This window comes from Pinus tabuliformis, chromosome 2_2 (genome assembly GCF_031772625.1).
Source record: "Pinus tabuliformis cultivar Carrire ecotype Pingquan chromosome 2_2, CPIR1, whole genome shotgun sequence".
In the NCBI taxonomy this organism is placed as follows: Eukaryota; Viridiplantae; Streptophyta; class Pinopsida; order Pinales; family Pinaceae; genus Pinus; species Pinus tabuliformis.
In genome coordinates, this window is record NC_142300.1 from 58,597,714 (window position 1) to 58,886,071 (window position 288,358).

General features: G+C 40.7%; 1 protein-coding gene across 5 annotated transcripts; it reads left to right on the forward strand.

The window, feature by feature from the left end:
* Positions 1–39,897: 39,897 nt before the first annotated feature.
* On the forward strand, positions 39,898–221,896 carry LOC149191465 (TraB family protein). 5 transcript variants are annotated; one of them, XM_089404285.1, is made up of 8 exons: positions 39,905–40,446; positions 123,285–123,415; positions 160,775–160,813; positions 192,246–192,334; positions 192,469–192,543; positions 192,773–192,883; positions 221,322–221,417; positions 221,527–221,896. In XM_089404285.1, the coding sequence occupies exons 1-8, from the start codon at positions 40,025–40,027 to the stop codon at positions 221,800–221,802; spliced, it is 1,239 nt and encodes a 412-aa protein (XP_089260411.1). In that variant the 5' UTR covers positions 39,905–40,024; the 3' UTR covers positions 221,803–221,896. The 5 variants fall into 5 exon arrangements, with proteins under 5 accessions (XP_089260413.1, XP_089260415.1, XP_089260411.1 ...); XM_089404287.1 differs by lacking the exon at positions 192,773–192,883 and having other exon boundaries at positions 39,898–40,446; XM_089404286.1 differs by lacking the exon at positions 160,775–160,813 and having other exon boundaries at positions 39,915–40,446.
* Positions 221,897–288,358: the final 66,462 nt, after the last annotated feature.

Sequence of the window (288,358 nt, forward strand, 5' to 3'; positions counted from 1 at the left end):
GATGGAGTGGACAACTACATACAATCCACAACATAATGGAGTAGCGGAACAGAAGAATAAGAGTATTGTTGGGGCTGCAAAGGTTATGCTATATGATTAGGAAATGGTTAAGTTTCTATAAGCAGAGGCATGCAACACAATGATGTACATACAAAACATGGCTCCTCACAGGGCGTTGGAGAATATAACACCAAAGGAGGGTTTTCCAGGGAAGAAGCCAGAGGTCAGTCACTTAAAAATATTTGTTAGTATAACATATTTCCATGTGATATATGAAAAACACACTAAATTAGATCAGATTGCAAAGAAGGGGTGCTTCATTGGGTATAGTGAAACCTCATAGGCGTACAAGATCTATATTCCTAGCAGCAGGAGGATTATCATGAGGCAAGATGTGAAGTTCATGGAGGAAAGAGCCTTCAGGAGATATCATGAGTTGTCGGTAGGTGATTAGAGTGATCCAACATAAGCTCCATTTGTCCAATAATAGGGATAATTGTAGGGTCATCAAAGTACTAGTACAATTACCAATATGAGCACCATATCAAGTACAAGGGATCTAGAGGGTTTGCAACAAACAGAGCAGCAGAGGTAGGATGACGAGTTGGTTGAACCACCCAGCACTAGCTGTCGAACCAACAGAGAAGTTTGTCAGACGCTAATGGATGCTCAAGAGTTTATGGGGGCTCCTAGGATGGGAAAGAGGGAGTACATACAACAATATAGGTACCAAGTGTTGGTGGCACAGGTTTTTGAACCTTCCAATTGTCATGAGGCTGCACAACATTAGGTGTGGTTGGATGCCATGGTGAAGGAGTATAGCTCCATCATGACAAATGATGTATGGGAGGTAGTGCCTAGGCCTATGAATAGGTCAATAGTGGGCTCTAGGTGGATCTACAAGATCAAGTACATTGCAAATAGCAATGTAGATAAGTACAAGGCTAGGTTCGTGGCCAAGGGGTATGCACAAAAGGAAGTCATAGAATATGTGGAGACCTTCACCTGAGTGGCCAAATATACTTTCGTCTGGTCTATGATATCCCTCGCAGCTCAAATTAGTTGGAAGATTCACCAGATGGACGTTAAGATAACATTATTGAATGGGGTGATAGAGGAGGAGGTATACATCGAACAACCAGAGGGCTTTGAGACACATGAGAGGGACACACACGTGTGCAAGCTATAAAGAGTGTTATATGAGGTCAAACAAGCTCCCAAGGAGTGGTATGGTCATATTAACAATGACTTGAAATAGATGGATTCATAAAGAGATGTAGATTCCAACCTTTATTATCTTATGGTAGAGAGCGATCCACTCATCCTAGTGTTGTATGTGGGTGACCTCTTCTTAACAGGGTCATCAAGGTTCATAGAGGACTGTAAGGGAAACCTAGAAATAAAATTTAAGATGAAATATTCGGTACTAATGCATTACTTCCTAGGCCTGGAGGTATGGCAAACAAACATGGAGATATTCCTTGATCAAGGGAGATATACTATGGAGATCCTGAAGAGATTCAGGATGCAGGATTGTAGACCCATGTCCACGCCTATGATTACTAATTGGAGGAAGATAAATGCATGAGAGGACGAGGACGTGGACCCAACTTTTTATAGGTAGCTCATCAATTCACTTACATGTTCACTTATGTATCTGGCCAACACAAAGCTAGACATTTGTTTCTCAGTCAACACTCTTAGTCATTTTATGGTGGGACCTGTTGAAGCCTCAGAATTCTGTTGCTCCAACATGGGGGATAACCACCCGGTCCGGACCTTAAAGACAACTCCTTTTCAGTTTGATGTGGTGGCTCCGACTGGGGATGATGGGACCAGTTTCCCAGAGTGGGTTTGAAAATGAAAATGGGTGGTTTTCAAGCGATTGCAATAAGAATAATGATAACTAAATGACTTATTCTAGCATTCAAATCTATAGCTAACTTAATCTAATATAAACCCCGGGTATTCTGTGCGATATGCGATCTAAAAATATATTTGTTTGGTATGTGATAATAACGATCATTCACGTATTAAACAGAGATGATAACATGTAAAAAAAAAATTGACTAAATAGTTAGTCAAAGAAATGTATAAACTATATCGCATATATTAATGATCAAAATAAACACTTTCAGCTAGCCATCATACAATAGTGCAATTAACACATAACAAAAAGAACATACTCCATATATAATTTATGAAAACGAAATGTTATCACTAATTAAACAAAATAGAACTGATCATACAAGACAAAAGTACCATATGTGTGAGGTTCTACTCATTTGACTAATGACATATATCAGCTCCTTTCTTCAAATCAAATTATTCTCCAAGCATACAGTAGTGCATCAACAAAGGAAATTAGTTTGATATTCAAAAGTAGTGGCCATGTTCCATAATTTCATCAAGGCATTCACAAAATTACAGAAGTGCTTTCTTTGCAAATGTTTCTGATAAAATTCTTGACCCTTCTTTAAATGCATCAGAAGGGTATAAATACTATCTAACTAAGGTTCAAAAATAGATTATACAAAATATCTTGAGGAGGCTTCAAACAACCTTCCTCTTAACTAGCAACTAACTCTAAAAATAAAATTAATTTGATGACCAGAGGTTATAAAGATGGCTTGTTTTCTGCCAGCTTTTCCTTCAGGTCGCATATATTGGCCATCGGTTTCACTTGAGGAGGTGCCCCGAATTGCATCCTAACCTATCCTGCGAAGATGGCATCTGTGAGAGGTGGCAGCATCCTTTGTGTTGAATTGAGTGAACAATTCAACATCGTAATTTGGCTGTGAGGCTTGACAAGGAAGTGACAATATGCCTCCTAGTGAGTCTTTGATAATTTTGTGATTACCTTCCTTTGAATTTTCACATTTTCCTTCCAGCATTTATCCAAGTCATTCAAATTTTGTAGTGAATTTGGGTTACCTTATTTTATCAAGTTGGTGGTGTGCAAAGTGTGATTGACTTCTTTTATTATATTTTTATCCACTCCTGCTACTCTTGCTACTACCAATTCTGCCTTCTTGATCCGCTCATCCCAATCTGTGAACAATATATCTTTATGTGTTTCTTCTATTTTGGGTAGAATGGTGCTTCTTCCTTCTTCAAATTCTTACCATTCAATGTAGTAAGAGATTTTAGTATTTAAATCATTAAATTTGGTTCTCTGATTAATTGCCTTATCTATTAATTTATCATTGGTAATAAGATAAGGGGTGATATGGGACATTCTCTGGAAGAATAGATCTTGTTGTTTTGATAGAATGGAGTTTAGCTCCAATGCCTCTTTGATGAATTCAACGACAATAGGGACATCTTTATCCTTTATTATGGCCTCTTACAACTCTTGGATTTGCATTTTCTTTGAAGAGATGTTTTCTTCATGGCTTATTCTTAATACTTCCATACTCTGTTGCAAATGGACTATTTGTTCAGCAGCTTGTTTGTTCACATTTGCATTCTCGATTTCCAATTGTTGCTCAAGCTGCACTATCCTTTCTTCCCTTTCCCTTAACAAAATAGATACCTCTTTGGATTTATCTATGGTTGCAGTAGCATATGCCCCTGTAAATTGCAATATCCTGGTTAAATTTTCAACTGGGTTCGAAGGAATATCCCTCCAGACTATGTCCACTGGTTCATTCCCAGTTGGGATTTCGGGTGTTTTTACTCTCCCTCTTTTCCTCTGTCTTCTTCCTACAACCTTATGCAGTGGGTTGTAGAATACATCTAAAAGAGGTATCTCTGTAACCTTTAGAATAATTTCAGATGTCGGAAATGTAGCGATGATTTCTGTATTCTGCAAACTTGTCCCTTGCTCATTCATTGGCTCTGACTATGAAATTCTCTAAGTTTTCTTTGGAGTATGATATTTTGTGGTTTCTAGGACATCTGTTGTCTTAGGAGTATCTTGGAGAGTTTTATTAAATTGGTCCCATTCCTACTCCAAATCGTTGCTTTTGCCTTCGGGACCGGTATCTTTAGTTAGGTCACTTATGACCTGTTTTTCAACTGACCTTCTGCTGGATTCCATTGTAGTCTTTGTCTCTTGTGTCTTCCCTGTATCCTGGTTTGTGTTCACCTGAGATTCTATACGAGAATTTGGCCCTTCGCTGTTAATAGTTACACTAGGCGTAGGCTTGTCGTCATCTCTTAACAAATGCAATGGGATTGTCTCGAACCTATGATTTCTAAATTCCTGAAAACTTTCAGAGTCATTAGGGTTTAGATTCACCTTCACCCAGTCGAATGCTTGTTCGAATGTTTTAGCTGATTATAAAAGATCTTTGAATTCCTGAGCTTCATGGACATAGGATTTGAGCTTTAGTGCTGTAGTAACATTTTGTGCTACTTTTTCAGGGTCAAATTGCCTCTTTGGCAGAGTATGGAGCCAGAGGCTCTCTAAATATAGTAACTCTTTATTTGCATGGTTGAAGTTTTCCAATGAAAAAGAACCACACCGGATGGGAAAGGGCGGCCATAATGAATTTTTGTTATCTTTCAAGGTCTTGGTCAAGCCCTTTCCAACAGTTTGGTGAACTATTTCTCTGGCTAAGAGCTTGTCGGAGACATATAAAGGGAGTACATGCGGGTCTTTTGTGCTGCCATAAAATTTGATATATGTAAACCATTGTTCAACAAAATACTTGCCTACTACGAGAAGGTTTGTAGTGGCTTCTTTAGAAAATTTGGGGGCTTTTTTATCAAAAATCAATTGGTGTAATGGTAAGATAACACCATGGCATATTTTGTAAAAATGGGGAATAAAATGGGATTCCCACATTTATTTGTGACTGAGATGAATGGAGTAGGGGTCTTGGAAAGTCCATTTCCAACCCATCGTTGGAAACTTAGTATAGAAACAGATGGCATCCATGATATAGGCACTGAAATAAAATGGAGGAAGGTTCTCTGTGGAGGTGGATCTCTTTTGTCGATATTTGGAAATATCAGTAGCTAGGTTATCAGATAGGATAGTGGCCCAATTCATTATAAGGGAACTGACACAAGAATCAATTAAAGGGACCTATTCTATAGAGATCTTGGTATTATTAGGCAATTCATATAATCTACATATCATAGAAGTTGCATAGTTATGGGGATTTGTCAAATAAGATATGGGGTACATACCTATCTTATTATATTTGAACTTGTTCTCTAGGACTCTCCAGCCCTGAATCATCTTGAAGGGTTCTTCATTTTGCTTTGTGAATTTGGCTAGAAATGATTTGTCATATATATCTTGAGGGTCAGGAAGATGATACATTTGTTTCAAATCTTCATCTTTGAATGATCCCATTAGCTCCATCCTTGAATTCCTGAATTGTCTGTCTTCAATACTGAGATTTTCCACCACCCATCTAATCATATCAGTTTATGGGAGTATCTTGGCTCTTGCTCCTATTCTATGAAGAAAGGAGCAAGCAACATATTTGAATTGAAATCCGGAGGGTTTTATTGAGTCTGTTGTTACCTTGGTGACAGTAATTTTAGGCCGCTCATCTTCAAGTCTATTGTAGATGACTTCCCATGCCATTTCTCCTCCATCGGCACTACAAATTGTATCAGCAAATACGGGCGACATTTCTGAAACATCTGACTTTGAAATGATCTGTTGCTTCTGCTTTTGCATTACCTTTCGTAATGACATCTATTTCGAAGCTTGCTTTAAATGAAAGAGATATATCAGCGCACACAATAGAGGGAAATTAAGGCTGGGAGCTCTTTGAAATGAATTTGAATCGTGGGAAGATTTTGAATGCGATTTCTGTGTTAACTAGCCATAACTTGAAAACATCAATTTCTCTCCTTGAGCTGCTAAACATTAATTACTCTGTCAAACCACTTAATATTTCATTAAAACTCAGTAACTTCCCATGCTTCATGCCTTATTTGTCGCATTGCAGTATTCAAACGTTGCCATATAACATTACTCTGAGATAATGTGAATGCAATTGTGAAAATCGCAATATCGCATTTCGCAATTTTTTAAGTGGTGACACAATGGCATGCTTTATTAATTTGCGACTTGCGAAGTGCGATCACGTGTTCTTAAAGTGTTGTGATTGGAAAATCGCAGCGGGGGCTTTATCACATATCGCATTTCAAGATTTTCTTTAAGATGTTTATAATTGTCACATGAAAAACTGTGAAATGCGATTTGCGATAGAATTTCTAAGTATGGGTTGTATTCTAAAGGTTTTAAGGCAATTTATAGAGTTAGTATTTATTTTCAAAGGCTAAAAATTTAAAATGGTCCCCATTTATATGTCAAATATTAACTATAAGTCTGTATAAATGGGGGGGTTGTTACATAGTACAACAATTGACGATTCACTTGGGAGAACCAACCATCTCTGATTGGTGCTTTGAAATTTCTAAAACTTTCAAAATTAAAAGAGTTATAGGAATAATAATTACATGAGTTATAAACTAAACAACATTTCTCTGAAATCATAATCACTCACTCAATTTATTTATTCAATTACTTTACTCTTGTAGTGATAAAAATACAAATGTTTGTATCAGTCAATACTAAGATTTAAAGAGATATAGCAAGTGTCTTCTACATATTAGTTTTTTTGTTTACTCATTTATCACAGATAGAGCCTCTGTTGCCAGCAGGCGTTCATAGCTTCAACATGGTTATCTTTTAACCAACAATGATTCATTGTCCCATCCGAAACAATTTCTTGAATTCAAAATGATATTCATTTGCTTTTTTTCTCATTTAGACCTTTTTTTCTTTCATGTAATTTTTCTTTTCAAGTTTCTTAAAAGACATTGTCTAGGCCTGGTAACCCAATAATTACAATTCCATTCACTAATTGTAATTAAACTGAATAAGCTGGCTCTTGATGAGACCCCTTGTCCTTTGATTGATTAGATCATTGGCTATTACCCTGTTTTGATATGCAGTTTTGGTAGTATCAGTTTAATTATTCCCTTGTGATCATGGTAAACAAGCTCGTAATGAGACTTATTATCTTTTAAGTTTTGCATTATTTTAGAATTACGTTCTAAAAAAACAACAACAACAACAACAACAAAAAAAAACAACAAAAACAACAACAACAACAAAAACAAAAGCAACAAAACAAAAAAAAAACAAAAACAAAAAAAAAACAAAAAAAAACAAACAAACAAAAACAAACAAACAAAAACAAAAGCAAACAAAAACAAAAACAACAAACAAAAAAACAAAACAACAAAAAAACAAAAACAAAAAAAACCAAAACCAAAAAAAAAAAACAAAAAAAAAAAAAAAAAAAAACAAACAAACAAAAAAAAAAAAAGAGAAAAAAAAAAAAAAGGTTTTATTAGATGGGGTGAATCATTGGCCCTTTTTAAGAGTTTTGGATGATAATAATAGAGTTTTGAGATACTCATCTATAGAAAGTAAGGGTCCTTACTAGGTTAAAGATTCTTTTCTTGATTGATAACAAAACATCTATACCTTTTAAATATAAGAGCTTGTTCATAGAATAAGTGTTTTTAGCAAGGTCAAGTCTTTCCAAAGAAATAAGGTTCACTTTGATACTCAAATGCTCTAATTATTTTTTTAACTTTTCCTACTTATAGAAGCAAAAAAATCAAAATATTATCAGAGACTTTATTTTGAGAAGCCAAAAAGTAAATACTACTTAACCTTTATTTTCCTATGAATCTTGAAGACAATATGATACAAAATTAGAAGTGGTTGTCTTCTAGGAAAAGTATTTTTTCAAAATTTTCCCATTAACGGGCAAGGAATCAGTTCTACCTGACAGATCTTGTAAAAGAAATGTTGATGGACAAATTTTCTTAATGATTTGGAATGGTTTTGTTGAAAATAGCAACAAGAAATGCTAAAAAATAGCACTGTTATAAATAGTAGTTCAACCAGTGTTGAACATAGTATAAGGAATGAAAAAAGGAAGTGCTAAAAATAGCATTCTATAAATAGCATTTCGGGATACCTTCCTATTTTAGTCAGTCCCTAAACTAAAATAGTGAAGTAAAATTCGAATTTGATCTTAGCAGTTGTTTGTAAAATAATTAATTAATTCATCTTGAGTTAATTAGTTAAGGAAAATCAAACATGAAGTCTATGTGGGGACATGCAACAATTTCTCCATTAATTGAGGAATTTATCCATCAGTTAAAGAGATAAGGATGAGTTATAATATTGAGTTGTAATTAGTTGGCTCAGTTAACTGAGTCAAGTCCAGTTAGATTAATTCAAACAATTTGTTGAATTAATGTAAGTTCAATTAGTTAATGCTTGCATGCATGTAACTGCTGCACTTCAGATAACTGAATATTCTCTCATAAATAACTCATGCATGTCAGTTCAGACAGAGACCCAGTTGAGATCAGATGGAGGGGCAGTGTACTATCAGTTGCTAGAATATTCCATTGTGAATATTCCTTGCATGCAAAAGGAATTCTTTCCTTGAGGATTGTGCAGTTACTTCTTCAGGTTTTGTGAGTGTGATGAGGCCAATTCACACATGTGGCTTCACTGGACCCCAAGAAAAACTGCGCAAGGAAATAGGAGGCTTGGAGGGCTTGAGGAGGACATATACTATGTCTATTCAGTCTGTGAGTTGTATTGTTTGATTGCAGAGAGAGTAGGATAGCTTGAGAGCTGATTCTTTTTGTAACTTGAACAAGATTTCCACTTGTATGATAATACAGAGTTGGGGTTTTAGGCTGAGGCTTTCCCCGGGTTATTTCTTTTGTGTTATGTGTGATTGATTTCTCATTCTCAGTTATATGTGTTCTCTTGATCTTTCTCAATTCGATTAAGCTTCCGCAAAGTGTTGTAGAAGTAGATCTTGCATTTTGTTTTAGTATATTTCATAATCTGTTGATCTACAGTGGGAATTTCTACATGGTATCAGAACAAAGGTGATCAAGGTGAAGAGCTGTATATAAGAAAGAGAAGTTCGAATTTCGTGTTCCTGAATATATAAATCCAGTTCTTATCACATCTCAATTTCACCAACGACGTTCAGCGGTTTAAGACTCAAGTATGCCCTTGATGACAGCTCGAATTATATAGCCTGGAAGGATCGCATGGAGGTAGTATTAGAGGATAACTCTCTAAAGGACTTCATTGATCAAGAAGTCCCCAAGCCGACTGATGCCACTCAACGGGCGAAATTGAAGAAATGTGTGGCTAGAGCAAGGAGAATACTCTTGGAGGGAGTTCGAGACCACATTATCTCGAGCCTCCATGGGAAGGAGACATCGTTTTCGATGTGGAAAACATTGAAAGATCTATATCAGAACAACAGCAATCAGAGGAAGTTGGCGCTGAAAGACAAGCTTCGTAAGATCAAGTGTGAAAAGGGCGACACGATCTCTACATATCTGAACAAGCTCACCACCTGTAGGGATGAGATTGGAAGTGTAGGGATCACAACCGTTGATGATGACATGGTGATTCTTGCACTCCTCGGTCTTCCTAAGAGCTGGCATAGTTACCAAGACTCGGTTAATGGAAGAGAAAAACTGCTAGATTGGGAATGACTTTGGTCAGATCTGATGCAGGAGGAAATAAGAAGAAGCACCAGAGATGGATCCTCATCGAAGCAATATGGTGAGGAAAATCTAGCCTTAGCGAGTAAGGCGAGGAAAGGGAAAGGGAAGGCATCCCATCTCAAATCCAGTTCTTCCCATGGTGGGAAGAAGATTGACAAATCGAAAGTGCGATGCTTTCATTGTCATGAAGTGGGCCATTATGCTACGAATTGTCAACAGAAGAAATCCAAGAAGGGTTCCTCGAAGTGATCTAATGGTGAGGCACTAGCCTCACAGTTTGAGCTGGATTTCTCGTTTATCGCATGCATGGTTTCATCCATGGTAGGATGTGTGTGGTACATGGATAGTGGAGCTTCATTCCACATGTCAGGTGACAAGAATATTTTCAGTACCTTGGAGGAGAAGAATCCCCAGATGCAGATCGAGATGGGCGATGATGGAAAGTACCATGTTTCAAGTGAAGGTACGGTTGTCTTTCAAAGGGAGCATGGAGCTCCCCTCACCCTGACTAATGTAAAGTATGTACCAGGTCTAAAGAAGAATCTTGTGTCTGTTGTTATGCTAGAAGATAAAGGCTATGATGTAGTCTTTAGTAAAGGAAAGGTATTCCTGAGGCATATCAGTACTGGACAGACAAAGCGAATAGGGATTCAAGTTAAGAATCTCTACAAGCTAGAGGTAGACGATTGTGCTGCTTTGAGTTCCAAAGCTGAGATGGTGCAGAGCCAAGATGTTGGCAAGCTATGGCATAGAATACTGGGCCACTTGCACCATGGAGCCCTGAAGATCATGCAACAGATTTCTACCGGATTACCCAAGGGAAAACTTGAGCAGAAGACTACATGCAAAGGTTGTACCTTGGGTAAGTACGTGAAATATTCATTTCCAGATCGATACAGTAGAGCTGAAACAATCCTGGAGCGAGTTCACTCAGATGTTTGTGGACCCTTCTCTACAGCCTCCACCACTAAACAAAGGTACTATGTTATTTTTATTGATGATTTTTCTCGTAGATGCTATATCTACTTTATGCAAAAGAAGGATCAAACCTTCTTGAGGTTTTGTGAGATTAAAGCCTTGGCAGAGAAAGAATTTGGAAAGAAAATAAAAGCCTTGCTTAGCGACAACGGTGGAGAGTATGTCTCCCAACAGTTTAAAGACTTATGCGCGGCAGAAGGTATTAAACGGGAATTGACGACACCCCATAACCCACAGCAGAATGGGGTGGCTGAAAGGAATAACAGATCGATTGTGGGAGAAGCTCAAGCTATGTTGCATGACCAAAGCCTACCACTGCATTTGTGGGCTGAGGCATGAAATACAGCAGTATACTTGTAGAACAAAAGCCCGCACTGTATACTGGGAATGAAGACACCTACGGAGGCCTATTCCGGGAAGCCACCTGATGTAAGTCACTTCCGAATCTTTGGATCATCAGTTTACTGTCATGTGACCAAAGATGACAGGAAGAAGCTAGACCCAATAGCTGAGTTGGGAATACTTGTGGGGTACACGGATACACCCCACAACTATCGGGTGTACTTGCCTTCCACTCAGAGGATTGTGGTACGCAGGGATCTAAAGTTCGACGAGCAGAAAGCCATGCACGTGTCACTTGAGAGGGAGCTCAAGTTGCATGCAAAGGAGGAACTTTCAATTCCTAAGGAGGAGGAGCCTCGTATTGATGCGGAGCAGCCACATGCAGAGGATCCGAAAGTGGAGACATCCACTCATGCTGATACTTCCATAGATGGGTGAAAATGCTCAAGGGAAGCTAACAGGTTGATGCTGGATGTGCAGGAGAATGTGGGACAACCATCTTCTCAACACAGACAGAGGAGGTCGCCCGATCAGTACACTGGGTACATGGCCTTGGTTGGGGAGTGTGTAGATACCGAACCTTCTTCATTCGAGGAGGTAGTGCAGCAACCAGTCAGGGTTGATGCAATGGTAGAGGAGTACGACTCTATCATTCAGAACAATGTGTGAGATGTTGTCCCAAGGCCTCAAGGCAAGTCAGTGGTGAGTTCCAGGTGGCTTTAAAATGTAAAGCAGGCAGCTGATGGTAGTGTTGAGAAACATAAGGCAAGGTTTGTTGCTCGGGGTTTCTCACAGGTCGAGGGGATCGACTACGATGAGACTTTTGCTCCCGTAGCAAGGTACTCATCGATCAGATCGATGTTGGCTCTATCATCTTAGATGAGGTCGAAGATCCACCATATGGATGTGAAGACAACATTCCTCAATGGGAAGATTGAGGAGGAGGTGTACATTGAGCATCCAGAGGGTTTCGAGACCTTCAATCGTTAGTCGCATGTGTGCCGACTCAAGAGGGATTTGTATGGGCTAAAGCAAGCACCCCGTGCTTGGTACACCAGGATCGACAACTATTTCACCAGTTTGGGCTTCACCAAGAGTGAAGCAGATGCGAACCTTTACCACATCATGGTAGAAGGTAAACCATTGATCATTTTTCTTTATGTCAATGATCTGATTTTGACAGGTGATGATCAACTGATACAATCTTGCAAGGAGGACCTTGCAAGAGAGTTCGAGATGAAGGACATGGGCCTTATGCACTACTTTCTAGGCATGGAGGTGTGGCAAAAGGATGGTGAAGCATTTGTGTCTCAAGGCAAGTATGCCAATGAGATACTCAGGCGCTTTCACATGGAGAAGTGCAAGCCCATGCAGACTCCTCTAGCTGGGAACTAGAGGAAGGAGGATGCTAATTCAGGTGAGGTAGTAGCTACTATTGTTTATCAGCAGCTGGTGGGTTCACTTATGTATCTGGTGAACACACGACCCGACTTATGCTTTGCGGTGAACCAGCTGAGTCAAGTTATGGTTCAACCTACCAAGTTGTTTTGGAAGGCAATGAAGCATGTGTTTAGATACCTAAGAGGCACATCTCAGTTCGGATTATGGTACAAACAGACAGAGGGAGTGAAGCTTCAGGGCTTCATAGATGCATATTGGGCAGGGAGTCCATAAGACTGGAAGAGCACTTCTGGAGGAATCTTCAACCTTGGTTCAGCTGCAATTTCCTAGTACAACAGGAAACAGAGATCAATTGCAGTTAGCTCAGCAGAGGCTGAATATATGGCTGCTAGTCAGGCTACATGGGAGGCCATTTGGATGTGGAAGATTCTAGTGGGATTGTTTGGTGAGAGGATGGAACCTACAGTGATCTATTGCGATAACCAGAGTTGTATCAAACTCTCTAAGAATCTAGTTTTTCATGACAGGTCCAAGCACATAGATATCTGGTATCACCATCTTCGAGACTGTGTGGTCAAGAGGATCATGTTGTTGCTGTATGTTTCGACCGAGGAATAGGATGTTGACATTTTGACAAAGGAATTGTCAAAATGAAAGTTCGAGTTCCAGAAAGACAAGATTTGGGTTACTGATAATCCCTTTCTTGTTGAGAGGGAGTGTTGAAAATAGCAACAAGAAATGCTAAAAATAGCACTGCTATAAATAATAGTTCAACCAGTGTTGAACATAGCTATAAGGAATGAAAAATGGAAGTGCTAAAAATAGCATTCTATAAATAGCATTTCGGGATACCTTCCTATTTTAGTCAGTCCCTAAACTAAAATAATGAAGTAAAATTCGAATTTGATCTTAGCAGCTGTTTGTAAAATAATTAATTAATTCATCTTGAGTTAACTAATTAAGGAAAATCAAACATGAAGTCTATGTGGGGAAATGCAACAGTTTCTCCATTAATTCAGGAATTTATCCGTCAGTTAAAGAGATAAGGATGAGTTGTAATATTGAGTTGTAACTAGTTGGCTCATTTAACTAAGTCAAGTCGAGTTAGATTAATTCAAATAGTTTGTTGAATTAATGTAAGTTCAGTTAGTTAATGCTTTCATGCATGTAACTGCTGCACTTCATATAACTGAATATTCTCTCATAAATAACTCATGCATGTCAGTTCAAACAGAGATCAGATGGAGGGGAAGTGTACTATCAGTTGCTAGCATATTCCATTGTGAATATTCCTTGCATGCAGAAGGAATTATTTCCTTGAGGATTGTGCAGTTACTTCATCAGGTTTTGTGAGTGTGATGAGGCCAATTCACACATGTGGCTTCACTGGACCCCAAGAAAAACTGCGCAAGGAAATAGTTGGCTTGGAGGGCTTGAGGAGGACATATACTATGTCTATTCAGTCTGCGATCTGTATTGTTTGATTGCAGAGAGAGCAGGATAGCTTGAGAGCTCATTTTTTTGTAACTTCAACAAGATTTCCACTTCTATGATAATACAGAGTTGGGGTTTTAGGTTGAGCCTTTCCCCGGGTTATTTCTTCTATGTTATGTGTGATTGATTTCTCATTCTCAGTTATATGTGTTCTCTTGATCTTGCTCAATTCAATTAAGCTTCCGCAAAGTGTTGTAGAAGTAGATCTTGTATTGTGTTTTATTATATTGCATAATCTGTTGATCTACAATGGGAATTTCTACATGGTCCAAGCCACAGTCTTTGGAATTTGGTGTGTTTGCCCTTTTCCTCATGTGCTTTGTTCCATTTCAAAACTAGATCACCTACTTCAAAGGTTTTATGAATGGCAGAGTTTGTATCAAAAGGGGCTTTGACCAATTGTTGATGATGGGAATGGGTGGCTTTAGCTTTTTCTCTTTCTTCTTCAAGCTTAAGGATCTGAAATTGTCTTGCTTGAAGAGAAAAGGAAGGAATTTCGTTAATAAATTGCACTAGGGCGAGAGATGGGATTTCTATGTTTGTGGGGAGAACTGCATCTTTTCCATAAATTAAAGCAAAAGGAGAAGAACCGATTGAGGCCTTCTGTGTTATTCTATCTACCTAAAGAGAAAATTTCAATGCTTTGTGCCAATTCCTATGACTTTGGTCTATAGTCCGCTTGATGATTCTGATAAGGTTTTTATTTGTTGATTCAGCGAATCCATTACCTTGTCGATAATAGTTGGCTGAATACTTCAATTTAAAACCTCTTTTTAAGGCAAATATTACCATAGTATTTCCAAAAAAATAAGATGCATTATCAAACATTAAAGTTGTGGGTAAGACAAACCTGGTGATTATGTATTGATCAATAAAGTTTGTAATACTTTCTGTATTAGCTACCTTTAATGGGATAGCTTCTACCCATTTCGTGAAATAATCAGTAGTTGTAAGGATGTACTTATTCTGCTTGGAAGAGTTAGGAACAATCTCACCAATTATATATAATCCCCATTGTTCAAATGGTTGTTGGATATTCACCTGATGTAAAGGGAATGCTGGTTTCTTTTCTCTTCCAGCTGCAGTTTGACAAGTTTTTCATTTTCTTGCATAGTCATGTGAATCCTTAAATAGTGTCGGCCAATAATAACTTGCATGCAGGATTTTGTGTGTTGTGGTGTTTTCTTCGAAATGACGTCCAACTGGTCCATCATGTAACTCCTACATAACCTTTTCAGTTTTACGATTTTCTAGGCATCTTAATAATACTTAATCATAATTTTTTCTAAATAATACATCATCAATTAATTCATACTGATTTGATTTCAACATTAAAGCACTCTTTGTTTTGTAATTGAGATGCATAAGAGCATATCCATTCTTTAAATAAAACTTCAAATGAGCATACTGTGGTTACACATCATTGAGGTATACCTCTGATATTTGCACTTCATTACCTTGTTCTTCTTTTGTTGATAAGTGGGAAGCTCCAGTTAGCATCCTGCAAAAATCTTGGCCTCAATTTTAGCTGGCCAAATTTCTACATCGTACTCTTGAAGTGCAGTGACCCAATTGGCTCTTTTCTCCCCAACTTCTCTTTGAATCAACAATTGCCTTACTGTAAGGTAAGGTACTACTATTTTTGTATGAGTTTTGAGGAGAAAAGGCCTGAAGTGTTTCAAGGTTTTAAAGACAACAAAAGCTTGTTTCTCAACAGCTGAGTAGTTTAGCTCGACACCCTGTAAAATGGAACTGAAAAAAGAGATAGGTGCCTCGATATTTTGATCGTTCAGCTGTGTTAAAACTGTTGCATATGATGTATCAGATGAAAATGTGTACAATACAAAAGGTTTAAGAAAGTTTGGAGTTGTTAAAGAAGGAGCATTGATAATGTCTTTTTGATTAACTCAAATGATTCTCTTTCATATTTCCCCCATTTGAAGACTGCATTCTTTCTTATCATTGATTGAAGGGGTAGAACAATTTGTGAAAAATATGGAACAAATATTTTTACAAAATTAATCTGGCCTAGGAATGTTTGCTTGGTCTTTCTATTATGTGGGAGAGGAATCTTTTCAATTTCTTGGATTTGATCAGGATCAATATAAATTCCTTTCTTGGACACTATGAGTTCGAGAAGTTTACCTTCTGCTAAAGCAAACTATGACTTTTGGGGATTTAAAGAAATTCCATATTTCTTGCATCTTTAAAAAATATGATTTAGGTCGTTCAAATGATTATTTTTGTTCCTAGAATAGACTGTGATGCCATCTAGGTAAATAACAACTGATTTATTAATCAAACCTTTAAAAGCAATATCCATGGCGCGTTGAAATATAGCACCTGCATTGATGATTCCAAAAGGAATCTTCTGATAAGCATATGTCCCCCACTTGGTCCTGAATGTTGTCTTCAATCTGTCATCTGGATGTACAAGAATCTGATTGTATCCTGAAAATCCATCTAGAAAAGACATTAACTCAGAACCTGCAACTGATTGCAATATTTTCTCCATGGTAGGCAAAGGAAAGTTATCCTTTTGACAAGCTCTATTTAAGTTCCTAAAATCAATACAAATCCTAATATCTCCATTCTTTTTCCTGACAGGAACCATATTTGATACCCATTTTGAGTGTCTAATGGGAAAGATTATCTTTTCTTTCAAAAGTTTGTTCAATTCAGATTTGATTTGGCTTTCAAGGTTTGGATGAATATTTCTAAGCTTCTGTTGAACTGGTTTCTCATTAGAGGTCATCGGTATAGTATGTTGAATTACAGAGGTATCATAGGTCCTGAGATTTGAATAATCCCAAGCAAAGAAACCTTTATATGTTTTTAGAAACTAGATGAATGATATCCTTTCTTCGGATGATAAACCAAGACCTAGGTTTAAGTTTTGAGGTTTTTCAGTTGTGCCTAGGTTTACCACTTCAAATCTCAAAGTAGAATTCTGAGTCTTGGAGTTGGTAATCTTTTAAAATATGTCTTTCAAATCATAGATATCTTCCATTTTGACTACAGACTTTGGAATTGGGTTTTGATCTTGTTTATCATTGATTTGCAAGTCATGTTCATGTTCATCTATGATTTGTTCCTCATAAGATCATTCTGATGTAAAGAAATCGATTATATCAACATCATAATTAAACACTCTCCAATTTGTTACATTATCAGAGATGGATTGTCTAAAAATTAACTCTATAGAAAACCTATCAGGACTAAATTCCTCTAAAGGTATAAGCTTAGATGCTACATTAGCAAGTAAATCAACACTTGCATTTTGTAATCTGGGAACTAAAGAAATGTTAAAAGCAGTAAAATGCGAAGTAAGATTCTGGGCTAGGGATTGATAATGTTTGAGATGCCCAGACACACAATGGATTGTGTTTATTACCTGTTTAATGACTATTTCAGAGTCTCCATATACTTGCAAATACTTGACATCAATGCCAATGGATTTGTACAGCCCTTGAATCAATGCTTCATATTCTGCATTATTGTCAGTGCTTTTAAATTCAAACCTATAGGCTAACATGGTTTTCTCTCCTTGCAAGCTGATTAAGATACATCCAGCACCTGCACCATCTTCAGACTTGGAACCATCAAAGTAAAGAGTCCAGAATAATGAATTATCTACAAGTTTATCAACTACATCTATACACTTGGAAGCATCTATTTGCAAAAAAAATTCTATCTAAGATACTACAACATTATCCAGAAAGGGAGATCTTTGTGCATTAAAGGATCCCAAGAATGACTCAGCTAAGTAATTTCCAATGATATTATTGGTGAAAGCTACAGGTTCATTGCTTCTCTCGAGATCAGTGACTGTGTACTTCATGAATTTCTCACAGTCTACTCTGATTTGGTTAGGCTTACCATTGTATGGTAACCACATATGAGACCAATCAGTTGCAAAGTATCCATGTAATTTTTCGGACCAATCCCTACTCAGAATTAAACCATAAAATTCAGGGATATCAGCCACTAGAATATCAATTATCTGTGAAACCTTTGGATTAGAGGAAAGCCTAATTGAAACTGATATCATTTCTCCAGGTACTTCTACTTTGGTCCTGTCCAGTTGAACTATGTGTACAACAGATTTTTGAGGTGTAATATTTAATTTGGTGCACACAATTCTTGGCATGATGTTTGAGGAGGCTCCTGAATAAACAAGGAAATTATGGATGTTTCTGTTGAAAATCTCATAAGTAAGAAGAAATGGAGGAGTATGAGAAATAGATCTATCCCCTATCAGAACTAGGTTTGTGGGGTTTACTTTGTTTGAATATGAAGGAGGTTCCCATATCTTTAGCAGCTTGAGTAACTACAGCGGATGGTAAAGGAGCTACAGGAACTGCTTTTAATTCTCTAAGTAAGATTTTCTGTTGTTGTTTGAGTTTAGTCAATTCATGCAATGAAATATTTGCTCTCGTCTTTTTCATATCTTTGACTATATTATATTCCACTGTATCTGAGATTACTAAATTTTTGGAAGCAGTTGGAGGATCTAATGGAATAGAATCAGTTTGAGTAGTCTTAGATTTCTTACTTACTGTCTTCTCCTTTATAGGAGTAGCAACTTTTTGTTTCTGATTTGTTGTAGACGTATCAGTAGAGTTTTTACTTCTTGTAGTTACTGGCATAGCTTGTGCTTCCTCTTCAGTTGGAAGAATGAAGTCCCACATTCCATTTAACTCAACTTCTTCTTCAGTTTCTGCTTCTTCTTCAATTGTTGAGTCCTCTTCTGGTTCTTGATCGGATTCAGTGTTTGAAATAGTATTTGGTGGTTGGGATGTAGAAGAAGGATTACTCTTGAATGAGCGAAAATATTTCTTAGGAGTAGATGATTCTGCAACTTGTTTCTTGATTTCGACCATTTCATTTGACATGGTCTTTAACACCTTTTGAAGGCCTTCAAGGTCGAAAGGGTCCTTTGGAGCTTTCTTTTTTGAATCTTCTTTGAATGTCACTTTCTTTGATTTCCTTTATTCTATTTGTGACCTCTTTTCTAAGGAAATAATTCTTCTTTCCACAGACAATGCTTCTTTCATGTTTTCTATGAGAGTAACCTTATTGGCTCTATCTACAAAATTTGCGATATTAGAGGGAACGAAGGATATGTACCATTCAATTTGCACATCTACTGCAAGACTAGAGGCAGCTGGGATTTTTTTTAGCAACTTGTTAAACCTAGAGTTGAAGTCTTTGATCATTTCGTCTGAACTTGCTTTTAGGTTGGAAAGATCATTGATTAAATATGCCACGGTTCTATCATCACCAAATTTTGCGAGAAATATTTCTTCAAAAGTTTCCTAGTTTCTTATTGAGCCTGCTGGAAGGGAAAAATACCAAGATCCCGCAGATCCCTGGAAAGTATGAGGAAACAATCTGATTACAACATCTTCATGTGAAACTCCATTAAGATTCATGGCTAACATAAAGTTATTCAGAGGTTCTTCAGCAGGAAGACCGTCATCAGGATTATACTTAGGTAACCTTTTTTCTGGGTTTGCTGGGAGAGAATTTGGATTAGCAACCAATACAGCACCAGGGTTTGCCCAAGGTTGAGCAGGTTGGTTGGCCATAACTTGTGTTGAAGGTTGTGAACATGAGGAAGCAGATCTAGAAGTAGATGGTGATGGTGAAGAACTTACTACTGGACTAGAACTATTGGTAGCATCACTAATTGTCTGAGTCGAAAAAATGGGTTGTTGAGGTGAGGCGGATTGAGTAGAAGTGAATAGGGAAGTAAATGGAGGGAAAGGTGGTGCGATCTCGCTGGTATTTGATTCAAATTTTGATGTGCCAGATTTCTTATGTCGTGAATGAATGGGAAACTCAAAGGGGTTACTCCAAGTTTTTCACTTTGTAGTTGAGTTAATACAACAGTATCTCGTAATAGGGAAGTGACACTTTCTTCATAATCCTATGCCTTTTCAGATTTCTCCGCATAAATGGATATCTGTTCCAATTTTTATATTAAGGAGTGAACTTCGGGAGACTCAGGAGTGTAATCTGAAGAAGGTGGTTGTCTTAATATTTCAGGAGATGAGGGAGATGTTTCTACAACTTCAGATTTATGATCTGAAGATTTTGAACGAGATCTAGAAGAGGTAGAACTTGTGGAGGGGTTTTGACTCTTATGAACGTTTTTCAATTGATATTTATATTTATATGCCATTCATATTCGGATGGCCCTCCTTCTAGCGCCAAAATGTTGAAGCCTTAGAATTCTGCTGCTCCAACATGGGGGATAACCACCCGGTCCGGACCTTAAAGACAACTCCTTTTCCGTTTGATCTGGTGGCTCCAAGTGGGGATGATGGGACCAGTTTCCCAGAGTGGGTTTGAAAATCAGAATGGGTGGTTTTCAATCAATTGCAATAAGAATAATGATAACTAAATGACCTATTCTAGCATGCAAATCTCTAGCTAACTTAATCTTATATAAACTGGAGTATTATGTGCGATATGCGTTCTAAAAAGATATATAATTGGTATGTGATAATAAAGATCATTCACATATTAAACAGAGATGATAACATGTAAAAAAAAAATTGACTAAATAGTTAGTCAAGGAAATGTATAAACTATATCGCATATATTAATGATCATATATGAAAATAAACACTTTCAACTAGGCATCATATAATAGTGCAATTAACACATAACAGAAATAACATACTCCATATATAATTCATGAAAACAAAATGTTATCACTAATTAAACAAAACAGAACTAATCATACAAGATAAAAGTACCATATGTGTGAGGTTCTGCTCATTTGGCTAATGACATAGATCAACTCCTTTCTTCAAATCAAATTATTCTCCAAGCATACAATAGTGCATCAACAAAGGAAAATAGTTTGATATTCAAAAGTAATGACCATGTTCCATAATTTCATCAAGGCATTCACAAATGCACACAAGTGCATTCTTTGCAAATGTTTTTGATCAAATTCTGGACCCTTCTCTAAATGCATGAGAAGGGTATAAATACTATCTAACTAAAGTTTAAAAATAGATTATACAAAATATCTTGAGGAGGTTTCAAACGACCTTCCTCTTAAATAGAAACTAACTCTAAAAATAAAAGTAATTTGATGACTAGAGGTTATAAAGATGTCTTTCTGTCTGTCAGCTTTTCCTTTAGGTCGCATATATCGGCCATTGGTTTCACTTGAGGAGGTGCCCCAAATTGCGTCCTAACCTATCCTGCGAAGATGGCATCTGTGAGAGGTGGCAACATCCTTTGTGTTGAATTGAGTGAATAATTCAATGTCATAATTTGGCTGTGAGGTTTGACAAGGAATTGCCAATATGCCTCCCAGCCAGTCTTTGATAATTTTGTGATCGCCTCCCTTTGGATTTTCACCTTTGCCTTCCAGCTTTTATCCAAGTCATTCAAATTTGGCAGTGACTTTGGGTTACCTTATTTTATCAATTTGGTGGTGTGCAAAGTGTGATTGTCTGCTTTTATTATATTTTTAGCCACTCTTGCTGCTCTTGTGTTGGAATTTCTAAGTCTAACTGTTAGAAACCCTTCATGTACTTTTCTGATTTATTTCTACCTACTTGTTCTGGTTAATTAACAAGTTATTTATCATGTAAATACTGAAAATAAATACAATTACATGCTCAACACATTAGAGATCATCAACTGAAGGAAACAAAACAAGCACACAAGTGACACCGTTGTTTTTGGACCAATTTCCCCGGAAAAACCCAATGCGGGAAAACCGGTGCAACTATTTGAGGGTTTTAATTATTAAGCAGTTTTAGAATACAATATGGGTGCCAAAGCCAGCTCACCCAACAGAGAATAATCTTGACATTAGTACCTATCAGTCGGAGACAGATGTTCCAGCTGAAACCCCAGATAAACACTCCGACAACTCCCAGCTCCAATCTACCCACGAAAACCCCAGCGTGATCCTTTAGGGACTGCGTCAGCCCTTTCTAACCTAGCGTCACCCTAACTCACCCTGCATCAGCCTCTGGAGGCACTGCATCAACACTTATAGCCTCTGCGTCACCCACGCTAGCTCTCTAAGGCACTATGCAACTCATGGATGGATCTGCATGAGCCCTGGTTGGCTCTGTGCCCCTCTCTCTCGGATTATGTGCTGATCCTCTTGGTACTATCTCTACCTCTCTGCTTCTACATTCACTGCCCCTTAGCTGCAACTCTGATCACTCTTTCGACTTCCTCAGCAAACCCTGCCCCAGAAAATCTAAATCTTGATCAACTCGGTGTGTTCTCCAAGTGACTCTCAAGACTCCTTTTATACTTTTCTCATTGACAATTCAATGGTCAAGATTAAGTCCCTAATAAACGACTAAGATTAACTCTGGCTTGATCCATGACTTTTGGACCCTTCTAACACAATTTTATATTAATTCACATTAATATTTTATTTTCCCCAAGTTTAGACTTAGGGACTCCATTAAAAATATTAATTATTTTAATATCTCCCAAACTTTTTTGAATCTGCCCAAACCATTTATGGGTATTGGAGATCTCACGTGCTTTATCCTCTCCACCAATTTTTGTGGCTAGAGAACATCCGATGCTACCCCAAATCAACACTCCCTCTTAGCGAGGACTATGCTCTAGTAATACTCCTCACTAAGTATCACCCTGATCATCCGGCATCGGTCCCTATGCTGATGCTAAGCCTGTTGCCCAACATCCTCTACACTGTTGCATCATGTACTGCTACCCATGGCCCTTCCACTGCCACTGTTGCATCTGTACAACAACTCCCTCTGCATCCGTGTTGCTACCCATGGCCCTGCCGTTGCTACTATTGCATCTGCACTGCAACCCCTCTCATCATGCTGCATTGTGCGGCCCATAGCACTGCCACTGCTAACTGCTGCACTATAACTCAGTTACTAAGAAGTAAGTAACTGATCTCCCAACTTTGACATCTTTGTCAGGTTAGAGACACCCTCGATGCTAAAACTCCCTTTGTCGCTGACAAGTGCTCCCTCTCTGACCTCTATGCTGCTGCAACAACTCTATGCATCTTGCACTGCTGCGTCACGCTGTCCTAGGAATCCTGCACTGTAGCTCCCTCTGATGCTGCATCTGCATTCATCTCTACTGACATCCGCCAGTACTGCTACTCCTCTTCAAGGCTCCCATAGCCAGGTATAATCCAAGAGGTTGGGTACCTCAAGGATCCTGCCCCTCATTGCCTGTAGTCTGTCTAACTACAGCTCGATGTCTCCCCACTTCCTCTCAAGTGGTGCATGAGCACTCATGACACAGTCGTCATTTGTCTCCACTTCTTTTTGTGCCATCGTTGGCGCTGCCTTGGTCTCAGAAGCCTCTCCCTTGCTCTTCTTCCTTGGACACTGGGTTGCGTAATGGCCCAGTTCCCCACAGTGGAAGCATTTGACCTTGGAGAGGTCCTTCTTCTTCTATTTCTCCTGCTTTCCCTCAAATGTTAGGGCAGCATCCACCTCCTCCTTCTTGATTCTGACCCCCTTGCTGCTTCTTCCTGCCTTGGTTAGCCTTCTGATCTCTTCTTGGTGAAGAACCACCCACATTTCCTCCCAATTTGGAAGGGTCGCCCTGCCCAGTATGCTCTGGACAAACACCTCCGCGTCTTCAGAGATTGTGTTCAGGGCTGTTCTAACCATCAATTCTTGATCCAGCGTGGCCCCTATGGAAGTCAGTTGATCTCGGATTTCCTTCAATTGACCGAGGCAGGTGTCGATCTATTCTCCCTTCTATGTCTGGTATGACCACAACTGATTTTCTAATAGCATCTTCGTCTGCACGAAAGTATGCTGATACAATTTCTTTAGGGCCTCCCACATCTCATTTCTCGTGTCCTTTTCAACAATATGTGGTACTACATGGTCCTTGACCCCGTCAAGGATGATGCTCTTGGCCCTTGCCATTTCCTCCTCGTACTTGTCGTTCTCAGCTGGGTCAACTGGGATCGCTATCATCTTCAAGGCGAAGTGCTTGACACGATTCCTGTCTAGAACAGACAAAATTTTGGCCTTCCAGACTATGAATTTTGAGGCTCTATCCAGTTTTTTATGGTCTCTTACCCCGTTCACTGCCATCTCGCTACTCCTCTACTTCCCTCCTGGAAGTTCTCGGTGTGACTCCCTCTGAGCCTCGAATTACCTCCTAGAAACCCCTCTGCTAATGTCGAGATGCCCCCACTCCGATCCTTAGTGCAGCTGCACCATTGATCCGAATTTCTTGACTAAAAATCCTCAGTAGCAACTTCCTCCTCCTTGGACTTTCCCTTTTAGGTACTGTTCTGACCACAGTACCCCACCAGCGTCACTCTACAACTTACCCACAACGTCCTAAGCCCCAGCAACCTGAAGGTTAGAGCTTCTAGGCTCTGTGCAATCCCGACACCAGCAAAATCGACGCCTCTTGCCCACAAGTGTTAATCCTTCCTAACTGAGAAGGATGACCAGGCACTACGTAGGTCGAGTATACTTCTCTCTGCCACTACGTTAATCCTCTTCCCGACTCAAATTTGTTGATGTAGGCACTGCGTCACCCCTTCCTTGTTGCTTCTCTGCTAGGAACAACTTCTGTCACTCGGGACAACTGTTTTCTGTTGCTACTGCTCTGCTCGGCTGATGTCCTCCGTTCTTCTTTGATTTGCAACCATGCTCTGATACCATGTTGGAATTTCTAAGTCTAACTGTTATAAACCCTTGATGTACTTTTCTGATTTATTTATGCCTACTTGTTCTGGTTAATTAACAAGTTATTTACCGTGTAAATAATGAAAATAAATACTAGTACAAGCTCAACACATTATAGATCATCAACTAAAGGAAACAAAATAAACACACAAGTGACAATGTTGTTTTTGGACCAATGTCCCCGGAAAATCCCAATGCGGGAAAACCAGTGCAGCTATCTGAGGGTTTTAATTATTAAGTTGTTTCATAATACAATCTGGGTGCCAAAACTGGCTCACCCAACAGAGAATAATCTCAGCAGTAGTACCTCTCAGTCGGAGATAGATGTTTCGACTGAAACCCCGGATAAACACTCCAACAGCTCCCAGCTCCAATCTGCCACACGAAAACCCCAACGTCAGCCTCTAGGGACTGCATCAGCCCTTTCTGGCCCAACGTCTAGCCAGCGTCACCCTATATCGCCTTGCATCAACCTCTGGAGGCAGTGCATCAGCCCTTAGAGCCTCTGTGTCACCCACGCTGGCTCTCTGAGGCACTGCACATCTCCTAGCTGCCTCTACGTGAGCCCTGGCTGGCTCTGCATGAACCTCTAGCTAGCTCTGTGTCCCTCTCTCCCAAATTCTGCGCTGATCCTCCTGGTACTATCCCTGCCTCTCTGCTTCTGCATTCACTACCTGTTAGCTGCAAATATGATCACTCTTTCGACTTCCTCAACAAACCCTGCCCTAGAAAATCAAAATCTTGATCAATTCGGTGTGTTCTCCAAGTGACCCTCAAGCCTCATTTTATACTTTTCTCATTGACAATTCAACAGCCGAGATTAAGTACCTAATCAATGGCTAAGATTAACTCTAGCTTGATCCATGAATTTTGGACCCTTCTAACACAATTTTATATTAATTCACATTAATATTTTATTTTCCCTAAGTTTAGACTTAGGGACTCCATTAAAAATAGTAATTATTTTAATATCTCCCAAACTTTATAGAATATGCCCAAACCATTTCTGTCTATTGGAGATCTCATGTGCTTTAGACTCTCCACCAATTCTCGTGGCTATAGCACATTCAATGCTACCCTAAATCAACATCTTTCTACTGCTAATTCTGCTTGCTTGATCCGCACATCCCAATCTGTGAACAATATATCTTTATGTGTTTCTTCTATTTCAGGAAGATTGGCGCTTATTCCTTCTTCAAATTCTTGCCATTCAATGTAGTCAGAGATTTTAGTATTTAAATCATTAAATTCAGTTCTTTGATCAATTGCCTTATCTGTTAATTGACCACTCGTAATCAGATAAGGGGTGATATGGGACATTCTCTGGCAAAATATATCTTGCTGTTTTGACAGAATGGAGTTTAACTCCAATGCCTCTTTGATGAATTCATCGACAGTAGGAACATATTTATACTTTTCTATGGCCTCTTGCAACTCTTGGATTTGCATGTTCTTTGAAGAGATGTCTGCTTCATGGCTTATTCTTAATACTTCCATACTCTGCTACAAATGGACTATTTGTTCGGCGACTTGTTTTTTCACATTTGCTTTCTCAATTTCCAGTTGTTGCTCGAGCTGCGCTATCATTTCTTCCCTTTCCCTTAAAAAAATAGATACCTCTTTGGCTTTATCCATGGTTGCAGTAGCATATGCCCCTGTAAATTGTGATAGCCTAGTTAAATTTTTAGTTGGGTTCGAAGGAATATCCCTCCAAACTTTGTCCATTGGTTCATTCTTAGGTGGGATTTCGGGTGTTTCTACTCTCCTTCTTTTCCTCTGACTTCTTACTACAACCTTATGCAATAGGTTGTAGAATACATCTAAAGGAGGTATCTCTTTAACCTTTAGAATAATTTCAGATGTCGGAAATGTAGGGATGATTTTTGAATTCTGCGAACTTGTCCCTTGCTCATTCATTGGCTCTAAATCTGAAATTCTCTGAGTTTTCTTTGGAGTATGATATTTTGTGGTTTCCGGGACATCTGTTGTCTTGGGAGTATCTTGGAGCTTTTTATTAAATTGGTCCCATTCCTGCTCCAAATTGTTGCTTTTGCCTTCGGGACCGGTATCTTTAGTTAGGTCACTTATGACCTATTTTTCGGCTGACCTTCTGCTGGATTCCACTGTAGTCTCTATCTCTTGTGTCTTCCCTGTATCCTGGGTTATGTTCACCTGAGATTCTATACGAGAATTTGGCCCTTCACTATTAATAGTTACACTGGGCGTAGGCTTGTCATCAACTCTTAACAAATGCAACGGGATTGTCTCAAGCCTCTGATTTCTAAATTCCTGAAACCTTTCAAAGTCATCAGGGTTTAGATTCGCCTTCGCCCAATCGAATTCTTGTTCGAATGTTTTAGCTAATTGTAAAAGATCTTCGAATTCCTGAGCTTCATGGACATAGGGTTTGAACTTTAGTGTTGTAGTAACATTTTGTGCTACTTTTTTTGGTCGAATTGCCTCTTTGGCAGAGTATGGAGCTTGAGGCTCTCTAAATGTAGTAAATCGTTATTTGCATGGTTGAAGTTTGCCAACGAAAAAGAACCACACCGGATGGGAAAGGGTGGCCATAGTGATTTTTTGTTATCTTTCAAGGTCTTGGTCAAGTCCTTCCCGACAGTTTGGTGAGCTACTTCTCTGGCTAAGAGCTTGTCGGAGACATACAAAGGGAGTACATGTGGGTCTGTTGCACTGCCATAAACTCTGATATATGTAAACCATTGTTCAAAAAAATACTTGCCTACTACCAGAAGGGTCTGTAGTGACTTCTTTAGAAAATCTGGGGGCTTTTTTTTTATCAAAAATAAATTGGCATAATGGTAAGATAACACCATGGCATATTTTGTAAAAATGGTGAATAAAATGGGATTACCATATCTGTTTGTGACTGAGATGAATGGGGTAGGGGTTTTTCAAAGTCCATTTCCAACCCATGGTTGGAAACTTAGTATAGAAACAAATGGCATCCATGATATAGGCACTGAAATAAAATGGAGGAAGGTTCTTTGTGGAGGTGGATCTCTTTTGGCGATATTCGGAAATAGTAGTAGCTAGGTTATCAGATAGGATAGTGGCCCAATTCATTATATGGGAATTGACACAAGCATCGATTAAAGGGACCCATTCTATAGAGAACTTGGTATTATTAGGCAATCCATATAATCTACATAACATAGAAGCTGCATAGTTATGGGGATTTGCTAAAGACACTATGGGGTACATACCCATCTTATCATATTTGAACTTGTTCTCTAGGACTCTCCAGCCCTGAATCATCTTGAAGGGTTCTTCATTCTGCTTTGCGAATTTGGCCAAAAATGATTTGTCATATATATCCTGAGGGTCAGGAAGATGATACATTTGTTTCAAATCTTCATCTTTGAATGATCCCATTAGCTCCATCTTTGAGTTCCTGAATTGTCTATCTTCAATACTGAGATTTTCCACCACCCATCTAATCATATCAGTGTATGGGAGTATCTTGGCTCTTGCTCCTATTCTGTGAAGAAAGGAGCAAGCAACATCTTTGAATTGAACTCCGGAGGGTTTTATTGAGTCCGTTGTTGCCTTGGTGACAATAATTTTAGGCCGCTCATCTTCAAGTCTATTGTAGATGACTTCCCATGCCATTGCTCCTCCATCGGCACTGCAATTTGTATCACCAAATACAGGTGACATTTCTGAAACCTCAGACTCTGAAATGATATGTTGCTTCTGCTTTTGCATTACCTTTCGTAATGACATCTCTTTTGAAGCTTGCCTGAAACGAAAGAGATATATCAGTGCACACAATAGAGGGAAATTAAGGCTGAGAGCTCTTTGAAATGACTTTGAATCGTGGAAATATTTTGAATGCGTTTTCTATGTTAACTAGCCATAACTTGAAAACATCAATTTCTCTCCTCGAGCTGCTAAACATTAATTACTATGTCAAACTACTTAATATTTCATTAAAACTCAGTAACTTCACACGCTTCATGCCTTATTTTCTGCATCGTAGTTTTCAAACGTTGCCATATAACATTTCTTGGAGATAATGCGAAATGCGAAAATCGCAATATCGCATCTCGCAATTTTTTAAGTGGTGACACAGTGGCATGCTTTATTAATTTGTGACTTGCGAAGTGCGATTGTGTGTTCTTAAAATGTTTTGATCGGAAAATTGTAGCGGGGACTTTATTGCATATCATGTTTCGGGATTTTCTTTAAGATGTTTATAATTCTCACATGAAAAACTGCGAAATGTGATTTGCGATAAAATTTCTAAGTATGGGTTGTATTCTAAAGGTTTTAAGGCAATTTGTAGAGTTAGCATTTATTTTCAAAGGCTAAAAATTTAAAAGGGTCCCCATTTATATGTCAAATATTAACTATTAGTCCGTATAAATGGTGGGGTTGTTACATAGTACAACAGGACCTAAGAGGGTGCAATGCACAGTGGCGGGACATATATTGCGGTAATTGCATGATAAAGTGGAATATGGGTTGAGGTACACTCAAGGTGATGGAATCAGGGTATGTGGTTATACATATGCAGATTGGGTAAGCCGTTCAGTGGACAAGAAAAACATCTAACGATGTTGCTTCAGCGTTGGATTGAGGGTTGTATCTTGGTGCAGCAAGAAGCAGAGGTTTGTGGCACTAAGTTATGTCGAGGAAGAATACATGACAGCTAGCATGGCTACATGTAAGGCTATTTGGCTTCAGAAGCTGCTAGTGAGTTTCTTCAGTCAAAGGATGGAGGCGACCAATATCTAAGCTTGTGATAATCAAAGTTGCATCAGGCTCTATGAGAATCCCGTTTTGATGATAAGTCCAAGCAAATTGACATACGATACCACTTCATCGGAGATTGTGTGTAGTGTGGATAAGTTCAGCTACAACATGTTCCCACTGACCAACAGGTGGCTAATATACTCACGAAGGCCTTGGGGGTAGCAAAGTTTATCTACTCCAGGGAGAAAATGGGTATTGTAGAGAACACCTTCTAGGATAAGAGGGAGTGTTGGTTTTTAAGTAGCAACAAACATGTGTTCTAGTCTCTATGATGTCTTAGAGGCTAAGGAACACGAGATCTCCAAAACCCATAAAATGTTTCACTAGATAAGACTTGGAGACACCTCGATTAAATTAATTAGGCATAATTATAATATTTCATAATTCTAACTTAGGAAAAGTTGTTAATTAAAGTGAATTAATTGATGAAGTTCGATTTTGCTCTAGAAAATTTTATTGACGAAGTCAATATGACCTTAATCATCGATTGAGATGTGATCGTGGCCGTTGAGACTCCAATGAGAGATTATAAGAGTAGGTCGAAGGGTTTGGAGAAGGAATTAAGTATTTTGTGAGCAGTTCAACTACCTAGTTGAAGGTATCTAAAAGGGTGTAGTTGAAGCTAAGGAAGCATTAGAGGCAAGGGTTTCGGTAGAGATTTGCGAGCAGGGGTCCAAAGGAATTATCCTCAGTATTTTTGAGTGTCCAGGAGACATGAAGAGGAGGTTGAATTCATATGGAGAGGAGGCCACATCAACTAGTATGAGTAGTCAGATTTTCGAGTGCAAGTTGCAGAAGGAGACCACATTTAGTTCCTAAATGCCAAATCTATTTTTTAGAGGCAAATCGAGTGGGTTTCAAAGGCCGAAGGAGGCAGGAGGACTTGCAGGAGGGTGATTCTGGCGCTGAATAAATTTCTAGAGGCAACTGTACACATTTCCATCTAGACAGTGTGAATAGCTAGGAAGTGTGTGTTGCCGGGAGAAAGGGCCAGATCGAGTTGCAGAGGGAGACAAGGTGTCTCCAATATATTTTTCCAGTAAAGATTGTCAGAACTTTGCCAAAAACGCAAGAAGATCATTATACTCTCAAATTTGTTGAATATAATAATAAAACCCTTATCTATTGCACTAATTTTCCCTTTAGGGTTTTTCTAGGGACATTTGTCGAAAAATAACAGTGTAAAATTTTATGTGTATATATTTTCTTAGTTCCAGTTTTATATTTCGCTACGTATTTTTTATTGGTGAAGATAGCAATCGTGAATTTATCATTATTTGTTGTAATAATAATTTACAGTTGACAAATAAGCGACAATCATTTAAGAGATAAATATCCAGTAATTACATTTGTGGATATTTCACAACTGCTACGCTCATTACACACTGCCACCACGTTTACATTTTAGATGTCATAGTTATTTATATATTTTTAATTAACGCGAAAATTTGTACGGTTACATCATCGCTGTAAATGACTAGAAAAATTAACGTGTTACATTTAACATACTCTATTAATTTAAATAATAATAATAATAATAATTAAAACGAATGTTAGTGACTGGGTAATAAACTCTTCCAAATAATACAAAATGGCCTAAGATGGCACCCTATTGTTTTAATAGTTCTCCTTGAAGTGAACTATAATAATTTGCTTCATAAATATGGGAAGGGGGGACAAAAGCTAAATTTAAAGGATTTAACTACCATCATCTTTTGAACATTAAAAACGTGTAAGTGAATCACCTATTTCCAACAATTGCATAAGATTAGTGACAATATCACAGTGACTTTAATGTGGTAGATTGACACTGCGTTAATTACTTAAAGCATAAGTAGCAAAGTACACTTACTTGTTAATGACAATTGCAGCGATAAAATATTTTTTAGACTAGATTTTTGAATTAATTTTATTTATCTTACAAATGTATTTTCAATTAGTTAAAATTAGTTGGATCAATATCCTTATCCAATAAAAAATTTGCAATATAAAACTTTTGAAATTTGAAATTACTAAATAAATTAAATATTTAAATATTTTAGATTTTTTATAAAATTATAGGAAATTTTTTTATTTAAAATAATTAATTGAAAGTAAAAAAATTGACTAAGGTGTAATTACAATATACTGTGCCATGACAGGTATAAAAAGAAAACTCTCTCTCTCTCTCACTCTTACACACACACACACATATGTATACTTACTTATTTACTTGTATTAAAAGTTCGTACTTTGGGGCATGACTATATGGAAAAATTTACAAAAATGTTGTCTTAGGCTAGAAATATCATTTTTCTTGTGTTGCCTAAAATCAAACAGAGCCCATAACTAGCCTACTACAAAGCTTACATGCTTGGATAGATAAATCCTCCAAAATGTTTCTAAAACACCACAACATTTATAATGCATATTTTATACTAGAACTATGGACTTGAGATATCAACATGACTAGTTTTTTCATCCTCTTGAGGAGGAATAAGTACATTTAGATCCAATAGGTCATTCACAGTGTGACTAACTGAATTACTAGAAGGAGTCCTTAATTTTTGTTAGCTCAGACCAAATTGAAGATCTTCTAAATGCTAACAAAGGTTAGTTATCTCATCTTCATTTCTCCATAATTGAACTCCATGATCCACGAGAAATTCCAACGTAGTTGTCAAAGAGGACACTATTTAATTGTGTTTGACATGCAGGTCATATACTTCCAGTTGCAGTTGATTTTTGACCTCTTCCTAGTCCTACGTTTTTTCCTTCTTGACTTGTTCAAATTGTCCATTAGATTCCAAAGTTCCTATGATCTCCTTTGAGTTCGCTTAGGACCTTCAACATAAATCCCCCCAGTTTTCACCTTTCCTTGTTATAATCGCATCAGGTGGACTAATAAAATTCTTACAATAGGTACTTTAAGATACTTCCAACAATGCAAATCTAGGGAAAGAAATTTCATTCCCTAGATCTCACTTGTCCTTACCAGTGTTGCCTCGGAGAAAATTCCTTTGTTGTTGTCAACTAATACCCATAATTTCCCAAATAAACCCCTCATATCTATTTTACGCTTCATAGTACCCATCATCCTATAATCCTCCTCTAATTATATGATTGAAATCATAGCTTAAGACAATGGATAATGAACTACCATTACACCTCTAAGCTCCACCATCTATTCCGGTCCGAACTGTATTGGCCATAACCTTTTATGATGTTGAAGTAAGCAAATCAATCCCTGAAACCACCACCAACTATGATAGCATGACACCACCCTAATATGCCAATTCTTTTCATCCTATAGATCCAACATGGGAGACTCTGGCCAACACCCTTCATATTGCAACAATATTCACACAAACATCATCAAGACAAATTTCATTGACTTCTCATTGTACCTCACAACCATAAAGTGGACAAAATGTGATGAATATTTTAACATGCTCGTCAATGTTGTCAATGTTTTTAGGAGTTTTATAGGGTTTGACGACGCTCGCTTGGCATATTCCATCATCAAGGTTAGTTCCACACAACTTGCTTTTGGTTCTATTGCATTCCAGTAATTCCTATAAAACAAGTTTATTATTAAGCCTAACTTATTTAATTACAATTAGGTGGCATTCTGAGAGGAATATTTGATGGAACACCTTAATTTAATACGTAGTTGGAACTGGAACGTAAGATCTACAAGATGGGATGATGAGAAGTGACTTCCAATAGCTAGAGAAAGTATGGCGGGCGATTTACCATTTTCCCTGATTAAAAGTGACTTTAATTAGTCACTTAATTAAATAAAAGAAGGGGAAAAATGATTAGTTAAAGGAAAAAAGGCCAAAAGTGGTTTAAGTAAAATAAATTAAAATTAAAAGTCATGTAGATGAAGTCAAGAAGGAGCTTCTAGAATAATACTAAAATAATCAAAATAAAATACTTCTAGAATATTTGAGATCTATTTATCCAGCCTTTAAAAGGAGGAGGATGAGATCATTTGGGACATCTTAGATTTGTGTGTTGTCTTTGTGAGAGGTTTTGAGAATTTGGTTCTTAGGATTCAAGTAGCCCCAGGACAGAAACCCTTGGGTGATTCGTTGAGGGTGGACGAAAACCCCTCTCATCCCTTGGTGAATTCATTCAGAATTCACAGGTGCACTTATTGATTTTCAATCAGTTTGGAGGTCGAGTTAACATTGGAGCATATTATTTTGGAGGCTAGTTTATTCATCTCAATTATGACAATGTAATATTATTAAATAAAGTTGAGTTTTGTAGTATTTCCTATGAGTTTGTCGTATTTCTGGTTTTCACATTGCAAATCTATTTTATTTTTTCCATAATTTCATGGTGCATGTTCTGCAATTGTTTGAAGTAATTTATGATAATTTTTTTAAGAAATCCTCTAAGATATTTAGGAAAAAATATAATCCGGGATATTACAGGTAGAATGTTGCAAAAGGACTACATGCATGGGAGTTAAGCTAACAAATAGAATAATAGTCGACAGTTACAGGTCAGTCAGAGCAACAAGGATGGTTGTAAGGGATTGTTTCATGGGCAGGATGCCACATTAGGCACGATCAAAGAAACTACGAGATGAAATGGCCAACAAGAGTCATTGGGTAGGGTATCTGCTGTGACAAGCATGGGCCAACAATTATTGGCATAGTTGGTAATGGCCAACAACATGTATGAAGGAAAACACCAACAACCAACATGGTTGGCAAAGGTTAGACCTCATAGGGAGAGAGGGAGATTATACTAATCAGGGGATTGTCAGTAGAATTATTGGGTGTCCCAAAGGACCGAGACAAACCCACAATTGTGCTAGAAGGACTTAGCACAAGATCGAGGCTAGTGGATACTAGACCGTTTAGTCACATGACAGGGATGCAATTAGTGTTCCACAATATTATAGAGATAGACTTAGAATTCCATATGAGTTGTGGCTACCTCCACACATGCAGTGAAGGGGGTTGGATGTTTTAGTTTCTAGCTAGAGTCAAGAGGATTTATGGAGGAGACAAGAATGTTGTTTCTTCCAGGGTTGATGGTACATGTGCTCTTAGTATAAGCCTTGGAGGATGTTAGATACAGAGTTTTGTTTTAAGATGGAAAAGTAATTATATATTCAGAGGGAGCGACCTTAGCTACAATTGTAGTGCTTGGAATCAGACATGGGAAGTCATACAGGTTGTTGGGACAACCTGTGGGTACATCTGAGGGGATCTTGGATACATGATGAGTGTTAGTTGCTGAGAGGGAGAAGATGGTGAGGAAGAGTGATTCTTCATGTACTACCAGGAGCCTCAACTAGTATGGTATGACATTGATGGATGCTTAGGAGCATGGTTGGATGTGACAAGTTCTAAACTTAGGTTTCAGGTCAGGTAGTAGGACAAGCTTCAGTGTCAGAGGGAGAAACTATAGATACTGAGATAGACTTGAAGACAAATTTAGGAGGAGGAGATTCTTCCTAAAGTACCTTCCTCGCTAAGAGGGAGTGTTGAGCTTTGTAGCTCGGAAGGTACTTCTAGTCTTGTGTCTTGAATAGAATGACCTTGACTTGCCTTGTTAGGAGCTTGCATTCGACCTATAGATTGTGCAAGTGAGTTATACACATGTTGATGTGTTGTGTTTGACATGCATGAGATGTGCATGTAAGGCAAGCTAAATTAATGACTTGTACTTGAGTTAAAGTCCAGGAACATAAAGATAGGATAGTTAACTAAAGTGAACTAACTTATTTTTCAATTAACTTGACGAGCTAATTATGACCGTCAATCTTAGCTTAGGAAAGTTATAAATTGAGCCTAATGTGAGGTGCTAAGACTCAACAATGACATAAGATTGAGAGAGGCTTCTCAGTGAGCATGTGTTGGGTTGGAGAGAGTGCAACGAGGCTAGTGATCAATTTGTATTTTCTTAGTTGGGCCATTATCCTAGGATGAGAGCCCAAGTAAGTTATGTGATTAATTAATTAATGAAGAACCAATGATTGGGAAAAAATCTGTTTATGTGTGTGATTCAGATTGAGTAATATTTTTTTGCTTCTGCTATATTTGTTATGTGTTAGGAATATGGTCATGTATTCATTCCATTTATAATTGCTTGGAATCGAATACCTAGTGTTGGGTTCTTAAATTCTAACACAGAGAGATCCAAGAGAGATAAAGCGAGAGTTAAGAGACCCAAAATCATAGTACCTGAGTGAGATCTCTGGTTGAGTGCAGACATTGACATCCTTTCACTTAGATGACCAATTCCAAAAACCCTGCCACTCAAATTAAGGCGACTACTATTTGATCCACCAGAGAGACCACACACTCTAGGGCATAAGAGGGAGGAAAAGAAGTTGCCTCGAGATGCGAGGAGATAGGGCCTTAAAACACCAGTAATTGGTCATCATTGAATGGAGAGTCTAAATTCATTATAGAGGAATGATGTGAATCCCCTTTGAAAGTATAGAGTCACCCCAAAATATATCATTTTCTAGAACAACTCGACAATGTGAGGGGTCCTTGATTTGCATTACACACTAATGAGAGTCGACATGTGATAACCACATCTCAAAGCATGACACATTTTATCATAATTGCTAAGGGGGTAAGCCACCTTCCCCATTAAAATAATTTGAGTTTAGATTATACATTGTGCTTAACATTAATGAGAATTAATTAGGAAATGGGAGCTTCGGTGAGGGACCCATTTGCCACTAAATTTCCTGGAGGTAATCGTGCTTCTTGATTTGCTATTGAGTCAACAAGGAAGTTGAGTTATGTTTATATATGGAATGCTCATAACTTGGTGAAGGAGGATAACTGATGTTTAATCCTAGAGAGAATTGAGCTCGAAGTCATGTTCGTGGGAGTGGTGTTGAACACAGGAAGTCCAATCGTGTTTTGAGAGTCCCAAATTACTGTTATGAAGTTGAATCCCTTATCAAAGGCTAGAGTTAGCCCCTTATAAAGCCCATAACATTTCGTTTGTGGCTAACCCAATCCCCAAGAGTATTCTAAGTCTATTCGTCCTCGCAACAAAATATTTTAATAAATATTAACCACGATTGTATACATCTTATTATGTCACTGCATGACGCAGAGTATCAGTTGAATTGTATTAGTTTATGTTGTACATGAAATATTTTTTGCTGCACAATAAAACAAAGGCTTGAACATTAGGTTTGGGTTTCCCTATGTGATTGATGTAGGTCACATTGCCGCATTAGGGCTCCAAAACCCAATGTGTGCGATCAACGCATCAAGGATTGTGTCAGAGTGTGTAGATAGATTTAATTGAGGGGCTAGTAAAATGATGAGAATTATTATGGATAATGTGTCAGATACAACTTACCAGTCATTAAATAAAAACTCTGTCTACAAAGTATGATCAACTAGTTAGCAAGATTTACAATGAATGATGATTGTTATTCAATGTTATAATATATATTTGCTACATATTAAGGAAGCATAGAAATGAACAAATTATAAAGTGTTTTGGAGAAATTTATTGAAAAAAGGACGCAATTATTTCTTACCAAGGACTCTGTTCTTTTTATGGACCACAAAGCAAGGTTTACCATTAATGGTGGGTGTTATACTATATGAAAAATAAGTGAGCTTTTTCTTCCCATTATAAGAATTACATGAGCATAATTCACTGGCATTGAGACATGATGAGCTTTTTCTTCCCATTATAAGGATTATAGGACTAAAATTCAATCACATTGAAAGCGTTTTGCGAAAATTCATTTTTGTTGTTTAAATTTCAAAAATAAAAGCGATCCCTCACTGTGCATCACACAGTTAAAAAATGAAAGGACTGTAGCTACATAAATTTCAAAAATAACATGACCATAGATATACACTACATATAACATTGCTTTTTATCGATATGCTTGTTTTGGTTTAGCTGTACAAAAAGAGGATGTTTATGTATTGGGCACGATGTGATACAAGTTGCATTAAATTAGTTGTTTTATATATAAATAAACACTCAATATTTAATTTTCATGCATATAAAGATATTAGCCTAATTTTTGCAAATTAACTTGATTTTTGGGTTACTCAAAAGGTTTATATCTATTATGACTTTCTACTAAAAAATACTTTAAACTACTGTTTTTTTAAGGGTGGTTCACAGATACTGGGTAGCCGCTACATCCACAGGAAAAATTCAGGCAGATCAACCCAAAGGGATCTATCCATCAACCAAATGAGCAGGGCCTAACCCCAAGGGCGTTGAGGAGATTTGACCCCATGACCTCCCAACTAGTGAGGTACTTAGCAATGGAAACTTGACCAACCGAGCTAACCCTAAGGGCTGACTTTAAACTACTGTTACATTTATTTGATGAAGATTAAAATAATATCTAATTTTGATTTTTCAGTGAAATTGACTTAAAAATATTATTAATATTTTTTTTGTAAGCTCAACATTGGTGAGGCTACATCATGGTCATGTCCAACAATAACATCCAATTAGGACAAAGAATTGAACTGTGACTCAACATCTAAGAGTGTTTGAACAATGCACCTGATTATCGTCTATCCAAGACCCTGTAAACAAAATATTATTAATATTAAAAAATATTTAATGAACAATAAAATAACATCTAAATTAGATTTTCTAGTGAAAATAAATTTCAGTTAAAAAGATATTAGATGAAATATCAAATTTTAGAAGAGTGTAAAGTTATCCTTCCCTTTCCAAAGCAATTGAGAATATTATTTTTATGAGATAAATACCAAATAACATCACGATCATAATTTTCTTTTGAATTTTTTATACTTATATGTCCTTCTGTATCCAATGTAAAATTCCAACTAATTCTAAGAATGTGGAGGGGTTTTTAAAGAAGATAAACATGGTTATATTATTTCCTTGATTTACAAAGAAAAAATGTATGATTTTAATACGCGTGTGAATGTTTTTAATATGTAGCAAGCTAAGTGGGCTTGATTGTGGGGAAAAATCTACAGTTAAGCGCGCTTGAGCCAGAGGTGATTTGGGATGGGTGACCTCCTGGGAAGCCCTGGTTACCGGGTGCAAGCCCCGGAAGTGATGGTTGACGCTATGTGATTTATTTCACTAGTTTCAATCCCACTTCTTCACCCCTGTGAGCATCACCCGATGTAATGAGTGCTAAGTGGACTATTCAAAAATCATGAGAAATTAGTCAGTTACGACTACCTCTCATGGAAATGGTCATAGATGAATGACTTACTTAACGCAGTTGAATCCAAAAAAAAATGATATCTAATATAATGCACTGCGAAAACCCCCAATACTTAATTCAAAAGAGTGAAGGGAACTCTACTTGAATGGTTCATGAGGCACAATATTTGCTAAGGTTTTGCAAATGGGGTAGCAAGCTAAGTGGGCTTGATTGTGGGGAAAACTCCACAGTTAAGTGCACTTGAGCCAGAGGTGATCTGGGATGGGTGACCTCCTGGGAAGTCTTGGTTACCGGGTGCAAGCCCCAGAAGTGATGATTGACGCTATGTGATTTATTTCACTAGTTTGAGTGCTAAGTGGACTATTCAAAAATAATGAGAAATTAGTTAGTTACAACTACAACGCAGTTGAATCCCAAAAAATGATATAAACCCCCAATACTTAATAATTTTGTTATCTAAACTATTTTTATTTGAAATTAATAATATTTATTATTATGATTTTATTGTTTTGTTTTGGTTTTAAATAGTGGGAAAAATTAGTATAAATTAGTTGTCAAATGGATAATAAGACAATTATCACTAATGTAATGTAAGTTGATTTATTAATTTTATTAAAAAAAAATCAAGCCACCTAAAATTACTCGTTGGTGGTTCATAAGGGGGGTAAGCTTTCATTCTTGTCAGATGCTTCTTGGTCTTTGGGCCATTAACCTGTGTCTTTCGTGCTTCTGGGTCTTTGGGCCATTAACCCGTGTCTGTTGTCCGAGGAAGATGAGCTTTTAGCTAAGCAAAATTGTAGTATACACTTTTGCTTACCTAAGAGCTCATCTTCCTCAGATGTAAGAAAACAAGTTAACAGCTCAAGACTAAGAAACATCTCGTAGGAGTGAAAATTTGCCCCCTTAAAGACCACCATTGGGTAATTACAAGTGGCTTGGTTTTCCTTGAATAATAGCGATGGATCAATTTACATTAGTAGATTGCAACTAATGATGGTTGTTCCTACTATTGGTTTGACAATTAAACAATTAAATTATGATATGTTTTCCCACCATATAAAAAAAATCGCAAATAAATGAAAACTATATAAAATGATTGAAAAAAAATAAAACCATTATTGAATTAGAATTATACTTAATATTTTTTTTTTTTTTTTTTTAATTCTATTTAAAAATTCTAATTATATTAAGCATGCAATTTCTTCCCTCCTTATAAAATTTTAGAACAACTTTTTATGGGTCATAAACTACAACTACATTCTAATTTAAAGATTTTAATTATATTAATTATGCAATTTCTCCTTCTCATTTTAAAAATTTAGAATTTTTTTTTTTTTTAATTATGTCACAAACTAAAACTAAAACTACATGCAAGACACTGACATATCGAAAAAAGAGAGTAAATAATATACCACTTAACACATCGCTTGGCTGTAAACTTGATACTACTGCATTGCAAAAAATTATCCAAATATTAATTCCAGCGTTCCAAGACAGCCGGACACACAGCCACCATTCATTTGGGGTCGTATCTTAAAGTTATATACTGCAATTTTTAAATTCAATTTTCTTCTTGATGAGGCGTATACGTAAAAGAGGAAAACAATGCATTGCGTAATTTTTCGCGGGATTCACGATGCCTCTGGTTGGTCCCTCCCTCTCGACGGCCTCGTTCACCTCCTCGACACTTCCACCCTTCGTTGCATCACCATCGCCATTATTTATACGGAGAAGAAGAACAGGAGCACTTACTCGAATTAATGTATCAATTGAGCCCCCGCCTGCGGGCTACGATTTTCGAGCAGAAACTCGCCAGGAGACTGCGGCCATTATTCGAGAATTGTATCCCGACCTTTCAGATTTGGTACAGGAGGGCGATATGGTAGTAATTAAGAGGCCTCTTGATTATGTAGAGCGTCGGAGCGATGGGTATGTTGAACCTGAGCTCATATTTTTGTTTGGGACGTCCCACGTGTCCGATGACTCAGCTGCCAACGTGGACCGTGTTCTCAAAGTAGTGCGCCCTGAGAATGTGGTCGTGGAGCTCTGCAGAAGCAGGCCAGTTAACTCTCAGTTATCTTCATTGAATTGCAAATCCTCCATTTGAGAATGACAATCTTTTATTTAGTTCTTCTCCCATGTTTATTAATGCTTTTGCGGTGAATTTGAAGCTTTGTACTACTTATTCTTAAGTCAACTAATGGGATTACCAAAGATGAAATGAAAGTTTGATAATTAGGATTTCGAGCCGAGCTTGACCAATGGTGACCAATGAAAAATCAACAGCTTCATGTGGCCAATGGTGCTTGGGTTCAATATTGTGGTTTACCCAGGGGTTTCCTTCTAGCTGTGGTCAGCCCTAACCACCACCCAATATAGAATGGGTTCAAATGCCATGCAGCGAGTTAGTTCAGTGTTGTTGTCAACCCAGGAGTTTCAATCTTGCTGTGATCAGCCCCATCCCCCAACTAATATGGAATGCGTTCAAATAGAATGCAGCGAGGTGACAGTCCCGATGCAGGTTGGTATAAACCCCTGGGCAATTTTGGCAGATTAGATACTCTCTGCATAGCCGGAGAAAAACCATGTTTTGCCCTGCAGAGTTGCCCATCAAAGTGCTGAAAAAATGTTGCTAATTTAGTGTTAATGACCACTTCACCTACGATCAATAACCCCATTCAGAAGTATTTAGGTGCAATTGTTGTTTCTTAATATGCACTGCCTAGCCTAGGTGGGCAGCTCAATTTCTATGGGCAGTTTAATTGGTGATCGCGGTATTACGAAGTATTATGTATGTAAACTATGAGTTTCAAGGTTCAAATACCTGTAGTCAAGCCAACTAAAAAAAATGCAGTATTATGAAGTATTAGGTAAACCATAAATTTCAAAGTTCAAATCCCTGTAAATCAAACCAACCAAAAAAAATACCCTGACTCAAAACAATCTCCTATGAGAGTCCTGTGTTTCCCCTACAACTGCGTGCCCCTTCGTTTATTTGTCTACTTCTTAAGGAAGAATGCTTGATGGCTTGACCAGGTTGGTGCCTCTTCCTTGTGCAAGAAGGATATTTATTGAAATGTGCCTAATGAACCATTCTTTCTTGAAAATGTTTAACACTTACACTCTCTTAATTCCACCAAATGCAAAGGCAACGATCTACTTCACTTCCCCTTCTCGCAATGGATTTCTTTCCTCTAGCGTCACCTAACACTTCCGTTTGGGGTGTGTCAGTTCCGAATCATTCAGCAAATGTTCTGTTTAGAGTGTGTCAGTTCCGAATCATTTGAACAAAAGTGTGCATGGCATTCAAGTGAAATAGGTGGATGATCTCAATTAAATACTGAATGGGATGAACACTTTTTTTTGTGGAGTGTGTGAGTTCCGAATCATTTGAGCAAAAGTGCAACTGACATTCAGGTGAAATAGCCAGACGACCTCGATGAAAAATTCAATGGGACAAAAGCCTGTGTATGATATATAACCCGCACTAAAGAGACACCGACATTCCAAGTGATATACGTTAAAAAAATAGGCAAAAACCTTTTTGGGTCTCTTGATTTCTTGAGTAAAATAAATTATGGAGTATCTCTTAAAAAAATAAAAATAAATTATGGAGTAGGATTGCTCACATTCTCTTCTCTAGAGACTTTGTAAAACTTTTGGAGAGAGAGATTATCAAGTTAGTGAGAAGACAACATCCCACATACCCCGCTCAAGCCCCACTCGAAAAAAGGCCTTTCTTGCTCAATCTTTGTGCCTGATAGTGAGGCAACTCGGGAACACATGCAACATGATCCCTTCGACTCCAAATGAACGACAAGCTAGATTCCATCCCACTCTGCTATGTTCCCAATACCAATGGACCAAACCTGCAACAACTTTCCAAGTTTACCATATGCTCTTGAAGATGAACAAGCTCGAAACCTGTACTTTCGTTGTCTATGCCCAGTGGAGATATCTATCTTCCATGGTCCTCAATGTGAGGTGGGTCACCATTGATCTAAACGATACATGGGTATGTAGACTCCATTGTGTTTGATCAGTGCAACTTTCTTGTAAGATGAGGGTCTTTGTTTGGTTAGCGATCTACCTGGGGATCATATTTAAGGCTTGGTTGGCCAAGAGTGGAATTTTCGATGGCTATTGTCATGTTTGCCATTGTTCAAAGATTGTGAAGCATGTTTTTTGGGAGTGTTAGTTTGCTAAATATTGCTGGAGATATTTTGAGGATTCGTATTTAGTTCTGCTCTAGGGAAGTCTGCATTCGTGTGCTACATTATCTGGAGATTTGCCTTTTCTAGTTCATCCCGTCTTCTTTGGGATATTAGAGTGCTTGCAGATTTGGCATTATTCGTTCCATGGAAAATCAGGTGTAAGTCTGTTTTTGAACAGGAGGTTAGGTCATTGTCCACTTTTTGTTTTGTAGATGAATACACTTCAGATTCTTTCAAAAAAGTGTATATGTCCGATCAATAATCTTTGGCAGGACGAAGTGTATCATCAGCTCTTAGCCAAGTATGCTTTTTTGATTAAAGATGCCTAATTTCTGGATCGTTTCATCTCAACATTAGTCGCATTATGGAAGAGGTTATGATTTTTAATGTATATAACCTTCCACTTTTTTCTTTGCTATTTGTAAATATTTTATTGTAAATATAAGACATTTGAAAAAAAGTTATTGGGAAGACTGAGCAACTGTCATTTTGTTTATTGTCTTGATTGAAAAATATAAGATTTTGTGTTATAATGGGCCATTGCTCATAAGAACAACGTTGCTCGTTTTGATAATGGAGTGCCTCATAGCCTTACTACTTTTACCATATTGACAGTATCTGCTATTTTGAACACTGTCAGTTGTATGAGTGGGTTTCTACTGTATTTCTTTGCTATACTCGCAAAATTTACTCAATTTGTACAAAATTGATGGGCAGTTGTTCAAAACCAGAATGATAATATGTTTTCTCACTTATACCAATATACAACAAACATAAAACATAATTTGATCCCATGACTGAGATGCCTGTCGTAATTTGGCCGAGTTGGACAGAAAATGGGTTTATAACTTTATATTTTAGTTGAGTCACCACGTGAGATCTTCTTTGCCCACAACATCATTGTTTGTTGTCTTTATATATGCAATTAGTAAGATATGATTGCTATTCATTTCATATCATGATCCAATGCCAAAAAGTGGTCATGGTACATGGGGATCATAACCTGGGGATCCAACCTTTTGCAAATCTATGAGAACCTATTAAATAGATTTTTTCATTGAAATGAGTGTCGTTCATGTGCCAAGAATATATATTGTAGCCCCCAAGTGACATGCCCTCCTTCATGGTGCTAAGTGTTACAACAAATCTAGCACCCACAAAAGTGTAAAGCCCCAAGCACCAAGGGGGGTTAGCTTTGTGCAACTCAGGAAGGATATTCACTACCACCTGAGTAGCTCTTCCTCTCACTTTAGGCTCTTTTCTCCAATACAAGAGGGGTATCCCTAAGTAGGATTGCTAAGGCTATGGAGTGGAGGCTCTAGGTGGTGCTTCAAGAGTAAGCCTTAACAAACATATGGTTGTAGTATAGGTGGAGAATGAATGGTGTGAGAACCTAAAAAGATGATGGAAAACCCCAAGACCAGTACCAATTCAATCACGGGCTGGGTGGTGTCAAAGAGTTACAAATCGAAGAGGGAAAACGAATGAATATGTAAGGTTAAAAGGGCCTTTTCTATTTGGCACAAACAAACCTTAGCTTGCTGAAAATTATGACAGAAAATTAACCTTGGAGAACAGGGGTGCCACTCTAAAACATGGTTATGTAAGTGATGCCATGTTATCCTAGCAACAAGGTTTATGTTAGTGTCCTACCCCTGACCCCTTAAGTAGATAGATATGTGGCTATGTATTGAGGTGATCTCTATTAGATAAGGCCCATGTGGTATATATAGTGTGAAAACAATAATTGTAAGAATGCTTACTGGAAGGTTCTATCTACTACAAAGTTCATTCACTAGCAAGTTCTAGGAAGTTAGATAGAAACTATATAATAATGTAGAAGCAAGGTAATGAGATGTGTTGTGAAGCGCAATGTAATTGGATCTTTGCTCATATGGAATTTTCCCCTTTAAAGAGGTAAGTGGACATTGCTTTCATCAATAAAGTTATTGCTATTTGTGTTATTATGGTTCTTCTACAATTTCATATTGCTGTTATACTCTGTCGTTTCTACTCTAATTGTAGCTATTTTATGTTACTTTTCTCCAAATCTTCTATTTTTCTAATAAAGGACATCACAAGTGATATGAGGGGACTCTCCCAAGCTTAGAGTTTTAGATAATTTTTTAGGCTAGAGACATATTTCAATGTCTATAAATAGCATTGTGATTTGTCATTTAGTGGGTAAATATATAGTCGAGGAAGAATACATGTAGGAAATACAAGTGGTTTCACCTAGTTTGACACCCTTGTAACCCCTATTGATACTCCTTCAAGTAGTACCACATTAGGCAACACCTTTGTATGGGATTTCACTTCCACATACTCTCAAGTACATCAAAAGTCCCCTAGGTTACTTGAAACCAACTTTATATAAGTCGATTGACCATTTTGTTGCTATAATGCACTGAGAACAACACTCGAGAAGATTATTGTCTAGTACCTAGGTGATCAAGTAGTATGACTAAGGTTATGATATGTTGATTTCTAGTAGTGTCGGATGTGCTCTAAGTCTCAAATTTTGCAGGGAGGCTTGGGCAAATGTATTCCAAAGAACCCAAAACGCATTTTGGGAAATTCCACTAGGAAACAGTTTTATTAAAATAATCGATTATTTTTAATGGGTCCCTAAGTCTAAACTTAGGAAATTAAAATAATTAATGGATATTAATCTAACTGTGGGTGTAACTTCTAGAAGAAGACGAGGATCAAGTAGAAATGATCTTAGCCATTGATTAGCTTCTAATCTGGGTTTGAATGTCAACGAGAATATTATTTGAGGAGGCTTGAGGGTCATTTGGAAGATACACCGAGAATTGATCAGTCAGATTGAATCGTTGAGCCAGAGAGCAACGCAACTATTTCATGGTGATCACACAGAGAGGGGCAAAGATAGTTTTGGCTGGAGGATCTTCTCCAGAGCCAAGAATACACAACAGAGAGGCAGAGAAAGACGTAGAGGAGGCAGTGCACTGCCCAGAGAGGGTGTCGACGTAGAGCCAGGAAGGGCTCATGTAGAGCAGCGCAGAGCCTTCACGCAGAAGTCCGAGATTCGCTGGGGGTTTGACATTTTGAGCCAGGAGGGTTAGAGTTAGCTCTTGAGAGCAAATCGATCCAACAAAGAGGTGACACAGGGCCTTAGAGGCTGTGACGTAGGCCCACGTAGTGACTGTGTAGGGGTAGCGCAGAAGTAGCCAGGGACTCATTGGTTTAGCTGCCGGATCAGCCAGGACTTGCAGTGTAGAGTGACGTAATCTCACTAATTTCTTCTGTCGAGTGAAGAGTCGCCCACATTTCCTCCCAATGTGGAAGGGTCGCTCTGCCCAGTATACTTTGGACAAATACCTCCCAGTCTTCTGAGACTGTGTTCAGGGCTGTTCTTACCATCAATTCCTAATCCAGTGTGGCCCCTATGGAAGTCAGCTGATCCCGAATCTCATTCAGTTGACCGAGCAAGGTGTCGATCGCTTCTCCCTTCTTCAATTTGTATGACCGCAACTGATTTTCTAGTAACATCCTTCTCTGCACAGAAGTATGTTGGTACAATTTCTTTAGGGCCTCCCACATCTCATTTTTCGTTTCCTTCTCGACAATGTGTGGTACTACATGGTCCTTGACCCCGTCAAGGATGATGCTCTTGGCCCTCGCCATTGCCTCCTCGTACTTGTCGTTATTATTTGGGTCAACTGGGATCGCTATCGTCCTCAAGGCGAAGTGCTTGACACGATTTTTTTCAAGTACAGATAAGATTCTGGCCTTCCAGACTGCGAAGTTTGAGGCTCCGTCCAGTCTATCTTGGTCTCTTACTCCGTGTAGTGCCATGCTGCTCTTCTACTTCCCTCCTGGAAGCTCTTGATGTGACTCCCTCTGAGCCTTGATTTCCCTCCTGGAAATCCTTTTGCCGATGTCGAGATGCCCCCTACTCTGATCGTCTGTGCAACTGCACCACTGATCTGGATTTCTCGGTTAGAAACCCTCGGTAGCAATTCCCTCCTCCTTGGCCTTGCCCTGTTAGGTACTGTTCTGACTACAGTACCCCTCCAGCTCCACTTTGCAACTTATCCACAACCTCGTAAACCCCAGCAACCTGAAGGTGAGAGCTCCTAGCTTCTGCGCAGTCCCGACACCGGCAAACTAGCTCCCTCAACCAACTGTGTCAGCGCTTCTGGCCTCTCCGTGGCTCTGCGTGACCCTGTCTTTGCCTCCTTCAGCCTCTTCTTGGCTCGAACTTGATGACGCAGGCACTGCGTCACCCCTTCCTTGCTGCTAGGAACAACTTTTGTCACTCGGGACAACTGTTTTCTGCTGCTGCTGCTCTACTCTACTGATGTCCTTAGTTCTCCCGTGATCTGCAACCATGCTTTGATACCATGTTGGAATTTCTAAGTCTAACTCATTAGAAACCCTTCATGTACTTTCTGATTTATTCCTACCTACTTGTTCTGTTAATTAACAAGTTATTTACCATATAAATACTGGAAATAAATACAAGTACATGCTCAACACACTACAGATCATCAAATGAAGGAAACAAAACAAGCACACAAGTGACACCGTTGTTTTTGGACCAATGTCCCCGGAAAAAGCCAATGCGGGAAAACCAGTGCAGCTATTTGAGGGTTTTATTATTATGCAATTTCTGAATACAATCTGGGTGCCAAAACCGGCTCACCCAACAGAGAATAATCTTGGCAGTAGTACCTCTCCTTCGGAGATAGATGCTCTAGCTGAAACCTCGGATAAACACTCTGACAGCTCCTCAGCTCTAATTTGCCCCACAAAAAACCCAATGTCAGCCTCTAGGGACTGCGTCAGCCTCTTCTACCCTCTGTGTTAGCTTTCCTGGTAGTTCCGACAGTTCCCAGCAGTTCCAGTTGTTCCCGACAGTTCCGACTTTTGCCCTCTGCGTCAGCTTTCCCAGCTGTTCCGACTGTTCCTGACAGTTCCGGCTATTCCCGGCAGTGTCGGCTTCTGCCCTCTGCGTCAGTTTTCCCGACTGTTCCAGCAGTTCCTGGTGGTTCCGACTGTTCCTGGTAGTTCCGGCTGTTCCCGGCAGTTTCAGCTTCTGCCCTCTGCGTGGCTCCCTCTGGCTCTGCGTATGCCTCTCTCTGCTTCTGTGCTGGTCTCTCGGCACTGTCCCTGCCTCTCTTCCTCGTACTCACTGCCCCTCGCTGCAACAGATCACTGATTCTATCTCTCTTAGCAAACCCTGCTCTAGCGAATAGAATGACTGATCACTCTGGTGTGTTCTCCAAGTGACCCTCAAGCATCCTCTTATACTTTTCTCGTTGACAAATCAACAGCCGAGATTAAGTCCCTAATCGACGGCTAATATTAGATCTGGCTTGATCCATGTCTTTTGGACCATTCTAACACAGTTTTATATTAATTCACATTAATATTTTAATCCCCATTAAAAATATTAATTTTATTAATATTTCCCTAACTCTTTAGAATTTGCCCAAACCCTTTCTGGGTATTGGAAATCTCATGTGCCCTAACCTCTCCACCAAATTTCGTGGCTAGAACACATCTGATGCTACCCAAAATCAACAAGAGGGAGCAACGTAGAGCCTCAGCGCGAGGAAGAGCTGGTGGGACGCATTTTTTTCAGAGGTAGATTGCTAGGCTGAAAGACGCCAGGAGAGAGAGGAGAAGCACAGTGAGGGAATTTTTCCTCAGTATACTTCCTGCCAAGAAGTCCGTTTTCTTATTGCCTGAGTAACAACAGTAAGAGACAGAGAGGAGCAGTTCGACATGGCAGAGATGGTGACTAGTGGGTTAAGAGATCAGGACAGGCTGGATGGGGCATCCAACTATGTCATCTGGAAGGCAAGGATGTTGTTCCTTCTAGATGTGCATTCTCTTAAGACCTATGTCGACAGCGTGGTGGTTGAACCTGCAGATGCAAATCCGCTGAAGAAGTACAAGGCAGAAATGGCGAAGGCCAAGAGGATGATCCTTGATGGAGTAAAGGATGATGTTGTTTGTCACATCGTTAGCAGAGGGATTGCTAAGGAGGTGTGATATGCCTTGGCAACATTGTATCAAGGATCTTCTGAGCAGCGAAAGATGTACTTAGAGCAGAAATTGAGATCTGCGCAGATGTAGAAGGGGGAGCGCATAGATCTGTTCCTTACGAAGCTTTAGGAAACCTGGGATGAGTTAGTAGTTGAGGAGTCTACACCTCAAGGTTCCGAGATGGTGATACTGGCCCTAAACTTAGTCTCAGAAGAGTGGCAAGTCTCTGTCGAGAGCATCCTCGGCAGGGCAACTTTTCCAGACTGGGATAGTATGTGGGCAACCCTTAAGCAGGAAGAGCTGAGGAGAGATCTAGTCAAGTGCATGCTTGACGGAAGTAGCAGAAGTGGGTCGAAGCCCAAGGAGGAGGATGAGAATGCAATCCTTGCATCCAAGGGGCAACAGGAGCAGCGGAGGCGGAAGAAGGACGTCTCGAAGATCATATGCTTCAGGTGTGGTGAAATGGGTCACTATGCAACACAGTGTCCTCTCAGGAAGAAGGACAAAGATGAGAAGCACGGTCCGAAGGCTGTCCCTGCTAAGATCGAGGAGGAGGAGTTTGCCATGACAGCTGAGATACCTCCAGGAGGGAGGTGGGTTGATTTGGAGTTGTAGTTCGAAAGGGCTATAGATGCCTAGGATCCTTGAGGAGTCCACCTCTCGCATCAATACCTTGCTACGGGAGCCCATATCAGTAGTAGTAGGATGGACTAAGTGTCAGATGGTGCAGAGGAGTGTTGGAGTGACAGATGCAATGGCTAGAACACCAAGTCTGAGCAGCGCAATGTAGAGTTGCAGCAGTGCAGGGAGGCACAGTGTAGTAGCAACAACAACGCAGTGGCTTTAGAGGGATAGCGTGGGACTAGTAGCAGTCAGATCTTCACCATCGAGATGCATCAATGTTGAACACTTGTTCAGATTTTGGGATGTTTTTCAGTTTGCAGTGCAGGAGCAGTTGGCAGTGGTAGTGCCAACAACAACACGAATGCAAAAATTAAGAGGGAGCTGTAGTATAGATGCAGCGTTGACAGTGGCAGGGTTAGCAGCAATACAGTTGCAGCAGAAGCGCAGTAGTTGGTGGACAACATGTCAGACATCAGTAGCACAGAGGATGATGTTATGAAATCAAGGTGATGCTTCAGTGGGAGGCATTGCTAGAGCACATTCCTCGCTAAGAGTGAGTGTTGATTTCTGGTAGCATCGCATGTGCTCTAAGTCTCAAATTTTGCAGGGAGGCTTGGGCACATGTATTCCAAAGAACCCAAAAGAGTTTTGGGAAATTCCACCTGGAGACAGTTTTATTCAAATAATTAATTATTTTTAATGGGTCCCTAAGTCTAAACTTAGGAAATTAAAATAATTAATGGATATTAATCTAACTGTGGGTGTAACTTCTAGAAGAATACAAGGATCAAGTAGAAATGATCTTAGCCATTGATTAGCTTCTAATCTGGGTCGTTGAATGTCAATGGGAAGATTGTTTAAGGAGGCTTGAGGGTCATTTGGAAGATACACCGAGCATTGATTAGTTAGATCGAATCGCTGAGCCAGAGAGCAACGCAGTGATTTCGTGGTGATCACGCAGAGAGGGGAAAAGATAGTTTTGGCTGAAGGATCTTCTCCGGAGCCAAGAATACACAACAAAGAGGCAGAGAAAGACGCAGAGGAGGCATCGCAATGCCCATAGAGGGTGATGCAGAGCCAGGAAGGGCTCACATAGAGAAGCGCAGAGCCTTCACGCAGAAGTCCGAGATTTGCTGGGGGTTTGACATTTTGAGCCAGAAGGGTTGGAGTCAGCTCCTGAGAGCAAATCGATCTAGCACAGAGGTGACGCAGGGCCTTAGAGGTTGTGACGCATGGCCACACAGTGACTGTGTAGGGGTAGCGCAGAAGTAGCCGGGGAATCATTGGTTCAGCTGCCGGATCAGCCGGGACTTGTAGTGTAGAGTGAGGTAATATTGTTAGTGTTTGGTAGCATCAGAAGTGCTTTAGCCTTGAAAATTGGTGGAGAGGCTAAGGCACATGAGTTCTAAAGAACCCACAAACCGTTTGGTGAAATTCCACCCGATTGTATTTTATTAAAATAGTTAATATTTTTAATGGAGTTCCTAAGTCTAAACTTAGGGAAATTAAAATATTAATGGGTATTAACCAAAATATGGGTGAGAATGATTTAGAAGGCGGATCAAGTCATGTTTTAATCTTAGCCGTTGATTAGAGACTTAATCTCGACCCTTGAAGACTCAAGAGGAAAAGTATAAAATGGAGGCTTGGGGTTCATTTGGAAACACACACACACAGAATTGATCTAGAGTTCGATTTCTGGGGCTAGGAAGCTGAGAAATTCGAACTAAGTGTTCATTCAATAGCAGAGGAGCAGTGAGAATATGGGAGAAGGACTTTCTGGAGAATACTGATAGAGAGGCGGAGAGAGCTTGCAGAGAGGCAACACAATATCCGGGAGAGCTGACGTTGGGCCAGTCTGGGCCCACGTAGTGCTGACGCAGAGCCAGGAAGGCCAGCGTAGAGCAGAAAAGCTGTCTGTCACGCAGAATCTAGAATTGTCGGGAACAATCGGGATAGCTGACGTAAAGGCCAAAGAAGCTGACGCAGAGCCTACGCAGGGCCGGCGTAGAAATAGTCGGGGTTAGCTAGTCTTGTGCCGGATCAGCTGGAATTCTGCCGGGTGAAGTGAGGTAAAACTCACTCAGATTTTCCGCCAGTATTTTTCTCTGTAAAGGATTGCTAGTTGAGCATCCTAGATTTGTATTCAGATATTTCTCTTGCATAATAATAAACCCTCAGAACTGCTACATCGGTTTTCTCGCATTGGGTTTTTCTGGGACTATTGTGTCCAAAAATAAGTGTGTCCTATGTATCTTGTTCTTTGCTCTGTTTTATGTTTCATGAGATCAAATATTTAATTAGTGTAGGCTGCAGAAGTAATTTGCTTCAATATTTAGAAGAATAACTTGATGAATGTAATTTAAAAATCAAGTAGGTGAAGTAGATTCAGATTTGCTGCAGTAGGGGTTCCTTCGAGTCTAGGAATTTTCACAAGTCTCACTAATTTCTTTTTCCGAGTGATATTCTTTGTACTGGATTGCCTGCAAGGCATCCAGAGGTTGTATTTAGAAATAATTTTTGCTTTATATTAAAAACCCTCAGATCTGCTACACCAGTTTTCCCGCATTGGGTTTTTTTGGGGACGTTTGTCCAAAAAAAACTGTGTCATTTGTGTTGTATCTCTCTGTTGTTCAGTTTCTCGTTTCGGCATATTGTTTCAAATAGTGTAGGCTGCAGTGTATGTATTTCAATGTTTGCCGTAGGAAACTGCAAATAACTTGTTCATGTAAATTAACAAGTAGGAGAAATATTATCAGTTGCTGCAGTAAGAATTTGGGTCACTGAATTTTCACACGATCAAGCCTCCTTAGTTGGTTCCCTGAGAGATTGGGCAGAGTAATATTGTTAGACCTTGCACATATACTAGAGATTTATAGTACTTGGCACTCCCTTGCCCTTATGACCTTGGAGACCCCATCTTTTGTTGCTAGTTTGTTGAATTTTTTACATAAATTAGAATATTGCGAATTTGGGAATTCTGTCAATATGGCAATATTTAGGTAGGAGTACAACGCTTCTAAGAGTAGCAAAAAATAAAGGAAGTCTAGGTTTTTCCTGCACCCTTATTTGAGACCTATATCAACAAAATCCTTGCGTTGGGTTTATTGTTGTGGTACCACTCTACAACAAGTCTTTTTGGTGGACCCATTGACACCACTACTAAGCATCTATCTCACAAGACCCAAGATGCAGTGTTGATTTCATTTGTACCACTCTCTAATAACCTTTTTCTTGTGGACTCACCTCTCTGTGGCAACCACTTAATGAGTAGAGCTCTCCACAAAAGTCTCCTTTTTGGAAACTGTGTGATGAGTTGCAACAGAAGATAGATAACAATCACTCCTATGCTCAACAAAATATTGATGCCATTCATCATAAGATAGCCAACCTAGAGTCACCACTTGACCAAATGTCCAAACTCATAGTAATGTAGAATCAGATCCTTGCTACAAAGTCCTTGGGTTATCAATGGTTGAATTGGTTTTCCCAAAAGGAAGGCGCTAGATCATCCACTCCTAGTGGGCATTGTTGAAGAATCTAGGGCAAATTAAGTTAACAAGATTCTTCTCGCCATGATAACTATTTGTGAGGTATTTTTAACTTTTTCTTAATAGCACAATCTACCATTGATATTATTAGAGTGTGTCTTCTTAGTTCATAAAATAGTTACCAAAACGAAAGAGACAAGAACACAAAAAGTTGGTTTTCTGCCAGGGCTAAAACCTCTCACTCTTTGAGAGGAAAACCCGCACAAAATTCTTCTTATAGAGATTCCAATTGGCGAATACTAGGACCATGACCCTTGAACTATTAGGCCACTCCAAGACCAAGACACCAATCCTCATCTTTGTCACTATTGAGATCATCATCATCACTGCTGCTACACCGAGATCATCACTATTGCACCACTGAGGTCATTACAGCTGCACCTTCACTGAGACCTTTATCATAACAACGAGATCTATATATATATATATATATATATATATATACATATGAGAGCTGCACCGAGATCTTCATCATGACCTTGTCTTCATTAAGACTATGACCGAGACCATGATTACCACAATGTCGAGATCATGACCGTGCCTAGTATGCCGAGAGTGTATTACTGTGGGATCACTGAGATCCTTCTCATCTCAACTATGCCGAGACTATGTCCTCTCCCTGCACCGAGATCTTCATCATCACAACTATGCCGAGACTGTGATCATCATGATTGTGAGGATGCTGAGACTTCATCCTTGTTCTGTACCTATCCGAAAAACACAGAGATGTTGTCCATCCGAAAATCTGAACCTCACTGTAATGTGAAGAATCTCAGACCTGTACCATCCGAAAAATACAGAGAATTTGAGTTATGTAACTTCTAATTTTGCGCAGACCCTAGTTGTGTATTTATAGTAGTTTATCCTCCATAAATTAGCCGATTTGACAGAGGGAACCGTTGTGTCTCTTTATATGAGCCTACATGACTTCTTTTTATCTTGTTTGGAGGCCGACTTCTTCAAGAGGGATTGTGCTTCTCTTTGGAGGGATTTTAGACATTTCTATAGACTTGTATACATTGAACATAGGCTCAAGAAGAGATCTTCATACATGACATTAATTCTAGACTCCAAATGACAAATCCTATTATTCTAAAATCACTTTCTTATGAAACTCATGAAGAAAGTTTACAATAATAATTATTTTCTCTTTATTACATCATTTACATCAGTCATAATTACATGTCATTATGAAGACCGAACCTAGTTACCCTTTCTTCAACAGGCATCACTCTACATCGCTTGTTTGTGATAAGATGCTTTGGCTCAGACTTCCTAAAGTTGATCTCAATAAATTTGATGGGTTCAACCCCACATGATGGGTCACTCAGATGAAACATTACTTTTCCCTACTTGGCATCACAAATGACTTGATGAAACTTTGCATGGGTGTCTTATATTTGGTTGAATGCTAGAAATGGCGACAATGGTATAAGAAATCCTATGGGGGTTGTATTGCTTGAACACCATTTATGTTAGACATCTATGCCAATGTTGCATGAAGTGGACATGTTTTTTGGAAGTGAAGCGTTGGAAGCATGATTTTCCAAAAATGTTTTGAAGCAAAGCATCTCGTAAGCGTTTATTATATATATATATATATATATATTTATATATATTTTTTGCATTTATATTAAAAAAACATCCAAATTACCAAATTAGTTGCAGGAGATATGAAAACATGCATATTTGTACATAAATTGAGATAGACATGGCATCCATTGTACATCAACGATTAATTATTCGAGCATCAACCATCAAATTTTTAAGCATACCACAAATAATAGAAGGTAGAAAGTATCAAAATTTTAAGCATATAATAGAAAGTAGACATCTAGAAGATCAAACATTCAAATAAATTATCTAGCAAGTGAGCAACTGTTAACATGAGTCATGACCAAATAATAATGTTTACAAAATAGGCCACTTGGCCACCACCAACTGCACATTGAACTAGGAAGACTAAAAAGTTCAAATTCACAACATTAACGTCTAACACTCGAATCTATCATCTATAAAGTCTAGAGTATGTCAAAAAATTAGTGAACTTTGCATCTATCTACTAATATCTCCTCCTTACACCACCGTGACCACTATGTGAGCCTCAACGTGGTTGCAGTGAAGAAGATGGTGGCCATGGAACTTGTGGAACTAAAGATGAAGCTCTTGCTGCTTCTGTTGAAGATAGGAACACGGGGACCATAGCACCAGACAGGGGTGTCGTCTCATAACAATCGTCATCATCTTGGATAAGAGCATCCTCCAATTGCTCTAAATGCAACACTCCATTCTCCAAATTGGCCTCCTCTGGATTTGTGTCCCAAAGCTTAAAGTCTTTATTTTTCTTTTCCTCCTCACAGTAATGAGACAACAATCACAAGTTGTAATGAACATAAACCAAATTGTTTGACTAATTTACATTTAACCTGTTTCTTTTAACACTGTGGATGAAACTATAGGTGCTCCAACATCTCTCTGCAGAACAAGTGTTTACCACCTACGATAACACTTGTATTGCCAAAGATTGTAGATGTGGAGTAGCACCTCCATGCATGTTCCACCACTCAAGAGAAGACAAATTCTCTCGATCTCTAATTGCATGATTGGTCCCAAATGCACTAGTGCCAAGGATATAGTTGCTCAATTGTTTCCGTATCATGTCACACTCCTCATTAGGGACTAATTTATCCAATGCTTTCATATAACCAGCCAGAACCTTTGGATCTTGGTGTGGTTTTCTCTTGGTCCCCCCACTAAGTGCTGGTGTTGAAAACCATGATGGATGATAGTATTTAGGTGTAAGAACATATGGTAAGGCATGCAATGGAATGTTTAGCATTTCCCATCTTTTTTGACCTCTACACCAATATAATTGTACAAGGTGTTATCTCAAGGCTCAACAATGTTTTTAATTTGCCCCAACATGCTATACATCTGCTCATACACCTCCCCAATTATTGGCCAATCTGAATCTGCAAACTTGATCATGTAATAAATTGGCTTGGTGAATTGCAAAACATATTTAACCTATGACCAAAAGTAACTGTCAAGAACAATGTCCTTCACTACATTAGCACCATCTCTATCAATGCTCATCTCATCCCATGAATCACACATCACCATAGCAGTTAAAGCTTGTCTCACCTTCACTAGGCGCCTAAAGGTGAGGTAATAGCTTGCAAATCTAGTTTTTGAAAGCTTAAGCAATTGCAACTTGGAGTAAGTGCCATAAAAGTAGTTAACCCTTGTATGCCCTGTGACATATTTAATGAGTTGCTTCCCTCTCTTGTATAGCTGACTAATCCATCCACATTCTTTATGCTTCACAATATCATGAATCAAAAGGTTCAATGTGTGCACTAAGCACCTGGACCAAAAGATGTGTGGATAAGTCCACTCAATGATTCTTCTTGCTCCCTTACGATTTGTTGCATTATCAACGATCACTTGAACCACATTATTAGGACCAACATCATTAATTCTTTTCGATAAGAGATCTGCAATGTTTTGAGAAGATGCAGTGATGGAGGACGAGTCATGACTTGAAAGAAACACTGCACCATTTGCAGAAACACCATGAACATTTATCAAATGTTGGTTTCTAACATCTGTCCAACCATTTGATATAATGGATACCTCGCAATTCGCCCACTCATTTGTAAACTATGTCAAATCTCTTTGAACCGTTGCTTTTTCTTTGTCTAATAACAAAGCTCTAGCGTTCTCATAGTTGGGGCTCTTGTATGCTTTTGGGCTTCATTGATGGCCTTAACCAAATCATGCCAGTAGGGAGAGTGAAGCACATTGAATGGTATATTGCAAGCACAAAGAAACTAGACCACTTTTGCATCCACATCATCCTTTGACCAATATTTAGGAAATCTTCTATTGTTCTTCTAGATTCAGAGGTTCCAAAAGTACCATGAGGAGATGGGCCACCAAATCTAGAGGTTGCACTTGATTCGGACGAAAGGTTTTTTTTTTTTTCGTACTTTTCTTTGTGCAACCTCCTCTATTTGGATGTATTTTCTCCTTTGTTCTATCGATACATTAGGGCAAATTGAGATCCCTATGGGACCCTTTTTTTCATCATTACCCATTACCCCACAAAGATGTCTCCTCACACGGGTATATGAATCACTATAAGGTTTTCCTCCATGACAATCATGAGGCCATAAAAACTTGAAGGTTCCACCACCTCTACCCCTTCAATTTTGTCACATAATTCTACAAGGATGTCAATGCAACTTTTCCCCCTTGCATTTTAGTGCCCTCTTCGTCCCTTTACTCTTCAAACCCTTCCTCCTTATCATAAATTGAGTCACTATGAGTGTGACCACTGTACCACTATCCTCTTCTTCCATTTTTTCCCTTCTATGCCTACCCCCAACAACACCATGAAAACCAAAGGTGTAATGATAATCCAAAATAACACCATTTTAGATGGATAACCTGCAATAAAATGAGCAAGAAGAAAGAATGGGAAAGAGTAGGAGAGGAGGAGAAAAAATACAAACAAGAATGATAAAAAAATGAGGGAGTTAACTGCAGTTTTCACTTACCTCTTTAGCTCTTGAGAAGTTGAGAACTTGAGGTAGATGGCAGCTCTTTTTCACTCCAAGCTCCTCCTCCACTCCTCCAAGCTCTCCTCAAACATCTCACAAATCTGATCTTGAATGCTTGCTATCTCCTCCCTTCTCCAAGCTCTCCAAAGATGCAAGAATGAGGAAAAGGAGGAGGAAGAGGCCTTTTAACCTCATACTCTCTTTTCCCTAACTCACCCTTAACTCACCCTAGGCCCCACTTTAACCACGGTCGATGAAAAAAAAGTTGAGCTGCAGAATTGTGTGGGTTGGTCTCGGAACTACTTGCGAACTGCAACGAAATCGCGGTTCAAGCTTGCAGAACCGCGCACGGAACTGATGCAGTTTTGAATTTCTAGGAAGCATCATTTTCGAGTAGTTTGCGCATGGTTCGCCCACGGTTCACCCATGATTTTTCAAAGGATGTAGTTTTGGGTTCTAAATCTGGGGGGGGGATGGTTCTTGCAACATTGCTCTATGCAAACTTCGAAACTTATACTGATTACTTGAGATCACTACTCATTCTTAAATAATCTTCCATTGTCAAAGATTTCATATCTCCTATTGAGCAATTGACCATTTGCATCGATGGCATGTCCAATACCTTTTTCAAGGAATGCTCAGTGATATTAAAGGAAATATATGTGCACAAGTCTTAATGGCTCATCCTATTACTTGGTTGGAAGCCTCTCAAAGAGCATGGGAAGCCCAATGGGTGTTGAATGCCCAGTTTAAAAAAAATTCCCATGTATTCCTCGCCCTCATCCCACTATCACGCCCCACCAATCCCACTCAGTCCTCTCCACCTCTCAAGATCCAAAATTTAACCCAAGCCAAAAATGTTAAATGCCAACTTAAAGGTCTTTGCTACAACTGGGATGAGAAATATATCCTCAAGCATAGATGTAAAGAAAAAAAACTCTTTATGGCCATTTTGAAGGACATTTCTAATGATGAAGCTAAAGCTATATCCCCCAATGCCCTTCATCCATCTACTGAAGACATTCCCTTGTCTGATTTGCAGGATGTTGAGCCACAGATCTCCCTACATGCCTTGATTGGTATTTCGCTCTGCAAACCCTTAAATCGATTGGCTACATCAAACATTGCAAAGTTATTGTCTTGATGGTGGTCACATCCATAACTTTATTAGTTGATGTATAGTCCAATAAACTGACCGCTACATCCGTGTTGTGAACAAATTCCAAATCATGATTGCTAATGGAGGTTCTATGAAATGTGGTGGTTGTGAAAATGTGAGGCTTCAATGGGTGATTATTCCTTTAAAATGCATATGTTTGTTATTGAAATGGGTAGTTGTGACATTGCTTGGGTGCTACATGTTCACAAAGATTAGGCCCCATCACCATGGATTTCTATGAGTTATACATGAGTTTCCAATAGGAGGGGAATATATAGACTTTTAAGAGAATTATAATCGGCTCTCTTGAGATCATCAACTCACACTGAAAGCTTCTTAGAAAGGGGCATTCAAGCATTGTGGCTCAAGAGTCAATTCCCTTCCATCCAATCATTGAGAAACCTTCTCAATCCATTCATCTTGACATGTAGTTAGTCTTGGCCAAACATCAATTCGTCTTTGAATCTCCCCAAGGAAAACCACCCTCTCGAGGTGAGCATGATCATTCTATTCCATTCATGTTGGGTAGCCTCCCATCCAATTGGTGACAGGTGGAAAAATTCTTCCTGCAACGAGTGAGTAGTGGCTCGATCAAGGTCCCAATTAGACCCCTATTCGTTTGGTGTGGCTATAGTCTCTGGAACAAAGGCCCAGTTGTCTATTCTACTCTAGCCTAAGCAAATGATAAAAAATAAATTAAATTAGGGAAAATATATGACATAATCAAATTTTTACAAATATACTATAACAATTTTACAAACTGTTGTGTGTGTTTAAGTGACGCTTTAACAATTTTAACAGTAGGGGGAGAGGAAATCACCCATATGCGGTACTTGAAAGGTACTACAAATATTTAAAATAATGATTGCGCTGACTGAAATGTGGGCTTTGTTAGCCACCAGATAGGTTTTTGGGGTTCTGTTTTAAAAAGCTTATCAATGACCGTGAATATATTTTTTTATATTTTCAAATTTTATTTGCATGCAATGGGCTAATCTATTTGACAGAAAAAACAAACCTATCTCGAAAATGAGAGCAAACTGCTTAAACTATCTTTTTTGAATATCAGAAAATGAATGCCGTTTCACTTAAAATGAACTAAGAACGAATTTGAGTAAATTTAGACTATTCGACAGTATAATATACTTAATCGTTTCTTAAGAAATGACAGAAGTGCATTCTGACATTCGAAAGGTATTGATATAAATGAAAATGATAGATATGAATACCAACAATGTCTTCAAAGAAATTAAAAGTCACGTAGTATCCAAACCATAACATTCAGAAATACAACGCCACCTATGTGGTCTTTAAAAATTGACTGAAATCTTCTGATTATAATACCAATGTCTGTAAGTGCAACAATTTTCAACCCTTACTCCAATGTAAATGGTTGTATAAATACAAAAAATAAAATAAAGTAAGATAAGGTTTGTTCTTCTAAAGATAGAAAATCCAAAGATTTTCTCACATGTAATTGGCAACAAAACAAAATCTTATGGATTCATTACAATCTTCCTATTTTCTGGGTAGGCTGTTTTAATCTTCCTCCTCCATTTGTGTTATTTGTGTTGAGTCATCTGACATCTTTCTGGGAGCATTCTCTTTAATGTATTGGGGCCATGTTGAAAACTTCTCAAATATTTGTGCAAGACAGATAGGCATGAAATTTTCGAGGCTAACTTGGCATCCTGAGTTTGTATGTTGTGTCCGAGATAAATGATGAAATGAGATTTTTCTCCTCAGGACCTGGAGCTTCTACCGCTTTCAACTTCATTTAATATTCTGAACCAAGGTTAGTTGGGAGCGGGAGTGGGAGCAGAAGCGGGAGCGGGGAGCAACATTTTCAAAAGCTCCCGGTTCAGGAGTGAGTCAGGAGCGAATTTTTATATAATAAATATTTTGATATATTTTGATGCATATATGTCAACAAAAGCATGTAGAATGATGAATTAGATATAAAAAACATAAAAACATGGATTAAACCATATAACATCAATCATCTAGAAGTTATAATCTTCATCAACCACGTCCACAAGTTAGTAACATACAACATATCGAGTCTCATGATTCATCAATCTTAAAGTTTCAAGCTTTCAAAATTCAATATATAACATTTATCATCATTGATCACTAAAGTCTTAACTTGTACTTGTAACCATCACCATTACCAAGTAACCAAACAATAACAAAGAATATCTAACATGAAATGAAATGTTTCAACTTTCAACTTTCACAAAGCATCATATTCATAATTCATTACCAATGAGTTATAAATGCCAACTTCAAACTTAAATTGTCATATATTGTTTACAAAAAATACCATAATAAATATCGAAGAGTCAATAGTTATAAAAAGTACTAGAAACTAGAAAAGACAGGTAAATCTATTATCCACTGCTTGACCCTCTTGTCACGATAAATTTCTAATTTCTTGTCTCGTGCTTTATTGGGAGTCTCCTCCTGCGTAGTCGAAAGACCTTGGTGCTCTTGATTAAATACAAGTTCCATACCCTAGTACATGACAAAATCAAATGGAAACATTGCAATCCCCCCAATCTTGAAATCCTGAAAAAATGACAAGTTTGCTGGATTTTGAGTGAGATCTAAAATTCTACTTTCTCGATATGAAATCCAATGAGGTTGAAACCACTCTTAAATATCCTGAGTCATTTCATGGTAATGCTAAAAATTTAAGTAAAATGATGAAAATTAAAGATAAAGGAGAATGCCACTAAGGCCATAGGCTTGAATATTAGGCTGCCCCACTCAACATTTTTTTGTTTCTAGTCTTCAATAGCCCCCTTTACCACTCCTGAATAGGCAGGGAGAATTTTTTTTTAGGGAGCGCGCTCCCGGGGTCACTCCCAATGCGCTCTCGCCTGGAGTACGCTTCGGGAGCAGGTTCGGGGGGTGTGAAAATTCCAAAACTGGAATCCTATTGCAACAACTGGTATTATTTCTTCTAATTGATAAATTAATTATTCAGTTCATTGATACGACAACATCGAAATACACACACTGCAACCTTCACAATAAAACTGCGGAAAATAAATAGTGTTGGAAATTGAGAAAATACTAGCACACACATACAATAGAAATGACATCACTATTTTTGGACAAATGTCCCCGGAAAAACCCAACTTGGGAAAACCGGTGCAACAGTGAGGGTTTTTATTATTATGTAGCAATGAAAACCTAAGTACAATCTATGGATGCCCAACTAGCAATCCAAACAACAAGAGAATCTGGGCAAAATTATTTAAGGGAATTATCCTTCTTCCACAAGCAATCCCGACACAACTTCCTTTAGAAAACTTGGCGTCCTAGACCCTCTGCGTCAGCCTCTACGGTGCTCTGCGCAGACCCTGTGACATCAAGCCTCCAACCTGCCTCTGATGAAGTCGTTTTGCCTGTCTCTACTGAGGAAATCACCTCTTTGACAGTCTGGACCCTCTGCTTGGCCTCTGGAATTGAGAACAAATTTCTCTCCAGCAAAACAAATTGCTTCTTTGAAGCAACTGCGCAGTCCTCTGTGCTGCCTCACTGGGAATAACTCGGCCCTCTTGCTGCTGCCTCTTCGGATCTGGAAAACTTTCTTTCGATCACTGTCCCTGCCCCTCACTATCTCTGTTGCCTCACTAAAGCTTGATCTTTCCAGCAATTGACTGCTGCTACTCTGGAAAATCGAATTGTCCAAGTGACTCCGGTGTATTCTCCATCACCACACAGATCCCTTCTTATTTCTTCCTGTTGGAACTCCAACGACCAAGATTAAATCTTAATCGATGGCTCAGAGCATTTCTGGATAAATCCGTGTGAGTTTCTAGATGATTCTCACCTTGACTTAATTAATATTGATTAATTAACCAATTTTCCTAAGTTTAGACTTAGGAAACATTAAAAAATTGGTTAATAATCTAATTAAGTCGCTTCTAGGTGGAATTTCCAGAAACGATTTCTAGGTCTTCGAGATCTCATGTATTCTAGCCTCTCCACCAAATTTCGTGGCTAGAAGGCATCCGATGCTACAATAACTAACAGGGGGGCGCTCCCCCTCAACCCTATTCTAAACTACAGGCCTTGAAGATTACATTTTTCCCTTCCTGCCCTTTGTTTCACATGTAAACAATGAAGAAGGAATGATAAGATATACCAATTTCAAGACATAAAAGGTTGAATTCAAAAGAAGACACTGGTTAATCCTAACCGGAAGAACTTAAACTCTTGAATAACCGATAGTTCTTTCACAAAAAATTGAGAAATTGAGCACAAAGCAGAGGATAACTTAGACGTAAAATATCAATTAACTATACTATAATGGTTTCGTGAAAGAGTAAAAGGGTAATTTTTTGAAAATCTCATGGAGTTAATAACCTGTAATGCGTGAAATGAAACATTAAATATCAATAAATTCAACAATAAATCATCATCCTTCTGTTATTTTAATGGAAAAGTATGTGGTTGGGTGCTCAGACGGTCGGGATATTTATTAAGTCAATGCTTAGATGAGTACCAAGTAAGATGAGCATCGAGTAACATGAATATTGATTGAAAGTATATAAAAATAAAAAAGGGTGTAAAAATTATAAATTCACTTAAATACTCGGGAGGTTAGGATGATTAGGATGATGACAAGTCTGGAAGATGGAAGGGGCAGATGACTAGATAAAAAAGTTTTAGCGTAGGTATGGTTGATTTGGGGTAGCATTGGATGTGCTCTAGCCATGAAAATTGGTGGAGAGGTTAAAGCACATGAGATCTCCAAGACCCAGAAATGGTTTGGACAGATTTTACCTGGTTTGAGAGATATTAAAATAATTAATATTCTCAATGGAGTTTCTAAGTCTAAACTTAGGAAAAATAAAATATTAATGGGTATTAATATAAAACTGGGTTAGAAGGTTCCAAAAGTCATGGATCAAGCCAAATCTAATCTTAGCCGTTGATTAGAGATTTAATCTCGGTCATTGAAGGACCAACGAGAAAAGTATAAGAAGAGGCTTGAGGGTCAGTTGGAGAATACACCAAAGTGATCAGTCATTCATTTTGCTAGAGCGGGGTTGCTAAGCAAAGCTGAATCAGTGATCAGCAGTGAGGGGCAGTGCGTATGAGGCAGAGAGGCAGGGACAATACCGGGAGACCAGCACAAAAGCGGAGAGAGCCAGAGCAACAATCAGTCCAAGCTACGTAGAGCCCAATAGAGGCAGCGCAGAGCTCAGAGAGATTGCGTCATCCATGCATAGGGCAGAGGGAGTGACGTAGAGGCTCCTAGAGGCTGTGTAGTGCCTTAGAGGGCTGACGCAGAGAGTCTTGGGGTTGACGCAGAGGCCAGAAGGGCCAACGCTGAGCTTCAGTTGTGGCGGAGAGGGTTTCATGGGACATGTTTTTTGAATACCTGTTTCCAGATATAGAGGTATTGTTGTTGTGTATTTTTCTCTGTTGGGTGAGCTGGATTAGGCACCCTGTTGTACTCAGATAGACTGCATAATAATATAACCCTCAGAATAGTTGCATCGGTTTTCCCGCATTGGGTTTTTCCAGGGACATTTGTCCAAAAATAACGGTGTCACTTGTGTGCTTGTTTTCTTTCAGTTGATGATCTGTAGATGTTGTGACTGTATTGTGTTTATTTCGGTATTTAATGTATTAAATAACTTGTTCGATTTTTAAACAAGTAGAAGAAATAAACCAGCAGAATACAGATTAATTTTCTAATGGATAGACTTAGAAAATTCAACATGGTATGAGGGCATGGTTGCAGATCATAGGAAAACTGAAGGCATCAGCCGAGTAGAGCATTTGCAGTAGATTCAGCTGTCCTGAGTGACAGAGTTGATCCTTGCAGAAGGCGACAGAGGAAGGAGTGACACAGAGGGACTGCGTTATCATTCTGGGCCAGAGAAAGGCAGGGCATAGGCTAAGGGAGGCAGAATCAGGCTCAAGCAGAGCTACACAGAGGCCAGGAGGGCTGACGCAGTTGGTTGGGGGAGCTGATTTGCCGTGCCGGGATTGCGCAGAGCTAAGTGGCTCAATCCTTCAGTTGCTGGGGCATAGGAGGCTGTGGGTAATTTGTGGAGCGAAGCTGGTGGGGTACTGTGGTCAGAACAATACCTAACAGGGCAAGACCAAGGTGGAGGGAGTTGCTGCCGAGACGGATTTCTAGCCAAGGAATCCGGATTAGTGGTGCAGTTGCACAGACGATCGGAGTGGGGCAACTCGACATTGGCAGAAGGATTTCTAGGAGGGAAATCGGGACTCAGAGGGAGTCCAAAGGAGAACTTCCAGATGAGAAGTAGAGAGACTCAGGAGGAGTCGAACTGAGAACTTCCAGACGGGAAGTTGAGAGACTCAGCAGGAGTCGAACAGAGGACTTCCAAGAGGGAACTAGAGATACTCGGAGGAGTCAACAAAAGAGCAGCGAGATGGCCGTGAATGGGCTGAGAGATCAGGACAGGCTAGACAGAGCGTCCAACTTTGTGGTCTAGAAGGCCAAGATCTTGTCCATTCTAGATAGACATTGCATCAAGGGCTTCGTCTCGAGAGTGATAGCTATCCCGGTTGATCCGGTAGCCAATGAAAGGTACGAGGAGGCAATGGCTAAGGCTAAGTGCATCATCCTTGATGGAGTCAAGGATCATGTTGTACCACATATCGAGAAGGAAACGGAAAAGGAGATGTGGGACGTCTTGAAGACATTGTACCAGCATACTTCCGTGCAGAGGAAGATGCTCCTAGAGAATCAACTAAGGGCATACCAGATGCAGAAGGGAGAGTAGATAGATGTCTTCCTCGGTCGGTTGAAGGAGATTCGTGACCAACTAACTTCCATGGGGGCCATGCTGGATGAGGAATTAATGGTGAGGACTGCACTGAACGTAGTTTCCGAGGATTGGGAGGTATTTGTCCAGAGCATACTAGGCAGGACGAGTCTTCGGGAGTGGGAAGAACTGTGGGCGGCTCTTCGTCAAGAAGAGATCAGATGGCTGACCAAGGCGGGGAGTAGTGGCAAAGGGGTCAGAATCAAGGAGGAAGAAGAGGATGCGACTCTAGCATCTGCGGGAAAGCAGGATAAGAGGAAGAAGGACCTCTCCAAGGTCAAGTGCTTCCATTGTGGGGAACTGGGTCATTTTGCGAACCAGTGTCCAAGGAAGAAGAGTAAGGGAGAGGCTTCTGACTCGAAGGCAGAGAAAGAAGTCGAGGAGGATGACGATTGTGCCATGAGTGCTCATGTGCCACTTGAGAAGAAGTGGGGAGACATCGAGCTGTAATTTGGAGGACTACAGGGGATGAGGGGCAGGATCCTTGAGGTACCCAATCTCTTGGATTATACCTTGCTACGGGAGCCCCGAAGAGGAGTAGCAAGATTGGCGGATGTCAGTAGAGACGGATGCAGATGGAGCGGTAGAGAGTGCTACAGTGCAGGAGTCCCGGGACAACGCAAGGCTAGCAGGCTGCAACAGTGCGAGAGGCACGGGAGTGTTGCACTAGTGCAGGATGGCACAAAGAGGTGTGCAACGATGCGAGATGCAGGGAGTTGTTGCAGCAACGCAGAGGTCAGTAGAGGGAGCACTTGTTAGCGATAGAGGGAGCTTCAGCATCGGGAGTGTTTCTAGCCTGACAGGGATGTCAGAAGTTGGGTGGATCAGTTACTTACTTCTCAGTAACTGAGTTGCAGTGCAGTAGCACGATGCAGCATGATGAGAGGGGATGCAGTGCAGATGCAGTGCTGGGAGGATGGACCAGTAGCAGCACGGATGCAGAGGGAGCTGCCGTACGGATGTAACAGTGGCAGTGGCAGGGCCATGGGCATCAATAGAGGATGCAACAGTGTAGAGGATGTTAGGCATGGAGGCCTAGCATCAGCACAGGGACCGATGTCGAATAATCATTGTGATACTCAGTGAGGAGTATTACTAGAGCACAATTCTCGCTAAGAGGGAGTGTTGATTTCGGGTAGCATCGGATGTGCTCTAGCCATGAAAATTGGTCGAGAGGTTAAAACACATGAGATCTCCAAGACCCAGAAATGGTTGGATAGATTGTACCCGGTTTGGGAGATATTAAAATAATTAATATTTTTAATGGAGTTCCTAAGTCTAAACTTAGGAAAAATAAAATATTAATGGGTATTAATATAAAATTGGGTTAGAAGGTTCCAAAAGTCATGGATCAAGCCAAATCTAATCTTAGCCGTTGATTAGAGATTTATTCTCGGCTGTTGAAGGACCAACGAGAAAAGTATAAGAAGAGGCCTGAGGGTCAGTTGGAGAATACACTAGAGTGATCAGTCATTCATTTTGCTAGAGCAAGGTTGTTAAGCAAAGTTTAATCAGTGATCAGCAGCGAGGGGCAGTGAGTACGAGGTAGAGAGGCAGGGACAATACTGGGAGACCAACACAAAAGCGAAGAGAGCCAGAGCAACAGTTAGTCCAGGCTACGCAGAGCCCAGCAGAGGCAACACAGAGCCCAAAGAGACTACGTAATCCACGCTGAGGGTAGAGGGAGTGACGTAGAGGCTCCCAGAGGCTGCGCAGTGCCTCAGAGGGCTGACGTAGAGAGTCTTGGGGCTGCACAGGTCAGCAGGAGGCTGACGCAGAGGCCAAAAGGGCCAACGCTGAGCTTCAGTTGTGTTAGAGAGGGTTTCATGGGACAGGTTTTCTGAATACCTGTTTCTGAATATAGAGGTATTGCTACCGTGTATTTTTCTCTGTCGGTGAGACGGATTAGGCACCCCGTTATACTCAGATAGACTGCATAATAATATAACCCTCAGAAATTAGAATAGTTGCACTGATTTTCCCGCATTGGGTTTTTTCGTGGACATTTGTCCAAAAATAACGGTGTCACTTGTGTGCTTGTTTTCTTCAGTTGATGATCTGTAGATGTTGTAACTGTATTGTGTTTGTTTCGGCATTGAATGTATTAAATAACTTGTTCGATTCTTAAAAAAGTTGAAGAAATAAACCAACAAAATATAGTTTAATTTTCTAATGGATAGACTTAGAAAATTCAACAGGTACTAACCTTCGACCCCTTCGACCTAAAAGCATATTTAAACAAAGAAAATAATGCTTTTATTACTTAGGTAGTTCAGGCAATTTATTGAGTGATATAGAAAATATTTTTTTTGAAGGGTCCCTATTTTTTTAATTTTTGAAGAAAAATGGGGGGTTGTTGTAGACCTAACAACACCAACGTACACCCGTATCACCATCCATTTTCCCATAAAATTGAAATAACAAAGATAGTTAAGGAGTTACTAGTTGTTGGTATCATCTATAGTAGTAACAACCCTTATTTGTCACTGGTTTTCATGGTCCTCAAGAAAGAAGGCACTTAGCGCATGTGTCCTGACTTTTGAGCTCTGATCAATATGACAATGAACAATAAGTTTTTCATTCCAATCATTGATGACCTTTTGGATGAATTTAAGGGTTCTCAATTCTCAAACTCGATCTCCACTTGTGTTTTCTCCAAATTTGCATGAAAGAAGTGTATATTCCTAAAACTTCTTTTCATACTCATGAAGGCCATTACAAGTTCTTGGTGATGCCTTTTGAATTTTGCAATGCACCTTCTACCTTTCAAAGTTTTATGAACAAAATTTTTAGATACTTTTTGCATATTTTTTTCCTTGTCTTCTTTGATGACTTTTTTATCTATAGTAAAAACTTGGCAAGCCCATGTCATCCACGTGGATCAGGTTGTACAACTACTTGTTGATTATCAACTCTTTCTTAAGTGGTCCAAATGTGTCTTTAGTGTCTTTGAAGTAGAATATTTGGGCCATATTATTATTCATGATATTGTGCGAGTAGATCAAATGAAAATTGAAATGATAAAGGATTGGCCTTGCCTCAAAACTCTTAAATTCTAGGTGGTTTTCTTTGTCTCATTGGTTATTGCTAAAAGTTCACAAGGAGCTATGGTAAGATTGTAGCTCCCCTCACAAACTTTCTAAAAATAATTCTTTCAGTTGGAATGATGCTGTAGAATGGGCCTTTTAGGACTTGAAGAATGCTATCTATACAACTCTAATATTGGCTCTGCGTGACTTCACTAAAACCTTTATCTTGGAATGTGACACCTTGGTCCTTGAGTAAAGGAATTAGGAGCAACACTTATGTAAGAGGGGTGATTATTGGCTTTTACCAACAAACAACTTTGTGAGAGGCACATGGGAAAGCCAAATTATGATAAAGAGATGATGGCTATATTCGATCTTTTGGATATTTGGCATCCATACCCACTCGGGCAACCTTTTAGAGTAAAACTAATTAGCACAATCTAGAATACTTCTTGGTGCAAAGGATTTCTTCCCTTGAGCAACGAAAATAGGTCATTGAAATGTTGGGATATGACTATAAGATAATCTATGTGAAGGGCAAGGAGAATGTGGTAGCAAAAACTCTCTCTCAGAAGTATGAAGAGGAAGGGTCCCTCTTTTCACTCTATTTCATAGTAGCAATTTGGTTGAATGATGTCTGCAAAGAATGGCTAATAAATCCCAAGCTCACTAGCCTGATCCAACAACTTCAAATGGAACACCATGCATATTAGGGATGCACTTGACAAAATGAAGAGCTTCGCTATAAAGGAGGTTCTTATTTGACCAAGTAGTCAACATTTAATTCATGGGTCTTACATTCCTCTCCCATAGTAAGTCATTTCGGGTTTCATAAAACATATGAAAGGATCAAACATTCATTTTTTTGGAAAGACACGAAGAAGGGCATCCACCCCTTTGTGGTTGAGTGTGACATTTACTAGTGAAACCTCTTGGAAAACTACAACCTTTACCTGTTCTATTGGTTGGATGGACTGACATTTCTATGGACTTCATTATGAAGTTGCTAAAATTTGGCAATAGATCTGTAATTATGGTTATGGTTGATAGCCTTTCCAAATATGCTTATTTTTGTGCACTACAACATCCCTTCAAGGCCTTTATGTTGCTCAAGTATTCGTGGATGATATCTGTAAACTGCATGGTATGTCATGCTTGATTGTGATAGATTGTGATCCTACCTTCTCTAGCAACTTTTGAAAAGAGTTGTTTTGGCTCCAAGGCACTCAATTGAATCTCAACAGTTCATATCACCTCCAAACTGATGGTTACATTGAAGCTGTCAACAAGTGCTTGGAAGTGTATTTGAGGTGCTTTAATTCAAGAGACAATTTGACTGGGTTCAGTGGCTATCTTTAGTTGAATGGTGGTATAATACAACTTATTATGGTGCCACTTATGCTCCCTTTGAATATGTCTATGGCCAAAATCCCCTATTATTTTTATCCTACTTATCAAGAGTATAGTACATTCATAGTATTGAATTGGTAGATAAAACTAGGTATTTAACCCTCTTTAATAGGGTTTCCATTTGGGAATTGTAGGGTGGGTCCTGTTATCCACTTTTGCCTCAAAATCTAGCAGGTCTTGTAAGGGGTAACCTACAAGGCAAAAGCTAGACTAAGGGACAACAATGAGTTGTGGCCCACTGTCACCACAACCACTACCTCCCACTCTTTATGGACTTCCACTAATGGGAGACCTCCCTTTAGATAAGTCACCTATGAGAGGTATGCTAGATTCAAGGATCAAGGTGATAATGGAGGCTTATAAAGGATGGCTCTTCTTAAGTACAAGGCTCAATCAATCAAATAAAGGCAACTCACATCCTCTAATAAGGCTTATTAGGGCACAATTGATCTAGGGCTTGAGAGATAGTAAGCCAAATGGACTAGCCTAGAATCAAGAGGCCAAGAAAAGATTTCCAACAATGTGTTAGTTTTTGTAGCATCAGATGTGTTCTAGCCACGAGATTTGGTGGAGAGGCTGGAATACATGTATTATCCAATACCCAAAAATTGTTTCTGGAAATTCCACCTAGAGACGACTTAATTAGATTTATTAGTCAGTTTTTAATATTTCCTAAGTCTAAACTTAGGAAATATGATTAATTAATTAGAATTAATTAAGTCATGGTGAGAATGTTCTAGAAAAGTCCATGGATTGATTTCTTGTTAATCCTAGTCATCGATTAAGATTTAATCATGGCCGTTGAAGTCTCAACGGAGGATTATAAGAAGAAGTCTATTGGGCTTGGAGAAGACACGCCAAATCAGTTGAGCATTCAATTTTGCTGGGAAATCAATCTCCAGAGTAGCAACATTCAATTGTCAGAGGTGATTCAGTGAGATCGAAGCAGTGAGAGAGGGGCAGAGATAGTGAGGCCGGAGGAAGCTTTTCCAGTTCCGGTGAGTACATTGCAGAGAGGCAGTGATTGCCATAGAGAGGTAGTGCAGAGCCCTCTTGGGGAGATTTCCGTTTTGCTAGGGAGAAGGAGAAATTCTGAGCCAGAAGCTGGGCAAAGGGTCTGGAGGCAAAGAGTATCAGTTTCCCAGACAACAGTTGACGAGACAGTGAGAGGAGATGCAATTCTGAGCTTGTGGGACACAATAACTGCGTAGGCTAACGCAGTGACTGCGCAAAGGGGGAAAGGAGCAACTCAATTCGAGTTGAGGTCAGTGTTGGATCGCCTGTGGAGTGAGAAATGTTTCTCACTAGTTATTATTGCCAGTTATTTCTCTGTTTGGATTGCTAGTTTAAGCATCCATAGATTGTACTCATATTTTCACTACTGCATAATATCAAAACCCTCAGTTGCTGCACCGGTTTTCCCGAGTTGGGTTTTTCCGGGGACTTAGTCCAAAAATAACGGTTTCATATTGTGTGTGTGCATCTATTTCTTCCAACACTTTTATTTCTTCCGCAATATTTGTTTTGTGAAGGTTGCAATGTATTTGTTTTGATATTTTCCGTAGCACACAACAAATAAGTTGTTTAATTAAATTAAAAAATAGAAGAAATAACATCAGTTGCTGCAATAGGATTTGGGGTTAGCCGAATTTTCACATGGTATCACAACACAGATGATCAGTTGGAGAGATCAGTAGCGAAGGAAGGAGTTTCTCTATACAGTGTGGGAAGTAGATCGAAACCCAGAGGGCAGCGCAGTCACTTTGCCAAGAGGCTGAATTTCTTGAGGAGATTCGATTTTTTTGAGAGCGACAGTAAAATTTGATATCTCTAGATCGAGGGATTCTAGAGGCAGAGGGAGCAACCTAGTATTTTCGCAGAGTAGATCTCTAGCTGGATGCAGTAGTTTTGCAGTAGTTTGCTAGAGCAAAGCTAGTGTCGGGTGGAAGAAGAGCACACACTGAGGGAAAATTTTCCTTAGGGAACTTCTAGTCTCAAGAAGTTTGATTTCCCTTGCAGATCAACAGTCATTGTGAGCAGAGTTTCTCACTCTAGAAGGGAGTGCGAATAGCCTAGCAGCAATTGAGCAGAAGGGAAGAGGAGATTTTCGACATTTGTTGAGATGACCACTGTCGGACTTCGAGATTAGGATAGGTTGGATGGAGCTTCCAACTATGTCACCTGGAAGGCTAGGATGTCCTTCCTTCTGGATGACTCTGGCTTGAAGACTTATATTGATGTTATGGTAGCAGTGCCCCAGGATCCAAATTAGCTAAAGGAGTACAAAAAGGAGATGGCGCGGGAAAAGAGGTTGATCCTAGATGGAGTCTGGGATCACATTGTTTCACACATATCTGGAAAAGATATTGTCAGAGAGATGTGGGAGACTCGCTCGATGCTGTACTAGGGCACTTCCGAGCAGCGAAAGATGTACTTAGAGGAGAAGCTGAGGCTCATCCTTCTAATGAGCTCCATCAGTGGCAACAATAGCTGATCGAAGTAGGTGAAGGAGGAGGAGAATGTAGCCCTTGCATCTAACGGTCCCAGTCAAGGACAAAGGGAGCAACGAAAGAAGAAGAAGGACCTGTCGAAGGTAAAGTGCTTTAGATGTGGTGAGCTGGGCCACTACAACACCCAATGTCCTCTCAAGAAGAAGGACAAGGAGGAGAAGCAGGACCAGCAAGCAACATCAACAGAGATCGATAGGCTATCCTCCAGGCTGGAGGAAGATTTCGTCAATGGGGTGATTTGGTTTTGTAGCCCCAGAGTGCTATAGATGGGTAGGATTATTGAGGAGGTCCACCTCTTGAATCAATACCTTGCTATGGGGCCCATAGTATTCAGTAGCAGGATGGATTAGTGGCAGTAGATGTAGTCAGATGCAGAGTCTAGTTGCATGTCAGAAGCTGGGGAGTGCAATGCAGAGTTGTTAGCAGTGCAAAGTCAGCAGCAACGCAAATGCCTCAGTGACAACGCAGATACTAGCAGCAATCAGATACTCGGGTGACAAATGTATCATACTGATCACAGTTGATTTAGTATTTTGGATGCTTTTCAGTTGCAGATGTTGCAGTTGCAGCAGTAGCAGATGGAGAGGGAGTTGCAGTGTAGATGCATTATTGGCAGCAGTTCAGTCAGCAGCAACACAGATGCAACACATATCAAAGTTGTGCAGTGGTTGGTGGGCAGCAACAGCCATACATCAGCAACGTGACAAGAGATGATGCAAAAACAGAGTGTTGTTTCAGTGGGTTGCAACATTAGAACACATTCCTCGCTAAGAGGGAGTGTTAGTTTTTGTAGCATCGGATGTGTTCTAGCCACGAGATTTGGTGGAGAGGCTAGAATACATGTATTCTCCAATACCCAGAAATCGTTTCTGGAAATTCCACCTAGAGACGACTTAATTAGATTTATTAGTCAATTTTTAATATTTCCTAAGTCTAAACTTAGGAAATATGATTAATTAATCATAATTAATTAAGTCATGGTGAGAATGTTCTAGAAAAGTACATGGATCGATTTCTAGTTAATCCTAGCCATTGATTAAGATTTAATCGTGGCTGTTGAAGTCTCAATGAAGGATTATAAGAAGAAGTCGATGGGGCTTGGAGAAGACACACCAAATCAGTTGAGCATTCGATTTTGCTGGGAAATCGATCTCCAGAGTAGCAACATTTAGTTGCCGGAGGTGATTCAGTGAGATCGAAGCAGTGAGAGAGGGGCAGAGATAGTGAGGCCGGAGGAAGCTTTTCTAGTTCCGGCGAGTACATTGCAGAGAGGCAGTGATTGCCATAGAGAGGCAGCGCAGAGCCCTCTTGGGGAGATTTCCGTTTTGCTGGGGAGAAGGAGAAATTCTGAGCCAGAAGTTGGGCAGAGGGTCCGGAGGCAAAGAGTATCAGTTTCCCAGACAGTAGTTGACGAGACAGTGAGAGGAGACGCAATTCTGAGCTTGTGGGACACAGTAATTGCGTAGGCTGACACAGTGACTGTGCAGAGGGAGCAAGGAGCAACTCAATTCGAGCTGAGGTCAATGTTGGATCGCCTATGGAGTGAGAAATTTTTCTCACTAGTTATTATTGCCAATTATTTCTTTGTTTGGATTTCTAGTTTAAGCATCCATAGATTGTACTCAGATTTTCAATACTGCATAATATAAAAACCCTCAGTTGTTGCACCGGTTTTCCCGAGTTGGGTTTTTCCGGGGACTTAGTCCAAAAATAACGGTGTCATATTGTGTGTGTGCATCTATTTCTTCCAGTGTTTTATTTCTTTCGCAGTATTTGTTTTATGAAGGTTGCAGTGTATTTGTTGCGATATTTGCCATAGCACACAACAAATAATTTGTTCAATTAAATTAGCAAATAGAATAAATGACATCAGTTGTTGTAATAGAATTCGGGGTTAGGCGAATTTTCACACAATGAATATCAACAATCAAATGGAACAAGAAACCTTCAATAAGCCCCCAAGTTGAAACCTAGGGCTAACTAGATTTCCTAGGGCAAAGTGTACCTAGGGAAAGAGAATTTAGCCTTAGAATGGATGGATTGGCCACCAAAGGGAATTGATTTTGAAGCAATAAAGTCTCCCCTCAATGTTGAATCCTTCCTTAAGCTAATACTCCACCACTAAGTCAACTCGTACCCTAGCCCTAGTTAGTGCTTGACCATAAGAGGGCTGAAATAAAAAATACGAGAGCGAAAAAGAGTTTGGCATAAATTTATGTGTGATCACCAACATGACAAAGCCAGTGCCTAGTCCTTGGGATGATGGAGTCTATGGAGGTGGAAAGTTTGTTAAATCTTCGTAAGGAGTAAGGGAATTTTGATGTCCTAGCTCAAAACCCTAGCTATTATCTTTGTGAGGGATCAAAGTCACTTGGGAGAGCTATTCCAAAGATTCACCAAGGGGGTTTCCATTCACATTTCATACATGAGTAATGCATACAATGGTGTTATCTAGATTCTATACAATTGATCTTCAATAATAAATGGCACAATAGAAAAACCTTAGATAATCAATTCACTCCATACGTTAGACATAAGATCAAATATTTATCAAATACAAGGCTTACTTAAAAGGAAAAATGCATGAACAATCCTTTATTGATCTAAGATAACATCTCCAATGCCAATAAATAGCTCCAATATGCCAAAATACACCATAGAGTCACATCTCCACAAGAATCCAAGATGTTGAAATCTCTAAGAGGGCTGAAATTATGTCACAAGTGATGATGATGAAATACAATGATCCTCTCTATTTATATGAGGAGGATAACTACAAATTAACCCAATAACACCCCTAAAACAAGTTTGATGCCACAATGTACTTGGGTTACAAGCCAACCAACTAACTTTATGCAAAAATGCCCTAATTAGCCCACACGCGTGAGCCATAAGCTCTCTAGGGCTGATGTCATCCGATGAAGGTGCTCCAAATGTCATGTCCAAGGTTGATGAGGTGTCCAAGGTGGTGTAGAAGCATGACAAGTCTGTGATTTGAGGGTTAGCCCTCAAATCCACCTCATTGCCTCCCATGGGGTCCCAAGATCTAGCTGAGGCACCACAAAGTGGTCTCCATGGGTTTCCATTCGGTCAAAGTAGCCTCCTCTGCTCTAGTGCTAAGGGATTTTTAGGTGCGACAAGCCCTCCCTGGTCTCTCATAGTGAGACCATCCTCGTCTAGGCTCTGAATCAACTGGCATCCATCAACCGGTGTCAAGGTCGGCCTGGGGACATGTTGGGTCCAATTGTGACATCTTGAAGAATCATCAAATCTAGTACAAAGTGATCCAACGTCCTAGGTGCAGAGGTGTCTTGGGACATATGTCATCTGATGTTGCTGCTAGGAGGTGTAAGAGTTTCAATGCTTCACCTTTTTGTGCCATTATGCTTCTGTGAAGGGCTTGGGCTACGTGTGGGGAAGGTGTCGAAGACCTGGGCTGCTGAACCATCCGAAAAGAACAACATGAATTCTAGTGAAAGCAACCAAACATTAAGGACAAAGATCATTAGTGCATCTAAGTGAACCAAACGTGAATGTCATGGGATATTTAATACTTCAAACAAGGACTCCCTTCCAAAATCAGGACCCTAATCTCGCAATGGTGTTTTCTCCCTAGGTAGGGGTGGCTAAAGGTCAACCCTATTAGGTGTTTCTAGCCTCTAAGGGGAAGTGACATTTCTGTGGTTCACCCTTCAATTGATAGGTGTTAGTGAATCATATTGATGGTAACTAAGGGGATAAGACTTCATGGCCAAGTGCCATGGTTAAAGGGACCAACTAATGGGTCTATTCACATCTTGAGTGTATAGATGTGAGGAGGGAGCATTTGTGGATGCATGAGATAACAACTCGGCCCTTGTTTTTCCACCCCTCTTGTGCGCCTTTTACTTCTTGTTTTTTTTTTATTTTTTATTATTGCTTATAGCTCAAGGGTTAGAGCTTGCTTTGAATGATGTAGCAGTTGTATTACCCCTTAATGATGAGTCAGTTTATCACTCATCGGAGTTGGGACATGCAAGGGTTCCTTCTTTTGATGTGATGGAGCAATGAATGCTAAGGAACTAGGTGATGGTCATATGAGTGAGGTAGAGCTCATGCTAGGCTTTCGTCCACGTGCTAATCTTTGTCCCTAGCCATCTTTTGCATTTTGATTTTTCTTTCGTTAATTTTGTTGTGGCCATGATATGCTATTTTTGTTTCTTTTAGCTGCATCAAATTCCTAGGGAAACGTTTCTAGGCCCTTCCCAGATATGTGGATAGATGGGTGCCAAGTCCCCAAGAACCAATGACAAGTTGAACACGAAGAATGAATGTGAGATACATGCTTGTAATGTAAGATAAAAGGTGTTAAGTATGATATATGGGGAAGATGGAAATATGCTATCTCAATCAAGGCTTCCCAAGTAGTGCCCCACTTATACCCATATGGCCTTAAGGGAAGTCCCACTGGACTAGGGTCAAAGATTAACCCCGCAAGTAAGGTGAGAGAACAAGATCATGGTCGGAGTTTGTCAATCTTCTAGATCACCCCATAACTCATACCAAATGCCTAAGAACAAACAAGTACAAGCACACAATTGCAAAATGACTAAAGTACCTTTTGAGTGGAAGCCCACCTTCGTCCATGTGCTGATGTCAGATGAGTGAGAAGCAAATGGCTAATGCAAGTGGTGGAGATGTATGGCATGTTGTTGTAAAATATAGTAGGCCATGGAGAGGGCCACCCTACAACACTAGACCAAGTGACAACAATAGGGTAGTGGCCCATTGTCACCATAGCCAAAACCCTATGCTCTTTACGAATTTTCACTGATTGGAGGAGTCCCAATATATGAGAAGGTCGCCTAATGGATATTCTAAGTTTAAGGTATAAGGTGACACAATGAGGCTATCTACAAGAATGTCACAATTTAGGTTCCATGCTCTAATAAGAGGAAATTCACTTTCTTGATAGAGGCCTATATTTTGAGGGAAAAGAACTAGGGTTTGGTTGATAAGTTGAGAGTTGGAGTAACCAAAGGTCAAGCCCAGGAGAAAAGGTTTCCAACAATGTATACTAACAAGTCCAAGGCTCATGAAACCTTCAAGGAAGCCCCTAAGTTGAAGAAAGACTCAGCTAGGGTTCCCCCTTAGGGCAAGGAAGTTTATGGACAAGATTGAAGTGGGTGCCCACCAAAAGGATGGATTTTGTGGCAAATGCAATCCTCTTGATGTTTAGGGTCTTCAATCTGTTGAAATGTGTAGCTTGGAAGGTACTCCCACACGATGTTATCAAAACCGGACCGGACCAGAACTGGTGGAACCAACTGGTCCGAATCGGAATAGGCCGATTTGATACTGAACCAACCTATTCCACCGAACTGACTGGTTCAAGAACGATTTTGTGTAGTTTGTACCTTCCCAAGTCAACGTAAAAAAATTGCCCTTTTTTATTTTTTATTTTTTCATTTGGTTGGCCTACTTATAATTCTCCCCTAGGCCAACCTAATATTCAAGCCTATGGTCGTATTATTGCTATGCATTTCATGGTAATGTTAAATTGTTAAGGTAAAAGTGACATTCTCCTTAATCTTTCATTTCCATCCTTTTACTTAATTTTTTAACATTACCATGAAATGACTTGGGATATTTGAGAGTGGTTGCAACCTCATTGGATTTCATACAGAGAAAGTTGAATTTTAGATTTCACTCAAAACCCCGCTGAGTTAACAATTTTTCATGGTATCCGGATTGCGGGGATCAATGTTTTAAAAAACGGCTGGCTTGGAACTGAATCGGCTGAGTTGGTCCGAGCCAAGCCTCAATTTTGTGACTCGGCCAAGTAACCAGTTTGGCCGGCTCGGTATTAACCCGGCCGGCTCGGCTGAGTCCGTATCAACCCGACTGGGTTACGTACAGTGGCCCAGGCACCAAAAAAACTGCGTTTTAAATTTTTTTTTTATTAAATGTTGATTGTGGGAGACTCCAAAGCACTTTAGTATTTGTTTTGTTGGTCTTTGGGGTCCATTCCCCTCTCCCAAACCCTATTTAACCCACTCAACCCCTCATTCTCTCACAGCCATCTCATGCATTTGAGTGAGAATTTCAGTGAGAATTTGTGAGGAGTTGTTGAGTTTGTTTTTGGAGCAGCAATGAGGAGTCTTGGGCAAACATTGTAGCTAGAGTGAGGAGCTTCTTAGGCAGCCATTTGGAGCAGCATTGAGGAGTTGGTTTCTTGGAGCAAGCTTGAGGAGGCAGTTTGTGCCTGGAGGTATTTTTTTTTACTTGTACAAATCTGTTTTTGCTTATTAAATTTTATGTGCAAATCTAGAAATCCTAAAGAGTGTTTTTTGTGAAAGAAATGAACATTGAATCATTTTTTTTTTGGTTCATTATCAAATTGTTTGCTTTCATTTCCAAGTCAAAAAATGGCACCTAGAGTGAAAGATATTGCTTGGGCATATGTTTAAATGGTTGAAGGTCAAATGCATTGCAAATTTTGCCATAGGAAAATTAAGGAAGGTCCTGGGGGCATTAATAGGCTGAAATAACACCTGGCGAGGATTAGAGGCCAAATTACTCCATGTACCTCACCTGAAATTGGGGAGATTAGAAAGGAATTGTTAGCCAGCTTTGAGAAGTTTAAAGAAGATAAGGCTAGGCAAAAAGAGTTAGAGGCTGAAATTGGGAGGAAGAGGAATATACAAAAAATGATGGCTACCAACCCCCATTTTGATTATGAGGGTTCTTCCTCTATCCCTTGTATTGATGCATCCAACCCCTTCCGATATGTTCCTCCCTCTTTTGAGTCTCTCCAAGAAAAGGGAAAGGGTAGAATGAAAAAGGGTGATATGAATATCAAAAGTTATTTCACTCCCTCCTCTCCATCAGATGCACATGGTCCTCAAGCTAGTAGAAGTCAAATGCAGCCCACTTTAGATGACCATTGGAAGAAAGAATTGAGGGAGACTGCTTGTGATTACATAGCTAGATGGTGGTATGATGCTGATATCCCCTTCAATGCTTCCCGTTCACCATATTATGAGCCTATGTTTGATGCCATACATGCTGTTGGAAAAGGCTTCAAAGGCCCTACTATGCATGAACTAAGGGGGTATTGTTTGCAGAAAGAAATTTTATCCATTAATGACTATTTGAAAGATTTCAAGGACTCATGGGCAAGAACAGGATGTACCATCATGTCAGATGGATGGACTGATCAAAGAAACCGTACCATCATAAACTTTCTTATCTTCTGCCCACAGGGAACCATGTTTCTAAAATCAGTTGATGCATCTGATAAGGTAAAAGATGGGCAATTGTTGTTTCAGCTATTGGATCAGGTTGTTGAGGAGGTGGGGGTGGCTAATGTTGTTCAAGTCATCACAGATAATGCCTCTAACTATGTTCTTGCTGGTAAACTGTTAGAGGAAAAACACAAGACCATCTTTTGGACCCCATGTGCTGCACATTGCATAGACCTCATGCTTGAGGATATTGGAAAATTAGATTGGGTCAAAAACACTGTAGATCATGCCAAAAGCATAACAAAATTTATCTACAATCATTCATGGATTTTGAGCCTCATGAGGAAACACACTGGGGGTAGGAATATTATTAGGCCTGCCATCACTAGATTTGCTACTCATTTTTTGACATTGCAACCTATGCTTTCACAACATAGAAACTTGCAAAAGATGAAGAAATATTTTGGAGAAAGGCAGCAGAGATTATGAAGCTTGCTGAGCCACTGGTTAAGGTTTTACAGTTGGTGGATGGGGAAAGATTGGCTATGGGCTTCATTTATGAGGCTATGGATCAAGCAAAGGAGCAAATAAAGAGGGAATACAAGGATAAAGTGGATAAGTATGGGTCCATTTGGGCAATCATTGATGAAAGATGGAACAATCAACTCCATAGCCCTATACATACAGCTGGGTATTTTTTGAACCCACGGTATCATTATAAAGCTAAGGAGACAGGAGCTTTGAGGGGGGAGGTTAGAGATGGACTGATTGACTGCGCATGATCCCATTGGAGTCTGATCAGCTGGAGATACACCGACAGGTCACGACCTTCACCAATGCCTCGGGTACCTTTGGGAAGAACCTAGCAAAGATTGCAAGAGAAGCAGATGAGGCAGGTAAACAAAAATTTCAATTTTCAAATTCTTAATAGTTTTTTTGTTAAATCGTTTATAATTTGAAAGTTGGATATAATTTGTAATTTTGTTGAGCTAACTTGTTACACTCCTATGTTTTTTGCAGCGCAATGGTGGGAGGCTTTTGGTAGCCATTGTCCTGAATTGCAGAAGTTTGCAATTCGTATTTTGAGTCAAACTTGCAGTGCTACTGGGTGTGAGCGCAATTGGTCCGTCTTTGAGAGGATTCACACAAAGAGAAACCATTTGGATAAAAAAAGATTAAATGATCTAGTCTATGTCCAATACAACCTCCGGATCAGACCCAACCAATTGTTGAACAAAAGACCTGATTCAGATCCCATTGTGTTGGAAGACATTGATCCAACATCAGATTGGGTAGTGGAGAGTCATCCAACAGAGTTTGCTTCTGATGAGGATATGGATTTTGAATTACAGACGATAGCATCACTCGAACATAATGTTCAGTTGAATGCAGATCCTAATCCACTTGTACTAGCCTCAGCCTCACAACCGGCAAGTCCTCCAGTTGCATGTGCTTCCTCTGCTCAGCCACGATAGAAGAGCATATCTCATCTATCTCAGCTTGCATCTGCTGCACAACCTGCTAGTGCTACCACTTCTACAATTGCAGTTGGAGATGATGATGAGGAGGAGCCATGGGGCCCCCTGTCTGACTCTGATGATGATCCAGAGATTGATCCACATGATCTTGGCTCCTCTGGCAGTAGCTACTAGCCAGTAGTACTGGTCACAGTTTACTTTTGTTGTAGAGGCCATTTCTAGCCTCCTTGGTTATGTGTTTTTGTTTTGATCTCTATATCATGATTCATGATCATGTATGTATTGGACAGTGCACTGGGTGCCATTTTGATATAATGGATATATTCATGAGCCTACTTTGATCATATGTTGTCTTCCATCTATATTCTAATGCTGTGTGTTTGGAAACATGAATGAAAATCTTTAAAATTATGTTTTTTTATAAAAAAAATAAATATTTAATGTATTTTTTACAACGACCGAGTCATTGAAATTGAGTCGATACCGAGTCGGAGTTGGAGTCGGAGTCGACCCTCGGCCGAGTCGGTGTTGGAGTCGGAGTTTTAAAACAGTGGCGGGGATTGCAACGTTTCCATTGGATTTTTTCATGTATGAGGGTAAGGAACTAGTATTTGATAAAGAGCACCAATCCCTATATGTACCTTTTTGATGTTAGTGGCATTGGTTATCGAACTCCTCTATCATGACTCTACTAAAAATGTACCAATCACTTAAACAAAATCTTGACTTGACATGCTACGCTTTTTCTATCTTATTTTAATGCTTAAAGGGTTATATTGATGACAAAGATCCCAATATAGGCAATGATTGCAGATTTGGATGCTACTCCTTTAAATGAGGAAGAGGAGGATGATCAAGATGATGACATTGACAATTAACACTTGTAGGCTGTAGTTGTAGTATTATAGACTGTAGTATCATATTATCATGTTATTTTGGACTATAAAGGCCTTTTACAACCTACTTCTTGATGTTTTTTGGTTCAACGATGTTGTAACAACCTATCTCAAATCACGAACAACATAACAATATTAGCATGCATGTGAGGCATGCATATGATAGTTACATATGCATGCATCATATACATTGCACTTGTATATATATATCAACTATTCATGTAGAATGTCTAAATATAAGATAAATGAATTAATTATCAAAAGTGTTAATTAAATACTTAATTCTCGTAAATAGAAGGAATATACATTTAGTAAGAAATATAGTGAAAATGATGAGTTTATTCATAAATTTACCAGCTCATATATAACCCAAAATGTATATTAAATAAACTAAACCCATAAACCTTATTATTAAACCTGATATGTTATAAACATAAAATAATATTTAAAATCATTATGGCCATATACTATTTAATAAATTAAGACACCAACCATCATAATTGAAAGTGATACCACTCGATGTTGTAAGGGGATCTGATTCAATTAAAGGCAAGAAGCATGACAAAGCAACCACCGCTTAACAAAAAATAATATCTTTTCATAAAGGCGGTGAACGGATACGTAGAGGTGAAGGGACCTCTACTATTTAAAGGGAGGAAGGAGGATTTCAAAAGGAGAGGAAGAAAAATCTTTTGGGTGTTAAGGGAAAAACACAGTTGCAAGAAGGAGAATTGGTAATAAGAGATTACAGACAGTAAGGGCTGAGCTTAATTGTTCTGAAGTTTTTGGGCACGGGGGAACAGTTTGCATCAATTGAGAAGCATCCTGGACTGAGTACCTAGGTTGTACTTAGTTTGGCTGGGAGGTTATGGTCTTTTGGTAACGGGAGCGAGAGCTGGACCAATTCTGAAGCCTCTTCATCCGCAGGAAACCAGGTAGGTACTTCTCATAAAATCAATCAATTTGATATATGAAATTGTTAAATTTTAAAGCAAGTTCATGAAGATTTCATATTCTGTTCATAGGGAATAGCTGTTTAAATTATTTACAGTCCTTACATTTATAGCTGTTTAAATTATTTACAGTCTTTACATTTGGTATCAGAGCTATGTTCAAAATCAGGGATCTGTTAAGTCTGTTGAGATAAGGTTGCATGATCTAAAAATCTCTAAAAACAAAGAACAAAGAACCAAAAGTCCGTGGCAATATATTAAGGAAAAGCAGTTCACTCAGAAACCACTACTATTACAACACTTTATGCCATAAAGATGTGGCTGTTTACTGATAGCAATTCTGGAAATAACGCTCTCAATGCTGAGTTCTGAAATAGACCGCTGTATATGAACATTACTCATGTCCAACTCGGTAGTATTATGCTGCTACAGTGCTGGATTTTTCTTGCTATTAATGACATCTGAACAACCTGTGATAGCCTTATTGAAATTGCCATTCGTTGCTAACAATTTGCATACAATAGCCTCTAATATTACTCAACTCTCATTCTCAGAAGTTGAACTGCCTTATTTCAGACCTTTGTTGACTTGTGAATGAACAAAATAGCATGCCACCACAATCTACATGAAAATCTTTCTTATCCCGTGGCAAAAGTACTCTCAAATTGCAGCTTAATATAACACAGGGCTATCTCATCCCAAGTCAATTCTCCAGCTGCTGAGCAATATGCAGCCATCAAGCAAGCCGTGAACACATAGCTGTGAGCTTGTTCCTGAAACCCACAGCCATCGAGTGAGTTGCAGCCATTGAGTGTCATCTAGTTGACTCCGTTGAGTCACTCTCCATGACCCTCTGCTTGTCGCGACCTTGGCTCATGCTCTTCTGCTAGCTGCGACCCTTGCCACCATATGCCAAAACTCCAGAAGGAAAAGAAGTTTTCTGGCTCAACCAAGGCCTGTCATCAACTAATGTCATACAAATAGGTCCGAATGATCTTCTGACCTTACAAGGCACCTTTTGAGAGTGCCAGAATGGTAGAGAAGAATCCGCGAAGATCTGAGGCCTATTAGTTGCAAGCTTGGCTGCCAGAGAGTTCCGCTGCACCGCGAGATTGCAGAATACAAAACCCGATTTGACGTCCCCCAGGCCATTATTTTCTCTGTATTGACAAAATGCGACCTGAGCTCTGAAAGCCGGGCATGATGTCCCTGCCATTCTAAATAATGGAAAGCAAATTTGAAAGGGAATTAACTCATTGAATATGCCCACGCAGCATCATGCAGCCGTGTTATTGAGGAGACGCGCGTACCAAACCTGATTATCATGGCCAAGAAAATAATTTTACTTTAAATTAAGGTTCAGGTGTCAAAGCAAAGAATTAAGGTTCAAACAATATGATATATCATATTGTAACCCATATCATAAATTATATTAGGTGTCAAATGTTTGTATGTAACCACAGGGAATAGGAACCATGTTAAATACGTGGTAATGTTATAAGTGATACACGATATATTATATTGTAAATATATCATACGATATATCCAACCATATCCAACATTAAACTTATGATATACACCATATCAAATATGCAATATATATATGTCATATGATATATATTGGTATTATCCATGGTAAAACGACGAAGATGTTGGGTGGGGGTTTCGACCGGCCGATCTCCCCACGGTATATACGCTTTCGACCCGTCTATGCGATGAGAATGAGTGGGTTAAAGCAGATGAATGGGTGGGTTTTAAAAGCAGATTTAACACTATACCAGTGAAAAGCTTTATTTTTCAATACCGCTGTATCACTAAATTATTGGGGAAACCACATTTACAAAGCTATATGTTATTTAATAGAGATATTTCCCTGCCAAACAAAACTATATGTTTATTAATAGAGATATTTACTTACAAAAACATGCCCATACATTACACCATCAATAAAGTAATGCTAGTCACCTTCAGCATTAACTTACTTTTGTTCTAGTCACCGATAAGTTTGACCACTCTCGAAGTTGTGTTCTATTCGAATTAATTCGAACTAGAGTTATTAGAAAATATAAGAGGTTGTTATGGATCTTTTAAATTTTTATAGGTGTGGCTTTTATTAATTTTATTTAAAATTTGTTTTGCAAATTTAATAGAATTATTAGAAAATTATATTCGAATACTCAGTATTCTCTTAGTTTAACTTTAAAGAATATTTTAAAATATTTTAGTTAGTAGAGAATGTTTACTAAGAGAATGAGTGTTATGAAAGAAACTTAGAAAAATTTGAGTTATATATATCAGATTATATTATGTCTTTTATTATATATATAGTTAGGCATAAATATTTTAGACTATTATTTATGCTATGTTATAATGATTATAATAATAATCTAAAATAAAATAAAATTATAAAGACTCATGCATTAGATTAACTATTATTACGCATTAGGATAGGATTCCCTGCATTAGGATAAGGAGGTCGCGAGACCACCCTCCTTGACCTCGGTACTAGTAAGACCTGCCTAGCAGGTAAAAATAGCAAAAAAACTATACCCGTTTGTAAATTTGAAATTGCAAAACTATATGTTAAATTTGATAGTATACCTCAAATTTTTACAATTTTATTATGTATACAGGAAACACTACGATGGTAAGAACATATCAGCGACAACAACGTGATCGGGCAGCATCACCGTCATTAATGCTGCCACCATCGTCATCACCATTTCCATCGCCACCACCATCTTCATCGCCTCCATCGAGACCATCATCAACACCAAACGCTCTAGCACCAGAGTTGACAGTGATAATGCACTTAGAAGCCTTATTAGAAACATTAAAAGGGTCAACAATGGCTAAGACCAAAGAAGAACCTCAACCCTTAGCAACCAATTCAGCGGAACCAAAGAATTTTGAGTATAAAAGATCAAAGGAAGATATTTCTAGGGAGCTTCAAAAAATTAAACTCCTAGAATTTTCAGGAGGACGAGCTAGAGAATGTGCTGAGGCATGGTTAGAAGGAATGAACAGATGTTTTAAATTAAGAGAGTACTCTTCTTCTTCAAAAACAAAAATTGTTGTATTTCAATTAAAGGAAAGTGCCTTGATTTGGTGGGGAAATTTGGAAAAACAACTACACCTCACAACGGATAATGTCTCTTGGGAATTGTTTGAGGAAAGATTCCGTGCTAAGTATTTACCTCCATATTTTCAAGAACAACAAGCCAGAGCCTTTCATACATTAATTCAAGGTAATAAATCAGTGGAAGAATATGAAATAAGGTTTATGGAGCTTGTGAAATACATTCACTACTTAGATTCTGATGAACGTCAAGCTGAACGCTTCATATTTGGGTTAAACCCTCGCATCAGGGCCTTGGTTAGGATGTGGAAACCATCATCAGTAGCCGAGGCGGTAGAATGTGGCCGTTATGCAGAAGATCATCTAGGAACTAAAAAGGATGTCGGACCAGCAGAACCTCTACAATTAGGGTTTTCAGGAAAGACTCCCCGAAATTTCTTCAGGGGAGGTAGCTCAAGACCACCTTATGGTAATAGATTTACCCCAAGAAATGTAGGAACAAGAGCTCCCATGGCAGTTAATACTATAGCCGCTAAATCATCAAACACTAGTCCATGGAAATCTTGTGGAACTGCTAATAGAGGAAGAAATTCGAAAGGAAGCAACATGAGAGGATGAAGCTCTTTATCTAGAAATTCACGCCCTGATTCAAGAGGACCAACACAGGTTAATTGTTGGGGATGTGGAGGACCGCTTTTTCAACGTGATTGTCTAGAAGCTTCATCAAGTATATTGCATAGGACATGAAAGAAACTATTACCAAATACCCAAGGCAATCATTGAATCCATGCAATAGTCAACAACAATCAAGCAGCACACCAATCCACTGTAGTGGAATCTTCAGGTATTATTAATGGTATAAAATTCAAAATCTTATTTGATACTGGTGCCACATATAGTTTCATTTCGTCATATGCATTAAATAAATGTGGGCTGGTAGCTCGCACGCAAAATGATTTCAGATAGGTAGAAATGGCCTCAGGAGAACTCCAATCTGTAGACTTAAGTGTGGATCAATGCAAAATTGATCTAGGGGTTTGTTCAACTAAATTGAAAGTTTATGTCACAACTCTAGGAACTTATGATCCTGTCATAGGTATGGATTGGTTAGAAGCCCATCAAGCTTGGGTAGACTGTTATGGAAAAAGAATTCTCGATATAAATGATGAAGGAGAGGCGATCCAAATTCAAGGTATCAAGAGAAAAGTATCTTTACGCTACATATCAGCAATGAAAATGAAGCGTTGCTTAAGGAAAGGTTGTCAGGCATATGTAATTCAAGAAGTAAGTAAAGAAAAAGGACCATCCTTAGAACAATATCCGGTGTTAGCCGAATTTCCAGATGTATTTCCAAAGGAACTACCAGGATTACCCCCCGAAAGAGAGCTAGACCTCACAATAGAATTGAAACCTGGTACTCAACCAATCTCTAAAACACTTTATAGAATGACAGCTCTGGAACTCCAAGAATTACAAATTCAATTGAAGGAACTATTGGATATAGGACATATTCGACCCAGTATATCACCTTGGGGTGCTCCTGTAATTTTTGTCAAGAAGAAAGATGGATCCTTAAGATTATGCATAGATTATCGAGACTTGAATCGAGCTACAGTAAAGAATCGATATCCTATGCCTCGAATTGATGACCTCTTCGATCAAATGAAAGGAGCTGCCGTCTTTTCAAAAATTGATCTTCGATCAAGGTATCATCAGCTAAGGATTTCTGAAAGCGATATTTCCAAGACTGCATTTTGAACACGCTTTGGGCATTATGAATTTACTGTGGTACCATTTGGATTAACTAATGCACCAGCAGTATTCATGAACCTTATGAACAGTGTTTTCTGCAAATATCTTGATCAATTTGTACAAGTCTTTTTAGATGATATTCTTATCTACTCCAAGAATGAGAAAGAGCATGAAGACCATTTACCGATAGTATTATCCTGCCTCAAAAAACACTAATTATATGGAAAATTATCTAAGTGTTCGTTCTTTCAGGAAAAGATTCATTACTTAGGTCATATCATATCAGGTGAAGGGATTTCAATAGACCCTGAGAAGGTAAAAGCAATCATGGAATGGCCAATACCGAAAAATGCACATGAAGTACAAAGCTTTATGAGTTTAGCCGGTTACTACCGAAGATTTGTGGAAGGATTCTCCAAAATTGCAAAGCCGATTACAACTCTTCAACGTAAAGGAGTTAAGTATGAATGGACTGAGGAATGTAATAAAGCATTCTCTAAACTCAAAAGACCACTAACCAGTGCATCAATCTTAAGAGTCTCTGATATGGACAAAGATTTTATGGTATGTACTGATGCATCCAAACAAGGGTTAGGAGCAATATTAATGCAGGATAGAGGAGTAATAGCGTATATCTCAAGAAAGTTAAAGCCTCATGAAGAACTCTACGCTACTCACAATTTAGAGTTAGCCGCTGTAGTACTAGCTTTAAAGATTTGGAGACACTATCTAGTGGGGCGAAGTTTTACGCTTAAAAGCGACCATCAAAGTCTACAATATTTGTTCACCCAAAGAGACTTGAATGCTAGACAAAGACGATGGAGTGAATTCCTAAGTGAATATGACTTTGGAATATCATATATTAAAGGAAAAGAAAATGTAGTGGCAGATGCTTTAAGCAGAAGACCACGGATATTCTCCCTCATACCTATCAAAGTAGACTTAAGGCAACGAGTACTAGAACATCTCATAAAAGATAGCTGGTATTTAAAGGTAAGATCTAGTCTTGATAGTAAAAAGCCAAAAGAATCTAAGTTTGAAGGATATGAACTAGAAGATGATGGAATCTTACGATTTCATGGAAGGATGTATATTCTTGATAATAGGGATCTTCGAGACACCATCCTTAAGGAAGCCCACAGAGCAGTATATTGTGCACATCCTGGAGTAAAGAAAATGTATACTGATACCAAGAAACTCTTCTTCTGGTCGGGCATGAAACGTGATATCATTCAATTTGTTGCAAGATGTTTGGAATGTCAACAAGTAAAAGCTGATCATTGTCATCCAGCAGGTCTCTTACAACCTTACGATATCCCTATGACCAAATGGACGATCATTTCTATGGATTTTATCACTGGGCTACCTCTTACTTCTCAAAGACACAATGCTATTTTGGTGGTAGTGGATAAATTAACGAAAAGTGCCCATTTCATTCCAGTAACAGATACTTCCGAAGTTGCTGACGTAGCTCGAGTATTCATAAATGAAAGTATTAGATTTCATAGAGTACCTAAAAAGATCATATCAGATAGAGATTCACGATTCACTTCAAGATTCTGGATTTGCATGCAGTCAGCCTTAGGAACTCAACTAAATTTGAGTACAGCTTATCATCCTGAAACTAATGGGCAAATAGAAAGGGTAAATCAAGTACTTGAAGATATGTTGAGGATGTATGTTATGGATCAGCAATCGCACTGGGAAAGGTACTTATCCTTAGTCGAATTTGCATACAATAACAATTACCACAGCTCAATCGGAATGCCTCCATTTGAAGCATTATACGGCAGACCTTGCAAAACACCGTTAAGTTAGGATAGGTTAGAAGATCGAGTGATAGTAGGGCCAGAATTAATCCAAGAAATGGAGGAGCAGGTAAAACAAATTAGACAATGGTTAAAAGAAGCATAGGATAGACAAAAAAGTTATGCTGATGCTCACAGAACTGATAGGAAGTATGAAGTAGGGGATCAGGTTTTCATCTGCATCAAACCGAATAAAAGCACTATTCGATTCGGAAAAAGGACAAAGTTGTCACCCCAATTTATTGGACCATTTAAAGTCATGGAAAGAGTTGGACCTGTCGCCTATCGTCTTGCACTGCCACCTCACTTGCATAAAGTTCATAATGTATTTCATGTATCTGTATTAAGGCATTACATAGCTGACCAATCTCATAACTTTCAATGGAAGGAATTGCAGGTATCAGATGAAGGAATCATAATGGTCGAACCATTACGTATATTGGAACGTAGGGTTCGACAACTCAGGAATCGTCTAGTAGACCAAGTTAGGGTTCAGTGGGACAAGTATAGTCCTGGATCGGTTACTTGGGAAGATATGGAAATCATATGTCAAAAATACCCCAACTTGTGTCAATTTTGAAGAATTTTAAACCATGTTTTGTATATATTTACTTTACTTTAAATCAGAAACTCAGAACCATTTTGGAATGATCACATATAAACGTGAATTTTTATGATATGTTATCTGTTTAATTCCACTGGTACGTGGATACCAAGAAGGAATATGTTATTGATCTTACTAAATTATAGTTATCAAAGTAAAGTTTAAATATTTGAGTAATTTTGCTTCTGATGAGAATTAAGATATTATAATTTTGTTTCATTTATACATATCGATATGATTGATGAGATAGAAATAAAAGAATGATTACATTTTAATATGAAAGCTAAATAACATGAGTAGGATATAGCCAAGTATGTTATATTGTAGTTAACATGTATGAATTATACATAAACTATTTATTTTGAATATATTGATGCATATTTTATAAATGTATGGACAAGTGTTTATGTTGCAGATAACATCGTTACCAAGATGACCACGTGATGACAAAAACTTCAGAACAATTAAGGCTCAAAGAGATTCCATGATAGGGTGTTGACCCTGGTCCCACTAGGAGGGGTGGAGGTATTACCCACCGTTTATCCTCCAAAACCTGGAGTCATGGGAGGACTGTGCGAATCACGCTCCCCTAGACGTGTGATGATGACTGCCAGATGCCTACTGGGCAATCAGGTTGATATAATCAACGCTGATACCCTTGAGAGCCTATGAATGGTTAGTCAGCATAGCTGATGCCATGGCACACTCCAGTAGAGGACAGATAGGATGGAAGCGGAAGAGATTAGGAAGGATAGGATGATTCTAGAATAGCTTGGGAGTCTGGTCGGGATCAGGCTTAACTATTAAAATTATAAACCTATCAACGTTCAAATCACAAATTTTAAAGTGTCCTCACAATTATAAATGAAAATTCAATCACATAACACAATCCTTACATACCCTAAAGGAATTATCGATATACTTTATAAACCGTTAACTTCGGGACAAAGTTTTCTAAAGGAGGGGTGTATGTAACAACCTATCTCAAATCACGAACATCATAGCAATAGTAGCATGCATGTGAGACATGAATATGATAGCTACATACGCATGCATCATATACACTGCACTAGTATATATATATATCAACTATTCATGGAATACCTAATTCTCATAAATAGGAGGAATATACATTTAGTAAGAAATATAGTGAAAATGTTGAGTTTATTCATAGGTTTACCAGCTCATATATAACCCAAAATGTATATTAAATAAACTAAACCCATAAACCTTATTATTAAACCTGAGATGTTATAAACATAAAATAATATTTAAAATCATTATGGCCATATACTATTTAATAAATTAAAACACCAACAGTCATAATTGAAAGTGATACCACTCGATGTTATAAGGGGATCTGATTCAATTAAAGGCAAGAAGCATGACAAAGCAACCACTGCTTAACAAAAAATAAGATCCTTTCATAAAGGCGGTGAACGGATACGTAGAGGTGAAGGGACCTCTACTATTTAAAGGGAGAAAGGAGGATTTCAAAATGAGAGGAAGAAAAATCTTTTGGGCGTTAAGGGAAAAACACAGTTGCAAGAAGGAGAATTGGTAATAAGAGATTACAGACAGTAAGGATTGAGCTTAATTGTTCTGAAGTTTTTGGGCACGGAAGAACAATTTGCATCAATTGAGAAGCATCCTGGACTGAGTACCTAGGTTGTACTTAGTTTGGCTGGGAGGTTATGGTCTTTTGGTAACGGGAGCGAGAGCTGGACCAATTCTGAAGCCTCTTCATCCGCAGGAAACCAAGTAGGTACTTCTCATAAAATCAATTAATTTGATATATGAAATTGTTAAATTCTAAAGCAAGTTCATGAAGATTTCATATTCTGTTCACAGAAAATAGCTGTTTAAATTATTTACAGTCCTTACATTTATAACTGTTTAAATTATTTACAGTGTTTACAGATGTTTTGCACTAGGTGCTATTTTGGTTATATGCACTATTACTTGCTATATAAATGAGAACTTTTGCATATTTGTTTATAAATGGTTTGGATTCATATGGATGCACATGAATATATATGTTTTTATTTAAAATATGAATATTTTATGTGTTTTTGGTAAACTGGTTTTTTATTGATTCTGGTCTAGTTCCGACCGGTTCCCGGTCCACAAGGTTTTTCGGTTCGATCACCTGTTCGGTTCTGATAACATTTCTCCCACAACCTTTGGAGCACTGGGTTTGTGAGGGGTTGACCGAAAAAATGTGGTTTGTGGGCTATGTACCCAAGTGGTGGGCTTTGTACCCAAAGTTGTGGGTGAGAAATCCTAGGAAAAATTAATTCTTTATTCATTGGATTCATGAGGGGCACTCTTGATGGACTAAGGGGCACCTAGGGCTTCAATGGTGTGGGCAAAAACAAATGAAAGAAATTTTATCTCATGATTTATTGGTGTTTAAGCATGATTTGCTTAGGTTGGCTTGGGCATAAGTGGTGACCCTTGGTGGCTAATGAACTCCACCAAGAACACTATAAAAGGAGATAAGGTTGATCTCATTTGAGGCATCCAAGCAAGTATCTCTCAAGTGTTTTCTACCCAAGAGAAGTGCGAACTACCTCAGGGAGTTGCAGGGCTTAAGGAGGGATGAGTTGGAGCATGTATGGTTTGTCTCATGTTTGAAATGGAGGCCGAGTATGCTCACGTATGAGGACAAGTTGGAGCATGTATGGTTTGTCTCATGTTTGAAATGGAGGTCAAGTACGCACAGGTATGCGGTCGAGTATGCCCAAGTATGAGGCCCAAGAGAAGTGCGAACTACCTTAGGGAGCCGCAAGGCTTAAGGAGGGATGAGTTGGAGCATGTATGGTTTGTCTCATGTTTGAAAAGGAGGCCGAGTAATGTTTGAATTATTTGTGCCCTTGTGAAGGCTTGTTTGTGTTGGTTTGAGGTTGAGATTCTGTGTGGTTTGTGCCCTAGTTAGGGCTACTTCTGTGCATGAACAACCAACTGAGTTCTGCCCTAAAGTCTTTGTTAATCCGCTCTAGTTTTTGTGCATGGGAAGGAGGTTTGAGGCCCTAAGTTGGTGAGACAATGGTTGGAATATATCTGTGATAAGGGGCTGTAGTCCAGAGTATTTCTGCTCTATATTTTTGTGTATTGTTTCATCTTGAAAGTGGGTCGTAATCACCTTCAAGAATGGACAGAAGAGTGGAAGTTGGGACAAAAGCAAGCGCTGGTACAATGAGAGGATAGAAGGGTCAACGTGGAGCAAAATCGGTCGAGAAGAAGTGCTGAAGATGATGAGGTGAAGGTATGTCCAACAAGGTGTGTTGAACATTTATGAGCAGCCCTAAGTACCTTTATTTGGTGTGACAAATCTCTGTTGTGAGGGCTATCCATGTGTGCCTTGAGTACATTGATTTATGTGGTAAATCAGTGTTGAGAGGGTTGTGTGTTGAAGACCCTAAGAGTAGTCATCTTTGGAGCAACAAGGAGACAGTTAAAGGGTAGACTTGTGAGGGCCTAAGTTCAGTGAAATTAGAGGAGCAGTGCTAATGATAGAAGGAAGAGTTTGATGAGCTGAAGTGTGCAAGAGAATCTAAAGTTGTAGAAGACCTTGTGAGCAACATAGGCAGAGGTGTTGGAGCAACACGATATCTATGTGTATACGTGGCAAAGGACCTGCCAGGTGTTCAAGACAAGTGGACTGAAAGGGTTGGTGTAAGCGCTACTTCAACAAGTAAGTAAATTGTGTCTTGTTCAAGGGTAGATTTATTGTCATACGTTGTTGACATCGAGCCCTAGTTACCTTGTATCAGGGCTAATTGTAAGGGCCATGATCCCCGGTACGGGAGCCCTACGTTTGTTGTATTAAAGTTGTAATATAACAATTTTTGGGTTGCAAAAATTCTTGTGTATTTCATTGATTCACTACTATGCATTTTCCACTGTGCAAAGTGCTTGGTGTTGTGGCATTTTAGTGTGTTTGTGATCGTGTTTTAGACATAAACCTAATTCTGAATTGCCAAGGAAAAATCAACATGGTATCATAGCTACTTTGAAGGGACAGTTGGATCAGAGTGTGCATAACGTACAACTCAAGAGGGAGTGGGTTGCCTTGTTGTTGAAGGACTAGCAACATGGCAAAGTTGGTCACTAGTATGAGGTACGAAGATAGATTGGATGGCTTGTCCAACTATAGTCCTTGGTAGGAAAGTATCAAGCTGGTCTAGTTGGTGAACAAGATCCGGGAGTTTGCCGACTAGGAGATTAAGAAACCTATAGACCCTAAGGAGTTGGAAGTATTTGAAGAGTTGGATGGGAAGGCTAAGCTGATCATCCTAGACGGTGTCAAAAATCACTTGATACCTCATCTAACCGAGAATAACACTACCCATGAGATGTGGAAAGCTCTTCAGGACTTGTTCTAGAATAAGAATGAGAACCGGTTGCTGGTATTGAGAGAAAAGTTAAAGAGCACCAAGATGTTGGATGGTGAAGGTGTGGGACTTTCTCAAGTTTGTGATGAGCTTGCTGCCATCAGAGATAACGTTCTAGAATCTGAGCTGGTGAGGACTGCTTTGAAGGGCTTTTTCGAGGAGTGGAAGCCATTCATTAAAGGGATCATCGCTTGAGATAAGCTGCTAGATTGGAATAGGTTATGGGATGTCTTCATCCAAGAAGCGTTGTGGGACAAGGATTTTCACAAGAAGAAGAAGTTTGCTGATGATAACGTGGCTTTTGCAAGGAAGATGAAGGGCAAGTCAAAGAAGGACTTGAACAAGCTGAAGTGTTATACATGTGGTGAATATGGTCATTATACAAGCAAGTGTCTGCGAAAGAAGAAGGGAGACAATGAGAAGAGAAAGGAGATAGCTAGTGCTACTACATCTTCTGAGCTAGATGACTTCTCAAGAAGATTGGAGGAGGACCTTGCTCTAGTTTCTCATTTCTCCAAGGGTACTATTAACAAACATGCATGGTACGTGGATATCGGAGCGTCGAAGCATATGATAGGTTCACATGAAGTTTTTGAGACTCTAACTGAATAGGACTCAAAGTTGCACATGGAGATTGGCTACAAGAGTTAGAAAGCTGTTAGAGGGTTAGGTGTTGTACCATTTAGGATGGAGTCAGGTGGGTTGTTATGAGTTCAAGATGTATTGTGGGTACCAGATCTTAGGTACAATGTGTTGTTTGTCTCAGTGATGAGGCGAAGGGGTTTGAGATGATATTTCGAGATGGGAAAGAGATGCGTAGGCCCAAAGGCTCTAACTATGCTGGAGCTATCACTGGAGTTATGGAGCATGATCTATACAGGTTGACAGGCATGCCTATAGATCAAGGGAAGAAGCAAGTTTCTAAGACTCAGAGGGAGTCAAGTTCAAGCGGGAGTATTCAAGTTCAGAGGGAGAATCCACAACTCAAGAAGACTGCAATGTTAGTGGGGAGTAAGGAGACTTCTACATTTGGTAAGAAGGAACCGTGGAATGGGCTAAAGGCCTATCATGAAAGGAAGAAGCGGGAAGCTTTTGGTGGTAGAGACATTACGAAGAATAATGTGGTTCATTCTACAGGGTATGCTGTAGTGGTGAATGCCAGAGATTGGGCTAGTGTCGTCGACGATGACAAGTTATTTCCGAGCAATGGAAGTACCTCCCTTGCTAACAAGGAGTGTTGAAATGTGTAGCTTGGGAGGTACTCCCACAACCCTTAGGGTGTTAATTTTTCATAGGGCTATATTGTTCTTTGCTTTGATAATTGCATTTCTTCATTAACACATTAAGTTCACCCCATAACATCATAACGTTATTCAAATTTACATCATCATTCATCAACATATGCAACTATGTAGAAATAAAAATATCATCATCATCGATGTAGCGGAACATAAAGGAACAATAGAAGAAAAACATTCACACAGAGACACCAGGATTGGTCGCAGACCAGGGCAAAACCCACTATGGGGAAAACCCTCTCAAATTCTTCTTTTTGTTAGATTATCATCAAATAATTCAGCAAAAGAGAGTACAATGATCCATATCTTCATCTATGCAACTAACCAAAAAAGCAACTATAACATCCATAAATGAACCCAACAAAGCTTATACTCAAAAATCTGATTCTGATGTCTGTAATGCACTGTAACTGTCTGCAGTCAACTGCCGAAGCCTGCGGTCACTGTGAAAAATCTTCGGAAGACTGAGATTTCATCTTTTAGGCCCTGGTCGCATGGAGGAGTTGTCATGTGAGCGACTATGGCTTCCCAGTCGCTCCCTTAAGCATGGCACGCGAGTGACTGGGGTTAGATATGGACTACGGAAACCCTAACGCCCCAGTCGTATGGATGGAGAGTTGTTCGTGCGACAGGAAGGCTCTAGTTGTACGGATGAGCTTCTGTGCGACCGATTGCGGTTGAATCCTTCCTATGTTGTGCCTGTGATTGAGGCCTGAAACCCTAAGTTAGAGATGTGAACTTTAGACCCAGCAATTTCACCTTAGAGCGAACGTGATCCTCCGCGGACGAGCCTTAGACTTGTGCTAGCCAAAACCAAGATAAATGAGGGTCTCATGATTGTGTCTAAATGAGGTAGAGGGCACTTGTATTTATAGTCTTTCAAGGTGGTCCACTTTGCTTTAGGGCCGACCTTATCAAATATGCACATGTGAGCTTTTCTTCATAAGTACACTTTCCCTTATTTGATTTGAGTGATCTTTTGGTCGATTTTGGTCTTTTCGAAAAGAGGAATTCAATGCAATCATTATCTCCATCAAGTGAGCTGTCCAAAGTGGAATTTGACTACAGTTGCATATTTTTAACATAGGGTATTAGGTTTGTGAGGAGTTGACCCACAAAATGTTGTTTGTGGGATGTGTACCCAAAGTTGTGGGTGAAAAACCCAAGGTAAAATTAATTCTTTATTCATTGGATGCATGAGGGGTACCCTTGATGGACTAAGGGGCACCTAGGGCTTCAATTGTCTGGGCAAAGACAAATGAAAGAAATTTTATCTCATGATTCATTGGTGTTTAAGCATGATTTGCTTGGGCATAAGTGGTGACCCTTGGTGGCCAATGAAATCCACCAAGAACAATATAAAAGGAGATAAGTTTGAGCTCATTTGAGGAATCCAAGCATCTCTCAAGTGTTTTTTGCGGAAGAGAAGTGCGAACTACCTCAGGGAGCTACAGGCCTTAAGGAGGGACGAGTTGGAGCATGTATGGTCTTTCTCATGTTTGAAATGGAGGCCGAATATTCTCAGGTATGAGGAAGAGTAATGTCTAAATTATTTGTGCCCTTGTGAAGGCTTTTTTGTGCAGGTTTGAGGTCTAGATTCTATGTGGTTCATGCCCTAGTTAGGGCTACTTCTGTGCATGAACAACAAATCAAGTTGTGCCCTAAAGTATGAACTAGAGTCTTTGTTAATCCACTCTATTTTTTGTGCATGGGAAGGAGGGCTAAGACCCTAAGTTGGTGAGACAATGGTTGGAATATCTCTATGATAATGGGCCACAATCTTGAGTACTTCTGCGCTCTATTTCTATGTATTGTTTCATCCTGAAAGTGGGCTGTAATCACCCTCAAGGGTGGAAGTTGGGACAAAAGCAAGTGTTGGTACAATGAGAGGGATAGAAGGGCTAGCGTGGAGTAAAATTGTCGGAGAAGAAGCGCTGAGGTGATGAGGTGAAGGTCTGTCCAACAAGGTGCTTTGAACAACAATTGTGAGCAACCATATGTACCTTGATTTGGTGTGAAAAATCTCTGTTGTGAGGGCTATCCATGTGTGCCCTAGGTACAATGATTTATGTTGCAAATCAATGTTGAGAGGGCTATGCGTTGAAGACCCTAAGAGTAGTCATATTTGGAGAAACAAGGAGACAGTTAGAGGGTAGACTTGTGAGGGCCTAAGTTCAGTGACATTGGAGGAGTAGTGACACTTATAGAAGGCAAAGTTTGATGAGCTGAAGTGTGCAAGAGAATCTGAAGTTGTAGAGGACCTTGTGAGAAATAGAGGCAGAGGTGTTGGAGTAGTAAGATCTCTGTGTTTATAGGTGGCAAAGACCCTGCCAGGTGTTCAAGACAAGTAGATTGAAAGGATTGGTGTAAGTGCTTCTTCAACAAGTAAGTCAAGTGTGTCTTGTTCAAGGGTAAAATGATTGTCATACATCATTGACAACAAGCCCTAGTTTCCTCGTATTAGGGCTAATTGTAAGGGCCATGATCCCTATGTTTATTGTATTAAAATTGTAATATAAGAAGTTTTCGGTTGCAAAAATTCTTGTGTACTTCATTGATTCATTGCTGTAAATTTTCCGTTGTGCAAAGTGCTTGGTGTTGTGGATTTTTAGTGTGTTTGTGATCGTGTTTTAGACATAAACCTAATTCTGAATTGCTAAGAAAAAATCAACACAATCCTAGAAACTCACCTTGCTTAAGAATTCGCACTAGGCCCTAGTTAGCAAGCTTGGCCTTGATGAGGCCGAATTGGAGAAAGGGAATTTATGGATAAACATGAAGTATGATCACCAACAAACTGGACTAGTCCCTTGTCCTTCGGGAGTATGGAGTCTATGATGTGATAAATCAATTAAAAAGATTCCAAGGAGGTCAAAAATTTGATGCCCTAGCAAAAACCTCAAGCATTTACCTATGCAATGGCAACAAATTTTTCATGGGAGAGCTATCAAGAGTTCACCAATAGGAAATACATTCACATGTTATGTATGAGTAATGCATGCAATAGATCATCTATATAACATTCAATATATCTTGAACAACTTAGGTCACAATTAGCATAACCTAGAATCAACATTATTCCATACATTAGACATGAAGATATAAATATTCAACAATGAGGTACACCTACAAGATAACATGCAAAGATTCCATCCATATATCCAAAGAATAGCTCAAAAGATAAGCAAATTAGCTCCAAATATCAAAATGCATTCATAGATCCCAAATCCTCCACAAGAAAGAAGGCCAAATTCAACTAGGGAGGCTGAAAATCCCAAGTGTGTGATGATGAATGATACAAATGACTCCTCTATTTATATGAGGAGGTCAAATCCTAATCTTAGTCTACCAGCCCCTAAAATAATAAAATAATGTGCTACATCATGTCTAGGCCATAAGATGACCTAATAGCTAATGAAGTAACCTCAATATAATGTGGAAATTCCTTGAAATGCAACAACTGGAATTTATTCTTCTAACTGATTAATTATGCAGTTTATTTGTTACGACAAATAATGAATAAATCACATTGCAATTTCTTCACAATAAAATTATGCTGTGGAAAATAAACTGGAACTGAGAAAATAGATGCACACACACAATAAAAATGACACCAATATTTTTGGACAAAAGTCCCCGGAAAAACCCAATTGGGAAAACCAGTGCAACAAATGAGGGTTTATTTTATTATATGCAACAACAAAATCTGAGTACAATATCTGGATGCCAATCTGGCAAACCTCCAACAAGATAATCTGGCAGAATATAATAGTGAGACAATTTGCCTCACTTGATTGTGATCCCCGCTCCAAATTTGGCTCTGTTTGGCTGCTTGTACTGCCTCTGCGGAAGCTCTACTCTCACTGCCTGAGGAACTGCTTGGAAACTGTTGTTCTACCTGTCTCTGCCTTTGGGGATGACTTGCTTGGCCTTCTAGAAATTTTCCTGGCCACCAACAACTGAATCAAACTCCTCTCCAGCTAAATTGAACTCCCTTTGAAGCTCCTTGTGCTGCCTCATTGAGGAAATATGTGCCCCTCTTGCTGTTGACACTCCGACATTGAAAATCCACTGGAAATCACTGTTGCTGCTCCCTATCACTTTTGCTTTCCTTTTGGCCCGAAATCTTCTTCCCTGCTCGACCTCTGTAGCTGGATAGCTGGATCTGCCAAGGAACTTGCTCTCCTTCGATGTTCAACGTGTCTTTATCCATCACATCGATTTGGTCTTATAATCTCTCGTTAGGTCATCAACAACCATGATTAGATCCCCATCAATGACTAATATCGTATCAAACTCAATCCGTGTGAGTTTCTAGAGCATTCTTACCTTTTCCTTAATTAGTTACTATTAATTAACTAGTTTTCCTAAGTTAGAAATAGGAAAAATTTAAATGATGGTTAATTAATTTAATTAAGGTGTTTCACAAGCTTGTCACACGAAACCTTTTCTGGGTTTTGAGGATCTCGTGTTTTTAGCCTTTTTGACACAAATCGAGACTAGAACACCTGTCTAATACTACAAAAACTAACATATAACCCACACTTGTGAGTTGAAATAGAGAATATGCTGACATCATCCATGCATAGGCTTTCTTAGGGCAAGCGTTGAGGGCCTAGGGTTCCATTATTTGAGTAGACGCTCTCTAAAATTATCTCCTAGGGGTTGCCCCCTAGATCTCTGTTAATCTTCCTTTGTGGACCCCAATTTTGGTTTTGGGGCACAAAAGTTGTCTCATGGTTTTCCAAGTGGTTAACATGCATGCCTCTGGTCCACTACTGAGGGCTCTCAAGGTGGTGCTAGCCCTCCCATGTCTCAAGGTGTGAGACCATCCTCCTTTGGGCCCTGGATTCTGTTGCAAACCCTCATGAAGTGCTAGGCCGGTTAGGGGCATGCTTGGTCTAGGTGCATCATCTCATAAAAGTCATCAATGTCGGGCAAAGTGCTCGAATGCTGTGGGTGTTGGAGGTGCCCATGGCAATGTATGATGATTTGTCATAGCTTGAAAACCCATGACTCTCAATGCCTCACCTGTGGGTGTCAATATGCTCCTTTGAAGTACTCGAGCCCCAATTAAGTTGTCGAAGCCAAGACCACTTGACAATGACACACAATATCCAGTGCTATCATTTATATCATCAGGAACCTTTAATCCTTTTGCATCTAAGTGAACCAAGCCTGCAAGTAATGGGAAATTTTGCACTTCAAACAAGGCTTCACTTCCCGAATCAAGGCTTTGAACTCGAAATAATGTTACCTCCCTAGGTAGGAGTGGCTAATGGAGCACCCTATTAGGTGTTCCAACCTATAAGGGGAAATGGCATGTCCTTGGTCCACCCGTCAATTGATAGGTGTCATGTGAACGATGATGGAATGGAGGGGACAAGACTTCATGGCCAAGTGCCATGGTGAAAGGGACCAACTGTGATGGGCTCCTCATCCTGAGTGTATAGATGCGGGGAGGGAGCAATTGTGGATGCATGAGCTACCAACTTGGCCTTTGTTTTTCCATCCCTCTTGTGCACCTTTTACTTTATCTTGTTTTTTCTTTGTATTACTGCTCGTAGCTCAAAGGGTTAGAGCTTGCTTTGTATTATGTACATTAGTGATTACCCCCTTAAGGGTGAGGCAACTCATTGTCCACTGGGGGTTGAGACATGCAAGGGTTCCTTCTCATGATATGATGAACAACATGTGCTCAGGAACTGGGTGATGGCCATAATGAGTGAGGTAGACCTCATGCTAGGGTTTTGTCCATGTGCTAAAGTGTATGTCCTGGCCATATGTTGCATTTTAATCTTCTTTTGTTTTCTTTACTTGTCACCATCATATGCTTTTTGTTGTTCCTTTAGTTGCATCAACCTCCCAGGGCCAAGTTCTGGGCCCTACCAAGTATGAGGATGTATGGTGCCAATTCGAGAGAACCAATGGTCAGTTGAACCAATGTTACATTTATTGTTATCGACAATTTATTGCTAGGGGTCAAAAAATTTAATTATTGGCAATATTGGGGAAATTATCGGGAAACTTTAAAAAATAAAAAAATACTCATTTTTTTCATTTTTTTAAACTTCTAAAGCAACATCAACATCAAATAAACACATTGTCACATAAATATGAAGATAAAACTACTATATAAAATGTATAAGATGTCAAGTGGTACAACAAACATCAATACTGAAATATGACATCTGCCTTGAATCTCTTGAGTCACAAGTCTTAATAGTATCAAAGAAAATTGCATCAAAACAAAAAGGTGTATCTCATGAGATGATCATCATAAGGCATCTAAATACTACAAGGACAATCATGATGCACTAAAATGTAAGTTTCAACGATTCTCTCTACCCCTTTTACAGGCGAAGGTGATTGATGTCATTCTTCCTCTAGAAGCAATAGGTGGACGTGTTGAGCCTAAGCCTGAAGTGGAAGGTGAAACTCTTGGGCAAAATGTGGAAGATGAAGTGGGATGTCTTTCGCCTCTCTTCCCCTAATTCGCAGTCTCTGTGCAGGTGGTTGTGGTTGTAGTGGTTGTATCTCTGGCACACTCTCAAATTCAATATAATCCCCCTACTCTATATCGGTCTCTTCTACAAGTGGAGCATCCTCCTCCTCCTCCTCCACTCCTCCCCCTCCTCTGGCTCCAACCACTAAGGTGCCTCCTCCATAATAGGCCTCTCCGTCTCCACCCTCCCCTGGATTGTGGTGTTAAGTGCATCCAATGAAATGGCATTTGTATCAGGTACTTTGTTTATCTGCTTGACCCATAACCTGAGATTGTAGTAGACATATACCATGTCATTGAGGCAGTGGACATCTAACCTGCATGAGGAACATTTTGTGATTAATCATTAGAGGAATCATTTAATCAGGATTCAAGACGATGTCCCACATATGCCATAAATTAAATTAATGAACTTATATAAATTAAATTTAAATTTGAAAATTTCTAAGTTTCTAACCTGTTGCGCTTCTTGGAGTGTATCTTTTCAAAGACACTCTAGTTGTGCTCACACCCTGAAGAGCTGCAAGTTTGACTTAGCACTCAAATGGAAAGTTTTTGCAACTTTGGGACTCTTCTACCATAGTTTTCCCACCAAACATCTACAACAAATAAATGGAAAGGATTCAAATTTCCAAGGAAAGACAATGACTTATATTTCAATTTTCCATTAAGTAACAAATGTCAAAATTCAAATAGAATCATAGATAGTCATAGAAACTTAGAAAGGAAACACATTGAAATTTGAAATTGAAATAAATTTTACTTGTAGCTTACTTGGCATCCTTGCGGTCCTGTCTTGGATAGCCATATCATACCCAAATGTCCTAGAACCCAACTTATATACCTCAAGCTGTTTGGAAATCTCATTGCGTTTAGTGGAAGTCAACACCATCCTCTAAATACATTGGTAAAATCCATCCATAACCTTTGCATCAAACATGAATCCACATGCATAAGAGAATGTAGGGTTGAGGTAGAGCCCTGTTGCATGAATCAGATGATGGAGAGTGTTGTTCCATCGCTCATCAATTACACCCCATATCTCATCTCATCTAGTGAATCCCTCTTCCCCCTTTCCTTCATAGTATCGATGGATAACTTCCTTGGACCTATCCATGGCCTCATACAAGTAGCCCATTGTAGGCTTCTCATCATCAACCAAGCTGTTAGAGTCGGTTTTAAGCCCTCCATCAGCGATCAAAACTCTTTGCATTTGCATATGTAGGTGTCTCATCAGTGTCAATTATGCATCCCGTTAGGCATGCCATAACCCTGATGGAGGAGCTGGTGTGTTGTACCCCTCTTGGCATTGCTGGTTCAGGTCATTTCAGTCATTAAGCTCTTTCAAGCTTGTCTTATCTTGTCTTGAGGTCAATTTCCTAGGTCTAAGGTTTTGGTCAAATATGTTTACAGGGTCATGTGTCTGAAAAGTCAATGAGTATTCAACAAGCCAGAGGGATGATTGTAAAAGTGTTTCTTCAAGATTTCTTATCTGGTACAGCTAATCATCACCTTGGATTTAAAAACTCTGTTTTTAAAGCCAAGGTCATTTTCCAAGTTTTTTGTAAATAAGTGATGAAATTTCAAAAGTCTTCAGCAAACAAAATGCAACCCTGGTCCCCTTGCCAAGATCCCTCAGATGATCTACCTGCAAAAAGAATCAAGTCAAAGCACTCAATGAGTCAAATTCAGGACAAAAGAAACCAAAAAGTCAGTGTTATAAAGTGTCAAAGAGAAAACATTAGAAAGTGGGTTTGTGAATGAAATTTTTTCAAATGAAACTTATAAAAACCCCAAATTCCCTCCTATCACTCTCATTGTGTATCCTAGACGCTTGCAAGAGAGGTTTGAGAGAGTGATTGAGAGAAAGGAGCGAATACAGAGCGATTTCGGGCATTGGACTGGTGCGCGACCCGTCAGGTGCGCGCGACCCGTCAGAGGGTCTTCCACAGTGTGAAAAAACAACGGGCACGACCCGTCAGAGGTGCGCGACCCGTTGGGCGTGGTGCGCGACCCTCGATCTGTCTCTCAGCAAAACGATTTTAAGTTTGCTCAAACGCTCTCCAAGCCACAAATTTGTTTGAGGTAGGTGTTCTAAATTTGAAATGGGTGTGGTTATGATTGGTGGATATTAGAAAACATGTTTTAATGATTGAAATGTACAAGTGAAACCTCTTCATATGACTGCAAGGTTAATGGGTAAAATGTGCTAGGGTTTGTGTTGTTTCAAGGTGTTTTTTCCCTTGTAATTGTTTCCCTCCTTCCCCATTCTATTCACACTTATATGTATGCCTATTTTTCTCCCATGCTATTTTATAAATCAAATGCAAACCCTCCCTTCTCCCTAATAACTAAAAGTGTAAACCCTACCCCTCTCCCAAAGCATTCAAAACCCTAATCTCCCTCTACCATATGCATGTGTAAACAATAGAAAATGTTGGTGAATATGTCAGCAGTTTTGTGCATATGTTTCCCTATTTTCCCCTATTAATGCTGCATGTTTTCATATCCCAATATGTTCACTTTCATACATGTTTTTCCCATGTGCAGTGATTTTTGTAAATGATTTCCCAATATCCCTGATTTTAAATATGTACTCCTATATGCATAATGGTTTGCAACATTTTCCTTAAAAATTCCCTGTTATATTTATATATTCCCAATTCCTTGTAAAAAGGTCCCTCCCCTAACATTTCCCTCATGTCTTTTTCCCCTTGGAACAGCATAGAATTCAACACTTTTTACAGTCAGAGACAGCAGTACAGTTTGTCCACTTTGCTCCTAAACTATGTCAGAAACCGAAACTTATGAGCAAAGTGATGACCACTCATCATCAGCAGAGGTTGAGATACAGAGGAGGCCTCGTAAGGGTGGTAAGGGTGGACATCATAAGCGAGAGGAGCCCACTTCTTTAGCAGAGTTACAGGCTTGTCCTATGGCAGTCACTTGCTTTCAGTACATGTCCTGTTATGAGTTTTGTGAGAGGATCTCACGGATTCAGCCCCATAGAGAGTTGGCCCGCCTTTTTGTTTTACACCTCCATGATGGACATGTCAATCTTGCAGGGGTGAACTTTACATTGACACCCGAGTTGATCTCGCATGCTACAGGGATACCTAATGTTGGTGAGGTGTGGTCTAAGCGCAAGATGCTAGATATTGTTCACTTTGAGTCTTATGTCCGGCCACCATTCATAAGACATTTGGCGGGTGTTTTTCCATTCAGGTTTCTCCGGAGCGAGTATGCTCCCATCATGAGGCTTATTATGCACTATTTTACTTGTGAGGGCAGATTTTCACAGGTGTACTCATATCACATTCGCCTTTTGATGCACTTCACCCGAGTGAGGATGATGAACATCCCTGTTTTCTTTTTTCAGAACATTCAGAGGATGGTGCCCATGTTGCAGAGGAAGACCCCGGCACAGCAGTACAGGAGCCTTCATCATTATGGTTTGATTCAGCTAGTAGTATTGCATCAGTTGACACAGCAGGGTATCTCATGGGAGGAGTTCATCTCTCGTGAGTTTTTCACAGCGCCACCACAGCCACATCCTGAGGTTGTTCATGAGGAGGGAGGACCATCACACCGGCATCACATCCCTGTCACTAGACATGTTAGTGCCTCATCTCAGCTCACTTATCAGAGAGGCCAGAGGGCCTTATTTGCAGCAGCTAGGCGAGTACTATCTCCACAGCAGGTGGAAGGGGTCTCGCCTTCATCTTCAGCTCAGCGAGTGTTATCTCCACATCAGGTGGAAGGGGCCTCGCTTTCTTCACCAGCACAGGTACCAGAGAGGGGCAAAGAGCCCATGATTGATGAGGGTCCATCAGGAGTTCCCGATGTTGAGTTTGTTGATCTTGAGACTAGTTCTCCTAGCCAGGAGGCAAAGGAGATCATTCAGCATCTCAGAGCTGAAAATGATGCTTTGCAGAGGAGATTTGAGGGTGCCCAATGGACCATTACCTACCTGGAGCAGCGCAACAAACAGTTGGAGGAGGAGAAAGCACTTGATGAGTTATGGAGGATTCGTAGTGACCGAACCTTGAACCGTAGAAGACCCGGTGACCCATTGCCTGCTGACCGAGAGTCTATGCTCATTCAGGAGAACGCACACTTGGAGAGGCTGTTGGCTAAGGCCAACCAAGATAAAAAGTTGCTGAGGAACATGAAAAACCATTACTGGGCAAGAATGCATGTGTGCAAGGCCAAAATGAAGATGTTTCAAAGGCGGTTGTCTGAGGCCCTAAAGGGGAAAAAGAAGACCAATCCACTCCGTATCTTGGCTGAGGCTTCACTCAAAGATCATGGCACTCAATAGCCTAGCCACAGCTCAAATCCCAATTTTTTTTGAGAATTTTGGGTAATTTTGGCATTTTTTGGTAATTTACAGGTTTTGGCTCTTTACCCTTTGTCATGGCAACTCCTTTTCACAAAAACACAGCATTTCCTGATTTGTTATGCAAAGTTACATATGCCCATGGATGGACTTGAGTTTTTATGGAGTTTTGGGCCTCCAGAAGGTCAAAATACATGAAAAATTTGACTTTCTGCCACTTTTTTGAACTGCAGAAAGCTGTCTTGGGAGAATTGGTTTTTGACAGGGCAAATGAACTCCAAATTCAACAATTCCAGTTGGGTTGGAAAGTAGACTCACAGATCTTTCCAACAAGCCCACTTTTGCTCAATTTGGCCACCTGCAAGTGCCTCAAACAGAGCTCCAAAGGGGCGCGACCCGTCAGGCAGGGGGGCGTGACCTGTCAGGCAGTTTTTTGCCAGATTGCACTGTACAGCCCAGAAAACGCAGATTTGACTCAGTTTGACTTTTTGGGGTTGAAGATGATTATCTTTGATGTAATTTTTGTAACTCTAAGACACTTTTACTCTTTTTTAACACTTCTAGAAGATTCATTCATGTAAAGGGTAAATATTTAATGAATGGATTGGTTTCCTAGCTTATAGAGGCAAGTTGTTTTGACTGCCTAGATTGTAGTGCTTAGTTTAGAAGTGGTTGAAACAGCTCCTAGGATAGTGAGCTCGACCCATGGAGGCAGGGAAAGAGGTTAGATCATCTATATTATGTACTTTTTTGCTCATTTTCATGGTTGGACTCTTGAGGGAGAAGCTATCATTGTATTATTTCACTTGTATCTCTACAATTTTTGGCTAAGGAAGACCAGGGTTTTGCAGTCCTTTTTGGGATTCTTGTGGTTTCATGTATTGATGGAGTGCTTCTTAATGTTCTTGTAAGTGTGTTATGTGATTCATCTCCTTTCTTTCCTTCTGCATATTAAACAAATGAAGTGTTAAAGTAAGAATTCATGCTTGCCATGCTCTGCTTTTAAATTTGTTTAATTTCTATGTTTTCTACTGTTTAAGGAGAATTCAAAGTATTATTTGCTCTCCTTAGCTCCTCACCGGTCTTTTCCATCCACTCACCTCAATCAAAGGCATCAATACAGTCTCCTACCTCGCCCCAAAGAACCCCCTGCAGAAACTGTGTCAAATCCCCGCACCCAAAATTGCAATTCCTCAATTTGCCACCAAAAACCCAAAAAACCCCAAATCAACCTTTTTAATCAGTTTACTAGCCTAATATCAATGTTACCTTGTTGGTCATCTCATTCTATTGAAGATTTTACGAGATAGACCGGAGAGAGCCTTCTCCTGCCCCGTAGGGCTAGCTACGAGGCTAAATGGTTTGATGTTGCCTTGAGGTTTACCTTTCTCAGCCTGAGGTGAAATTTCAAGCGCTAACACAAGCGAAGAACCTTTACTAAAGGTTCACTGATAACACACAACTCCTCCACTCTCGTCCAAAAACTCTAGTTGTGTCTCACAAGTTGGGCTATGGCTTGCCCATCCACTTTTGTGCTATAGATACAAGCATTCCACTCATCTAAGAGATGCAAAGAGATTGAATATAAATGAAACTAGTTACAAAATGTGTGATAGCAGGACAGACCAACTCCTTTTCCCCTGCGAACTGTCTCATGAGTGTTGGAACAAATGTATGATTGTAAATATATTTTGTAACACTCCTAGCCGACTCAACAATTTCCTTGATCCAAGGAATTTTTCCCATGTCCTCTAGCATCAAATCATTGCAATGGGTGGCACAAGGAGTCCAATATAAGGTCCGATACCTCTCCATGTGAAACTTGCCAACAACAACATACTTAGCAGCATTGACCGTAATGACTTGGACAACATATTGCGGACCTATCTCCTGAATGAAGTTATCCAATAACTCACATAACAATTGTGCATCTTTAACATATGAAGATGCATCAATAGTTTTGATAAACATTGTCCCCCTGGGACAATTAACCAAGAAATTCATAATGGACCCGCGCTTCCCATCTGTCCAACCATCTGACATAACAGTGCATCCTGTGATCTCCCTTGATTCTTTCAACTCAACCAATCTCCTTATGCAATCAACCTTTCCCCCTTAAAGGAGATGCCCTCTCAAGTCATTATAAGAAGGGCCCTTGTAGCCCAAACCAACAATGACAACAACTTCAAACATGTAATTGTAAAATGGGTTGTTCTTGGCAATGTTGAATGGTATGTCACTCCATAGAAAGCATTTGGCCACATTTTTTCAGCCTCTTCCTTCTCCTTCGATTTCAACATTGACCGAATAGAAGGTTGCCCTTTAGGCACAGATCTTGGCACAAAGAAAGGTGAGGACGCTGAAGGCCCAGGCATTGTAGAAGGTGTGCCCGAGGTTTGGATTTCCCCCACTGCTGAGAAGCTTGTGGATCTATTTTCCATCTCAAGCCTTGCTTCTTCCGTTTGATCTCTCTTATTATGAATTTGAAAAATGGATTGGTTTGCAATATGGATCATTTATAGGGGGGCTGTTGGGCAAATCTCCACTTCATTCCTTGGCATTCTGTCAAGGTGGTATTTCAAACAAATGATTCCACCAAACATTTCCATACCACATAGCTTGCAATTCAACCTCATTCTATTATGACCCTCATAGGATAGACCATACTCCCACATTGGATCTAATGGCTTTGGCATTTTGATTCTTGGCATGTGTAGAGTCTATTGACTCTAGAGTTTAGAGCATTGATTCAATTTGTAAATCTACGGGACAAAAAATGAGAGGAACTTAGAATTACAAATTCTGAAATAGAATACAAACCCACAAAATTGAAAAACAATGAAAAATGCTCCAATTAAAATACCCTAACTACATAAGTATTAAATCTTGTTGAATTTTCTAAGTCTATCCGTTAGAAAATTAATCTGTATTCTGCTGGTTTATTTCTTCTACTTGTTTAAAAATCGAACAAGCTATTTAATACATTAAATATCGAAATAAACACAATACAGTCACAACATCTACAAATCATCAACTGAAAGAAAACAAACACACAAGTGACACCGTTATTTTTGGACAAATATCCCCGGAAAAACCCAATGCAGGAAAACTGGTGCAACTATTCTGAGGGTTGTATTATTATGCAGTCTAGACTCTATATGAGTACAACAGGGTTCCTAATTCGGCTCACCCGACAGAGAAAAATACACGGCAACAATACCTCTATATCCGGAAACAGGTATTCAGAAAATCTGTCCCATGAAATCCTCTCCGACACAACTGAAGCTCATCGCTGGCCCTTCTGGCCTCTGCGTCAGCCCCAGGACTCTCTGCGTCAGCCCTCTGAGGCACTGCGCATCCTCTGGAGCCTTTGCGTCACTCCCTCTGCCCTTTGCGTGGATGATGCAGTCTCTCTGGGCTCTGGGTAGCCTAGACTGCCTGCTGCTCTGGCTCTCTCCGCTTCTGCGTTAGTCTCCCAGTATTGTCCCTGCCTCTCTGCCTCATACTCACTGCCCCTCGCTGCTAATCATTGATTCAACTTTGCTTAGCAACCCCACTCTAGCAAAATGAATCACTGATCACTCTGGGGTGTTCTCCATCCGACCTTGAAGCCTCCTCTTATACTTTTCTCGTTGGTCCTTCAACGCCCGAGATTAAATCTCTAATGATTAATCAATGGCTAAGATTAGATTTGGCTTGATCCATGACTTTTGGAACTTTCTAACCCAGTTTTATATTAATACCCATTAATATTTTATTTTTCTTAAGTTTAGACTTAGGAACTCCATTAAAAATATTAATTATTTTAATATCTCCCAAATTGGGTACAATCTGTCCAAACCATTTCTGGGTCTTGGAGATCTCATGTGCTTTAGCCTCTACACGAATTTTCATGGCTAGAGCACATCCGATGCTACCCCAAATCAACAAATCCTCCAGTTAAAGAGAGAAAACAAAGGTATATCTAATGAACATTGCATATCCTATACTAGATCTTGAAAAACAAAGAAAATGAAGGAGAATTTTTTTTACATACCTGGAAATGTGGAAATGGTATACTGGAGTAGAAATCCACTCCAAAAATACTCAGCTAATGGCAAAAAGATCTATACAAATCCCTTTGCTCACTATTTATAATCAGGTCATGAGGCCGTTATAACTCTCAAAGCTCAATCCCAACAAGCAAAAAACCAAAATAACCCAAAACAACGAGACCTGAACGCTTAAAAGCGAATTTTAGAACAACAGGGCGATAATTTCGTTCGACTCGCGATATTTTCAATTTTGCCAATTTATCGCAATAATTACCGGCGATAATATCGGCAAGGTGGTTTTCGGTGATAATATCGCGATAATTCTGATATTATCGCGATATGTGCAATATTGAGTTGAACCCATAATTTTAAAAACCGAAACTGGGTTTTGAACCAACCGCCTATCTAATCGTGATTCGAACCGAAACCGGATTGAACCAGATTCAATAAATCAGAATTGGAAAAAATACATAAAATAATTAATTATAATGAAAAGAACTTATTTTTAAGATTACAAACCATGATTCCAAACCATTAGAGACAAAATATGGAAAGTCTTCTGATCTATATACCATGTAAGGGTGCATATATCAAAATGGCACCGAGTACAATACATATCAATGATATCATCGACTAAATACATAACCAATGGAGCTCTAAATGGCCACTAGAGTCCAAAAACAATGCTACAATGAGGCTCTAAATGGCCTCTAGAGTCTAAAAACAATGCTACAACTCAAGCTACTAGGCCACTAGCCTACTACAAATCACTGATCAACATGATCACCTATCAAATTCATCACCACAACTACACATGGGATCATCACCAGGAGCTACATAAACATCATCTAGCATAGAGTTTGAGGACTCCTCAAACTCCTCTCCAGCTTCAATTGTAATACTAGTAGTAGCATGAGCAACAACACTAGGCTTAGCAAAACTAGAAGCACGAGTTCGCCGAGCTACACGACTACTGCTTCCCTCACGAGTCACCATGTGCCATGCTTGGTCTTGGTGGTTCACTTCTTTCAGCTCCTAGTTCAACTACTAGATTTGCATTGGGATCAACACACCCAACTCCACTAGACAACTCCAAGATGACAAAGAACCTCCAAACTTCTTGTTGTTGCTCCAAAACTCAATGTTGTTGCAGTATTGTCCAAACACTCATATGCTCACAAACACTAGAAATCAAATGTGTGAGGCAAATAGAAGCTTAGGCATCCTTTTATAATCTTAGGGGGCTAGATTTAGGAGGTAACCTACCATGGTTTGCTAAAATCCACTTGTGAGTCCCATCAACATCCCCAACCATGTGGCTTCCTAACTTATCTATTTTTTACAAAATTTGTTGATTAAGTACCAAATTTGTTGGTTTGATACCCAATCGGTCCTGACCAACCAACGAATTGGATTTGTTGGGCCGGTTTGATATCTCAGGGAGCTAACTGGCCGGTTTGACCAATTTTCGGTTCGACTGGACTGATTTTAAAAACTATGGTTGAACCTGAAGAAGGGAGGTGGAATAAGGGCTTGTAATGTAAGATGGAAAGTGGTAAGTATGGAAAAGGGAGAGATGGGACTACGCTATCTCAATCGGAGTTTCCAAATTAGTGCCCCTCCTATACCCATTGGGCCATTAGTGGAGGCCCCACTGAACTAGGATAAAAGGTTAACCCTCCATTTAAGGTGAGGGAACAAGGTGACGGTCAAGACCCCTCGTTCTTCGAGGTTACCCCATGATCCATGCCAAATGCCCAAAATATAAAGAAGCATAAGCACCCGATCGCAAAATGTATAAAGTACGTTTTGGTTGGAAACCCACCTTCCAACGTGCACTCTTGCCAAATGGGCAAGGAAACATATGATTGATGCCAGGTGGTAGAGATATGAATGACACATCATCATCGAATAGCAGTGGCTATAAAGGGATACTGGCAACCAGCTGGAAGAGATGATAGGAGAAAAATTTCTCCTATGGGGTCACACACTTTTGGTGGGTAACATCTGGCTCCAACTGAGACATGAGCTCACCATAGAGCGCATGATCCAACGAGGAGTTCATAAGAATTCCAACAATCTCTTGGGATTGTAGACTTGTATGTAATATCCCGTTTATCAAATTTGACCAATGTCTTGGGATATTGCTTCAAATAACTAAACCATAAAGTTCTTATGTAGAATTTACACAATTTGCATTAGGAAATTAATGACAAATCAAGTAAGCTTCAATATGAAAACTGCAACTCAAATTTGACAATAGATACATGTATTTAGCTCAGCCTTGTTTTATTATATGAAATACGTTGATACAATGGACTAGAAATCACTGAGATGATGACCTCAAAGAGATTTACAACAAGGCCGCATCGAGCCTCCAAAATAAACTGATCTGATGAATGCACCTGTGAATTTTGAATGAATTCACTAAGCGATGAGAGGGTTATTCGTCCACCCTCACAAAATCACCCAAGGGTTTCCTTCCCGAGGCCACTTGAATTTTGAGAACCAAGTTCTCAAAACCTCTCACAAAGACAATACACAAATCCAAGATTTCCCAAATGATCTCATCCTCCTCCTTTTAAAGGTCGATAAGTAGATCTCCAATCTTCTAGAAGTATTTTGTTTTTATTATTTTAATATTATTCTAGAAGCTTCCCCTTGACTTCATCTAAGTCACTTTTCGCCTTTTTTCCTTCAATTAATCATTCTCCCCTTCTTTTATGTAATTAAGTGACTAATTAATGTCACTTTTAATTCGGGACAGTGGTAAATCGCCCGCCATACTTTCTTTAGCCACTGGAAGTCTCGTCTCATCATCCCATCCTATAGATCTTCTCGTTCTGGTTCCAACAGGCTATTTTTTTATGGTGGTTCATGGACACTGAGTGGCCTCTACATCCACGAGAAAATCTGAGCAGATCAACCCCGAAGGGAATCAAATCTTGCCGACCAAACTAGTAGGGCCTAACCCCAAGGGCGTCGAGGAGAATTGACCCAATGACCTCTTAATTGGCAAGGTACTTAGCAATGAGAACTCGACCGGGTGAGCTAACCCTTGGGGCTAGTCCCAACAAGCTACTACACTAAGGTGTTCCACAAATATTCCTCACAGAATGCCACCTTATGCATAGTTAATTAAGTTAGGCTCAATAATAACCCTGTTTTACGAGAATTATTGGAATGCAATAGGACCAAAAGCAATTTGTGCAGAACTAACCTTGATATTGGAATATGCCAAGCGAATGCCATTGGACCCCATAAAACTCCTCAAAACCCTTCCGAGACCTCTGATGGCATAATCCTGCTCCTGTGACTTGGCCATTACATACCCTGAAAATCCATCTTGGTCGTACTAGAAAGGAAACTGAAAATGGGGACATTACAAGTCTTCCCACCCCAAGATTGCCTGCCCTCAAGCAATCTCTATCTATCCACAATAGAGGCATCTACACACTGATAGGAGGATCCCATACAAACCATTGTGCTACACCATGCCTTTGTGCCACCAAAGTATAAACAGAGCCCTCAATGCCTGGATCCCAAATAAACCTTCAACCAATCCTACCATCAATAGATCCGCTTGGATCCTAATGCCACATAGGTCTTGGGACTTGTGGGTTATAATACCACCTTGGCCCTCCATTACTGTTCGTGGCTAAGGGCTCATGTTGTGCTATGCCCCTAGCTAAGAATATTCTCCTAGGAATCATCCCATCAATAGAGTACCGACTCATAATCTCTCACTAATCCATCTCGTGGGAAGGATCAAATGCATGATCACTTGCCCTTCCTTGCCTCCTTGTCGCAGGCCTATAGGCCTCTTCCCTTACACTTTCTTCCTTCCTTAGCCCTCCACAGGCCCTCTTGCTCCTCCTCCTTATCACCACAACCTCTCTCTACCCCTTGCCTAGGTGTTGCAAGCCTGGACAGGCCTTATCCCTTCACGAAAACCCTCATTTTTTGCCTAACCCTCCTCCTTGCCTCTCCTTTATTCCTTGCGGCAGCCCTTACCGCCTTTCCCCAAGCCTACGGCAACCTCCCTCCTTTTTTCCCTCCTTCTAGCTCTTTCTCCATTTTCCGTGGCCTCATCTCCCTGCCATCCTCGTCACTTCTTGTCTGCGCCCTCCTCCCCTCTGCGGCAAACCCTTATCCCTCCACCACAACCTTATCTCCTCCCTTTTCTTCCCTTATCCCCTCTTGCTTGCCCTTCTTGCCTTCATCGTGGGTCTTCTGCCCTGTGCCGTCTAGCCCTTAGGCCTCCTCTATCGGTTTCTCCAGCTCTTTCTGGGTTGTTGCAACTCTCTTTCTCTCCCTTATTCCTCTGCCATCCCTCCTCATTCCCTGCCTGCCTCTCCTTCTCCTCTGCTACCTCACCGCAAGCCCTACAAGGGTTGTTCCTCCCTCACTGTGGCCTTAACAAATCCTCCAACCCTCTGCCATCAAGCCTTTGGTTTCTCCCTTGGTTGCCTCCAACTCTTTTGGCTTTGTAACCCCTCATCCTTGACCTCCCTTGCCCTCTTTTCCTACATCTCTGTCACTAAGGGTCAGTTTTCATTTTATGAAGTTAATATTTGAGTGTGTTGCATAAGTTTGGAGTTGAAGTTCCATGCTTGCAGGTGGTCCAAAACTCTGAGATAATTGTGAACAAGTGTGATCATAAAAATCAAGGCCTATGGCCTCAATGGTTTGCCTTCTAAACTTTTCCCTCCACTGTTTTCTATAGCTAGACAAACTACTTCATAACTATGCCAAATATTTAATTTAAACACCCTGTTACCGCTCAAACTAGCAGGGGACGTAAAGGGGATTCCTAAAGGGTAAATGCTAGGCCAAGGGCAACAAATGGAGACTTAACCCACTGTCATCTCAACTAAGGCTCCATACTATTTACGAACTTTCACCGATGGGAGGAGACTCGATATATTATGGAGTCACTAATGAAGGAGAAATCAATGAGTGGATGTGGAGTGACTCAAATGATTCCCTTTCCAGAAGAGGTTGAAGGATAGAGCTTGCTTGCTCTCTAAGCAAGGTACAATGTCTTCTAGGAGAAGAATGAGAGGATTTGAGGGTTAGGTTTAGGGGATATGAGTCGTGAAGGAATTTCCCAATCCCTAAAATCCTTATTGAAATTGGTACCTGGATGGTTCTTGAAGAATTGTCTTTTCAAAGGAACAGGACCACACGGGATCGAGTGGACCTAGTCTAGGTTAGGAGGAAATATTTTAGCAACCAATGATGTTCCTAGCCTGGACAAGGTTGGGGAAAAGGATCAAAGAAAGAATAATCACTTATAGGTGTTGAATTGATCCTATGGGGTACTAGCCTTGGGGATGCTAGGGCAAAGTTTGGTCTCCAAGCTAGGGCTTGGCTTTTCTCACAACTTCGCCATTGGAATGGCCTCAAATTTGGAGGAGGTCTTGAGGAAACACTAGCGCAGGAGAGGCTAGGAGATCGAACTTTTTGGAAGGATAGTTTGTTGGGAAAATGATGCCCTAGGTGCTCCAACTTGGCTAGACCTAGGAAAAGGTTAAAAGAGGTTTATTTTAGGTGACCACCTTTTGGCAGATCAGTGCCTTAGTCTTGGGAGAATGGAGTCTATGATAAATATGAGTGGGGACTTTTGGTTCCTAGTCAAGGAGACCTCAAGACTACTTCACTAGCCTTCTAGGTCAAAGAGAAGCAATCTTTGCAACTTTTATACTTTGATGTGCAAAAGGTGATGGGTTATCAAGATAAATTCATTGATAGAATTACCCCTAGGATATTTCGTTCACATTACATGGCCCATATGTTGAGAGATGCTATATAGAGACAAAATTCCACAATTTAAGCAGTAAATGCATGCAACAATCAGCCCTAAAAATAGCGAAAATCCCAGTACAATGTATATGAAAAAGTAAACAATAATAACATTAAAAGCATGTACTTACATGTAATAGAGTATATCCAACCATCCACAATTTGACAATAGAGAAGCTCCAAGACAAGATAGACCAAATCCACACATCAAAATTCATCCATAAAGCTCCAATTCACGCTCCAAGAAAAAGTGTGAAAATCTCAAGAGTGAGAAGAGATCAAATCCAAAGCAATGATGAGCAAATGAACTTATCTCACTTGTATTTATACACTAATGAGGAGTTCGAATTAGCCTCTTTGGCCTACGTAAGCCCCCAAAATAAATTAATGTTCTAATAATCCTACTTTTGATGACAAGCCCACCAAACTAGCTCATAAATGAAATAATAAGCCTCTCAAGAGGTCAAATGATAAACAATACATGTTGTAGGGCCCTCCAAGAGGTCTGGTGAGGTCCATAGGTGCCATAATGAAGAATAGGACCCTCAAAAGTGATGGACAAGGGGGTGGCCCCTTGTTCTCCAAACAATAACCCCGTGGTGCTCCAAGTGTGTCTGGGGGCACAATAATAATCTCATGGGTCTCCAAATGAGTCGAAGATGCCTGTAGACCATTTGTAAGGGCTCCGATGATGGTGTAGGTGATGCCATATCATCCTACAAGTCCCGAGTCAACTTCCAAGTGCATGGTACATCTGTGGGGTTGGTTGGGCAAATGTGAACCAGGTGCATATTTCTCGTCCAATAGATGGATCTCGAGCTCTGAACATCTCTGGGGATCCATGGAGTGCTGTCTATTGCTGTGGAGGCCCATGTCTCTCAACACACACCCTACATGTGCCAATGTATCCCTCTGGAGGGTCAAGACCCCATATAGGGAAACCAAACCCAAGATGGAGACCACTTGCAATCCTGCATAATATCCAATGCAACCCCTAGCCTTCCAGTACAACACGTCATCAAGGAAATCGAGTAAAAGAGCTTACAAACCATGGACCACAAATGGGGACTTCATAATGGCTTGCCCTTCCATAATAGGCTTTGGCATGTGCTAATGTCTTCAAACTTCAAATGGGGTTAACCAAGTATCCTATTAGGTGGTTTCTTCTTCTAAAGGGGATAATATGTCCAAGGTACATCCTTTAAAAGGTGGTGGTATGTGATAAAGAGGTAAATGGAGTAGGGGATGAGAAGGGGCAGCCTTGGGCCACATGCTGGGGTACAAGGTGTGAAAATTCCACAACTAGAATCCCTACTGCAACCACTGATGATATTATTCCTATTTGTTAAATTCCTTTAAACAAATTACTTGTAGTTTCCTACGAAAAATATCGTAATACATACACTACAACCTTCACTTAATTAAATATTATGCAGAAATAAGAGACTGAGCAAGAAAGAAAATACAACACAATGGACACCGTTATTTTTGGTTAAATGTCCCCAGAAAAACCCAATGTGGGAAAACCGGTGCAACAGATTTGAGGGTTTATTATTATTAAGCAGTAGAAAATTTTGAATACATCTCTAAATACCTCTCTTGTTATTTAGTTACTAAGAGAAATATTGGCAGAAATATTTGTGAGATTACCTCACACAATCATCGAGGAAATCCCGGTCGATCTGGACTTTGGATGAAGTGCCTTTGGCAGGCCCTACACTACCTCTATGTAGTCCTCATGCAGTCCCTGCGTCAACCTCTCTAGGCATTGCGTCACCCAATTTGCTGATTGATTTGTTGTCTAGAGTCTCTGCTCTCAGCCTCCCGATCTCACACCCCGACTTCTGGCTTCTGAAATTGACTCTCTCTAGCAAAATATTTGACTCTCTCTCACCCTCTGCATTACCTCTGCGTGGCCCTTCGTGGCCCTGCATCAACCTTTGTGTCTGGGCTACCGGATCACTCTTCGCCTCTCTCTGCTGATGATTCTCCGACTCAGAAAATATCTCTCTCTCCGAATGCTATCCCTGCCCCTCAACTGAAAGAAATCTCCTCGATTGGAACTTCCTCCTGAGAACTTCTCACTTCAGAAATTCGATCTCTTGATCTCTGAGTGTTTTTTCCAAATGACCCTCAAGCTTCCTTAAATAATCTTCTTGTTGACATTCAACGGCCCAGATTAAAAGATAATCAATGGCTAAGATCATTTTAGCTTGATCCTCATCTTCTTCTAGAAGTTACACCCACAATTAGATTAATACCCATTAATATTTTTAATTTCTTAAGTTTAGACTTAGGGTCCCATTAAAAAATATTAATTATTTTAATAAAATTGTCTCTGTGTGGAATTTCCCAAAACGCTTTCTGGGTTCTTTGGAATACATGTGCCCAAGCTTCCTTGCAAAATCTTAGGCCTAGAGTACATCTGATGCTACCCCAAATCAACACTCCCTCTTAGTAAGGAATGTGCTCTAGCAATATGCTGCTGCTGCATATTGCTCTGACTCTGAAGCATCGTCCTTTGCGCTGCTAATGTTTGACATGCTGTCCACCAACTACTGCATTGCTGCTGCAACTGTACTGTTGCCTTTGACACTGCCATTGTCAATGCTACATCTGTACTACAACTCCCTCTCAAATGCTACATCTGCTATGCTGCTAGCATTGCATTTGTACAACAACTCAGTCGCTGAGAGAATCAACTGAAAAACATTTAAAATTACTGAACTAACTGTGTTCAGTATGATACCATGTGAATGCTGGAATTGGCTGTTGCTAGTCTTTGTGCTGATCCTCTGAATCTATTGTGCCGTTGTTGTTCTCTGCTCTATGCCGTCTGCACTGCTGCGAACTCTGATCTGCGTTGTTCAGTCTCTGGCCACTGGAACTGTCTCCCCGACACTCTTCGGCACCATCCGGCAGTAGTCCATCTTGCTACCACAAAAATGCATTCCTGTAGCAAGGTATTGATCCAAGAGGTGGACTCCTCAAGGATCCTGCCCATTTGTAGCTCTTTCGAACTACAACTCCAAATTAGCCCACCTCCCTCCTGGAGTTATCTCCGCTGTCATGGCGAACTCCTGTTCGATCTTCGCGGCTACAACCTTAGGATTGTGCTTCTCATCCTTGTCCTTTTTCTTCAAAGGACACTGGGATGCATAGTGGCCCATCTTTCCATATCTGAAACACTTCACTTTGGAGACGTCCTTCTTTCGTCTCTGTTGCCCCTGTTGTCTCTTTAATGCAAGGGCTGCATTATCCTCCTCCTCCTTGAGCTTTGAACCACTGTTGTTGTTGCTTCCGTCAAGTTTGACCTTGACCAGGTCTCTCCTCAGCTCCTCTTGTTTTAGAGCTACCCACATTTCATCCCAATTAGGCAATGCTGCTATGCTGAGGATACTCTGGACAAAGACTTGCCACTCATCTGAGACAAAATTGAGGGCCATTCTAACCAACTCTGAATCCTGAGGTGTATGTCCTGTAGCAGACAACTCATCACGGGTTTCCTTCATCTTCGTGAGGAATGGATCCACATGCTCTCCCTTCTGCATTTGAGCAGATCTCAGCGTCTGCTCCAAGTACATCTTCCGCTGCTTGGAAGATCCCTGATATAATGTGGCCAAAGCATCCGACATGCTAGCAACGTGGCACACCACGTGATCCTTGACTCCATCCAGGATCATCCTCTTGTCCTTTGCCATCTTAGCCTTGTACTTCTTCAGTGGATCTGCATCCGCAGGTTCAGCCACCATGTTGTCGATGTATGTCTTGAGGGCATGCTCATCTAGAAGGAAAGACATTCTAGCTTTCCAGATGATGTAGTTGGATGCTCGGTCCAACCTGGCCGTCTTTTGCATTTTGTGGTACATTTTGCTGTTGAATGTGGCCAAATATTCTTTTGTCTTTCTTTTTAGCTACATCAACCTCCAGGCATCATTCTAGGCCTGGCCCAAGGTGTGGGCCAGGGGAAGGGGCAAGCTAACCCTATGTGGACCCAGTGGAGGAATGTGGACCTAAGTGGGAGAAATGATGAATGGGGTAATAATGCGTGGAAAGGGGGTAATATAAGCAGATAAGGGAGCGGGACCACACAACAAAAATTGAGGTTTCCCGTGAAATACCATCCCTAAAGTCAAATGGTCAGTAAAAGAGACCCCACGGGACTAGAATCCAAAGTTAATATCCAAAAGGGGTCTAGGGGACAAGAGCACAAACCTAACCCAATTCTTTCCGCCGAATCTCCCATTAATCCATGCTCAGAAGTGTCCAGGATAAGCAAACTGCAATACTCAATTACCAAATGACAAGGCATACCTTTAGGTTCGGGAGGCCACCTTCAAACATACGATCATGGCAGATGGGCGAGGGACCACATGGCTGGCTCAGGTGGCGAAGAAATGGCACAATGAGCTAGCTAGTGGCTGCGAGGGGCTGGTGGTTGACGGTTGAGGACCAGCTTGGAGATTTTTTTTTCTCCTAGGGATATTACCCACAAAATGGTGGGTAACACACCCTAAAATCACATATATGTTGCTTAGCATATTGAACAATTCATAGGATCAATTGGGTAACTCTCTCTTGGCTTACTTCATGATTTGTTGATGACTGTCTCACTGCATACATAAGATCTGAAATAAGCACATTTTTCAATGTTTTCCCTCTAATCTAAGCAGGGAAAAGGAGATAAGAAATCTGGAATGTTTTGACAGTTTGACATAAGGATTGCTCGCTGTAATTTACTGATGTCATAACTTCAAGTAGCTTGACTGCTGTCATAAGTTTATTTGACGCTTTCTGAAGATCCTTTTGGCATAAGTAACTTACTGCTAGCATAAGGATTGTCAATTATATATGCTGTCTTTGTTGAAAGAGTTTGTTGTTAAGCCAAAGTGTCACATTGTTTCTCAAGCACTAACGTTTGATGTCTTAATCCTAATTGTTTGACTCACACAACACTCTAGTCTCAAGCTACATTACATTGAATGATTTAATTTATTATTTGCGTTTAGCAGATCTAATCATATTGGGCATTTAAGTGACTTGCTCCAATTATGTTTTGAATATCTTTCATGTGCAAAGAAGCTTTGGTTGCGAACCTAATTATGGCAGTGGTATAATATTGCACTATTGGCATAGTTGAGGAAAGGCTCTAAGGGACTTGCTAAATCTGATTCCTAATTGTCTAAAAGATCATTGCTAATATTATATCATTAGGGAATCATCTTAAGTGAATTAACAATATTGCCCTCTTTTGGTTATCATTGGTTATATTGGCATATCTTGGAAAAGTGCTCTAAGTTTTCTTAATTGCAATTATTGTTATCATTTACTGGTTGAGCATCTTATAATTTAGTCTTGAGCACTTGAGCAACTTGTCCTGACGATGAACCACACTGGTTGGTTCGGAACGCGTCGACAAATGATATTCCTTGTGATTTTCGCCGAAGAATTCTTTCTAAATTCACTTGGGTAATTGTTTTGAAGGGATCTCTTGTCATTTTTTGACATTTGGTAACTTGGTGCCTCTCTTGTGGCAAAGATTGCAGTTTATTAAAGAAGTACTTGTTGATATAACTTGGGGCTAAACCATATTCCAAGTACTTAACACAAGCAATCTTAGCCTAAGAATCACTCACATCCTTTACATGAGCACCTAAGTAGCAATTGTTCATCCAATTACTTGTCATTTAATTTATAAACAAACGTGAATTTGACTCCATAAGGCACTGGTCTCAATAATAAATCCAATTTTGTATCTTGCTTAAATCAACCAAGTAGCTAGGCTACTCCACTGTGTCTCCCAGATAAGTTGCCCCCCAACTTGTCTCTCACTTCATTTCCATGGGGACTACCCCCCATAGCTTGTTGTTGGGAGATAACTAGAACGGAGTGGGTGGGGATCAGAGTGACAACCCCCCCGAGTGGTTATCATGGTGCCTGTACAATCCGGGCAACAAAAGAGCCTACTTCTTTGTGTTCTTTGTGTCTTGTGATCTTCATATTTTGTATATTTTGGTAATTGCTTGATGAAGAAAACATTATAAAAGAAATAAAAGCCAACAATCATTCACAAGTAATTATGAAGTTAAGAGAAATCATCCTTATCTACAGGTATCTTGATTTCTCAACGGTTTTGATGGATTTTGTTTATTGCATTTTCCTACTTGTGATCTTTATTTTTTAATTACTGACAACTGGTTAATGCACTCACAAACACTTATGAATTTGTCTTTAATATTCTGGTTCTATGTGAGTTGTTTCGATGGATTTGTTTTATTGGGTTTCCCTAATTGACATTTTCATGGTAGCTTAAGCCATGAAAATAGTGACTCAATAGAATCATATTGCAGGGAGTGCTTTGGACCTTGTTTCCTTTTCTCAAAATAGTATTTCTATAGTGTGATAATTTTTTTGGAGTAAAATATGCAATTTGTTTGTGGATAGTGTGTCATGTCTATAATACATCTCTATCAGTTCCTATGCAAGTGAGAAAATTTCTTGCTTACGTTTCCTTGAACTTGGTTTGACTTTTGGTGCCCTGTCTATTTGTGAAGACATTGAATGTTTATGAAATTAAAAATCTGCAGTTGGCCGATTTCTTCTTTTTGGGTTTTCTGTCTTGCATTTGTCTTCTTGCAGGAGTTCTGATCTTTAGCATGTCAAATTTAGTATTCTTTACACAGGAAATTTGCACATGGAAGGTATAGGCTTCAGCAATCAATTACTGATTTATGGAGCATCGTAAATAATGTTATTTGGCTTGTATTAGCAAGATGTTTTAGGAACTAATTTTTTGATTACCAAATTTCTATTTGCAGAGCTGGGATTATGTACTCTGGAGAACCAGCTAAATATGTAAAAGGCCAACCTGCAGAGAATCGGGAAACAAATCTTTTCTCTATAGGTGTGGTAAGCTTTTTAAGTGCCATGGGCCGCAGCTTGAATCTGGGTAAGTCTGGATTTTTTTTAATGATCTTGTGGGAGAGATGATATCTGTGAAGTTATTATTAACATAGAAACTTAATACGAGTTTTGGATCTGTATTCTCATGTTGGTGAGACTTAATTTAGTAAATATGTGTCAACTTGTATGATGATTTTTTGTACTTATATTTTTTCCTTGGATCATTTGGCTCAAATTGATCACTTACTTTATTTTATTTATTGAAGACTTGGTAAACTTGTATCTCACTCCCCCTAAATTTTGTACTTCATATCAGCGTAGATCCATTTTGACTTCACGTGTCCCAAGTGCCGAAAACAATCAAATCTCTCAAGATTCAAACCTCTTTTTGAGTACAAAACTTGAGAAAAGGTTTGCACCTTTAAAAATTTGATTCCTCAAAGCACTTGGTAAATTGTGAGTTTAAATTGTGAGTTAAGATGGATCTACGCTGGCTTTTAATAATATTATGTATATCACTTTTCACATATGTATGTATGGAAATACTCTTATTTTTAATTTGATTAAAACCCTGATAATACATATGTCATATAGTTACACGTTTTTATAAATTTTTAATGTGATATACATGGCATTGATGATCTATATAAATAGATAAATAGATACATAACTTAGAAAAAAACTTATTGTAAATATTAAATTATAATATGTTTATTAATTAAATTTCAATATGAAGTTATGAAATATAATGATTATGAATATGAACCATTATTTTAATTTATATGGTTAAATAGATCTTAATTCATATAACTAACACACATATTTAGAAATATTTTTATTTTTAATTATACATTAATTAATTAAATGTATTAAGTTTTTGTATGTTAATTAATTATATTTTCTGAAATATGAATAATTATGAATTATTATTATTGTGTGCCTCTATCTATATAAATATTTTTATTTAAATTTTATTAAAACCTTGATATTATATATAGTTACATGTTTTATAACTCTCAATTTTGTCATGCATAGAGATCCCATGGAAGATAATCCTTATAGCCAAAAGAAGTTAATCTTTGATAGAAATAAAAAAGATCTCTTTCTAAATGAATTAAAAACTAATTTGCTTCCTTAATCTAGTATAGACAACATAGAAGATCTCTATCATAATTTTACTACAACCCTCTCATATTCTATTAACAAGTTCTCAATTGAAGTTTCAAGTAATAAAAGAAATAGCAAAACCAACCCATGGTATGACAAAGATTGTAAAAGTGCGAGGAGAGAAATTAAGGAAGTTGTTGATGAATCTCTTAAAATTGGAAAGATAAAAATGTACAAAGCCCTAACTAAAAGGAAAAAAAGGCAGTATATTCGTAAAAGACAAGAGAATCTCTTACACCTCTCTAAGGTAGCTCCTAAGAAATTCTGGAGGCAGATTCTAACTAGGAAAACTAAAGATAATAATAAAATTGCTTTACACGATTGGAATTCCTATCTTAAAAAGCTTTATGAATCTCCAAATGTCATGGATAACTTTAAAACCCTGCTCACAACGAAAGAAATTTTCTCATTAGAAGACATTGATTTTGGGGTTAATCGCTTGGCTAATGGGAAAGCTAAGGACATTGAAGGTTACCAAGCGGAAATCTTAAAAATTGGAGGTTTTGTCCTCAACCCCCACATTCACAAGCTTTTCAATCAAGCGGTAAAGCAAGGGTTCCCTAAAACATGGAATAAAAGCCTCATTATCCCTATTTTTAAAAGTGGGGATACAAATAACCCCTCTACTTATCGGAAAATTATGATCAGCCCTCTCCTAACCAAGTTATATGGTATTATTTTGGAAAGGAAGTTGAGCATATGGCTTGAAAGTGAAGGTAAGCGGGCTAAAGGCCAAATGGGTTTTAGAAAGCAGCACTCAACAACGGACCACCTCGTTACGCTTAGGATCATTGTGGAGGAATGTCGCAATGATAAATCCAATCTCTTTTGTTGCTTTGTGGACTTTAGAAAGGCTTTCGATACGGTTCCTAGAAACAACCTTTGGAATAGATTAGAAGAGCTAAAGGTTCCTTTTGAGTTGAGAGCTGCCGCTATAAGGTTATACGAGAATGTAATTGCCAAGTTAAAGAGTGATGAGGGGTGGTCGAAAGATATTAAGTGTAATATCGGAGTTAAACAAGGTTGCTCCCTCTCCCCTACCCTATTTGGCATTTACATCGACAAGATAGAAGGTTGTTTAGAGGAAGAAGGATGTGCTGGCACGATCTTAGCTGGGATAGTCATCATCCTTATTCTCTACGCTGACGATATTGTTCTTCTCGCAAGGTGCCCATCTGATATTGATAAGCAACTTATACTTCTTAAGGATTTCTTCTCTACCATGGGTATGATTGTTAACACTGACAAAACAAAAGTTATGATTATCAAATCCAAGAAGGACACTTACGCTAATTTTATGTATGACAATAGTAACTTGGAGGAAGTGTCTTCCTACAAGTACCTAGGAATTGATATTCATCACAAGCTCAACTGGAACTATAGCATTGAGAAAAGGATTAATGGGGGATGGAAAGCTTATTTTGGTCTTGAAAATAATTGTAAAACGACAAACCTCGTAATGTGGGATAGAAAGAAGTTCCTCTTTGAAAATTTAGTCACTCCGGTTATCTTATATGGATGTGAGGTTTGGGGTTGTAGCATCTCTAGAGAATCCTGGAGAAAGATTGAGCAAATCCAAAAGCGTTTTATAACGTATAACCTCAAAATTAAAAGCAACACACCCTATCATATTCTCCTTATAGAAGTGGGTCTTTCCCCTATCGAGAGCCTAGCTATGACTAGGCTTCTGTTGTACAAGCACAAAATCAATAACATAGGAGACCATAGACTTCCTAAGCTAGCTTTAAATTCCAGCCAAAACCACCTAAAGCTCAAACGAGGTTGGTATAAAGACACCAGGGCCTGGTTAAACCATTGGGAGATCGACGAAAATGTTGCATTGCAAAACATTAATAACATTAAAAATATTGTTACTTTTAAGTTCAACGAAAAAATGTGGTGTGAGAAAGATTTAGTAGCTAAAAGAAAATTAAGATATTATAAGGAGGTCATCAACCCTACCCTAGAAGATCAAAAGTATCTCTCTGTTTTATCTAGTACAAAGAAGAAAATTAATATAGCCAAGATTAAAACGAACTCTCATGAGCTCCATAGTGAAATGGGTCGTTGGGTAGTTCCTAAAACACCATGGATGGAAAGGTTCTGCCATCTCTGTGAGAATACGAACATCGATGATGAAAATCACTTCCTCTTAGAGTGCCCTGCGTACAACCACATTAGATCTCAGTTTCAAAATCTTTGTTGCAATACTGACCTTCCTAGCCTTTTACGTTGTCAAAATTACAGTGAGCTCGGGAGGCTTCTCTCCAAGCTTTTTGAGCATAGGAATAAAATCTTAAATCAAACTAAATAATTCGTTTCTTTAGGTCCGATAGACCAAAGTTTGGTCTCAATGGATGTTAACCATCATCATCATCATCATATATATATTTGAACATATAAATTAAAATAATGACTCATTTATAACGATCATTTTTTAGAATTTCATATTTAAATTTAATTAATTAAGACTCATTTAACCATATAATTTAGGGAAAAAGTTTATTGTAACTATTAAGTTTTTCCTAAATTATATGGTTAAATGAGTATTAATTAATTAAATTTAAATATGAAATTCTAAAATATGATGGTTATAACTATGTGTCATTATTTAATTTATATGGTCAAATGTGTATATGTGTGTGCGTGTGTGTGTGTGTCTTTCTCTATATATATACATACAAGAAATTACCTTTTTCCGGTTAATTTTAGCCAAATCTTGTAGGAATTTTTAAAAACCTGGAGTTTAAGTTGTTTAATCTATAGAATTCGAGTGCCCTAAGGCGCTGAATCCATTTATGCATTCAAAAACATATTTTAAACAACAAAAAATCACAATCTTGCTTAAAATTGTATCCTCGGATTCTAGTGAAAAAATCCATTTTGTCTATTAGTTAGACTACCCTTATAAATATATATATATATATTTATTTATTTTCACAGTTCTATATTTAGAGTTTAAAATTTTTTTAATTATAAATTTATTAAATTTTTATATGTTTTTATTGATATGTTCTGGAATATGAATAATCATGGATCATTATTATTTAAATTTATTTTAATGTGATATATATATTATGATTTTTTTATTTTATTTATTTATTTATTTTTTTCCGAGAAAAAGTTGTTAATTTTATTAATAAAAACAAAATTACAATATAACAAATTGAATTGAATTGATTTATTATTGTTAATATTTTTTATTTTTTTAATTGAGTTGGAATTATGTTTTATTATTATTAATTTTTTCATTTAATGATTTAGTTTATGCACATTACAACATCTCTCCTATCTTGAGTCAACATTTAAATGTCGTTTACAACCACTACAACATCTCCCCCATATTGAGTCAACGTTTAACTACTAAAACTCATTTACGGACACTACAACATCTCTCCCATATTGAGTCAACATTGAAATGTTTACACTCATTTACGGACATTACATCTCCCTTACTCTTGATGCCTACACCTACCTACAGGTTAGTGAGAAAAGCCTTCAACCCCACAAGGTGTGGTTGGTGGCAGGGAACTAAGAGAAGAGGCAGTCACACTAAATCCCTTCTCTCTCCGTTTAAGCTATCTCCTAGGTTAGCTATGGGGGCTAGTTCCTAAATGGAAAACAAAGTTAAAGAAATGTGAGGTTCTAGGAGATGTGTTAAGTGAAAGTGGATTACTTTTAAGAATTATGAGCAAAATATGATATGAACAATAAAAATCATTAACATGATAAAACCATAAAACCAGTGCCTTAAGATAAATTGCTCAACATAAATGAAAGATACATTTGCTCAAAACAAAAGTAAAATGACGTGTTAAGTGAAAGTGGATTACTTTTAAGAATTACGAGCAAAATATGATATGAACAATAAAAATCATTAACATGATAAAACCATAAAACAAGTGCCTTAAGATAAATTGCTCAACATAAATGAAAGATACATTTGCTCAAAACAAAAGTAAAATGCTTCCAACAATGAAAGCAAAGCAATCCTGAAATGGAAACAAAGATGTTAGCACGATAATCGATACAAGATATAAAATGCTTTCAAAATATAATCAATGCCTAAATCAAAGCATATAGAGATATCTTGCAAAAGGAAAAGCAATTAGTGTTCTACTTGCAAAAGGAAAATGAAACAATGCTTGCCAACATAAAATATTCAACAATGACAAGTAGAATGGACAATTGCAAGTAAAACCATAAGATGTATTAGCATGAGATGTACTTATACTAGATTTGAATGCAATTAATCTTGGTTATTTTTAATCTAAAATGGCTAATATAAGTGAGAAGTCCTCCTCTTGAGCTCTTACTAAAGGGTAAATATTGGGGTGACTGTACGAAAGAGTGGGCGAGGGCACAAAGGTGTCATTAACTGTAATGTTCATAACTAGGATGAACAGTGATATACAAAGAAAATAAGCAACCAACACTCGGAAATGAGAAACAATCAGCAAACACCCATAAAAACACTGCAAATAAGAATCATCTGAGCCATATTATTAATTCTTTTCGGAGAAAGTATAATGGTGATGGAATGGTGTACCTGTGCTTGTCTTAATGGACACGTGTGACAAAACCCAGGTGAGTAAATGACAACCCAAGTGTTGCACAATTGTTGCTCCAAAGATAAACTGTGCTGCTTAGAAATTGTGTTGCCTACTGGAAACTCCACCTCCTGTGCTCAAAAAATGCTGCAACTTCAGCACCCGGGTCCTCAATCAAAACACACCAAAACTTAGAAAGGATTTTGCCTAGTTTAGACCCCTAGAATTCGACCCCCAAAGTACCACGTCCTCCTCCTCACGCTGGGAAGTACGACTTGTCTGTAGCTGGCTGGAAAGGCCCTCCAAATCACACCCAAATGTTGATATGCTTCCCTCTAAGGATTTCCCCACTTCTCTGTTCTATCTCTAGTTCTATAACTTTTTCCTTTAACTCCCATGTGTGCTTAGTGATGGCCTCTATGCAGTCCTCTGTGACTATAAATCGAGCTGCCCAAATGCAACAATCTCCCCATCCAAAACTCTCTCCAAAGGCTAATCCTCCTCTAAAACTCCGACTCCGAAACTTTCCCGGCCAATGCTGCCCGGATGAACCCCCAATCAACCTCTGCGTGTTTGATCCGGATTTAAACAGGAACGCAACAAATTACAGATATAACCATAAATACAAAGATGTAGTAGAAATAACATTTCATTTCGTTAATATCAAATACTGAAATATGCTTACAAACAGAATGGAAATAAGACTAGCTCGGGCGATGGTAGCTTATCTCTGAGAAGAGATGTGGTGGCTATATGCCTCTGAACTCCGTTACAATGAGGTTCAAGGGCCTTTTTATTATTGAACAATAAGAGCAAACCCTAAATAAGCAAAACCCTAACTCGAGGAGATGTAACATGAAGAGTTTATGGGCCACGTTGGGGTGAGTTGGACAACCAACTTCTCAGGGTCGCGACTTGGTCATATTATCTCCGTTTGATGCGCATGTTAACCCGTTGGAAAGATCTTTCCGAGGACTACGACAGAAAATATGATTTTAGTTAGAAAATCGCTGGGTAGATTGCCAAAAAAACGTCGTTTAGGGCCTCAAACGGCTCCTAAAGTTTAGGACTCGAAAAACTGCTAAAAATAGTAAACTGTGCTACAATTAAGGAAACTGAAAAACTGAAAGAAACAATGGTGGGGGTCCAAGTGAAATTGGTGGGTGGCCACCAATATCCACCTGGATAATTCCTTGCCCCTTAGGAAGCAATGGTCCCCATTGCGTTGAGTTCCGCCATGAGATGAGGAAACTTTTGTTGAACTTGGTCCCTGGTGAGCCACTTGCCCTGGTGAAGGAGTTGGCCTGCTTTGACAACTCGATACAGTTGGATCTTCTGCTGGTGAGTATTCTTGATCTGTGTGTCCATGATCCGATCAGTTGTGGCTTGCTCCATGCAATCTGGATTTAACTCTGTAGGTGTGAGTTGTTTTGCTATGTCTGTCCAACAATGGTGGGAAGTATGGTCGAAGGCAGTCCACATTGAACACTGGGTGCAGGCCAAGGAATGAGAGAATGGTGAGCTTAAATGCATTGTCGCCCACAACCTTGGTAATGGTGTAATGACCATATCGAAGTGGTCTGAGTTTATGATAGGCTCCGGTAAAGCGTTCCTTCTGCAAATGCAACCAGACTTTGTCACCCACTCGAAACTTGTGTGGCACTCGATGTTGATCATGTCGCTGCTTGTACTTGGCATTTGATTTCTCCAGAATGTCATGGACCTGCTGGCGGATATGTTGGATGTGCTCAATGAAGTTGTTTGCCTTATCAACTTCCGACTGGACATGAGCCAAATTTGCCTAAGTAGCTGCAAATGGTATGGCCACATCAATGGGACATAGTGGCTGGAATCCCAAGCCCGCCTGAAAAGGGCTGTGGCCAGTTGAGCTGTGGAGAGCCTGGTTATAGCTGTGCTGGACATGGGGAAGACTCCCATCCCATGTGCGTGGATGCTTTGAGTTGTACATGTGCAGAATGTGTACGATCATCCTGTTGACAACCTCTGTCTGGCCATCAGTTTGGGGATGGAAAGCTGTGGACTTAGTGAGCTTGGTGTCCAGCATCGACCAGAGACTGGACCAAAATGTACTGAGGAACCTGCTGTCCCGATTTGAGATGATAGACTATGGGATCAAAAAGTGTACCCACACTCGTTTAAAGAAGAGTTTAGCAGTGGCTTCTGCTGTGATATTCTTCTTGCAAGCCGCCAGAATGGCCATCTTCGAGAATCTGTCGACGACCACAAAAACACAGTCATTGCCATGCTTAGTATAAGGAAAGTCTGACATGTAATCCATGGAGATGGATTCCCAAGGTCAACTAGGGGTAGGCAGCGGAGTATAGAGACCTTGCTTCTTAATGGTCGGTTTGGTAATGGCGCAGGCAGTGCAAGATCTGATGTACTTCCCGACATCCTGTCAAAGATTCAGCTAGTAGAAATACTTCTGCAGTATTGCCACTGTTTTCTTGACCCCGAAATGCCTAGCGGCCCGACTATAGTGCGCTTCCCAAATCATTTTGGCTCGCTCGCTTGAAGGAACACAAAGGTGTCCCAGGTGGCATAACAGGGCATCCTGGAGGTGAAAATTTGGAACTTGCTGATCCTCCAAGAGCATCTGGTATGTGTGGCTGAATTTTGGGTCGCTTTTGTAGAGAAGTGGCCAATTAGAAGTCTCGTGCTCACAAGAGTTGAGCACGGTGGTTAATGCCATGATCGGTGGTTGGCTAAGGCAGTCTGCAAAATTATTGGTGCTACCCTTCTTATACTTGATATTCAAATGGAACTACTGCAGGTATGTGGACCACTTTTGATGGCGATTATTCTGCAACTTCCCTTGCGTCTGTATGAACTGCAGGGGTCGGTGGTTTGTGTGGATGACCGTTTCCTTCCCCAAAATGTAATGCTTCCATTGTCGGCAAGCCTGCACGATGTAATACATCTCTTTGTCATAAGTAGGATACTTCTAGATTGTGTCTAAAAGTGTTTCACTGTGATATGCCACTGGATGCCCCTGTTGAGTAAGGACTGCCCCAATAGCATAGTCAGAGGCATCTGTCTCGATCTCAAATGGCTGTTGCAAGTCTGGTAAAGTGAGCACTGGTGCAGAGCAGAGGCGATGTTTCAACTCTGTGAATGCCTTTTGTTGATATTCAGACCAAAAGGATTTTGCTTTCGCTCCTCCCTTGGTGACTTGACTCAAGGGCCAAGTGATATGAGAGAATCCCAACACGAACCTGCGGTAGAAATTGGCAAGACCCAGAAAGCTACGGAGCTCTGTCAGAGTGGTTGGGGCTGGCCAATCCCGAATGACTTGGATCTTGGCTGGATCTAAATGCACCCCTCGTTCATCAATAATGTATCCTAGATACTGAACCTGGGTCATGCCAAAAGTGCATTTCTCCAAATTGGCACACAGCTTATGTTGCCGCAGTGTTTGGAGAACCTATTGGATGTGGTGGAGGTGCTCTTCCCAACTTTGGCTGAAGATCAGGATGTCATCCAAGTATACCACTACAAATGAGTTGGTGAATGGCCTCAAGATGTCATCCATCAGTCTCATGAAGGTTGCAGGAGCATTCGTCAACCCAAAAGGCAAAACCAACCATTCGAAAAGGCCTTCCTTGGCTTTGAAGGTAGTCTTCCACACATCGGAGGGTTCGATTGGTACGTGGTGATAACCGACCTCAAGTCGATCTTGCAGAAATATTTTTCCCCCTTTAGTTGGTCCAGAAGGTCATCAATCCATGGGATCAAGTACCTATTCCAGACAGTGATCTTGTTCAGCGCTCGGTAGTCAATACAGAGTCTCCAAGTCCCATCCTTCTTCTGTACCAACATGATTGGGCTCCCACAGGGCGATGAACTCGGACGGATGCGACCTTTTTGCAACAGCTCTTGAATCTTCCTCTTGATTTCGTCGTTCTCTAGAACGGAGCACTGATAGATTGGTCCATTTGGCAGCGATGCACCTGGAGTCAGATTGAAGGAGTGCTTGACCTGACAGTGCAAAGGCACCCTTGTGGGGGAGGTGAAGATGTCCTCGTACTCCTCCACGACCTTGTCCATCTGTTGTTGCCGTGCGAAGGGGCCCTGTCTGGAGGTCGTGGCCACCGTCTTCTTCTTTCCCTAAGGGCGTATCATCAGGAAAACAAATTTCCCGGTTTTGGAAATGAGCTTATTGCATTGTTTTGCAGTAACCAAAGAGATGGCAGTAGGCGGTGCTACCTCCGGTATCCTGTACAACTTATTTCCCAAAGTAACAATAATAGCACGAGGCCTTGACTCATACATAACATGTCACTTCCATAAGTATGGTTGGCCTAATAATACATCACAAACATCAAGGGGAGCAACGTCACATAATACCTCATCCGTGAAGGGCTTGATGTTGTATGGAAGGCGACACTACTGGCTCACGCAAAGATCCCATCCTTGGTGAAGCCACCCGATGGTGTACGATTGTGGATGTGCTGTGGTCGGTAAGCCTAGTCGCTTCACGACCTCTGCCGAAATGAGGTTCTTTTGGCTCCCGCTGTCGACAATGAACTGTAGCGGGGAACCCTTTACCCACATCTGGGAGTGGAAGAGGCGCTCCTCCTCTGGATCTTCAGGTTCCTCCTTCTGGATCTTCGTGGTGGCAACGGTGGCGTTGGGGCTCCGCATTGATAATCTGCTTCCCTTTGTCTTCCCCTTTTCGGGTTCTGACTCAGAGTCATAACATGCATCTGATTTCGAAGCCTTTAGCTCGGCCACCAGTGACTACTTGGCCCAACACTCACTTGTGTTGTGAGTGGAGCTCTTATGGAATTCACACCACTTTCCCGTGTCCTTCTTTGGCTTTGCGACGTTGTTCTTTGCTTGCGGATTTGGTGGGTTGTCCTGGGCCGCCCCGCCTTGGCTTTGTCCTTTGTTCTGCAGTTTGGGGGCACCTTTCCCTTGCTTCGGATTCGCAGATCCAAAGTCTCGCTTCTTCTGTTTAAACTTTTGCTCGATCTTGACCGCATATCAGTATGCCGTGCCGAGCGAGGAGATGTCCAGGAATTCCATCTCATCTTGGATGTACCTGTGCAGGCAGTCGAGGTACTTGAGAACCAAATGCTTCTCAGAATTCTTGATACCCAACTTTGTGTGAAGGGTATGAAAAACATTGGTAAGCTCCGGCACATCTTGGTCCCTTCCTTGTCGCAACGTTGTCCACTTTATGTGTTTATCCTCATAGCTCCTGACAGGGTAGTACTGCTCCTTGATGGCATCTCGGAATGAGTTCCAAGTGGGTGCGGCTGAAAACAGTGAGTTTGTACTTTCATCCTTATGCTCACAGTGGGTTTCCCACCAGTTCTTGACGTGGGGGGTTGCTTTGAGAAGTGCAAAGGTGATCTTTTCTCGGCTGGAAAAATCATGAATGGAAAAATATCCTTCTAGCAGATTTAACTATTTATCTATAGCGTTTGCATCTATCTGACCTTGAAATATGGGAATGTCAAAGTTAACTTGTACCTTAAAGGGTGTGGCGCTTCTAGAGTAGCTACCGAAAGTAGATGCGTCGCCCCTAGGTAGTCACTAAAGGATTTGGGCAAAGTTGTCCATCATCGCATTCCTTTGTCGCTCGGGGGCTTCCTCGAGTAAGATTTTGATAGGATCTCCTGCCCCCTTGTCTTTCTTTTCATCTGCCATGGGAGACCGTCAGGATTTGCGAGGCTAGTATTGCAAAGGTTCGACCAGTTCAAGCCCTAACTCCTTATATCCTGACCTCGTTGGGGACATGCAAAGAAAAACAGAGAAAGAGCAGACCGCTCTGATACCACTGATCTGAATTTAAACAGGAACGCAACAAATTACAGATATAACCATAAATACAAAGATGTAGTAGAAATAACACTTCATTTCATTCATATCAAACACTGAAATATGCTTACAAATAGAATGGAAATAAGACTAGCTCGGGCGATGGTAGCTTATCTCTGGGAAGAGATGTGGCGGATACATGCCTCTGAACTCCATTACAATGAGGTTCAAGGGCTTTTTTATTATTGAGCAATAAGAGCAAACCCTAAACAACCAAAACCCTAACCCGAGGAGATGTAACACCAAGAGTTTATGGGCCCCATTGGGGTGAGTTGGACAACCAAATTCCCGGGGTCACGACTTGGTCATATTATCTCCGTTTGACACGCATGATAACCCGTTGGAAAGATCTCTCGAAAGACTACAACAAAAAAGACTATTTTGGTCAGAAAATCGCTGGGTAGATTGCCAAAAAAACGTCGTTTAGGGCCTCAAAACGGCTCTGGAAGTTTAGGACCCAAAAAACTGCTAAAAATAGTAAGTTGTGCTACAATTAAGGAAACTGAAAAACTGAAAGAAACAATGTTGGGGGTCCAAGTGGAATTGGTAGGTGGCCACCAATATCCACCTGGATCAGTGTTCCCCTCTTGCGTGCTCCTGAAGTATGCACTGGTTGGATCGAAGGCTGAGTGATATAGCTGTGAAACTCCTCAGACTCTCCTCCAAGGTAGTATGAATTGCCTTCCTAGGGTGGCACTCGAGGTCCCTTGAAGAAAGGTTGAGTTTCCCGCCTGGAAAACTCGATGCTAAACTGTTGGTAACAAGGCTAAGCAACTCAAGAAACACAAATGAGTTTGATAGACAAATGATGCCTTGAGTTAGGGAGTTCCTCCTCCTTATAACATCGTGAGCCTTCCTTCCCCATGTGGGCCCCTCTCCCTAGCCATTCAATTTCCCCTCCAAGGCAATTTGAATTGCCCAAGTGTCCAAGTGCGTTTTTCCCCACGTGGGTGGCCCCCACCTTCCACTAGTGATATAATTCGGCCTCTTTTCTCCTAAGTCCCTAAGTCAAAAATGCATGGGTTCCTCATTCACCAAAAATTATGCAAAATTGTGGGAGATTAAAACCTATTACAAATATATTTGGGAAGGAACATTACATTAACGATACCCGTCCCCTGAGTCTTACGAGCCAGTGTGTGTCTTCGTTACTACAAGGGGACAAGCCACCTTCATAACTGCAGTGTCACAACGCTTTTACGTTACTTCATACTAGATGGAAGAACTTTCCAAGAAAGCCTTTTTCCCTATACTTTCTATCAACCAAGCTTATGTTTGGATGTTAATTTTAGTGAAGCTTTGGAAGCCTTCCTATACCAAAATGCTTAGATCAGAGTGCAGATTGTGTTAATTCCCCAATTAAAATACACTTACATGCAAATGCTTCATAAATAGAAAAATGAGTTAGCTTGTAAAACTTTGAGAATTTAACATGTAAATCAACTCATATGTGTAGAAAAATGAGTTAGCTTGTAAAACTTTGAGAATTTAACATGTAAATGAACTCATATGTGCTTGCATGGAAAATAAACAAATGAATTAGATTGTTTTAAAGCTACGATTGCTCCAATAGAAATGTTTTAAAAGTTACCAATGTGTATAATCAAAAAGTGAAATATGTACTTGAAGGAATAATCAAAACTTGCCACAATGTTGCATGTTTGCAAATAAGATAAAATTTATTCAAAATTTACAAGTTAAAACTTATGCATGTAAGAAATTTAAAATTAGGAAAAAATTGCATGTGGATTGGAATGAGTTAATTCTTAAGCATGAAATTAAGTGTTTAGAAGTTAAGAAAACTAGAAGCAAGAAACTAGTCAAACCATAAGAATTCTCTTCACAAATGAGGAATGGGAATGCCATGGGAAAAATCCCAAGCTCTCTCAAAACATAAATTTTATTTTCTTAGTGTTTGAGATGGGTTAAAATGCCTATAAAGGGCTGCCCATAATATGAGAGAGATCTTTATAAAGTGCAGAAATTTAACAAGGCTAGACTCTCTCTTAAGAATATACAACAAGCAACTACAGGGCTCAATAAGGCCCACGAACTCCCTTGAAAAATCGATCTTTGAAATGGGTGAGGGGGTCTTGCATGCACAAAGGTAAGTAGTTTCTCAATGTCTATCCTCAAAGCGCTTTGTTGTCCAATGCTTCAAGCTCATGGGCTGCAAGATGAAAGCCAATAGTTAATCAAAACAAACTACAATACAAATTTGATGTACAAAAATACTAACTCAAGTATTGGGAGTAAACCCCCATACTTGCCTAGTTTTGATTATGACTCTTGAAAAACAAATATCACTTTGAAAAGCTAAAATAAAAGAAGTATTTAAATGGTGATCAAGTAACTATAGAGTGAAGAAACTTCCTTTTGCTTCATTGGATGAAAAACTTTGGAGTGGAAGATGGCTAAGTCTTGGATCGCTATGGCTCCAAGAGTTGGTTGACTTCGTGAAGATTTCCCCCACTTTTGGATGGATTTTTTGCACACAAAAATGAAAATTTTTCCTACACACTTGAAAGAAATATGAGTTCATACATGGATTAGAGCAATTTAATAAACATGATAACCAAACATTTCTCCTAAAATGAGTTGGAAATCCAATTCCTAGAATATAACTCTAAATCAATGGGTGTGCAAGATAGCTTGCACACACCAATCCAAATAAAATGGCAAATACAATCTAATATTCATTCAATATGCAAAAATAAATGAACATAAAAGCACTAGCATGAAAATAAGTCACCTCATTACGCCAAGAGAACATAAGCCATGTAGCCCCAAAGTCTTGATTATATTAAAAATATGCAAGTACAAACAACAGAGTCTCCTCAAACCCAATAGTTCATAACATGATACAATATGAGAGCCCATAGCCTCATTATATAGAGAGTTGGTAGCAAATCCTAATGAAGAATGACAGTGGCAAATGGCATTGGAGCCAATCCCAAAAATAAATTCAAATTTGTTGAATGGAGCTTCAATGCCAAGTGTAAAAATTGATTTCTGGCAAGTGGATATCATTCTTTTCTTCCCTTATATGCCAAATCCGAATTTTATGATGGAATGACAAGTGTAGATGGGTGGCAACCCATGTGGGGACAATTTCCCACAAAAATCTCCACCAAATATTCTCCCAAATCCTCCCAAATGTGCATTAACTTCACAAATCCGAATTTCCAAGTAAGCAACTTTCCCATTTAATGCCAAAAATTTGATTTTATTTGAGCACATGTCATTTCCTTGATTTTGGAGTCCACATCACCTTAGGACTTCACTTTAACTCCTCCATAATTTTCCACCTCATTTCCACAACATTTAGCATGTGTAGATATTTATTTTTCTCTATTTATTTAATTTATGACTTAATTAATTGCTAGATTTCGCACTAAACTTAGGAAAAATGGGAGGGTTCAAAACACATTTTTAACCCCTCAAAGTGTGTCATTGTAGAAAGTTGAGGGTGAGAGGTGCAAGTTTTATTACTCATACCCCGTACAACTTCTCTAGACATCACTTATTACATTAGAAATACAATTTTTATTGCAATTTCCGCAGTGCGGAAAACCTAAAAAATTATAAAATGACTACCTAGACCTAACCAAATTTTACGAAATTTTTTTGTGTGATCTAGTATGGTAATATACATCGACTTTAGACACTAAGATGTGTTATGAGATCAACCTTGAAACCGTCACCCCAGCTTTGGGGTAAAAAGAGAGTGCAAAAATCTAGAAAATTAACCACCTCTAAAAAAGAAGGGATAATTAACCAAATAAAAAAACACTTCAAGGTGTACTTGTTTGCTGATCGAGTCCCAACATCCTAGGCTTGTTATAGACTCAAAACTCATCATTACTAGTATCACTTATTACAATTCCCCGCAGGGTGTAGAATCTGGGTACAAGAAAGATGATGAGAAATAGAGGTAAAGTTTAAAAAATCTGTTGAATGATGATACATGATGGTACAAGTGTCTTTTGGATCATCCTTGGGCATGGAGTCTTCATATAATCATCAGGTGCCACTCCAGTGGTCAACAGGCTGTAGAGTGCCTGTTGGCGCAATAAGTTAATACAAATGAATATACATCATGTGTATAGTTTTGGCCATTCTTCTCTAGATGCATATTTCATAAATACTTAATACAAACATGTGTACATCATGCGTGTAGTCCCAGCTAGTGTTATCAGAACTAGACTGGATCGGATTGAACTGACTAGTTTGATTGGTTTTAGGAAAAAATTGTCCCAAGGCCACTGATTGGAAAAGGCAAGTGCAGTAACGAATTGGTTTTTTTGCATAGAACCAACCAGTTTCGTACAATGTCATACGAGACGACTCGTGACCCAAAAAAGTCAAACTTAAAAAAAAAAAAATTTCTTTTGGGGTGGTCCAGCTACAAAGAAACCCTAGCCCCCCTTAAAACCTATCTAAAGGTACCCTCCTCTCTATTTCAGTGACACACTTCATTTGAACTTCTTGAAATTATTGAGTTGAGTTACTTGAGAGGGTGCGGAGAGATTTTGCAGGGTTGTTTTGTAGAGGTTCCTATGCATATTTGAAGAGATCGTTGATGGGTTGAGTTGGAGAGATTTTGGGCCGAGTTTGTTAGGGAGATCTAGTAGGTCTTGGTGTGAATTTTTTATCTATTGTAGCGACTGAAAATTATTCTTCTAATTGAAAATTTAATTATGTTGTTTATTTGCTACGACAAACAATGAATAAAATGACAGTTGCGCTTTTCACCATAAAAGTACCGTGGAAAATAAAATACTGGAAACTAAGAAATTCTAGCACACATATGAATTTTAACACAATTATTTTTGGACCATTGTCCCTGGAAGAACACAACTTGGGAAAACTGGTGCAGTAGATGGGGGTTTTATTATTAATCTTCAGCAACAATTCTGGGTACAATAATTTAGATGTCTAATTGGCAATCTAATATGAGGAAAATACTAGCAAAAATATCGTGAGAATTTTCTCTCACCCCATGGCTATTTTCTGCTTCCGAAATTGCCTTCATAGCCTCTGTGCTGAGCTCCCTGCGTAACCCTCTGCGCAAAGATTACGCTGGTCCTCTGCAAATTTCGACCTTCCTTCTTTTTACTCTTCCGGGGACTGGAAATCTTCCTCCCGGAATGTTGCTGCCCTCCTCTTACACCTACTACTCACCCTCTGGCTCTATCTTCTCTGGTGAGCTGCTGCTACTGAGAAAATTGAATTGCCTGGGCAATTGAGAATCTGCACTGGTGTATTCTCCATCACCACAGCGACTTCCTCTTATAATCCACTGATTAAAACTTAACCAATGGCTAGGATCATCTCTGGATCGATCCAAGTGAGCTTCTAGATGATTCTCACCTTATCTCAATTAACACTGGTTAATTAGTCATATTCCCTAAGTTTAGACTTAGGAAATATTTAATAGTCGGTTAATAATCTAATTAAGACACTTCTAGGCAGAATTTCTGGAAATGAAGATTTCATTTATAGCCTCTCCACCAAATTTCATGGCTAGAACACATCTGATGCTACAATAACTAACACTCCCTCTTAGTGAGGAATGTGTTCTAGTGATACTGCACACCCTGTCTCTGCATCATCTCTTGTCACGTGGCTGATGTCTGGCCATAATTCCCACCAACCACTGCGCAACTATGATAGACGCTGCATCTGTGTTGTTGCTAATACTGCCACACTGTTGCCAACACTGCATCTGCACTGCAACTCCATTTCATCTGTTGTTGCTGCAATTGCAACATCTACAACTGGAAAACATACAAAATAGGTTGTCCCTTCTATTGAAACAGACTCTCCACCATACTCATCTGTTCTCTAAAATAGACGAACTTAGCTATCCCTAGAGATTTGGTGAGTATATCTACAACCTGCTCTTCTAAGAGAACATACTATAGTTGGAATGCTCCACATTGTACACAATTTTTGATGAAGTAACACCAAATATCGATGTGCTTCAACCTGTCATGAAACATTGGATTTTCAGAGAGATTTATGCAACTTTGACTATCACAATAGACATTGGTCGCCTCCATCCTCTGCCTGAACAAGCTTACTAATAGCTTCTGAGGCCATATAGCTTCACATGTAGCTGTGTTGGCTGCCACATACTGTGAGTCTACAGAGCTTAGTGCTACTGATTTCTACTTCCTGCTACACCAAGAAACCATCCCTGATCCAACACTGAAGCAGTACCTGGAGGTACTTTTCCTGTCCACTGAACTGCCTGCCCAATCTGCATCTGTGTACCCATAAATTCTGACACCATCCCCTTAAGTATATTTCAACCCATACTCGACTGTGCCATGAATATACCTCAGAATATGCTTCACTGCTGCCTAATGTACCCTCTTTGGTTCTACCATGGACTGACTAGGGTATTGACTGCGAAGAAGATATCTGGCCTTGTGTTGACCAAATACATGAGGGATCCAATGAGCTGTCTATACAAGGTGGGGTCGACATCCTTGTCATCTGATGCATCTATCATCTTTCAGTTGGTAATCATGGGCGTAGACATGGGTCTGCAATCCTGCATTTTGAACCTCTTCAGAATATCTATAGCATATCTTCCTTGCCCAAGGAAGATATCCCCAGCTTTCTGCCACACTTCCAATTGTAGGAAATAGTGCATCAACCCCAAATCCTTCATGTCAAATTCTGCTGCCAGGTTCCTCTTGTTAGTTTTTGTAGCATCGGATGTGTTTTAGCCTTGAAATTTTGTGGAGAGGCTAGAATGCATGAGATCTCCAAAACCCATAAGTTGTTTCTGGAAATGCCGCCTAGAAATGACTTAATTAGATTATTAGTCAGTTTTTAAATATTTCCTAAGTCTAAACTTAGGGAATATGGCTAATTAATTATAATTAATTAAGTTAAGGTGTGAATGTTCTAGAAACTCACACTGACTGCAAGTTAATCCTAGCCATCGACTAAGATCTAATCTTAGTCGTTGAAGTCTCAACAGAGGATTATAAGAAGTCGATGGGGCTTAGAGAAATCACTTCAACAGTTCGATTTCATGAGCAGATCAATTTCCAGAGTAGCAACAATCAGTTGCCGAAGAGAGAGCTAGTGAGATCGAAGTAGTGATTGAGGGGCAGGGAGAGTGCGTCGGAGGAAAGATTTTTCAGATCCTTGGAGGCAGCAGCGAGTCTAATTATCCCAGAGAGGCAGCGCTGAGGGACTGCACAGTGCTTCAGTCAGGCAGATCGATTTGGTGAGGAGAAGAAATTGTTCTCAGTTTTAGAGGTTACGAAGGAGTCCCAGAGGGGCAGAGAGGTGATTTTCTCAGCATGCAGAGGTAAAACGGCTTCATCTAAGCCTAGTCGAGCAAGCCGTCCAACCAACTACGTAGAGCAACACAAACGCTAACATAGTGCTCCGGGAGGCCGATATTTGATAGGGAAAGTCCAGCCAGAGATTTCTTGTGGGAGAAGGGTAATTCCCTTCAGTATTTTACTTAGATTTTATTGTTGTTTGGATTTCCAGTTGGGCATCCATAGATGTACTCAGATTTTACTACTGCATAATAAAATAAAACCCTCACTGCTGCATCGGTTTTCCCAAGTTGGGTTTTCCTGGGGACATTGATCCAAAAGTAACTGTGTTATTTTATGTGCGTGTGCTAGCATTTCTTCCAATGTTTATTCTTCCGCAGTTTTATTTGTGTAGATTGTAGTGTGAGTTATTCAATATTTGTTGTAGGAAACAATAAATAAATTGTTAAATTTAATTAGCAATTAGGAGAATAATTTCTAGTTGCTGCAATAGGATTTCGGTTTGGAATTTTCACATGGTATCAGAGCACAGATGATCAACCAGAGAGCTCAGTAGCGAAGGAAGAGGGAGTTTCGCTGTTCAGTGTGGGCAACAGATCGAAACCCCAGAGGCAGCGCAGTCACCTTGGCCAAGAGGCTAAATTTCTTGAGGAGATTCGATTTTTCTGAGTGTGAGGCAGAAAAATTCGATCTCTCCAGATCAAGGGATTCCAGAGGCAGAGGGAGCAGCCAATATTTTTTGTAGAGCAGATCTCTAGCTGGACACAGTAGTTTTAGAGCATTTACTAGAGCAAAACTAGTGTTGGGTGGAAGAAGAGCACACACTAAGGGAAAATTTTCCTCAAGGAACTTCTAGTCTCAAGAAGTTCGATTTTCCTTGCGGATCAACATTCATTGTGTGCAGAGTTTCTCACTCTAGAAGGAAGTGCAAATAACTGAGCAACAATTGAGCAGAAGGGAAGAGGAGATTTTCAACACTTGTTGAGATGGCCATTGGTGGACTTTGAGATCAGGACAGGTTAGATGGTGCTTCCAACTATGTCATCTAGAAGACAAGGATGTCCTTCTAGATGAATATGGCCTGAAGGCATTTATAGATGCAATGGTAGCTATCCCCACAGATGCAGATCAACTGAAGGAGTACAAAAAGGAGATGGTGCAGGCGAATAGGTTGATCCCTTATGGTGTTCAGGATCGCATTGTTTCACACATAGCTGGCAAAGGGACTGCGAGAGAAATGTGGGATGTTGATTTGTGGTAGCATCGGATGTGCTCTAGCCACGAAATTTGGTGGAGAGGTTGGGGCACATGAGATCTCCAATACCCAGAAAGGGTTTGGACATATTATAAACAGTTTAGGAGATATTAGAATAATTAATATTTTTAATGGAGTCCCTAAGTCTAAACATAGGGAAATTAAAATATTAATGTGGATTAATATAATAATATGTTAGAATGGTCCAAAAGACATGGATCAAGTCAGATCTAATCTTAGCCGTTGATTAAGGACTTAATCTCGGCCGTTGATATGTCAACGAGAAAAGTATAAGAGGGGGCTTGAGGGTCACTTGTAGAGTACACCAGATGATCAATCATTCTATTCTCTAGAGCGGGATTTGCTAAGAGAGATAGAATCAGTGATCGGAGTTGCAACTGAGGGGCATTGAGTACAGAGAGACAGAGAGGAATAAATAGTGCCGGGAGAGCAGTGCAGGAGCTAGAGAGAGTGATGCAGTAGCAGCTAGGTCTCACGTAGGGCCACGCAGAGGCAGCCGAGAGCTGCACAGTGCTTCAGAGAGGCCAGCGTTGCTGACGCAGAGGGCCAGAAGGCTGACGCAGACCCATTCAGGGTGACGCAGGGCCAGCGCTGGGCAGAGAGAGGCTAACACAGTCCAGAAAGGCAGACGTTGGGGTTTCTGGGGCAGATTGGAGCTGAGGAGTTGCCAGAAGGTTTATCTAGGGTTTCAGCCGGGACATTTGTCTCAAACTGAGAGGTACTACTGCCAAGGAAATTCTCTGTTGGGTAAGCTGGATTTGGCACCCAGATTGTACTCTGAAATTTCTTATTACGAAAACCCTCATATAGCTGCATCGGTTTTCCCACATTGGGTTTTTTCGGGGACATTTGTCCAAAAATAACGGTGTCATTTGGTGTGATTGTTTCTGTATCCTTCAGTTGATTATCTATAATATGTTGAGCATGCACTAGTGTTTATTTTCAATATTTACATTGTAAATAACTTGTTAAGTAACAAAATAAGTAGGTAGGAATAAATCAGTAAAGTGCATGGAGGGTTTCTAACTAGTAGACTTGGAAACTTCAACATGGTATCAGAGGGTGGTTGTAGATCACAGGAAAACTGAGGACATCAGCCAAGCAGAGCAATAGCAGTAGAAAACATCTGTCCTGAGTGACAGACGCTGTTTCTAGCAGAGCAGCAACAAGGGAAGGGTGACACAGTGCCTGCGTCATCAAGGGTGAGCCAGGGAGAAGCAACGCAGAGGCTAAGGGAGGCAAAGGGAGACTCACGCAGAAGCTAGGAGGGTTGACGCAGGTGGCTGAGGAGGTCGAGTTGCTGGTACTAGGATTGCGCAGAGCCTAGGAGCTCTCACCTTCAGGTTGTTGGGGTTTAGGAGGCTGTGGGAAAGTTGCAGAGTGGAGCTGGTGAGGTACTGTAGTCAGAATAGTACCTGACATACCTGATCTGTAATATGTTGAGCATGCACTAGTGTTTATTTTCGATATTTACATTGTAAATAACTTGTTAAGTAATGGAACAAGTAGGTAGGAATAAATCAGTAAAGTGCATGGAGGGTTTCTAACTGGTAGACTTAGAAACTTCAAAATGGGAGACTCTCACCACGCTATACCAGGGCACTTCTGAGTAGCAGAATATGTACTTGAGGAGATGCTGAGATGCACCAGGATGTATAAGGGGGAAGGCATAGACCCGTTCCTCACCAGGATTCAGGAGGTTTGAGATCAGTTTTCAGCTGTTGGGGTAGCGCCTCAACCCACAGAGCTTGTGAGATTGACACTCAATAATGTCTCTTAGGACTGGCAAGTCTTTGTCCAAAGAATATTGGGTAGAGACAAGCTACTAGAGTGGGACAGGATGTGGGCTGACTTGCAACAGGAGGAGTTGAGACGAGCTCTAGTGAAGAGCTCCATCAGTGGCAACAGCGATGGATTTGAGGCAGGTGAAGGAGGAGGAGAATGTGGTCCTCGCATTGAAGGGTCCCAGTTAGGGACAGGGGGAGAAGCGAAAGAAGAAGAAGAACCTGTCAAACGTCAAATGCTTCAGATGTGGTGAGCTTGGTCACTACAATACCCAATGTCCTCTCAGGAAGAAGGACAAGGAGGAGAAGCAAGACTAGCAGGCAACATCAACAAAGATCGATATGTTGTCCTCCAGGATGGAGGAAGACTTCGCTATGTTCACTGACATACCCCTAGGAGTGAAGTGGGGTGACTTGGTGTTGTAGCCCGAGAGTGCTATAGATGGGCAGGATTCTTGAGGAGGTCAACCTCTTGGATCAATACCTTGCTACGAAGTCCACAATATTTAGTAGCAGGATGGATCAATGACAGTTGACGCAGTCATATGCCTCAGTGATAGCGCAGATACTAGCACTAGTCAGAGACTCAGGAGACAGATGCATCATACTAATCACAGTTGATTCAGTGTTTAGGATGCTTTTCAGTGGCAGATGTTGTAGTTGCAGCAACAACAGATGAAGATGGAGTTGCAGTGTTGGCAGTAGTTTAGCAGGGTTAGCAGCATCATAGATGCAACACATATTAGAGTTGCGCAGTGGTTGGTGGGTAGTTTGGCCAGACATCAACAATGTGACAGGAGATGATGCAGAGACAAGGTGATGTCACAGAATGTGCAATAGAGCACTTGAACACATTCCTCGCTAAGCGGGAGTGTTAGTTTTTGTAGCCCGTGTTGAGGTGTCCACATGTGTGAAAGTGCTTGGATGATCCAATTTGAAGGATTGACCTGAAATCCTCCTCTAGGGTCCCAAGTGCAGTTGGGGTGCCATCATGTAGTCTCCAACTATCAAATAAGTCCTCCTTCTCTGCGATGTTAGGGTTTCCTCTGGTGCAACAAGCCCTCCCTAGTATCTCAATGGGAGACCATCCTCATTTGGGCTCTGAATCAACTTCTGCCCATCAGGTTGTGTCAAGGCCATCTTGGTGGCATACTGGCCCAATGGTGTCATCATGAAGAATCCTCAAAGCTAGGTCAAAGTTGACCAACATTTGGGTCCTGGAGTTACTCTGGGACATGTAACATCCGCTCACGCTATCAAGAGGATCTAGTCTCTCAACGTTGCATTTGCTTGGGTCATGTACTCCTTTGAAAGGCTTGATTACCTGTGGAGCAAGTGCCCTCAAGGCTCGAGTTAATGTGGACCACCTGACAAAAACAACATGAACTCAAGTGAAAGGAACCATACATCAGATACCAAGATCATATATGCGTCTACGTGGACCAAACTTGAATGTTAAGGGCATGTTAATACTTCAAACAAGGATCACCTTCGATATCTAACTCGACCAAGTTTTGTAATGGTGTTCCCTACCTTGGTAGATGTGGCTAATGACCAACCTTATTTCAAGGGGAAGTGACAATTCCAAGGTCAACGCCTCAATCAATAGGTGTTAGTGAAAATAATGTGGAAATGTAGGGGAAAGGGTTTCATGGCCAAGTTCCATGGTCAAGGGACCAGCTGATGGGGTGTTCACATCCTGAGTGTATGAATTGTAAAGGAGGGAGCAATCGTGGAGGCATGAGATACCCACTCGGCCTGATTTTTCCACCTGTCTTGTGCATCTTTTGCTTCTTCTTGATTATTCCTTGTATTACCGCATATAGCTCAAGGGTTAGAGCTTGCTCTTTATGATATTACCAATTTTATTACTTGTTAAGATGAGTCAGTTCATTGCTCATCAGGGTTGGGACATGCAGGCGTTCCTTTTTGATATAATGGAGCATCATGTGCTATGGAACCGGGTGATGGCCATATGAGGAAGTTAAAGCTCATATTAAGCTTTTGCCCATGCTTTAATCTTATGTCCCGACGATCATTTTCATTTTGATTTACATTCTTTTATTTTGTGGCCATTATATTCTCTTTTATTCTTTTAGTTGCATGAACCTCCAGGGCAGTGTTTTCCTGCCCTACTCAACGAGTGTGAACATATGGGTACCAAATCCCAGTGAACTAATGACATGTTAGACTCGAAGAATGGAGGTGAGATATGGGGCTTGTAATGTGTAACGGAAAGTGTTAAGTATGGTATAGGGGATAATGAACATGCTATCTCAATCATGGATTTTCGAAGTAGTGCCTGTTGATTTTTGGTAGATTTGGAGGTACTCCAAGCCCTAGTGTTTGGGGTTTGGAAGGCAAAGCGCCACAAGTAGGCTTGTGGGCTTGGAACCCAAGCGTGGGGTTTTGCACTGATCAGGATTTGGGCCAAAACCATGATGAATTTGAAGCTGAGAAAATTTGAGGTGATAGAGCTTGGTGTGCCAATTCCAATGTTCCAATGATCACTCAAATTGGAGCTTTAGAAACGAAGATATGAATTTTTGAAGTTGACAATTAATTAATGGACAGTCAAGTCATGTAGGCTTGAAGTGAATTTGTCCAAGAGACATGCCTCTTCATCAATTCGTTGAGCCCCTCATTTGTGTATAAATAGAGGGTGAGTTGATGTCATTTTTTTTTTATACCACATGGTGAATCGGTAACTGCCTGGCCTAATCTAGGGGAGACCCAGGATCAAACCTTCACGCTGCCACTATAACACCAAGAGCATAACCAACCACTTGCAGATCAGTTATACTAAGTTCCTATGATTTTAGCAAGAGCAGACTCAACGGGAAAGGGGAATCCGCCCCTCTAGCCGCCACCACAGCAGGTCAATGTACTCAATGAGATTTGAACTCGGGTCTGCCTGGGCATCGCCCATATGACTTTATCGTCAAACCACACATCACTGTACGTGAGTTGATGTCATTTTATCATCCATTAATGCAACAAAATACAAGGGAGAAGCTCGTTGGAGAGGGAGGACACTTCTATTCTAGGGCCACAACAAGGAGGCAGACCAGCATTGGATTTAGGGACTGTTTGAAGGGTATTTGCAGGGGTTGGAAGTGCTGGAGAAGGGTATGAGTTCCATGCTGTGACATTGGATCCTCTAGGACTGTTTTGAGGTCAGGAAAAGGGTGGGTAGACCCTAAACTAGCATGCCTCAAGCTTGGAGGACACAGTTGTAGCATGCCGTAGTCATTTGAATGTAGTTCGAAGGTTGGTTGAAGGCTGGGACAACCTAGATTTGGAGCAACCCTCCTCGGCCTCTCAAGAAAGGGTAGCGACATCATTTTGGTGCAATTCTGGGTAGAAAACAAGGTTGAAAGAGGGACAAAGTTGTGCCCTAACCAGGCCTAGTTGCAGCGTTTATAAAAGACCTCCAAACAGTGAGCTGAAAGTATGAATTTTGGAGTGCATCTTGTGTTTGTTGGGTCATTGCTTTGACCAGATTTGGATCAGTCTACATTGCAGTTTGTTGGGATCCATTTATTGGAGTTGCCTTGGGCATGAAGGAACTTCAACTAGGAGCAGATCTCGCTATGGAGTGATGTAGGTGTCCTAGTGTGGACAGAGTTGTTGCAGCTTGTGGAAGCCAAGGAGGTAGGGCTGACGTGGCATGTTAGAAGCCCTAACCAATGGGCAATTTCACAGTGAAGTTTGGAGCCTAGATTTGTGCAATAGCTCCTCTATTGCAGAGCAAAGGGAAGATATGGAGAAGTCTGTGGGCAACCGTGTGTAAGGGTCTCCTAGGTGTGAGGATGCCCTAACTAGGTGCAGATGCTACAACGTGGACTTGGTCACTCGTGGACTGTTGGAGGGCAGCGTGAGAGTGGACCAAGTGTGAACGTGGATTGGGCACTTATGGTCTGCTGGAGGATAGCGTGATAGTGTCCAAGTTGGAGCCCGGTGTGCAACACCTTGGTGGACAAAGGTAGTTGCTAGAGTGGTAGTTTTTGAACTCAAGGGTTGACAAACTAGAGGAGCAGTTGTGGAGCCTAAGACTTGTGTGTGGAGAAGGACTTCTACAGCAGATGTGGGGCAGTCCTCCTAGCCTGTGTTCATTGTGGGAGATGGACATCTTGCAGTGATAGGTGGTAGCCCTTCGTGCCCTATGTTGGTCTTCATTGGAGCAGTGCAGGAAGACCATAGTGGGATGAATTCCTTGAGTAGCCGAGGAGCAGTAGTGGGCAAATCAAGAGTTGTTCACAAGTGGAGCTGTGAACAACTCGACAGAGTCTCGATGTGTTGATGCGTTGATTGAAAAACAATCAACTAGAGAGAAGATTGGATAGCCGAGATTCAGTGGCCAGATGGACTTGGAGCATTGATAGAGGCAGGAGCTGTAGATCGGGAGTTGAAGGACTGGGCAGGTACAGGGTATGACCGAGAGGAGCTGAGAGAGCACGCTACATCAGCCAGATGGTTAGAGTATCTTGTTGAGGGAAGATTGGTCGTCAATGTACTGACACCAAGCCCCAGTTTGTATCTTGTACTAGTGGATGTATGAGGGCCATTATCCCTGGTACGAGAGCCCTAGACTGTTGTATTATATGTTGTTTAATATAACGAAGTTGGGTTGAAAAATGTAAAAAGTTGTCTATATTTTGTGCATGTGTGATTTACTGCTGTTTATATTACGCTGTGCAAAGTAATATCGTTGACATTATTGTTTTGGTAGCGTCAAAGATTTTAAGATTCTATCTTAGACCCAAGATCGTGGAAATTCAACATGGTATCAGAGGGTATTTGAGCTACTTTGAGGGACAGTGAATCAGAGTGTGCACAGTGAAGCAACTCAGAGGGAGTTGTGGGTGTCTAGATCATGGAGCAAAGGGTTCAGTTGAAGACATGGATATGTGGTCTTGATTGGCTTGGTAGCGAGATTGGCTGGGAGTTCTAGTGGATTGGTGGTGAGCCTGGAGAACAACAGTTTGTTGTAGAGCAGATTGTTGATCATGGACTTCTGTTGATTTTCCATGGATGGTGGGGACAACACAAGGGTTTCTTTGGGTTGGACGAGATTAGGTTGATCGAGATGGCTTCATGTGATGGACTACAGGTTGGCATGCTAGAGTCTTCATCGAATCGTGATGTTGCATATCCGAGATTGGAGGGATTTTCACGAGTGGTATTTGATCCAGGAGGATGAGTGCTTGCAGGACTGAGCTAGTGGAGATCGTGTAGGCTCAGAGGGAGTCTAGCCTCAGAGGGAGTAGCCTTATGGAAGTTTGGGATCTTTAGGTTCAGATGTGATGAGGCAGAGGCACTACTAAGATTGCCAGATTCATTCTACAGGTTATGCTGCAGTGATGGATGTAAGATGGGCTAGTGTCATTGCCGGAGATGATGATGGTTACTTCCTAGTCTTGGAAGTACCTCCCTCACTAAGAGGGAGTGCTGATTTTTGATAGCTTGGGAGGTACTCCAAGCCCTAGTGTTCGGGGTTTGGAAGGAAAGGCGCCACAAATAGGCTTCTGGGCTTGGAATCGAAGCGTGGGGTTTTGCACCCATCAGGATTTGGGCCAAAACCATGATGAATTTTAGGTTGAGAAAATTTAAGGTGATAGAGCTTGGTGTGTTGATTCCAATGCTCCAAATATCACTCAAATTGGAGCTTTAGAAATGAAGATATGAATTTTTGAAGTTGACGATTAATTAATGGACAATGAAGTCATGTAGGCTTGAAGTGAATTCGTCCCAGAAACATGTCTCTTCATCAATTCGTGGAGCCCCTCATTTGTGTATAAATAGAGGGTGAGTTGATGTCATTTTATCATCCATTAGTGCAACAAAATACAAGAGAGAAGCTCGTTGGAGAGGGAGGACACTTCTATTCTAGGGCCGCAGCAAGGAGGCAGACCAGCGTTGGAATTAGGGATTGTTTGAAGGGTATTTTCAAGGGTCTGAAGTGTTGGAGAAGGGGCCGAGTTCCCTTGCTGTGACACTGCATCCTCTAGGACTATTTTGAGGTCAGGAAACGGGTGGGAAGACCTTAAAATAGCATGCCACAAGCTTGGAGCAGCTAGTTGTAGCATGCCACAGTCATTTGAAGGTAGTTGTAAGGTTGGTTGAAGGCTGGGACAAACCAGATTTGGAGCAGCCCTCCTCGGCCTCTCAAGAAAGGGCAACCGCATCATTTTGGTGCAATTATGGGTAGAAAACAAGGTTGGAAGAGGGACAAAGTTGTGCCCTAACCAGGCCTAGTTGCACCGTTTATAGAAGACCTCAAAATAGTGAGCTGAAGGTATGCATTTTGGAGTGCATCTTGTGTTTATTGGGTCATTTCTTTGACCGGATTTGGATCTATCTACATTGCAGTTTGTCGGGATCCATTTGTTGGAGTTTCCTTGGGCATGAAGGAACTTCAACTAGGCGCGGATCCCGCTATGGAGTGATATAGGTGTCCAAGTGTGGACAAAGTTGTTGTACCCTGTGGAAGCCAAGGAGGTAGGGCTGACGTGGCATGTTAGAAGCCCTAACCAGTGGACAATTTCACAGTGAAGTTTGGAGCCTAGATTTGTTCAATAACCCCTCTATTGTAGAGCAAAGGGCAGATATGGAGAAGTCTGTGGGCAGCCGTGTGTAAGGGTCTCCTTGGTGTGAGGATGCCCTAACTAGGTGTAGATGCTATAGCATGGACTTGGTCTCTCCTGGACTATTGGAGGGAAGCGTGAGAGTGGACCAAGTTTGAACGTGGATTGGGCACTTATGGTCTGCTGGAGGACAGCGTGATAGTGTCCAAGTTGGAGCCCGGTGTGCAACACCTTGGTGGACAAAGGTAGTTGCTAGAGTGGCAGTTGTTGAGCTCTAGGGTTGACAAACTAGAGGAGCAGTTGTGGAGCCCAAGACTTGTGTGGAGAAGGACTTCTACAATAGATTGGGGCAGTCCTCCTAGCCCGTGTTCATTGTGGGAGATGGACATCTTGCGGTGATAGGTGGCAGCCCTCTGTGCCCTATGTCGGTCTTCATTGGAGCAGCGCAAGAAGACCATAGTGGGCTGAATTCCTTGAGTAGTCGAGGAGCAACAGTGGGCAGATCGAGAGTTGTTCACAAGTGGAGCTGTGAACAACTCGACAGGAGTCTCGATGTGTTGATGCGTTGATGGACGAACGATCAACTAGAGAGCAGATTGGATAGCCGAGATTCAGTGGCCAGATGGACTTGGAGCATTGATAGAGGCAAGAACTGCAGGTCGGGAGTCGAAGGACCGGGCAGGTACAAGGTACGACCGAGAGGCGCTGAGAGAGCGTGCTACATCAGCCAGATGGTTAGAGTATCTTGTTGAGGGAAGATTGGTCTTTAATGTATTGACACCAAACCCCAGTTTGTATCTTGTACTAGTGGATGTATGAGGGCCATTATCCCTAGTACGAGAGTCCTAGACTGTTGTATTATATGTTGCTTAATATAACGAAGTTGGGTTGAAAAATGTAAAAAGTTGTCTATTTTTGTGCATGTGTGATTTATTGATGTTTATATTACGTTGTGCAAAGTAGTATCGTTGAGATTCTTGTTTTGGTAGTGTCAGAGATTTTGAGATTCTATCCTAGACCCAAGATTGTGAAATTCAACAGTGCCACTCCTATAATCAACCCTAAGGCCTAAGGGAGGTCCCACTAGACTAAAGATTAATCTGCTTGGTAACATGAGAGAACATATTCACTGTCAAGAGTGGTCAATTTTCTAGATCACCCCTTTATCCATACTAAATGCCCAAAACGAGCAAGCATAAACCCTCGATTGTAGAATGATCAAAGTACCTTTTGATTAGTAACCCACCTTCATCCAAGTGGTAATGTTGAATGGAGAGAGCTATGTGGTTGATGCATATGGTGGAAGCACATGGCATATTATTATCGAATAATGAATAGTAGGGGCTGATTGTTGGCTGGTTGTCAAATGCAGGAGAAACTTTTCCTCCAATGGGGTTACCCATTTTGGTGGGTAACATTGATGGCAAAGGACCAACAAAGGACTAGCAATGTGTTGCTTAGTAGTATGTGTGATATGTTGTTGAGCTGATTTGTACATTGTGTTGTAAGGTTGATTGTGCAACTCAAATGTATGCTTGATGGCTTAGTATACTTGTGTTGTCTGATGCTTGATATACATATGTTGTTTGATGCTAAGGGTGATAGCAGCAAAAGAATAGCAAAGGCAAAGGAGCAATAAAGGAGTAGCACAACAAATGAAAAACAGGAGCAACAAGATTGTAGGTGATGCTTGTGATGCTTGGGGATGTTGATGAGCTGGTGATGTTGGCTTATGTTGTTCTATGCATATGAGGAGTGAGATGTTGTGATGCAAGAAAATTATTGTAATGCAAGGCAAAGGCAAGACTCCATGATAGCAAAGGAAAGACTCGTCACTCAAGGCTGCTGAGGCAATGGCATGATGTTAAATTATGGTATGTTCTATGCTTAGAGCAGTTTACTTCAATTTTTCTTATTAGCCACTATTTAGCAATCACATAAACATAAAGTAAAATGCTCATAGAACATTAATAGATCGACAGAAAACAAGCCAAGACAAGAGACACAAGATGTGGCGGCTAGCCGGGGACAAAACCCAATGCGGGGAAACCCTTTGATCAATTCTTCTTTAATCTTCAATAGTTCTGCAGAGAGAAATAGTACAATTTAGAAATCTGTAATTTTATAACAACAGCAGAAAACCCTAAATCAGCAAAGTCAAACTTAGTCAAACAGCCCCGGATTGACCTCTAGTCAACCTTGAAGAACTCGCTCTTCAACAACAAACTTCCGCAGCCCAAAACAACCCTTGGTCAGCAATCAAAACAACAGCCAAAGGTCAGCAGTCTGGGTCAGCCCTAACCAGTCAACACAACACCCAAACAACCAGCGCAGGTCAGCACTTGGTCAACGCTTCACAAAACAACCCAACACTTGGTCAACGCAGCCCTAGAAAAGTCAATGTTGCCTAGGAAGTCAACGCTTCCCTAAAATCAATCAACGCTGCCCTAAACAGAAAATGCGTCCTTCTTCTTGCATGTGTGAGAGAAGTTGCTCCTTTGTTGGCCCAAAGAGATGAGGGGAGAGAAGATGAGTTGAGATGAGATGAGTGAATAATGACTCAACCTCACTTGTACTTATATGATGTGCTGGGCATGTGTGCCACACATTTAGTCACTGGCCGACCTTGACAATTTGTCAAGTAAATACAAATAAATTCATATCTCCATAAGTACTTGTCGGAATCAGATGATCGTTAGATCAATCCTACACCTCTCGACGAGAGGAATCTAGGAAAAATATCAGCTGCCATAAATAATATGACCCACATGGAGTTTGGGCCTAGTTGTGAATTTTAACACTCCCTCTCAACTAGGGAGAACTCGATCTGCTACTCTGTCTGACCATCGTTACTATCTCTGACATCAAATGCACTGCCCTGCATTGCTCGACTCTGCTCTACTAAACTATGAAGAAGAAGAAATGATCAAGGATGTATCATACCATCCTCCACTGACCCGAAGTCAGTCTTAGAGTGTGTCATACCACTCTCACTGATCGCAGATCAGTATCATTGATCCCTGATCAATGGAGGTCATCCTGGCATAGGGAGTACGGTAGATACAATGATGCATCCATCGATAGTACTACTAATGGTCCCTAACCCCATTTTCCTACTCATTGAGTAGATGAGAGGTACTTCCCATAAGTCCCAGACTGCATGGGTAGGATGCCTCGACAGGAGAACTAATCATCCTGTCCCAAAGTCGCCACGAGGTATCACAGGGGAAGGTTGAACCTTTCATCCTGTACATAGCGCACCACCAGGGGAGGGTGAGTTGCCCTGTGGTCGCATGTAGCTCCAAGAAGTTCCCAAGCCCCTTGGAGCTCCCAGAGCTCAATGTATGCATCATACATGACCCTCATAAGAGTGTCTCTCAACGACACCAAGTCATTCTTGAAAAGTCAAGAATTTGACCTTTCCCAGGGGCTTCGTTAAAATGTCGGCGACCTTCTCATTTGTACTGATATGTTGGAGCCTTATTGCTCCCCGCTGCACCATATCCCGGATATAGTGGTACCTGATATTGATATGCTTGGAGCGATCATGAAATACGAGATTCTCTGATAAACGAATCTCACTTTGGTTGTCACACAGGATCATGGTAGTATCCAATGTAAATCCAAACAACTCACTAAAGAGCTTCCGCAACCAGACTTCCTCACAAGAGGCCATACTTGCAGCAATGTACTCTGCCTCAGCGGTGCTCAAAGCCGCCGACTTTTGCTTCTGCTCATCCGGGATATTGAGGCAGATCCCAAAGAGAAACAACACCCGAAAGTGTTTTTTCGGTCCACCACACTGCCTGCCCAATCAACATCGGTATATCCATGTAACCTCACATCTTCGGAAGTGTATCTCGACCCACGAGTGATTGTGCCACGAAGGTATCTCAACAAATTCTTGGCACCAATCCAATGTTTGTGGTGAGGCTCAACCATATGTTGACTCAATGTGTTGACTGCAAAACATATATTCAGACGGGAGTTCACCAAGAACATCAATGCTCCGATGAGTTGACGATACTCGGTAGCATTTTGTAAAACAGGTCCGGCAGCACTACCGCTTAACTTCTTGAAGTCAAGCTCCATCGGGGTAGTCACAGGCTTGCAGTCCACCATACCGAATCTCTCCAATATCTTCACCACATATTTTCCTTGAGATAGGAAAATCTCCCCTAGCTTTTGCCAAACTTCCAGTCCTAGAAATAGTGCATCAGGCCTAGGTCCTCCATCTCAAACTTAGTAGCCAACTACCTCTTACATTTGTGAATGAGAGGGTCTACACCTATCAAAAAGAGGTCGTCAACGTACAACACCAGTATGAGAGGTTTGTCATCTTCAACCTTAAAGTAAAGGTTAGGGTCGGCTTCACTCCTAGTGAATCCCAGCTTCATCAAGTAGCTATCGATCCTCTCATACCACGCTCGGGGTGCTTGCTTCAACCCATAGAGGGCTTTCTTCAACCTGCACACATGAGATTCCCGATCATGAATCTCAAATCCTTCGGGTTGTTCCACATAGACTTCCTCTTTGATCGAACCATGCAAGAATGCAGTCTTGACATCCATCTAATGTAGGTTCCATCCTTGCGAAGCAGCAAGGGCTATGATCGAGCGGATGGTGGTATATCGGGCAACAGGTGCAAATATCTCGTCATAGTCTATACCTTCCTTCTAAGAGAAGCCACGAGCGACAAAACGAGCCTTATAATTTTCAACACTTCCATCAGCTCCATGCTTTATCTTATAAAGCCATTTGATGTGACAACAGCTTTGTCCTGGGGTCTGGGGACCACATCCCAGACATCGTTCTTCATGATGGACTCATATTCCTCAGTCATAGAATCCTTCCATACTTGATGCTTGACAGCTTTTGCGAACGACAAAGGCTTATTTTGAATGATCGTGCTCATGATGGTCAAGTATCCCTGATACCTGGTCGGCTTCTTACTTTCACGGAAAGTCCCTGTGGGTGCAATGTGTCCTTCGGCATCATCAAGTGTCCCCCTGAGCCATGAAGGCCTCTTCCTAGAAGAGGAAGGTTCTTGCGGAGGGGGATCAATAGGATCCATAGGTTCTTCCACATCAGGCATCGTCTCATCTTCCTTTTCCTCTAGTTTCCTGGTGTCAGCTTCTTTAGATTCCCTTAGAGTAGGAAGATTGTCAACTTTGCTAAGATCCATATCTTTGTTAAAGGTGACATCATGGCTAATCTCGACTTCCCTTTGACCAACCACATAGATTCTATAGCCCTTAGTATTTTCACTATAGCCCATGAAGATTCCTTTCTTTCCAGATGCACCCAATTTATTCCTTTTCTCTTTCGACACATGAAAATATATAGGACTTCCAAAAATTCTAAAATGAGACACGTCAGGTTTCTTACCACTGAAAATTTCTTCGGGAGCCTTGGAACCCAATGCTTGATGAGGGCATCGGTTTTGCACATATACGACAGTATTCGCAGCTTCGGCCCATAGAAACTTCGGAAGCCTTTGATCATGGAGCATAGCACGGATATCTTCCACAATCATACGATTCTTCCTTTCCACCACACCATTCTATTCAGGAGTATATGGTGTTGTAGTCTCCCTCTTAATGCCAGCCTCTTTGCAAAAGTCATGGAACTCATTGGATTCATACTCAGTGCCATTATCAGTCTTTAAGATCTTGATCTTCTTTTTGGTTTGATTCTCAATCAAGGTTTTGAAGTGACGAAACTAGGAGAACACTTCATCCTTCTTTTTCAAGGAGTATATCCAAGTCTTGCGAGAATAATCATCTGTAAAAGTGAGGTAATATAAATATCCTCCCAAGGAGTTCACAAGTATCATACTAGATATGTTTGAGTGAACCAACTACCATATATCAGAGGTCTTGCTATGGCTTGAGGGGAATGGTCCCCTTTTGAGCTTTCCTTTTGCACATCCTGGACATACACCTTCTTGCTCTACTTTGAACTTGGGCATCCCTGTCACCATTTGTCTTACATCGGGTAGAGCTTTATAATGAAGGTGAGTAAACCTCCGATGCCATAGTTCGGACTGAAGAGATGTGTCACAAGACATGACACCCAACGGACTTCCTCCGACTTGATATAATGAATCAACTCGAAACCCAAGAGTGAAATCATCTTTAAAATTCTTTTTCCATACACGTACCTTGCCATCGATGAAGGTCACCTTGTAGCCTTTGTCTTCCATTGCCGAAATGGACACCAGGTTCTTTTTTAGATCAGGTACATATAGGACTTCTTGCAAATGAATTGTATTACCCTAATTCAATTGAAGAGTGACATTCCCTATGCCTTTCACGGGATATTTTGAGTTGTCCCCAAGAACAATTTCCAGGTTGGTCTCCTTCTCTATCAGATTAGAGAGAGCTTCTTTGTAACCAGTGAAGTGCCTTGAGGCACCACTATCAATAAGCCAATTTCCCAGTGAGTCCGGGGGAGCAGTAGTAGAGAGGGCCGCTGGTAGATAATATTCATCTTGCTTATTGTTAACAACGTTAGATTCATACTTGGAGTTTCTTGCCTTCTTGGAGGGTTGACCACTTCCTTGATTTATGGCATTCCTCTTTCCTTTGCCATTGAACCTGCCATTCCTTTGATTGCCTCGGGAGTGATTTTGATCATCGTCATGATGTGAGTCCTTTTTATCAGGGCACTCCCTTGCATAGTGGCCCATTTTGTTGCAATTGTAACATCTTCCTTTTCTTCCACCCTTCGGTCCGGCCTTTCCTTTAGATTTAGCCCCGAAATTGTTTCTCCTTTTAGCATGAGAGGAGAATGCAATGGGATTGCGTCTAAGTGTAGGCATTTCCTGCTCTTTCATCCTTGTTTCTTCTTGAATGCATCTCGCCAGCAGTTCCTCAAATCCTGGGATTACATTATTGTTGAGAAGAGTGGTTTTGAATATATACGATTCAGATGGGAGCCCTCCGAGAGTTGTGATACTCATTTCCCTGCTAGGAACAACTTCCCCAATTGATAGGAGATCATTCTTGATCTCGGTGATCCTTAAGAAGTATGCTTGCATACTCTCATCTTTGCCCTTCTTAATTTCCTTCAACTTATTTCTAAGGAACAAAACTTGATTTGCATCATTAACTTTAAATAATCTTACCAGTTTATTCTAGATTCCTTGGAGGTGGTCAGCGCGGAAACATAGGCCACCAAGCGTTTGTCGATAGAGTCCCGGATGATTTTCTTTGCTTTGACTTCTCCCCTGGTCCACTTGTTCCTAGCAGCAATAGATGCATTTGATGGAGGCTCAACGATTTTGCCTCTCACATGGTCCAACACTTCCTGCTTTTCTAATGTTAGATCGAGAGACATCTTCCATCCGTGATAGTCAGGCTTCTCACAGAGCTTGTTTTCAGCTGGGAAGTGTGATGAGGACCCCATGAAGTCTTTGAGATTGCTTCAACAACCTTCAGTGATTTCTCTTGCTCTTTCTCTTGCTTGGGATTTGTTTTCACCCCACCTCTGATACCATGTTAAATTATGGTATGTTCTATGCTTAGAGCAGTTTACTTCAATTTTTCTTATTAGCCACTCTTTAGCAATGACATAAACATAAAGTAAAAAGCTGATAGAACATTAATAGATCGACAGAAAACAAGCCAAGACAAGAGACACAAGATGTGGAGGCTAGCCAGGGACAAACCCCAATGTGGGCCAGAAAACCCTTTGATCAATTCTTCTTTAATCTTCAATAGTTCAACAGAGAGAAATAGTACAATTCAGAAATCTGTAATTTTATAACAGCAGCAGCCAACCCTAAATCAACAAAGTCAAACTTAGTCAAACAGCCTCGGATTGACTTCTAGTCAACCTTGAAGAACTCGGTCTTCAACAACAAACTTCCACAGCCCAAAACAGCCCTTGGTCCACAGTCAAAACAACAGTCAAAGATCAGCAGTTTGCGGTCAGCGCTAACCAGTCAACGCTGGTCAATGTAGCACCCAAATAGCCAGCACAGGTCAGCCCTTGGTCAACGCTTCACAAAACAGCCCAGCACTTGGTCAATGCAGCCCTAGAAAAGTCAATGCTGCCCAGAAAGTCAACGCTGCCCTAAAATCAGTGAATGCTGCCCTAAACAGAAAATATGTCCTTCTTCTTGCACGTGTGAGAAATGCTGCTCCTTCGCTGGCCCAAAGATATGAGGGGAGAGAAGATGAGTTGAGATGAGATGAGTGAATAATGACTCAACCTCACTTGTACTTATATGATGTGTTGGGCATGTGTGCCACACATTTAGTTGCTGGCCAACCTTGACAATTTGTCAAGTAAATACAAATAAATTCATATCTCCATAAATACTTGTCGGAATCGGATGATCGTTAGATCAATCCTACACCTCTCGACGAGAGGAATCTAGGAAAAATATCAGCTTCCATAAATAAGATGACACAGAGTTTGGCCCTAGTTGCCAATTTTAACACATGAAGAAGTAGTGATACAAGATGTTGCAAAGCAGATATATGGCTTTAGAGAGTGATGCATTACTTTCATATGTTGCATGCATATTGATTGCATTGGAGAGTGAATGTTGTACATGTGTTATGTGTTATAATGTGTTGTTTACTTGCATGATCTTGGTATTATGTTGGTATATTTAATCATTACAGGGGGCTGGAAATATTTGGAGCTCTTAATTGTGTTTTAATATTCAAAATATGAAGAGGTGTGAAACGAATGGGTGGAATGCAAAGAGGAAAAATTTTTCACTCCATATTAAAGTTTGGAATAACAACAACCATCAGAGCTTGCTTATAAAAATGTGTGAGGTTTCTAGGCTGTAGAGTTAGAGTTTTCGGTGAATGTAAGAGCTGATTTGAGTTGTTTATTACCTGGCACGTATGGAGCAAATGTGAAGCAAATTTGAGGAGAAGAAGAAGTAGAGACAGAGATGAAGGTATGCAGATTTATAGACCAGGTAACCAACACATTGTTTTCTTTATGTATCAAGGGATTGTAGTCTTCTTTCAAGTTGCAGCTTGATAAATAACAAGTTGGAGCCTCTTGAGGTAGGAGCCTCCTGTGGGTTGTAGCTTGCAGAAAACTTATGGGAGTTGGAGCTTTTTTGCATGTTGTAGCTTGCAACAAAAATTTAGTAGCCTCTTGTAGGTTGGAGCCTATAGAGAATTATATGTAATAAGGGAGTAGGAGTTTGCCTCTGCATCACAACAATAACAAAATCATCGTTTTCTCCCTTTATGGGTTTCCACTTATATCTGGTGTCCATATGTGTTGTTGTCATGTGCTTATGTGATGTTTTGGTATGTGTTATTGTCATGTGCTTATGTGATGTTTTGGTTTACTTATTACTTCTTGTTCACATATTAAATTTGCTGCTTATTATGCGTTAAGATGCTCATTAAAAAAATTTAGTTAATGAGTTTAAAGAAAATCAAATTAATGTCTATGAATGTACTACACTGACTCACCCACCCTCTTAGTTCAGTCAATTTTCATCAATTGGTATCAGAGCCGGTTCCTTCGGTGTAAGCCTAACAATTTGAAGGTAGACCTGGTTAAGTCATGGACTATGAAAGTGTTTCCGTGCTAACTGCGACAAACTTTAATGAATGGAGAGATAAGGTAAAATCTAAACTAATAGCTTATGGACCTAGTGTATGGAAGCTAGTATGTGATGGTTACTGTAAAGACTCTCCCTTTGTACAAGAACAACAATGAAATGCTCAAGCAAAATGTGCAATCTATAACAACCTTCACAGTAAAGATCTTGATACTGTTATAGACTTAATATCTGCAAAATAAATCTAGGATAGATTGCAACTCATGCATGAAGGAGATACCACTGACAATAGTACAAAAAAAGAGAAGAGAAAGAGGAAGAAGAAAAGGCCCTCTCAAAAGGAAAGTGTTCAGTTGAATGAGATGTCTATGTGTGAATGAACTTGAAGAAAATTTAGCTCAAAAATTAATCAAGCTTGACTCAATCCTGGATGAAATAGGAAGATTGAGTAATGAAAACAAAGATTTGAAGCAACTAGTTCAGATACGCGATAAGAGAGAGCATGAGTACAAGGAAGAAATTATTACCCTGAAAACACAGCTTGTAGAAGCAAGGAAAACTGAAGAAATGATCAACAAGTGACTGAAGGAAAATGAGGTACAGGGTAAAAGATTAGACGCTGAAGTTGTCTCATCAAATAATGAATTAGATGAAAAGAGGAGATTTCTTTAAGAGTTAGAGGAGGGAAATGTCTCCAAGAAGAACTCAGAAGAGAAGAACAATAACTCAAAGGCAACCATCAATGAAGAGCGCAAAAAGATACACAACATTTCCAACATTTCTTGGTCATATAAGGTGCTATTTATGTAGCAACCTTGGCCACAAAGCCAAAGAATGCAAGCTACAATATACCTTAAAGAGCTCCAGACAGAAGATGAAAACAACTCCAAGCAAACCAAACAATGAAGAAAATGCAGACAAAAGATGACAGTCAACTAAGGTATGGAAGAGGAAGAAAAAGGAACAGCCTGAGACTTTAATAGAAAAATGAAGTCATCATGGCCTCAGGGGGAGCTGCTCATGAGGGAAATAAAGAATATGGTTAATGACAATGTTAGAGAAGCAACATCTCAGGGGGAGAGCTGTCCCAATAGTATCTTGGAAGTATATTATATATGTTGAAGTCTTTGCAATAACTCTTTAATGAAAAAGGGGTTATGATGATCATGATCAATTGGAATACCAAGAGGAGAAGTTCTTGAAATGAAGAGAATTAAATTATGACGCTGATATGGACACATAATACCATTTTTTAAAAGAGAAAAGGAGTCTTCATTGTGATCTCCTAGATGTACAAGCAAACATTAATAAAGTCTAGGAATTCATGGACTATTTACTTCTCTGCAGTATATAATGACAATGCTAACATATGACATCAAACAAAGGAAATAGCAGGAGAGTCCTATTACCCACCATTTTTTAGATAATATCCCTAGGAGAAAACTTTTCTCCAAGATGGTCCTCAGCTGACAGCCAACAGCCCCTTGCGGCCACCAGCTAGCTCATTGTGCCATTTTTCTGCCACTTGAGCCAGCCATGTGGTCCCTCACCCATCTTCCATGATCGTATGTTTGAAGGTGGGCCTCTTCAATTTCAAGGTATGCTTTATCATTTGGAAATTGAGTATTGTAGTTTTCTTATCATGGACACTTCTGGGCATGGATTAATGGGGGGATTCGGCGACAAGAATGGACTATGTCTGTGCTTTTGTCCCCTATACCCCTTTTAGGAATTAACCTTGGATTCTAGTCCTGTGGGATCTCTTTTACTGATCATTTGCTCCCAGGAATGGTATTTCATGGGAAACCCTGATTTTGGTTGCGTGGTTCTGCTCCCTTATCTGCTTATATTACCTTCTTTCCATTCATTATTATCCCATTCATCATTTCTCCCACCTGGGTCCACATTCCTCCATTGGGTCCACATAGGGTTAGCTTGCCCCTCCCCCTTGCCCACATCTTGGATCATGCCCTGGAATGAAGCCCGAAGGTTGATGAAGATGAAAAGAAAGATAAAAGCATATGTGGCCACATTCAATAGGAAAATGTACCACAAAATGCAAAAGATGGCTGGGACAAATACATTTAGCACGTGGGCAAAAGCCAATACATGAGCTCTACCCCATCATCATGGCTATCACCTTGGTTCTTAGTGCTTCTGTGAACCTCCTTCATCATATTGGAACCCATGATTGTCCCAACCCCTGGTGGGCAATGAACTGCCCCACCTTAAAGGGGGTATTCACTGCTTTATCTTATACATCATGCTCTTACCCCTTGAGCCTCGAGTAATTAATCAAAGAAAATCATAAAAAGACAAAAGGCATATAAATAAGGGTGGAAAAATCAAGGTTGGGGCACCTCATGTATCACGATTTCTCCCTCCTATGCATTATAAACCCAAGTGTGGGCTTCCCACTTATTAGCTACCCTTGTACCTCGTCATGTGACCTAGGGCCGCCCCTTCTCAATCCCTACTTCATTCACCTATCTGCCACATGCCATCACCTTTTGAAGGATGTATCTTGACTATATTATCCCCTTTAGAAGTAGAAACCACCTAATAGGATTATTGGTTAACCCCATTTGGAGTTTAGGAGACATTTGCACATCTCGAAGCCCATTATGGAAGGGCGGGCCATTATGAAGTTCCCACTTGTGGTCCATGATTTGGTAAGCTCATTTATTCGATTTCTCTAATGATTTGTTGTACTGGAAGGCTAGGGGACGCGTTGGATCTTATGCAGGATTGCAGATGGTTTCCATTTTGGGTTTGGTCTCCCTATACGGGGTCCTAATCCTCCAGAGGGCTACATTGGCACATGTAGGGTGGGCGTTGAGAGCCATGGGCCTCCACAACAATAGATTGCACTCTATGGATCCCCATGGCCATTTAGAGATTGCTCTTGGTTCACTTATTGGACGAGGAGGATGCACCTGATCCATCATGCCCAGCTGGCCCCAAACTTACACCATACACTAGGCAGATGATCTAGGACTTGCACGATGATTTGGCATCACTTACACCATCATCCTAGCCCTTGTAGGCGATCTACAGGCATCTTCGATTTGTTTGGAGACCCATGAGGATACTTGTGTGCCCTGACATGTCATTTGGAGCACCACAGGCTATTACAAAGGGCCAACCCCTTGTGCACTACTTTTGAGGGTCCTATTCTTCATTGTGGCACCCATGGACCTCATTAGGCCTCTTAGAGGTCCCTACGACATGCATAAATTATTATTTGACATCTTGAGAGGTTTACTTTTTCATTTATGAGCTAGTTTGGTGGGCTTGTGACCAAAAGTTGAATTGTTAGAACATTATTTTATTTTTGAGGCTTATGTAGGCCAAGGAGGCTAATTCAAACTCCTAAGTTATGTATAAATACAAGTGAAATGAGCTCATTTGCTAATCATCACTTTGGATTATTGGAGTTTTATGGATGAATTTTGATGTGTGGATATTGGTCTATCTTATCTTGGAGCTTTTCTCTTGTCAATTGTGGATGGCTGGATATATTCTGTTACATGTAAGTACATGCTTTCAATGTTATTATTGTTTTACTTTTTCATATACATTGGACTGTGATTTCGCTATTTTTAGGGCTAATTGCTGCATGCATTTACTACTTTAAATTGTGGAATTTTGTCTCTTTTATAACATCTCTCAATGTATGGGCCATGTAATATGAACAAAATCTCCTAGGGGTAAATTCTGTCATAGAATTTGACCCTGATAAGATATTCCCTTGATCATACTTGAAGATAATGCCACCTACCCCGTGAAAGGGATAGGTACTGTTACTCTTCACTTGAATCAGGGTCAAACTATTCATATACAAGAAGTGTTTTATGTGCCCGATTTGAAGAAGAACCTGGTGTGTATTTCTGCAATGGAAGATAAAGGCTTCAAAGTAGCGTTTGTTGATGGAAAGATACGTATTTGGCAAAGAAGCCCTAAAGATGCATTTACTCTTGGATTTAGGGTTGATGGTCTCTATCAATTTGGAGGAAGTCCATTGGGATCTTTGACAAGCGATGCTTCTCTCCAATCTGAACTATGGCATCGAAGCTTTGTCCACTTACATTACAAAGTATGTCTGAATTAAATATGAAACATGAAGGTGTTTGTCAGAGTTGTGCAGTTGGGAAACTTACAAAGGGGCCATTCCCTTCTAGTGAAAGCAAGATTACTGATATTCTTCAATTGGTTCATTCCAATCTATCTGGTATGTTGCCCGTAGCATCATTGGGAGGACACCTATATTATGCAATCTTTGTGGATGACTTATCACGCAAAACATGCATCTATTTCTTGAAGAAGAAGGATGAAGTGTTCAAATGGTTTCGTTCTTTCAAAGCATTGGTGGAAAATCAAACAGGGAAGAATATCAATATATTGAGGATCAACAATGGAACCAAATATACATAAAATGAATTCAATTATTTTTGCAAAGAGGCTGGCTTTAAGAGGGAGACCACTGTCCCATACACCCCTGAGCAAAATGGCGTTGCTGAAAGGAAGAATCGAACAATCATGGAAGCCACCCATGCCATGCTCCATGATCAAGATCTGCCGAAGTTCTTATGGGGAGAAGTTGCCAACACTGTTGTATATGTTCAAAATAGGAGCCCGCGTTAAGCATTGGATTTCAAGACACCCGAGGAAGTTTTCATTGGTAATAAACTTTATGTTTCTCATTTTAGAATATTTGGTTGTCCAGTGTATTTTCATGTGCCTAAAGAGAAAAGAAACAAGTTGGAAGTTTCGGGAAGAAGGGTATATTTGTTGGCTACAGTGAAAATTCCAAGGCATATAGGTTCTGTGTGCATGGTCAAAGAGATGTGGAAGTAAGTTGTGATGTCACCTTTGATGAAGACACTCCCCTTGGGAAAGCCAGAGATCTCCCTATCCCAAGGAAGGACGTTGATGATGTTTCCGAAATATAGGATGAACTTCCGACAGATGAGCCTATGCCCGATGTTGATGGTTCGATGAATCCTATTGATCCACCTCTTGGTGATCCCTCTACCTCAAGGAAATGACCCCTATGGCTCAAGGATACTCTCGAAGATGCTGAAAGACATATTGCTCCAAAAGGGCAATTCGTGAAAGTAAAAAGCTAAACAGGTACCAAGGATATTTGGCTGCCATGAGAACTATTGTTCAAGTTGAACCATGCATGTTCGAAGAAGCCGTAAAGAACCAAGTATGGAAGGATGCGATGAATGAAGAGTGTTAGAGTCGGTCTAGTAGCCCTCCATCAGCGATCAAAGCTCTTTGCATTTGCATAGGTAGGTGTCTCATCAGTGTCATTCTTTGCATTCCGTTAGGCATGCCATAACCCTGATGGAGGAGCTGGTGTCTTTGTCCCCCTCTGGGCACTGCTGGATCAGCTTGTTTCAGTCATTAAACTTTGTCAAGGTTACTTGTCTATTGTCTTGAGATCAAATTTTTAGGTCTAGGGTTTTTGGTCAAGTTTGTCTTCAAGCTCATGTCTCTGAAGGTCAATAAGTACCCAGCAAGCCAGAGGGATGATTTTTAAAGTATTTTTTCAAAAGATTCTATCTTGTACAGTTAATTTTCACCTTGGATTTAAAAACCCTGTTTTTAAAGCCAAAGTCATTTCTCAAAAATTTTGTGAAAATTGTAAAAAATTCAAAATGATTCAAAGGACAGCATATAACCCTGGCTCCCTTGCCAAGATCCCTCAGAGCCTATCCCTGCAAAAATTATCAAAGAAAAGCATCAAATCAATCAGTTTCAGGACAAAAGGAAACCAAAAAGTCAAGTTTATAAAGTGTCATGGAAAAACATTATAAAGTGGGTTATGACATGAAATTAATTCAAACAAGGCTATAAAAGCCCTAATCTCCCTCCATCAAGCCTCATTGTGCATTCAAGTGATAGAGCAATTGTTTCCAAGAGAGTTTGAGCGAATTGTGTGAGTTGGGAAGGCGCGCGACCCGTTGAACCAGGCGCGCGACCCGTCAGGCACCCTCCGCCAGTGTTAATTTACAACGCGCGCGACCCGTCAGAGGCGCGCGACCCGTTGGGTGAGGCGCGCGACCCATCAGCGCTCTCTCTGCAAAACCGCCAGCAAATTTGCCAAGGAGCCACAAATTGCTAAATTGTGCAAGGTAGGCCCTCCATCATAAAAAATTATTGCTTGTTACAGTTCAAGAAGGTCATGATTATATTTGTAAAGGTCTCCATTTGCAAGTAGAAGTCTCTATTATGCTTTGGCTTGAAGTTGTAAAAATTGCTAGGGTTTATTATGCTGTTTTGAGGTATCCCATTGTTCTTATTTTTTCCACTTCCCATTACATTTTCCTTATCATTTTATGTAAATTTCCCTTCCAAATTTGTTAAAGAGCCCTAAACCCTACCCTTCTTCCCAAGAAATCAAAAGAAAAATTAAACCCTAGCCCTTCCTCCCATATCATTATTGTAAATAAATTTGGAAAATAATGTATATGCAATAATCCTTTCCCTAAACTCCCTGTTTCATTATTATTCCCAGTTTCCCTTTAAAATATCCCTTCCCTAACATTTCCCTTGTGCTCCTTGTCTCCTTGAAACAACATTTTAATTAGCAGTTTGCAAAGCAGAAACAGCAGTACATTTCAGCCACTTTGCTCCTAAAACAATGTCAGAAACCGAAACCAATTATGAGCAAAGTGATGACCATGCATCAGCTTCAGAGTTTGAGGAACAGAGGAGGCCTCACAAGGGTGGAAAGGGTGGTCATCATAGGAGAGAGGAGCCCACCTCTTTGACCGATTTGCAGGCTTGTCCAATGGCAGTATCATGTTTCCGTTATATGTCTTGTTATGAGTTTTGCGAGAGGATCTCTCAGATTCAGCATCACAGGGAGTTGGCTCGCTTATTTGTTTTGCATTTGCATGATGGACATGTGAACCTTACTGGGGTGGATTTTACATTGACACCCGAGATGATTGCTCAAGCCACAGGGATACCGAATGTCGGAGAGGTGTGGAACAAGCGCAGGATGTTGGACAGTGTTCAGTTTGAGCCTTTCATTAGATCTGCATTCATGAGACACTTGACGGGTGTATTTCCCTTCAGATTTCTGAGGAGTGAGTATGCCCCCATGATGAGGCTTATCATGCTCTTTTTCACCTGTGAGGGCAGATTTTCACAGATATATTCGTACCATATTCGCCTGATGATGCATTTCACACAGGTACGGATGATGAACATCCCTGTTTTCATGTGCCAGAACATTGAGAGGATGGTGCCCTTGATGCAGAGGAAGAGCCCAGCACAGCAGTATAGGAGCCTCTATCATTACGGTTTGATTCAGCTTGTGGTCAGACATCAGTTGGCTCAACAGGGTATCACATGGGAGGAGTTCATCTCTCATGAGTTCTTTACAGCACCACCACCACATCCGGAGATTGTTCATGAGGAGGGAGGACCATCACAGCAGCATGATATCCCCGGGACTAGCCATGTCAGCTCTTCTCCATTGGTCACTTATCAGAGAGGCCACAGGGCCTTATTTGCAGCAGCTAGGCGAGTATTTTCTCCACACCAGGTGGAAGGGGTCTCGCCTTCTTCATCAGCACCACGAGTGTTATCTCCACACCAGGTGGAAGGGGCGTCTCCGACAGCAGCACAGGTATCAGAGAGGGGCAAACAACCCAGGATTGATGAGGGGCCATCAGGTGTTCCAGATATAGAGCTTGTTGATCTTGATGTCAGTTCTCCTAGCTTAGAGTCAAAGGAGATCATTCAGCACCTTAGAGCTGAAAATGATGCATTGAAGAAGAAATTAGAAGGGGCACAATGGACAATCTCATATATAGAACAACGCAACAAGCAGTTGGAGGATGAGCAAACTCTTGATGAGTTGTGGAGGATTCGTAGTGACCGCAACTTGAATCGAAGAAGACCCGGTGATTTAGTGCCAGTTGAGCGAGAGGCTATGCTTATCCGGCTCAATGCTCATTTAGAGAGGCTGTTGGCTAAGGCCAACCAAGATAAGAAATTGCTGAGAAACATGAAGAATCATTATTGGGCACAGATGCACGTGTGCAAGGCAAAGATGAAGGTGATCCAAAGGCGGTTGGTCAAAGCACAAAAACGGAGAAAAAGGCCCGATCCCCTCCACATCTTGGCCGAGGCTTCCTTGAAGGAGCATGGCACTAAATAGTTCAGCCCCAGCATAGATTCCAAGAAATTTTGAGCATTTTGGGTGATTTTTGGTTTTTAAGGCAAAAAACAGGTTTTTCCGCTTGACAGGTCTCACCCCCCGCGCGACCCTTTCACTTGGAAACTCTATTTTCAAAAAACTCAGCATTTCTGGATTTGGCATGAAAAGTTACACATGCTCACCCATTGCCAAGAGATTTTATGAAGTTTTGGGCCTCCTGAAAGTCAAAAAACAAGCAAAAAATGACTTTCTGCCACATTTTTGACACACAGAAAGCAGTCTTGGGAGATTGCAATTTTGGAGGGGCAAATGACAACCAAATTCAGAAATTCCAGTTGGGTTGGAAAGTAGACTCACAGACCTTTCCAACAAGCCTACTCTTGCCTCATTTGGACACCTGAAAGTGCCCCAAAAGTGCTCTCAAAGGCGCGCGACCCGTCAGGATTTGGCGCGCGACCCGTCAGGCAAATTGCTCAGGATTTCAGCCTACAGCTCAGCAAAACGCAGTTTTGACTGTGTTTGACTTTTTGGAGTTGATTTTTATCCTTCTTGTTGTAAATGATGTAAATTTATGACACTTTTACACTTATGTATCTCTTCTGGAAGATTCATTCATGAGATAGGTGAAAATTAAATGAATGAATTGGTTTCCTAGTTTATAGAGGCAAGTTGTTTTGACTGCCTAGTTTTCAGTGCTTAGTTTAGAATTGGTTGAAACAGCTCCTAGGATAGTGAGCTCGACCCCTAGAGGCAGGGAAAGATGTTAGATGATCTATATTATGTACTCTCTTGCTCATTTTCATGGTTGGACTCTTGAGGGAGAAGCTCTTATTGTATTACTCACTGTATCTCTGCAATTTTTGGCAAAGGAAGACCAGGGTTTTGCAGTCCTTTTTGGGATTCTTGTGGTCACATGTATTGATGGTGTGTTTTTCTTTGTACTTGTAAGTGTGTTATGTGAATCATTTCCTTACTTTTCCTTCTGCACATTAGGCAAATGAAATGTTAAAGTAGAACTCATGATTGTCATGCTCTGCTTTTAAGTTTGCTTAATATCAATGTTTTTGACTGTTTAAAGGGAATTCAAGGTTATTGCTTGTTCTCTTTAACTCCTCACCGGTCATTCTCATCCATCCATCTCTATTAAAGGCATCAATACTGTTTCCTACCTCGCCCCAAAGAACCCCCTGCGAAAACTGTGTCCAATCCCCGCACCTAAAATTGCCATTTCCCCAATTTTCCACCAAAAACCCTCAAAATCCCAAATCAACTCTTTTGATCAGTTTACTAGCCTAAAATCAGTGTTACCCTATTGGTTATCTCGCCCATTGAAGATCTTTATCGAGATAGACCGGAGAGAGCCCTCTCCTGCCCCGTAGGGCTAGCTACGAGGCTAAGTGGTTTGATGTTGCCTTGAGGTTTACCTTTCTCAGCCTGAGGTGAAATTTCAAGCGCTAACAAAGAGTACAAATCAATCATGAAGAATGATGTCTTGGAAGTGGTTCCTAGACCCAAGGACAAATTTGTGGTCACTTCTCAATGGCTTTACAAAATCAAACATGGAGTTGATGGAAGTGTTGAAAAATATAAAGCCAGGTTCGTTGCTCGAGGCTTCTCTTAAAAGGAAGGAGTGGACTATGACGAGATATTTTCACCGTGTTGTCGCGCGGATTGACACGACAACCCTCGGACCGGGGGCTGTCACTCTTATCCCCGATCCCTCTGTTTAAGCCTGTCTCCCGCGGCTAAGGGGGGTAGTCCCTGTGAGATGATGAGACCAACTGTTGACCATTTGGTTGGGAGACACGAGACACGATATGAAAAGCATTTGATGGATTTGATTAACTTAGCAGACCAGTGCTTTAAGAGATTGTTGTGAAAGCGATTACTTGTTAAATGATATAGAAACATGAACCATGAACAACAATCATCTATCATCAGCTAAATCATAATGCTCAAAACGATATCTGGCAACTGAAAATTTCGAAGAGATAAATGCCTTAAAACACCACGAGAATCGTAAATCATTAACCAGATATCAATTTCGTATCTCGACTTGAAAATTTATATCTCAGCATGAAAAATATAACATGAAAAACCACTGAAACTGGCAAAATAAATTTTCCACAAAATTTTTATTTTTCAATTTTATTTTTTTATTTTTTATTTTTTTATTTATTTTTTATAAATAAAATTAAAAAAAAATATCTAAAATCTAGACAAAGTAAAGTCCTAAATTAAAACATTTAAAAAAATTAAATCAAAATCTAGAAACTAACAGAACCAAAATATGAACATAAAATCAAACTAAAATCTAAAAAAACTAAATACTAAAATCTAAACTAAAACATTTTAATTTTTGATTTTTTTTTATGAATCTATATATATAAAAGAAAAAACGAAACTATAAAAGAATTAAAATCTAAAAACTAAAATACATAAAAAATAAAACAAATTAAAATGTAAATAAAAAAATCTACGCTTTACCATTTTTCATATTACAAAACCCTAACTAAACCACAAAAACTATCACGCTAAGTCTAATATAAAGCCGTAATGAAACTACGCCTATCCAAAAATACTCAAACGAAACTACGCTCGTTATCGTGACAGATAACACAGCGTATCGGAAATGAGAACAGAGACTTACGCTAAATGAATTCACCCGACTGCAAGGAAAATGAAACCCAGACTTACGATGAAATCGAAGGAACAAATACACGCGATGCCTCAGCCGCCGGAGGAAGGAACGTGACCACAACAAAACGCATCCAAAACTGGGCACGAATATTGCGTGGGAACCCTGAGACGCGTGACAGAACTCGAGGTTTAAACGTGCTACAGCCCACGGCTTTTTACGAGTTGATGAACACCTATAACCCTGGTTTATACAAAGAAAATCTCACGCAGGCAAAGGATCATACAAAGGACCTTTCGAATGTTTCCCAAAGGATACGCATTAAATCAAATTCCCAGATTGCAGAACTAAAATGTGATCACAACAGTAAAAGTCGACTTAGTTGTCACCGTGAGTAAATTACGTGAATGAGATCTGAAGCCCACGCAAATATTTTTTAAGAGAAATCGGAATACAATTTAAGATATTACCTGGCCCGATGTAAATATGGTGGCGAAATTTTCAACGGACCTGTGTATACTGGCCCTGGACGCGTTTTCCCCTGCTGCCGGCGTGAATGTATGGTCGATTTTCTGCGTGATGGCCGCTGTTTCGTTTGGAGGATTTCACGCTGGTCGTGGTGACAGTCATATCCAATCTTCACTGCAAGCTGGCTCAGAACTGAGTGTTTCGATTTGGCTTTGATTCGCTGGCTGAGCAGCTTTAGTTTGCTGATCAGACGGATTGAATACGTTCTCTTTTATCCAGCTAGTGTGCTGATGCATGAAATAATGTCCATCACAGTTTTAGCACATGCTTTCACAACCTCAGATCAGAAGTACGTGAACCTGCAAAACCCTAGTCAGATATTCAGAAGAAACCCTAATGAAAACTGCAAAAAAAAAAAAAAAAAACTTGAAACCCTAGATCAGCTAATTAATTTACAGATTTTTGGCCCCTGAAATGCCAGATTTGACAATAATTGCAGTAATGTTTTCAATATATCAGAAATTTTGAACTTCACTGTGAACAGAAAGAAAATCTCTCAATGTAAAACAGAAAAGAAACTTTGAATGATTAACCCAGGGAACAATCAGCTGGGCTCTGCACAGAAAAGCCAGTGGGAGTCGGCTGGTTCAGCCTAGAACTTGGTTCAGCCTAGAACTTCCCCAAACGCCCACAATTTCCTTCAGAAAGGTTTTCCTGCACATCTCAAGCAACCATCAGCAAAGAGAGAGAGAATGATGCTAGATCTCAGGAAATAATGGAGATACCTGCCATTATTTCAGAAACCCTAGCAGCCCTCAAACCCTAGCAGGTGAACAAGATACCTGTGCTCACACTACTCTAAAAACAAGTTATGATTAATGGCTGAAAACTGAAATATGCAGAAAATTAAAGATCTCACAGCAATTCCAAAGAGTAACACCAACACGATTTGGACCCCAAAGTCTTTTTATTAAACAGAAAATCAGATTACAAGAGAGCTTTTCAGTACAGACTCACAGATCAGATGATCTCTAAATGACCCCTAGCACCCTACTTAAAGGAAATGTCTCCAACGGCTAGTTCGAGTGATCCATGCAGAAATGATCTCGACCGTTGATGAGAATCAAGACATCTCTTGATCTCATCCGTCGATTTATTCACTTAAAATATTATTATTTTATTAGTTAGGGTTTTTTGCTTTACTTTTTTAATTTTTTATTACTTTTTATTATTTTATTATTTTTATTCATTTTTTAATTTATTTTAAAATGGATCATCGAACTAAGCCTTCAGAAACATCACCTAGGACCTAGGACTTAGGACTCATGAGGGGATTTAAAACATTTTTCGACCCTCAGGACACATTACATCATGACTTTTACAATTTACATCTTAAGGGAGAAAAACCCCTTTAATACAGACCCTCACAAAACACCCAGCTCTGCGACACAACGATAATCTAGCAGATTAACACACTAGGATTCTCCTAAAGTTCTAATGACAAAATCCATCCCGGCTTTGGGGTCAGGTTTGAAGGAAAACTCTGCCGATCCGTGGATCGGTGAGACGAAAAACCTTCCGGGACGTAGATTATCATCAGAAAGTTAGGTCCACCTAGGCCAATTACATACATGACTCATGATCTGCTTAGATTATTTACAATTCATACATGCAGACTGGGTTTACAACTGAAATGATCAAGCTGCTGATGATGGCAGGATGGCACGGACATGCTGATCAGGTGCTGCTTCTTTCTGTCAAGAAAAACGGGGTGCACTGCATGGGTAGTTGACCAGTAGAGGTCAACACACCGGTTGTTCGATATACCACTATCCGATCTATTATTGCTCTAGTTGCCACTCAAGGATGGAGCCTTCATCAAATGGACGTTAAGATTGCTTTCTTGCATGGCTCGCTAGAGGAAGTCTACTTGGAACAACCTTAGGGGTTTGAAGTACAAGATCGAAGGACACATGTATGCAGGTTGAAGAAAACCCTCTATGGCTTGAAGCAAGCCCCCAAGGCATGGTATGAGAGGATTGATAGCTATCTTATGAAGTTGGGATTCACGAGGAGCTATGCTGATCCCAACCTACACTTTAAGGTTGAAAAGGACATGCCTTTCATTTTTGTCCTTTATGTTGATGATCTCTTTTTGACAGGTGTCGACCCTCTCATTTATCAATGCAAGAGGGAGTTGACTTCCGAGAACAAGATGAAGGACCTAGGATTGATGCACTACTTCCTAGGCCTGGAGATCTAGTAAAATCTAGGCGAGATTTTCCTTTCTCAAGGAAAATACATTGTGAAGCTACTAGAGAGATGTGGGATGGTCGATTGCAAGTTTGTTTATACTCCGATGGAACTCAACTTCAAGAAGCTATGTGGAAGCGTTTTTGGGTCCAAACTGGAAAACCCTTCCGAGTATCGACAACTTGTGGGGGCCTTGATGTTCTTGGTAAACTCCCGTCCAGACATATGCTTCGTTGTGAATACATTGAATCAATTTATGGTTGAGCCTTATCACATACATTGGATTGCTGCTAAGAATTTCTTAAGGTATCTCCATGGCACAATTAACTTTGGGTTGAGATAAACTGCCGGGAATTTGAGTCTACATGGATATGCTGATCTTGATTGGGCTGGCAGTGTGGTGGATCGAAAGATCACATCAAGATGTTTCTTCTCGTTGGGGTCTGCTTCGATTTCGTGGATGCGTAGGAGGCAGAAATCGGTTTCTTTAAGCACTGCCGAGGCCGAATACATTGCAGCTAGTATAGATTGTTGTGAAGTTGATTGGTTGAGGAAGCTCTTCAGTGAGATATTTGAGCACGTGCTGGATACCACTGTGATTTATTGCGACAACCAAAGTGGGATTCGCCTTTCAGAGAATCCCGTGTTCCACGACCGCTCCAAACACTTTGATGTCAGGTACCACTTTATCCAAGATATGTTACAACAGGGAACAATAAGGCTTCAACACATCAGGACCAATGAATAGGTTGCTAACTTCCTCATGAAGCCCTTGGGAAAGGTTAAATTCTTAGACTTCCGAGAGAGACTTGGAGTCGTGGAAGGACCCTCCCATGAGGGTCCTGCTTGAGTTGGACACTGAGGTCTGGGAGCTCTTGGGGGCTTGGGGTACTTCTTGGAGCTATGAGCGACCATAGAGTGAGTGGTTCACCTTCCCCTATAGGTGCGTTGTGTATAGGGTGAGTAGTTCACCTTCCCCTATAGGTACGCTGTGTATAGGGTGAGTGGTTCACCTTCCCTTGTGATACCCCATGAGGTTGACATGTGTACAGAGTGAGTGTTTCACCTTCCCCTATGATACCCCATGATGGTTGACATGTGTGTAGGGTGAGTGGTTCACCTTCCCCTATGATTGATGACACGTGTGTAGGGTGAGTGGTTCACCTTCCCCTACGACTGTTGATATATGTATAGGATGAGTGTTTCACCTTCACCTATGGCATATGAGCAAGATGAGTGGTTCACCTTCTCCTGCGGATGCCCCAACATACATCCTACCCATGAAGTCTAGGACTCATGGGAAGTACCTCTCATCTGGCCAATGAGTTGGGAAAAGAGGATAAGGACCATAGCACTACAGATGGACACATCGTGTACTTCCATACTCCCTATGTCTAGGATGCATGGTGTTCAATAACTTGATCTGGGATCAAGTCTGATTGGGGTTCTGTTGAAATTTCTGAATCTAACACAAAAAATTCTTCCTGCATTATCTGGTTTATTTCACCTACTTTTTTATTTCTTAACAAGTTATTTAACCATATAAATATTGAAAATAAACACAAATGCAGTCTCAACCATCTATAGATCATCAACTGAAATAATAGACAAACACACAAGGGACACCGTTATTTTTGGACAATCGTCTCCCGAAAAGCCCAACTTGGGAAAACTGGTGTAGCAGTTCTAAGGGTTTTATTATTAAGCAACTTTCTTGAGTACAACTAGGGTGCCAAACTGGCTCATCCAATAGAGAAATCAATTTGGCAGTAATATCTCTCTTCGGAAGTAGATATTCAGCAAGTCTGCTCCACAAAAATCTCTTTGATGCTTCTCTGAAGCTTTGCATCAGCCCTCCTGGCATCTGCGTCACTCAAAAACCCCCTACGTTAGCCTTCTGCTGCTCTGCGTTGGCTCTCTGGCATTCTGCGTCACCCATGCAGACCCTGCTAGCCTTTGCGCAGTCACTCTGGCCCTCAGCATGGCTCCTGCCGGCTTTGCGTGGCCTCCTCTGTCTCTGTGCTGGTCCTTAGACACTATCTCTGCCTCTCTGCTATGCACTCATTGCCCCTCGCTGCAACTTAGATCACTTGTTTGATTTCTCTCAACAAACCCCTCTCTAGAAAATTGAACTGACTGATCAATCTTGGTGTATCTCCAACTGACCCTCAAGCCTCCTCTTGTACTTTTTCTGTTGAGCCTTCAACGACCGAGATTAAATCTCTAATCAACGGCTAAGATTAGATTTGGCTTGATCCATGTCATTTAGAACTTTCTCACCGAGTTTTATATTAATACCCATTAATATTTTTAACCCATTAAAAATAATAATTATTTTAATATCTCTCTAACTGGGTGGAATTTCCCCAAACCGTTTCTGGGTCTTGGAGATCTCGTGCTTTAGCCTCTCCACCAAATTTCACAGCTAGAGCACATTTGATGCTACCCCAAATCGACACTCCCTCTTAACAAGGAATGTGCTCTAGTAATGTTCCACCATTTGAACATCACCTTGATCATCCGACACCGGTATCTGTGTTGATGCCTAACCTGCTGCCCAACATTCTCTGTAATACAGCCTCATGCACTACTGCCCTTGGCTTTCGCACTGCCATTGCTACATCCATACTGCAGCTCCCTTTGCATCCGTGGTGTTGGTGGTCCTTCCTCCCAACACTGCATCTGCACTGCAGTTCTCTCTCATCATGCTGCATCGTGTTGTCCATAGCACCACCACTGCTAATCGCTGCATTGTAACTCAGTTACTGAGAAGTAAGTAACTAATCTACCCAATACTGACATCCTTGTCAGGCTACAAGTCCTCATGATGCTGAAGCTCCCTCTGCTGCTATCCTGTGCACCCTCTGCTGCCTCTGCACTGCTGCAACAACTCTGTGCCTCTCGCACTATTGCAAACACCTCTATGCCTTTTTGCATTGCTGCATCCTCTTTTGTGCCTCTCGCATTGCTGCAACCCCCACTGCGCTACCACAGATCCCTGCACTCTAGCACTGTTCTGCGGCTCCATTCGCATCTTGCTTCTATCGACATCCGTCATCCTGTTACTGTCACTCGGGGCTTCCGTAGCTGGATATGATCCAAGAGTTTGGGTACCTCAAAGATCCTACCCCACATCTTCTGTAGTCCTCCTGACTACAACTCGATGTCTCCCCACCTCTTCTCTAGAGGTGCATGAGCACTCATGGCACAATCGTCATCTGTCTTAACTTCTTTCTCCGCCTTAGCCGAAGCTACCTTGGAGTTAGAGCCTCTCCCTTATTCTTCTTCTTGGGACACTGGGTTGCATAATGATCCAACTCCCCACATGGAAACACTTTACCTTGGATATTTCCTTCTTTTTTCTCTTCCCCTGTTGTCCCGTAGATGCCAGAGTTGGATCCTCTTCCTCCTCTTTCTTGATTCGACCTCCTTTGCTACTACTTCCCGCCTTGGTCAGCCGTCTGATCTCTTCTTGGCGAAGAGCTGCTCACATCTCTTCCCATCCCGGAAGATTAGCTCTGCCTAAAATGCTTTGGACAAACGTCTTCCAATCTTTGGAGACTGCATTCAGGGCGGTCCTCACCATGAACTCCTGATCCGGCGTGGCCCCTATGGAAGTAAGTTGGTCCCGAATCTCCTGCAACCTGCTGAGGTATAGATCTATTTTCTCCCCCTTTTGCATCTGATACGACCACAGTTGATTCTCCATTAGCATATTCCTCTGCACAGAAGTGCCTTGATACAATGTTGTCAAGGTATCCCACATCTCCTTTGTCGTATTCTTCTCGGCAATATGCTGAACCACATGATCCTTGAACCCATCAAGGATTATGCACTTTGCCTTGGCCATTGCGTCCTCATACCTTTCGTTATCAGCTGGGTCGAGTGGGATAGCCACGGTTCTCAAGGTGAAGCCCTTGATGCGATGTCTATCCAGAACAGATAGGATCCTAGCCTTCCAGATGACAAAGTTGGATGCCCAGTCCAACCTCTCCTGATCCTTCAGTCCGTTCATTGCCATCTCCACTCTTCTCCTCAACTCCCTCTGACTCTCGACTCCCCTCCTGGAAGTTCTCTCTTAGACTCCCTCTGAGTCTTGATTTCCCTCCTAGAAATCCTCTCCTTGACTCCCTCTGAGTCTCGATTTCCCTCTGGAAATCCTCCTGCCAATTGTCAAACCGCTCCTCTCCGATCTCCTTTTCTCCTGCAACACTGATCTGGATTTCTTGGCTAGAAATTCGCCTAGGTAGCGACTCCCTCTACCTTGGTTCTGTCCCATTAGGTACTGTTTTGCTTTGATAGCAACAACACCCCACTAGCTTTACAATCCACAATCTGCCCACAGCTCCCTAGGTCCCAACAATTGAAGAAACTGAGCCTCTTAGCTTTGCGCAATCCTGACAAGGCTGAATCGCTCCTTTGGCCAACTGTGTTACTCCTACCTGGTTGAGTAGGATGATGTGGCCCTTCGTGAGCCTCTTCTGCCTTGCTATGCCTTTGTGTTGGCCCTCTCTCTAGCTCGAAATGATGACGCAGACCCTCGGTGTCACTACTTCTCTGTTGCCTTCTGCTTAGGAACAACTATGTCTCTCGGGACAGCGATTTCTACTGCAAATTTTCTAATTTCTGCTGGTACCTTCAGTCCTCTTGTGATCTTCAATGCTTTGATACCATGTTGAAATTTCTGAATCTAACACATCAAAAATTCTTCCTGCATTATCTGGTTTATTTCACCTACTTGTTTATTTCTTAACAAGTTATTTAACCATATAAAAATTGAAAATAAACACAAATGCAGTCTCAACCATCTACAGAACTTCAACTGAAAGAATAGACAAGCACACAAGGGACACCGTTATTTTTGGACAATCGTCCCCGGAAAAACCCAACTTGGGAAAACCAGTGCAACAGTTCTGAGGGTTTTATTATTAAGCAACTTTCTTGAGTACAACTAGGGTGCCAAATTGGCTCACCCAACAGAGAAATCAATCTGACAGTAATACCTCTCTTCAGAAGCAGATATTCAGCAAGTCTGCTCCACGAAAATCTCTCCGATGCTTCTCTGAAGCTCTGTGTCAGCCCTTTTGGTCTCTGCGTCACACAGAAGCCCCCTGCGTCAGCCTTCTGCTGCTTTGCGCCGACTCTTTGTCCTTCTGTGTCACCCACGTAGGCCCTGCTAGCCTCTGCGTAGTCACTCTGGCCCTCTGCGTGGTTCCTGTTCGCTCTGTGTAGCCTCCTTTGCCTCTGCGCTAGTCCTTCGGCACTATCTCTACTTCTCTGCTATGCACTCACTACCCCTCGCTGCAACTCAGATCACTTGTTCGATTTCTCTCAGCGAACCTCGCTCTAGAAAATCTAACTCACTGATCAATCTTGGTGTATCTCCAATTGACCCTCAAGCCGCCTCTTATACTTTTTCTGTTGAGTTTTCAACAACCGAGATTAAATCTCTAATCAACGGCTAAGATTAGATTTGGCTTTATCCATGTCATTTAGAACCTTCTCACCCAGTTTTATATTAATACCCATTAATATTTTTATTTTCCTAAGTTTAGACTTAGGAACCCATTAAAAATATTAATTATTTTAATATCTCTCTAACCGGGTGGAATTTCCCCAAACCATTTCTGGGTTTTGTAGATCTCATGTGCTTTAGCCTCTCCACCAAATTTCATGGCTAGAGCACATCCGATGCTACCCCAAATCAATAGGTTCTACCCCTGGATTGACTTTTGTTAGTGGAGAGTGGTAAGGTCTTGCGACTCACTCTTGATCAATTCATCTTTATTATCTATATCAATGTTCAACAAAGTTGAGACGAGATACAAAGATGGTACATGACGACAAGATGGCATGATGATCAATGATGATGGATGGATTGGTAGGTGGAATTCTCCCTAGTTGAGAGGGAGTGTTAAAATTGGCAACCAGGGCCAAATTCCACTTTGAACAACTCATTTGATGGAGATGATTATTGCATTGAATTCCTCTTTTCGAGAGGATCAAAATCGACCTTATCAAATTTGGATAAGGGAAAATATGTTTTTGAGGTCAAGCCCACACGTGCAGATTGTCAAGATCGGCCACATCATCATGTAGGCTCATGAAGCCCATTGGACATGTCACTTCACCCTCAACGACTTGTATAAATATAAGTGACCTCCAACCTCATTTGGCATCTCACTCACTCACACATTCTTCTCTCTCCTTGTCTCATTGGTTCGTACAACTATTGGGCATATCTTCTCACCAACACGTGTGACAAGGAGGAGAAATTTCAGATAGAAGTACAGGGCCGTAAATTTCAGAAGTTGGCTGAAGTTTGATAACATTGACCATCATTGACCAAGGACTGCTTGGCCAAGTTTGACTGTGATTTTGGAGGGTTTGACTCTATTTTATGAGGCCACATTCATTGGCACAAGAATCGAGATTTTTTGGGTTGTTTGACCTACGTTGACCGCAGGGATGACTTCAGGTTGACCAAGTTTAACCTCATATTTTGTGACTCTTTTGGGCTGATTTTGACCACTACTGAAGGCCGAGTTTGAATGCCTTTGACTGAGCTTTAAAGGGGATGTTTTCCTGCTGCGTTGACCCTTTGACTTTTTGGTTAGGGCTGAATTTCACTGCAGATTTGACAGGGATGTTTTGACTTTGATTTGGCAAGTCAATTTTGAGTTTTTGTATTCTCTCTCTGCTGAACATTTGATATAATAAAAAGAAGAATTGATCAAAGGGTTTTCCCCATCTTGGGGTTTTCCTCTGGCATCTGCCGAATCTGGTGTTCTCTTGTCTTGGCTTGTGTTCTACATTTTTTTATTCATGTTCTATCTACAGTTACTGTCAATGTGATTTCTATTGGAAAAATAAATTGGAAATTGTCATTGGGCTACTAAAGGAACATTGAAGTAATTGTGCTAAGCATAGAACATACCATTGTTATCTAAATACTAAAACTAACAGAAAATCCCCCTAGGACTTCACCACCATTCAATTTTTAGAAGAGCAAATGTAGGAATACCAACATTAATAGATTTGGATCTTCATGTTGTAGCTTGTCCAAAGATAACAAAAAAAATGACTTTTGAGCTATAAGATGATGTAAGATATGATTGCCGTATTCTATTAGATGAAAGAGACACAACAACCTACAACAACAATAGTCACCTTAATCGCACACTATACGTTCAACTATTCCCATTGTGTCATGTCTCTTCTCAAAGGCATTAGTCACAGGGTGAAACTACACATTTTTGGCACAATTTTGACTTAGGAGGAGGACCCCACACATAGACTTAGGATCTATGGGGCAATTTCGACTTTATTTAGGAGCTAGTGGAATGTGGGGGCCACCCACATGGGGAATTCGAACTTGGCCATTCAATGTGCTTGGAGGGAAATCAAATGGGTGGATGGAGGGGCCCACATGAGGCTAAGGAGGCCCAAGGTAATAAAAGGAGGATCAACTCTCATTTTCGACCATCTTCTACATTTGCAAACAAACACTCACTTGTACGCTTTGCTGCTTAGCAAGTCTACCAGCTGTTTAGCCACGAATCTCTCACGCGGGAGATTCAACCTCTACTTCGGGGGACCATCCGTGCCCGCCCTAGGGAGGCTGTTCTAACAGGAGTTTCAGGGAGTTAGGGACAACAACACACTTCAGCCATCAGTGCAGAGAGGGAACTGCGTATTCCTGGGCAGCTAGAAAACACGCAGGAGGAGTTGGAGGTCAGCAAGGGGATTCATTGCTTGCTGGGAGATCCGGGAGTTGAGGAGGTAGTATAGAGAAGGCATTTTCGCTGGAGTTTGCAGCCAGCTAGACCAGCGCAGCAGTCAGTTGAATTCCTGGACAGAGGGACTGCGCAGAGGCCATCCAACAACAAATTCGTGGGACTTGGGGAGCAGTTGATCTTGCCCAAGATCCATCCGGGGAGCTTGGAGTTGAATAACACAGGTAAAACTAGCATTTTGGAGGAGTTTGCAGAGGGATTTGTAGGCTGTTCATGAAAGTCGAAATTGGTAGTCGAAGCTAGGGAGAGACCCCAAGGGGGTTGAAAATCCAAAGTCAAAACTAGCTAAATTCCCTTCTAGGTTTTTTTGGGTTTTGTCCAAGGTGTCCGGGGTTAAAAGCACACAATTTTCTGGGCAATTTTTGAGCACCTTCCAGCCAGTCGAAGTTCAGCAGGGCAACAGTTTACTGGGGCAATGCAATGCAGAGTGATGCAGCAGCTGGGCAGCGTTCAGCTCAACTATTTTTCCACCTAGGGTTGGTCTTGCTTGTTCATTGGGACAAGCCCAGGTGCACCATTCCATTTCATATTGTATCTAGCCTGCAGATTTTTAATAATATGGCTCAACAGTTCCTTATTGGCAGCATTTTCATGGATGTTTGATGTGTGTTTTATTTTTTATATGTTGCTGCACAGTTTATTTGCTTAATATCACTTACATTCCTACTTAGGAACATTATAGTGGTATCAGAGCCTAGTTCTTGGCTCAGCTGTGGGGATTGTTCCCTATGAGAGAAGGGGACCAACAAAACATCACCTACCATAGGCAGAGGTACAGGAGCAGAGAAAGGGAGTTTGGAATTATTCCAAATATGGAGGACAGAGGGAAACTAGTGGTCGTAGAAGAGGAAATGATAGAGCCCAAGAGCAGGGAGGAGATGGCTTTCAAAAGCCTCCTGAGGGCCTTGAGTGACTTGGCCAAGGGGCAGAAAGACATGCTAGAGGAGATCAAGTCACAAAACAGAGAAAGGATCACGCCTAGAGGGTTTCTATGTGGAGAAACTTCCGGGGCCTCTCAACCTTTCGATCAGCCTTCAACGGCAGCGCAACGCCCCTCAGTCAGTGTGTCAACTTGGGCTACACTACCTTCTTTTGTGCCAGTAGCACAAATCGAGCCTGCAAGGGAGGAAGATCCTCCTCAGATGGGGGATTACTTCAGAGAGTGGCAGACCATGGATGAAGACTTCAAAGAAGCCCTCTCCTTCAGAGATTACTGCAAGCTCAAGCAGAGTGAGAGGAACAAGGGGTACAGAGGACAAGGGACCCAAAACTATGAGCTGCAAAGAACCATAGGGAGGATGTATTTCCCTACTTTTGATGGAACTGCCAAGTGCACGACCAGGGCTTGGGTTGAAAAGATACTTTCAACTCAACTAGATGATAGAGCAGGAAGCCATTAAGATGGCCATGCTGCACCTAGAGGGGGAAGGCTGTGATTGGTGATTCCATGGCTTGACCACCTTAGGGCATGCCCAGATAGTTTCTTACGAGGACTTCACGCGGAGGGTGGTGGAGTGATTTGATCAGAGGGATCCAGAGGTGCATTTCAAGGAGTTGGCACAACTTCGCCAAACTGGCAACCCAGAGTAGTACTTTTCAGATGTTCTGCGTGTGTCAGTGATGGTCTCGGATCAATCCGAGGAAAGGAGGGTATATACCTTCATTGAGGGCTTGCTTGAGCCCCTACGTGGACTGGTGAAGTCATGCAGGCCCTCCACGCTGCAAGAAGCTGTCTTGTGTGCTAGAGTTATATAGGGGGCCATCCCTAAGACTAGAGCACCATTTCCTGCACAGACCCCTTTCCCACAAAAGGGGCATGAGACTAGACCCCCACCACCGAGGACCACTTAGGGGAGGGGGCAATTAGATGAGGAGACACAGAAGGACCTCCGGAGGAGGAAGCTGTGCTTCACATGTAGAGAGCCATGGGAACCTAGCCATAGGTGCACTGCAGGTAGAGAACACTACATTGAGGTCTTTTCTGATAGTGACCCGGAGGATGAGGTGGAGTAGGATTGTGGTGGGATAGATGGAGAGAGTCCAATAGACAGAGGGCCACCATCTCCACCTCCACAGGGAGGGGCATCCCTTGCCCCAACAGGAAGAGCCCTTGCTTCTTTATGTAGGATTCCATAGTTTTTTACACTGAGGATCAGAGGCACTGTACAGGGACAGAGGGTGTCAGTGTTGGTGCACAGTGGGGCTACCCACAATTTCATAGATGCATAATTGGTCCAGAGGAGGGGCCTCACCACAACAGAGTTGGAGGGTTTCTCAGCCCTCGTGCCATGTGACTGTACCATCCAGTGCATTAGATATGTGTCGTCCTTGACAGTAGTTATGGGGAACTACTCGATGACGGACCACTTCTTTGTGGTCGATGTGCCAGACACCAACGTGGTGATGGGTGTCCATTGGCTATATTCCCTTGGGCGAGTCACGACAGATTGGAGGAAACCAGAGATGAAGTTCATTGGGCCAGATGGAAAACTGGTGGTCTTGAGGGGCATGTAATCTTACCCACCTCAGACAGTTTCGGCCCACAGGTTGGAGGTAGATCTACGACATGGGGACATTGCATGGGTAGTTGAGTTGAGGATCTCAGAGGCTGGGGGATAGGCGCAGCCACCACCAGCAGACATACAGGCTTTACTGGACAGGTATGCAGTAGTGTTTGGGGACATTCCACCAGGGTAGCCACCAAATAGAGGATTTGAGCACACCATTGAGCTGGAGCCGGGTGTACAGGCAATGATCACTACTCCTTATAGGCATCCCAAAGCCTATAAGGACGATATATAGAAGGCCATCCAGGAGCTGCTTGCATTGGGCCATATCAGGCGAAGTTCCAGTCCTTTCGCTTCTTTAGTAGTGCTGGTGAAGAAGAAGGATGGAACCCTTCGGATGTGTATTGAATACCGGGCCCTCAACCGGAAGACTCTTAAGAACCGGTACCCTATTCCCCGCATTGATGAGCTGATGGATGAGCTTAGAGGAGCCAAGCACTTCTCTAAGATTGATCTGCGTTTAGGGTACCACCAAATTAGGGTGAGGGATCAGGACATCCCGAAGACAGCTTTTCGGTGCCACTATGGGCACTTTGAGTTTCTAGTCATGTCGTTTGGGTTGACCAACACTCCAGCCACATTCTAGTCACGCATGAACCATGTCTTCCGAGGACAACTGAGGAGGTTCGTGCTAGTGTTCTTCAATGACATCTTGTTCTATAACCGGACTTAGGAGGAGTACCTCCAACACTTGGAGGAGGTACTGCGCATTCTGGAGGAGCAACAGTTCTATGCCAAGCTCTCCAAGTGCGAGTTTGGGTTGACAAAGATGCTCTACCTATGGCATATCATTGGAGCCAATGGGGTGAAAGTTCACGAGGAGAAGATTCAGGCCATCTGGGATTGGCCAGTACCCCGAGACGTGACTACACTAAGGGGCTTCTTGGGCATTTTGACCAACTTGACCAAAAACAGGGCCTTCGCATGGACTGATGGAGCCTAGATTGCCTTTGATCACCTCAAGGAGGTGATGAGCAGTTGCCCTGTCTTGGCACTTCCCGACTTTTCCCAGCCATTCACGATGGAGTGTGATGCATCTGGGGTAGGAGTTGGAGCAGTATTGTAACAAGAGGGGCATCCCATAGCTTTCGAGAGTTGAAAGCTCCTACCGCATGAGCTGTCATATTCCATATATGACAAGGAGATGCTGGCCATTATGCATGCATTGGCCAAGTTCCGCCAGTACTTGGTGGGCAACCGGTTCCCAGTGAAGACTGATCACAATAGTGTTTGACATTTCATGGGGCAGCAGGGCCTCAACGACAGACAACAAAGATGGGTCAGCAAGGTGCAGGCCTATGATTTCGACATCGAGTATGTGCAGGAGAAGCACAATGTGGTGGTTGATGCTCTATCTCAGAGACCAGCTGGGTTATCTCTCATGAGCATCTGCCAGGATTGGAAGGCTCAGTTATTGGTGTACTCCAAGGACAGGAGGGCATGCGAGGTATTGGAGGGGACACATGCAGATGAGCGTTACTGTGTGATGGATGAGGTCATCTATTACAAGGGGCGCATTTACTTAGTGCCCAACTCGCAGTTGAGGGAGAGGATACTCCAGGAAGCTCATGATTCACCACTGTCCAGACACCAGGGGTTCCGGAAGACTTATATGGCTGTTCGAGAGAGATTCACATGGAAGGGCCTCAAGGAGGACGTGCTGCAGCATGTACGGGAGTGTGAGGCCTGTCAGTGGAACAAGGGGGAGCTGACCCACCCTGTAGGACTACTACAACCACTTCCCATTCCGGAGGGGAAATGGGAAAGTATTTCGATGGATTTCATCACTGGGCTCCCCACAGTACAGGGGAAGGATTGCATATACGTAGTGGTCGATAGGTTGACCAAATTTGCCCACTTCTTCGCCATCCCCACTAGGTACACGGCTGCACAGGTTGCCGAGTTGTTCTTCCGGGAGGTTTTCAGGCTGCATGGGCTCCCCAAGAACATAGTGAGCGACAGAGACAACAGATTCATGGGTGGCTTTTGGCAGGAACTCTTCAGGTTGGTTGGGACGGAGCTCACTCCTAGCACCAGTTATCACCCTCAGACTGATGGCCAGACGGAGAGGGTTAATCAGTGGTTGGAGGGGTACCTGAGGAACTATGTGATAGGTCAGCAGAGGATGTGGATTCGGTGGTTGCATCTGGGTGAGTACTGCTACAACACTATGCACCACATGTCTATTGGTATGACTCCTTTCCATGCCCTTTATGGATATGATGCACTAACTTTTGCTGATATTGTTTTTGGAGACGGCCAGGCCCCAAAGGCCAAAGACTGGGTCCAAGAGAGCCAAGATATCCTTAAGGCTCTCAAGGATAATTTGTTTACAACCCTAAGCAATAAAAACTTTATGCAGACCGACACAGGACAAAGAAGCACTTTGAGGAGGGGACTTAGTATACCTCCTGCTGCAGCCTTACAGGTAGTCTACGCTGAAATAGAAGGGGGCCGAGAAGCTACAACCACGCTTCTATGGGCCCTACCGGGTGACTAGGCGAGTTGGGGAGGTGGCTTATGAGCTGGAGTTGCCTCCAGGGAGTAGAATCCACAATGTGTTTCATGTCTCATGCCTGAAGAAGGTGTTGGGACAAGTGACGACAACAGCTGATCTACCCCTGCTGGATGATGAGGGCCACTTGGTGTTAGAACCAGAGGCCATTTTGGAGAGCAGGGAAAGGAGACTGAGGAGCAGGACCATCAGGGAGTTCTTGGTACGCTTGAAGAACTTGCCGGATGAGGATGCCACCTGGGAAGGTGAACACATATTGAAGCACCCAACGTTGAGGTTGCTTGAGGGCAAGCAACATTTGGGAGGGGATGACTGTCATGTCCCTTCTCAAAGACATTAGTCACAGGGTGCAGCTACACATTTTTGGCACAATTTTGACTTAGGAGGAGGACTCCACACATAGACTTAGGAACTATGGGGCAATTTCGTCTTTATTTAGGAGCTAGTGGAATGTGGGGGCCACCCACTTGGGGAATTCGAACTTGGCCATTCGATGTGCTTGGAGGGAAATCGGATGGGTGGATGTAGGGGCCCACATGAGGCTAAGGAGGCCCAAGGTAATAAAATGAGGATCAACTCTCATTTTCGACCATCTTCTACATTTGCAAACAAACACTCACTTGTATGCTTTGCTGCTTAGCAAGTCTATTGGCTGTTTAGCCATGAATCTCTCTCGAAGGAGATTCAACCTCTACTTCAGGGGACCATCCGTGCCCGTCCTAGGGAGGCTGTTCTAATAAGAGTTTCAGGGAGTCAGGGACAACAACACACTTTAGCCATCAGCACAGAGAGGGAGCTGCGTATTCCTGGGCAGACATAAAACACGTAGGAGGAGTTGGAGGTCAGCAAGGGGATTCATTTCTTGCTGGGAGATCTGGGAGTTGAGGAGGCAGTATAGAGAAGGCATTTTCGCTAGAGTTTGCAGCTAGCTAGTCCAGTGCAGCAGTCAGTTGAATTTCCTGGATAGAGGGACTGCGCAGAGGCCATCCAGCAACAAATTCGTGGGACTTGGGGAGAAGTTGATCTTTCCCAAGAGCCATCCAGGGAGCTTGGAGTTGAATAGAACAGATAAAACCAACATTTTGGAGGAGTTTGTAGAGGGATTTGCATGCTATTTCCTGCAAGTCGAAATTGGCAGTGGAAGCTGGGGAGAGGCTCCAAGGAGGTTGAAAATCCAAAGTCAAAACCAGCTAAATTCCCTTCTGGGTTTTGTCCAAGGAGTCCGGGGTTAAAAGCACACAATTTTTTGGGCAAATTTTGAGCACCTTCCAGCCAGTCGAAGTTCATCAAGGCAACAATTTACTGGGGTAGCGCAATGCAGATTGGTGCAGCAGCTGGGCAGCCTTCAACTCAACTATTTTCCCACCTAGGGTTGGTCTTGCTTGTTCATTGGGACAAGCCCAGGTGCACCATTCCATTTCATATTCTATCTAGCCTGCAAATTTTTAATAATATGGCTCATCAGTTCCTTATTGGGAGCGTTTTCATGGAAGTTTGATGTGTGTTTTATTTTTTATATGTTGTTGCACAGTTTATTTGCTTAATATCATTTACATTCCTACTTTGGAACATTACACATTGTCCAACAATTCCTCGAGTTGCAAAGCTATCCATCAGAAAACTTGACAGTCGTTATGAGTGATAAGGTAGATTGTGGCTCTACAGTATTGCCATTTATTGCTTGTTTGATATATGCTCAAAACATTTTAATGGTTGAACTATATATAGAGGATGAGACCTTCACTTGGTAGAAAACGCACACATATACCCTAACATCTAAAAACCAACCACCAATCAACACATTAGATGATTTCAAGGCTATTGTCCAAAATTGGCTTTACCCATTTGGGTATAAAAATGCTATGTTGGCTTAGTGGTCATACCTTAGATATTTTATTAGGTAGTTCATACAATACTTCATAGTGCTTATTAGTAACTCCCTCAAGCTTGAGGTACAATACCCTAATGATACCCTTTGCATCGAATTTATTTTAGGTTTGTTCCTAACATTAGAAATGACTAGAGGTTTTCCCAATTTCTTCATTAGAGCATGCTTTTCAGCTACCTTCCAAGATGAAAGATAAGTTACCAAAGGCTAATCAATTTGTCAAGCAATCATCACAACTCTATTAGACAAAGGATTTTCCTTACCTTTCTCAACCGCTGTTTGTCATGATCAAGCATTAGGGGAATTTTGAGGTCTAAAATAGGCTTCCTAAGGAAAATAATAGTTAAAATAATAAAATAAGAGGTGAATTTTTAAAGGAAATAAAACTACTTTTATTATTGCATTTTCGGTTTACCTCCTTATAGGTTTATTCAAATGTCAAGTGTAGGTATCCATTGGACGTGGCATTAAATTTTGCATCCAACAAGTACCCACTTTGCATACTCAAAAGTATGCAGAGTGGGTACTCTTTGGATGCAGAATTATCCACATCCAATAGGTGCATACACTTGACACTTGAGTAAATCTATAAGAATATAAGTTGAAAATACAAATAAAAAATGTAATTTTCTTATTTTCCCTCAAAAAATATTTACCCTTGGGGGATGGCATCATCATATTGAATCTTATTAGTTCTTTTAAAGTTGATTTGTTTAGTATATTTTTTTTGTTTTGGGCTCGTTTTTGTCCTCATCTTGAATGTTATTGGTTCTTTTAAAGTTGATTGGTTTGGTACATTTTTTGTTTTGAGGCCCATTTTTTAACTCGAAATTCCCCTAATGTGACAACCAATTCCATCTCTTCTATTAGCCCTACAAAGTAGAAATACTGCTTTTATCACATGCAACTTTGTCATTTCGATGATGAACATCATGCCTTGTAGGATAAACAATTCAAGGCCCTTCTCACTAAACAACATTACTCTAGTGAAGAAGATGACCTTGATGAACAATAAAAGGAGATTGATGTCAACAAGCCCAACTTGTCCAACCATCAGTTGGTCCTCATGCCTAAAGATAATGCTTACAGCAATTGAGAATCTCTCTTCTCAAACAACATTGGGGTTAGGAAGGAACTTAGACAATTGATCATGGTCAATGGCAATGAAAAGAGCCCTAATTTCTCAATAATTGGTCGATCCACTCAAGCTTCCTACCACACAATGTCCTAAACTCTATCATCCTGGATGGGTCATGGAAACATATTATTTAAGCTTGCCACTTGGATGTGTTTTATCACTTTTGTCATTGGATCTTTAATTGACATAGTTCGTTGTGATATTACACCCCTAAATTCTTGTGATATAGTTCTTTGTACTCCCTACCAATATGATCGACCATAGGGTAGTCTACAATGGCTTCCACACAGGTCCTATTGACTGTGCAAAGATGATAAAGCCTACAAACTTACATCATCTTTTGACAATTCCTTGTCATTTGAAGGGATGACTATCGGCCTAGTGAGTGTTTATAATTTATGACTCTTTGTTTCATTTTGATGCATTTGTAACATTCAACTCCATAAATTTCATACATTAGTATGGAGTTGCAATTTCAAGTTGCATGTAGAAACTCCAACATTCATCCTGCTTCAAACAATGGTTTGCTAATGTCATTGACAGATTAGATTGCGTGACATTCCTTAAGAACAAACTTGTTTGTAGTTCCCTGTAGCCCAAGAATTTGGAGCTCAACTCTTGTGCTAAAGTGTTTCAAGTTCAACAACCCCAAGATTATCTTGATTATTCAATGGGACATTCACAATGTTTCTTCTTCCTACTGTTGTAGCTAAACAACATGTTCTACACCTGTTGCTTGCACTCACTTTAAAATATTCTCTTTTCGACCATGTCATAGCATCCACATGGGTCAATGCAACAAACACACTTACATATCCCTTGTGGACTATCCTTTGTTGGAAAGGTTGTCCTATTAGAAGAAATCAGGGATAATTTTCTTTTGTCATAGAGAGAATGAGAAAACTTAGTCCTAGCTCCCAATGGAACAAATATGAACATGTATTATATTTGTTGTATTGTGCTCTTACATGCATTTAATAGAATGTAGAGTGCAAAACATGTACATTTCAACAATCTCCCTTTTGTAGTTGCATTCTTCGTTCATGTGTGAGTATGCACATAGCTGGCTTACTGTGCTCATGTCAAATTTCCCCTTTGCAATTGACATCCATTTTATTAGAATATTACAATGTAAATTTCTTACAAATGTCTTAGGGACTAAAAGAGGTTTTTGTGGTAGTAAAAAGATAACATCATAAGCAAGGGTCAAAAATGGCTTGTCAATCTTAAAATAAACTAACTTATTGCAACAAATTAGATATGCATTGCACTTTTTATGTGTAGTGAAACAAAATCTTTTGAAAATTGCATGGTAAATATTTAAATGGACAATAAGATAGAGCATTTCTTTATTCACTGCTAGGTGGGCAATCTGCACTGGCGCTGCGGCTTCTTTTGGCAGGTTTCTCACAAAAGATTTCTTCCTCTATTGGCACACCTATTGGCGATGAGGTAACTTCTCCATAGATTTCACCTTTCTATTACTCATATACGTTTTCATAGTTGAAGTTTTATATCTCACACATATTTTGGATTTGCAAGTATATTTCATAAAAAAACCAATTTTCAAAGATTTCTTTTGGTAGTTTCGTGCTGCTCGTAAAGCTTCAGAGGAAATAGGAGCTCAAATAGTGTTGGGGGACCGTCCCATTGAAATCACAGTAAGTTTATTTTGTTTAAATCACATCTTGGAATTTATTTTAAGACATGTCTCCCCAGTCCATATTTGATTCACACACATGAAAGTCTCTATAATCAAATCATTATTATGGGAGAAGTTTCTTTACGATGCATATTTATTAATTATTCCAACTTTTAGGACAATTCTTTGCATATGATATAAATTTCGTTGGCCTTTGAAGATTAGTTTATTTGCAACTTGTGTTTCAGCTTGAAAGGGCTTGGAAAGCTCTTAGATGGACTGAACAACTAGGATTCGTCAACACACTTATCCAAGGGACTTTCTTTCATCCTCTTGATGTATCAAAAGGAAATCTTGAGGTCTATCCTCTCCTATATTAAAGCGTCTATACTCATTGGATATCTATTTTCGTTCTTGTAACAAATATGGTTGGTCTTATTTTGTCAAGCATAGTAGATGCATTCACTAGGATTAAAACATCTATAGATTTTTATTTATACATTTCATTGCATTGCTATTCAATTTGGTAGTTTTCATAGCAACAAAAGACCTTGGTAGTGAAACTTAGCATGAACCTAGTATAATCATCAATAGCTCCAAACTTAAAAATCTTGAACTTGTGGGTTATTTACTTTAACATCATAAAAAATATCAATTAGGTAAGTTTCCAAATGATTACTCGATATGACACCCATTAAGTTGTCTATTTTGAATTTTTCTATGATTTATCATTAAGTTGATCTTATTTCTGAAGTCAAGTTCCAATGCTAACATTTTATGTTTCTTTAATATATTTGAAGAATTGATCATGGTCTTATAAATGTTGCAACATCCACTATCTAATCAATACACTTTCCTTATAAATCATTTTTAAGAGATAGATATGACCTAGGATATGTTACCACCTTGTTGACCCAAAGAACTTACGTGGCTAATTATATTCGAAACCAAGTCTTGCCTTCATGTTTTCACATATTCGCCATTTCTTCATGTTACCCCTCGGTTCTGCATTAGGGTGGCCGCATTTTTTCTTCACTAGATTATCCCAACATTTAAGTTGATCTTGTGCATATTTTGAGATGATGTTTGAGCCTAGTGTTCCATGAACAATTGTTCCTTCACCAAGATTGTTGTTGTGTATAATGATAAGCCAAAAGTTGTGAACAATGTATCTTATGTATTTTCACTAGACTATGATTAGTGATTTATGTAAAGAGTTTTCTTTACTTAGGTGGTTTCTCTAGACCTTTGTGGTTTGTCATGGCCTATCCTCTTAGTCCTCATTTCAAGGCTATTCTTGCCCTTATGACTCATTCTTACCATCTCATATAGACCATTTATGAAGTGGGTGTGTGATGGTTTTGGGGTGGATATATTATGACGCATGACTTAGAGTTCCCATAGGTCTTTTTCATTTTACCACTTTGTAAAAGTTGTCCTATTGTATTGTAAAGGTTGTCATATATAGAAGCATGCTTCCCTTTTAGCCTAAGCATGGATATATGTATGTATGTCACTTTGGCCTAGGTGATTGTTTCCCTAGCACTTTTGGGTAATATGAAAGGTATTTGGTACTTGAGATCATGGAAAACACCGCCATGAGGTGCCTATGCATATTTTTATGCTCTTGGATCTTGGAGGTTCCCTTAGTTTAATGTCTTGGATTGTTTGAGATCGGTTTTCATGCTTGATGCCTTGCTGGAGGGTGTCATATCACCTTCTATGAAGCACTCCACCACTTGACACATTTTGGATGTACAAATCATCATTTTTGAGGAACTAGTTGTCCTGTTCACGCCATCAGAGCATATTTCTTAGACATTGGACTTGTTTTGCGCCTCCTCTTCCTTAGAGATGACCACTGGCATGGATCGAGTTGGTTATGCTTGGAGACCTCACTCAGAGTTTGTTGGAGCACTTTTGGGAGAGACGACCACTTATCTTGTCCTACGATTGCCACATGTGTGACTTGGATGACTTTGGATGCTAGCTATTTTCTCATTATGAGGGATTGATCTTGATTGATGGGGTGTGTTGAGCTTATTTCCTTGATTGGAGGAGGGGCATAGGAGCTCTTAACCTATTTTCTTCATCTTTGGTAGAGACATCCTCTATTCAATGAGATTTTGTTCACGTGGCATAACTACTTCACTGTTTATGCATTATATGACCTTGTCTTGATTAGGTAGTTGGAGGATTAAGAGTTTTTTATGAGCTCGTAGGATGTATTTAAGGGTTTATCACTAAGAAAATATTATTGTATTGAGAGGGTTGTTGAGCCTCAAACTCTACATAAGAGGCCCTCCACATACCTTAGCTAGTTGTTGTTGGGATACTTGAGATAACCTTTGTTGAATATCAAGCACGGAGGCTATTTGGTTTCTCATTTCAAGGTTCTATTTGATGTCTTTACAACATTTTGGTTCTTAAATCTTAGATTTTGGTGTGGATTGCTCTACATAGGCAGCGCTAGTGATTTGATATACTGAAGGGTAAAATCTACCACTTGGAAGGAGTTAAGTATGGTAAAACATCATCTCTCCTTTGTTAGCTTAGTCTTTGATAATTGATAGATTGCTTTATTTACCTTACAAATTATGGAAAGATTATCGATTTCAATTTTTAGCGTATAATTAGATTGCTAGTTGAAGGTGAATGTAATATCCCCAATTTTGTGAGCATGGAAGTCACTAGGGAATTTTGCCAATTTTAGTAATACTAATTAAAAAGTGGCAAATATTATTGGAGAAAGGTGGCTAGTATTATTTTATTGGAGAATAGTGGCAAATTATTATTTTATTAAATGGCGGCAAAAGTAACTTAGTGGAAAATTGCCCCCACTAATAAAATAATATTAAAAAAAGAGTCTAGAGGCATGAGGAGAAATTATAAAATGAGGATGGACTCATTATGTGGATTATCTTTTGACTATTACACTTAAAACTTCATCTTCTGTTGGAGCTGTTTAGCGCAAGGGTAGAGTGATGTTTAGCACAGGAATTCCAGGCGGGATTCCACCCCATCTTCGGAGGACTTCGAGTGCCTCCCTAGTTGGGAATTTGGAGAGTCCATTGCTGGGATTTCATAGAGCTTCATTGTTGTTGGGATACTTGAGATAACCTTTGTTGAATATCAAGCACGGAGGCTATTTGGTTTCTCATTTCAAGGTTCTATTTGATGTCTTTACAACATTTTGGTTCTTAAATCTTAGATTTTGGTGTGGATTGCTCTACATAGGCAGCGCTAGTGATTTGATATACTGAAGGGTAAAATCTACCACTTGGAAGGAGTTAAGTATGGTAAAACATCATCTCTCCTTTGTTAGCTTAGTCTTTGATAATTGATAGATTGCTTTATTTACCTTACAAATTATGGAAAGATTATCGATTTCAATTTTTAGCGTATAATTAGATTGCTAGTTGAAGGTGAATGTAATATCCCCAATTTTGTGAGCATGGGAGTCACTACGGAATTTTGCCAATTTTAGTAATACTAATTAAAAAGTGGCAAATATTATTGGAGAAAGGTGGCTAGTATTATTTTATTGGAGAATAGTGGCAAATTATTATTTTATTAAATGGCGGCAAAAGTAACTTAGTGGAAAATTGCCCCCACTAATAAAATAATATTAAAAAAAGAGTCTAGAGGCATGAGGAGAAATTATAAAATGAGGATGGACTCATTCTGTGGATTATCTTTTGACTATTACACTTAAAACTTCATCTTTTGTTGGACCTGTTTAGCGCAAGGGTAGAGTGATGTTTAGCACAGGAATTCCAGGTGGGATTCCGCCCCATCTTCGGAGGACTTCGAGTGCCTCCCTAGTTGGGAATTTGGAGAGTCCATTGCTGGGATTTCATAGAGCTTCATTGACAGCAGTATTCCCAGCTTTGGGTATTCCCTAAGCGTAGAGGCAATTCGAGTTATTCATTGTGGTCCAACATACAACGAGTTGGAGTCTAGGTTATTTGCAGGAGGATTTTCCTAGTTGGAGTTGCAAATTTTGTGGTGATTTTGCAGGGATAGAGAGCAACAAATCTATGGGACGAAATTCTCTTCATTTGGAAGTGCGTAGGGGTTTCTGGCTTAGCCTACGCAAGGAAAGAAGGGAGAAGAATTGTGGAGAGATAAGGGTCAGAGATTGGAGGTATACCTCAAGGGAGAATTTGGCCTGTGGTAGATTTAGCAATAATTTCGTAATATCAAATTGTGGGGCGTTTTTTGGCCAGATTGGGCGATTTGCACTTGTTAGGGGTCACTGGGGGTCGGTGGATTCAGCCCAAACCCTTTCTGGTTTTTTTTGGGTTTGGTGAGAGGAGTCCGGGGTTAATTTCGTAGAATTTTTTGGGCAATATTTATGGCAGAAATCAGTGTTCAAGTTAGTAGCCAACAATAGAAATTATTGGAGAAGGGCGCAGCTCAGTTCTTGTGAAAATTCTATCACTACAACAACTGATTTATTTTACCTACTTATTTGCCAATAAGTTATTTATGAAAAACCCTTCAGTAAACATTAAAATAAACTCTGCTGCAGATATCACACCATAATATAGAAACAAACACATGCACAAGAATCAACACATCAACACAGATATTTTCGACAAATGTCCCCGGAAAACCCAATGCGGGAAAACCGGTGTAGCATAGGAGGATTTTATTATTCAGCAATTCTTCAGTACAACTGGGTGCCAAACTGGCTTACCCAACAGAGAACAAATTCTCTAGCACTTCTCCCAACCTTAGCGTCGGGCTTACTTGCCTCTACACAGTTCCCAAACCTACTGCGTTAGCTCCTGCCTCTCTGGGTCAGCACTGGGCCTCTCTGCATCACCCACGCAAGCCTTCTAGTGACTACGCAGTCTGTTGCCTTTGCATTTGCCTGAGAGGCTCCGCGTTTGCCTCTCCAACCTCTGTGTTGGTGTCTTGGCGCTGATCCCAACTCTTTATTCCATACATGTTGCCTCTTGCTGCTCCCCAGACCACTAGTTCGAATTTCTCAGCTAACCCCGCTCCAGAAATCGAATTGACTGTTGACTGCTACTGCACTGCAACATCATACCCATTTCTGCTACTGAAATGGATTCTTTATCATCCCCATCTTCTCCCTGAAATAATCAAACTTGGTTCTTCCAAGGGCCTTGGTAAGGATGTTTACCACCTGTTCTCCTGTAGGAGTGTAGCTCAACTGTACAACTCCTTGTTGGACATAGTCTCTGACAAAGTGACACCGGATATCAATATGCTTTGACCGATCGTGAAACACTGGATTCTCAGAGAGCTTGATGCAACTCTGATTATCACACATGATCCTGGTCGCCTCCATCTTTCTTCTGAATAGGTTCACAAGCAGTTTTCTAAGCCATATGGCCTCGCACGAAGTTGTGCTTGCGGCCATATATTCTGCCTCTGCTGAGCTCAGAGCCACGAATTTCTATTTCCTATTGCACCAAGAGGTCATTCCTGATCTAATGTTGAAACAGTACCCAAAGGTACTTTTCCAATCCACTGAACTTCCCTTCCAATCTGCATCAGTAAATCCACTTAATTTGATAGCATTATTCCTGGTGTACAAGAGTCCATATTGTATATATCTGAGAACATGTTTTGCTGCTGCCCAATGCGCCCTCTTTGGTTCCACCATGAACTGACTGAGGGTGTTGACAGCGTAACAAATGTCAGGCCTGTTATTGACGAGATACATCAGGGACCCTATGAGTTGTCTGTATAAGGTGGGATCAACATCCTTGTCTTCTGATGCATCAATCTTCTTCCACTTGGTGATCATTGGAGTAGCCATGTGTCTATAGTCCTCCATCCTGAATATCTTCAAGATTTCTGTAACATATCTCCCTTGCCTAAGGAAGATCTCCCCCTTTTGCTGCCAAACTTCCAACCCTAAGAAATAATGCATTCGTCCCAAATCCTTCATATCGAATTTCGTGGCTAGATTCTTCTTGCAGTCCCCGATGAGCCTGGATGATCCTGTCAGAAAGAGATCATCCACATACAATACTAAGATTAGAGGCTCATTCTCTACAACCAGATTGTAGAGATTTGGATTTGTGTCACTCTTGACAAATCCCATCTTCTGCAAGTAGCCATATATTCGACCATACCATGCTCTAGGTGCCTGTTTCAGCTCATACAAGGCTTTCTTCAATATGCATACATGAGACTTCTTCTCATGTGCCTCAAAGCCCTCTAGTTGTTCAATGTATACCTCTTCTTCTATCACCCCATTCAGAAATGCCGTTTTAACATCCATCTGATGAATCTCCCACCCCATCTGTTCTGCAAGAGATATCACGGTTCTAATAGATGTATATCTGGCTACCGGGGCGAAGGTTTTTTTGTGGTCAATTCCTTCCTTCTGATCATACCCCTTAGCCACAAACCTGGCTTTGTATTTCTCAACACTGCCATTTGCAGCATATTTAATCTTGTAGATCCATCTCGAACCTACCACTGATCTGTCTTGAGGCCTTGGCACTACCTCCTAGACATTGTTCACCATTATGGAATTGTACTCCTCTACCTTCGCATCCAGCCAAACCTGACGTTGAGCTGCCTCCTGGAAACTAGTAGGCTCCCCATCCTGAGCAACTAATGCCTGATATCTATTTGGTTGTTTTCGCTCTCTTATTGTTCCTTGGCGCACCGATGAAGTCCTCTGCATTTCGCAGAATCTGATGAAGTTCCATGCTCGTTCTTCCTTTGCCAGTAGGTGTTTCTGTTAGCTCCTCCTCATCCTGAGATTCTTCCTGATCTGAGGAAGAATTCTTTACTTCTGTTGGTTGAAGAGGTTTGACCAACGACTCCTCTTTTCACTGCTCCTCGGAAGGCATTTCTCGAGATTTTTTGAAAGCCCTGTCCTCCATGAACTTCACATCTCGTCGAACTACTAACTTCCTGCTCCTGGGAAAATAGATTCTATATGCCTTAGTGTTCTCGCTATATCCCACTAGATATCCTTTCTCTGCAGTTTGATCCAGCTTCTTCCTCTTTTCGTCGGGTACACGGCAATATGCTAAGCTCCCAAATATCCTGAAATGACTGACTTCAGGCGCCTTCCCTGTGAAAACTTTCTTTGGAGTAATCTTTCCCAATGCCCGATGAGGAGTCCTGTTTTGAACATAGACTGCTGTGTTGCATGCTTCTGCCCACAACAATTTTGGCATATCCTGATCATATATCATGGCCCTAGTTGCTTCCGCAATAGTCTTGTTCTTCCTTTTTGCTACTCCATTTTGCTCCAGATTGTAAGGAGTTGTCCACTCTTCTGATGCCCTCCTTAGCGCAAAAATCAGTGAAGTCCTTATTGACATACTCTCCACCATTATCAGAGCGCAAAACTTTTATTTTCTTCCCATTTAGATTCTCCACCAGAGCCTTGAACTCTTTGAATCGACAGAAAACCTTGTACTTGGTTTTCAGAAAATAAATCCAAGTTTTCCTTGAGTGGTCATCAATGAAGGTAAGGAAGTACTTGGCACCACTAATAGATTTAGTGGACATAGGTCCGCAGATATCTGAGTTTATCAATCCTAGTACACTCTTAGCCCTGTTCTTTCTTCTAAGAAATGTTGCTTTAGCATACTTTCCTAGAGCACATCCTCTGCATACATCATCTCATTACGTACTAAGATCCGGAACTCCTGTTATAGTGTTTCTGAGAATTCTCAGAGCCCCATGGCGCAAATGTCCCATTCTTCTGTGCCATAGTTCGTTCAAATCCTTGTCTCCATGACTGCCTTTTAGTGCCATTTGTGATTCTAGTTGTAGTCTGTAGAACCTATTACTTTTGATCCTGATTTGCACTTTCTTTTTCCAGCTTGGGTGTTTGACGTATACTTTCTCCTTGATGAAAAAAACGTCATAGCGTTTGCCTTGAAGTTGCAACACGGAAATTAAATTCATCCCCAATCCTAGTACATGCAGCACATTGGTAGCACAAAACTGCTCTCCGGTTTCTGTTTGAAAAACTATGGTACCCCTCCCTACTGGAGTACACTTTGCCTTGTTCCCCATGGTGATTTGAAAGTTCATCCTCTCCTCCCGATCATCTGAGAAATATTCCCGGATTCCCATCATATGCCAAGAGGCTCCACTGTCTATATACCATACTTCTGATGATGCAGATCTAGTCACACAAGCCACTTCTTCTTCCAACTTGGAAGCCAACATAGAGAAATCGAAGTCACTGTCTCTTGTGCAATTTTCTAAAAATCTGTGCGAGTCTCCTGACGTAGATGCCTCTACATCATGGTGTCGACCCATAATTGATTTTCCCTTCCCGTTTTTGATTATTTGCTCTGATACCATGTGAAAATTCTACCACTGCAACAACTGATTTATTTTACCTACTTATTTGCCAATAAGTTATTTACGAAAAACCCTTCACATTAAAATAAATTCTGCTGCAGATATCACACCATAATACAGAAACAAACACATGCACAAGAATCAACACATCAACATAGATATTTTGGACAAATGTCCCCGGAAAAACCTAATACGGGAAAATCGGTGCAACATAGGAGGATTTTATTATTCAACAATTCTTCAGTACAACTATGTGCCAAACTAGCTTACCCAATAGAGAACAAATTCTCCAACACTTCTCCCAACCTCAGCATCAGACTTATTTGCCTCTACGCAGTTCCCATACCTACTGTGTCAACCCCTGCCTCTCTGCGTCAGCGCTGGGCCTCTCTGCGTCACCCATGCAGGCCTTCCAGTGACTGCGCAGTTTGCTGCCTCTGCGTCTACCTGAGAGGCTTTGCGTCTGCCTCTCCAACCTCTGCGTTGGTCTCTTGGTGCTGATCCCAACTCTTTGTTTCATACCCGCTGCCTCCTGTTGCTCCCCAGACCACTAGTTCAAATTTCTCAGCTAACCCCGCTCTAGAAATCGAGCTGACTGGTCTCCCTCAGTATGTTCTCCAACTGACCCTCAAGCCTCTTCTTATACTTTTCTTGTTGGTCCTTCAACGACCGAGATTAAATCTCTAATCAATGACTAAGAAGAGATTTGGCTTGATCCATTACTTTTGGAACCTTCTAACCCAGTTTTATATTAATACCCATTAATATTTTATTTTTACTAAGTTTAGACTTAGGAACTCCATTAAAAATATTAATTATTTTAATATCTCCCAAACTGGTTAGAATCTACCCAAACCATTTCTGGGTCTTGGAGATGTCATGTGCTTTAGCCTCTCCACTAATTTTCATGGCTAGAGCACATCCGATGCTACCCCAAATCAACACTTCGTGAGATTTTTTTTGGGTTATTCTGGGTTCCTTGTGAGGAGGCTCCAGTTAATTTGCTGGAATTTTCCGAGCAGTTTAGAGGGCCGAAACACTAATTCCATTCTAGCTAGCAATAACTGAATTTACTAGATTGTTGATTTTTGGGTAACATCAGATGTGCTCTAGCTCCGAAATTTTGTGGAGGGGCTAGAACACATGAGATCTCCAAGACTCAGAAATCATTTGGTGAAATTCCACCCGGATTGTATTTTATTAAAATAATTAATATTTTTAATGGGGTTCCTAAGTCTAAACTTAGGAAAATTAAAATATTAATGGGTATTAATGAAAATATGGGTGAGAAGCTTCTAAGAGATGAGGATCAAGTCTAATTTAATCTTAGCCGTTGATTAGAGACTTAATCTCGGTTGTTGACTTGTCAACAGGAAAAATATAAATGGAGGCTCGGGGTCAGTTGGAGAGGACACATAGAGAGATTGAGGAAATCGATTTTCTGAGGTGAGAAGTCCTCAGGAGGAAAATCGCTTAGGGAGATCTTGCAGCTGAGGGGCAGGGATAGTTCGGGAATATTGACAGAGAGGCGGAGAGAAGCTTGTGGAGGCAGCGAAGTAGCCAGGAGGAGCTGACGCTGGGCCAGTCTGGGCCCACATAGCCTTGACGCAGAGCCAGAAGGGCTAGTGCAGAGGAGAAAGTTGCCTTCCACACAGAAAGTCAGAACTATTGGAATAGTTGGGAAAGCTGACATAGTGGGCAAAAGAGCTGACGTAGAGCCTCAGAGAGCTCCACGCAGGCCCACGCAATTACTATGAAGGGGCAGCGCAGTTGTAGTCGGGGCTAGCCAGTTTTGCTGCCGGATCAGCTGGAATCTGCTGGGTGAAGTGAGGTAAAACTCACTCAGGTTTTCTGCCATTGTATTTCTCTGTCACTGGTTTGCTGGGAGGGCAACCAACATTTGTATTCAGAACTACTGCTTAATAATAGAAAACCCTCAGAGCTGCTGCACCAGTTTTCCCGCATTGGGTTTTTTCGGGGACATTTAGTCCAAAAATAAGTGTCCTTTGTGTGATTGTCTCATTTATTTTTTAGTACTTGATCTGTATATTGGTGTAGGCTGCAGTGTATTTGCATTAATATTTTATGAATATTTCTGAAAATAACTTGTTAAAATAAAGAACACAAGTAGGTAATGCAAATCAGTTCACTGTAGTAGGATTTTTGGTTTGTTAGATTCAGAAATTTTCACATGGTATCAGAGCAATTGTAGATCAAGGAGGACTGAAGCCATCGACGAAAGGACAGAGGAAAATCTGTGTGTGAAGATAACTGTCCCTAGAGATAGCGCAATTTCTGGCCAAGCGCATAGGAAGGGTGACACAACACCAACGGAGGCTCACGCAGACCCTGTGTCAGCCTCATTGGGTGACGTTGTTATTGCAGAGGGCAGCGCAATGGTTACGGGCCAGCACAGAGATTGTTGAGTCTTGTTTTTCCAGTTGTCGTGGCTAGAGGTGCAGCGTAAATTCATCTGGAGTTGCTGGTGGGGTGTTGATTCTGTTGGTGCAGAACAGTACCTAGTGGGGCAGAAGCAAAGTAGAGGGAATTAGTTCCTCAGAAGATTTCTTGCTAAGAAATCTAGATCCAGTGCTGAGCAACGGCAAAAGAGATCAGAGAGGGGTGGTTCGACAGTGGTTGGCAGAAGGATTTCCGTGAAGGAAATCGAAATTCAGAGGGAGCTTGTTCCTTAGAGGATTTCTAGTGCCAAAGAAATCTAGATTCGAGTTTTGCTGGGGCAGCAACGAAAGAGGGAGAAGAGAACCAGTTCGACATTTTAGTGGCAGAGATGGCAGCCACATCTCTAGGAGAGAGGTGGGACGATATTGAGTTGTAGTCTGGAGGACTACAGTATGGGCAGGATTGTTGAGGTGCCCAAACTCTTGGATCACATATGGCTACAGGAGCCCTTAATGACAGTAGAAGAATGACGGGAGTCTGTTGGTGCGAGGGATGATGGAGCAACAGTGGTAGGGCTAGAGTGCCAAAGTTTGAAGCAACGTAGTGGAATGTTGCAGCAGTGCGGGAGGCACAAAGAAGATACAACAACAATGCATTAGCATCAGAGGGTCAGCACAGATTAGCAGCAGAGGTAGCTTCAGCATCTAGGGACATCCAGATTGACCAACATGTCAGCCATTGGGTAGCTTTTCAGTGGCTTAATTCTCAACAACTGAGTTGCAGTGCAACAGTTAGCAATGGCAGTGCTCTGGATAACATGATGCAACATATTGAGAGGGAGCTGCAGTACAGATGTAGCAGTGACAGGGGCAGTGTCATGGGCACTAGTACAGGTTGCAACAGTGCAGTGGATGAAGGGCAGCAGGCCGAGCATCAACAGTGCAGAGGACCAATGTCGTGGACCAGTGTGATACTTTTGCTGGGAAGTATTGCTAGAGCACATTCCTCGCTAAGAGGGAGTGTTGATTTTTGGGTAGCATTGGTTGTGCTCTAGCTCCAAAATTTTGTGGAGGGGCTAGAACACATGAGATCTCCAAGACCCAAAAATCGTTTGGCGAAATTCCACTCGGATTGTATTTTATTAAAATCATTAATATTTTTAATGGGGTTCCTAAGTCTAAACTTAGAAAAATTAAAATGTTAATGGGTATTAATGAAAATATGGGTGAGAAGGCTCTAAGAGACGAGGATCAAGTCTAATTTAATCTTAGCTGTTGGTTAGAGACTTAATCTTGGCCGTTGATTTGTCAACATGAAAAGTATAAATGGAGGCTTGGGGTCAGTTGGAGAGGACACATAGAGAGATTGAGGAAATCGATTTCCTGAGGTGAGAAGTTCTCAGAAGGAAAATCTATTGGGGAGATCTTGCAGCTGAGGGGTAGAGATAGTTCGGGAATACTGACAGAGAGGCGGAGAGAGGCTTGTGGAGGCAACGCAATAGCCAGGAAGAGCTGACGTTTGGGCAGTTTGGGCCCACGCAGCCTTGACGCAGAGCCAGAAGGGCCAGCACAGAGGAGAAAGTTGCCTTCCACGTAGAAAGTCGGAATTGCTGGAACAGCCGGGATAGCTGACGCATTGGGCAGAAGAGCTGATGCAAAGCCTTAGAGAGCTCCAGGCAGGCCCACGGAGTTACTGCAAAGGGGCAACATAGTTATAGCCGGGGCTAGCCAGTTTTGGTGCCGAATGAACTGGAATCTGTCGGGTGAAGTGAGGTAAAACTCACTTAGGTTTTCCGCCATTGTATTTCTCTATCATTGGTTTGCCGGGAGGGAAACCAACATTTTTATTCAGAACTACTGCTTAATAATAGAAAACCGACAGAGTTGTTGCACCGATTTTCCTGCATTGAGTTTTTCCGTGGACGTTTAGTGCAAAAATAAGTGTGTCCTTTGTGTGATTGTCTCATTAATTTTTCAGTACTTGATCTATATATTGGTGTAGGCTGCATTGTATTTGCATTAATATTTTCTGAATATTTCTGAAAATAACTTGTTAAAATGAAGAGCACAAGTAGGTAAGGCAAATCAATTCACTGTAGTAGGATTTTTTGGTTTTGTTAGATTAAAACTTTTCACATGGACCAGCACAGAGACTTGGGGAGAGTAGTTTCCAATACTTGGGCAGCTCCATTTTCACCTGGGACTTGACTAGCTTGTTGTAGCAAGCCCAAGTTCCTCTTCTTCATTTATATGTACCTTGTTTTCTCAGTTAATAAAATGGCTCAACTCTTGGTACAATTTTTGGTGCAATTTGTCATTATGCTAGTGTGTTAGTTTTATGGTTACATGTTTATGTTTTATTTGTTGTTATCACTTAATATTTCCAACTAGGAATATTACAGTGATTCCATTTGGAGCCCATCCTTGTAGAAATTTGCATTAAAATACCTCTAGGTTAGATTGGAGAATGTTAAGTCTTTACAACCATATTTCCATTTTATAATCCATAAAAAGATAGGCCATTTGAGGGAAGTCTTTTTGACCCCATTATTTTGGCACTGGTTTCTCCCATCAACCACCATATATTAAAAAATCTAAAATATTTTCCCCTTTTTTATTTTGCTTATTTGAAATCTAAAGTAAACCATTGCCATATCTTCAAATTTAGATTTCATATTCAAGTTTAGTTGTTTTGGCATAGATAAATCATATCTAAACTTGTCTCTTAATCATAATTTGACATTATTTCAAGGTTCATAGATCAAACCCTAATTGTGATTTGCCCTATAAGTTTGTATTTTAAGTATTTACCTTTTACTTGGGCTATCGTTATTCATTTTAACAATTTTGGATATTTTTTTGGCATTAGACATGAGATTTGTAATTTAACCCTTTGAACTAAATTTCACATCATTTGAAGAGGTTGAACAAGTGGTTTTCACTATTTTGTTCAAATCTTGAAATTTCCCTTAGTAATGACATAAAATTAGATTTGGACTTGGATCCACATAATTATTGATTGCGTAATTTATAAATTGGATCTAGTTGTTGTGTGCTTGGTTCTGTTAAGGCTAAAATTGACTTGTAAGAAGCATCACATTTTTAAGCATTAAATCCTATATTTGCACAGTGATATCTTGTGTTGGATTTAATTTGTTCTTGTTTAAGTAAATCTCTACATAACATGATTATTCATCTTAATATTTACTTTCCTGGGCTTTCATAATCATTACATAATTTAAAGATACCCCCTTGGCCTCTAGAGAGCTAGCCAAAAGTGCAGAGGAGATTGTATAAAGGTAATAATGATACCTATCCTAATACTTAATTCAAGGTTGCTTCCATGGATTGGGCCTTTTTTTCTTAGATTTGATTTTAGGAGGCAACACTCTACACTTAGCCAATTTTCCCTTGACTTTTCAACTTTGGAACCCTCACAAATATCTAAAGCCTTGGATTTTTTCTTCATTGTTCAAACTTTGCAATTGAACCCACTTTTCCATCCTTCACTTGTTTGAATTTTTTCCTTGGATTGATTTCATGATTGGGTTTGATTCCTTAATCAAGTTCCCTTTTCATTGTTTGAGTGGATGCCTTGTTCAATTACAAGATTGGGCGATTGCTCAATCAGCCCCCTTCTCATTGTTCAAATTGTTGGCTTGGCCCGGTTTCAAGATCAGTCCTGATTCCTCAATTGGGTGACTTTCTTATTGTTTGAGTGGATCTAGTGGCTGATTTCAATATCCTTCTCTTCATTTGGGTGAATGTTGTCATTGATGTCAAGATCGAGCCTGATTCCTCAATCAAGCCCCCTTCTCACTATTCAAACTATTGCTTTGGCTCAATTTTAAGATCAGGCCTAATTCCTCAATTGGTTCATGATCTTGATTTGGGTTGTAAAAGGAATGAAATGAAAGGCAGGAAAGAAAATGGAATACACAGAGAAATATAGCAGAAAGTACAATAATATAGTGGAAGCCCAACTTTTATCGATAACTAAAATAAAATAATACCGCAGAACACAAATTGGCAAGAATGGTGGTAGCTATCTTTGAAGGGAGAGAGATAGCAAATACATGCATTTGCAAGAGCTATTACAAGAAGCCGAAAGGATAGCCTTTTAACATAAAGAAATAACCCTAGGGGTAGAAAACCCTAACCCTAGAATATGAAGCACTAAAAGGTTTGTGGGACTTGAGGTGGTTATTTGATACATCAACTTCTTGGGGGCGCAACTGTTGCATGTAATGTTTGTTTGGTGTGTTTTACCCACCAAAATGGGTAACTCGATAGGAGAAAAATTTTCTCCTACATTTGATAGCTGGTCGGTTAGTCAGACAACCAACAACCCCTCATAGCCACCATTAGTTGATGTTATGTCATTTATCTCTGCCACTTGCATCAGCCACTTGCTTCTCACCCATCTAGCATGAGTGCATGGACGAAGGTGGGCTACCACTCTAAAGGTACTTTGATCATGTTGCAATCAGGTGATTATACTTCTCTGTTTTTAGGCATTTAGCATGCATTATGGGGTGATCTGGAAGATTGACAAACTTTGACCGTGATCTTGTTCTCTCACCTACTTGGGGGGTTAACCTTTGATCCTAGTCTAGTGGGACCTTCCTAAAGCCCTTTGAGTATAGGAGGACCACTACTTGGGAAGCCCTGATTAAGATAGCGTAGTTCCATCTTCCCATATGTCATAATTAACACCTTCCATCTTACATTACAAGTCCATATTGTTAGTTTCTGTAGCATCGGATATGTTTTAGCCACAAAATTTGATGGAGAGGCTAGAATGCACGAGATCTCCAAAACCTAGAAATTGTTTTTGCAAATTCCACCTAGAGATGACTTAATTAGATTATTAACCTATTTTTTAATGTTTCCTAAGTCTAAACCTAGGAAAACTGGTTAATTAATTTGAATTAATTAAGTCAAGGTGAGAATAGTCTAGAAATTCACACGGATCGACTTCAAGATGATCCTAGCCATTGATTAAGTTTTAATCTTGGTCGTTGGTGCTCCAGCAGAGGATTATAAGAAGTTGATGGGCACTTGGAGAATACAACATAGACACTTGGAGAATTCGATTTTTCCAGAGTAGCAACAGTCAATTGTCGGAGAGTTCGAGCTTCAATGAGGAAGTAGAGTCAATGAGGGGCAGAGACAGTGATTTGGAGGAATTTTTCCAGATCCGGAGAGGAAGCAACAAGAGACCAAGCTACACCCAGTGTGGCAGCGTAGAGGATTGCGCAGTTGCTTGAGAAGAGAAATTCGATTTGGCTGGAGGAAAATTCAGCTCAGCTTCTAGAGTTCGAGAAAGTTTTCCAAAGGGCCAGAGGATCATTTTCCTCAGCAGAGACATGAAAAACGACTTCATTAGAGGCAGTTCCGGGCTAAACGTCCAAGGGTCTGCGCACAAGTTAACGCAGAGGGTCTAGGAGGACGAGTTTTCTGAGGTAGAGTTGTGCCAGGATTGCTTGTGGAGGAAGGGAAATTCCCTTAGATAATTTTGGCTAGATTTTCTTACTATTTGGATTGCCAGTTGGGCATCCATATATTGTACTCAGATTTAAATGCTGCATAATAATAAAACCCTTAGCTGTTGCACCCATTTTCCGAAATTGGGTTTTTTCGGGGACGATTGTCCATAAATAATTGTGTCATATTTTTATGTGTGCGTGCTAGATTTTTTTCAGATTCCAGTGCTATTTTTCTTCCACAGTATTTGTTTGTGAAAATCACAGTGTGAATTATTTAGTATTTGCCGTAGCAAACTGCAAATAAATTGTTAAATAAATTAACTAGGAAAATAATTTCCAGTTGTAGTGATAGATGAAATTTTCACATGATATTAGAGCGTGAGTGATCAACCGGGAAGTTTAGAAGTGGAGAAGGGATTTTCGTTGTTCAGTGGGAACAACAGGCCAAAATTCCTAGAGGGTGCACATTCATTGACAGACAGGCTGAATTGTTGGGGCAAAAATTTGATTTTCAGTTGCAAGTTGGCAGGAAAGTCGAGTTGTCCGGGATAGTGATTCCAACAGTCAGAGGGAGTAGCATGTTGGAATTTCTAAGTCTCACTGTTAGAAATCCTTCATGTGCTTTCTGATTTATTTTTGCCTACTTGTTTTGTTTAATTAACAAGTTATTTACCATGTAAATACTGAAAATAAATACAAGTACATGCTCAACACATTACAGATCATCAACTGAAGGAAAAACAAGCACACAAGTGACATTGTTGTTTTTGGACTAATGTCCTCGGAAAAACCCAATGTGGGAAAACTAGTGCAACTATCTGAGGGTTTTATTATTAAGTAGTTTCAGAATACAATCTGGGTGCCAAACCGGCTCACCCAACAAAGAATGATCTCGGCAGTAGTACCTCCCAGTTGGAGATAGATATTCCGGCTAAAACCCTGGATGAACAATCCCACAGCTCTCAGCTTCAATCTGCCCCACGAAATCTCCAGTGTCTACCTCTAGGGACTGCATCAGCCTCTCTGGCCCAGCGTCACCCCAAATCACCCTGCGTCAGCCTTTAGAGCCTTTGTGTCACCCATGCTGGCTCTCTTTGGCACTGCGCAACTCCTGGCTGCCTCTGCGTGGGCCCTGACTGGCTCTGCGTGGCCTCTAGCTGGCTCTATGTCCCTCTCTCCCGGCTTTTGCGCTGATGCTCCCGATACCCTCTCTGCCTCTCTGCTTCTGTATTCACTGCCCCTCAGCTGCAACTCTGATCACTCCTTCGATTTCCTCAGCAAGCCCTGCCCCAGAAAATCGAATTCTTGATCAACTCGATGTATTCTCCAAGTGACCCTCAAGCCTCCTCTTATACTTTTCTCGTTGACAATTCAACAGCCGAGATTAAGTCCCTAATCAACAACTAAGATTAACTCTGGCTTGATCCATGACTTTTGGACCCTTCTAACACAGTTTTATATTAATTCACATTAATATTTTATTTTCCCTAAGTTTAGACTTAGGGACTCCATTAAAAATATTAATTATTTTAATATCTCCCAAACGGTTTAGAATCTACCCAAAAAATTTCTGGGTATTGGAGATCTCATGTGCTTTAGCCTCTCCACCAATTTTCGTGGCTAGAGCACATCCGATGCTACCCCAAATCAACACTCCCTCTTAGCGAGGACTGTGCTCTAGTAATACTCCTCACTGAGCATCGCCCTGATCATTTGGCATCGGTCCTTGTGCTGATGCTAGGCCCACTGCCCAACATCCTCTGCATTGCTGCATCATGTATTGCTGCACATGGCCCTGCCACTGCCATTGCTGCATCTGTGCGGCAACCCCTCTCTTCATGCTGCATCATGCTGCCCATAGCACTGGCACTGCTAACTGTTGCACTGCAACTCAGTTATGGAGAAGTAACTGATCTCCCAACTCCGACATCTCTGTCAGGCTAGAGACACTCATGATGCTGAAACTCCCTTTATCGCTGACAAGTGCCCCTTCTCTGACCTCTGTGCTGCTGCAGCAACTCCATGCATCTCGCACTGTTGCCTCACGCTGTCTTGGGAATCCTGCACTGTAGCTCCCTCTGTCGCTCCATCCGCATCCATCTCTACTGACATCCGCTAGTACTGCTACTCCTCTTCGGGGTTCCCGTAGCAAGCTATAATTCAAAAGGCTGGGTACCTCGATGATCCTGCCCCTCATCGCCTGTAGTCCTTCTAACTATAGCTCGATGTCTCCCCACTTCCTCTCAAGTGGCGTGTGAGCACTCATGGCACAATCATCATCTGTCTCCACTTTCTTCTCCGCCCTTGTTGGCACAGCCTTGGTCCCAAAAGCCTCTCCCTTGCTCTTCTTCCTCGGATACTAGCTTGCATAGTGACCCAGTTCCCCACAGTGGAACCATTTGACCTTGGAGAGGTTCTTCTTCTTCCGTTTCTCTTGCTTTCCCTCAGATGCTAGGGCAGCATCCTCCTCTTCCTCCTTCTTGATTCTGACCCCTTGTCGCTGCTTCCTGCCTTGGTCAGCGTTCTGATCTCTTCTTGGCAAAGGGCCGCCCACAATTCCTCCTAATCTCGAAGGTTCGACCTGCCCACTATGCTCTGGACAAACACCTCCTAGTCTTTTGAGACTGCGTTCAGGGCTGTCCTCACCATCAATTCTTGATCCGGCATGGCCCCTATGGAAGTCGGCTGATCCCGGATCTCCTTCAATTTACCGAGGAAGGTGTCGATCTGTTCTCCCTTTTGCATCTAGGATGACCGCAGATGATTTTCTAGTAGCATCTTCCTCTGCACGGAAGTATGCTAATACAATTTCGTCAGGGCCTTCCATATCACATTTGCCGTTTCCTTTTCGGCAATATGTGGTACTACATGGTCCTTAACCCCATTAAGGATGATGCTCTTGGCCCTCGCCATTGCCTCGTACTTGTCGTTCTCATTTGGGTCAATTGGGATCGCTATCATCTTCAAGGCGAAGTGCTTGAGACGATTCATGTCTAGAGTGGACAAGATTCTGGCCTTCCAGACTACGAAGTTTGAGGCTCCGTGCAGTCTGTCCTGGTCTCTTACATCGTTCACTGCCATTTCGCTGCTCTACTTCCCTCATGGAAGTTCTCGGTGTGACTCCCTCTGAGCCTCGATTTCCCTCCTGGAAACCCCTCTTCCAATGTCGAGATGCCCCCACTCCGATCGTTAGTGCAGCTGCACTGCTGATCTGGATTTCTTGGCTATAAATCCTCGGCAGCAACTCCCTCCTCCTTGGTCTTGCCCTGTTAGGTACTGTTCTGACCACAGTACCCCACCAACTTCACTCCGCAACTTACCCACAGCCTCCTATGCCTTAGCAAACTGAAGGTTAGAGCTTCTAGGCTCTGCGCAATCCCAGCACCAGCAAAATCCACACCTCCTGGCCACGGGCGTCAATCCTTCCTGACTGAGAAAGATGACCGGGCACTGCGTAGGTCAGGTTTGCTCCCTTCTGCCACTGTGTTGATCCTCCTTCCGGCTCAAACTTGATGATGTAGGCACAACGTCATCCCTTCCTTGCTGCTTATCCACTAGGAACAACTTCTGTCACTCGGGACAGTGTTTCTGCTGCTGTTGCTCTGCTCAGCTGACGCCCTTAGTTCTCTTGTGATCTACAACCTCGCTTTGATACCATGTTGGAATTTCTAAGTCTAACTGTTAGAAATCCTTCATGTACTTTCTGATTTATTTCTGCCTACTTGTTCTGTTTAATTAACAAGTTATTTACCATGTAAATACTGAAAATAAATACAAGTACACGCTCAACACATTACAGATCATCAAATGAAGGAAAAACAAGCACACAAGTGACACTGTTGTTTTTGGACTAATGTCCCCGGAAAAACCCAATGCGGGAAAACCAGTGCACCTATTTGAGGGATTTATTATTAAGTAGTTTCATAATACAATCTGGGTGCCAAACCGACTCATAATAGCTCAATTTGACATATTGTTTACGTAAAAACATCAACGCAAAATGGAAACTAGTAAGGGAAGATTTCCTAAAACCTTTAGTAAATGTGTTGACACACTATTTAAAATCAAAGGATCACTCGTAGGAAGAGATATCATAATCTCTATCAGTCCTACTAAAAGAAGTAATTATGTTAGTCCTAAATGTGCTAATGAAGCGAACAAAGTTCCTTTACAAATTAATTGCTCAAGAAGACTTGGAAAATAGAGATATCCATTTAGGATACAAAGATTATATATTAAATGTGTGAATTTTGTCACGACCCATAAGGGACAACGTCGTCGATATGAACCAATGTATTGGATTAGGGATTGAATGGCAGTGTTAGAATTGGAACCAACAGAGTAGTCGCAGAATGAGGAGGTTACGATGACATAATTTTTGTCGGTTGCAACGTGTGGAGGCTTGAGCGTGAAACGAGGTTTTTGTCTGTTGCGGTGTCAGTGCTTAGGTTGACGAGGGTGGGGTGTTGTCGGAGATGGGGGCAGCGTTTGCAATTAACAGGGTACAATGATTGAGAAGGGTTGAGGCGAGTGGCTGGCAACGAGAGCAGGGTTGTGGTGTTTACAATAGGGAAGAGACGACATTCGGGGCTGCGGCTGGTGCATTTTGTTCAGTTGCAGTTGCGTGGTCGTCTTTTTGCAGCGTTGTCACGATTGAACGTAGCGTTGGCAGGGGCTTCGATGACGTTGGCACTGTGGCTGCAGCGTGTGGTTTCGTATTACGGTGGTGGCGTGCTTCTGTCCTACTATGGTGGCGTGCTTTCGTCCGGCTACACGCAGATGGAAGACGACGATATGGCAGGGTTGATCGGGCTGACATGTAATGTCGTGAGTTTCCTTTTTTCTTTTCTTAATTATATTTTTTTTAATACATATATATATATATATATATATATATATATATATATTTGTTTTTATTTTTATTTTTTTAACTTTTGACTTATTTTGATTTATTTTTCTATTTTTCATAATTATTTTGTTTTTTTTTTCTAAATATATATTCTCTTTTATTTTATTTTAATTTTTTGGAATATATATATTTGCTTTCTTAATGGCCAAAGGCCTGGCGGCAAATCCGACAGAATGGAGAACGTCCAATTCTATAGCGAAATGCTTCAATTATACGGTAATAAGGTTGACGAAGTTGATGGCCAAAGCCCTGGTGATGAGCCAATGTGGCTCTGATACCAAATGAAGCGAACAAAGTTCCTTCAACAAATTAATTGCTCTAGAAGACTTGGAAAATAAAAATATCCATTTAGGATACAAAGATTACATATTAAATGTGTGAATAAGAATGAATGATTTTCAAATGAGAATGAGAGGCTTGCTTTATATCAGGCAAGTGTCTCTTCACGAAGAGTCATGTCTCATTTAGACATGCCTCTTTAGCCTAATTACTAGTTTAACTAATCATTATTTATGCTTATTATCATTTACATTATTTTACATTATTTATATATATTTTATTCGTAACATTGCCTTCTTCCTCAAAAAGCTTTGTCCTCAAAGCTTGTCGATGAAAAAAGCTTAATCTCTTTTTTGGCTTCAAATGACTTTCTCTCTCGGAACAATCATCTTTGTCGATACAAGCTGATATGATCTTCTAAGTGACAAACAAAATTGTCGCACTGAGAAGGGATCAGACCATCCTAGATTAATTTTCTATGTAATATTATGATCACTGGAATTTTGTAACGACTTGTTAGCATAAGACTGGAGTGAGATTACATCACTATTATCTGGAACATCAGTTTGTCGTTTCTGGTCTGAATAGTTCCGATACATAGCGTGGTTGATTTGTCTATTCTCATGATTCGGATGTCGATATGGGACTTTATTTTCCCTTATTAGGTGTGTGGAAATTTTTTGATTTACTTTAGGGAATGATGTTGTTGAGTTCGTTACCAAACCTTCACTTGAGGTGTTTATCATCTGAACTGCAACATCCAAGCACGTCTTTTCTTCAACTTGCTTGTCATCTTTTTGAGTTGTGACATTTATTGGATCGGTATCTGTTGTTTTGTCCTCAACTTGAATTCCTACATTTGATGCTTCTTTCTCAATAAGTTGTTGTACCTTGTTTTCTAATGACTTCTTATCCTTCTTAAGTTTCTTAATTTGCATCAGTAATTTTGCACTATGGTTTTTAAGTCGAGAAACTTCTTCATTTTTGTCAAACAGTGATTTTGTTAATTTCATTTTGCATATTTTGTAATACTTTTTTACCTTCTTGAGAAATTACTTTTGAAATATCTGATATATCTTCTGGTGTTACTGAATTTGGTTTCAATGTAACATCTTAGAGTGTTATTTTCTTCTTCTTGTGGGAAAATGTCAAAAACTTTTTTTTTGTATTTAGAATAAAGGACCCTAGAGTTTCCATCCAGGGTGAGCCCAAAACAATGTCACTATTGTCAAAAAATAAGGTTTTCACGATGAATTGCGAGGTAAAAGTATAATCTCCAATACTTAGGTGTAGATTGCTTATGTCATATTGTTTGTCACATGTGTCAACAAAAATCGTTTCAACTATATTTGATTCAAGAATCACCAATTGAGGACAAAGCTTTTTGAGGAAAAAGGCAATGTTACGAATAAAATATATATAAATAATGTAAAATAATGTAAATAATAATAAGCATAAATAATGATTAGTTAAACTAGTAATTAGGTTGAAGAGGCATGTCTAAATGAGACATGACTCTTCGTGAAGAGACACTTGCCTAATATAAAAGCAAGCCTCTCGTTCTCATTTGAAAATCATTCATTCTTATTCATTCATACATTTTAATATATATTATTGTATCTCAATGGAGATCTTCATATTCCAAGTTTTCTGGAGTAATTAATTTATAGAAGGAACTTTGTTCGCTTCATTTGGTATCTCAATGGAGATCTTCATATTCCAAGTCTTCTGGAGTAATTAATTTATAGAAGGAACTTTGTTCGCTTCATTTGGTGTGAATAAGAATGAATGATTTTCAAATGAGAACGAGAGGCTTGATTTTATATCAGGCAAGTGTCTCTTCACGAAGAGTCATGTCTCATTTAGACATGCCTCTTCAACCTAATTACTAGTTTAACTAATCATTATTTATGCTTATTATCATTTACATTATTTTACATTATTTATATATATTTTATTCATAATAGCAACAGAGTGGCAACAGAGGGAGCACAGGTAGCAGCAGAGGTAGCTTCAACATCACGAGGCTTCCGGACTTACCAGGATGTCAGTGTTTGGGTGAAGTCAGATACTTACTTCTTGGTAACTGAGTTGCAGTGCAATAGTTAGCAGTGGCATTGCTATGGGCAACATAATGCATCATGTTGAGAGGGAGTTGCAGTACAGATGTAGCAGTGGAAGTGGTAGTGTCATTGGTAGCAGTATAGGAAGCAGCAGTGCAATGGATGTAGGGCAACAAGCCAAGCATCGACACAGAGGACGATGCGGAGGATCAGTGTGATGCTTGTATGGTGAAGCATTGCTAGAGCGCATTCCTCGCTAAGAGGGAGTGTTGATTTTGGGTAGCATCGGATGTTCTCTCGCCATGAAATTTTGTGGAGAGGCTAAGGCACATGAGATCTCCAAGACCCAGAAGTCATTTGGGGAAATTCCACTTGGGTGAGGAATTATTAAAATAATTAATATTTTTAATGAGCTCCTAAGTTTAAGCTTAAGAAAATAAAAAATTAATGTGTATTAATAAAATATGGGTAAGAAAGTTCTAAGTGACGAGGATCAAGCCAATTCTAATCTTAGTCGTTGATTAGGGACTTAATCTCAGCCGTTGATTCGTCAACAGGAAAAGTATAAGAGGAGGCTTGAGGGTCGGTTGAAGACACACCAAGTGATCAAAGAATTCGATTTTATGGGGCGAGGTTTGTTGAGGAAATCGAGTTAGTGATCAGAGTTGCAATGAGGCAGTTCAACAAGGGACTTTTCATCGAAGGCTGAAGAATACATAGCAGAGAAGCAACATAGTGCCTGGAGAGACAGTGCAGGCCCTAGAAGGGATGACGCAGAGGCCGAAGAGCTGATGCAGAGGACACAGAAGGCTGACGCAAAAGTCGTAGAGGCTGACACTGGGGAGATTCTGTGGGGTCGACTGAGAACAGATCAGCAGATTCTGAGCCGGGGAGGGTGACAGATATCTTGGAGGAGTGACGCAGTTCCAGAGCAGTGCTTGGAGTAGCTTTTGCTGTCCAGCATAGGTAACAACCGAAGTCACTGTGGGGTTTGATCATCTGGTTGTTGATTTGTCGGAATATCTGTCTCCGGATAGAGATACTACTGTTGAAGATATTCTCTGTTGGGTGAGCCATTTCTGGCACCCTAGTTGTATTTACGAATTTGCTTAATAATACAAACCCTCTATATGCTGCACTAATTTTCCCGAATTGGTTTTTTTGGGGACAATTTTCCAAAAATAACGGTGTCCCTTGTGTTATTGTTTCTTTTATTTTAGTGCATGATTTGTATATCTGTGAAGGCTGCAATAGTGTTTACTTCGATGTTTATGCAATTAAATAACTTGTTAATGTAAAGAACAAGTAGGAGATTGTAAACCAGTAATTGCAGTAGGGGTTTTTGATGTGTTAGATTCAGGAATTTTGACATATAAGGATAGAAATGATGAGAGATGTCCACATATTGGGTATAGGGATGTAGGAGGGAGCAATCATGGATTACATGAGTTACCCCAACCTTTGTTGTTCCACCCCTCTTTATTTTTCTTTTTCCTTTTCTTAATTTTTCTTTGTATTACTTCTTGGGGTTCTAGTAAATGAGAGCATGCTGTGAATGATGTAAAGCAGTTATTACCCCCTTAAGGTGGGGCAGTTCATCGACCATGAGGGGTTGGGCCGTGCATGGGTTCCTTAATGATGTGGGGGCACTCATGGGGCCCTAGGAACTAGGGTGATGGCCATTATAAGGGGTAGAGCTCATGTTTGGCTTTTTCCCACGTGCTATTTAATGTCTCGGCCATCTTTTGCATTTTATAATATTCTTTTTTGTTTCTTGCTTGTGGCCATGATATGATTTTAACTTTCTTTTATCTGCATCAACCTCTGAGGAAAAATTTCCAGGTCCTACCTAGATATGTGGACAAGGGGGGGGGTTTGTGCTAGTGCCTTGTGGACCCAAAGAAGAAAAATGATGAAATAGGGCTTGTAATGTGTGGAGGGGAGTGAAAAATGTGGTATGGGAAAACGAGACCATGCTACCAAAATCAGGGTTTCCCAAGTAGTGCCCTTCCTAGCACCATATAAGGGAGATCCCATGGGACTAGGATTAAGGATTAACCCCCCATTTAAGGTAAGGAACAATACCACGGTCAAAGAGCTTCCATCTTCCAAGTCACCCAATAATCCATTCCCAAAATGCCCAATGAAAAATAAGCATAAGCACCCGATTGCACAATGAAAAACATACCTTTTGCATCAAAATGTCCACTTCTAACATATGCTATCAACAGATGGGCGAGGAAACATATAATTTATGCAGGGAGCAGAGATAAAGTGGCACATCACATCTGCTATGAGGTGGCTCTCAGGGGTTGCTGCCTGCCAGCTGAAGAAGATGACTAGGAAATAATCTCTCCTAGGGGTCCCCGCTTTTGGTGGGTAACAAATTCAATAGAAAAGGTTAAATCCATGCACTATTTTTCTTTGTCATAAATTCAATCTAAGCTTCATCTATTAAACATGTTGCCTTTGGTTGACAAACAAGAACTCTTACCTTAGGAAATATTGATGGTTCCCCTCTCCTAGCTCGAAGGCCTAAGGTGGCGTACTAGGACACATTCTGCACTATGCCTTGACATTTGGCTTCTTTGGTAGATATATGGGACAATGGGATGGATCCAATTTATTTTATTATTCAATATAAGATTAACCCTTTCAATCCTTGCAATTTGGGCAATAATATCATAATGTTTATATATCCTTCTTGATCAGTAAATCATGAAGGAAAAACATATAATCTATGGAGGCTTATTGTTTAGTCATGTTATCTTTACATGTGATATTCCTACTTAGTATTTTACTAAGTAAATATCAATTTTGCTCAATTTTGGTTTATTACATGGTTACACTTAGGAGAGGTGGGCTTAGGGGACCCACATTTGATTTTTTCCATAGGAGGCACTCCAACATTCGAGTTTGATGAAAGATTGCGGCCTTGGTGGAGCGTGGGGGCCACCACAAGGGAATTTCGACCCACATGGAGAGTACGCTCTCATTGGAGCAGAATTGGTGAGAGGAATTCGATGTGGGCCCACATGGGCAATCTTGGAGGCAATTTGACAAAAGGAAGGAGGGACTCTCATTTTTCTCATTCATCTATCATTTCAAAATTTATCTCTTGACATAGCATGCTTGAGCAGTGAGCCAAGTCTGCATGTGTTGTTCAGCACATGGGTGTTTCCAAGCAGAGATCCCAACCCTTGCTTCGGTGGACTTCGAGTGCCAACCCAAGGAGGGAGTTCTACTTAGTCCCAAATCATACCAGCAGCAGTGAGGTCGTACCACAATAGAGAGGAAGCTACAACAGTGCAAGGGCTGTGCAGTCTTGGGTAGAGACACTCCGAGAGGTTGAGGAGTGAGTGGAGTTTGAGGTGGAAACTTGGAGGGAAGGCCTGAGGAGCCTTCTAACATGGATTTCCAACATTTTTGGAGCATTTAGCAGCAGATTCTACAGGTGGGTCGATTTGCCCAGCAGCAGAGCCACTCAAGCCAAAGAGGGTCAAATTTCCGGGGTCAAGCTTTGGCCAAACCCTTCGTGGGTTATTCTGGGTTTATTGAGGAGAGGTCGGGGTTAATTTCCTGGAATTTTTTTAGTAGTGGAGAGGGCCCTAGCAGCAGATCCTTTCATGAAGCGACACATTTATGGGCATCTACAATGCAATACTTTGGCAGCATAGCAGCAGTTTGGAGGAGGGTGTCTCACTTGTATTTTTGGGCTTTGCTAGCTTGCCTAGAGCAAGCCCAGGTGCACTCATTCCAGCACCTATTTGTACACCTCTTTCCATTAATAAAAAGAGTACACAACGTAGTTTTGGGTGTCAATTTGTGGACTGATTGCTTGTTACTGTTTCATGGTGTTTTTTCTAGTTTGCTTTGCATATTTACTGTTAATTTTCCTTAGGGATATTACATTACATCTATCATCAAGAAGGAAAAACATCTAATCTATAAAGGCTTATTGTTTAATCATGTTATCTTTGCATCTATCAAGTGTTTTTTCCTTCTTGCCTTTGTATCTTAATACACTTATATTTTCTTTGCTTCACTTCTCGTGACCTAGAAAATAATCCCTATAAATTTCTTCTTGAATGAGTTTTGGGTGATTTTGATCTTCATGGTCCCTTACAGCATGTCCTGGTTTATTCAAATTTGTAATGGAGTTCGATCTAAGATATAATCAGATTAGCATATAGTTGAGAACCCTTTAAAAATTTGTTAGTATGACTCCATTTTTGATAGACATGCCATTATTGATCTTGGTTTCTTCAAAGGTTTGAGATGGGAGGGATGCATTTTTTAGAAAATGCAATATGCTTCTTACTTGCAAAACATAGTAAGTAATGGTGATGCACCTTGGGAATTTTTCGTTTGCATAACTCCGAACTTTGTGACAAAGGAATTGCCTTATGTCTTCCTCTTGAGAAGAGTTTGATTGCTTGCTCAACCATGTTGAAAAATTCAATGATAGATAATTGTCTAAGTCGAAGAACATGACAAACATATGTGTTTCATGTTATCATCTCATTGGTTAGAAATTTAGCAGAGGGGATCACATTTGTTTCCTCACTCAGCTAGAATCAACCAGTAGTTCTATTGATTAGAATTGCAATTAATTATGTTTCAAAGAGAGAATCATCTACATGTTTGGATTATAGGGTATGCTTGTCTACATGTTCATTAGTATTGAATGCAAGGACTAGCATTTAATGATCATAATCATTGCAGTTGTTTTATACTAAATACTAATATTGGATTCTGGGTGGATTGTCATAGAAGGTTGGCCATGTTCAAAATTTTCGATTTTGGTCCTCCCTCAATGTCTGGAATTATCCTTGTCACCTTATGGTGATTCCTAAGACAAATCTGATGGCTTCTAGTGACAATGTATGACAAGGATAGACGCGATATTTGGAATTTTGATTACCATAGATGTATCATGATTGAGATTATGAATCTGATATACGAGAATGATTATGATGCATTTCCTATTAGATGTTTGCTCCCCATTTAGCCCTTTTGTCCTAGGTTTTATCTTTATATTCCACTAGTTAAAGTGTTAAGTTGCTTTGTTGCATAAAATACGCATTGTCACTCTTCCATTTTGTGTTTTTTCCATTTCATCTATAAAAGTTTGCTCAATACAAATATAATAGAAACCCTTTAATTTTCCTCATAGTTGCAACATTGGCTCTGATACTTTATCTATTGTATTCATATTTGTCAAACATTTCATTTTAGTTTTATTCAATGATTAACTCTGTATAGATAAAAACATAGCTTGTTGAATCCATACTTTCTATCCTAATATAGTACTTTGATATCCAATTATATTTCAGAAGTTGAAGACAGATGATTCGATGTCAACGATGTTCAAAGAGTTAAGCAAGTTCTACCCATCATTACTACAACCTCTCATCCATGAGAGAGACGTGGTAATATTTATTTCTTTAACTATTATCTTTAATGATATTTATATAAAATTTCAAGCAAGGAGATTTTAGAAATATCTATCGACATTGATATATCACATTTTTTGCTCAGTATCTTGCATGGTCATTAAAGCGAAGTAAAGCAGTTAATGGTAGTAAGAAGGTAGTTGGAATCATCGGAAGGGGTCACATGTGTGGTGTAGTGCATGCCTTGAAGCATGATCACAATCACTTGCGCTTTCGTGATCTCGTAGGTGGAAGAAGGCCAAACAATGACAATATGAAGGATTGGATGAGATCGTTAGTTAGTGGCTTCATTAGAGACACACTTATCACTATTATTGTTTTATGGTTTGTGGAGCACCAAAATATTAGATTTGGACTTTAAACATTGTTCCAATTTTTAATGTATGAAATTTGTTGAGAAATCTTCTTATTATGCATTTAATAAATCAAAATCTTACTAAGGTTATTTGAGACACAAATAATATTCATTTTTCCTTTATCTCTGAGTAGGAATATTCATTTAAACTAAAGGAAATGTTATTATTGATTCTTACTATTAATCATCATTATGCACCGTAATGAGTTTTATTATTATTAGTAGTAAGTAGTTGTTTATATTAAAAGGGTAAAATATTGTAACTTGCAAAATGTCTGAGAGGGCAGAGCATGAGAATGAATAGAAACTCATCGACCAATATGGCTATAGGATTGCAAGATTGACATAAACCACGAACCTTACAACATTGTAGAGTGACATTGGAAACAGAAACAAAGAAATCACTAGAGATTATACTGTCATTAGCATGCCCTATCATAGTAACATAGCTTGTCATAATGGGTACATATATACTACCTCATTGCTCTTTGGCCTTGGTTTGTCAACTTTTATTTTCCCTCCAGTGTCATGCAATAGTTGAGCCAAGAGAGCTTTTACTTGAGTGAGCTCACTGTTCTACTTGGGGAGCTCTTTGGAAAGAGTTATGAGAGTAATTTCCAAGTATGACAGAAGATCTGTCACCAACTCTTGAAACTTCTTATGTGCATCCACACTAGAGGCCATGAAGGATGTAATGTTCCACATCGTTCAGAGTGCTCTTGTAGACGGTGCCTTGCTTCAGGTGTTCATAGGATCATGAAGAGAGAAATAAGACTAAGGGATGCCTGTTACCTACCAAGGTGTGGGGTAACCTCAACGGGGCATGCATTCTTGGGTCACTGGAATGCTGATGAAATCTGTGCATATCAGTATTACCCCTTTGAACTGAAGTTTGATTATGTTAGAACATAAGGTTCATTGATACAGCAATAGAGAAGAAATGTTTGGAGCATGCCTGGTAACATGTACAGTACAGGAAGATTTGACACATTTTATACACTTTGCTGAAATTCAGTGACAAACTGTGCCTAGTCCCTCGGTGTATGATTTCTAGCACAATAGAAGTATATAAAGGTTAAATTCGGCCACTGTTGGATCAGGTCCAGTGCTTGGTTGTTGATATATGATCAGAAATTTGTAACAGCAGTTGCTCATATTTCAGAACCAGCATACCAATAGGGTTACAGGGTGCGGCCATAGATGGGGTTACCAAATTTCCTGTTGCAGCTCTGTCCCAAGGATTTTGGAATTGCAGGACCTGTTTGAGTAGAACAGTATATGAAAGTGGGAGAGCTGCTCCAGGGTGAATACTCAGACCTATTCACTGTGCACTGAGGAACCTCGGCCTGATTCTAATGTTTCCCTTTTGTTTGACAAGCAAGAAAAGGCGCAAACAGATTGTATACCTCACCCTAAAACAGTCCGAACATAGAGAAAAGGTTCATCAGAGTTACAGCCAGCATGTTTACCTCGGATCTGCAGTAGATTTGAGAGCTTCCTGCGGTAATTCAGACCTGTTTTGAGCAGTGTTCCACGGGGACGCGCCCCCTAGGGTCGGTTGCGCGCACCCCTCGCACCCCACGCACCCGGGACGGGTGGACGTCTGGGGAAACGTTTCTCATGTCCCCCTTTTGGGGAGACGCGGGGAGATGCAGGGGGGGGTTTCCCCAGCATGGGGGACACGACTCTCCAAAAGGGGGACCCCTAGGCGTCCCTCCTCAATATGGGCTATGCGTCCCCTGTTAGATTTACTTGTAAACAATAATTTATGACAAGGAAAACCTAGTATTTGACCATATTTCCCTACTAATGCTATGCAATTCATGGTAATGTTAAATTCTTAAAGTAAAGTGACATTCTCCTTTATGTCACTTTTACTTAAATTTTTAACATTACCATGAAATGACTTAGGATGTTTGAGAGTGGTTCCGACCTCATTGGATTTCATATGGAGAAAGTAGAATTTTAGATCTCACTCAAAATCCAACGGACTTAACAGTTTTTCAGGAATTCAGGATTCGATGGATTGCAATGTTTCCATTGCATTTTGTCATGTACAAGGGTATGGATTTAGTATTTAATCAAGAGCACCAAGCCCTCTTTGTACTTTAGAGTGACTTTTAGACTCACCACTCCACTGTTTTTGAGTTTTAGTTATATCAATTTACTATTCCAGTGTTCAGATTTCAGTATCTACTATAGTCTATTTTGCTTAGTACTAATTAGGTTCTAGAATGATGAATGATGAATTCTAATTTTAAATCAATTTAGAATCTAGAATGATGAATGATGAATTTAATTTTTAAATCAATGTAGATTCTAGAATGGTGAATAATGAATAATGAATATGGATTGGAGTATTTCATTATTGAATCTCATGGTCTATGGATGAATCATGTATGTATTAGTAAGGATGATGAGTATGGATCAATGTATTTCATTATTTAATTCAATTATGTATGTATCAATGCATTTATGCTTTCATTATTGATTATATATATATATATATATATATATAAAGGAAAATATATATATATACACCCTGATGTCCCCCCTAAATTTCTCTAAAATTTGAGGGTACTCCCACACGTCCCCCTTGTGCGTCTCCCCACACCCTTGTTTCCCCGTCCCGGAGTCTTGGTGGAACATTGGTTTTGAGGTATTACAGAGGCATGCTGCAGGCTTTCTGGGTAAGGTACAGAGTGACCTAATTGCCAGCGAAAAGAAATATGGAAAAAGGGTTGATGTGAGCATATATATATATATGTATGTATCTATGGGTGGAACTCTTGAAAAATATTGGGGGCAACCTGAGATTTATTTTTAAAAAGTCAGAGTTATGTGTTAGGGCTAACCTGTTGAGGGTTTGGGTCAACAATTGTGTGTCTTGCTTACAGAATGGACCCTTATTGGAGGAACTGGCTCATTGTTTGCTGGATAGATATATTTACGTCGGAACTCACATGTCCACATTTAAGGGCCTTGGATGGGAAATTTAAAGATTTTTTGGAGAAGTTATGTGATTGAAGGGCCTTTGGAGACTGGATGCTGCAGCAAAGCACCCCTTAGTCCCTTATTTGTGGTGATTAGGTCATCTTTTGAGGGCTTAAGCCTGTAATTCTTGTACATGTGGTATTAGAAGCAATGTGGAAAAAGTCGAAGTCATGATTAATTCGGCAAGGGTCCAAAAGTTGAAAAACTCGGCAAAGTCTGGAGTTTTTTGAAAAAGTCGGCAAAAAGTTGGCAAAATTAAAAAAACAAAAAATTATTCATTTTTTAAATTTTTTTTTAACATCTAGATTATCCACAACATCAAATAAATGCATTTCCTCATAAACATGTAAAGAAAGCTAATATATAATATGTATATGAAGTCTAGTGCTACATCAGATATCAAAATAGTGAATCAACTCCTAAATTTTGAGTCATGTTTGAGTCTCAACTCTCAAGATTCAAAATATCAACAAAAAATATAATAAATGTATATCATGAGTCATCTAAAAGTCATCAAGTAATTAGTCACTGAGATCCTCTTCCCCTTTTACAGAATAAGGAACGGCCTCTCAGTCTCGACTCTCCATGCAGAGGTGGTATCAATATTGTCCAATGAGATGGCTTCCACGTTGTAATATTCCTAATTAGCCATGGCTAATTGGAATATTCGATTTTGCTCAATTTTGCCTTTTATAGTTAATTATAAATAAAAAGTGAGGAAATAGGGGTACATAACTCACCTTTAGAATAAAGTCACTCCCTATTAGCACAATGTTGTGACTTAAAGGGGAGCCAAGGGGGCCAAAGGACCACACAGAGATGGGACCCACACAGACACTTGGAGGGACTGCGCAGATGGAAAGGAACATGTGGCAAGAGAGGGACTACATTGGAGGAGGTGGGCCTTGGGATTGAGAGAGGCCAACGCTATAAAGGAGAGAGGAGCCTCCTCATTTTGTCATTCGATTATGTGCATTTGAGCTAGTCACTTCGACTTGGAGCACGTTGGTTGTTTAGCTGTCTGCAGCGCTGTTTAGTGCATTGAGTGTCTCCGTTCGGAGATCTCACTCTTAGCCCCGGGGGACTTGGGACTTCGAGTGCATGCTCGGGCAAGGTAGTTTCCAGCAGTCTTTTGCAGTAGGATTGATCTTCCACGTAGAGGAGGAGCTGAGCATTTGAGGACTGCGCAGTCTTGAGAGAGAGGGACACAGTTCCTGTTGGTGGGAGTTCCGGATTGGGGTTTTGAGGAGGATTTGAGCTGGGAGATTGAGCAAGGGATTAGCTCTTGCATATTGGAGGATTTTGGCAGAGTTTCGGGCTGGGTTTTGGAGGATTCTATTCAGTGTTAGCGCAGAGCCTTGAGGGACAGCGTAGATCCCCAAGGGGGCGATTTTCAGGGGTTGGCCATTTCAGAAAAGCTTTCTGGGTTTTTCTGGGTTTCTTGAGTAGAGTATGATTCTAGAGTTTCAGCATTTTCTGAGGAGGGGAACAACCCCAAATCCTCATTTGATTTCCAATAGTAGCAGCAACACGGCAGTTCTCTAGTAGCTTCGATGCAGTTCAGAGAGAGGTCATTCCTTCACTGTTCTGAGTGTATTTCTTCACTTGCCTGTGCAAGTCGAGGTGTTATCTTTCTGATCACCTCCTGTACTCCTTCCATTACTTAGTATAATAAAATGGCTTAGCATTTCTCTCTGCATTTCTAGAGTATCTGCTTATATTTCATGTTTACATTATTATATGCTGCACCACTGTTATTTTTATCACGTTGAGCTTCCCGGTTACTATATCATTTGTACGTATTTGGTTAGAGTTTTCTTGGGTTTGAGGGATATCCCGAAATTGGGATATTACAATGGTATCAGAGCATAGATCTGGCTCAGCCTGTGGAGCTAGCAGTCTATGACACCGAGGGAGAAGCCCTACATCTGTTACAGAGGTAGGAAATACAAAGATATTGAGCGTAGGTTGGAGAACACCTACCGAGAGGGAGACTGTGTTCGGGTGGTGGACACAGAACAGGAGGAGCCTGTGGTGGATGCAGAGCAGGAGGATCTGATGGCAGGTGAGGATGGGAAGAGATTTGCGGACATGCTCCTCAAATCAGTGCAGGATCTGTCGAGGCAGATTGAGGTGATGGGGCAGAGATTCATGGCAGTAGAGGCTAGACAGCGTGAGAACCCACAGGTTTTCCAGGTTGGTGAGGGATCAGGTACATCCCACCATTTTCCAGAGCAGGGTGCCACTCAGCATGATATTACTCAGCAGATGGCCTCACATGCCCCTACACGCTCTACCATGCCCACTTTCCTAGGAGCAGACACGAGGGTCGGAGCCCAGCAGGAGGCAGAGCTCGGTCATATGGGCGATTATTTTGCAGAGTACCAGGCCTATGGGCAGGAGTTTAGAGAGGCTCTCTCATTCAGAGACTTTGTTAAGCTCTAGCGGGATAGTAGACCTCGCGACCATCACAGAGGATACGGGCATTATCATGATGGGGACACCCACCGCATAGCTAGTAGATTCCACTTGCCTACGTTTGATGGATTATCAAACAGTTCGGCAAGGTCTTGGGTGGAGAAGTTGGACATCTATTTCCAGCGTAACCAGATGTCAGAGACAGAGGCCATCAAGGTGGCGACATTACATTTGGATGGTGAGGCCCAGGACTGGTGGTTCCATGGGATGGTTACACTTGGACACTCCACAGTGACGACATATGTCGAGTTCACCAGGAGATTGATGGAGAGGTTTGACCGGAGGGATCCGGAACAACACTTTGTTGAGCTGACGAGGCTCAAACAGACAGGGAGCCCAGAGACCTACATTGCAGACTTCTTGAGGATTTTAGTGATGGTGCCAGATCTATCCACGGCACGGAGGATCTACATGTTTGTTGAGGGGTTAGCAGAGCCACTTCGAGGTCTAGTCAGGTCCACTAGACCAGTCACACTCTAGGATGCTATCAGCAGGACCCGGGACTTACAGGATGCCTTACCCAGGACCTGGACACCTTACCCCCAGAGACAGGCTTTCCAGCCTAAGGGGAAAGACGTGAGGATTCTGACTCCAAAGGGGAATCTAGGGCTTACACAAATTGATGATGATGCTAGGAGGGAGCTGAAGAAGAAGCGGTTGTGCTTTACCTATCAAGAGTCGTGGGCACCAGGACATAGATGTGCTGCTGGCAAAGCACATTTTATTGAGGTCTTCTCCGAGAGTAGCGGGGAAGAGGATGAGGAGGATGACGTGGAGGCAGGAGATAGTCATGTGACGAAGGATCCTTTGCCACCTCCACCACCAACAGCAGGTGGTGCAGCTTTTGCACCTACCGGAGGGGCCCTTGCAGCGTTGCGAGGAGTTCCCAAGTATTTGACGCTGCGCGTACGGGGGACAGTACGTGGCCAGCGATTATCAATTTTGGTTGACAGTGGGGCAACCCATAACTTCATCAATGCACAGATGGTTGAGCGGAGAGGTATACAAACAGAGAGCTTCGATGGATTTTCAGTTTTGGTTCCAGGAGATCAGACCATGGTGTGTGCTCATTATGTACCAGAGTTATCAGTGACGATGGGCACCTACACACTGACTGACCACTTTTTCGTGGTCGATATTTCGAACACCAACATGATACTGGGTGTTCAGTGGCTCATCACTCTAGGGAAGGTCACGATAGATTGGAAGACCCTAGAGATGGAGTGGGATGATGAGAAGACAGGGAGGCATGAGAAGATACGGGGATAGCACACATATCCGCCTCAGAATTTTTTTGCTCATCAGATGGAGGCAATCTTCCAAAAGGGAGACATAGAGTGGGCAGTGGAGTTGCATGCATCAAAGGCAGGGACTATAGGGCAGACGGTGCACCCAGAGATACAGTCCATCCTTGACCAGTATGCCACAGTGTTTGGGGAGGTTCCGCCAGGACAGCCACCAGACCAGGGGTTTGAGCACACCATTAAGCTTGAGCAGGGTATACAGGCAGTGATCACTACCCCCTATAGGTATCCCAAGGCCTATCGGGATGAGATTGAGCGGGCCATTAAGGAGTTGTTGGCTCTTGGGCACATTCAACTGAGCACGAGTCCTTTTGCTTCTTCCGTGGTGTTGGTGAAGAAGAAGGATGGCACATTGAGGATGTGCATTGACTACAAGGCCCTGAATAAGAAGACACTGAAGAACAGATACCCCATACCCAGGATTGATGAGTTGATGGATCAGTTGAGAGGAGCACGGTTCTTCTCAAAGATTGATTTGAGATCTGGGTACCATCAGATTCGCGTGAGGGAGCAGGACATTCCCAAGACCGCCTTCAGGTGTCACAATGGGCACTTTGAGTTTTTGGTGATGCCCTTCGAGCTAACCAACGCCCCAGCTACATTCCAGTCTGGCATGAATCACATCTTCTGCAGTCACTTAAGGAAGTTTGTGTTGGTGTTCTTTGATGATATCCTCATTTACAGCAGGACTTGGGAGGAGCATCTCCAGCACATTGAGACAGTATTGCGCATCTTGGAGGAGCAGCAGTTCTATGCCAAACTCTCCAAGTGTGAGTTTGGGTTGACGGAGATGTTATACTTGGGACACATCATAGGAGTGGACAAAGTGAGGGTCCACGAGGAGAAGATCAGGGCCATCAGAGATTGGCCGGAGCCGAGAAACGTGACAGACCTTCGAAGATTCATTGGCATTTGTACTTACTACCGGAAGTTCGTCAAGAGTTTTTCACAACTTGCTACACCCCTGACAAATCTGACGAGGAAGGGGGCATTCAGTTAGTCGGATACAGCGCAGCGAGCCTTTGACAGGCTCAAGGAGGTTATGAGCAGTTGCCCAGTGCTTGCATTGTCAGATTTTACGCAGCCCTTTGTTTTGGAGTGTGATGCGTCGGGAGAGGGGATCGACACAGTGTTGATGCAGGGAGGTCACCCTATAGCCTTTGAGAGTCGGAAGCTCCTTCCGCACGAGAGGTTGTATTCTATATATGATAAGGAGATGCTGGCCATCATGCATGCATTGGCCAAGTATCGACAATATTTAGTGGGTAACAGGTTCAGGGTGAGGACTAATCACAACAGCCTCAGGTTCTTTTTGGAGCAGAAGCAGCTACAGGAGAGGCAGCAGAAGTGGATCAGTAAGATCCAAGCATATGACTTTGAAATTGAGTATGTCAAGGGTAAGAACAATGTGGTAGCAGATGCCCTTTCATGTAGACCAGCCATGTTGTCTCTTATGAGCTTGGATGCAGACTGGAGGGCTCAACTCTTAGTAGAGTACTCCAAGGACAGATTTGCATGTGAGGTTTTAGATGGGCAGGTGGCGGATGACAGGTATAGGGTGGTCGATGAGATCATCTACTACAGGGACTGGATCTTCTTGACTAAGAGATCTCAGCTCAAGAAGAAGATACTTTAGGCGTCACGTGATTCACCATTGGCAGGCCATCAGGGGTTTACCAAAACCCACAGGGCCATTAGAGAAAGGTTCTCATGGAAGGGCCTCAAGGAGGACGTACTCCAGCATGTCTGGGAGTGCAACGTTTGCCAGAGGAACAAGGGGGAGATGAGCCATCCCGCAAGATTATTGCAGCCTCTTCCCATTCCGGAGGGGAAATGGGAGTGTATTTCAATGGACTTCATCACAGGGTTGCCCATGGTATAGGGCAAGGATTGCATCTTTGTCGTCGTTGATCGATTGATGAAGTACTCACACTTTCTCGCTATATCCGCACATTACACAGCAGCACAGGTGGTCGAACTGTTCTTCAGAGAGATATTCAGGTTACATGGTCTTCCCAAGACCATCACCAGTGACAGGGACAGTCGTTTCATGGGCGGATTTTGGCAAGAGCTTTTCTGGTTGGTGGGGACGAAGTTGACACCGAGTACCAGTTATCACCCACAGACGGACGGGTAAACAGAGATAGTTAACAAGTGGCTGGAGGGCTACTTGCGTAACTATGTCAGTGGGTAGCAGCGAGCATGGCTGCATCTGGGGGAGTACTGCTACAACACTACACATCACATGTCCATTGGTATGTCACCATTCTATGCTTTGTATGGATATCATCCCTTATCTTTTGTTGACGTGATGTTTGGTGCTAGCAAGGCTGCAAGAGCCAAGATTTAGATCCAAGAGAGTCAGGATATTCTCTGAGATCTCAAGGATAATATGGCTACAACGCAGAATTAGCAGAAGTTGTATGCCGACAGGGTTCGGGTGGAGAGACAGTTTGAGGTAGGGGACTTGGTCTACCTACGGTTACATCCATACCGATAGTCGTCACTGAAGAAGAAGGGGGCTAAGAAGCTCAAGCCTCGATTTTATGGGCCATACAGGGTGATACGCAGGATTGGACAGGTTTCGTATGAGTTAGAGTTGGCCCGAGGCAGCAAGATTCATAACTTCTTTCATGTATCGTGCCTGAAAAAGGCATTGGGGCAGCATGTGACAGTGACAGATGAGCTACTACCCACGGATGATGAGGGGCATTTGGTGTTGCAGCCAAAGGCTATTATTGATACCAGGAGAGGCAACTGTGGAGCAGAATGGTCCGGGAATTCTTGGTGAGGTGGAAGAATTTATCGAATGAGGATGCCACTTGGGAGAGTGAGAAAATTTTGCAACATCCATCACTTCAGTTGCTTGAGGACAAGCAACATTTTTTCGGGGGAGACTGTAATATTCCTAACTCCCCATGGCTAATTGGAATATTCGATTTTGCTCAATTTTGCCTTCTATAGTTAATTATAAATAAAAAGATGAGGAAAAGGGGGACATAACTCACCTTTAGAATAAAGTCACTCCCTAGTAGCACAACGTTGTGACTTAAAGGGGAGCCAAGGGAGCCAAAGGACCACGCAGAGATGGGGCCCGCACAGACACTTGGAGGGACTGCGCAGATGGAAAGGAACACGTGGCAAGAGAGGTACTACGTTGGAGGAGGTGGGCCTTGGGATTGAGAGAGGCCAACGCTATAAAGGAGAGAGGAGCCTCCTCATTTTGTCATTCGATTATGTGCATTTGAGCTAGTCACTTCGACTTGGAGCACGTTGGCTGTTTAGCCTGTCTGCAGCGCTGTTTAGTGCATCGAGTGTCTCCGTTCGAAGATCTCACCCTTAGCCTCGGGGGACTTCGAGTGCCTGCTCGGGCAAGGTAGTTTCCAGCAGTCTTTTGCAGTAGGATTGATCTTCCACGTAGAGGAGGAGCTGAGCATTTGAGGACTGCGCAGTCTTGAGAGAGAGGGACGCAGTTCCTGTTGGTGGGAGTTCCGGATTGGGGTTTTGAGGAGGATTTGAGCTGGGAGATTGAGCAAGGGATCAGCTCTTGCATATTGGAGGATTTTGGCAGAGTTTCGGGCTGGGTTTTGGAGGATTCTATTCAGTGTCAGCGCAAAGCCTTGAGGGATAGCGTAGATCCCCAAGGGGGCGATTTTCGGGGGTCGGCCATTTCAGAAAAGCTTTCTGGGTTTTTTTGGGTTTCTTGAGTAGAGTCTAATTCCAGAGTTTCAACATTTTCTGAGGAGGGAACAGCCCCAAATTCTCATTTGATTTCCAGTAGTAACAACAGCACGATAGTTCTCCAGCAGCTTGGATGCAGTTCAGAGAGAGGCCATTCCTTTACTGTTTTGAGTGTATTTCTTCACTTGCCTTGTGCAAGTCGAGCTGCCATCTTTGTGATCACCTCCTGTACTCATTCCATTACTCAGTATAATAAAATGGCTTAGCATTTCTCTTTGCATTTCTTGAGTATCTGCTTCTATTTCATGTTTACATTATTATATGTTGCACCATTGTTATTTATCATGTTGAGATTCCCGGTTACTATATCATTTGTACGTATTTGGTTAGAGTTTGCTTGGGTTTGAGGAATATCCCGAAATTGGGATATTACACACATCAATAGGTTTCTGAAGTTGTCTCACCCACAATCGAAGATTGTAGTAGACGTAGACCATGTCATTGAGGCATTGAGGCTCCAATCTGTATTAGGGTCATAGATTGTAAATTAGTACTTAGAAAATTTAAATATTAAAAATAATCAAATGAATTCAAAAAATTTAATTTGAAATATTTGTACCTGTTGTGCTTTTTGCTGTGTATTTTGTCAAATGCACTCCAGTTGCGCTCACACCCAGAGGAACTGCATGTTTGGCTGGGCACTCAAATGGCAAGCTTTTGGAGATGGGGTTCTCTGGCACCATAGCTTGTCCACCAAGCATCTACAAGTTAAAAGAAAAATGAGAAACATAAAAAAAAACATTGAAATTCTAAACTTGAAAGTTTGAAACAAATTGAAGCTTACCTGGCATTTTGGTCGTCTTATTCTTAATAGCCATGTTAAAACCAAATGTGCCACCTCCCATCTTATAAACCTACATTTCTTTAGAAATGTCTTCATGTTCTTGCTCAGATGACACCATCCTCTCGACACAAGTGAAGAATCCATCCACCACCTCGGCATCAAATCTGAAATCACAGGCATAAGAAAATGCAGGGTTGAGGTAGATACCTGCAGCATGAATGGGCGATGGAGGGTATTGTTCCATCGCTCATCAATCACTCTCTATATGACCTATTGTTTCTCTAACCCCTCATCTCCCTTATCTTCATAATAAGCATGAATGGCTTCTTTGGCCCTATCCATGGCCTCATACAAGTAGCCCATTACGGGCTTGTCTCCATCAACCAACCGAAGAACCCTTACCAAAGGTTCTGAAATGGCACACACCTCCTGTACTCCTGCCCAAAAGCTTTGATCATATGAAACTAGTCTGCATATGCCCTCTACCTCTGGTTTGCGACTAATACATAAAGAACGCCAATTCGCTGGAAGAAACATGCTCTTCACATCCCACATAGAATTCAATAGAGACTGAAGAGATATGAAAGTAGTGGCGAATCGTGTAATGGCAGGATGCATCAACTCTTTGTTTTTGGTGTATTTTCTCATCAAAGCTAAGCACAAATGCATGATTATATATAAATTTTGTTATGCTCCTGGATGATTCAACAATATCCCTCACAATAGGAATCTTACCTATATCCTCGAACATCAAGTCAATGCAATGAGCAACACAAGGTGTCCAAAACAAGTTAGGATACCTCTCCATAAGCAACTTGCCAGCTGAAACATAATTTGCAGCGTTGTCTGTTATGACTTGGACAACATTGCTTGGGCTTACTTCCTTAATGAAGATGTCCAACAACTCACATAATGTATGTGCATCTTTAATGTGTGCAGATGCATCAACAGATTTCATAAACATTGTCCCCTTGGGACAACTAACCAAGAAGTTAAGAAGGGTCCTACCCTTCTGGTCAATCCTATTATCACTCCAGGAAGCTCTCCTAGGTTGCAGGTCGGAGATGCCTGGTAACATATAATATTCAATATTGTTCTCTGAACTATTGGAATGAATGATGGTTTGGATCAAGTCAGATAACCATTGCAGCTCTATTCTCACTCATGACATGCATGAGTACCCTAAAAAATACAAGGCTTTAGACTACTAATTCTCCATAGTTTATAGATTCAATGGATAGATGGAGAATACTAACTGCACCAACAAATGCATACATAAACACATATGAATGGCTAGCTACAATAAGTAAATGGAACTTGCAAATCTTATTTATCAATGCAGAGATAAAATGACAGTTATCTTGCATTAGACACAACAGAAAACATGAATAACCTATTCAAGTGCAAGCATAGAACAATAGAGAAAATGGGAATTGAACATGTAACAGCGAAAGAAGCTTATATCGCTGAAGTGAAGATGAGAAGCTAGAGGAGTAGAGTCTCCACAGTCTCCAAAGGTTGAACCCTTGTTACATTTAGCTTTCAGATATTTATAGCTCTTTACAATGCTCTCGAGCCTTCTGAGGCTTGAGAGGTCTTAATCCATCCCTCTGTCTCTTCAACAACTTTGATGCCCTGACTAGGCAAGCATGGCTCGGAGGTTTCTTCTTCTGACATAAGAGTAACCGCATTCGGGTCTGTTGTTGCGCTGGCAGGGAGATCTCTCGTGCCAGAGATGCTCTATGACCATTCTGTTTGTTTGGATGGGCTGCGTTGTTTGCTCCATGATGTTTTTGTTTGTTTTGGACAAGCTGCGTGTTGTCGAAGGGCTATCGGGCGTCTGTTTTCCCTTTAAACGTTTATAATCACTGTTTTTTCAGTTCACCTTTTTGTCTGTTAAAAATACGAATCGAGCCCAAACATTTCTATCGAGTCCATTCCCAATTGCTGTCGCCTGTTGCAAATAGCCTGTCCCTTTGTTTTTTTAGAAACATATCAAAACATTGGAAATATATTAAAACTGGCTCACGACGGACTTCAAATATCCTCAAATCCAGTCCATTTTCCTTTTGGGTCCGCTTTTGTAGTGATATCACATCTCCACCATTGATCTGAGAGTTCTAGATCCAACGGTTGTGATCCATTTCGGGCAGCGCTTTTGTATTGGAGTTAACCGTCCGATGGGGGTGGTTTTCTCTCTCCTCAGCCTGGACACGTGGCAGCCGCTGTATGGCATCGGGCGGAGCTCGGCCTAAACCACTTATTGCCTTTGGCTCTCCCGAAATCCTGTCAGTTTTCTGATTTTCCCTTTATATTGGAAAATACATTAAAATGTGAAAATCTCGCTTTATCGGACTTGAAATGGTGTTCAACCACCTTAATAAACCCTTTCGGGTCCGTAATGTCGCATCGGCGCTGCTCCCATGTTCCCTTTGTATTTCGTTATATAACGAAAACACAGAAAAATGCATTGAAAAAGGCTTACCCGCGGACCTCAAATATTATAAATTTCCATTCCCGAACCCTTTCAGGTCTGGGCTTTATCGCATCGCGCATATGAATGTGCAAAGGCCCCGCCCCTTGGTGCTGCTCCGCTGCAATACAGTGATGCGATCTGATCGCAATCGCATATTGCTAATGCACAGGGCCCATGTGCTAGCGCTCTTTTGTAATTCTCGATAGCTGTCTTGCGACGCAATGTGGGCCATCGATTTGCGTCGCTTGATCGACGGTCCACATTGCATTGCTAATCGCAATCGCCAGTTCCACTTGGTCTTCCCTTACTCCGCCGGCCTGCCTCCGCCGATTGCGATTTTCCGCTTAGATTTGGGCCGTTGATCGGCCAGATCTAACGGCTGGTGTGCACTGCTCAGTTTAATCCTCCGATACTTGGTTTTTTTACTGTTTTAATATGTTTTAGCCTCCCGATAGTGTTTTTTTGCCCTCCCAAGGGCTCTCATATAATGGTTTCGATCTGTGGATGATCTTAAAAAGCTTTTGAAGACTTCAAGAGCATATTTGGATCCATTGGCATGATTTTGTTGGCTTATGGAGACTTTAAAAAGAATATTTGGATCTAGTTTTGGGCCATTTGCCCACAAGGTTAACACCGGCTCCTTCTGGGGATGAAATCCTCCTTGTGAGGTTTCAAGAATCTCAAACCAATGCCTTCCTGTAACAACAAAATTAAAGCTTTCTCCTAGTATTTCATTGGGCATGGAGTCTATTTTGCAATGAAAATAAAAACTGGAAAAAAAACATATTTACAATACCAAGGATTTAAAGCCTTAAATGAAATAAAGTTTCAAGAACCACCCATTCACTGGGCTACCAAAAGTATTTCCTCCTTCCAGACTGTGTAGAATAAATGTATTGTTCTACTGAAATTTGAGCGATGACAAACGGACCTGTCCATAAGGAGTCAAACTTTCCATTATTAACTTTCTTTTCCTTAAATGCATTTCATTTGAGGACCCAGTCACCAACTTGGAAATTGTCCACTTTCGCCTTCCTGTCAAAGGTTTCTTTGATTTTCTTCTGATGAGCTTTTGACTTCTCAACCAGTTGCTCTCTGATCTGCTGTAGTTCAACCAGGTTATTCATTCTTCTTACCATGTCATTCTCTTCATCTTGTTCTTCTTGCAAGAATTTAGCCACAGGAAGAATCAGCTGGATAGGGAAAACAACGTTAGCTCCATAAACCAGCTTAAATGAAGAATTCCCTATGGAATTTTTGATGGTAACTCTATCAGCCCATAGTGCAAACTTCAACTCGGAATCCCAGCTCTTTTTGTTGTCCTCTAACAATTTTTTGATTACCCTTACCAAACTCTTGTTAGATGATTCTGCTAGGCCATTGCCTTGAGGATAATATGAGGTAGAATGTACCACTTGAATGCCCATGGATTCAGTCATGTCCACCAATTCTTTTGCTTTAAAAGTTGTTGCATTATCAGTGACTAGTTTGGTTGGGCAACCAAATCTAGTGAAAATATTCTCATTCAAGAACTTTATGACAACTTGATGATTAGCATTCTTAGTGGGTATAGCCTCAATCCACTTGGTGAAATAATCAGTGGCTACTAAGATCCATTTGTGTTGGCCACTGGAATGTGGGTTGATCTCACCTATAAAGTCCAAGCCCCACTGCTGGAAGGGACCATTGACATGTATTGTCTTTAAGGGCAAAGATTTTAACTGTTGTCTTCCTGCAAACCTCTGACACTTGTTGTTTGGTCAATTTAGTGTGTCCTAAATTGCTATTTAAAATGTCAATCCGGGAGTCGTAAACTGCTGAAGTGAAGTGCACTGTATATGCAAGATAACCATTTTCTTAGTCCTTTGTCGTTTTTGAGTTTTTGGTTTGTTTTTGGGTTTATCTTCTGTGGATTCCCTAGTGTGAGATGGCGAAATTGAAAGTCAAATATGGATGGTAATGGTGATTTCTACAATGATTCAAGTATGGATGGTAATGGTGATTTCTACAATGATTCAAGTATGGATGGTAATGATGATTTCTACAATGATTTTTCAAGCTTTAAAGTTCTCAAAAAGAAGGTTTCAAACTGACTGTGATGAAATCAATTCTCAAAAGGAAATAAATGTACCAAAACAGTGAACTAGTGACAATGGCCCAGTATCCTTTCTGCTGTATGAAAAGAAAATAAAAACTGAACTCAAAGCAACTCAAAGACTGAAAGCAAAGCAAACTAAATCACATTACTTCAACCCACATTCTGACCCTTCACCTTTCGACTCGCTCCGGCTATAGGAAGTAATCATAAACAAGCTGAGTAATATGATATCTAAATTGCAGGAAATCAAATTGCATAAAATGAAATTAAGATTTAACTACCCATTCATATTTCAATTCCTGAAAATGACATAAGTAATTTAATCACTAACTTGCAGGAAAGCAAACTAAATCATACTACATCAAATAATATTCTGATTCCTCACTAATTGAGTCGCTTGGCTATAGGAAGGAAATCATAAACAGATGAGTAATATGATATCTAAGTGGCAGAAAAGTAAATAAGCAAAGCAAAACTGAAAGAAATGACAATGCTGGAATTAAAACTTAGTAAATGAATCAGCAGAAAGGACAAGATGATCTCATGTCAGTAGTCATTAAAACTATGTAATTTGCCCGGGTTGCCTACAAGAACCTGAAAGACAAAGACTGATCAGCTAGCAACCATGAGAAAGCATAAAAGAAAAGATAAACAACAGTTAGTATAAATATCAGGAAGTATATACAAGCAACTAATTATAAAAGCAGTAACATAATGAAAGAAGGCGAGAAATTATACAGTAGATACAGAGCCTTGGTGTACAGGGGCCTTCTACAACCTCGGCCAATCAATACTCAGTCACAAATCGAATTCAAGAATGTTGTCTTCTCATATATTAAAGTGTAGTAAAAACATAGAAATAGAGCACGATACAGTGGGTTCGGAAAACACAGTCAAGATTACATATCAAAGCTAACTATCCAGCGTATGATAACGCATTATTTATAAGTGAAAATGCTATAACTGATTCCTAGATTCTACGCTGCCAAACAAACACGTAAATCTCCACGGCCTGAGATCTAGCGGTATGGTAATCATGACAGATAAATCCATGGAGTGGTGGCTGCTCGATTCGGTTCAAGGATTGATCCACAGGTGTTAGCACACCTCCGTAGATCGAGGATCTTGCCACGCAAAACTTCACGTGGGAAAAACAGAGTCGTGCCACCACAAAACTCTTGGTTTGACCCCTCCTTTGACCGTCTTTGACCATCGCTGTTTGTGAGTGATTCGGCTGAACCAAGGGGACACGCTCCATGTACATGTCATTTGCAGCTTGCCCATGTGGCCGGATTCTCCATTGGACACCTGTAACATAGTCTTTAACGAAATCGTTGCGGAAACTTGAGCTGGCTGTGGAAAGTGACAATTTTCCGCAGCTGATTGAATAAAAATCTAAATCAAACAACAGTCATAAACATAGTTAGGAAACCATTTCATAAGCTCTTTTTAGACTAATATGCAATGATTTGACAACTTGGTGGATCAAGTAAATGGAAAAGAAGGCTGAAAAGATATATAGGGAAGATGCAGGTTTGGGACTCAACACTTGTCACAAGTTTTCACAAAAGAAAACACATCAGAGAACAGAGTAGGCCAATAATACCCAGCCCTCAGGATTTTGGGGGCTGTGGTTTTACAATAATGATGCCCTCCAAAGATGCTAGAATGGAACTGGTGTATGACTTCCACTATTTGTACTTTATCTAGACATCTCAAGAGGATTCCTGATGGGTTTTTCCAATAAAGCAGATTTTTGTTAATGTAGAATTTGGCTGATCTGAGTTTTATGGCCCGGGCTTGACTTAAGCTAAGCCCTGGAGGGACTTCTAGCTTCTGCAAAAAAATGAACTATGCTAGAATACCATTCACAGGTGGCTAGATTTTCAGCCAGAGACTGATTCTGCTTTTGCTCTTCTGCTACTCCCTCTGTCTGCTCATCATCTGAATTTAGACCCATGCAATTTATGTCTAACAAGCTGCAATTTTCTTCAGCCATAATTTTAGCCAAGCCGTGGCCCTTGACAAGCTTAGTGGGCTTCACCTCTATGTTAAACTCTATGAATTTTGCAATCCATTTAGCTCTCTTTCCATCAATATCTGGCTAAGTTGATACATCTTTTACTAAGGCTGAAGGTACATATGCAACCACTTTGGAATGCAGAATATAAATTCTGAATGCCTTTAAAGATTTTATGAGAGCATAAGCTTGTTTCTCAATAAGGTCATACCTTGGTTTAGCATCCCTTAGAGTTTTGTTGAAAAAGGCCACGGGATGCCTTCATCATTTTTCTGTGATAGAACTACTGCAACTGTATCGTAAGAGGCAAAAGAGAAGATACAAAACTCCTTAGTGTATGGATTGCAGATTTCTGTGGTTCGGTTTTTTAGAATCTGAACTCGGATAATCCACAATTTTCATTTTTCTTTGTCGACGTTTCGAGTCTAGAGTGGGTTGATTAGAGTGGGAGATTCCATGATAGCTTGCTTGATGGCTTCAAAAGAGCTTCTTGAAGCATCTGTCCATTTATTTCTGATCTTTTCTTTAGCATGGAATTGATGTGTTTTGCTAGCTCTGCAAAGTTTGGAATGAACCTCCTTACAAAGTTAATCTTACCCAGGAAGGATTGAATGTCCTTTTTTGACCTTGGGATGGACAATGTCTGAATTGCTTGAACCCTTGCTGGGTCAATCTTCACCCCTTCAGCAGAAACAATATGTCCCAAAAGTTTGCCTTCTTCTAGAGCAAACTGTGACTTCTTTGGGTTCACCGAAATTCCAAACTGTCTGCACTTTAGGAAGACCTTCTTCAAATGCTGCAAATGGTCTTTGTGATTTCTGGAGAAGACTGTTATGTCATCAAGATAAATAAGGACAAACTTATCTTTCTCTCCTACAAAGGCTATGTCCATGGCCCTCTGAAAAGTAGCCCCGACATTCATCAGTCCGAAAGGCATCTTGGAGTACATGAAAGTGCACCAAGGAGTAGTGAAGGCGGTCTTTTCATGATCTTTTGGATGTACAACAACCTGATTGTAACCTGAAAATCCATCTAAGAAAGACATGACTCTAGGCCCTGAAACTCTTTGTAGCAAGTGTTCCATCATAGGCAGGGGTAGTTATCTTTTTTTAGAGCACTTGTTTAGATTTCTGAAGTCAACACAAAGCCTGATTTCTCCATTTTTCTTTCTTACTACCACAAGGTTAGCTATCCACTTTGAATACCTTAGGGGAGCTATGATTTTGGCATCCAACAGCTTCTTGATTTCTTTCTCAATCAAAGGCAATAAGAGAGGGCTGATAGGTCTTAATTTCTGCTTAAAAGGGATGGTGTTCGTTTCTAGTGGAATCTTATGTTGAATGATGTCTGGGTCATAGGTTTTAAGATCGTTGTATTCCCAAGCAAAAATATCAGTGAATTGCTTCATGAGGGTGCAATACTCGGAATTCTGGGCAAAAGACAAATGAGTGGACAGATTTATGTATTTCGGATGGGCTGGGCTCCCTATATTATGTTTACAAACAGTAGACTCATTTTCTTTTTTGGCCGGCTTATAAGGCACATCGTTATGATCGAACAGCTTCTCTAGAGGCACCAATCCCTTGGGTATATGGTTACTAGGCAGCTGGACAATGCTTCCTCGGCTAATCTCGTCCTTTAGCTTGGACTGGCCGCATTCTTCCATGGTTTCATTTTCTTGGTCAATGTGCGTTTCAGAAAATTCCTCAACGACTTGTAGAAATCTATTTATTTCATCATCATCTTCAAAAACTTTCCAGTATTTGACGTTGTCAGGCAGAGACGATCTATATTTCACCTGAACTTCATACGTCAATTTAGGAGGCAAAGGAGGAATAAACATGCTAGCAGACACAACAAGGGAGTCAGCAAGCTGGTTCTTCATTCTCAGAATGTAAGAAATGCTGAAATTATTAAAAGAATCCTTGAGCCTCCATACCTCATCTCTGTATGCTTTCAGCCTTGGATGCTTTGCTTGGAAAGTTTTATTGACCTGCTGAATGATGAGGTCTACATCTCCAAACACTTTCAGGCCTTTGATGCCCATTTCTTTAGCAGCGCTTAAGCCCAAAATCAAAGCTTCGTACTTTGCTATGTTATTTGTGACCTGAAAGGTTAATTTGAAAGATAAATGAATGTATTCCTGTGTGGGGGACACAAGGACTACACCTGCCCCTGTAGCTTCCTTAGAGAAAGCCCCATCAAAGAACATGTCCCAAATCTGTGGGCCTTCTTCCTCAACGATCTGGCAAATTGGTTTTTTAAGCTGCGTGGAGGCCAACTGGGATTCTTCAATATGAAGAATACAGGCTCCAAAATCAGTGTCAACAACATAGATGGGATGATTAGTGGGATTCCTTTCATCACTGATGATATAAGCCAACTGAGCTTCTCTGTATAATCTCCTGCTCTCACCTCCAAAAACTGGGACAGTAGCATAGGACAGATCATTTTGTAATGATCCACCTAATCTCTTGATCCAACCTCTAGAAAGTAACATGCCAAACTTGGGGGGTACATCTGCTACCACAATATCCATCATCATGCTTTTCATGGGCAGTTGAGACAAAGTGATGGCTAGGTCCTTGATTAATCCCAGACATTTCACTTTTCTAGAGTCAAAAGAAAACAGGTCATGATAAGGCTTGGTAATGTCAAGACCCAACTCATCCATGACAGCCTTGGGCATTAGATTATGGCTGGCTCCAGTGTCCAGAAGGCAGTTGTGAAGGATTTTATCATGAATAGTCAGAGAGACATAGAATGATGGGGAGTTGTCTTCACAATTTTCAATCATTGGGCTGAGAATAACAGCTGGCTTGTCATCTTGCAGATTTACGTAGTCAGTGGAGGCTTGGATGGCTTTAGGCTCAAGGGCCTCGAGGATGGATCTTTTGAAGGATTCATTCTTCACTAGTTCAATCAGGGGCATAGGTATTCTTAGCTTCTAAATTTTTGATTGAAAACTGAAAGGAGAAGGAGACTTGTCAAGGCCTCTTACCTCGTGAGTTGGAGCTTTGAGGATGATAGGATCAACTGCTGGTCACTTCTGGATTTTAGCTTGCTGTACTGCAGGGACAACAGCTCTTTGAACAGGAGTTTCCTTGGCATTATTCATCTTCGACCTCATATTATATCTATGCTGATCTTCAGTTTGCAGAACAGCTTCACCATCCCATTCTTGGTTAATCTGGTCATTGAATAATGACTTTTCATAGGAAACTGAGGTCAAAAAGGAGGCATTGCCTTTGTCTTCCAGACAATGGATCTCATCATCTTCTTCAAACTGCTCTTCTTCCATGACTACATTCTGGAAAGGGGTCTTCACCCTTTGGTCTTCATTGGCATCTTTGCTTCTTTGCAAAATCTGCAACTGCTCATTAGCTCTTCTATATGGATTTGGATTTGGATTTCTAGGAGCAAAGGTATTAGGAACTCTTCCTTTCCCAGGGTGCTGCTCAACCTTTAATTTGGAGATTTTAGAGGCTAATGACTCTATCATTTTGGTCATTTTATCTATCTTGGGATCTGAAGATGATGAAGACTCGCCCCTCTATCTTCTTCTATCAACATTTCCCTTGAGCTTCTCTGCAGCCATGATGTTTGATTCCACTTCCAAGGCTGCATCTTGCATATCAGCGAAAGTAGCACATTGCCTCTCTCTCAACAGTAGGCAGAAGTCAAAATCAAAAGCACTGGCATAGGTGAGTTTAGCAGAGGTAGTGGTGGGTTTTACTTCAACTGGTATCTTGCTGTACATGCGGTTAAATCTCTTATTGAAATCAGACAACAACTCACCATTTTCCCTTTTTAAGTTCCCAAATTCAGTTTGGTAGGAGAGGAGATCCTTCTTATCCCCCCAATGCTTTAGGAATGCATCATCTAAAGCCTCAATATCTGCTATAGATCTTGGGGTTAGTTCTCTGAACCATTTTCTAGCCTCTCCATCTAGGCTTTGGACAAAGACTCTCATCCACACATCATCTTCACTAATGTCCAGGTTATCAACATAGCTATAGAATGACTCAAGATGTTCTTCAGCTGTAACACCTTCAGTCCCAGTGAACTTAGGCCTATATTTCTGATATTCTCCAGTAGACATGGCATTCAAAGGAATGGGCAGTACAAGAGGTCCATACCTAGCAGCTATGACTCTTTCCATTTTGGTAGGCGCTTGTGGACCTGCCATAGCTGTGGTGGCTATAAGAGTACTGGCAGTTTGAATGATAGAGGGTTGAGGAGTGACTGACAAGACTAAAGGAGTATGATGGATAAGAGGTGAGGTTTCCTTTGGGCTTACAACAAAAGGAGAACCTGAAGAATAAGGAGCTTTATGAATTTCTGAGAGTTTTTCTTCATTGCTAGTATTAGATGCTATACTCTCAACATGTATTTGTTCTATTACAGGATTTTCTTGAAGAGATATAGAAGATTGTTTAGGTTTACCTAAACCTGATGCTCCTTTTTGCAATACCTTTCTTTCTTTGATGATTTTTTTAGGATCAGATACTGGGTCAGCTTGTGGCTTCTGAGGATTTCTCCGAGTATACCTCACAAACTGAGCCAAAACTATGAAGTGGAGTCGCCAAGAGGTTCGACCTCCAGTAGAGTCACCAGATAGATGATTACAACCGAAAATGTGCCCAGACTTTGTCTATCATCAAAGCTGGATCTGTGTCCTCTCCAAGGGAAGCTGAGCTTCAGTTTCTTCTCCCCGGCAATGGCGCCAATTATGTTATCACTCCAGGAAACTCTCCTAGGTTGCAACTCAGAGATGCCTAGTAACATATAATTTTCAATATTGTTCTCTGAACTATTGGAATGAATGATGGTTTGTCAGATAACCATTTAAGCTCTATTCTCACTCAAGACGTGCATGAACACCCTAAAAAATATAACGCTTTAGACCACTAATGCTCAATAGTTTATAGATTCAATGGATAGATGGAGAATACTGACTGTACCAGCAGATGCATACATAAACACATATGAATGGCTAGCTACAGGAAGTAAATGGAACTTTCAAATCTAATTTATCAATGCAGAGATAAGATGATAGTTATCTGGCATTAGACACAACAGAAAACATGAATAACCTATTCAAGTGCAAGCATAGAACAACAGAGAAAATGGGAATTGAACATGTAACAACAAAAGAAGCTTATATTGCTGGAGTGAAGATGAGAAGCTAGAGGAGTAGAGTCTCCATAGTCTCCAAAGGTTGAACCCTTGTTACATTTAGCTTTCAGATATTTATATCTCTTTACAATGCTCTCGAGCCTTCTGAGGCTTGAGAGGTCTTAATCCATCGCTCTATCTCTTCAACAACTTTGATGCCTTGACTAGGCAAGCATGGCTCAGAGGTTTCTTCTTCTGACAAAAGAGTAACCACATTCGGGTCTATTGCTGCGCTAGCAAGGAGATCTCCCGTACCAGAGATGCTCCATGACCATTCTGTTTGTTTGGATGGGCTGCGCTGTCTGCTCCATGATGTTTCTATTTGTTTTGGACAAGCTATGCGTGCTGTGGAAGGGATATCAGGCTTCTGTTTTCCCTTTAAAAGTTTATAATGACTATTTTTTCAGTTCACTTGTTTGACTGTTAAAAATACGAACCGAGCCCAAACAGAGCTATCGAGTCCGTTCCCAATTGCTGTCGCCTGTTGCAAATAGCCTGTCCCTTTGATTTTTTAGAAACATATCAAAACATTGGAAATATATTAAAACTGGCTCACAACAGACTTCAAATATCCTCAAATCCGGTCCATTTTCCTATTGGGTCTGCCTTTGTAGTGATATCACATCTGCACTGTTGATCTGGGAGTTCTAGATCCAACGATTGTGATCCATTTTAGGCGGCTCTTTTGTACTGGAGTTAATCACCCGATGATGGTGGTTTTCTCTCTCCTCAGCCTGGACACCTGACAACCGCTGTATGGCATCGGGCAGAGCTTGGCCTAAACCACTTATCGCCTTTAGCTCTCCCGAAATCCTAACGGTTTTGTGATTTTCCCTTTATATTGGAAAATACATTAAAATGTGAAAATCCCGCTTTATCAGACTTGAAATAGTGTTCAACTGCCTTAATAAACTCTTTCGGGTCCGTAATGTCGCATCGACGCTGCTCCCATGTTCCCTTTGTATTTCGTTATATAACGAAAATATGCAAAAATGCATTGAAAAAGGCTTACCCGTGGACCTCAAATATTATAAATTTCCATTCCCGAACCCTTTCGGGTTCGGGCTTTATCGCATCGCGCATATGAATGTGCAAAGGCCCCACCCCTTGGTGCTACGATACAACGATGCGATCTGATCTGAATCGCATATTGCTAATGCACAAGGCCCATGTGCTAGCGCTCCTTTGTAATTCCCGATAGCGGTCTTGTGACGCGATGTGGGTTGTTGATTTGCATCGCTTGATCAATGGTCCACATTGCATCGCTAATCGCAATCGCTAGTTCCACTTGGTCTGCCCTTACTCCGCCGACCCGCCTCCACCGATTGCGATTTACCGCTTAGATCTGGGCCGTTGATTGGCCAGATCTAACGGTTGCTGTGCATTGCTCAGTTTAAGCCTCTGATACTTGGTTTTTTGACTGTTTTAATGTGTTTTAGCCTCCCGATAGTGTTTTTCTACCCTCCCAAGGGTTCTCGGCATGTAATGGTTTCAATCTTTGGATGATTTTAAGAAGCTTTTGAAGACTTCAAGAGCATATTTGGATCCATTGGCATGATTTTGCTGGCTTATGGAGACTTTAAAGAGCATATTTGGATCCATTTTTGGGCCATTTGCCCACAAGGTGAACAAGTCCAACCATCTAACATGACTGTGCATCTAGTTTCTTCCCATGATGCCCTAAAATCTGCCAATCTAGCAGTGCAATCAGTCTTTTCATCTTGAAGAAGAGGTCCTCTCAATTCTGCAAAGGTGGGGGCTTTGTACCCTGAGCCAACGACAGCAACAACATCAAACATAGGCTGGTAGAATGGGTTTGTCTTGGCAATGTTGAAAGGAACATCACTCCATAGAAGACACTCACTGACCAACCTGTCAGCTTCTGCCTTTTCTTTTTTTTCCATTGCTAATTTAATCCCAGGTTGTGCACCAGCCGTGGTTCTAGGAACAAAAAAAGATGAGATAGATGAGGGGTTGGGACATATGGGTGAGGAAGGTGATGTTGAAGAAGCACTGCCACTCTCAATTCCCCCCACTCTTGAGGCCCCTACAAGTTGGATTTTTAGTGTTGCCCTGGTGTCTTTTCCGTCCTCTTTATCCATCAATGATTGAATGGCCCGTCGGATGATTTCTGGAGTTGTATTTGGGCAAAGGTCAACATTTTGCCCCGAAATTTGCCCCAAATGGAATTTTAATCTGTTGATACCTCCTGACATATGCTTGCCACACAACTTGCAAGTCAAATACATTCTATTGATCCCCCCAGTTTCGTGTGTAGTATCAGGTTCACCATATTCCCACATAGCGTCCAAAATCCTTGGCATTTTGTTTTAAACTTTGAACTTGAATTTAAACCTGGGCACAAAAAAAAATTGAAACAAATTAAAAATTTCCCATCACATAAAAAGCAAACACAAATGCAATAGTTGATTTTAGATTTTAAATGCCTCTTCTAGTTCTCAGTCACTTGAAAACACTCAGACTCAGTAAAGAAAGTGTGCACATTAATGTAATTCTATTATTATAGTGCCAACAGGCATTGGAGTTAAAAAGATTGCCAATTCAAAATCCAGCATATTTCATATTGAGCAGCCTGAGGAAGCAAAAAAGGATATGCATGGCTACAACAAGTGAAGTGGATGGAACTCAAATAGTGCTTGGACCTGGTTTAAAGTTCCTCTTAATGAGTAAACTCAACAACAAATTTTACAAGTGCAGCACCCTTATACACCTACTATTCACAGTCGCCAGGCAGAAAATTGTATTTACTATTTAGTTAGCAGCAATAGATCTCATACCTCCATTCCCCATTGTTGACATGCTTAGTTGGACTGCTGTTGGCAATGACTGGGCCCTCACTTTTACTTTCAAAGCCTGTGGACCTAGAGGGATATGTAAAGGATATTGTAGTGATGGGACCATCAGTTCTTGGGCAGACAAAGTAATTATAGGCACAACATTCCATGAGTTCTAATTCATTCACGATGATGCTCCTAAATTTGTATAATATTACCACTTAGCCTCTATGAGTCTATCCACAAAAAGGCATCATGTTAAAGCTCTGAAAGAAAAACATACCCGCAGATTTACCATGACAGCACTAAATATCGACATGTTCTATAGAAAAATAAGATGTGGTAGCATGACATCAATATATGCCTTTGAAGTTTGCATTAACCATTGGAAATGTATCTCGGGAAACCACTGAAGATGTACCACAAAAGACTTGCATCAATCACAAAATATATAGTATAGGGAACTCGCATCAGCCACAGAAATGTTGCATAGGTAACTTCGCATCATTCACAGGAAATTCACAAAAAAAGTGTCACAGGTATCTCGCATTATAGTAACATACCACTAATAGAGCGGGCTCCAGCAATAAAAAGAGAAATCTACAACAGACTGTTGATCAATGTATATCGCTGTAGATGGTTGTTACTGTTAGCTCTGCTACATAATCCAACATTTGAGGATCAAATGTAGTCCTGATTGGGTTGTTTGTGCACAGAAGGATGTCCAAAAATGGATACAAAGTGCCCCAAAAGCCTTCAAAATCCTCTTAAGTCTTCCACGGATAAAAAAATTTGCAACAGGAAAGCCCTTTGGAGGGCAGAAATACACTATTGGGAGGCGAAAATACCCCAAAAACCATGCAAAAATCAAAATCGCAGGCTTAAGGATCCGCATTAATCTCAGTCGTTGGATCTAGCTGATCAACGGTCCAGATCGCGTCAACATATCGCAAGTCGGGGGAGGCAGTGACATGAGACATCGCCGATGAGCGATCGCCGATATCGCATCGGCGTATCGCAATAGAGGACTTACAATAGGGGCTTTATTATTGTGCGATGAGCGATCGCCGATATCGCATCGGCGTATCGCTATCGGCATTTCCAATGGAGCATGGCCTTTTGCATATATATGAGTGATCGCCGATGGGCCGGACCCGATGGCGTTATTAATTCCTTTTGATAAGATGTTCGGGTCCGTGGAAATATCGCTATCGGCGATAACAAAGGGGCGGGCTTTAACATGAGTTATTTTGCGACCCAATGGGCCGGACCCGATGGGACTATAAATGGTTTTTATTAAAATTTCAAGTCCGCGCTAAGCCATTTTCATTTGTTTTGGGCGCATTTTCTATGTATTATGAAATATAAAGAAATGCAAAGGATGCCTGGCGGGTGCGATTGCGATGGGTTTTCGAATCCGAAAGGGTTCTAAAACATAATATATATATGATTCAGGTCCGCCAAAAGCAAATTTCCCATGTTTTGCAGCAGTTTTATGTGTTTTCAAATATAAAGAAAACCGCCAACCTTATCGAACCGCTTTTGCCCAGCAAGTGGTTTTCGTACAAACGAGCTCGATGCAATAGAACTATGCCACACGTCCTCTGTACGTTTCCAAAACAACCGTTCTATCGGGACGTAAAGGACAGTCAGGAAAGGGCTTCCGATATTCACCTCAACCGTTCGATTTCTTGAGGGCAGATCAACGGTTGACGGACACCTTTTAAAGCCAAAGTTGAAACAGTGATGGGCGGGAATGAATAGTGTAGCAGCGTTTCACTGTTTTAAAGCCAAACAGTCATGATTGAGCCGTTTTAATGATTCAGCAGCTGCCATTAATCAAAAGTATGGCCGAGGAGGAAGCAGGACACCGTTTATCAGATCAGTGCATTCAATGGTTATGGCTCCTTTGGTATTTCACGCCACCTGCTCAAAGGAGGACTGCAGAGCAACAGAGGGGTCAAATCCATTTATAGCACAGCCAGATTTGTACCAGAGGCCCACTCCTGAATGTAAATATGGTTGGTGACCATTTATGGGCTCCTCCACGCATAGCTAACAGGGAGATTGTGTAATGAGACACCATATATACTGAAAAAACAGATGTAGTAGGGGGATGAGTGTTAGATGAAGGTGACTCTGTTGTAAGGTTCAACTTCTGGAGACTGTAACTACTTTGTAACCTGCAGCATCTGGTCTTCATTTCCAGCTAATACAAGCTTCTTTTGTTGTTAATTGCTCACTTTCTACTTCTCTTTCTTGTTCCAGGCTGTGCCTGCTTGCATTGATTCATGTTCTGTTAATGTTTAGCATTAGAGGGGCTGTCATCCCACCTCTGTGTTAGGATTTAGCATGTGTCATTGAACGTGTATGCATGTTTCTGTTGTTTAATGCATAGAGAGCTGTCATCCTGTCTGTGTATTAGAAACTAGATTTACAGACCTTTTAACTGGTTGTAGCCGGCCATCACAGGGTCCTGTGCATCTGCTGGTGTGGTCAGTCTTCTCCATTATCACCTTATCCTCAAACTGTGAGTAATTGGTGGTTAAAAGCCTTGTAGTATGGGGGTGTTCACCCATGTCTGGGGTCAATCATAGTAGAAGTGGTTATCTGGCTTGAATATGCAGCATTTGTTTCATTCATCCACCATTTATCCAACTATTTTGTTGAATTTGTAATGTTCCTGAGCATCACCGATGTGCAACCTAGGTGAGTTTCTTGGGGTGATAACATAAATTGGCGCTGTTGCCGGGGAGAAGAGAATCGAAGCTCAGCTTCCCTGGGAGACGACACAGCTTCAAGCTTTGATGACAGACAAGGTTTGAGCACAAATTTTGGTTGTAATCATCTGTCTGGCGACTCCACTGGAGGAAGGCCATCCTTTGGCGACTCCACATTGAAGTTCTGGTCTAGTTCGTGAAGCATGCTTGGAGAAATCTTCAGAAATCACTAGCTGGCCAGTGCCTGATCCTGAGAGGATCGATAAGCAGAAGAAACTTTGTGGAAGGTAGCATCAGTATCAGGTAAGCCTTAAAAATTCCATGTATCCCTGTTAGTGATTGTCACCTTCAGAGATTCATGCAACTCCTTGTTATTCATTCCCCTTTTGGAATTCACTTCACAGAAAGAAGCTCCATGTTGTCCATTATATTCCTCTGTTTCTGCCATTCCATTCATTGATTCATTCTACTTGGTCCACCAGTATCTTTTATCTTACCTCAGTCATGGCAAGCCAGCAAGCTCTTACAAAGATAGAAAGAATAGTTGTTGCTAAGTATGGGCCCTTAGTTTTGCCTACCCCTTTGAATGCCATGCCTGTAGGAGATTATATGGAATATGCCTAAGTTTACTAGTGCAGAAGGAGTATCAGCTGAAGAGGACCTCGAATCTTTTTATTGTTACGTTGATAACCTAGATATCAATGAAGAGGATGTATGGATGAGGGTTTTTGTCCAAAGCCTAGATGGGGAGGCTAGAAAATGGTTTAGAGAATTACCCCCTAGGTCTATTGCAGATATTGGAGTCCTAAATGATGTATTTTTAAAGCACTGGGGAAGTAATAAAGATCTGCTCTATTATCATACTGAATTTGGGAACTTGCAGAGAGAAGATGGTGAACTGCTGTCTGATTTCAATATCAGATTCAATCAAATGTATAGCAGAATACCAGCTGAAATAAAACCTACCCCTTCTTCTGCCATGCTCACATATGCCAATGCCTTCGATTCTCAGTTCTGCTTGTTGTTAAGAGAAAGGAGATGTGCTTCTCTAGCTGATATGCAAGATGCAGCATTTGAAGTTGAATCGAAAAGTCTAGCTGCAGAGAGACTTGAAGATGATGTCGAGTGCAGAAGTCAGGGAGGTGAATCCTCATCATCCTCAGAGCCTGAGATTGATAAATTAGCTAGGATGATCGAGCTTTTGACCTTTGAAGTTTCCAAATTAAAGGTTGAGCAGTATTCTAAGGAAGCAGGAGCTCCTTGTTCCATTTCTCTTCTAGCTCCAAATCTATATAAAGGAGCACAGGAGCAATTGCAGATTTTGCAGAGAAACAGGGATGCAAACGAGGAACAAAGGGTGAAGACCCTTTGTCAAAATATAGTCGTGAAAGAAGATCTGTTTGAAGAAGAGAAGGAGGTCTATGGTTTGGGAGGTGCTCCTTTCCTAACCAGCGCTGCATATGAAGAAGCAATAGCTAGAGGAACTGCTCGTGAGCTTGTTGTAGCTGCAAAACAACAAGCTGATCAGCAGCAGCAGATGGCAGCGCATCCCTTCATCCTCAAAGAATCTGAGCCCGAAGCCAGCTTAACTTCCCATGACTATGCAGATCTGCCAATTTTACAGCCTGCTTTGGTCCCCAGCCCAGTAATCAAGAAGGGAGAAGAATGCCCCCCATCATCTTTTGTTTCCTTGTCTGCTCAAAAGGAAAGACCTCATTGCTGCCCCTTGAACACTAAGGCAGAACATAATTCAGTGCTCAAGGCTGAGACTGATCACCTCAGTTTTGATGTTTTAATACCTGCTCAGTGGGTCCCCACACAAATTGAAAGGACAGCTTGCCAGATGACAGAGGAAGAAAATGCGCAGTCATGGGACTCCTCCTTGGATGAGGATTGTTCTATGAAAGATGCTGGAGCAGATGATGTCTTTGTGTCCCCTGCAGAAGAACACTGTGGTTCACTATTCATATTAGTTGTGCAGACCAAAGATAACACAGACAAGTATACACCAGAAACGAGTATTCAGCTGGTATACAGAGGCTCCCATGAAGAACATCCAAGGAGGAAAATACACAGAAAGGGAGTGAAATTTGATCCCTACCTACCTGTCAAGCTCAAATGTCCTAAACTCTTTGAGGTAGAGGATCAAATCAATCCAATCCTGCTGATCTATGATGAACCGGGCTGAGAGCAGGAGAAACAGTTTGGTTGCCCTGCAAATGGGCAAATTTTGAAATTTAAGTTTTCAGGCTTTTATGTTTGTAATTAAGTTCTTTTAGAGTTTTATGTTGTATGCTTAGTTGACTCCATGCCCAATGGACACTAGGCAAGTGTTTTTTACATATATATATATATATAGTTGTTTTTGTATGAAGGCATTGGTCTGCAGGTTCTTGAGACCTCACAGGGAGGATCTCATCCCCAGAAGGAGCCAGTGTTAGCTCTGCTACATAATCCAACATTTGAGGATCAAATGTAGTCCTGATTGGGTTGTTTGCGCACAGAAGGATGCCCAAAAATGGATACAAAGTGCCCCAAAATCCTTCAAAATCCTCTTAAGTCTTCCACCGATCAAAAAATTTGCAAGAGGAAAGCCCTTTGGAGGGCTGAAATACACTATCGGGAGGCGAAAATACCCCAAAAACCATGCAAAAATCAAAATCGCAGGCTTAAGGATCCGCATTAATCTCAGCCGTTGGATCTGGCTGATCAACGGTCCAGATCGCGTCGGCATATCGCAAGTCGGGGGAGGCAGCGACATGAGACATCGCCGATGAGCGATCGCCGATATCGCATCGGCGTATCGCAATGGAGGACTTACAATAGGGGCTTTATTATTGTGCGATGAGCGATCGCCGATATCGCATCGGCGTATCGCTATCGGCATTTCCAATGGAGCATGGCCTTTTGCATATATATGAGCGATCGCCGATGGGCCGGACCCGATGGCGTTATTAATTCCTTTTGATAAGATGTTCGGGTCCGCGGCAATATCGCTATCGGCGATAACAAAGGGGCGGGCTTTAACATGAGTTATGTTGCGACCCAATGGGCCGGACCCGATGGGACTATAAATGGTTTTTATTAAAATTTCAAGTCCGCACTAAGCCATTTTCATTTGTTTTGGGCGCATTTTCTATGTATTATGAAATATAAAGAAATGAAAAGGATGCCTGGCGGGTGCAATTGCAATGGGTTTTCGGATCCGAAAGGGTTCTAAAACATAATATATATATGATTCAGGTCCGCCAAAAGAAAATTTCCCGTGTTTTGCGGCAATTTTATGTGTTTTCAAATATAAAGAAAACCGCCAACCTTATCGGACCGCTTTTGCCCAGTAAGTGGTTTTCGTACAAATGAGCCCAATGCAATAGAACTATGCCACGTGTCCTCTGTACGTTTCCAAAATAGCCATTCTATCGGGACGTAAAGGACAGTCAGGAAAGGGCTTCCGATATTCACCTCAACCGTTCGATTTCTTGAGGGCAGATCAACGATTGATGGACACCTTTTAAAGCCAAAGTTGAAACAGTGATGGGCGGGAATGAATAGTGTAGCAGCGTTTCACTGTTTTAAAGCCAAACAATCATGATTGAGTCGTTTTAATGATTCAGTAGCTGAAATTAATCAAAAGTATGGCCGAGGAGGAAGCAGGACATCGTTTATCAGATCAGTGCATTCAATGGTTATGGCTCCTTTGGTATTTCATGCCACCTGCTAAAAGGAGGACTGAAGAGCAACAGAGGGGTCAAATCCATTTACAACACAACCAGATTTGTACCAGAGACCCACTCCTGAATGTAAATGTGGTTGGTGACCATTTATGGGCTCCTCCACACATAGCTAACAGGGAGATTGTGTAATGAGACACCATATATACTGAAAAAACAGATGTAGTAGGTGGATGAGTGTTAGATGAAGGTGACTCTGTTGTAAGGTTCAAATTCTGGAGACTGTAACTACTTTGTAACCTGCAGCGTCTGGTCTTCATTTCCAGCTAATACAAGCTTCTTTTGCTATTAATTGCTCACTTTCCACTTCTCTTTCTTGTTCCAGGCTGTGCCTGTTTGCATTGATTCATGTTTTGTTAATGTTTAGCATTAGAGGGGCTGTCATCCCACCTTTGTGTTAGGATTTAGCATGTATCATTGAACGTGTATGTAGGTTTCTATTGTTTAATGCATAGAGAGCTGTCATCCTGTCTGTGTATTAGAAACTAGATTTACAAACCTTTTAACTGGTTGTAGCTAGCCATCACAGGGTCCTGTGCATCTGCTGGTGTGGTCAGTCTTCTCCATTATCACCTTATCCTCAAACTGTGAGTAATTGGTGGTTAAAAGCCTTGTAGTCTGGGGGTGTTCACCCATGTCTGGGGTCAATCATAGTAGAAGTGGTTATCTGGCTTGAATATGCAGCATTTGTTTCATTCATCCACCATTTATCCAACTATTTTGTTGAATTTGTAATGTTCCCGAGCATCACCGATATGCACCCGAGGTGAGTTTCTTGGGGTGATAACAGTTACAATCCAAATCTCCACCTCAAAACTCACAAATATTCTCCTCTAACGCAATGGCAAACCCTATGTATCTCCACAGCGCCGAATGGGAGAGAAAACAACGAAAAAAATGACCATTTTCACCTTTGCGGGCTTTTTATCCGCGGCCTGGGAAGGGAGGCCGACTCCCGATTAAGTCGGGAGTATAACAAAAAAATCACGACTTTTTCCTATGCCAAAAAGTCGTGCGATTAAATCTTTTTGGTCAAAAAATCGGGTTTCTGGGATTAAATTGCGACTTTTTCGCGACTTTTTCCACACTGATTAGAAGCCCCATTTTTGTGTTAATTAGAGTTAATTAATTTGTTGAGAGGGCCTTTTGCCTCTTCTTATGCTACTTTAGGGGGTTTTAGCTTAGAAAGTTATTATTTTTGTTATGACAGAAGTTGAGTATCTCTTCTGTAAATAGAGGTGCACTTCCTCTCATTTTCTCATGGAGTTTTGAGGAGAAATCCCATAGCAATCTAAAATTTCTGCGATTTTTCCTTGTAAATTTTGGCTTTAGATATTTAAACTGAAGCGAATTCTCTTGGGGAAGAATGTTTTGAATGGAGGAACTTTCTTTGGATTGGTGAAGTGATGCTTGGTTGAATTGTGCTATTTTATTGTGAGTATTCTCTTCCATTTTGTTACAATTATTGGAATATGGTTTGTCATGTGCCATATTAAAAATTGCAACATCTCTTGTGAACTCTATTTTTTTCATATGCAAAACTTGTCATCAAGGAAACTAGATTGCATTCCTTGACCTTAAGTCTCTTACTTTGGAAAGTCACTATGGCTAGATTGTCATGGCCCCATTTTTATCCTTTTTCATAGTACAACCAAGGTGGATTTCCAGGGTAGGAGATGGCCAGGTCAGCAGAGAAGGTTTATGTCAACAGGGGTCCCGATGGAGTTTTGAGGAGTTTTTATGGGATTTGATGGCATATTCCATCATCCGCACAATTTTCCTTTCATTCCGTCGCATTCCAACAACTTCCAGAGATTAACGTTATTATTGGGCATAACTTGATTAATTATGCTCAAGGTGGCATTTCAGGGAGATTAATTAATGGAACACCTTAGTGTAATAGCTCGTTGGAACTGGAACGAGAAGATCTACATGATGAGATGCTAAGAAGAGACTTCCAGTGGTCTAAGAGAGTATGGTGGGTGATTTTCGATTTTCCTTAGTTAAAAATGACTTTAATTAGTCATTTAATTAAGGAGAAATAAATAATTGGAGAAAAAGGGCCAAAAGTGACTTAAGTGAAATAAAATAAAATTAAAGGTCACTTAAGATAAAGTCAATGGAGGAGATTCTAGAATAATAATAAAATAAGATGCTTCTAGAGGCTTGGAGATCTATTCATCAGATCTAAAGGGGAGGAGGAGTTCATTTGGAAACATCTTGGAGTTGAGTATTTTCTTGTGGAGAGGTTTGAGACCCGGTTCTCTACTTCAGTAGTAGCCTCAGGATGTGATTCAGTGAGAGTGGGCGAGCACCCATCTCTTCCCTTGGTGGATCCATTCAGGGTTCACAGGTTGCAGTGATTTGATTTTCAGTTTGTTTTGGAAGGCCCATTGCGCTATTATTGTAGATCTATTTGTGGCCTGTTTTATTTCAGCTATCTCAACTATTTTGTTATTCCAGCATGTAAAACCTCAGTTTATATATTATAATAAAGCTGAGATTGTTTTTGCTTATTGTGTTATGGAATTGCATGCATTGTTATCTGCTATATTTTAGATGACAATCTTCTGTTTATGAGTAGAAAATTTATGTGGAGGGTTTTTTCCAAATTTTCTTCATTTGGGATATTACATAGTTTGAGAAATTATTATTCTCTCTTTCCCTGTTCATCCAAGGTCTTCAACTATTGACATGGCCCCCCTTGTCAGACTCCATATGCCTAAAAAATTATTAATGACCCAAGGCACTAATTCTTGATTTTCCATCACTCTATACTTTTTGTAAATCATTAAATTCAGAGTAGCATGTGTTTGGGAATCTATTGAGCATTCTGCAAAGCCTATCTTGAGCCATCAGTTCTTTGACTTCACTACTTCATCCCACTCGGAGCCATACTTCATTGAAGATTATTCTTGGATGTAAAAACTTGCAAGCTCCTTAGGGAGCCATTTGACGTATTACCCTTTAGTCATCTAACCTCTAAGTCTTTCCGAGAAGCATCCCTTGTGCAGATAACATTTTCCTACAAAACAATTAGGAAATTTGCTACTAAGGTGACAATGGTGGTGGATCCCATTATTGCCAGGGACCTAGTGTAGCCTAGCACTAGGGTGCTAGATTTTGCGGTAGCAATCCCTTCTAGCATTTTGTCTTTGCCCTCTAGCCATGCTTCCTCATCTAACTTAGTCAACTCCCTGTAGTCTTCCTTTGCGTGAGAGCACTTGAATGTTGAATGCAATGCTTGTTGCACACTTTGATGTAAGGAGGAATGCCTTTCACAAGGGCCACCTCTTCAATGCCTTTGTCATGATGATCATTAAGTCCTTAGGGGAATTTTAAGGTCTAGTATGGGCCTCGTAAAGAAAATAGCAAAATAATAGTACTCATAAGATAAGAGATGAATTTTTAAAGGAAAAGAAATAATACTACTTTCTCTTATTGTATTTTTGGCTTATCTCTTTATAGATTTACTCAACATCAAGTGTAGGCACTCATTCGATGTGGAATTAAATCTACATCCAACGAGTACCCATTCTACATACTTTGCAGTGAAACCCACACTAAAAAAAAAAATTGAAAATTTTTGAGTAGACCCACACAAAAAAATGAAAAAATGTGTTGCTTTGATGCCTCATGTTCTTGAGACTTGTGATTCTATTTCCTATGATGATGCATAAGGATAACTTAAATGGGAGCAAGCCATGTTAGCTGAAACATATTCTCTTTTGAAGAATCACTTGGGATTTAGTTCTTCGACATCAAAGGAATAAATTTGTAAAATGTTGATGGGCTTACAAGACCAAAGTCAACTCTAAAGGTGCCATAAAGCATCATAAATCTTGTTTGGTCATGAAAGGCTTTTCTTAGCAAGAAGGCATCAAATACACTAAAACCTTTGGTCTTGTAGAAAAAATGAAATTTGTTGTATTGATTCTTTACCTTGCTACTCACTTTAGATGGAAGGTTCACTAGATGAATGTTAAAGTGCATTTCTTCATGTTGACCTATTTGGAGAATTTTATATGGAGAAACCCCTTGGCTTTGTGACAGAGTCCAATCTTGTTTGTTGACTGCAAAAATCTCTTTATGGTTTAAAGTAGGCCCCTAGGGCCTAGTATGCAAAGATTTTCTACTTCTTTTTTAGTCTTGGATTCAAAGGTTGTAAATTTGATCACATTCTTTATGTATTACATGTTGATTGTAATACTTTGATTGTTGTTGTATATGTTGATTGTTTAGTCATAACTAACAATAACCCTAATCTAATTCTTGAATTGAAGAAAGAACTTGGTAACACCTTTGAAATGATAGGCCTTAATCTTTGCCATTACTTTCTTTTCAAGATGGACGATTGTAAGCCATGTCGTACCCCACTTCAGTTGGATATTAAGTTGATCAAATATTATTAGTGTTGAGAAACCAAGTGCTAGAAGATAATAATTGATTTCTCTTAACTTGATAATCACTTGTGAATGTTTGTTGGCTTCTTATTACTTATATTGTCTTCTTCATCAAATAATTATACAAATTTGCAAAACATAAGGATCACAAGGGACAAAGAACACCAAAGATTAGGTTCAAAGCTAGGGCAAAACCCTACAAGGGGGAAAAACCAAAACAATCTTTTTCTTATAGAATCAGATGAAAATGAGATATCTAAGACTCAAAGACCAAGATCAAGACTGCCACAAAGATCCCAAGTCAACCCTCCTCTAAGTCACCTCCAACCAAATCAAAGTCAACACTGTGAAAATTCCGTAAACTGGAATCCCTATGCGGAAACTAATTAAACTTCTCCTATTTGTTAATTTCTAAAACAAATTATTTATTGCTTCCTATAGCAAATATCGAAGCTAATACACTATAACTTGCACCAATTAAATAATATGCCCAAAACAAGAACAAAACAATAGAGAAAGATGCAACACAAGTGACAGTATTTTTTGGACAAATGTCCCTGGAAAAACCCAATGTGGAAAAATCGGTGTAGCAAATTTGAGGGTTTTTATTATTATGCAGTAGTTTGTTGAATACAACTCTCGATGCCCTCACGACAATCCAGTTACATAGAAATAAACTGAGAAAAGAAATTTGTGAGGTGTTGAGGGCCCTGAAATCGGGTCAACAACAAGGGGGATACCCACCCGGTCGGGAACCTGGTTGGCGGCTCCGTGCCCGTTTGGTGTAGCGGGTCCGACTGGGGATAACGGGACCAGCTTCCCGATTTAAGGGGTGTATGTGTGTGTGGGGTTTGATTATGCTGTTTCTTGAGAACTTTTGAGAGCTAATTTAAATCTAACTCATGTTTTGACTATAAGCTGCTGAAATCTAATGAAAACAACATATGCAATCTACGCTAACCCGGGGTATGTCTTTTCCATCATGCGATCTAAAAAGATTTCATATAATAACTGGTAATGAAGATTATTCAGCTACTATAAGAATATAAACCATTTAAGATAAACCATTCTGCATAAGAAGTTAAACAGAACAGTTGTGGACTGCATATCGCATAATAAATCATCCATATGTTAAGCATGAACAAATGACTCCATCGTACAAAAGTGCCAAATGCTAACCACACATTTATACATTAACATATAAATAACATCAGCTGTATATCACTTTAAGCAAATAAGTAGAAATTCATCAAGAGATAAAAGTACCATTTATGACTGATTTTTACTCACAAACTTCAAGCAATAATGATTTACTTCTACTTACTTCTAACGCCTACTAAGAGTACAGAAATGCAACATCAGTAGCAGACATTGAGATGCAAATATAAATAAATCCGATCCTTCCAGTCATCAAAACCTCCTCTGAGGTGCAGAAATGCATGTTCTGAGGACAAGTTTTTGACAAATTTCTGGACCCTTCTCCAATGCAATGAGAAGGGTTAAAATACTATGTCTTAATTCTAATAATAGTATTATTACAAAATTAAGGATTCGGTTTTCAAACGACCGTCCTTTTTCTAATATAACTTAAAACAAAAAGAAACAACATTCTAAATAAAACTACTTGTGGACTTGGTCTTTGAAGTTGCATGTTTCTAACATAGGCTTGAGAAGAGTCGGCTGGCTAATTTCTATTCAAAGCTGGGCTGCGAAAACGGCATCTATAAGAGCTGGCGCTACCTTCTGGGCTGCGTTCATGATACACTTTACCGTCATCCATTGGCTATGTGGTTTAACCAGGTACATCCAGTAACTTTCCCAATTCAGTCTAGCCAGTGCTTGGATAGCTTTCCCTTTTGCCTGTGCCTTTTGCCTCCATTCCGTCTCCAGTTGCAACTTGTTTGGTAGGTATCCCGGGGTGGTCTCTGAAATCAGATTGGCCCTGTGTAAATTTTCATTTACACAGTCGATAAGAATACTCACCTGTGTCGCCGCTGTCTCTGCTGCTTGCTCTGCCTGCGTGATCTGCTCGTCCCATTTATCAAAGAGCATTTCTTTATGATTTTCATTAATTCTAGGTGCTCCTTCTCTTTTTCCCTCCTCATTGTCTTGCCAAGTCAGATACCCTGTCACCCTCTTGTCGTTCTGATCATATTCGCTTCGCAATTCCACCACCTGACTGGTGATTTTGTCGCTTAGCTCACAGAAGTGCCTCCACTGTGACATTTTACGCCCCAATTCTTCCTGTTGCTGCAGTAGTTGCTCGTTCAAGCCGATGGACTCTGAAATAAACTCTGCCAGCTTAGGTTCATCTTTGTGCATTTCTTGCTCCGTCTGCTGTTGTTTTTCTTTTTTTTCAAGACTCTTTTGGTAGCCTATTTGCATCTGTTGGAAGTCTTCTTGGAGCTTTTCGAGCTGTCTGGAAGCTTCATTGTTTGCGTTGGCTTGCTGCAACTGTTGTTGTAGCAGTTTTATGTGATTTTCTTGTTCCTTTAAGAGCTGCTGAACTTCAGAGGCCTTGTCAATAGTTGCAGAAGCATACGCTCCTGCAATTTGAGACAGCTTCGTAAGATTTTCTGTTGGATTATTATTTGGGTCTTTCCACAAGACGTCCAAATGTTCAGCGTCTTGAGACAGTGCATTTTCGAGCTTTCTTTTCTTTCTCTGTCTTCTCACAACTGCTTTGTGCTGGGGACTGTAGAACACATCTAGTGGGGGAATCTCTTCCACGTTAAGTAGAAGTTCTGAGGATGGAGTGATGGAGAGGTCTTCTGCTTCTGTGGTAACGCTGACTATGGTTGGAGCAACTTCTTGCACCTCCTGTGTATCGCTCACAGGCGTCTTTGGGACTTGCCCTTCGAGGTTGATTAATTCATTGAAGGACTCCCACTCTTTATCTAGTTCTGCTGTGACAAGAGGAGTTTCGATAACCGGAGGGGGAACATCTCTTGGTGGCGAGGTGATAACTTGTTGCTGAGACATTACACTTGACCGAGCTGTATCTTTGACTGCTTCTTCGTTAATTCCTTTGTCATGCACAGACTCTTCAGGATGCTCGGAACCTTCTTGCGCGGCGTTGGACTTAGATCTGGAAGTGCTGGAGTTCTCACTGAGGCTGATGCTCGGAGTTGGCTCTCTAGTAGGTATTCGCAGCCTTTCTAGTGGAATGCTGGCCAGCCTTCTATCGCTATATGACGTGAATTTCTGGAGGTCACCTGGAGATAACTTTGACTGAGCTTCTCGCAAAATCTCTTTGAGTGAGCTCTTACCCTGAAAGAGATCGTCAAACAAATCTTTGTGTCCGAAGAACACTCTTATCTTGACGTTCGTAGTAAACTCTTGGGCAACTTTATTTGGGTCAAATGGCCTCACCGGGAACTTATATAATTGAAGGCACGTCACGTTTTCCACCTCACCAAAAGCGTGTCCTACATCGAATAAAGAGAAGGCCCCACAATTGACGGGAAATTGAGGCCAAATGGCCTTCTTCTTATCTTTTAATTCTTTGGTTAAGCCGCCTTCAGAGCAGGTTTGATAAGCGATTTCTCAAGCCAAAAGCTTATCAGGGACATACAAGGGTAGGACATGTGGAGGTACAGTGCTTCCATAAACTCGAATGTAAGTAAACCATTCTTCCCCAAACCATCTTGCGATGGGGATGATGTCTGCCTCGGCTTCGGGAGAGCACCTTGGGGGATCCTTATCATATATCATTCTATATATGGGCAATATAAGCCCATGACAAATCTGGTAAAAATGAGGGGCAAACTGGGAATCCCACAAGACCTTGTGATAGACGTGAATAGGCAACGGGTCTTGGGTAGTCCATTTCCATCCCATAATGGGGAAATTAGATACAAGGCAAACAGAATCCATAACATAGGCAGCCAAATAGAAAGGAGGATAGACCCTTTGAGAAAAGGATCTTTTGGACCTGTAACTAACCACAGCCGTATATAGAGTATCGGAAAGAATTTTAGCCCAATCTACTATATCGGCATTTGTGGCAGCGTCAATTAATGGCAGCCACTCAGATGAAAACTTGTTGATATCGGGCATACCAAACAACCTACATAGCATGGCTGCAACAAAACAATATGGAGAAGTAAGGGAACCAGTGCTGTACATACCGTTCTTATCCTTCTTTAACGGCTCATCTCTTCTAGACCATTCTTTAGTGGTATCCGATAAATCTGGGTTCTCCATTGCGAACTTCTTAACAAATTGTGCATTATAGGTAGCTTGCGGTTCGGGCAGATGGTACATTAGCTTCAGATCTTGGGCGGCGAAAGATCCCACGAGCCCATGTCCCTGAATCTTGAATTGTCTTCTATTTAATTCTGCATCATCCAGAATCCACTTGATCATATCTGTGTATGGTAGAATTTTAGGCCTGGCCGCTATTCTGTGAAGGAATGAACATGCTAGGTCTTCTAGGGATGCTTCAGAGGAGCGTGGTGCACCTGCAACGGCAGTCACCTTCATTATTCTCGGCTTCTCCTCTTCTAATAGCCTGTACATGCCTTCCCATGTGGAGATTCCTGCATCTCGGTTGCAGGCTGTATCTGTGTATAGGGGCGCCATCTCCTTAGTCTTCTCTCTTGCTTCGGAGCTTTGAGCTTTGTTCTTCTTTCCCATTTTTACTTTGTGTTTCTTTCTGAGTCGTCTTTGCACTTTGTTCCTGCAGATTACAAGTGAAATGGAATGTCCAATCAGAAAGGTGATGGGAGAGTTTTAAATGCAAGAGATAAATCAATTACGCCACCTTACGTGAAGCGAATATCCAACAAGGCACGCGTCTTTAATCCTCTTAATGACTGACAACCAATTCATTTACTAACATTAAAAGCGCATGATTTCAGGTCATGTTATGGTAAGTGGCTTTTCCTTTGAAAGGCGCGCCCGAAGGATTCGTACTAAGGTGATTTTATGATTTGCTGACGTACCCTCGCATGTCGCACGATCGCAATATCGCAGATCGCAAAACTTAGTGTTTGCCAAACCTCGTCTGGCTTGTTTCTGCGATATGCGATCTAGCGATCGCAATATTGCAGATCGGCGAATTTCTTGGCTTTTCGCTATGGACATTAGTATGGTGCGATGCGATGTCGTTTATTAATCATGAGGGTGGCGCGTATTTTGATTTTTAGAAGAGTAACAGAGATGATTCCTATCTTTTTGCATACACGACTTTAAAAGACCTATCGTCTACCATAGAAAAATATCTAAGACGCCTTTTCTAAATTATGATTTGTAACTTCAAAAAGAAAGTCTAGCTTTTCCTAAAAAATTTATCTAAGGGTCCCCATTCATTCGGTATCATGATTTGATACTAAATGAAAAAAAAGGGGGGGGGGGGTTGTTGCTGGCCACAACAATTGGCGATTCACTTGGGAGAACCAGTTATCTCTGCATTTCTATTGACGCTTTTAAAAACTTCTGAAAAATTTTAAAATTTTGAACTTTATTATAAAAAGATAAGACAAATGAGACTTCAAACTGCCTATGATGTTTCGTTTCAAACTCTTTCCGTTTTAATTATTTGTACACCCAGTTCGTCTTTGCATCTAAATCAGCTGTTACTTGGTCTTTGTAAAACATAAAATAAAGTCTTCTCTGTTTATCAGTCCTTTAGTATGCTCCTTAGTCGCAGGTAGAGCCTCTGCTGCCAGCAGGCGTCCATAGCCTCGACAGGGTTACCTTTTAACCAGCAATGATCCTTTATCCTGCTTGAGGTTACTCGCAACATTCCAGAGAAAAATCCTTTTTGACACACTTTTCCTTTTTTTTTTTTTTTTAATTCTCTAAAGAACAATGACTTGGTTTGGTGGCCAAATTATGACACAGTCATTCACTTGATTTACACTTTTGCTGAACAAGCCGGCTCGTGATGAGACCTCTTATTCTTTGAGATATAGTGTTTTCCTTGGGTTGTTTCTCTGAATGCTGTAATTTCCTTTTAGCAGGGAGGAAGTCATTGTTTTTCCTTAAGAAAGTTCTGGACGACAATGATAGGGCCAATTTTTTAATAAAGGCTGTTTTGACAGAGAATACTTATCTTAAAATTGATACCTTTCATTGTGCTGACTTAAAACAAATCCTATACTGAGATAGCTTTCTTTAAAATTTTGGAGTTTGAAACTATCATCATATATGGGTTGAAGTTCTAATGATAATAAAGATCAAATTTTTAAAAGATTCGTTGTTGATAGTAGCAGAAGTTCCAAATTTTCAACAGAGACAAGGTATCTTCAGTAAATGTCAAATGTCATTGAACCAGAACAAACATTATTATGGAGGAAATTTAAAAAGGAATGATAGGCAAATATTTTCTGAGGTTATGAAGAGAATATGTATAGCTTTGCCTATCAGTTATTAAAAACAAAAACCTAACTAAATTACTCCTACTCCTACTCCTACTCTAACCATATACAGGAAACAACTATGTGAAATGATATTTCCAATGGAACCATCTATTCATTTTTATCCCTAGCCGAATGAATCTTCCAAGCATTAATAAAAAGAATCGAATTTTTCTTGGATCGTAATTGTTGGCTAAGAAATAAAAACACAGAACCTCAATTGGAATTCTGGCTGATTTTCTTTTCTTATGCAAAGTTGTTTCCAACTGGGTACCTATTGGATCATAAAAATCAGAATGAATTTCAGTTGTGAATTGATGATGTCGCAATAGGAAGGATAACAAGTCAAATTGTGGACAAGATTTTTTGATTTCAATGACTTGTAACCTTTTATCTGTTAATTTCGAGTTTTTTGTGATTTTGTTCGAAAAGAAAATTCTCATATGTAAGTTGCTAAAACATAATCTATCAAAAGTTTGAAGATTTGAAAAGAAATCCGATTTTGTACATAATGAGTTTGAGTGAGAAAGGAATGATTGGGAATCTATACAAATAGTGTTACAGCACGACTGGGTTTTACTTGTAACATCTTGTTTTTCACAAAAACTGGCCAGGTTTTGTGAATAGGGAACTAGGTCATGATTACAAACAGGGTTGGAGCTTTCTTCATGATACGAATCATAGATCGGGGTATTACCTAGGATAGTAAAATCATTTAAGTGATCTTCTACTTCGAGATGAGGGTGGACTGACATGATTTCTGATTCAAGATGTCCTTTATCTTCTGACCCTAGTTGAGTTATCTGAGAAAACTCAACAACATCATCATTGTCAAAGTAACTATCACAAAAGACTCTACAGATTTCCCTAGGTTCCTCCTTTTCATTGTATGTTTTCTGGTAAGGGAGGTCAGGCAATTCCTTTTTGTCATTGATCGAAAGTTGTGTTAATGCGATCTCTTTAACTTGAAAACCTAATGATGAGTCATTTAAATAACCCTCTGTAGTTTTTGAGATATCTTGAATATTAAGAGGGGAAAGATTGTCATCACTAAAAACATCAGGATAAAGAGAAAAATGTAAATCTGGAACAATGCATTTAAAAACATCATAAAAGAAACTTTGTTCATCAGATCCATCATAAATGTCGGGCTTTAGATCATACCTTTTTGCGCTGATACTTTTTGAAAGAGAAACAGTTGATTGATCTAACCTTGGCATCTGCATTCGTTGACTTGAAATGATATTGTCAGAGTCATCTTCTGTTTCCAAGGTAATTTTCTTTTTAGCATCTTCATCTCTCTTTTCTGGTAGTAGAGCATGCATGACTCCCAGGCTTTGTAGATTTTCTTCATTATGGATGCTTTGTGTATTTGACTTGGAATGATCATTCATATTAGAAGAAAAGCTAGCAAAGGTAGAATTAATTTCTGATTGGTCAGACACAGGAGGTAGGAAATACTCATCGTAATCTGAAGATTCTTCGTCTGTGAGCTCATTCTCGAGATCATACTGTAGGCATTTAAGATGAAATCGCATATTGAAATCCCTTACGGGTTCATCTTGTTTTCTAAGATAATCAATTTCATCATAAACCTGGTCGTAATCATAACAATCAAATTCCAAGATGAAAATCTTAACGAACTGGTCCCAGCTGTGAATTGATGCAACTGGGAGGGTTCTGCACCATTTTGTAGCTTCTGCTGTGAAGGTAAGAGTAAAAATCCTGCACAAAACGCCTTCATCAATCTTCTGAGTATTAGAAGTTGAAACTTTTTGTATGAACTGAAGGGCGTGATTGAATGCGGAAGAGTTTTTCTTACCGTTGAACTTTACCTGAGACAATAGCCTTACCATGTCCGGTGGAATGTTGGAAGAGGTATGAACATAGATGCAACTCCAAATAGGAATTTCATGAGTAGTCATCCTGTTTCAAGATTTATAATTCGAAAAACATTCCAACAGGTATTATGCTCAGGCCCTCCTTCTAGCGCCAAATATGTTGAGGGCCCTGAAATCGGGTCAACAACAAGGGGCATACCCACCCGGTCGGGAACCTGGTTGGCGGCTCCGTGCCCGTTTGGTGTAGCGGGTCTGACTGGGGATAATGGGACCAGCTTCCCGATTTAAGGGGTGTATGTGTGTGCAGGGTTTGATTATGCTGTTTCTTGAGAACTTTTGAGAGCGAATTTAAATCTAACTCATGTTTTGACTATAAGCTGTTGAAATCTAATGAAAACAACATATGCAATCTACGCTAACCCGGGGTATGTCTTTTCCATCATGCGATCTAAAAAGATTTCATAAAATAACTGGTAATGAAGATTATTCAGATACTATAAGAATATAAACCATTTAAGATAAACCATTCTGCATAAGAAGTTAAACAGAACAGTTGTGGACTGCATATCGCATAATAAATCATCCATATGTTAAGCATGAACAAATGACTCCATCGTACAAAAGTGCGAAATGGTAACTACACATTTATACATTAACATATAAATAACATCAGCTGTATATCACTTTAAGCAAATAAGTAGAAATTCATCAAGAGATAAAAGTACCATTTATGACTGATTTTTACTCACAAACTTCAAGCAATAATGATTTACTTCTACTTACTTCTAACGCCTACTAAGAGTACAGAAATGCAACATCAGTAGCAGACATTGAGATGCAAATATAAATAAATCCGATCCTTCCAGTCATCAAAACCTCCTCTGAGGTGCAGAAATGCATGTTCTGAGGACAAGTTTTTGACAAATTTCTGGACCCTTCTCCAATGCAATGAGAAGGGTTAAAATACTATGTCCTAATTCTAATAATAGTATTATTACAAAATTAAGGATTCGGTTTTCAAACGACCGTCCTTTTTCTAATATAACTTAAAACAAAAAGAAACAACATTCTAAATAAAACTACTTGTGGACTTGGTCTTTGAAGTTGCATGTTTCTAACATAGGCTTGAGAAGAGTCGGCTGGCTAATTTCTGTTCGAAGCTGGGCTGCGAAAACGGCATCTATAAGAGCTGGCGCTACCTTCTGGGCTGCGTTCATGATACACTTTAACGTCATCCATTGGCTATGTGGTTTAACCAGGTACATCCAGTAACTTTCCCAATTCAGTCTAGCCAGTGCTTGGATAGCTTTCCCTTTTGCCTGTGCCTTTTGCCTCCATTCTGTCTCTAGTTGCAACTTGTTTGGTAGGTATCCCGGGGTGGTCTCTGAAATCAGATTGGCCCTGTGTAAATTTTCATTTACACAGTCGATAAGAATACTCGCCTGTGTCGCCGCTGTCTCTGCTGCTTGCTCTGCCTGCGTGATCTGCTCGTCCCATTTATCAAAGAGCATTTCTTTATTATTTTCATTAATTCTAGGTGCTCCTGCTCTTTTTCCCTCCTCATTGTCTTGCCAAGTCAGATACCCTGTCACCCTCTTGTCGTTCTGATCATATTCGCTTCGCAATTCCACCACCTGACTGGTGATTTTGTCGCTTAGCTCACAGAAGTGCCTCCACTGTGACATTTTACGCCCCAATTCTTCCTGTTGCTGCAGTAGTTGCTCGTTCAAGCTGATGGACTCTGAAATAAACTCTGCCAGCTTAGGTTCATCTTTGTGCATTTCTTGCTCCGTCTGTAGTTGTTTTTCTTTTTTTTCAAGACTCTTTTGGTAGCCTATTTGCATCTGTTGGAAGTCTTCATGGAGCTTTTCGAGTTGTCTGGAAGCTTCATTGTTTGCGTTGGCTTGCTGCAACTGTTGTTGTAGCAGTTGTATGTGATTTTCTTGTTCCTTTAAGAGCTGCTGAACTTCAGAGGCCTTGTCAATAGTTGCAGAAGCATACGCTCCTGCAATTTGAGACATCTTCGTAAGATTTTCTGTTGGATTATTATTTGGGTCTTTCCACAAGACGTCCAAATGTTCAGCGTCTTGAGACAGTGCATTTTCGAGCTTTCTTTTCTTTCTCTGTCTTCTCACAACTGTTTGTGCTGGGGACTGTAGAACACATCTAGTGGGGGAATCTCTTCCACGTTAAGTAGAAGTTCCGAGGATGGAGTGATGGAGAGGTCTTCTGCTTCTGTGGTAACGCTGACTATGGTTGGAGCAACTTCTTGCACCTCCTGTGTATCGCTCACAGGAGTCTTTAGGACTTGCCCTTCGAGGTTGATTAATTCATTGAAGGACTCCCACTCTTTATCTAGCTCTGCTGTGACAAGAGGAGTTTCGATAACCGGAGGGGGAACATCTCTTGGTAGCGAGGTGATAACTTGTTGCTAAGACATTACACTTGACCGAGCTGTATCTTTGACTGCTTCTTCGTTAATTCCTTTGTCATGCACAGACTCTTCAGGATGCTCGGAACCTTCTTGCGCGGCGTTGGACTTAGATCTGGAAGTGCTGGAGTTCTCACTGAGGCTGATGCTCGGAGTTGGCTCTCTAGTAGGTATTCTCAGCCTTTCTAGTGGAATGCTGGCCAGCCTTCTATCTCTATATGACGTGAATTTCTGGAGGTCACCTGGAGATAACCTTGATTGAGCTTCTCGCAAAATCTCTTTGAGTGAGCTCTTACCCTGAAAGAGATCGTCAAACAAATCTTTGTGTCCGAAGAACACTCTTATCTTGACGTTCGTAGTAAACTCTTGGGCAACTTTATTTGGGTCGAATGGCCTCACCGGGAACTTATATAATTGAAGGCATGTCACGTTTTCCACCTCACCAAAAGCGTGTCCTACATTGAATAAAGAGAAGGCCCCACAATTGACGGGAAATTGAGGCCAAATGGCCTTCTTCTTATCTTTTAATTCTTTGGTTAAGCCGCCTTCAGAGCAGGTTTGATAAGCGATTTCTCGAGCCAAAAGCTTATCAGGGACATACAAGGGTAGGACATGTGGAGGTACAGTGCTTCCATAAACTCGAAAGTAAACCATTCTTCCCCAAACCATCTTGCGATGGGGATGATGTCTGCCTCGGCTTCGGGAGAGCACCTTGGGGGATCCTTATCATATATCATTCTATATATGGGCAATATAAGCCCATGGCAAATCTGGTAAAAATGAGGGGCAAACTGGGAATCCCACAAGACCTTGTGATAGACGTGAATAGGCAACGGGTCTTGGGTAGTCCATTTCCATCCCATAATGGGGAAATTAGATACAAGGCAAATAGAATCCATAACATAGGCAGCCAAATAGAAAGGAGGATAGACCCTTTGAGAAAAGGATCTTTTGGACCTGTAACTAACCACAGCCGTATATAGAGTATCGGAAAGAATTTTAGCCCAATCTACTATATCGGCATTTGTGGCAGCGTCAATTAATGGCAGCCACTCAGATGAAAACTTGTTGATATCGGGCATACCAAACAACCTACATAGCATGGCTGCAGCAAAACAATATGGAGAAGTAAGGGAACCAGTGCTGTACATACCGTTCTTATCCTTCTTTAACGGCTCATCTCTTCTAGACCATTCTTTAGTGGTATCCGATAAATCTAGGTTCTCCATTGCGAACTTCTTAACAAATTGTGCATTATAGGTAGCTTGTGGTTCGGGCAGATGGTACATTAGCTTCAGATCTTGGGCGGCGAAAGATCCCACGAGCCCATGTCCCTGAATCTTGAATTGTCTGTTGTTTAATTCTGCATCATCCAGAATCCACTTGATCATATCTATGTATGGTAGAATTTTAGGCCTGGCCGCTATTCTGTGAAGGAATGAACATGCTAGGTCTTCTAGGGATGCTTCAGAGGAGCGTGGTGCACCTGCAACGGCAGTCACCTTCATTATTCTCGGCTTCTCCTCTTCTAATAGCCTGTACATGCCTTCCCATGTGGAGATTCCTGCATCTCGGTTGCAGGCTGTATCTGTGTATAGGGGCGCCATCTCCTTGGTCTTCTCTCTTGCTTCAGAGCTTTGAGCTTTGTTCTTCTTTCCCATTTTTACTTTGTGTTTCTTTCTGAGTCGTCTTTGCACTTTGTTCCTGCAGATTACAAGTGAAATGGAATGTCCGATCATAAAGGCGATGGGAGAGTTTTAAATGCAAGAGATAAATCAATTACGCCACCTTACGTGAAGCAAATATCCAACAAGGCACGCGTCTTTAATCCTCTTAATGACTGACAACCAATTCATTTACTAACATTAAAAGCGCATGATTTCAGGTCATGTTATGGTAAGTGGCTTTTCCTTTGAAAGGCGCGCCCGAAGGATTCGTACTAAGGTGATTTTATGATTTGCTGACGTACCCTCGCATGTCGCACGATCGCAATATCGCAGATCTCAAAACTTAGTGTTTGCCAAATCTCGTCTGGCTTGTTTCTGCGATATGCGATCTAGCGATCGCAATATCGCAGATCGGCGAATTTCTTGGCTTTTCGCTATGGACATTAGTATGGTGCGATGCGATGTCGTTTATTAATCATGAGGGTGGCGCGTATTTTGATTTTTAGAACAGTAACGGAGATGATTCCTATCTTTTTGCATACGCGACTTTAAAAGACCTATCGTCTACCATAGAAAAATATCTAAGACGCCTTTTCTAAATTATGATTTGTAACTTCAAAAAGAAAGTCTAGCTTTTCCTAAAAATTTTATCTAAGGGTCCCCATTCATTCGGTATCATGATTTGATACTAAATGAAAAAAAAGGGGGGGGTTGTTGCTGGCCACAACATGAGGTTACCTCACTCTTCTTGGTAAGTTTAGGTTGATCCCGCCGCTGAACCAATGTATCCCCGACTATTTCCGCGCTGCCCCTGCATGGGCCTTGTGCCAGCCTCTAAGGCTTTGCGTCAGCTCAACTAGGAATCGATTTGTCTCCTGGAGAAGTTTCCAGCCGTCTCGGCTCAGAAATGTCAGCTCCCTTAGCAAATTCAGACTTCTGCTTGGAGGATTGTACTACTTCTATGTGAGCCCTTCTGGCTCAGCGTCAACCTCTGCGTGAGCCCTTTTGACTCAGCGTCAACCCCTCCTAGTTCCTGTGCTGCCTCCTTCTGGTGTCTCTCTACCTCTTTGCTACGCATCCTGGGCTTTGGAGAAGATACTCCAACCCAACTATCCCTGCCCCTCACTGCACAATCTCACTATCGATATTCCCCCGATAGCTGCTCTGCTTCATAAAATCGAACTTCTGAACTCACTTCGTGTGTCTTTCCAAATGACCCTCAAGCCTCCTTAAATAATCTCCTCGTTGACATTCAACGACCCAGATTAGAAGCTAATAAATGGCTAAGATCATTTATGCTTGATCCTCGTCTCCTTCTAGAAGTTACACCCACAGTTAGATTAATACCCATTAATTATTTTATTTTCCTAAGTTTATACTTAGGGCCCCATTAAAAATAATTAATTATTTTAATAAAATTGTTTATGGGTGGAATTTTCCAAAATGATTTCTGGATTCTTTGAAATACATGTGCCCAAGCCTCCCTAAAAAATTTGAGAATTAGAGCACATCCGATGCTACCAGAAATCAACACTCCCTCTTAGTGACAAATGTGCTCTAGCAATGCAACCTGCTGAAGCATCACTCTGTTTTGTAACGCCTTCCTCTGCGCTCCTGATGTTTGACATGCTGTCCACCAACCACTACGCAAATGGTGCATCTGTACTCCTGCTGACAACATTGCATCCATACTGCAACTACCTCTGAAATTCTGCATCCGTGCTACTACTAGCACTGCCACTGCCAACTGCCCCTGCACTACAAATTGTTGTTGCTACTACATCAACAATGGAAAAAAATCCCAAATTACTAAACGAACTGTGTTCAGTATGATACCATGTGAATGCTGGAACCCAATTGCTGCTAGTCTCTACGCTGATCTCTGCTCTGTGCCATCTGCACTGTTGCCAACTTTGCTCTGCATTGTTCATTCTTTGGCGCTCCTAGCCACTGCAACTGTCTCTCCGACACTACTCAACACCATCCGACACTAGTCCATTGTGCTACCACAAAATTGTACTCTCGTAGCAAGGTATTGATCCAAGAGGTGGGTTCCTCAAGGATCCTGCCCATCTATAGCTCTTTTGAACTACAAATCCAAATCATCCCACCTCCCTCTTGGAGGTAGCTCGGTTGTCATGGCGAACTCCTCCTCCTCCTCGATCTTCATGGTTGCAGCCTTCGGATCGTCCTTCTCATCTTTGTCCTTCTTCTTGAGAGGACATTGTGTTGCGTAGTGATCCATCTCACCACACCTTAAGCACTTTAACTTCGAGGCGTCCTTCTTCTACCTTTGTTGCTCTTGTTTCTCCTTCAATGCAAGGGTTGCATTCTCCTCCTCCTCCTTGGGCTTAGATCCACTGCTACTGCTTCTGTCAAGCTTACACTTGACTAAATCTCTTCTCAGCTCCTCTTGCTTAAGAGCTGCCCACATCTCATCCCAATTTGACAAAGTTGCCCTACCCAGGATACTCTGGACAAAGATTTGACACTCATTTGAGGCAAAATTTAGGGCCAGTCTAACCAACTCAAAACCTTGAGGTGTAGACCCCATAGCTGATAACTCATATCGGGTCTCCTGAAGCTTTGTGAGGAATGGATCCACACGCTCCCCCTTCTTCATCTGAGCAGATCTCAATTTCTTCTCAAGGTACATCTTCCGTTTCTCGGAAGATCCCAGATACAACATAGACAACGCATCCCACAGCTCCTTCGCAGTCCCTATGCTAGCGATGTGACAAACTACATGATCCTTCACTCCGTCGATGATCACTCTTTGCCTTCGCCATTTCTGCCTTGTACTTCTTCAACGAATTTGCATCTACCGGCACAACCACCACGTTGTCGACATATGTCTTGAGGGCATGCTCATCTAGAAGGAATGGCATTATTTCCTTCCAGATGACATAGTTGGATGCTCCGTCCAATCTATCCTGATCCCTCAAGCCACTGGTTGCCATCTATGCCATGAAAATGTTGAAAATCTAATCTCTAGTTCTTACTGTTGCTGCTAAGCCAATAAGAAAACATACTTCTTAGCAGGAAGTCTTACTGAAGAAAATTTCCCTAACTGTGCTTCTCTTCTCTTCTGACGTCTTTCTACCCAGCAAAATGACCTATAGAAAAACTGTGTCCCACCAGCTCCTCCTCACGTTGAGGCTTCAGCGTTGCTCCCTCTGCCACGACAAGATTTCGATCTGGAAGCCCTTCTCTTTGTCGACTCACTCAGAGAGATTGGCTCGAAATTCAACCCTCTAGCTAGGACTGTGCAAACCCCTCTGGGGTTTCGAATTGCTACCTCCTCTAACTTTTTTGACCTCCTTTCTGCTCAGCACTGCGTTCTCTAGCATTGTTCTTGTTGCTTCACCTGCACTAGCTCTGATACCATGTGAAAATTTCGTAAACCGAAATCCCTATTGCAGCAACTGATTAAAATTCTCCTATTTGTTAATTTTTGAAACAAATTATTTACTTCTTCTTACAGCAAATATCGAAGCTAACACACTGCAGCCTACACCAATTAAATAATATGACCAAAACAAGAACATAACAATAGAGAAAGATACAACACAAGTGACAATATTTTTTGGACAAATGTCTTCAGAAAAACCCAATGCGAGAAAACTGGTGTAGTAGATCTGAGGGTTTTTATTATTATGCAGTAGTTTTCTGAATACAACTCTGGATGCCCTCTCGACAATTCAGCTAGAGAGAAATAAACTGCCAGAAGAAATTTGTGAGATTATCTCACTCTACTTGGCAAGTTCCGGCTGATTTGATATCTGAACCAATGTGTCCCTGGCTATTTCTGCGCTACCCCTACGTGGGCCATGCGTCAACATCTAAGGCTCTGCGTTAGCTCAACTGGGGATCGATTTACCTTCTGGAGTAGTTTCCAGCCCTCCTGGCTCAGAAATGTCAGCTCCCTTAGTAAATTCAGACTTCTGCTTGGAGGACTGCGCTTCTTTTGCGTGAGCCCTTTTGGCTCAGCGTCAACCCCTCCTGGGTCTTGCGCTGCCTCATTCTGGTGTCTCTCTGCCTCTCTGTTGCATATCCTGGGCTCTGTAGAAGATACTCCAACCCAACTATCCATGCCCTTCATTGCACAAGTTCACTATCGATATTCTCCCAACCGCTGTTGTGCTTCAGAAAATCAAACTTCTGAACTCACTTCATGTGTCTTTCCAAATGACCCTCAAGCCTCCTTAAATAATCTCCTCGTTGACATTCAACAACTCAAATTAGAAGCTAATCAATGACTAAGATCATTTTTGCTTGATCCTCGTCTTCTTCCAGAAGTTACACCCACAGTTAGATTAATACCCATTAATTATTTTATTTTCCTAAGTTTAGACTTAAGGTCCCATTAAAAATAATTAATTATTTTAAAAATTGTTTTTGGGTGGAATTTCCCAAAACGCTTTATGGGTTCTTTGGAATACATGTGCCCAAGCCTCCCTGCAAAATTTTAGAATTAGAGCACATCTGATGCTACTAGAAATCAACACTCCCTCTTAGCGAGGAATGTGCTCTAGCAATGCAACCAGCTGAAGCATCACTTTGTTCTGTAACATCTTCCTCTGCACTGCTGATGTCTGACATGTTGTACGCCAACCATTGTGCAAATGGTGCATCTGTACTGCTGCGGACCCTACCACTGTCAACACTGCATTCGTACTGCAACTACCTCTGAAATTCTGCATCTGTGTTGTTGTTGGCACTGCCACTGCCAACTGCCCCTGCTCTGCAAACTATCGTTGCTACTGCATCAACAACGGAAAAACATACCAAATTACCGAACAAACTATGTTCATTATGATACCATGTGAATTCTAGAGCCTGACTGCTACTAGTCTCTGCGCTGACCCTCTGAATCTTCTGCGCTGCTGCTGACCTCCATTCTGTGCCATCTGCATTGCTTCTAGCTATGCTCTGCATTGTTCAGTATTTGGCGCTCCTAGCCAATGCAAATGTCTCTCCGACACTCCTTGGCACCATCTGACACTAGTCCATACTACTACCACAAAACCAGGCTCCCGTAGCAAGGTATTGATCCAAGAGGTGGGTTCCTCAGGGTTCCTGCCCATCTGTAGCTCTTTCGAACTACAACTCCAAATCAGCCCACATCCCTCTTGGAGGTATCTTAGCTGTCATGGTGAACTCCTCGATCTTCGTGGGTGGAGCCTTCAGATCATGCTTCTCATCTTTGGCCTTTTTCTTGGGAGGACCATGTGTTGCGTAGTGACCCATCTCATGACACTTGAAGCACTTTATCTTCGAGACGTCCTTCTTCTGCCTCCACTGCTCCTGCTACCCCTTCGATGCAAGGGTTGCATTCTCCTCCTCCTCCTTGGGATTCGACCCACTACTGCTGCTTCCTTAAAGCTTACACTTGACTAGATCTCTCCTCAGCTCCTCTTGCTTAAGAGTTGCCCACATCTCATCCCAATTCGACAAAGTCGCCCTGCCTAGGATACTCTGGACAAAGACTTGTCACTCATCTAAGACTGAATTTAGGGCCAGTCTAACTAACTCAGAACCTTGAGGTGTAGACCCCACAGATGATAACTCATCTCGAGTCTCCTGAATTTTCATGAGGAATGGATCCATACGCTCCCCCTTCTTCATCTGAGCAGATCTTAGTTTCTGCTCAAGGTACATCTTCCATTGCTCGAAAGATCCCTGATACATTGTAGAAAACACATCCCACATATCCTTAGCAGTCCCTCTGCTAGCAATGTGACAAACTACATGGTCCTTCACTCCGTCGAGGATCATTTTCTTTGCCTTCTCCATTTATGCCTTGTACTTCTTCAATGAATTTGCATCTGCAAGCACAACCACCACGTTGTCGACACATGTCTTGAGGGCATGCTCATCTAGAAGGAATGACATTCTTTCCTTTTAGATGACATAGTTGGATGTTCCGTCCAATCCATCCTGATCCCTCAAGCCACTGGTTGCCATATCTTCCACGAAAATGTCGAAAAACTCCTCTCTAGTTCTTACTATTGCTGCTCAGCCAATAAGAAAACGAACTTCTTGGCGGGAAGTCTTACTGAGGAAAAGTTCCCTCACTGTGCTTCTCTTCTTTTTCTGACATCTTTCTGCCCAACAAAACGACCTACAGAAAAACTATGTCCCACTAGCTCCTCCTCACGCTGAGGCTTCAATGCTGCTCCCTCTACCACGACAAGATTTCGATCTGGAAGCCCTTCTCTCTGTCGACTCACTCAGAGAGAGACTGCCTCGAAATTCAGCCCTCTAGGTAGGACTGCGCAAACCCCTCTGGGGTTTTGAACTACTGCCTCCTGCAACCTTTTTGACCTCCTTTCTGCTTAGCGTTGGGTTCTCTGGCACTGTTCTTCTTGCTTCCCCTGCACTAGCTCCAATACCATGTGAAAATTTCGTAAACCGAAATCCCTACTGCAACAACTGATTAAACTTCTCCTATTTGTTAATTCCTGAAACAAATTATTTACTGCTTCCTACAACAAATATCGAACCTAATACACTGCAACGTACACCAATTAAATAATATGACCAAAAGAAGAACAAAACAATAGAGAAAGATACAACACAAGTGACACGGTATTTTTTGGACAAATGTCCCCGGAAAAACCCAATGCGGGAAATCTGGTGCAGCAGATCTGAGGGTTTTTATTATTTTGCAATAGTTTTCTGAATACAACTCTAGATGCCCTCCCGACAATCCAGTTACAGAGAAATAAACTGGCAGAAGAAAGTTGTGAGATTACCTCACTCTACCCAAAAAGTTTCGGCTTATCCGGCAGTTAAACCAATGTGTCCCCAACTATTTCTGTGCTGCCCCTGCGTCAAACTCTAAGGCTCTGTGTTGGCTCAACTGTGAATTGATTTGCCTTCCGGAGCAGTTTCCAGCCGTCGTGGCTCAGAATGTCAGCTCCCTCAGCGTATTCAGACTTATGCTTGGAGGACTGTGTTGCTTTTGTGTGAGCCCTTCTAGCTCAGCATCAACCTCTGTGTGAGCTGTTCTGGCTCAACGTCAACCCTTCTTGGGTCCTACACTGCCTCCTTTTGGTGTCTCTCTACCTCTCTGCTACGTATCCTAGGATTTGAAGAAGATACTCCAACCCAACTGTGCATGCCCCTCACTGCACAAGATCACTATCGATATTCTCCTGGCAACTGCTCTGCTTCAGAAAATTGAACTTTTGAATTCACTTCGTGTGTCTTTCCAAATGACCTTCAAACCTCCTTAAATAATCTCCTTGTTGACATTCAACGACCCAAATTAGAAGCTAATCAATGGCTAAGATCATTTTTGATCCTCGTCTTATTCTAGAAGTTACAACCACAATTAGATTAATACCCATTAATTATTTTATTTTCCTAAGTTTAGACTTAGGGTCCCATTAAAAATAATTAATTATTTTAACAAACCTGTTTCTGGGTGGAATTTCCCAAAACACTTTCTAGGTTTGGAATACATGTTCCCAAGCCTCCCTGCAAAATTTGAAATGTAGAGCACATTCGATGCTACTAGAAATCAACAAACACTAGTTGAACCATCTGAAATATGGTCAAATCACAAAATTTTCAAACCTGTAGTGAAGGACGAATTTCAAACCTGTAATTTTCACAGAGATGCCACAAAATCTTTGCACGTGTAAGCATAAACAAGCTAGAAAACTCAAAGTTTATCTTTCCTTTGACTTCAACTCTTTTTTCTTCTTGTTTTTTGGCACAAAAATCGATGTGTGTTATGAATTGAATGGTCTTCCAAAGAGGTCGAGTTGACTTGTATATATAGCTGTCCAGGAGGGTGCAATCGCTGCCATAAAGGCTGACTTGTTGAAGGAGGGTCAAGTTAGTCTTGTGTTGACTCTTTGACTCAAAAATAAAATTTCTTTTTCTTTTCTTACAAAAAGTCCAAATGGGACTTGACTCATATACATATCTTTTAACTTCATAATAAATTCATTTTGACTCTTTGGACTCTATAAGCATGAAGAACATGCTTTGACCAAAAATAAAATAATAATAATGAATATAATAAATATGTCAGTGATAAAAATTACATTTTATTACATTATGAAGACTGACACTAGTTACATTTTCAACAATTAGTACCCTAAAGTCGTTGCTACTCTTTATTGACAGATGGCCAATAATCTTATTTATTTAACTCATAGTCAACTTGACATGTCCTTTACTATTGGTATGATTTTTCAGTTCATGCAGGAGCCAGATTGAGAAATTTTCTTTCTTTTGCCAAAATATCTAGTATGCCTGGTGCGAAGCCTCACTAGGTGGGGGGCCAAACCTTATGGAAACAATGGCGAAGGGTTGCCATTTTCATCTCAACGACCTTCCTCCTGCTCTTTAATGGGATTTAAACTATAAGGGAGGCTTCCCTAAATCACCTATAAGGATATTCTAGCGCTAGGGCTCAATGCCATAAATTTTTGACGATCTAAAGATGGACTGAGTACTTGGCAGGGCCAAAGGCATTGAAATTTGGTAAACTATGGGACGAATTTCCTAAAGACCCCAAATGAAGCCCATCTTGCTCCAAAATAGAATTCGAAACTGGGTAAAAAAATATTATTATTATTAGTTGATGTGACAAAATTATTTGGGAAGCAACTTGTTAAATATATGTAAAAGAAAAAAATGTATTTAAATGTGAGCAAATGATCAAGGGTCACAATGGAAAAACGTTAAAGTCGACTTGAATCCTTTGGTCACCCATTTGATATTGAGGAAGGCTATAAAAAGAAGGTCAATCCTTTTCTCCAATGTGCAATTCAGATCTCTCACATTAGAGGCTCACATCTATTTTCCTGTGTGATGGCCCGTATATATATATATATATATTATCTATCTCTGTAGCTCCCTGAGTGGCTTGCATATTTTCTGTGACTCACACTTGTTATAACTGAGGCTCACAAATTTGTGGCTCGCTATACTCACTGGCTTGCTATCATTGTGCTCGATATACACTATGGCTCGATATATCTATACTTGCATACACACTCTGAGGCTCGCTTGATATAACAATGGCTCGTTATACACTATGTACTCGCATACATACTTTGAGGATTACTTCATATTAAAATGACTTGTTGAGGCTCACATATATACTCAGAGGATCGCATTATATTATAGTGACTTGCTATACACTCCTGAGGCTCGCGTTCTATACTCTGAGGCTCGCTTTCTATACTCTAAAGCTCACATTATATTACAGTGGATCGTTTATAGAGTGTCTTTTTTATATAGTGGCTCACTTATATAACTTTGAGGCTCGCATGTGTAATCTCTATGGATCGATTATTTGTTCACTTGACAATATTGTATGGCTCTGACGTTTGCACTCTTGATAGAGAAAATGACAATGGAGAATGATTGTATATGACAGTAAGATATGACAGTGATCTATAACTTGGAACTATGTCTGTAATTTATGTGACAATGACTTGCAGACTATGACAGTGACTTTGATGTATGACTATGACAATTACCCTATTGTGAACTCAATGCATAGCAGTGATTTTGATATGATAGTGTCCTTGACATGGGAGTGATCTTGATCTTTGATATGACAGTGACCTTGACATGACTGTGCCCTTGATATGACAATGACGACAATAATCTAGATGACAATGATAACAATATGTCTTTAGTACTCTTGATGACAGTGGTAACAATATTTGCTCTAATGGAAATGTCTTCATGACTAAGTTGTGTGGCAATATCCCTGCATGGTAGATGTCAGTGATAGTGAAGTGTTATGCTCATATGACTATGATGACAAATTCATGTGCTACTTGTGACAGTGATACAGAGGCCTATGTATACTTTTCTGCTATGATTTTGGATTGGTCTAGGAGGCCTAATGTATTGAATGTTACTATTGTAGTTGCTGCAACACCTACCCAAATTCTGACTTACACTCAATTTCAAAGCCTTCCTTGGTCTTTTACATTGTTGTTCTAAACATTAGAGCTTATTTCATGAGCTCTCTTGTAACACTTTGTTCCCTTTTGCATGTTAGATTAACTGTTGTCTTTAGGCATGTTTAGCTGTCGCGCAATGTTTGCAAGCCTATTCTGATGGTTTCGAAGGTATGTCTTTGTGTATATGAGTTTTTCTAACCATGTAAGAATCTGTCGCACCCATACACAAAATACTTAGCACTGTCGCACAAGTGTCGCCACGATCGTCCTAAAGCTTATCTTAAGTGCTGCACTTGGCATATATTGTCGTGACGCAGTCACACAGAGGGAAATGATTTGTTCATGTGTTCGGATGATCTATGTTGTCGTGTCGTCAAGGTATGATAAGTGTGTGATCATAGTTAAGGTTCATCACATATCCCACACTTAGCCATTTTCGAAAAATCTTCCCGACCAAGCAACTTAGCTTCACCGGGCCCTAACTGAACTGCGCACTGCGTAGTCTTAGCCCTCTAAGCTATGACCTTGCTACTTGATACTGCGCAATGCGCAATCCCTGTCTCCCAGGGTTGTTGCACTACGCAATTCCTATGCCCGGCTCCCGACCTTGACCCCCAAAAATTGTGCAATTATGTCCCCCAGCCTGCCTTGAACTGCACACTTCTCATATTCAAGCATGAAGCCTTTCCTCTAGTTGATGGAATTGCGCAATGCGTAAAAGCCCAGCGTCCCTTGACATCCAAAACTGTGTAGTTGTATTTTCTAGTGTCCATTCCCTCCACTTGACCCCACTGTCTCCAGAAACTGTGCAGTCTTGTCCTTTAGGCCTCCCTGAGCTACGCACTTCACAGTATATGAACTCAAGCTCTTCCCCCTAACTGCTCAAACTGTGCACTGCGCAGTATAAGAGCTCAAGCTCTTCCCCTTGACTGCTCAAACTGTGCACTGTGCAGTCACTAAGTCCCTCTTCCCAACCTGTCACTTGTCATGGGCTCATTTGATGGACCAAAATGCATCATCTCATACTAGGGGGTTTTCGGAATGATGTCATCTCATCATGAGTGAATTGCAGGAACATGTACACTATCATGTCATGGCAAGATGATGGAGAAGGAGAAGGAGGGAAGCATGCCTAAAGACTCTCTTGTAGCTGAACCCACAAGTTGATCAATCGAGAGAAAGAAAAGGGACACAAGTTTGCGACCACCATCCAAGACTAAAGATCATTGAAGATTCTGCATCACCAAGCCATGCGGAGATGAAGAGAAAGCATATTCAAGAAGACATCCAACACTTAGCAGCAATAGTGACTTGACATTGCCACATCATCAAGTAGTCCATGTCAACAATGTCATGTCATGAGTGGTCATATGCCACATCACTATTGTGGACCATGTATATTGTATTCAAATGTATTATAAAGTGGAAGTCCAAAGGACACACATGGAATGTAAAGAGTCATGTAAGTTGGAAAGTCATAGGAAGTCAAACAATCATGAGGGTAGTCAAAGAGTCACCCTTGGTTATATATACTCCCTCATTGTATGATCAAAGGACTTTTCACCTTGGATCCTTCCGCAAGGCATTAGAGAGATTAGCTAGTACTTTGAGGAGCAAGGAGTGGCTCCAATGCTCCATTATTGGGGTTGGTGATGTACATTGTAAACATGTGTCTTGGAACTTTTACTTAATAACAGAAGCCTTCAAAGCCAACACATTCTTCATGCATGGACTATGAATGCTTGTAAGGCTATTCTGCGGATGTTTGTATTTCATGTTTTCTTTCACATGTTCTAAGATAATTGAACTATTTCGGTTATTGTAGTGCTTATCTTATTGAGAATGTGCTGTAATGGTTTTTATTGTTGTCCCATCCTTGTGGACTATTCCGCAAGATATTAGACAAATCTTTCTTCGTTTATTGGCTATAACGATTGTCACATCCACTGTGGACTAGTCCATTGGATGTTAGATAGACCCTTCTAGTTCACGTGTGTCTCTTCCTAGGTGGTACTATTACCTATCACTTAGAGGATCACTTTTCTCCCCTCTCCGCAGTAGAATAAGCTTGACACAGTTGCAACTGAACACTCACCAAACACACCCGTTTGCTTTTCTAAGACACCATTGCACCTCTCTCTCTTGCTGATAGCTAGAGCCAAGGCAAATCTTGAAGAATTTGGCAGCTGGGTCTTATACTGAATGGGACTCCTACACCAAACGGTGTGAGGTCTAATTGGGAATTCACATCGGGGAGATCCCTTGAATGTTGGCGGGTCCAACATTGTCAACATTTCTGGCGCTAGGAAGGAAACCAATATTTTATGGCTAATAAACCCACCAACCCCGTCATCCCATCTTCTGGTCAAGACAGCATGTTCATTGCACCTCCCCTACTCGTGCCTCTGAAGTTGGTGACTCTTCGAAGCCCAAGCTTGGACGTGAAATCCCATATGATCAGATTCAGGCCATTCACCCTATAACCCGTCAATTTAAAAAAGTTGTTGGATTGATCTCGAGAGTAATTAGTCTTCCATATTCTCTGAAGAAGAACAAGACCACCCCCATGGGGATAGTAGTTTCTACTCTTGAAGACGTGGTTCTTGTCACTCTTGAAGAATTAATAAACTCTGTGGAAAAAACAAGAAGAGCCTCCACTTTTTCACGGTGGTGACAAAGACAACATTCTACTCTCGGACACATCTTTTTGCGGTTCAGACGAAGAAGAGGAAGAGGAAGAAGAGCCATCAGATTCTGACAAAGAAGAGGAGGATAGCGAATAAGAAGACATGGCAGACCAAAATTTGGATTGGATGACTCAGGGCCCACTCGCACTTCTGGGTGTTCTACACAAGATGCCAAGGCATTTGGAGAAGCTCTTAATGAAGTATGACCCTGATAAAACAATGAAGGTTGAAGACCATCTGGACAACTTTTACCTACATCTGCAAACACTTGAGGTACGTTACGATGATGTTGCATGTAGACTTTTCCCATGTACCTTGGATGGTAGAGAAGTTGTATGGTATCACAACCTTCCTCCAAACTCCATCCAGAATTGGAGGGGGTTTAAGAAGATCTTCCTTGAAAAATTTGTTGATGATAAGACCCTCGCCATGTTATTGAAAGAGCTGGGTAATCTTAAGATGGATCAAAATGAAAAAGTGAAAGATTTCAATCAGAGGTCCAATTGCATCTTGAATTTTTTTCCGGAAAACACGAACCTCATGACTCCATCACAATAGATTACTACACTTTTGCCTTGCCAGTAAGCATTGCACAGTTTGTGAAGAAAATTGCAAAGCAAACACTAACAAAAAATTATGAAGAGGCTATCATTATTGAGAAGGACTTGCATGCAATCGGAGTCATCTCAAACGATGAACCAACAAAAGACTCCAAGGACACGGGTAAGAGGTCTTAGGCCTCTATGAGCAGGACCAAAGAGAAAGAACCACCTGATCTTGAAAGCTTGACTCATCTCGTCAAGTCTCTGTTTAATGAAATGGAAGAGGTCAAGCGACACCACCGTGAGCAGCAAGCCTACCAAATTCAACCTGTTCAAAAGGTCTGCAACTTTTGGCAGTAGCAACAACCAACTGGAAAAGTTTGTGCAGAGCTCCAATGTTGTATTGAACATTGAACACTTGGGCACAAATCAATATTGTTCGTATCATCAAGAATGTCATTCAGAGAAAACGTGCCCATAGTGAATCAAGCCATGATCATGCTTGCTACATAGCTTGTTGATTTGGTAATGGTTGAAGAGAAAATTGAGCCTACAGAAGAAAAGGAAGAAGTTGTTGCAGTCAATGAAACTCCAAGTGTCGAGCATGCAGTAAACATGTTTAATTGTATACTCACAACCCAAAAGAGTACTGCCAATAAGCAACCTCTGAGTGATGGTTCGTCCCAAAAGTAGACCAACCAGTATAACCTAATAAGCCAAGGGCCAACCACTACAATTGAGTTTTCGAAGCATAAAATTTAAGAAAATTTGTTAAGAAAAATCAACCCACCAGTGAACTCAACACAGGACACTCAGAGAAAGTCTGGGAAAGCAGTCTCAACGAAAAGTGCTTCTGCGAGCAGTAAGGACAGAACCATCACTCTGGAAACCACAAACAAAGTTACATCCCAGACACTTCAACCATTCTTCCCGCTATGGACTACAACATAGTTGATGACATGAAGAAGGTTCATGTGAACATTTCAATGTTTGAATTAACAAAGATCACGAGCCAGTGAGACATCCTCTTACGGGCACTTGGGTAGACCTCTACAAGTAATGCTACCTCTTCAGACAAGGGATCTGGTAAGTCTCATGGTTCTCTCAAATTTGTACTTAATGCATTAACGATGGATGCGAATACTCTCTACCCACCTTTCTTGGTAACTTTCAAAATCTTTAATTTCGATGCACACAATTGCTTCGTTGATTCTGGTGCATCGGTGAACATAACACCATTATCTTTTGCCAAGAAAATCAATGCCAAATGGGACAAAACAGATGCACAAATTATTCAATTGGACATGACTCATGTCCAGGCAATTGGTGAACTCAGAGATGTCATCATCCGCTTATCATCCGATAGACGAGTCCACCAATGTATCAACATAGTGATTGTGGACATTCCGGAAGCATACAGAGTATTGTTGAGCAGAGATTGGTCTAGCAAGCTACAAGGATATTTTGCCACAGATTGGTCACACCTATGGCTTCCGTATAAGGGAAAAAATAATCAGATTCGGGTGGAATCAGAGAGATATATGAAACACATTGTCACTCCCTTGGACAGACATAATGAACCGATGGCTTTCGCAGAATTACTTTTTGGCAATTTCTTCCTTGAAACTCAACTAGGGTGTTATCTTGCACAACCATCCCCAGTTCCACCAGATACACAGTTGGATCTCCTTCCTTGTCCAACTGGTGATAATGAACTTTGTATAGTTAGCAGTAGTTGTAGTAGTACTAGTGTAGTTCCTAGTCCTTGTACATATGATATTTGGACTTTGTACTTCGATGGTTCCAAAACGCAGGAGGGCTCTAGAGTTGGTTGCATTTTAATAGACCTACTGCAAAGAAAGCATTTGATCTCTAGCCGCTTGGAATTTGAGTGCACGAACAACACTGTAGAGTACGAAGCAGTCATCTTGGGCTTACAAAAATCCATTAACCTCAACGTTGTCACCCTGATAACGATAGGTGACTCAGAAATTGTGGTGTGACAGGTACGTAGTACTATACATTGTGTGTCACCTCATGTGAGAAGTTATCATCAAGAGGTATGGCGTCTTATTCCACGTTTCTAAGATTTCAATATTATTTATGTTCCAAGAATGCATAATGCAATTGCATATGCATTAGCAAATTTTGTTGCTAGGTTGTCACCATTGAGGGATGGTATTTATGTTGAAATTATTTATAATTCATATGTCCCCAACAATATCACTAATTTACGCGTTTTTGATGATGACCAACAGATACTGTGCTTTATGGAAAACACTGATGTATTCAAAGACACAATGATCGATGAGGACGGGCACGAAAAGGCATTGTAGGAGGCAACTAGTGAAAACAAAGTAAACCCCATCCCCAAGGGTGTGGCATTGTTGGAAAAGTTGTATGATCTACAAAATCGCTTCCGGGGACCTATCAATACTAAGACCCACAGTTCTACCATGTCACATGAGCAAATTAACTTGGGCACTGAAAAGGATCCGAAGTATATCAATCTTGGTACTTGTTGCACACCACAAGAGCGGCAAGCCTTTATTCGCTTATTCAAGCAGTATAGATATGTCTTCGCGTGTATGTACAGTGAACTCAAGACATAAGACAAGCAAATAATCTAGCATGTGATACTGACAAAGGAGGGGGCCAAGGCATTCCAACAGAAGCTAAGGAAAGTACATCCAACGCTTGAGCCTGTTATTCAAAAAGAGCTGAGAAAATTGTGGATGCCCGGATCATATACAGAGTGCAGCACTCAACGTGGGTGTCAAATTTCATTCCAGTAAGGAAGAAGTCTGAGGAAATTTCCCTGTGTGTATATTTCTGAAATCTTAACCGCACCTCGGACAAGGACAACTACCTCGTGTCGTCCATGGAAAAAATATTACAAACAATGTCGGGGTCTGAAATGTTTTCTCTGTTAGATGGTTATTCCGGATACAACCAGGTTCTAGTTGCAAAGCCTGACAGACTTAAAACCACATTCCGAACAAAGTGGGGCACGTTCACATTCAGACGAATGCCATTTGGGCTAATCAACATTGGTGAAACATTCCAACATGCTATGGACATCACTTTCCGCGGACTCATTGGGCGGAGCGTAGTGGTCTATCTTGATGATGTAATAGTGTTCTCCAAACAAAGGTCAGACCACATATGCCACTTAAAGAATATTTTTGAGCAATGTCGCAAGTACAGGATATCCTTAAATCCCAAGAAAAGTATCTTCGCAGTGTCCGAGGGTAATCTCTTGGGCCACATTATTGCTAAGAGTGGGATTAAGGTAGACCCAGACAAGGTCAAGACAATCACGCATATTCCCTTCCCAATGAATAAGAAGGCCATGCAGTCTTTCTTGGGGAAAATTAATTTCCTCCGCAAGTTCATCTCCGACTATGCCCAGATTGTCAAACCAATACAAGAGATGGTGAAGAAGGACACAGTCTACAAATGGGATAAAAGGGAAAAGGACGTGTTTTCTCGTATTAAGTAGGTTATAGCAGAAGCACCCACATTGTACAACCCAAACTTCAATAAATATTTCTTGCTCTACACTTTTGCTTTTGATACCTCTCTCGCTGTTGTACTCACTCGGAAGGATGATTTGAACAATGAGCGGCCTATCTCCTTTATGTGCACAAGTCTACAAGGACCAGAGCTTAACTATCCCACTGTGGAAAAACAGGATTATGCAGTATTGTTGACAAGGTTAATCCTCTCTTCGGACAGAGATGATCCATCTAGCCCAATGAGTGGGTCTAGCAACTAAAGTGACAATCAACTAGACATCTTCCTAGGTTATGATTGAAAAGTAGAACAAAAGAGATGACCTACCTCGTTCTGATGCTAATCCAATTTCCTTTGTTGAGAGCCTCAAACCGCTTGTGTCACGGACTTGTTCATGCTTCTCTCAATGCTTATGTATCTACAAAAGTGATCAAGATACAACAAAGCATGCCAAAACCAATAGCAAATCCAATAATAACCTACATAGCTGACCAAGGAATGCCAAGCTAATACATACATGAACATATATATTTTGGGAAGATGAACCAGCTGTTGTATATTAGTTAAAGAATAAAGGTAAGCTTACAACCATAGCCTTGATGTTGTAAGGCTCTCCTTGAGTGGTAATCCAAATCCAAGCCAAGAAACTCTCCAAACACTCCTCCAAGTCTAATGAATAGCCTCTAAGCACAAGCTCAGCATAGGGGTGAAAATGGACATATACCAAACATTTGGGAATGGGAGAAGAGGAATTTATAGGCTGGGAGAGGGAGTTAGGATTCCTCCAAATATTTGATTACACCCACATCTCAAGGAGGTAGCTCATAGAGATAAGACAAAGAGGTCAAGTTAG

Excerpts from the sequence above, each read along its gene's own strand:
- LOC149191465 (XM_089404285.1), top strand. The coding sequence starts at position 40,025 with ATGCCTCTGGTTGGTCCCTCCCTCTCGACGGCCTCGTTCACCTCCTCG. Across the intron at positions 160,814-192,245 it reads AAGTAGAGACAGAGATGAAG|GTGGGCAATCTGCACTGGCG; the intron begins GTATGCAGATTT and ends ATTCACTGCTAG. Across the intron at positions 221,418-221,526 it reads TCATCCATGAGAGAGACGTG|TATCTTGCATGGTCATTAAA; the intron begins GTAATATTTATT and ends TTTTTTGCTCAG.